Source organism: Canis aureus, chromosome 4 (assembly GCF_053574225.1).
Source record: "Canis aureus isolate CA01 chromosome 4, VMU_Caureus_v.1.0, whole genome shotgun sequence".
In the NCBI taxonomy this organism is placed as follows: domain Eukaryota; kingdom Metazoa; phylum Chordata; class Mammalia; order Carnivora; family Canidae; genus Canis; species Canis aureus.
In genome coordinates this window covers 36,675,586-36,956,075 of record NC_135614.1, presented here as the reverse complement: position 1 = coordinate 36,956,075, position 280,490 = coordinate 36,675,586, and the positions used below count along the sequence as shown (strand labels likewise).

At 55.0% G+C, this 280,490-nt stretch overlaps 7 protein-coding genes and 2 long non-coding RNA genes across 31 annotated transcripts; 7 read left to right on the top strand and 2 right to left on the bottom strand.

Moving 5' to 3' along the window:
* Window positions 1-12,197: 12,197 nt before the first annotated feature.
* LOC144311849 (uncharacterized) lies at window positions 12,198-17,269 on the bottom strand. The gene is made up of 4 exons (XR_013377348.1): window positions 16,237-17,269; window positions 14,577-14,657; window positions 12,897-13,357; window positions 12,198-12,791 (listed from the first exon to the last, which is right to left on the bottom strand). It is a non-coding gene; the product is annotated as an uncharacterized LOC144311849 (long non-coding RNA).
* A 75,538-nt stretch (window positions 17,270-92,807) lies between these two features.
* LOC144312522 (uncharacterized) lies at window positions 92,808-114,629 on the top strand. 2 transcript variants are annotated; one of them, XR_013378019.1, is made up of 3 exons: window positions 92,808-93,659; window positions 112,692-112,845; window positions 113,452-114,629. It is a non-coding gene; the product is annotated as an uncharacterized LOC144312522 (long non-coding RNA). The 2 variants fall into 2 exon arrangements; XR_013378018.1 differs by lacking the exon at window positions 92,808-93,659 and adding an exon at window positions 107,263-107,732.
* Window positions 114,630-124,155: 9,526 nt separating this feature from the next.
* Window positions 124,156-134,073, top strand: GDF10 (growth differentiation factor 10). Its single transcript, XM_077895316.1, has 3 exons — window positions 124,156-125,183; window positions 130,231-131,159; window positions 133,103-134,073. The coding sequence occupies exons 1-3, from the start codon at window positions 124,853-124,855 to the stop codon at window positions 133,292-133,294; spliced, it is 1,452 nt and encodes a 483-aa protein (XP_077751442.1). The 5' UTR covers window positions 124,156-124,852; the 3' UTR covers window positions 133,295-134,073.
* A 7,034-nt stretch (window positions 134,074-141,107) lies between these two features.
* GDF2 (growth differentiation factor 2) lies at window positions 141,108-145,386 on the top strand. Its single transcript, XM_077894284.1, has 2 exons — window positions 141,108-141,426; window positions 143,627-145,386. The coding sequence occupies exons 1-2, from the start codon at window positions 141,108-141,110 to the stop codon at window positions 144,568-144,570; spliced, it is 1,263 nt and encodes a 420-aa protein (XP_077750410.1). The 3' UTR covers window positions 144,571-145,386.
* A 14,173-nt stretch (window positions 145,387-159,559) lies between these two features.
* RBP3 (retinol binding protein 3) lies at window positions 159,560-167,907 on the top strand. The gene is made up of 4 exons (XM_077894283.1): window positions 159,560-162,607; window positions 164,124-164,314; window positions 166,030-166,172; window positions 167,507-167,907. The coding sequence occupies exons 1-4, from the start codon at window positions 159,560-159,562 to the stop codon at window positions 167,905-167,907; spliced, it is 3,783 nt and encodes a 1,260-aa protein (XP_077750409.1).
* A 7,915-nt stretch (window positions 167,908-175,822) lies between these two features.
* ZNF488 (zinc finger protein 488) lies at window positions 175,823-226,757 on the bottom strand. Of its 12 annotated transcripts, none has more exons than XM_077895311.1 (3): window positions 226,202-226,537; window positions 187,462-188,827; window positions 175,823-177,123 (listed from the first exon to the last, which is right to left on the bottom strand). In XM_077895311.1, the coding sequence occupies exon 3, from the start codon at window positions 176,970-176,972 to the stop codon at window positions 176,004-176,006; it is 969 nt and encodes a 322-aa protein (XP_077751437.1). In that variant the 5' UTR covers window positions 176,973-177,123; window positions 187,462-188,827; window positions 226,202-226,537; the 3' UTR covers window positions 175,823-176,003. The 12 variants fall into 12 exon arrangements, 6 of the variants coding, with proteins under 6 accessions (XP_077751437.1, XP_077751435.1, XP_077751438.1 ...); XR_013378017.1 differs by lacking the exons at window positions 175,823-177,123; window positions 187,462-188,827 and adding exons at window positions 214,748-215,242; window positions 223,889-224,296 and having other exon boundaries at window positions 226,274-226,514; XR_013378015.1 differs by lacking the exons at window positions 175,823-177,123; window positions 187,462-188,827 and adding exons at window positions 214,748-215,242; window positions 223,889-224,296 and having other exon boundaries at window positions 226,202-226,507.
* LOC144312518 (anthrax toxin receptor-like) lies at window positions 188,723-224,576 on the top strand. Of its 9 annotated transcripts, XM_077895302.1 has the most exons (19): window positions 188,725-189,734; window positions 195,016-195,087; window positions 196,367-196,438; window positions 198,247-198,328; window positions 198,432-198,465; window positions 199,434-199,513; window positions 199,591-199,659; window positions 199,983-200,060; window positions 200,155-200,215; window positions 204,165-204,380; window positions 205,529-205,598; window positions 206,159-206,246; window positions 207,716-208,099; window positions 209,304-209,342; window positions 210,210-210,293; window positions 211,118-211,195; window positions 212,271-212,334; window positions 213,634-213,744; window positions 214,338-224,576. In XM_077895302.1, the coding sequence occupies exons 1-19, from the start codon at window positions 189,463-189,465 to the stop codon at window positions 214,562-214,564; spliced, it is 2,181 nt and encodes a 726-aa protein (XP_077751428.1). In that variant the 5' UTR covers window positions 188,725-189,462; the 3' UTR covers window positions 214,565-224,576. The 9 variants fall into 9 exon arrangements, 5 of the variants coding, with proteins under 5 accessions (XP_077751426.1, XP_077751427.1, XP_077751428.1 ...); XR_013378008.1 differs by having other exon boundaries at window positions 188,724-189,734; window positions 212,271-213,744; window positions 214,338-214,373; XM_077895303.1 differs by lacking the exon at window positions 212,271-212,334 and having other exon boundaries at window positions 188,727-189,734; window positions 214,338-214,590.
* Window positions 226,244-258,023, top strand: ANTXRL (ANTXR like). 3 transcript variants are annotated; one of them, XM_077895305.1, is made up of 17 exons: window positions 226,252-227,023; window positions 237,737-237,808; window positions 239,115-239,186; window positions 241,196-241,277; window positions 241,380-241,413; window positions 242,382-242,461; window positions 242,533-242,601; window positions 242,725-242,805; window positions 242,893-242,953; window positions 247,845-247,943; window positions 248,911-248,980; window positions 249,503-249,593; window positions 251,061-251,243; window positions 252,484-252,522; window positions 253,530-253,616; window positions 254,341-254,418; window positions 257,144-258,023. In XM_077895305.1, exons 1-17 carry the CDS (start codon window positions 226,449-226,451, stop codon window positions 257,351-257,353), a joined length of 1,983 nt encoding a protein of 660 aa, XP_077751431.1. In that variant the 5' UTR covers window positions 226,252-226,448; the 3' UTR covers window positions 257,354-258,023. The 3 variants fall into 3 exon arrangements, with proteins under 3 accessions (XP_077751432.1, XP_077751434.1, XP_077751431.1); XM_077895306.1 differs by lacking the exon at window positions 252,484-252,522 and having other exon boundaries at window positions 226,244-227,023; XM_077895308.1 differs by lacking the exon at window positions 247,845-247,943 and having other exon boundaries at window positions 226,247-227,023.
* A 6,941-nt stretch (window positions 258,024-264,964) lies between these two features.
* Window positions 264,965-279,863, top strand: LOC144312517 (annexin A8). Its single transcript, XM_077895298.1, has 13 exons — window positions 264,965-264,983; window positions 265,100-265,200; window positions 268,829-268,919; window positions 269,619-269,713; window positions 271,089-271,202; window positions 271,922-272,012; window positions 272,553-272,632; window positions 273,008-273,067; window positions 273,796-273,889; window positions 274,094-274,189; window positions 275,764-275,822; window positions 276,777-276,899; window positions 279,170-279,863. The coding sequence occupies exons 2-13, from the start codon at window positions 265,180-265,182 to the stop codon at window positions 279,227-279,229; spliced, it is 984 nt and encodes a 327-aa protein (XP_077751424.1). The 5' UTR covers window positions 264,965-264,983; window positions 265,100-265,179; the 3' UTR covers window positions 279,230-279,863.
* Window positions 279,864-280,490: the final 627 nt, after the last annotated feature.

The window sequence follows — 280,490 nt, the reverse complement described above, 5'->3', positions numbered from 1 at the left end:
CCATTGCCCCCACCCAGTGCCCACCAGCAACATTTAGTTTCTTTCATAGAGTTCAGAATCTCATATGCTTTTCTATCTTTATTTTATTTTTCCATCCCTCTCCCTATGTTCATGTGTTTTATTTCTTACATTCCATATATGTGTGAAATCATAAAGTATTTGTTTTTCTCTGCTGACTTATTTCACTTAGAACAATAAAATCTAGTTCCAAACATATCATTGAAAATGATAAGATTTCATTCTTTTTGATGGCTAAGTAACATTCCATTATATATATATATATATATATATATATATATATATATATATATATATTTCATAAAATATATCTCCATTCATCTGTTGATGGAAATCTTGGCTCTTTTCATGTTTTGACTATTGTGAACATTGCTGCGATAAATACTGGGGTGCAGATGACCCTTTGAATCACTATATTTCCATCCTCTAAGCTCTTGGGCTCTAACCCTAACCCTAGATTGGGTTCAGACATGACCCAGCCCCAGAGCCTGGCTCCAAATCCTGAGGGACTGATGAAACCTGAGCAACACCAGAAAGCTTGGGACACTGCCCAGGAGGAAAAAGTGCCATTTATATGCAGGGCAGGTAGCAGGAGCTCGAGAAATCAGAAGGGCCTCCTGAGCCCAGTCCGAAGTTCAGCGACCCCTACACACCATCCATGCACCTGAGCCTCATGCTAACCCTAGCCCTCACTTCAGCCCTGTGGGGAGGTCTCCCCCATGATGGCAGATGGGACCCTCCAAAATCCTGGACCCCTAACCTCTAACCCTAACCTTAAACTCATCTCTCCATTGAGGTGTTCTCACTGCTGGCAGATGGGTTCCTCCAAATTCTTGGGCTCTAATCCTAAACCTAGCTTTGCATCCAGATTTTGTACCATGTTATTTTTTTTTCCAATCAACCAGTCTTATTATTTCAAAATTTCCTTCTTTTACCTTCAACAAAAATGCATTTCCACTCCTTATATCTTTGGAACATATCTCCTAGTTTTCTACATGCAATTTTTTCCCCTCATTCCTATCAGTCTATATACATTTAGCAGAATTTTAACTTTTAGCAACCTTAGTCTCCCTTGAAAACAAAGTAGTAAGCAAATGTCAACCCTTTATATGAGAGTTCTTTAGACAAATTTACGAATCAACAAAGCACTAACTGCGTTTACCAACAGACTTAAAAATCCTTAGTTTCTTTGCAATAAGAAACAAAAAAACAAAAATCTATGTTTTGTAAGCAATGCTTTAGTCCTGAACCCGAACTGTAAGCCCAACCCCTAACACTAACCCTAACCCTAATGCTAACCCTGACTGGGCCCTAACCCTAACCCTAATTTGGGTTCTGTCCCAACCATGCTCCAAGGCCTGGCTCTAAACTTCAAAGGATGGGGGGACTAGTGAGCAACATCATAGAGGGCCGCCAACCACCCAGGGACAGAAGTGCCATTTGTATGAGGGGCCGATAGGAGGAGCCCAAGATAGCCTAAGGGCTCCCTGAGCCCAGGCAAATGTTCAGCACTCCCCTGCACATCAGCTCCAAGCCTGAGCCTCACGCTGATCCTTGCCCTCAACTCAGGCCTCCTGGGAGGTCTCCACCATGCAGGCAGATAGGATAGTCTGAGCTCCTGTTCCAAAACCTTAACCTTAATTTGGGTTCTGCCCCAACCGCGCCCCAAGACCAAGCTCTGAGTTTCAAGGATGGAGGACTAGTGAGCAACACCATAAAGGTTGCCAACCCCCCAAGTGGTAGAAGTGCCATTTGTATGAGGGGCAGATAGGAGGAACCTGAGATAGACAAAGGGCTCCCTGAGCCCAGGCAAAGGTTCAGCGTCCCCTGCACATTAGCTGTGAGCCTGAGCCTCACGTTGATCCTAGCACTCAACTCATCCCTCTGGTGAAGTTTCCACCATGGAGGCAGATAGGGCCTTCCAAGCTCCAGGGCCTTAACCCTAACACTAGTTTGGGTTCTGACCTAACCAACCCCAGAGCCTGGTTCTAAATCCCAAGAGATGGAGGACACGTGAGCAACACCAGAAAGCTTGGCCACCCATCCAGATTGATATGGTGCCATTTGGGAAAGTGACACAGAGACAGTGCTCGAACAATCTGAAGGGCCCAATGAGACCAGTCCCAAGTTCAGCGCCAGCCTGTACCCGAGCCATGCACCTGACCCTCACGCTAAGCCATGGCCTCAACTCAGCCCTGCCGGGATGTCTGCCCAATGCCAGCAGATTTGAGCATCTGAGCTCCTGGTCCCTAACCCTAATCCTAGAATGAGTTCTGTCCTGACACAGGCCCCAAGTCTGCCTCCAAATTCCAAGACATTGAGGACACGTGAGTGACACCAGAAAGCTGGCCACCCACCCAGATTGATATGGTGCCATTTAGGAAAGTGACACAGAGTTAGAACCTATCTCAACAGCAAGTGTGGAAGTGGAATGGAAATGCGATACTAACTCTGAGAAAAAAAGCGTTCCTTGACTGCAGCTTTCAACTAGCCTCTAACATAAGGAAGTTAGAACCCATCTCAAGAGGACCTGTGGAGGTGCAATGGAAATGCCGTATCCTTAACTCTGAGAAACCAGTGGTGTTTCAGTGCAGCATTCGTCTAGCCTCCCACTAGAGGGAGTTAGAAGCTAACTCAACAGTAGGTTTGGAGGGGGCCATAAGAATGTCCTGTACATATATATCTCTGAGAAACAAAAGTTCCTTGAATGAAGCTTTCAACTCCCTCAACATAAGGGAGTTAGAACCCATCTCAACAGTAGGTATGGAGGCAGAATGGAAATGCGATAGACTTAACTCAGAAAAAAGCGCTCCTTGAATGCAGCTTTCAAGTAGCCTTTCACATAAGGATGTTAGAGCCTCTCTCAACAGTAGGTGTGGAGGTTTCAAATTCAAATGTGATATACTTCAATTCAAATGTGATATACTTGACTCTGTGAAACAAGGATTCCTTGTTTCAAATGTGATATACTTGACTCTGTGAAACAAGGATTCCTTGAATGAAGCTTCCAACTAGCTCTCTCTTAAGGGAGTCAGAACTTACCTCAACAGTAGGTGTGGAGGCACAATAAAAATGCCCTGTACATGTCTCTGGGAAACAAGCATTCCTTGAATGCAGCTTTATTCTCAGTAGATTTATGTATACTTTCATAAGCTCCTAGGTCGGAAAATTTAAGGGTCATTTTAGCATTCCAAGCCCCTGGGATACTCACATCTGTTAGTTAGCATCATTTCAAATACTATTTAAAAATCTCTGTTCTTCTCTCTCTTCATAGTGATTTCATCAGTAAAAATGCTCTTCCATTCCTATAAATGCTCCCACCCTCATATCACCATGATAACCAGCTCTGCTTTCCTTCTTCCCCTACTGTAACCAGCAGGGTGTTATAAACTTCAGTGTTGAGTCTGGCTTTCCCTTTGTTTCTCTTGGTAAGGGAGGCTACTTCTGGACATGATACCATGTTATTGACTCTCCAAAATCTTCATTTCATGTGCATTCTTTTAGAATAAAGTTCAGCTAAAAATCAATAACAAAAAGAACATTAGATATTCTATCCCAGACAAAATGGCATAGATCTGCCTCTCCTTGCTCTTTCCCCCTAGGGACAAAAATAAATCCTGAAAATAATGAACAAAATGAGAATTTCAACATATGGAAGGGGAAGGCAAACTGTTTAGGAGCCCCACGGTAGGAGGGGCACCCCCCCCCATACAAAAGAAGAAGGAGATCCTGGCTTAGTATCTCTCAGCAGGCAGCGTAGAGCAGAAGGCAACCCAATAGGCTTGTCCCCAAATGAGGATCCCTCCAGGCACTACACAGGCAAGTCCTGCTAACAAGTATTCTTCTTCCCTACTGGCCCCAAGATTCTCCTTCTCCAAGAGCTTCCAGAAAGCCTGGCGGCCATAGCAGAGAGATGCCACAACCACACGCTCCCAACTCTGGAAGCCTCTTCATCCCCTCAGGCACAAGATTCCTCTCTCCCAGTGAGAGACACTGGGGTAGAAGGTGGCAACAACAAGAGGATCCTGTCATAGTAAGCATCGAAATGGGAAGTCCTCTCCATCTACCGTGGGTCAGAGAGATGTCTCCAAAATGCAGTCCAGAGATTTCCTCTACCCATAGAGTGGCACCAGGTTACCAAGTCTGGGTAAATTTCTTCTCCCCCCGCCCCTTCAGGTAGTACCAGCAGAAAACAGTGGGAGCCTCAGAAAAAATTAGATAAACTAAGTAAATCAAAATCCTACCACAAAAACCTTGAAAATTACATCACCATTGGAACCACAAATGACAAAGTAGGCCAGGCCCTTGGGCTAAACATAAACAGGGACCCTGCCTGCTAAAACAAAATATTTAAGTAGAATTTAAGAGTATTAGGGTGGTCAAAACATTCAGGGTATGCTCTAAATCATCTAAGATAGTGAGAGCCTGGAAAATCACAACCTGTATGACAAAGACAAATGACCTTGACATTGAGAAGAATTAATTGTTGGAATTATCTAACAAGTATTTCAAAGAAACCAGCATAAAAATGCTTCCATAATCAATTATGAAATTTCTTGAAATAAGTGGTATAACAGAATATCTCAGCAAACTAACAGGACTTATTTAAAGGAACAAAATAAACATTATGGAATTGAAAAATACAGTCACAGAAATTAAAAAAGTAAAAAATTTTCTAGATGAACTCAGTAGTAGAGTGGTAATGATAGAAGGTAGAATCAATGAACTTGAGGACAGTTTAATAGAATTTACTCAATCTGACAACAGAGATAAAAAAAAAAGAAAGAAAGAAAGAAAGAAAGAAAGAAAGAAAGAAAGAAAGAAAGAAAGAAAGAAGAAAGAAAGAAAGAAAGAAAGAAAGAAAGAAAGGAAGGAAGAAAGAAAAGAAAGAAAGAAAGAAAGAAAGAAAGAAAGAAAGAAAGAAAAAAAAACAGAGTTTCAGAGACCCATTGGACACTAATGAAAGATCCAATATTCTTATTACTAAATTTTCAGAAGAAACAATTGGGCCAAAGGTCTTTGAAGAAATATTGGTTTGAAAGTTTTTCAAAGTTAGCACAGCTTTATAAAAGCTGAGCAAACTCAAAACAAGATGAACCCCAAGAAATCTGTACTGAGGCATATCATAATTGCTTTTGAAAATTAAGTGGAAAATCTTGAATCAGGCAGAAAGAAACAATAAATTCCTATAGACACCACCAATTTGATTTAAATCAGGATTCTCATCTGAAACCCTGGAAGCCAGAAGAAAGCGTCACAGCATTTTTCGGGTGTGGAAACAGAAGAGGTCCACTGTGAATTCCATATCCAGCAAAATTCCTTCAGGAATGAAGGAAAAACAAAGATATTTTCTTTTTTTTTTTTCTTTTAAAGATTTTACTTATTTATTCATAAAAGACACACAGAGAGAGGCAGAGACACAGGCAGAGGAAGAAGTAGGCTCCATGCAGGAAGCCTGATGTGGGACTCGATCGCAGGATCGCGGGATCATGCCCTGAACCAAAGGCAGACACTCAACTGCTGAGCCCCCAGGTGCCCCCAAAACAAAGAGTTTTTCATACAAAGAAAAACATAAATGTGTTTGTCATCAGCAGACTTGACTTAAAAGAAATGCTGAAGGAAATTTTTAACAGAATGTAAATGACAAAGAAAGGAATGTTGTAGCATCAGGAAGATAGAACAACAGAAAAAGTAACATAGGTACATACTATGGACTGTCGTTCTCATGAGTTTTACAAATGATATTTGATTATTGAAATAAAAACTACAACACCAGCTGACACTCAGGACAGTGCAATTTAAGAGAAAGAGCCTGAGCAAGACGGGAGGGGGCCTAAGTGGCTCACCACGGAGCAACGCCTGCGTCTCTGCCCTGAGTCAGTGACCTGGTCAGCAACCCCAGACAGCCCAGGGTGGACCCTCGCTCTCTGCTGCACACATACAGCTGTATACCCAGGACAGAGTGAGGGTAAGAATGAAAAACTAAAATGAGAATAGAAATAAGAAAGCACACATTTAAATCCTCGGATTAGTTTGTTTTGTGGGTTTTTTTTTTTTTTGTAACTGATTCCTTTAATGCAACTGATCAACTTGTAATCTTTATAAGATTTTGTAAGTTTTTTTTAATTTTAAGATTTCTTAAAGAATTTAAGCTTTTCTAAAGAAAATCTGTCACACGAGACTTCCGATTTTTATTGAATTATAAAAAGTGCTTACATTTGCTGTATTTAAATGTTTAGGGCAATTTAATTTGTAAGCCTATACCATACCATATACATGTGGTATGAACTAAATACTTAGAAGGATGTTTATTTAATATTCAAAGCAAACCTAATTGTATGATATAGCCACACGGTAAATAAATAGGAGATTATCAAAGTACAAATTGTAGGAATATTATTTTCCATGCATTCCATGCATAAAGCTTCTCAAATATTTAATGATTTATCAATAAAGAGAAACCAAACCATCATAATTCTCATCACTTTTATTCCCCTAATATGTGTTGAGCACCTCTTTTTGTGCATTTAGGGAGGGACAAGAGCAATAATTCCCTCCTAGGAGAAAGCTGGTCACCATTAATGGCTTTCCAGCAAGGGTTGCTCCAGCACAAAGTCTTTAACTCTGCCACTGGGCTTCTCAGGGTCTTAGTTTTATCATCAGTAAAATGGAAATTAATATGAGATAAAATAATATGATAGGATACATGTGGCTTGGGCAGCCCGGGTGGCTCAGTGGTTTAGCGCCGCCTTCAGCCCAGGGCCTGATCCTGGAGACCCGGGATCGAGTTCCACGTCGGGCTCCCTGCGTGGAGCCTGCTTCTCCCTCTGCCTGTGTCTCTGCCTCTCTCTGTGTCTCTCATGAATATATAAATAAAATCTTAAAAAAATTATAAAAGGATACATGTGGCTCTGGGGTTCCAGGAACGACAAATAGTTAATACCTGTTAAATACTTATACTAGTGACTATCCCATGGTTAGTACTCAAAGTGAGTTAGTTATTAGTATTATTATTATTATTTATGATTATTATTATTAACAACAACCCTTGAAAATCTAGGAAGGCTTCTCAAAAGAGGTGACGTAGAGGTTGGATTGTGGGGGGAATAACGAGGTTTTCAGTGCTATTTAAGATTGGGGAGGGCATTGGGGCAGAAGGAGCAGCCCGGGTGCAGGTCCAGAGACCGAAGACAACCGGGGCCTTCACAGACGGGCGGGGTTCGCATCGTGTGCGTGGACCAGGCACGGAAGACAAAGAGGCCAAGGCTAAACGGAGGCCAGAGCGGAGACCCCATTAGCTTCCCAGATGGCATCTTAGGGGAGCATGGTCCGTAAGTATTTAGTAACTGTGGCTTTGTGTCTCTAACTTCTAAAAGCCTCTTTTATAATGATAGTTTGTATCTGGCAGACATTTTGGCTGATTCAGATTTTCCTTTCCTGAATTGGGGTCCTGACCAGGATGATCTCAACTAAGATGCTCGGTCACCCAGAAACTCTGCATCCAAGTCTTACAGCGACTTTCTTCCCTCCCTCCGCCTCCCTCCTCTCGCTGCGTCAGCCCCACGGCCCGCCCGTGAGCTCGTGCATATAGACAACACGTACATGGTACCTCACATGATACATGTGCTTCTCTTCTTTATTTTCAAGCGGACAGCACACCTACAAGCTTCAGAAGCACCGCGGCGGGCGCTGGATGTGCGCGGGCAGGGCCACTCTGCAGGCGAGGGGCCGTGGAGCCTCTGGACCCTGCACGGAGACGGGCTCGGTGCACACTTTAACGCTCACGTGTCAGTGACCTGTGACTGTCACTGAAGCTCTCCGGGGCTCCATTCTCCATCTGTATGATGGATAAACCGTGGAATAAGGAATTGGTGCCACCCTGGGTCCTTTGGAGAAGACTGTGCAGATTCCTGCTCAAGATTTGGAGAAATCGGGGTCCCAGTGATGCAGAGTCCTGGACAACAGGGCCCCCTGACTCAGGCCATTCTCACCCGCCAGCCTCTGGCTCCGGGGAGGGATAGTGCCCAGGCTGTCTGCAGCAAGGATCACACACACGTACTGTCCCCGAGGACCCCGTCGGGGTGGGCTTCTGCTACCTCCCGAGCAGGCAGCTGGGAAGTGTGAGGGGCCTCTGGGCCCCTGGCTGGATGCCTTGGGCATGTGACCAAGCTTCTCTGGACCTTATTTTCCACACTGGCCTCGCAGGGCTGTCGTGAGGATGAAGTGTGTGCCTGGCACATGGCACAAGCTTGCTAACAGTGGCCCTTTGTGCTCTTCTTTTCTGTGGGAGGCCTTTCCCTACAAGCTCACTGCCCTCTGCAGATCCTGCAAGGTTTCTAGGCTGGCCCCTGCTGGTACTTGGCTCTCGTTGCCAAGAGAGGGCGGCCAGGGGAGGATTGGGTACCCAGGTTCACGAGCGTGGGTGGCAGGGAAAAGACAGCAAGACATGGATGGTGCCTGGCCCCCATCCTCCCCAGAGGGACAGGAGAGAGACCACACATCTGCTGTCAGATTTGGTAAGGACTGTAGATCCCTCTCACAGAGGGGACAACAGAAGGCAGGGCTGTGTGCTCGTTGCAGGGCTCAGCAGGTCCCGGGCCTCATTTCCTAGTGCTGGGCCCTTCCAGCTGTTCCAGAATCCTGTGTTTGCATTCATCCGTGCCGTTTCTTGGTCCTCACTGTACTCTTTTCACTGAAGTCAAGGGTACTGGAAAGTGCTTGGCCAGCCCTGCTGAGGCCCTGCCTTCGGACCACAAACATCACAACCCAGAAATCCTGCTGACCAGAGGAGAAACATGGTCTCAGGCTTTCTTCTGAGCTTGGGTAAAAATTGCATTTGTATTTTCTCTTTCTCTCCTTTCTTTTTTTGGCCAGGAATAAAAGAAGTATGTTAACACAACTTTTTTTTTTTCTTTTTTAAAGAAATCACTGAGTTATTATCCTAAGCTTCAGCAGTGTGGGGGTAGGAAAGGCTGTTGTGTTACTGAAACTTTGATTACAGAGTAAACTTTGCTCTGCAATGTGGTAAGTTGTTTCTGGAACCCTAGCACCTCATGGGAGGATTGCTTTAGGAGTCATGTTCTCTGCTTGGAGATTCTCCTGGGGAGGGAATGTCAGTGGGGCTAGGAGTCCTGGACACACCCAGGAGCCCATAAGCACGCAGCTCCAGGCTACCAGGGGCATCAAGGCACAATTCCTGAGAGACTGTGGTGGAACGAGCAAGACAAGAACAGGAGGGGAGGGATCCTGTATGGACAAGATGCCTACAGGTACCTCCATAAAACACCCTTGCAGATTCCGTCATCCTCAAATCAGCCTCCACGATCTTCTCCATTTACTGGAAGGACAAAGGTGTCATTCACTGGCCACAGACACTGTTAAAAGATGAGCAATGGGGGAGAGCCCCCAGAGCTTGACTTCATGAAGGGAAGCCCACTGGTTGGTGTGGGAGAGAAAAACAAGTTGACAAAATTTGTTTCTTTGCTTTTGTTGTTGTTTTTCAGGACATAGGAGGGGGGCAAAGCAAGTATGGTAAGGGGGTTAGGAGCACTACAGGTGTAGGCCAAGCCTTTCTCAGCCTTGCAGGAGGGCTCAGGTGTGGGAGGTAGGAGAAAAGGACAGGAGAGGTGATGGAGAAGGGAGAGGCATCAGAGCCCCTGTTCTGGCCACCCCAGCCAACCCCCTGGATGGCTCAGCAGGGTCCAGCTGAGATAAGCCATCAGATTCTAGGAAGACCTGGAATGACTGTGGGGGACCATGGCTCGGTGCCCTACCAGACCCTAGGTCCCCAGCTGAAAGGGTAGGAGGAACTGGTTTCTTGGCCTTTTATCACATCCTGAGGACTCTCGAAGCCAATCTGGAACCATGGGGGGTTGGGGCACGGTTCCCACAGGGTCCACAGGAACTTCCAGAAGCTGCCCCAAGTGGCGCTTGCTATGACCCCGTGGACGCCTGGGCTTGCTTCCGGGCTGCCCTAGGGACGTCAGAAAAGGGCTGATTCCATTCTGAGGTCCAGTCTCTCAGACTCATTCAGATCTTAGATGCTGGTTTATAAGCCAATCCTGTAACCGTTCCCACAGAGACTGTCCGGGGACAGCACTGCCAGACTGAGCTGGGGCCCATCGTGAGGCTAAACAGGCACGAGTCAACCTCTCTATGCTCTCCACCATGGCCTACATCTTTCTCTTCTGGGATCCCAAAAATGTCTTTTGAGTTTCTTTGGGATTGGTTTCCGGGAAGAGGTCCTGGTTCCAAGGTTATGAGAGTCATGGAAATCACAGGAGTAAGGGGCCGAGAGCTTAGCAAGTGCAGACAGTGTACGTTGATGGCCAGAAACTAAGGAGTCTAGATGGACCGAGGGTAAGGTCGGCTCCGGCCTCTGCCTAGATTAGGGGGCGTTTGGTTGGCTCTTTTTGGGAATCCAGAGGTCAGGTTGTCAGGCAATTCATCTCACTGCCTCCTGGTTTTCATAAAAATGCATGAACTGAGGGCCAAACCATCTCTCTGGGCAGGTAAGTGAGGCCACAAGACAGAACCCCAGGCCCTGGATGAGAGTAGTGAAGAAACATATCGCACAGACAGGTCCATTTAGGGTCCTTTCTTTACATCTGTCAGAGCCCTGAGCCACGGGGCAAGGTGAGAGGTCTGGAATGTTCAGTGGCTTCAGAAGCCAGTTAACTACAGAGAACCAGGTGCAAAGACTCAGCAGCTGGGGGACTCTGTGATTACCCTGGGAGCGAAGGGAAGGGTGAAGCAGTGTCACTGCCAGGCCCTCCCAGCCCCCTTGCAGCCAAACCCACAGAAGGCGTGGTGTTGAGGCTTGCAGATGACCTGCCAGGCCTGATGCCTGATGAGTGATAACGAGACAGAGGCAGCCCAGCCCGGCCTGGCATTCAGGCTCCAGGCGGAAAACAAAACACAGCCAGAGTGGGTTAGGTTTCTCCCAGGGCCACTCTCTCCTGCAGTCAGGAGAAAGAGCAAGTTCTTGTGAATTCAGGCAGGAGCTGGGGGTCATTGGTACTTGTTTTCTCCGAGTCTGCAATAAGGACTTAAGAAAAAAGGCCTCAGCTGGACAATCAGGCCCAGCTCTGGATATTTCTACAAGGACAACAGGACTGGGCACAAGAGCGCCAGCTCTGAGAGGGCTTGGATGTTCCTCAGCAGGTCATCTGAAGGTGCCCAGGGTCTCTAGGCTGGAGGAGAGCAAATGCAGCGGCAAGTCTGAAGCAGAGGAGAGAACACACTTGCTCCTTCCGACACCTAGAGGTCAGGTTAGGGCCAAGTGCAAGTTCCAGGGAGCCTGAATGCCATGGGATCGAAGTGTGTTATCGGTGTTCACCTAGAGAAACAGAACCAGTAAGAGATACGTGCTTCGTCTGGTACAGGGGACAGGGTCAGGTCCTGACCCTGTGAAGGGAGGTGGTGGTGCTAGGCGGTCTCTGCCAGGCTGCTGTGCCCAAGATGCAGTCCAGGCGGCAGGTGTCAGCAAGGGAAGGACACCACGGAGAGGCACAGCGAGCAGGCCAGAGCCTACTAGTGGGAGCTTGGTCTGAATCTGGGTCTATCGTGTGTGTCCTGGGACCTGGTGACAAGGCTGACCTGGGCCCTCCATTGTGGGGCTGGGCACACACACCTGGCCCAGGAGTCAGGAGCGGCCTGGGCTGTGTCTTCACACCCTCAGGATGAATCTGTCCTCAGCAACAACAGTGGGTCTCTGCACCACTTCCCACCCTCCCACAAATCGTCTCGGGACGCACCCTATCCAGAAACACGGCTGCAAACGAGCTCTGGGAAAGGTGGCTCAGCGCCGCCGAGCTGACACGCTCTGGAACATCGCAGCAAGGAAGACCCATCTTGCGGGTAGAGCTGCCTGTAGAGCGGCCGCTCTGGAGCACCTGCTCGGAACCCACTGCTTCGGATGGGCCCACAGTGACCCGAACCCGCTCTCATAAGCCATCCCTGAAGGGGCCTCTGATGGTAGGAGGGAGCGGGGTCCTCCTGGAGTGAGAGGCAGGCAGAGAGCAGGGCCCCACCAGCCCCTGCCCAGCATCTGGTGGTACGGAGGGCGCAGCCCCATCTCAACCTCGAGTGGGTGTGGCGGCCACTCTGGGCCCCCAGGATGGCAGCCGGGATGGGGACCACCAGCTCTCCTACCTTGAACGCTCCCGGTGGGACACCGATCGGGACCTAGGCCGGCTCTGCCCCGATGCCCACGGTACCGCCTGACCCTGAGCCCGGCAGGCCCAGCCCCGGCCTGTCCCGGAGCCGGAGTCCAGGGTGGGACGTGTGCTGAGGAAACGTTCCCGCTGCGGGCAGGAGCCCCTGGAAGGGGCTCTCCTGGGGAGGCGAACGGTTGTTTATTGATTCAAGGAAAACTGTTGGAACTAATTTCCCCAAACTCAGATACAGCACTTGGCTACCTCCACGCACAATAAAGAGGCGTCAGCCAGGCTGGCCCCATCCATCTTCCTCTTTGCAGTCGGAGCTGATGGGCACCTCCAAACCTCAGGGTCCAGGCCTGCCAACGCGGAGAATGAGCTGATGGTCCATGCCCCGTGCACAGCGCTGGCTGCACAGTCTGTAGGACTCAGTGCAAAATGAAAGTGCAGGACCCCCTTGTACAAAAGTCATGAGGATTGGGACGCCTGGGTGGCTCCTTGGTTGGCGTCTGCCTTCACTCCCGGGATCGAGCCCGCCTCGGGGTCCCCGCGGGGAGCCTGCTTCTCCTCTGCCTGGGTCTCTTTCTGTGTCTCTCATGGATAAAGAAATAAAATCTTAAAAAAACAAAACCAAAAGTGGCACATGCTGTCGCAGCCCTGCGGGGCCAGAGCCGACTCACCCGCCGCGGGGCCACCTCCCTGGCTGTGGGGGGGACTCACCGGGTAGAAGGGACCACAGCTGCCCAGGGCCACCGCCTCGAAAGCGTTGGAGAATCGAGCGACTGCCGCATGCATCCTGCCTGGTGCGCAGGCTCTGCTCCGGGACCCACCCACTTCCTCACCTCTAGGCAGGTGGGACTGGCATCTCAGGGCACAGATGACACCAGGGACATGGCCCTGGGGCCGTGCAAGGCTCCAGGACTGGGACTTGAACACGGGGTTTGCGGTCCCACGGCCGCCTCCTCTCTTGGAGCCTGGGCCCGGCCAGAGGCGGCCCAGCCCAGCAGAGCCGGGGCAGACCCCAAGGGCAGGGGGCCACCAGCGTGGGGGGGCTGGGGGTGAGAGGATGTGGTGCATTTGAAAGCTGACACACTTCATTTGCAGATGCCTCCGCAGATGCTCCAGGTGCAGGAGGTGGCTGCCGCGCCCGTCACTGAGAGCCCCCGGGTGAATGATCGACACTGAAGCAGGAGGAGAAGCAGGTCACGCATGGGGACTCTGCCTGCTGTGCAGGGGCCCTGAGATGCCGGCACCCCCCCCCCCCCTCCACCGAACTGCTCTATACACCTGTCAGACGACTTTTTCCTTGTGCTCCCGAGCCACGAGAGACCGGGCCGGCCATGGAGCAAAGCCCAGCCCGGACGTGGCTGCTGCTGTGGACCCGGCACCTCTGCTTACGCCTCGTGACAGCGTGCGTTTCTAACACAATACCCAACAGACAGTATTCCGTATTTACTTCTCAAGCAGCAAGGGTCCCACACGGGCCTGGTCCTCTGTGCCCAGGACGCCAGCCCTCAGCCCTCCTCCCTGAGGCTGCAGCATGTCAGGACCCAATTCACCACCTCTGTCCCCAAATCGGCAGACTTGGGGGGTCTGTGCTGGGTCTTCAGTGTCCAGAGCAAGAAAACCCTGTCCTCACTGGGGTCGGGCCCCCACCTCAGGGTGGCACATTGTAGGACAGGAAGTCCAGAACTGCTGCTGCTAGGCTGGATGGCCCAGTGGAGGTCAGGCCACAACCTCGCTGACCTCAGTTTCTGCATCTGCCAAGCAGGGACAGCTGCCTCCCTGTGGGATTGCTAAGAGGCTGCTCTGGAGGCAGAAGGGGAAGTGGAAACCTGGGTGGTCAGTGGCCCACAAAGGAAGGAGGCAGAGAACAAGAGGCCAGTTGAGAAATGGGAGAACAAACCGCGGCAGTCAGAGGTAAGGGGTCTTCCCTGTAGGAGGCGGGGGTGGGGGGGCAGGTGGGAGAGGGCCCCTGCTGGAGAAGTGGCTTCCCAAGGTCAGTAGAGGGCACCACCATCCATGAACAGGTATGTCAGAGACCCCCGGACCCTTGGCACCGTGCTCTCCCAAGTCCCATGCCCAACCCATCCCAGGGCCAGTGTGTCACCCACTTCCCTCCGTGGCCGGCTCTCCCTCCTAGCCCCAATCCATCCCCCTGTCCGAGGCCCACAGGCCCTTCCCATGTAGCCACCACACCTCACTCTAAGTGGGCTGCTCCTTTCTCAGCCCCTTCTGGGGTTCTTATTGCTTGTGGGGTGGAGACAAGCCCCTGCCCCTGGCCAGAGTCTATTTGTGGACTGGCCCGGCCTCCTCCCTGGCCTCCTCCCTTACTGTTTCCCTCCCAAGCCTTTTCTCTCTTGAGTCATCATCACACTCCCACCTGCCCCAGGGCCTTACATATGCTGAGTCCTCACTCCATTCTTCTTCCTCCTGCTCTTCACATGGTTTTCTATCTCATTCTTCAGATACTTTGTCTCCCTGATGACGAAGCAGTCCTAAAGTGTGTTAGTGCACATGTACACGACAGGCATGCTCTGTTAGGGCGTTTCCCACAGCTGTACATTTTTTATTTGGGGGGGAGGTCCTCTTTGATTTAATTTAATATCTGCCTCCCTTTCCCACTAGGAGGTGATCTTCATCAGGACAGGAGCCCCTGTACCCCAAGGCCCCATGCCGAACACAGGAGGCCGTGCTGAATGCTGAACGTCGGGCCCATGGGGTCTTGCCTAAGTCCTCAGATTCTATAGCTTTGACCATCTCAGAGGAGTGGCTGACACGTGCTCTGAAATGGCGTGTGCAGGAAGTCAGGCCCCCTCTGCTCCGAATACACCTCTGGGAGTCCAGAGAAGATGTGAGAATTCCTGGTTCGTGTCAGAAACAGAAACAGGAGCAGAGAGCTGCTGTGGGAGGCCTTCCCTGTCGGGGTTCCCGAGGGCACACATTCGGGCTGCGGCTGGGGTCACACACTTACCACAGGAACCTGTGCACACATTTGTGAAGGTGTGAATCACAACCACTGAGTTATGCCTGGTTTCCCCCTGAAGTAGGGTCTGAACTGTAACCTAAAGCTCAGATATCAAACCCATAGTGTGATGGGCCAAGCCTGCCCTCAGGACCTCCGACCCCTTTCAGCCCAGTGAGTAGGGAGGAGGCTCCATCTGGAGAGCAGGGGAACTCAGGCACACGTGGATGATGTTGGAGCTTTGTCTTCAAGCAGGAAAGACAGGCTCTGGGGAGACCCAGGGGAGCATTTGGAAAGGGAGTTCAGGCAAAGGCGTGGAGGCATAGGGGACAGACATGGCATGTTCAGGGCATCTAATCGGTGGCCTGGGAATGAAGTGCTGGGAGAAGGGTCTTAGCCGTGCAGTAGCAGCACAGAATGAGCCACCAAAGGATCTAAAACAAGCCCTGCTCTAGGAACTGTGACTTGGCAGCTGAGGGGAATGCTCCTAGAGGGTACAGGGGTGGCCGTGGCCATGCTCCAGAGGGACAGGGGAAGCCTGGGTGAAGGAGGGCAGCAGGGACAGAAGGGCAGGACAGAGCCCAGCACCCCACTGCCATCGGCTGCAGGGGTGACAGAGACCAGCATCCGTTCAGGACCAAGCTAACCTAATAGCAGAGCCTAAAGTGGTCACAAGCGGCTTCTGGTTTCATGTACTGGCCTCACTCGGTAGGTAGCAGCAGGCGGGTCGGGGTGAGGGGTGACTAATAAACACATACTGATAAATAGACTTACAAGCTGTGATAAGTGTAGGGAAAGAACCGAATATACGGGCCCTTGAGAGGAAGAGATTGGGTAGGGGGAGGATTATGAATCAGAAAAGGGCTCTCTAAGCAGGTGGCTTTTAAGCCAAATCCTGAGAGACAGTAGGAGTTGGTAGGTAGAGTGAGGGAAAGCCTTCCAGCAAGACCCTGAGCAGGTGAACCACATGTGCTTGGAGGGGACACTGAATGGTAGCTGCAGGACAGCGTCTGAGGGGCAGCAAGAGGGAAAGCTGAAGGGGCAGCAAGGCCATAATGGCCTTGAAGAGGCCTGGGGTGGCCTGAGGAGGCCTACTGTGGTCCTGATGAGGTCCTGGTGAGGCCCGGTGTGGCCTAGTGAGGTCCTGGTGAGGTACTGGTGAGGCCTAGTGAGGTTCTGGTGAGATCTGATAAGGTCTTGGTGAGGCCTGGTGAGGTCTTGGTGAGGTCCTGGTGAGGCCTAGTGAGGTCCTGGTGAGGCCTAGTGAGGTCTTGGTGAGGTACTGGTGAGGCCTAGTGAGGTTCTGGTGAGATCTGATAAGGTCTTGGTGAGGCCTGGTGAGGTCTTGGTGAGGTCCTGGTGAGGCCTAGTGAGGTCCTGGTGAGGCCTAGTGAGGTCTTGGTGAGGTCCTGGTGAGATCTGATGAGGTCCTGGTGAAGCCTGGCAAGGTTCTGATGAGGCCTCATGAGGTCCTGGCGAGGCCTGGTGAAGCCTAGTAAGGTCTTGTTGAAGCTTGGTAAAGCCTGATGAGATCCTGTTGAGGCCTGGAAGGCTTGGTTAGGCCTCATGAGGTCCTGGTGGAGTCCTGGGAAGACCTGGTGAGGTCCTGGTGAGGCCTCACTAGGCCCTGATGAGGTCTTTTTGAGGCCTGGTAAAGCCTGGTGAGATCCTGTTGAGGCCTGGTAAGGCCTGCTAAGGCCTAGTGAGGTCCTGGTGAGGTCCCGATGAGGCCTAGTAAAGTCCTGATAGGTCCTGGTAAGGTCCTAGGAGATCCTGGTTAGGTTCTACGGTGAGTCCTGGTGAGGCCTCACTGAGTCGGTCCCTCAGAGTAGGAGGCTAGGTCTGCGGCCTCTGTTGTCCTTGAGTCCTGCCCAGGGCCTGACACAGAGCAGGTGCGCGGTGATAACCATCCACGCATGGGAATAAATGATCTCTTGGCCCCAGCATGGTGGGCCCTGACAACCCCCCTTGAGGGCTGGCATGGTGGACTTTGGGAGGTCTGGGCCCAGCCTAAACTCCTAGGGGCCATGCCCTGCTCAGTCTGGCCCCCCTGAAGGACGAGGACCCCTGGTAGGCAGCACAGGCCCTTTTTCTTTGCTAATTACTACCTGACATTTTAATGTTCATGTTTAATTACACTCTCCACCACTTGGTGCAAAAAAAAATAAAAATACACGAAGCCTTGGAGACCTATAAACCAAATAAGAGAACTTTTGTAAAGCCCTTTGAAGTCCCTACTGGAGCCTGAAACTCTTTGAATGTGCCAATTGTGTGGTGGGGATTTTGAAATGAGGACAGGTTCTGGGATCTGGGGCAGAGTCACACTAAAGCACACACGTAGGCACACACACAGGGGTTGGAGACGCCCATAAACCCACCGCCAACACCCCCTCCCTCGGCCCCCTGAGCTCGGGAGGCGCTGCTTCTTTCCAGAAACAGCACCAGTTATCCAAAAGAGTGTCCCTTAGGAGTTGAGGGGCTCAAGTTCACAGTCGAGGTCTCCCATCCCTCATGTGTGAACCGGGCAAGTGACAAGGTCTCTATTACCTTGTCAAACGGGCAGGGGTGATGTCTGTGAAGGAGGCCTTTCGTCCAGGTGAGTGACACGCTCTCCTCCACCCTGGGTTTGGTAAGGTGACCCGTCAGTGTACAACAAATTTCAAGTTCAGCTGATAACCATCTAATCTTTGAAAAGATTTGCCACCAGAATGAATTCGCCTTTCAGAGCAGGGTCCTCCCTCGGACAAGGTTGTGCCTTGAGCTTCCAGAATATAACCTGGCCAGCCACGAGGTTGCTCCCTAGCATCAAGGGCGGCTTTGGGGCGGTCAGGCCAAGAAGCCTGCTCTGAGCTGCCTTCACACAACTGTTTTTCTGGGTGATGGTTTTGCCGGCAGGATGCTCTGAAACCTCCCAGCAAGGTCCTTTTGAGGTTGGCCCTCTGCTCAGAGGAGCCAGGCTCACTGATGACCACTTCACATTCTCTTCCAGTCACTCTGGCAGCAGGGCAGGGTGAGCCATCGTGGCAGAGTGCAGTTTCCAAGGATCGCACTGGCAGCACCGTTGGGATCTAGTGAAGGCTCAGGCTGACCTCCTGATGAGAGCAGCCCAAGGAGCCTGGGAAAGCCAGCCAAGCATCTGGAAACGACTTTTCCTTCCTGACTGCCCAAAGTAGAGGGGAGCTGAAAACACGCTCGGCCACCCTCTTCCTACGTCCTTCTGGGTACATTGTCTCAGCCACAAGAGCAAGGACACAGAATGATGCTCGTGAACAGCGTGGCCACCCACCATCAAAGCAGTGACTCCAGACTGGGAGGACAGAGGACCCCTTCTACTCCAGATGGCAGACAGACACCCAGGAGGGAGCATCAGCTGGTGTCTCAGCCTCCTCTGCACGACCTCAAGTGGTATAGTTGAGGCAGGCAGATGGACCTAGGGCCAACTCTCTGCCGCACCATTTTTTGTTGGATAATTCTGGTCAAGTGAACTTTGTCAAGTTTTAACTGTAAGGAGGGGGGCAAAGCACCCATTCTGCACAGTTGTTGGGACAGTTAAATGAGATAATGTGTGTTAAGGGCTTGACATGCTGTAGGTGAGAAAGGCATACAGTTACCCTCTTCTTATGCACTTCCTTTGTTATAAACCCAGAGACTCGGATTCCAAAATCTTTATGGTGGATATTTACTCTTTTGATATCATAGCCGTCCTGGAGCTCCCAGAATATACATGAACATTCCTTCCTATCTATGCTATGTATTGGGGAGGCAAAGGTCACATTGTTGCCTGGAAGGAGGCCTGGGCTAAGAAGAGAAATGCACCCAGCCAAGGGGAATGGCACGAGCAGACACTGTGTACAGTTGGAGGTCGGAAGAGTAAATGGATGACAGTGGAGAGGAAGTAGGAGAAGGAGCCAGGGGTGGACCATGGTCAGTGCTCAAGGTCGCCCTAAAGGTATCAGCGCGTGTCTGTAGCTGCCAGAGAGCATGAAGGATGGGACCGTAAGCTGGACAGAGACAATGGGTCCATTTCTTTCTCTCTCAACTTTTTCAGTCTGCTCTTAATTCTTGAAATGTTGGTTGATGAACTAATCAAGATGGACAGTAAAAGACTGTATGCTAGACTTTTCTGTTCCGTTCCTACAGCTCTTTCTGATGAAAAACACTGGGCAACTCACAGTGTCTGGCACATAGGTTGTGTCGATGAGTATCTGTTAAAATGAACAAAATGTACTTTTAATAAGAGTTGAACTCAAGTCAAGCCCTTTGGGACAACTTCGGAACATGAATGAAAATATCATTCTAGATGTTTAATGAAAAATATTTACTCTCAAAGAACCTTAGGTGAGCTGCACATTAGTCACATTTCGTTCAGTAACCGGGGGCTATTTGTCTGGCTCCTGATCACAGGCCAGACCGTGGGGCTAGTCCACGATGACCCTGTAGTGCTTCCCCTCCTCCCCCAGCCTGGACGTCCTCTCCACGAGAGGATACTTTCCTGTTTGTACAGCAGCTGGAAGCTCACACGTGAAACCTTTCTCTGCACTGCAAGCAGCCCAAGCATCTGACTGCCATTCTCCACTCACAGCTGGGAGCGAGTGTGAGCAATCAGCAGAGAGCTGGAGGTTTGCTAACAGGGGGCTATCTCGGCACTCGGTTGCAATTAAATCCAGTGGGTTAAAAGCTTCTGAATGCATTACCCTCTTCAAAACAGGGCACTTTTAAAGAGTGCTTCCACAGTGAACAATATTCATCACCAGTGTTATATATGGCTGCCTTTCACCCTCAAATAATGCTTTCTTTGCTTGGAAGGAAAATCAACTTTCCCATCATCATAATTGAATCCAAACATCTGTCACCCACAAAGGCATGGTTTCAGAGGTCAGCTAATGGATATCTGGCTTACACAGCACCCAGAACCACACTCATTCGCAGCAAATTTACACCCATACCCACGCCCACATGCACACACCCCAAATGCGTCGCTCCAGAAAATACGTTCCGTTGTCATTTCTTTGAATAAAATTAAGACATGAGTGAAGAAAGCTGGAGCTGGAGCAGTGAAAGGAGCAAAGGCTTGGGTCGGGAGACCTTGGTTCTGATCGTGGCCACCCTCACAAGCTGCAAAACCTTTGACAAGCAGCCTAACCTCTCTGGCTCTCCACTTCCACACCCATGAACACTGTGCACAACAAAGCCACCTCCACCACTGAACCCTCATAACCCCACCCACCGCCCGACAGGGCCATGCCTTTGTGCCTTTGCGCCTTTGCGTGAAGGTCCCTCTGCCAGAGCCTGGCCATCCTTCCAGACCCACCATATATGATGCTGCTTCCCCAAGGAAGCCCCCTGCTTCTCCCAGGGAGTTATCAGCTCATTTTCAGTCTTCCCAGAAACCTTGCACTAGTTCCACGATAGCTTTTATTGCTTTATACAGCAATCGCTTAACCTATGTGCCAATCTCCCCACCCAAACTATTAACCCACGGAGAACAGGCCAGGTGTTATTTTTCTCCATTCCCCGAGTGGCAAGCATGGATTAGCACAATGTTGGTGCTAGAAGGTTGAGGGGAACAAAAAACAAGGCAACGCGAACTGCTTGATTGACACGATCCCCTCGTGCAGCAGCCCATAAGGAAGTCTGTCTGCTGGCCCCAATGTCTCTCCCCGCCAAGTGCCGCCAGAGGGGTGGGGAAGCTCCTGGCCATCACCTTCAGGGGACAGTCCAGATGGCTCATCAGGGCAACCCATCTCTTTATGACCAAGTTACCACCTCCATTCACTTCTCTGCTCCCCTCCCCCCCACCTGCTATGTTGCGGGAAACACAGCCAAGTTGCCTGGCACACCATGCTCTCAATCCCTCTGAGTCCATCCCCTGCCCTGTGGCCCCACCTGCCTTCCCCACCTGGCTGATCCCTGCCTGTCTCCATGGCTTAGCTAAGGTGACTCTTGCTCTAGGAATCTTTCCTGTGTCACCTAAGCCCCCTAGGCTCTGACAAGGCCAGAATGCCATCCTCCACCCTAAGAAGTTTGTCTGTTTGAGGTTCTGTGAGCTCCTGGAGGGCAGATGAGGGGCCCTGACCACGCCCGGGCCTCTGGTACCTGCCACAGCACCTGCCACGTATGGGTGGACAGATGAGTAGCCTTAACCCGATCAGTGAAGAGTCAGATTTGGAGGCCAACCCTGAAGCTTTGGAAGTATTGTGATCACAGCCTACCTCCAGGTTGCGGACTTGTCTCCTTGACCTTGGAAGAAGGTCTTTATTTGACCTTGACCGGTTTCCGAGAAAAGTTTCTTAAAATCCCCCACTATAGCCATTAGTTTTTCAGTTACATATTATAATTCATTGTGTGTGTGGGTATATATATCTCACGTATTTCTCTATCATATATATGTATGTATGTACCTAATTGACATATATTGACACGATATTTTAGGTACTTATAAGCTCGTGGTGACCTTAATTCCTTGATGGAGTATTACCCTGGATTCTCTCATTTTACTCTCACTCCCATCCCTCCCCACTCGCACTTTTATCTGCAACCTTTCTGGGTTGTTTAGCTTAAGGCAAATCTTTTGTAAGCAGCTTATGTTGTAATTTGAAAAATCCTATTTAATTTTCTGTATTTTCTAGTGGGAAAGTTTAATTCATTTATATGCATTATTATTCCTATTTTTAAAAATTATTTCTGTCATTTAATGCTGTGTTCCACTTACTATGGGTTTTTTTTTTTTTTTTTGCTACATTTTTTTTCTTTTCCTGCTTAATAATGCTTTCTTACTTGTTCTCACTTAGTTGCTTTGAAAGTTATATGTCCTGTTACCACTGAGGGAGTTTTTACCTTGCAAAATCTCATTTATATTTTTCTAGCAGTGTCTAAAATTATTCAATATCTCTATCTGCATCCCAGACATACTGCTTCCAGTGCCCACAGCACACCTCCACCCCGCATCCTTGTCTTCCGTAAGTTTAGATTCATGTTTTAGATCACGGATCTTTCTATCAAGAGTTAATTCTGGGACACCCGGGTGGCTCAGTGGTTGAGCGTCTGTCTTCGGCTCAGGGCGTGACCCTGGGGTCCCGGGATTGAGTCCCGCGTCGGGCTCCCTGCATGGAGCCTGCTTCTCCCCCTGCCTGTGTCTCTGCCTTTCTATGTGTGTGTCTCTCATTAATAAATAAAATCTGTAAAAAAAAAAAAAAAAAAAGAGTTTATTGTATCTATCAACATAGTTTCCCAACTATCTTGATCACCATTTCTTCCTGTATCCCACTGCTCTTGGGATTTGTTTTCTTTCTTGCTCAAACTCATTATTTAGCAGTTTTTTAGTGAAGGTAAGTAAGTGGTAAACTACCCCTTAGTCTTATATGTCGGAAAATGCCTTTATTTCAAATACTCTGGAATAGGTGTTAACTGGGTGCAGAATTCTAGGCCGACAGCTATTTTAAAGATAATCCTCCGTGTCCTCTTGCTGTGTGGCTGGTCGGAAGGGGCTGATAGGATTCCTTCGTGGACAATCTCTTAGGTAAACTTGAAGATTTCAGCTTTATCTCTCAAGTTTCATTTACTGGTTACAATGTGTATTCAGATGTAGTTTTGTTCTGATCTTAGTATGTGCTTTCAACCTGAACTTCCTGTCCTTTGTTAACCCTTGAAAATTCTCACCTGTTATCACTTCAAACCTTGCCCCACCTCTCTTCCCTCTACCTCTGGAATTTGGATTAGATGAATGTGGATATTCTCAATGCCCCTCCCTGTATCTTGACTTCCCTTCCATGTATCCATGCTCCCTTTCTCCTTTTCTAATTTTTCTCTTTTTATGGAGCTCAGCAGAGGGTCAAGGTAATCACACAACTCACTTCATGCTACTCGGCCCACACAAGGTCCCTCTCTGGTTTTATTCATGCATTTATTCTGTTTCACGTGACCGTGCCCCCCCCCACTCCCACAAGGGAGACCACTCTAGTCTATTTCATCTGTAGCATTTTGTCCACATGTGATATTGAAAACATATATTGTTTTCTGAACACGAATTTTTAATGTGTGGAAAAATATTGTGTTGCTTAGATCATTTTGTTTCTTAGTTTCTTGTCGAGCCCTGTATTTTGTAAGAGCCATCCATGCTGTGTGTTCATTAAGCTCATCACTTCTAATTGCTGCAGAATAATGTTATCCGTGCCTAGACAGTGTGTTACCAATTTGCTTTATCTATGCATCTATATCCTTTACCTTCCTCCAGGAACATGCCTAATTTAATTAGTGCAAGACTGCCTTTTCTAACAGTTCCATACAGCATGTGCTTCCATGAGCTGTGTGTGACACACCTGTATTTCTAATAATCTCTGATGTTCCCTCCCAACATTTGGCGTTAACCAACTACTCAATTTTTATTAGCCGTTTTGACCGCTGTATATTTCTGTGTGGCGTTCTGCATAAATTTTATAGCAGTATCTTCCATTTTATTAAACTTGTGCCATTTAGTTTTTACCCCATCTATTGAGATTTAAGTTTTGTTTTATTTTAAGGATGATGTTTTTCACTTCATGAATGCCTAATTATTTTTCTTGTATACATTTATTTGTTTTTGATTCATAGTCACCTATTTTATTTTATTTTGTAAACACCTGTTGTTTTGATGGACAGACTTCTTTTTTATTAAAAAATATATTTTTTTATTCACGAGAGACGCAGAGAGAGAGAGAGGCAGAGACACAAGCAGAGGGAGAAGCAGGCTCCATGCAGGGAATCTGATGTGGGATTCGATCCCAGGACCCCAGGATCACTCCCTGGGCTGAAGGCAGGTGCTAAACCACTGAGTCACCCAGGGATCCCCGATGGATAGTACTTCTTTCATGAGCTCTTAGAAAATATTAAATATCTTTATTTTCAAGTCAAATTTAAGTTGTAATTTACTGTCCTTCAGCCTCACCTGATCCACTATATTTTGTTCTGCTTTTTTCTTTTTCTTTTTTTTCTGTAACACTCATCAACTAACATACTATATAAATTGCTTTGTCTGTCTTCTCCCTTACAGACAGGTTTTTTTTTTTTTAAGATTTTATTTATTTATTCATGAGAGACAGAGAGAGGCAGAGACACAGGCAGAGGGAGAAGCAGGCTCCATGTAGGGAACCTGATGTGGGACTCGATCCCAGGACCCCGGGGTCACGCCCTGGGCCGAAGGCAGACACTCAACCACTGAGCTCCCCAGCGACCCCCTTTAAAAATATTTATAAAAATACTTTTTATTTATTTATTTATGATAGTCACAGAGAGAGAGAGAGGCAGAGACACAGGCAGAGGGAGAAGCAGGCTCCATGCACCGGGAGCCTGACGTGGGATTCGATCCCGGGTCTCCAGGATCGCACCCTGGGCCAAAGGCAGGCGCCAAACCACTGCGCCACCCAAGGATCCCTAAAAATACTGTTTTATTACCCTATTGTCACTCCCGTGAATTCATGAATCAATTTTGTGATTCAAAAGCCAAGGACTAAAAAAAAAAAAAGCCAAGGACTATTTTCCCTTTTTTTTTTCATGAATTTTAGGTTCATGACCATTCTCTAAGCCCATAAAGACAAACCAAAGGTGAAAGCATCTCTAAGGGTAGCCCTGGTGGCTCAGCAGTTTGGCGCCACCTTCAGCCCAGGGCCTGATCCTGGAGCCCCGGGATCGAGTCCCACGTCGGGCTCCCTGCATGGAGCCTGCTTCTCCCTCTGCCTGGGTCTCCGCCTCTCTCTCTCTCTCTCTCTCTCTCTCTCTCTCTCTGTCTATCATGAATAAATAAATAAAATCTTTAAAAACAAAAAAGAAAAGAAAACATCTCTAAACATCTGGGAATATTATCCCCTACAAATCCCATTACCTGTCATGTCTTTTTCTCCTAGTTTTTCACTGGGCATCTTGGGCATCATCTCCTTCGGACAAGCAGGTCGGATTCTCAGCTTAGCCTGCTGGGTGGCCACAATAGGATGCAACAGACTGGGTGCCTTGAACAAGAGAAAATGTTCTTCTGCACTTCTGGGGGCCAAAAATCCAAGACCAAGGTACGGGCCGGGCTGGTTTCTCCTGGTTTCTCCTGAGGCCTCTCTCCTTGGCTTGCAGAAGGCTATCTTCTGGCTGTGTCCTCAGGGGGTCTTTCCTCAGAGCAGCGCACAGAGAGAGGGAGCGCTCTGGTGTCTCTTCTTGTAAGGACGAGGGTCGAACGGGATTAGGGCCCCACCCTCATGACTTTACTTAACCTTATCCCCTTCTTAAAGGCCCTACGTCCCGGCACAGTTACCTTGGGGATTAGGGCTTCAACATATGACATTGGGTGGGGGAGGGAGACCCAGCTCAGTCCATAGCATTCTGACTAGAACCTGTATGAGAACCAGAGACAGCGTGGTAAGCGGAGACTTGTGCGTTCGGTGCTTCTCTTCTTTGGGTCACTGGTCAACAGCAAGGATAAAGTGACACCTTTTGTGATGCTAAGGTCACACCTAATGTTCCATCAGGGCGTATCTTGTCATCCTCACAGGTCTCCATCACATGTGAGAGTAAACGGAGGGCCCAGTGAGGTGAAGCTATACTAGTGAGACCACTGCAGGTTACGAGCAGAGACATTCCATTACCTTGGAGCATACTGTCTTTATTCTCTTGGTTCTAATGACCTTCGAGACCCTCTTTGGGTAACTGGGGGTAAGCAGGTAAGCGCCTATGCCGCAAATTCACCATTTTGCATTGAGAAGGTTATTCTTCCCAATATTACTCATGGGAAGGCGTCAAGATGCCAAGTCTTTTCTCTTCGAGGCTTGATGTCAGGGAGTGGATTGCAGGGACCCCGGGTCCCTGTTGGGAAATTCGAGCCACTGAGAGGCAGCGTGGAGGGATTGGTTATGTGGGCCCCACACAGGCCACGGGTGGCTTGAAAGGATGTGGCTAAGCCTGGACATCCCTTCTGTCCCGTCTTATTGGGTAGGCCTTGGGAACACGCGTGGTTGTGGGTGTGTCCGTGTGTGCACACTTGTGGGTAAGCGGAAGCAGCTGTCTGCCTGAGGAATTGAACACAGGGAGTCCGGCCCACCAAACCTCTGCTGAGCTTGTAGGAGGGCCTGGGCAGCCATCCCTGGCCTCCTGTCCCCACCTAGCACTGCCATGCACCCAGCCCCGGCACTCTTTAAGGATTGCAGAAATGGGGTGAGGCAGCAAGAACCACACTCAGAGGAGAGCGGCACCGGGGCAGATGGGGGAAGGTAGTCAGCCTGACCTGAGGCTGCACCAGCCTCCGTGGGTCTTTAAGGGCTGACGATCTGGTCTCAGGGGGCAGGATACACCTTAGAAACGGTGAGAGGTGGGTACACACGTGCTATTTTGTAAGGTGAACATTAGAAGCAACAAGACTTCACTTTGTATATCAAGCTCATGAATTGCTCTCTACAATTCTGAAGTTAACAAAACCGAGGCAAAAATATGTATTTTTGGATTGAACACATGCTTATTTATCACCAGTTTATCAGAGAGAACCAGCACACGCCTGCCTGTAAGGAGTGTGCAGTCTGGCAGGGAAGCACCTCCACCACCTGTGCCAATACCACGTGATGCGTGCAGCGCAGTAAAGTCTGGAGAGCCAGGAAGGGGGGCTTCCTGGAGGAGGTGTTCCCTGGGAAGTGCCTTGAGGAGTGAATAAGAGCTTGCCAGAAGACAGTGAGGAGAGGAGCAAAAGGCCCCCTCTGGGAAGGAGGAGCCAGGTGTCTTTATTCCACTTCTTTGGAAGTAAGAGTCCCCCACCCCGTGGGTGGGGCTGATTGGGTCCTGGACTGCAGATGCTCCCAGGGAGGAGCTGGGTGACCCACACTAACCGATGTGCGATCTGCACTCAAGGGTGTTGAGTGTTTGTGCAGCGAGCTCCAGCATCAGAACTCTCCGTCCTGCACTCGACATGCTCCCCCGACGCGGGAACATTTCCCATGAATCTGGCCAAACTGGAGCTGGTGCAGGAGACACAGAGACCTCCCCAGCCTGGCGGCCCCTCTGCCCAGGGTGGGATGCTCTCCAGGAGGAGCCCCATCACCGACTCCTGCCTTCATCTGCTTTTCATCGCCCTTTCTCCCAGGCACATTCCCCGCTTGCTCACAAAGCGTTTTCACAATCGCCCGCTGCTTGCTGCTGGGCCAGGAGGCTCACCATGAAAGAGGCTTGCGGGGGAAAGCTCCTTGAGTGGGCACCCCACGGGCCAGTACTTCTCTGGGTCTGGGGGTGCCATCCTGGTGCTGGGAGCCCTGCACGGAGTTTCGGATTTCCAGAGCAATCTGGTCCGTGTCAGCAGAGCCCTCCCTGGGCCCCAGCTGGCTGCAGGATGCTCTCTGGCAGAAGTCTGGGTTATAATGAGGCTCCGTTTGTCCACAGATCACATTTTGGTACCCACGAGGGAGGCTGCTAACAGCATCAAGGAGCATCCGGGATCCTTCATCCCACAGTTTCTTAAGTTGCTGTCAGAGGACTTTGGCTAAATCTGTTCCTCATCTCTCCAAATAAGTTACAGAAAAAGCAGCTTTCTATGCCATCACACACGTCAGCAATCAAGTGACAGGCCCCGGGGGCTTTCACGCCCCTGGCCGAGGGTGTTGCTGGTGAGTTGATGTTGTTTGAAGCCAGGATCTCAAAAGCATTAGGATGTGTGTGTGGGAGAAGTTGTGACACCATCTCCCTGCTGTAGAGCTAGTACACCCCCGGGGGCTCCCAGGAGGCAGGGGCACTGGTGCAGAAGCGCCCCGGATGGCTGGGCCGTCCCCGCTTGCAGAGGCTCGGGCTCCGGGGGAGCTGGGAGAGGACGACCAGCCATGCCGTTGGTGTGTTGTGGACATTTCTTATGCTGAATCCCAGCCCCCAGGCCCTCACCGCAGAGAGGAGGGGGTTTTCGATGTTTGAACATGCTCCCGGCAGAGAGACAGGCAGACAATGGGCTCAGCAGGATGGGCTGCGGCCTGTGCTCTTTAACAGGGGCTGTGGCCTCCGGAAACACACCGAAGGCGTTTACCACAGGCACAGGTTTACAGGGGCATCACCGAGGGGGGCACCGAGAGGACCTGCAGCTCCATCCAGCAGAGCCCTTCAGGGTTAGAGTCCTAGGAGTACCCAGCGGGGCCGTGAGTGTGCAGGACGGGCTGGGCAGGGCGAGAACAGTGGAACGCTGAGCCTGCGTCACAGACCCCACTAACATCCATCTCTGCAGCCATCAAGAGGCTGGACACGCTTCCTCCATGACCAGAGGGGTAGGAAGGTGGGGAGAGAGTTTTTAAAATGGTACACAATCCTTATAAAGATGACATCAGTTGGTGCCCTCTCAGATCGGGGTCCCTGGCTGTGGGCCTTCTTGGAGCCCCGACACGCAGAGAGGACAGCAGAAGCAGCAGCCGGGAGAGAGCCCTCCGGGGCCCGTGAGGGTCTGCAGCCTGGCCAACACCTCAGCAAGATGGGGACCTTGCAAGAGAAGTCCTCCAGCACATAAAGGAGCATGAAAATCTGAAAGGGAGAGGAGATTTAACTGCATCGAGCTAGAAATGATAAATGCTGAGTGCCGAGAAGAGGTACCAGTGGCAGGTAAGGGGCAGAGGGGTCCAGAGTCCCGGAGCGATGCCAGTGAATGACAGGGTTGTGGCTGTTTTTGTCAAGGTCCCTTCCTGTGCTGGGCTCCAGTGTGGCCACAGAGCTTACACTAACTGCCCTGGAAGCCCCGCTGGCCTTGGGACCTGCTCGGGGCAATGGGAGAGTCACAGATGTGACCTACGCAGAGATTTGCTTGCCCAATAGGGCTTCCCCTCTTGCTGCTCTTGAACCTCTCCTGCCACGTGACTAAGTGTGAGAACCTTCTGGATAATGAGAACCATGGAGCCCACTCCTCTTCCCCTCCCCACTCTTCCTCCACTTCCTCCTTCTTCCTCACCTTTAAAATACACTTTAACATCCCATTCTCCAAAGAACCTTTTCTAACCCACCAGGATGAATTAGGAACCTCCTTTGGGCTTTGGTAGAATAGAAATTACCACCCCATGTAGTAATTTGGGGTTTATCTGGTCCCCCCACTAGAATACATGGAATATGCTCATTTGGCTTTGTAGCTCATGCCTCCAGCATGAAGCGGATACATAGAAAGCCCTGAATACACATTTGCTGAAGGAAGGAAGAGGGTGGGAAGGGAGGGAGGGAGGAAGGAAGGAAGGAAGGAAGGAAGGAGGGTATCACACCCACCCGGCCTGCATGCAGCACCTTCGGTAGTAGCTAAAATAGTGTTGATAGGACCTACCTCTCTAATTTAACACAAATCATAGACTCTCACAATAAGACAGGACTTTGATATTATTAGTGACTGTTTCTCAGTCGAGTCTCACAATACCATGAAGCAGGCATATGAGATGATCTTCATTCCTATGTTAAGATACAGCTTAGTCTGAAATCTATCTTTTTTTAAATTTTTATTTATTTATTTATTTTGGGGGCTTTTTACATGTTTTTTATAAATTTATTTTTTATTGGTATTCAATTTGCCAACATATAGCATAACACCCAGTGCTCATCCTGTCAAGCACCCACCTCAGTGCCCACCACCCAGTCACCCCCACCCCCCCAGCCCTCCTCCCCTTCCACCACCCCTAGATCGTTTCCCAGAGTTAGGAGTCTCTCATGTTCTGTCTCCCTTTCTGATATTTTCCACTCATTTTTTCTCCTTTCCCCTTTATTCCCTTTCACTATTTTTTATATTCCCCAAATATATGAGACCATATAATGTTACGCCGGGACACCTGCACCCCGATGTTTACAGCAGCAATGTCCACAATAGCCAAACTGTGGAAGGAGCCTCGGTGTCCATCGAAAGATGATGGATAAAGAAGCTGTGGTCTATGTATACACACATCCATAGCCAATATCCATAGGAATATTCCTCAGCCATTAGAAATGACAAATACCCACCATTTGCTTCAACGTGGATGGAACTGGAGGGTATTATGCTGAATGAAATAAGTCAATCGGTGAGATCTATCTTAAATCTCACTCCCACCTTAGAGGATTTCGATGGCTTGCCCAGCATTGTGATCTATTCAGTGTTGATGGCAGGACAGAAGCCAGGATTTCTGACTTCGGATGCCCCACATCACCCTCTCGAGGGGTGCTTCTCATGCTCAGTCACACAAGTGATGCCTTAGAAAGTTTTGCTGTATCTATGCACCACTTGTCATCAATATTTCACTTATTTTTTTTAATTGACTCATTTTAACTTTAGTATATTTACTAGTTTTTAATATATATATTTTAATTTGAGATAATTGCAGATCACGTGTGCCTGTGAGTGATCTCTATATCCTTCAGTTTCCCCCAATGGTAACATCTTGAAAAACTGAACAAAATCACAGCAGAATATTGACACTGATGCAGCCAAGACACAGAGTATTTCCGTCACCATGAGGGTCCCTCATGTTGCCTCCTCATCACCATACCTATTCCCTGCCTGCCTCATCCTCACCTTGATCCTTGACCACCGCTAATCTGTAATTCGGTCATAATTTGGAGTGTCACACAAAGAGAATTGTTTGGTATGCCATCTTTTAAAATTGGCTTTCTTGATTCATCATTACTCTCTGGAGATTCATGCAGACTGATACGTGTTATGAGCAAAAGTTAGAGGTATTCCTTGATATTCCATCACCAAACCATCATTGCTAAAGGACAGCTGGATTGTTTCCAGTTTTTACTATTAAGAATAAAGTTGCTGCAGATATCTATGTACAGGTTTTTGTGTAAAGGTAAGTTTTAATTTCCTGCAACAAGTGCCCAGGACAGTAGCGACTGGATCGCGTGGCAGGTACATGTTTAGTTTTGGAAGAAACTGACGCGTACCTCTGCAGAGTGGCCACATTATTCTCTATGCCCATCAGCCAGGTATCAGTGACCCAGTTTCTCCATATGCTTATCAGCTTTTTTTTTTTAAATTTTAGACATTCCGATAGGTATGTAGTGATATAACATCATGATTTTAATGTGTATTTCCTAAAGGCTAATGGTGTAGAACATTTTTTCATGTGCTAGTTTGTATCTGTATATCCTCCTCAGTGAAATGTCTCTTCGTGTCTTTTGTCCATTTACTAATTGGGTTGTTTGATCTTTTATTTCTCAGTTTCGAGAGTTCTTTGTATATTCTAGATACTAGTCCTCTGTTGGATCTGCAGTTGGCAAGTATTTTTTTTCAGCTTATCTTTAAATCCTCTTAACAGGGTCATTTGTGGGACAAATATTTTTATATTTGTGAAATCTAATTTATCAATTTTTAAATTTATGGTTAATGTTTTTTGTGCCAAGTCTAAGAACTCTTTGTCTAGCCCTAGCTCCTGGAGATTTTCTTATGATTTTTTTTTTTAATTTTTATTTATTTATGATAGTCACACACACACAGAGAGAGAGAGAGAGGCAGAGACACAGGCAGAGGGAGAAGCAGGCTCCATGCAGGGAGCCCGACGTGGGATTCGATCCCGGGTCTCCAGGATCGCGCCCTGGGCCAAAGGCAGGCGCTAAACCGCTGCGCCACCCAGGGATCCCTGATTTTTTTTTTTTTTTAAGTTTTGTGGTTTCAATGTTTTACACTTAAGTTTATTATTATTATTATTATTTGCTTATGAGTGTCTAATTTCTCCACCACCATTTGTTTGAAAGGCTATCCTTTGTTGAATAGCTTTGCCCTTTGTCAAAAAATCACACAGGAATGCGCACGGATCTATTTCTTAGTTCTTTATCCCATTCCATTAATCTATGTATGTGTCTGTCTCTCTACTGACACCACACAACCTTGACCACTGTAGGTATGTATTAAGTCTTAAAATTAGATAGACTGATCCTTCCCACTTTATTATTCCTTTTAAAAATTGTTTCAGCTATTCAAGTTCCTTTGTCTTTCTATATACATTCTAGAATAATTTTGCTGTATCTACAAAAAAAAATCTTCCCAAGGATTTGGTAAAATGGCAGTAAACTGTATTTCAACTCGGGGTTAACTGACATAATTACTATGTTGAATCCCTAATCCATGATATGTCTCTCTGTTTAGTTATTCATTTATTTCCTACATCAATGTTTTCTAATTTTCAGGATTCAAGCCCTGTACATATTTTCCTAGATGTGCACCAAAGTATTTCATTTTTTGATTATTCATAAGTGGTACTATATTTAGTATATTTATTGTAAAATGAAACTTTGTTACTCCATAAATGAAAAACAGGTATCCCACTTGCCATATGCAAAGAATAACCACAAAAATATATACAATTTAACTGAAAATACAGAATTTGTTTTAAAACGTTGGTCTGTGTACTTTGTAAAATCAGTTCCAATACCACTGATCATGCGTGCACCACACTTTGGAATGCAATCCAATCTTCAATGACTCATGGCTCACCCAGAAGATATTTCTAAAACATAGCCATCAGGGCTTTCTGTAAAAATGCTCTGGGTTGGGAACCTCACCATCTCCTGAGATAGCTAATTCTAGAGTCAAATAGTTCCAATTGTTGAAAACTCTTTCTTTGGCAAAGCTGAAGTCTATAGTTCTCTCCCACCCCAGTTCCAAGTCCTGGAGCCTCTTCCCAGGGCCAGGGTTTCCATAGTCCCTTTGTCCCATCATTGTCACACAGGTCTGGCATGTCCATCTTGGCAGCCCAGTTACTCTCCTCAGGACAAGACAGGAAATAAAATAATCACGTTTATCCTATTTAAATAAGGATAGTTTCCTATTCATTCCACCCGCCCTTGACTGAACAGGAATTCTTCTAGAGTCTGGGGCAGATGGAGGAATAAAATGTCCTCCGGGGGCTCAGAAACATGCATAGATGACAAATGTGCAAACACGAATCATCGGGGCCATGATGGGCGGCATCTGTGTAGAAAGCTACGTGGATCCAGCAGCCAGGAGGTTTTCCTGGGGAGCAGTGGACATCAGGTGCTGCTTAATCTACATAAGGACCCCCAAAAGGTAGAGATGTTTACCCCCGTTCTACGGTTGAGAGAATTGAGACTTTTACATAGGTTTTCAAAGATTCCAAAGTCAGTAAATGACAGAACTGGTTTGGGCTTTATGCCAAATCCTTAGGTTTTTTTTTTTTTTTTCATTCAGCAAACGGAAGGCTCTCAGCATTTACTGAATGAATGTAGAAAGGTAGAAATAAATTCTATGAGTCTGCCAAGAAGAGAAAGAGCAATCGCTCCCCTGGCCATTCCCAGAAAAGGGAGGCCCGTGCTCCTGCCCGGGGTCTGTGCGGCCCACCCCAGGAGCACCGCACCACTGCTGCCTGCAGCCTAGGGAAGGAGTCCCTGCCTCCCCTCCCCAGGAAGGCCTGCAGGGCTCCTCTCCCATTCCTGGGATGTGTGTTTGCTCAGGTTCATTCATCCAGCAAATGACTTTGACCAAGTAGCCTCATCTGCAGCTGGCTGGAGGGCCAGGACTGGTGGTGAGCACATAAGGATGTGTGGGCAGCAGAGAGCAGCCCCGGAGCTCTTAGTGTGAATCTGTCACCCAAGGAGTGAAGGAATTTGTCCGAGGATCCACGTTCACCAGGTGAGAGCCAGGATCTGGACTCCGAGTTTGCCTGAGCCCTTCCCACGTGGCCCTGGGCCTCTCTGGAAATGCAGAGGAACCGCTGGGGCAGCCACCAAGGCTGAACGGGCAGGTGACCCAGGAGAAAAGGAAGGGGCTGCCTTGGAGCTCCCGGGCCACGGGGAGGCCACGAGTCTCCGCTTGGCCCCCACGGTGCCCTGCCAGGGTCCACTCTGCCTGCACCCTCCACCTCAACTTCCTCCCAGGCGGGGCCCAGCTCGCAGCAACAGCTCCGCACAGCTCCCAGCGAACCCCGAGTGAACTCTTGGGGGCTTTATTTTCATTTCTTCTTGGCAGGACGTAACTTCCTGCTTCTAAGAAAAACATCTTTAAGCGGAGCCATGAACTAGTTCCAGGGTGTTCTGCACATCCCCCAGCTCCAGCAGAACAACGTGATGAGCCTGATTAGAAGCACATGGAGCCTGTTTCCTTTCAAAATCCCCAAGAGTCTCGGGCTTGGAGGAGAGAGGTGTTTGATAAATCATGTTGGAGCTTTTATCAGGTCCAGTGTGAGAGCAAAAGCCAGGAGAGGGAGGAGGAGCCAACACAGCTCCCAAAATCCACACAGGGAAGACTGAGGAGCAAGAGCTGCTTGGGCCAAATCAGGACTGAACAACAGGAAGGAACTGGTGTTCACTGAGCACCTACTACGCTCCAGGCGCTGGGCTAAGAGAGAAGTAAGCAGAGCACCTGTGCTGACTCCTGCTGTAAGGCCTCAGAACTCTAGTTCCAAGGCACAGAGAGGAAAGGCGTGGGGAATACTGACCGTGAGCAAATGTCCATGTGGGCCCGTTTAGCTGAGCGGGTCCTGGTGCTCTGTCCTCATGTCGCCTATGAGGGTCATGGGGAGACGAATTTGTGCAAGGCAAGGTGCAGCGTCCTGAGTCGGCTCCCCTTGCCCCCCATCGGTGTACAGGCGGGCCTGTGCCTGGCCAAGTCACAGGGAGCTCCACGTGAGAACACGGATGCCCAGGGCTGAGCAGAGGAGAGCAGGGAGGGGCTGGAGGAAGGACCTACCGAGAGCCTGAAGGGCCAGCAGGGTCCCGTTGCCTGACGGAAGTCCACGCCCCCGTGCCTAGTGCAGGGTGTGGGGCTCCTCTTCGGGCCTCAGCAGGACGGGCAGCTCTGGGCACACAAGGCCTGGCCCAGGTGACGGCCTCACTAACAAGCATGGCTGGACCTGGGTCACACATAGCACTTACTAGGCTTGTCACTTGGCTTTAGTGTCTCATAAACAAATATCCCCTACAGTGTGTTCACTGTGTTAATAATTTCCTCAAGTCCCTGGGAAATGGCATGTCTGACAGGAAAGGGCATGGAGACCAATGGACTTTAAAATTAGACCTTCTTGGCTGACTCAGTCTCCAGTCATCAGTATTCTTATCTGTGAAATGGGAACATAAGGAATACCTTATGGATTTGGAGTGGGGGTTATTTTAGTTATTCATGTATCCCTTTTGTTGTAAGAAGTGTAGAGTGACTTATAAGGATACAAAAGATAGATTAAAATGGTATAAAAATAAAAGAGGAAAGAGATGCAAAGGAAAGAACCGTGAATCCAGGAATAAGGCTGAAAACCATGTACCATAATGATATTTCACTCAGTAAGGGTGAAGAACAGTTTGATCTCTAAGAATTCTTGCCACCAATATGAGAATGAGACCTGGTGTGTTCCACAGTTCATGGGGATCACTCAGTGGAGCAGAATAAGTCCCACCCGAATCTCAACAGTTCCTGGTACCGAGACAGGATAGGAATTAAGCCTGTTAGTGTTTTTGAAGAGAATGTAGTGTGGAATAATGATTGATGTCCGAAGAAAATTTTATCAGTGCTTACATAGGGCAACTCTCAGGCTGGCTAAGTGGCATCACGTAGCAAAGCAATTCAGTAAAAGTGATTGTGCCCGACTCGTCGCTAAGCCAGTTGATAGAGATGTAGATTTCACAGCACTGGGAGGAATGACCGTTCAAGAAATGATCCCTCTCACATGTCGACAAATTGAAGACTGTCCTCTCCAATAGCTACAGGATGGGCAGCGGCTCTCGGTTGCTGATTAAATGCAGACCCCATAAGTTTTGGCAAGAAGTTGAGTACAGGAAGTGTTGGCCTCCTCCTGGGAAAATGGTGATGCCCAGCAATGAGTCAGGAGTGTGTGTGCATGGGTCTGTGTGTTCCATAATCCTGCGTGGAAAATTATTTTGAATCTACTAGAAAATACAGACTTTAACGAGGGATTGAGGCCCTAACATCACACTTTATCAAATGGTCACAATAGTCTTAGTCTTAAGAATGTTCAGAGCCGGCGAAATCAGTGAGCCACCCCAATCAAATAATCTCCATAAATTCTAGCACTCCAAAATGGGTTCAAACGGTGCTCCATTCCAGGGTAGTAAACAGATCTTTAGGGAAATAAATGATTTATTTAAAGAGATATTTGTTTATAAGCCACCTAGGTAGAGAGGGTTGTCTACAAAAACAATACCTGGAAATTTTGAGCAGTAGGTTCTACTTTCAAGCAACGCATGGCTATAATACCTAGCTGTTTGGACCACGTGAGACACCGCATCTGTCACGTACACGGAGGAGAATGCGTGTGCTTGTATTCCTGGCATTCTCTGTATCGGGCAATTATGTGCCCACCACCCCCGAAGATACTATAAAGTAATTAACAAACAAGTTCGGCTGTTATTTTTCAGTGACAGGATATCTTTTTCTAATGCTTTGAGTTTATACCAGCGAGATACTTAGTGGTAAAAGAGCCAAATGATGCTCCAAGTATAGAATAAATCTTTCCCCACCTTCCCTCCTGATCCTGTTCTCCAAGAGTAATCACTTTTCAAAAATGTCCGATTCTGCTTTTCCTGGTAGTGACCCCCATAGCTCTAAATAATATGTCCAGAGCTCTTCTTGACCTGCCACCTCTCAACAGCACCTCCTCATTAAAAAAAAAAGTAAATCTAAATTACTTACATCACATTTTACTCTACCTACACTTCATCCCTGTATACAAGTAAGTCAGTTCTTCAGTTCTCCAAGCTTATCCTTATGATTTTAGAATACGCTCAAAGCTATTTCTTGATCTCTATTTACAGAACACCTTGCGTGATTCCACCTTGCAAGTAGAAGGATTCAAAACCATTCCTTTCCCTGCGCTTCACCTCCCTTCTCCATCACAGCCACTGCCACTTCTATTCTTCTTTCAAACCTTCTATTTTTCCTTATTTTTCCTCTGTCGATAGATCATGCTTTATCGACTCGAACATGTCATGAATTCTAGGACACACCATTGTTTTATGCTCCAGTAAGTAAAAGTAAATAAATACATAAATGCTGCTAATGATTGCCCATTATAGACATCCCAACTTCAGGGAGGCTAAAATGCAGGAAAAAAATGTGTCTTAGAATCTATGAAAGCTAGTGATTAGTCTCTGGTGCTTTGCCTTCGAGATTAATTCTAAAAATAGAAATAAACCACATTTATATTATTGCTGTGCAACATTCCAGTAGGTGATTAGGACTATAGGGAAGGAATACAAGCTTGTATCACTAAACCAGTGTTTCCCAAATGAAATTTTTCCTTGTCAAAGAGATTCTCTTTTCTTACAGTCTATAATTTGCCCCAAATCATGCAACATTTTGTTGCTCTTCATATGGTTTTCTAATACCTTTCCTGGAGTGTCTATTACATATATTTTTCTTGTTACATGAAAAAAAAATACTTTGCCTTCACTTTAGCACTAAAATGGTCTGGCCCCAAAAGCCTATTCTCTGTTGTGAAATCCACTTTTTTCTTGAAAATATTCTTCTTGGGGCCTTTTGGTTTAAGCAGTTTCTTTCTAGCCCTGCCACATAGCTGCCATCCTTAGATTTCCCAGCACTGAGTACTGATTTATAGCTTCATTTTCCTGAAAGCAATACATGTTCTCGTCTTCATTAGGTCCCTTTTCATTATTCTGTAGCACATCCTCGTGTAATGTTTTTTCATAAGAGGAATAAGAAAATGTGCTTCCAATTATGCATATTCACTTGTGTCTGCTCCCTTACCAAACCCCTCTGAAATGACAATAACGTGATTTCTTAAAGTACACTTTTTAAGAGACGAGAGAACAGTTAATACCAACAAATACTGTAAAAAAAAAAAAAAAAAGTGGAGCATTAAATGCTAAGTGGCTGAGCAGCATCCCAAACCTCCAGTGGTAAAAGACTGAGCATCCCACTCCCTCTGCAGGCTGGGAACAGGTGGCGCCAAATGCCACAGGAAGTGAGGGTAAGGAGAGGCCGGACATAGGAGTTTTGCTGGCAACATACCTACATTTGTTAATGATTTCCCTCAAGAATCAGATGACCTTCAGTTGTTTCTTCTTCTTTGTGATCAAATTAGGATGATGACAGAGCCAGGCACAACCCTTTTTAGTTGTCTGGTATATACTCTTCCTATTCTCACTGTTGTTGTGAACATTTTCCCTCTGTGTTCTTTATCATCTTTTCTTTAGCAATTTGGGGAATATCATAGATAGAAGATGATAGATAGATAGATAGATAGATAGATAGATAGATAGATAGATAGATAATAGATAAATAGTAGAGAGTCAACTATTTTAAACTAGAATAACTGCTGAAAAAATTAAGTTTCTGCCAAGAGATGATTCCTCTTTCATGGTGCAAGTCTTGCAAGCTTGGCCCATGGTTCGAAAGCAAAATTCTTTGTTGACCTTATGTGACTTTGTCCATAACCAAGTTACATCAATAAATTAAAGGTCATTAAAGATCAGTGAAATCCACCAATGAGGCACCATGATTATGCTGTCCCTGAGTGACAAGCAGTTGCACATTAGGCTGTGTGTAAAGTCCCGTGGTTACATCTGGAAAACATTGGCTCGGAAAGCACTGACCTGCAGTGTGTCAACTAAGAAACAGAACAACATTTGGATAAAGTGGCTGTTAATCAAATTTTCAGGGAGTAAAGTCCTTTTAAGGACAGGATTCCCTTTCTCCCACAACACGGGACCATGGCTAGAGCTAACACAGGTGAGTAGGAGTTTCAGGAGCAGAGCCCATCCCGCTATTCTGAAACCTTTTAATGGCCTCAATTTCTAGTCCGCTCCTCAAGCTGAAGGACCAACGTCCAGGTGAACCGCCCCTGTGCCCGTCTGCTCAGGCTACCACAACAAACACCATAGCCTGAGTGCTTTGAGCAATAGAAATGTATTTTCTCACAGTTCGAGAGGTCGGAAAGTCCGGGATGAGTGCGCCGGCATGGTTGGGTTCTGGTGAGGACTCTCCCTGGCTTGCAGATGGCTCTCGTGGTAGAGAATGAGGAAGAGAGGGAGGAGGGAGGGGGAAGGGAGAGAGATCTGCTATTTCTTCCTGTTTTACGCAGACACCAATTCTGATTAGGGTTCCCTCCCTTATGATCTCATGTAACCTCTCTCACCTCCTCAAAGGCCCTATCTCCAAATGCAGTCACATGAAGACTTGGATATTCAACCTAAGAATGAGGGGGACCCAATCTGTCTCTAGCAGCAGTGCCTCAGGAGCCACGTGTACAGGGACCATGGCCATTGTTTGTGGGAAAGAGCAGAAAAATATCCTGCAAGTGTCCACAGTGACCCGGGACTCTCTCACCTCACTGGGCATACAAAGAGCCTGTTTTGGAGCATAACAGCCTGTTCCCAATCCTTTTCCACAAAAAAAGCTATAGGGCACCCAACTTCTGTCCATTTGAAAGAGAACAGTGGCCACCTCTGGTTTCTATTAGTTCCCCATGTTGGACTAGCGTTGTGTGGCCCTAAGGCCATGGCGGTCAGTCCTGAGCCAGGCTCTCCCATTCACTACTGTGTGAGCAGGGCAAGTCATCTAACTTCTCCAAGCCTTCCTTCCCCCATCTGGAACATGGGGAGCACAGCACCAATGTCAAGGCCATGAGGAGGGCTAAGGAGACGATGTGTGTCGGGTGTGCAGTGCTACTCGTGCCAAAGGGGGCAGCCCACAGACAAGTCACTCCTTGCTCCTTCCTTGCCCTTCGCACCAAGGACACTCTGTGGCCCCCTTCTCATCGGAGATCCTGCAAAATACAAACTCCATTCATGGCTGTTCAGCGACCCTTTCCCTGGAAATACTCAGGCACAGCTGGAGGGCTGAAGGCTGCATTTCCCAGGATGGAGGTCACACCTGACCCGGGTGTTCTTGTGCACCGGCAGTCTGTGCATCTTTTTGTTTCCTCTTTCTCCTTCCAAGGCAGCTCTGCCTGGGGCCCCCAGGCCCCTCTGATGCTACTCTCCTGAGAGTGTGCTCTGAAGCAGTACTTCTCCCTGTGTACCCCCAACCAGCATCAACGTCCAGGCAGGGCCCCCGAAATCAGTGTTGTCTCAAGCCCTGCATGAGAATTGCTGTTTCGACCCGTGGTGGGTAGGCAGGTAGGGACCCTCTGCCCCTGGAGAGGACAGGAAGTTCTTGGTACGGCACCTGACAAGTCACACACACAGGGACCAGTTACTGTGGTGTCTTTTCTGTGCTTCCCTTGGAGTTGGCTCTAACCCCAAACCCTTCCCTTGGTTGGTTTAGTTCTATTCACTGCTCCTTCCCTGCTGCTGGGGACGGCAGCTGTCAGAGAGCACGTGCTGAAGGGACAGCAGTGGAGTGAAAGTCACACAAGGTCCTGACACGACTCACCTTCACCGGGGGGCCTGCGAACTGCGGGTGGGACGTGACCTCGTCAGGTGTGCGCTTTGAAAATCAAGCTAGTGGCACCCCTCCACAAGGAAAGCCTCTTGGGAAGCCAGGTGGAACGTGTGAAGGCAGGGCTTCCCCAAGGGTCACACACACCCTCCTCAAGACACACTGCCGGTAGAGCCCTGGGACCTTGGATGGTCCCCTCCCTGTCCCAGGGGTAAGAGCGGCGGGGTTGTGACGCCGCAGCATGGACACACACTGGGCGCTGCCCAGCTGCCCCGGCAGTGGCTGGTGACAACTCGACGAGGCCGGGTGTTCGTGTCCTTCAAGATCTGACCCATCCTAGTGATGGCGCTCGCAAGGGCCCAAGTCCATTGCCTGGATTCAAATCTCTGCTTTAACTGTTTAGTCTTAAGCAGCTGATGTCTCAGTTTCCCTGACTGTGAAGTGTCCCCTGCGTGCTTGCACACACACGCACACACGCACACACCCTGACAGTGACCTTGTGCTACTTGGGATCTGAGTCTTCACCTCTGAATCATTGGTCCCAGCCCAGTGGAAAGTCACTACATGATGTAGGAGAAAGCACCTTGCCAATTTGTTCTTTTTTATAAAGAAAATTATTTTAAAGTGGGGATGGGCATAGGGGAGGAAGGAGCAAAGAGACAAGCAGACTCCGCACTGAGGACGGAGCCCAATGGAGGGCTCCATCCCACCACCGAGATCATGATCTGAGCCGAAATCGAGGGTCAGATGCTCAACTGACTGAGCCCCCCAGGAGCCCTCAGGGCTCAATTTCTATACACATAGGGTGCTGCCAAATACGCAGCTGTGGCCCTGCCTTCGAGCACCTTCTAGCTGTGCAGTTTTTATTCTGATGACAAAATCTCCCGAGTGATGGGACCGAGTGGCCACCTGGGTGGGACCAGCAGGAAGGGGCCTCACGGCCGGGAGAGCCTGTGCCCAGGCCCTCCACGCCTCTCCATCCCTCGTCCCACTGCTCTGCTGCGACAAGGCCCCGGAAGAGGCGACCGTCCGCCCGGTAGCTCCACGGGATGGAGGGGTCACGAGGCCCACGCAGTGTCATTGTCCAGGCCGAGGTGGCGTGTGACGGGCGCAGCCCCAGCACCAGGACGGTATCTGTTTGATTTTCCTACGGTCAATTAGCCTTTATTCCTAGATACCCCGGGGTCACAGCGCCTGGATCAAACAGCCCTCCAAGGCCTGCCGCCCTCTGGAAGACAATGCCCAGTGTGATGAAGATCGATGGCCCGCTGAGGGCCCCCGGGCCGTCCCCGGGGGCGGGGGGGGGCTGTGAGCCGGGGCAGCAGGTACATGGGGCCACCGCGCAGCTGCCCCTCACGCAGACACCGCCCGCGGGCCAGGCGGGCTTCACTGGGGGCCTCGGGCAGCGGGGTAGACATGAACCCCGACGAAGCCATCTCCCGACCCAGCCTGTTTCCACACCCCCTAAAGAGGCTCTGATACGCGAACGCGGCCCCTGGGTCTGGCCCTCGCTGAGATACCTTCTCCGACTCCCCTCCGACCAAAGCGCAGCTGCCCCGGCTTCCTTTCGTCCTCCCGGTTGCTGTCCTCCCCTCCCAGGGCCTCCCCGCAGTCGGGGACCCACGGTCCTGTGTCTGCGGGTGTGCAGGTGGCCTGAGCAGCCCCCCTCACCCTCCTTCCCTAGGCCTCTCCCGACCCCAGCACTTCGGCCCTTCACTCCACTGCCATGCGGTGCATCTGTCCTTCCCATCTGGTCTGGTCTTGTGTCTTCCGTTGTCCCTTTGTTAGACATTTAATCCTAATTACTGAAGGGCTACGTGTTTATTATAAAATAGAAAGGACGGGAACCCACACGTTTAAGAGCGGCCACACCCCGCGGGGAGGCAGAGATGCAAACACGGGTCACTAGGACACACCACACAGCGTGGCCGGGTCACCCCTGTCCTCTGGGGGCCCCGCCTGGCTCCAGTCAATGGTGCAGAGCCAACAGAGAGTGGATGGGATGGCCCACAGCCTTCTGGTCCTCAGTCCCAGACCCGGGGTCCCTATGCTCCCTCCCTACCGTAGGCCCAACAAGGGAGCTCAAGGCAATGTCAGGACAGCGGGCGCAGCCTGCGGGCGGTGAGGGTCCAGCCGGGGGACACAGAGAAAGAGCTCCGATGCTCGACCCACGGGCTCAGGGAGGGGAGTCCCCCAGGCCTCCAACCCAGGATCGAGGGCAGCAGAGCGGAGCCTCTCCTGGGGCGCTGCACCCCGCAGAGAGCAGTGTGGGGTACGGGAGCCACCGGTTCTCCTGACGTTGCAAGACTCGGCCAAGCTCGACTCCCAGGCCAGTCCGGTGCTGCGACCCTGCTCTGCCCGGGCCTGCACGCCACCCCCCGCCGTCCCCAGCACCAGCCCATCCTGAGGGGACCCAGCGCCTGGAGCCGGGCTCTGACGTGTGGACGGACCAGCTCAGGTGACTGTGGCTTGAGCAGGGGCCGTCGGGGCTGCGGTGGGTCGGCGAGGGCCTCAGAGTCAGAGCTCGTCCTCACCGTGCTTTCTACACACTGTGCGATCCCTCTGGCCTGCTCTAGCCCAGATGGCCTCACCTTTGAACTTATGGGATCTGGTCTTGGCTGGATGTCGAAAGCCGACTCGATCTCCAAGTCTCATTTGAGGTCTTCAAAATAGAATTCACTTAGTCAATGGGGCTTTGTTTTAAAAGTAAACAGGTGGAAAGTAACAGATCAGGCTTTCAAACATCAGCCGAGTAATAGCCCCTGACAGCACGACCTGTGTGTTAGGCCGCACGGAAACCGGCCGCATGGTTCCAATCACCCTCCGTGCTCTGGCCACTCCGGGATGTGAATAGTTTCCAAATGATGTGCACACTCATTTGCAAGACCCGCAGCCAGCTTAGAAGGAAAGCTGCCTGGATCACTGAGGAAGAAGACAACAGAACCTGTTTACAGACACGGATTTCGAGAAACCCTGGAGCTTCGTCCCAAACCCCTCGGATCATCCACACGGATTTTTAATCCCCAGGCTCACAGCCCACCTCCCTGAGGACCTTCTCCCTACCTGCTTGTGACTTCTCCCATCCCTCATTTCCTTTCCCCCTTAACAGGTCCCACTGGGGGGAAAATGAGAGCCAGGGGAAGTCGGCCAAAGGATCTCCTGCCTGGGGAGCATTCCCTGATGCTTCAAGTGCTCAGAAATCTGTGACTCCCCAGTGGACCATGCCAAGCTCTTTCCCCTTCGTTCCGGAGGCCCATGGCACACTTTAAAGAAAAGCCACTCCATGTGTTTCTGATCCATCTCCGTGCAGCTTGTCCAAATGCTGGATGTGAAGAGTACGTAGATACGCACGATGCTGTTGGGGTCTGCTTTACAAGCCTTCCACGCTTTCATTTCTGTGGAGAGAGGAAGCCGAGCCTTGCCAAGAGTAAATGAGTTGGCGTCTCAGAAGGTTCACGCTGGGTCTGTAACGCTGAAGCCATAAGGCTGGAGCAGAAGCCCAGCTCAGAGAAAACGCCCTCATCCTACGCAGATGCAGAGCTGTGCTTGGAGGGGCTGAGGCCGGTACACTTTCAGCCTGTGCGCATTTCATGCTCACTCACTGCAGCTCCCCTCGGGCCTTCACCACCTTAAGGCAAAATCTGACACTGCCAAGGGGCTCTCACCCACCGTGGGTGATCTCTGGAGGCCGTGGCAGAGGACTGGCAACCTTGCCTTCTGGTTTCGAGGCGTCAGGAAGAGCGACACAACGGTCTCCAGAGCTGAGAGCCTGGAGCAGTCCCCATACCGTCAACACGTCACGTCCATAGCTGTTTTGGTTCAGTGCAGAGGAACATGACTGGGGCTTGGAATTCTGACTCCCAAATCAGTTAGTGTCAGGAAGAAGAACGGAAGGAAATGCGGTCCTTCTGGAGGGAGAGCCATGAACTGGGGAAGGAAAGGAGGAGGGAGATCAAATGCACATCTTTCCAGCAGAACGTTGCAGGAAGAGCATGGAACGTGCTGCTCCGGCTCTGGCCAGGTCCCCTCCTTGGTGGTGCAGCTGACACCCAGTGTTTACACACAGAAGGCAGCACGTGCATCAGCAAGCCAAATGCACGTGCTGGGAACTGCTGTCGCCTCTGCCCAGGCCGTGGGGCCTGCAGGACAGGGTGCAGTACTCACCTGGGGGTCTTGGAGCCAGACAGATCTGCATGTGCATCCTGCACCTGCCACCTACCAGCCATGCCACCTTGGGCAAACACTTTCACCTCGGCTTCTTCCTCTGTTAAAATGGGTACAGCAACATCAATCTCTTCAGGGTGATTGGGAGAATATATGCCAAGTGCTTAATAAACAATAATACATGGAGATGGCGGTGGGGCTGCCATCGGTGGGCGAGTAGAGCTCTGTGGCCCTGTGAGCTGGCTGGCTGAGGTCTCAAGGGCTCTTCTCTGCCATGTGTTTCAAAGGAGTAAAGGCAGAGGTCTCCCCAGCTCACAGAGCAGGGCCATGCGGAGCCATCTAAGGCCTTGAGGCCTAGGTTTGCGTCTTGTCTCTGCGTCCTGGGACAAGTGACTGAACCTCTCTGGGCCTCTGCTTCTTTATCTAGAGAAAGGGGGCTTATGGTCCTGAAGACCCAGGACTGTCCTAAGCATCTCATGAGAGAAAGGATATGGGATGGGTAGAGCTCTCCAAAGGGCTACAAAGCCAGAGCCCACGGGCCAGGTGGGCTTACAGGTGCAGGAGTGAGGGGCAGCCCGTGGGGGGAAGGCATGGTGGGAAGGGACCTGGGGCCTGCATGCAGACTGAGGGCACTCACCTTCCCTGATGCAAACAGCCCCACTGCTACCAGCAGGAACCGCACCCCCGGTGTGAGCCAGACAGCCAGGGTATGACCTCTGTGCCCACACCTCACATCACTATGCAAAGTCTCCTAGTGAGGTGTGGAAATCTCTGCTGGCTGCCAATAAGTTGGACGGGTAAGAAACCACCAGAAGAAACCATTTATGAGGTGCACCTGGGTGTCTCAGTCAGTTAAGTGTCTTGACCAGGTCAGGTCATGATCCCAGGGTCCTGGGATTGAGCCCCAAGTCGGGCCCCCTGCTCAGCAGGGAGCCCGCTTCTCCTCTTCCTCTGCTTCTGCCCCTGCCCCTGCTCGTGCGCTCTTTCTTGCAAATAAATACTTAAAATATTAGAAAAGAAAAAAGAAACCATTTATGAGAGGGTGCACACTCGTGGTCACACCATTGTCTTTGGTAAGTCGCTTCATTCCTAAGCCCGACTTTCCCGTCCGCGGAACGGGGTGTCAGTGAACACGAAGGAGACACCGCCTGCAGACCCGGCGACCGAGTTCTCAGTAACCGTTTCTGCCTTTTCCTTCCCACGACATCACAATTCGAACTGCCCCGAGGTCTCCGTGCAGGTTAGTGCAGGCTTTCCTAGCACCGTGGCCCAGATCCCAGGGCGCGGGCAGGCCGTGGGAGGAGGCCGGAGAAGACTCCCGTCTGGTCCTGGAGCAGCCCAACTGCTCTATCAAGAAGACAGAGAAGCACAGGAAGGCGAGGGCTTCTCCGTGTCACTGCGGCCCCTGTGGGCCTGGCGCTTGGCCTGGCGGTGCCGCCGGCCGCCGTGACGAGGAGCCCGCACCCGGGCTCGCAGCAACGCGCTTACAAAGACTCATTTTCTTAAGGACAGATTTTTTAAAATCCCGTTTCCTTCCCTGTTGCCCAACCCCACGTCCTTGTGACTGGACCAGAAAGATCTGCGGCCAAGCTTTCCTTGGATGGCGTGAGTCAAGATCAATAAAGGTCTGTGCCCGCAGGAGGGGCCTCGGTGGGGCTCTGGAAGGAGGGGGGGCCCGCAGCCCGGCGCCCGCTCCCCAGGCCCAGCCGACATGGGGGCCCTTTGGGGAAGGGCCGGCCTCCGGGGGCCGCCGTCTCAGGGCTGGAGGAGAGTGGCTCCGTGGGGCTGGAGTTTCCCAGAGCAAGCGTTTAGGCTGTGTTCTCCGCAGCTTGGGCTCAGGTGGTTCATGGGATGTTCCAGATGCAGCTCCATCCATGAGTCCCAGGGCACCAGCACCTTTCCTCGCTCCCCACCCCTGACCTTTGACACGCCGTGGTGGGTGCCCACTAGTGTTGACGCCCACAACGTTGCCTGCGGTCCCGCAGGGCTCCATGGAGCCCAAGGCCGCAGTGGGCCGCCTCCCTCTGTCACCCTGCTGGGCCTCCCCGCTTCCTGACTCCGTAACAGGGAGGCAGCAAGGGCTCTGGCACCTAGTGATGCTCGCCCCCTGGGAAATCCCATTCGGGCCTGTGGCTGCAGACGCCATCGAGGCAGGTAACCTTCCTCCGTGGAGCATTTCCGTCCCAACCTCCTCATGTCAGCATCGTTCAAATCATTGTCTGGGCACCTCTTTGGAAATATGCGTCCAGAACGCGACGTGCCCCGAACAGAACTTTGACCTATGACACCTCCCCTGCCACAAAACACACCCCACCTCAGATTTCCACAACCGCCTCTGTTCTGTTTCTTTGCTTTATTTTCCTCTTACAATGAGATGTTTTTCATCTATTTACTTGTTCCTTGTCTGTCTTCCCTGCTAGGTTATGAGCTCCACGGAGAAAAAAACTTTATCTTATATTTAATGCTATGTCCTTAGTCCCAAGGACCATCCACTCAGGCACCCAATAAATATCTAATAAATGCATGAATAAAGTGACAGTGAATTTTGTAATGTGAATGTTACTCTCTTTCCAGTTCTCTTTGGATCCATAAAAGTCTGTCTGCAACACGGCTCTGACACATACTAATTTCCCTTTGTAATAAAGATAGAACAGTTTCCGTCTGAAAAACTTGGCGATCTAGTATCTTCCCAGAATTTAATAAACTTATTTTATTTTCGTTGTCTTTCTAATACACTTTTCTTCTATTTATGGCAAGTGTCAATATTAATATTTACACTTATGGTATAAAGTTTCTTTCTGAATTTTATTTATTTCGGCAATATACGTGAATCAGTTTAAAGAACGTACTGAGTTAATAATAGAAGATTAGACATTGGTGTTGGCTGTTAAGGCAGAAACTGGTGCCGACGGTCAGAGGCACAGCATCTCTGGGCTCTAGGGCCACAAGGAAAGGCAGCGAGGTGGGTGTTTCCTCACAGGACAAGGCAGAGGCTCCATGGGGGACCAGCCCCCAAGGTCAGGCTTTCCCCCCCGGGAGACTCTGGATAATGGCTGTGTCATTTTAATTGCTGCTGGGGCATCTGGAACCCCATCTTCCTTTCGGGTTATAATGGAGAGGAAGTAGCCAGAGTCAAAAGACCTAAAGAAACTTCCAGGAAGGAAGAAAAGAAGGGGAAGGAGAAAGAAGATGGGAGGTGAGGAAGGAAGTGGGAAACATACTAAGATTTGTTGTTAGTCACACTTTACAAATTATCTCAACTCTAAATGTCGGGCATCGTAGAGACACAAAGGAGCACCCATCTAATGGTTTCACTTTCTGCCTGGGGACCAGAGCGACCTTGGGCGATGAGGCCAGACAGACATTGCCCCTGTCCGTGTGCTCCGTGCAGACTTCCCTCTGAGGCCGGGAGCTACCAGAGGGCAGCCTCGCAGTGGCGGGCCAGGACTTCACGAATACTCAGCTGATCAAAAGTCCTTGCTGAATAAATGCAATAGGACAAAACATGAAGCGGGAGAAAACCCTCCGAAGATACCAAATCCCCACGGATGACCTAAGACAAGATGATACAGGAGCGATTCAATAAATGTGGGGCAAGTGAATGAATGAACTGACCTCAAAGGACATGCCGTGGGGTGGAGGCGAGGCAGGGATGCCCCATAGTGTGGTGTGGGTTTCTTGGTTCTTCCGGGAAGACACTCAGAATAGCCCTTGAGGAGGGTTTCTCACTTCTCCAATGGTTGGAGGAATATGGCACAGAAATTCCACAGCAGAGATGTCCAGAGAGATGCCGAAGGTCCCATGGCCCAGAAGAGCTCTGGCCATCTCCTGAACCCCGGGCGTGTGTGTGTATGTGACTGGGCCAGGGTAGCATCGCCAGGGTGGAGGGCATGGCAAGGTGGCCAGTGCTGGTGCCCTGTGTGGGCAGGACACACCTGGAGGGTGAGGCTGGCAGCCCTCCCACAAGGCTGAAGCCTCCCTGATGCCCATTCACTTCTCGTGAGGGTGTTCTTGATGGCCAGGAATGTTCCTCATCAAAGACAAATTATTCTGATACTTGTTAAATAGGGCAGGAGGACCTCACTCAAGATTACTGCCATAAGGGGCAGACGCGAACTCAACCGCAAAGGCAAACAGGGTATAAGTGGGAGTTTATAGCCATCAGGCAGGGTGAGGGAGAGGATAGAAAACTGCTAAGAAGAACTTGGCTGGACATTGGGGTGGGGGTGGGGGCGCAGGAATTCTTGATAAACTGATTGAGCAAGATTCTTTGCTCTAACTGAGCAGCCTGAGGATGAAACCAAGTCCAGATGGAGGCTCACAGGAACTCAACTACAGCTTGGTTTGGTCAAGGAGGGCGTCTTTTCACCCCTAAGAAGAGAAAGGCTTGCCTGGGGCATGGGTTAGGTTTGGTACCTAACGGGAGAAGCCACCCATACGTCTCTCAGGCCCCCAGGGATATAAGCTAGGTCCATGGGTTACAGAAAGGTGGCAAGAACAAGCTAGACCCCAGGGATCCTGCCATATAGCTCAAGTAAGGTGTTTTGCATGAGTACGGAGAGGATCCCTCCCATACTCCAGCCCATAAGACCCCAGAGAGAGGCAGGCATTACTCTTGGGACAGACAAGCAATGACTGGGACCCATTTCCTGGAGTCTAGAAAGGGGATGTTGGCTCTGGGGATGCAGAGGGCATGGGGTCCATAGGGCGGAAGACGAGGGCTATGGTAGGCCCTAGGGGCTGGCGGATGCAATGGGTGTTTGGAGGGGATGGTGGTGGGACCCTCACAAATGTCACAGCTCAGGCCGCAGCCAGAGCTGAGCTGAAGTTTGGGGCCTCGATCCTTGGTCAGACCCCCCAGGCTGGCTTGGCCTTGTGGGGCTTGGCTCATACCACTGTGGTCCCGGAGAGTTAACCCACAGACAGGGTGATGGCCAAGGCCTGACTCCATTTTCCTCGTTAAGGAAAGAGCGTGCTACTTTCACTGGACTGGCCAGCCTGTGGCATCAGGGTGGATGAATGCTTTACTTTAAAAATGAGTGTTTAAAAAAGGTAAGGTTTCATGACATTTATGCCCAGGTATTTCATTTCTGGGAACTCAGCCAAAGTAAATAATATTAAACAGAAAACAAGCTTTATGCACAAAGATGTTTATTGCAGTGGTACTTACGCTGGTGTAAAACTGCAAACAATCGAAATGTCCCAGCCCAGGGGGTGATGATTAAGTCAGTTCTTTCATCATCCACTGTGAAATATTTATCCGGTCATTAAAAACAATGCTTACAAATCTGTAACAACGGAAAGAAACGTTTAAAATGAGTGAAGAACTGGGAAACAGAATTCTTCCACAATGTTTACATCCGCATGCAAGAAAAAATGAAATCCCTTCAGAATTCTAATACATTTTGATATTCTTCTATTAACCAAAGCATCTAGCTGTCCAGGACGCTCTAACCCCAGGTAACCTCCTCAAGGCGGCACTGCTGCATGGTTCAGGTCATTGTGCCCGGTCATCACGTGGGTGGCAGGGGGGAATGGCTGTGCCACACGGCCCTGACTGGCTCCATCAGTCAGTATGAGGGAAGCCTGCTTCAGTGACAACCAGCCATTGCACCTCATGGCTTTCAACGACACAGCTTGATTCTTCATTCAAGTCACACGTCCGCAGCGAGGTGACAAGGGACTCTGCTCCTCACTGTCCTCGCCTGGAATGCAGGCTGACGGCCTCTACCACCTGGAGGGCCGTGGAGAGGGCTAGGAACTGCCAGCTGCTCTGCACGACTAAATGCTCCATCCTTGAGCCAACACGCAGCTTTTCCACCCACACCGTGGAGCGTAGAACTAGTCAGGTGGCTCTGTCTCCCCCTGGAAGGTCAGCCTCCCCTGTGCTGGCATGGAGAAGAGGGTCTGCTGCCTCTGTGCAGCACCTGGGCCTCCACCAGGGCCTCCTAGGAACCCAAGAGTCACCAGGAAATCTCGGTGCTGATGGTCCAGTGTCACCCTCACTGCTTTGACCATCACCTGAGAAAGGCAACATCAGACACCTGGTTCCAGAAACCATAGGAAATGATTTCCCTCCCCTCTCCTTTTGGTTTTCTTTCTTTTTCTTTTTCTTTTTTTTTTTAAGATTTATTTATTTATGATAGACAGAGAGAGAGAGAGAGAGAGAGAGAGAGACACAGGAAGAGGGAGAAGCAGGCTCCCTGCAGGGAGCCCGATTCAGGACTCAATCCCGGGACCCCAGGGTCACACCCTGGGCCAAAGACAGGCGTCAAACCGCTGAGCCACCCCGGGATCCCCTTCCTTTTGGTTTTCAACTGCAGAATGGAGATATTTACCATCTATAAGACTGTTCATCCCTGGGCAGTTTACAGAGTGTGCAGCCTTTTCTACCTCCACAGCCTGAGCCCGCGACCAGCATGGGGCTGCATAGGGTCCACGGCCACATGGGCTCTCTCTCCAGAATAACCCTGCAGGGAAGCTCCATGTTCCAGACAAAAAGTTCTAATCAGAGGTTGTGAAGATCAATTCGCTGAGTTTTGCTTCATTCTTGGCACTATTAGCAAATAAGGTTTAAAAATAAATGAAATTTTTTCTTTCTTTTTTAATTTAAATCCAATTAATTAACATATATGTATTATTAGTTTCAGGGGTAGATGTCAATGATTCATCAGGTGCATGTAACACCCAGTGCTCATGACATCACGTGCCGCCCTTCAGGCCCATCCCCCAGTGACCCCGTCCCCCCACTCCCCTCCCCTCCAGAGACCCTCAGTTTGCTTCCTAGAGTTGAGTCTCCTACGGTTTGCCTCTCTCTTTGTCTTTATCTTATTTTATTTTTCCTTCCCTTCCTCCACCATGTTCATCTCTTTTGTTCTTAAATTCCACAAATAAGTGAAATTATATGGTGTTTGTCTTTCTCCGACTGCCTTATTTCACTTAGCATCACACCCTCTAGTTCCATCCGCATCGTTGCAAAAATGGCAAAATTTCGTTCTTTTGGATGATTAATATTCCATTGTGTGGATAGACCACATCTTCTTTATCCATTCACCTGTCGACGGACATCTGGGCTCCTTCCATATTTTGGTTACTGAGGACAAAAATAAATGAATAAGTGAAAAAGAAGCAAGATGACGATGCGTGCTGTAGCAAAAGCACAATGCCTGGGAAAGCTGCGGGAGTCTCTCTCTCTCCTCTCTCTCCCCCTCCCGCCTCTCTCATTACTCCCACCTCCATCCCATAACCATAACTGTATGCTGTAGACATAAGGGTGCGTAAGCTGGGGTATACTGAGGCAGCACTGAGGTGCCGGCCTTAGCTCAGCCTTACTTCATAGGCGCGGAGAGATTTCTCGGTAGAAGCCCGTGAGAGGGAACCCCGGGTTTGGACTGCTGCCTACTTACCCCAGCTTAGGGGCTTAAAACAGCACAGATGTCTCCCAGCTTCCTGGGGTCAAGGGTCCGGGCACAGGTTTGTGGGGTTCCTTGGCCCAGGGTCTCACCAGGCTGAAATCGGGGTGTCGGCCATCTGCATCTTGTCTGGGGGCTCAGAGGCCACTCACCGCCCCTAGCGATTGCCTGATCCTCGCCGTCGGCCCCCCACGGTCTTGCGGGCCGGGGAGAGGCCTGCTGCTGCCTGTCTTCCTTCCTAAGGCTCACCTGGTGCGGTCAGGCCCGCCTGGGATGATCTCCGTTCTTATTACATCAAAGGCAGCCTATTAGGGACCTTAATCCTACCTGTACAGTCCGTCCTGCCATATAACGTGACCTACACACTGGAGCCATATGGCATCACGTTCATGGTCCTGCCCATATTCAATGAAATTATAATATGAATTCTAGAAGGCGGGAGGGCAGGGACAGGACCGTGGAGGCCATCCTCACTCCTACAGTGGGGGCTGCCTCAGGGGGTGGGAGGGAGCCACCAGGACAGGAAGAGCCGCATTTGCCAGGAGGGTTCATCACGTGCCAGGCCCACGGTCAGAGGGAAGATGTCCCTGAGCACCCCTTCCTTCTCCGTGCAGTTTCCTGAGGAAGCACAAGGGGACCAGGGCAGCCCTGGGGCAGCAAAGGCCCACAGAGCAGGACCACCCCGCATGGAGGGCCACCCGCCCTCGGACCCCAGCGGCTCCCACACTAAAGTTTTCTTCTCACCGGTCAGGGGGGCCGAGTGGGTGGGGAAGCGACAGCAGACATATGTGGGGCCAGTTGATGACAAGAGGGTGTCAGAGAACTTCCTCCACACCCTGCTCTTTGAAAACAGACTCTCTGATCTCTATCCAGAAGTTTCCATGGGCCGTTGCTCAGGGATGTTGGCTGGCCCTCTTCCCTGGCCTCTGGGAACCCCTGTGGGAACCTGAAAGGTGACTTTGAGTCCCAGGGACTGCGCTGGTTGGAGCTGGGGGTCTTAGGTTCCAGTTCTGACTTCTGGCTAGCTATTGGTCTGGGCAAGTCTGAGGCTCAGTTTCTAGTTTTGTTTTGTTTTGTTTTGTTTTTAGATTTTATTTATTTATTCATGAGAGACATACAGAGAGAGGCAGAGACACAGGGAGAGGGAGAAGCAGGCTCCATGCTGGGGGCCCGATGCAAGACTCGATTCCGGGACCGTCACGGCCTGAGCCAAAAGCAGATGCTGCACCGCTGAGCCACCCAGGTGTCCCGCAGGTTCCAGTTCCACAGAAGGTGGCGGCCGGACGGAGTGAGGTCCCTTCAAGAAGGTAGCTTTCTAGATCTTCACACATTGCCAGGGTGCTCCCCTCACCTTTTGTTCCCAGTCACCCCACTGCAGATCTGTGCCTGTGGTCTGCTTAGCTTTGCTCAGGGAATGGGAAGCAGCGTCCAGGGAGACTTGAGAGGATGCCCCTCCTCTTCCCCTCCTGTCTCACCCACACAGTCACGACAGCCTTTGCCAGATTGCCGAGGCAAAGGTGGCCCCGTGAGCAGCAGGCCACATGGCTGCGCCAAAGACAGAGCCTGAGCCACAGCTGAGGTCCGATGAGTCAGGGCTGTACTTAAAGCCTCAGTTTCCCCATCTCAAATGGAGGAGATTGGACTGGTCCTAAAATAACCACTGTGCTGCTTGAGGTCTAGGGCTGAGCCTCCCTGATTCTGGGGCAGCCTGCTGTGCTTTAGCATCTTTTAAAAACTAAAGGAGCCGGCACCTAGCAGACCCCAGAGGCCTACCTCGTGAAACCAGATGGAGCAGGGGATCTCTGGGGAAGGCCGCCGAGCTGAGAGATCTGTGGCTCCAGCAGGAGTAGACATCACCGTCCCCCTCCAGCGGGGGCCTCAGCCTCCCTGTCCCCAGGGCAAGATGCCCAGAGCCTTCACCTCCCTCGCTGCCGGGGCTCTGCGCTAAGCTGAAGCCAGCCTCCCTGGCATTCTGCGCGGCAGCTTTGTGGGGTCTGCGGAGTCCGCGTGGCTCCTGGCTCATGCCAGCCCGGGGCCGCGGGGTGGACACGGCTGTGCTGTGATGCAAAACCCACGGGTGAAATTCTACCTCCTGGCCCAGCATGTGTCCTGCCGGCTGTGGGAGCTGGGGCCGCTGCCTGCCTTTCCGCATCCTCTGCAAAGCGGAACCACAGCCCCCATCGGTCCTGGGCAGGGTGAAAATGAACCGATCTGGGATGTTACAGGATGTTATGGTCACAAGATGTCAACCCTCCACACCAAATCCCTACGTTGAAGCCCTCACTAACCCTTCCTACCTCAGAATGAGGCTACATTTGGAGATAGGGCCTTTAAAGAGGCGATTACCCTAAAATGAGGTCATTCGGGTGGGGTGGGCCTAATCCAACCTGACTGGTGTCTACGCAAGAAGAGGAGATTAGGACGCAGATGCACACGGAGGAGAGACCAGGCCAAGACACAGGAAGAAGGTGGCCATCTACAAGCCAGGGGGAGACACCTTGGGGGAAACCGCCCTGTCTTGGACTTGAACCTCTAGCTCCAGAACCCTCGGACAGTAAATCCCTACCATGGGAGCCCGCGGTCCACTGCATTTGCTTCTGGCAGCCCCAGGCCACCAGGCGTGGGCAAGCCTTGTTTTGCACGAGGCAGAGGGGGCGGGGGAAGGGGCCGAGCTCCACCCTTGCAGGCCTGAGGGGTCCTGGCGCCGTCCCCCCAGGCCCGCCCTGTAGCCAGGGTGCAGCCCAGGCCTCGGCAGGGTTAGGGACGCCAACAGCTCGCTGCCCCAAGCTTGTTTTGATTGCAGGCGGCTCTGCGGAGAGGCTGCGAACCCCGCCAACTCGTCTAACGTGATTCCGCGAGAAATGTTGACTCTAAATTACAAGGACTTAATTTTTCCAACCACAGCTAGGCAGTAAATGACTCTATGAAATGACAGATGGAAAGTTCAGTTAATATGTTTATCTTCTGGCTCTCAGTGGGCTCGCCTCCCCCAGCGCTGCTCGGCCAGCCAGCGGCCCGGGGAGGGGAGGGTGCTCGCGGGGCCCACCCCTTGTCCCTGCAGCTCCCCAGGCCCACCCAGCCCCCAACCCTGCAGCCCCCCAGGCCCACCCCTGGCCCGTCCTCCATCCTGCAGCCCCCCAGACCTCTCCCCAGGCACCACTCAGCTCTGCAGCCCCCCAGGCCCACCCAGCCCCCAGCCCTGCAGCCGCCCCCCCCACCGCCGTGCCCGGAGCAGGCAGGCTGCCCGCCGGTGCTAGGCGTCAGGCCCTGAGAAGTCAGCTGAGGGACCCCGAGGCAAGGGTGACCTGGCTTGGTCCCAGGCTGGCAGGTCACATGGCTTCTCTGGTCCCTCACCCACAGAGTGGTAATCTGAACCGTCCGGCAGCTGTGCGCTGCGTGCCAGGAGCTCAGCAGTCAGGACACCGGGAGGGGCCACATGCAGGTTCCTGCGGGGTTCCCGGGGCGCAGCTGTGATGACTATTATCTGCACTCTGTGGTTGAGACTGAGGCACAGAGAGGTCAAGCAACTTGCTTGATGGAGCTGGAGCCTGTGTCCCTGCTGTGAGGCCTGGCTCCACCACTCACGCCCTCAGGCCCCGTGCTGTCTCCACGGAGGTTCGCGGAAGGAGGCTGGGTGGGGGCCGGGCGGGCTACCTGGCAAGGCAGTGGGCGCAGCTTCGGCTCTCCGGGCTCCCTGTAGGCGGTGGCTCCGGCTGGGACCGGCCTGGGGAGGGTGCACCTCACCACCCCTTCCATCCCCGTCCCCCCCCAGCCTGGTCCACGCCTGGCTCAGAGCTCTGCCCACGGCCTGTGCGACGTCCTGCCCGAGGGGGCGGCCTCATTGCCAGAGCTGGAAGGGGACCCTCGGAGACCTCTGCTTCCAGGCGACACTCTAGGTCATAGCCCAAGACCCGCCTTGCCCACGGCCCCTCACGAAGCCTCCTGGGTGGCCTGCGGGACGTGGGCTGCACCTGCCACCAGGAGCTGGAGTCACAGGGGGGAAGAGGGATGCTTCCCCCCAGTGGAGAGACAAGACCTGGTCCTCAGCGTTCTCAGCAGGGTGGGCCCAGACGCGTCAGAGTCCAGGGTGGGGAGCACCCCACGGCCGGCTGAGGACAGGGCAAGTCCTCCAGAAGTTAGGAAAGGGGGGCTTCCAGAGAATTCCAGGCAGAGGAACAACCTGAACAATAAAAAGAAGCAGAAGTAGTGTGGGGTGTACGTGTGTGTAAGGAAGCCCGAGGCAATGGAGCTCCTGGTGTAATGGGGTGTGGGTGAGCCCGGCAGGACTGACAGACAGACGGACAGAGGGGCGGGTGACGGCGATGCGGGTCCGGGGGGGCCTGACTGCAAAGGTCGCGAGCACCAGGTGCCGCCGGCGGGGCCTGCTCTCTTAGGGGAGGCGTGCGGGGGAAGGACACGGCAAGCCTTACCATTTTCACCACTTGTAGCTGCCCGGGTCAACGGCAGCCGCGTCCGCTCATCCCCAGATCCCTCCCGGCATCCCAAGCGCAGCTCCACGCCCTTTCAACAACGGCCCCCACACTGGCCTTCCCGCTGGCCCCGGGTGTTAAGGGGCCTCAGTCTCAGCCTGCGAAGTGACGCGTGGCCTGGCAGGTGCTGGAGGGAGAGAGGCCTGGAGGGGGGTCTCCCCAGGGGCTGTCACAGGAGTCCCAGGGAGGGACAAGGCTGCCGGTCCCGAGGCCCCAGGCCGCAGGCAGGTGCCCAGCCCGAGGTGGACGTGGCTTCCAAGTCCGGCGCCCGCCTCCACCTGGCAGGCCCGCTGCAGGGTGCAGGTGACAGGCCTGGGACGAGTCCCCGCGGCCACACGATGGGAGCAGGCCCTGCTCACCGCCCGCACTGCGTCCCCGTCCCCGACCCCGTCTCCTGCCGGCCTCGGCCTCCAGCACGAGCCACTGAGGCAGCGCGGGCCCTGAGGGTCGGGTGGGCCCAGGATCCCCGCCCCCCGCCTGACAGTGCCCAGGGACGTGGGCTTGCTCGCCATCCCTCTGCAAATGGAAACCCACGGCTCGGCTGGGTTTCTCACGCGGACACAGGGGTCAGCCCTTCGCAGGACGAGCGTCAGGCCTGGGCGCCCGGAGGTCGAAGTGGAGGAGCCGAGGCCGCCGTCGGAGAGGCTGCTCCAGGCTCCACTGGGCTGCGGGAGGTGGACCCGTGGGCGCCCAGGGCCAGAGTGTCAGGGAGGCCCCCCCGAGGTCCTCGGGAAGTGACAGCTGAGGACCATGTGGTGCACCCAGGGGCCTGCCCAGGAGTTGCTGGCATGTCACGCTCCCAGCAGATCAGAAAACGGGCTGCAGCGTGGGCTGTGCTCCCCTGGCACAGGCTCCGTGGGGCAGAGCAGGGCACGTCTCTCTGCTCTTGCCCTTCTACACCCCCCCCCGCCCCCGCTGAGCATCACCCCGCCTACTACCCTGCCCCTGGGAGCCCAAGGCCACCACTTGCCTCCCGTGAGCTCCCTGTCCCCGTGTACGCTGGGCGCCAACCGGGGAAAGGCCAGTTCTGGGCCCAGCCCGAGGCTTCCCTGACTCAGGGCCAGTAGCAGCCCGCGCCTCCCCCACCCCCTCCGCGTGCTGCTGCCCACCAAGTCCTGCTCACAAGCAGCGCAACCTCTCGGCCTTCAAGGCCTCCTGGGGTTCCCCGAATCAGGTTGGTGCCGGCTGCTCCCCCAGCGCCCTCACCCCAAGCCCTGAACTCCCCTGGCTTCTGGCGGGTTCCACCTGCAGGGCTGCCCCTCCACACCTGTCCACGTGTCTGCTCCTTATCATGGTCTCCACGGCCACGGTGTCCGTGCCCCTCCACCCCCGGGGACCGGTCCCGGGTGTTCAGGGCTTGCTGCGGGGCCGGATGAAGCAGGCACTCTGGGTGTCTTTGCTGGGTAACAAACTGTCACAGACACGGCAGCCGAGGACAATCACTGGATCACGCCTGTGGATGCTGCGGGTCTGGGAGTCGGTCCCCAGGCAGCACAAAGGCTTTCCACTCCTTGGGGGGTCACCAACCTCTACTGGGAAGCCTCGGCCATGTGGGGGTGACCTGACGGCAGGAGGCAGGAGGCACCGATGGCCCCACTCGGCCCTCAAGCGGCCTCCCCATGAGCCCTGGGCTCCCCGCACAAGGGCAGCTGCAGGCTGGGCGGACTCAGGACACGCGGCTGGGGTCTCCCAGCGCCCGCGTCCCAGTGGAAAGCGAGGACGCTGCACTGCCTTCTGGTTTCCTTTTCTATTTGTTTCAGAAGTCCACCTTACTCCAGAGGAGGGTGACGAAGTCACAGTGCAGAGGCCATTCGGGGCAGCGGAGATCGTCGCACCTGTCTCCAGGAGCCCGATCTGCCACAAAGTGCACAGGAGAGAAATTCAAACGTGTACACTCAACTGAAGGTTTCTTCTCTTTCCCTCTGGAGAACGAACCCCCACCTCCCACCCCCCATCTCCAAAATCAGGTTTTCAGCACAAGAAAGAAGGCAGGCACCAGTCGATTTATGTAGCTGAGCTCATTTATGGCTCCAAAAATATGTTAAAATGAAATTCCCTTGCCAGCACATATCCCTGCACATATTTAAAATATGACATCCCAGACCCTGTGACAAAGAAATTATTTCTTCCATCTTTTCTACGGGGTAGTTTCCAGAATTAGACTGTTTCTTGATCTCAAGTTTGAAAACCGAAAGAAGAACATTAGGTCCTAATCTCCATCAACAAATCCCTTCCAGCCAAGAACTCCCAGGTTCCACTTTGTTCATTTCTGTAGGAATTTGGACAAGCTAAAAGAGACACTGTTTTTCAACTCGGGATCTCCATCCCATCCAGTTGGAATGAATGTCAGATTGGAAAGCTGGTGGCGGGGGCGGGGAGGTGGAGATAATTTCCTTAAAGGCATATAATATGAAGGGAGGAACAGAGAATATCTCAGAATAAACAGAATGCTGCACGTTGACATTTTGCTTGTTTATTGAACACGTTTAAAGAAATTGAAAATGCCACTGGTCCTAACTCTTTAATGAGAGAGGAGGCCACAAGGCTGGGGATGTCGAGGCCAGCTAAAAACAGAGCCACACTGACCCCAGTCTAAACAGAGGGAAAATTAGTGTGAGCACCAAAAAAAGCAGTTGATTATTTTTCTTTAAATGTAAATAATATTTTTGGCCAGTAGAGAGTTGAGGACAAGCTAAAACTGCCTTTGCTGCTTTCAGCAAATAAAACCTTGTTCAAGACACGGTGTAGCTTTGCCGCCAATTTAGACTCTATTCAAAGTCGCACGACTTGCTCGAGCCTCCCATGTCATTTAAACTGGCCTGGGACCTTTGGGTAACATCTGGAAGGAATGTATATCGACAAATGCCAAAAATAACTTTTAAATATCAATCCTCTAGAATAAGCCACGGGGAGGGAGGCATTCTTGAGAAACGATGGAAAGATCAAACTCATTTTATTGGTTTGGAGAGCAGCCTAACCCCTAATGCATCCTGTGCCGCTGATGTAATGTGATCGGGGTACGCGGCTCTCCTTCCCTCCGCGGCTGTCTGCAGATGAGGCTGCGAACACATGAGAGGGTCTCCGGCTTATGGGAGAGCTCGTGTCATTAGGCAGGCCCTTGGCTTTTTTGGGTTTTCTCAAGGGACGGTGCTGCCCTTTAACTTAGCCAGTGGAGTGCAGGAGAGAGTTCAGAGATGGGACTGGTGTGCAGCGTGGGAAGCTGATGGAGCATCCATGGGCCTGCTCTTGGTAGACCTTCCAAATCAATGCTTCAGCTGGGCCTTCAGCCTGTGCTTGGATACTTGCTGAGAGAGGGAATTCACTGTCTCTGAAAATCTATTCCATTAAGACTCTTTGTCGGGCAGCTCTTTCTAATACTGAACTAGAATAACAGCCCCTTCCGGTTAGTTGTGGGACAAAATGAGAGAAAGAACCATCAAGCTGACATCATTCTTACTTGTGCCCACGGGTCATGCTGAGTTCCCTGGACCTCTACAGAAGGAGTCCAAGGCCGGAACACAGAAGGACTAGCACAGCCTGTGGGTCATTCTCCATACTGGTTGTCCTTCTGGGGGGCACCAGAACTCACAAGACCACCATACAGGGGTGGCGTACTCCAAGAGATGCACAAGGCAAGGCACAGGGTGCTGTGAGGAAGGGACGTGAGGCCTGGAGTGGGGCAGGGGGCACCAAGCTTAGTCAATATGGAACAGCTGTGCCTCAGGGGTGTGAATCCCACAGGACTTGGGAAGGTTTTCCCTCTATGATGCTGTTTTGCTGAAGAACAGTGAAGTGGATACTTGGGGGAACTTAGAAGTAGAATTCAATTGCTTTTTATGTTTAAGGGATGCTTTTACTATTCAGATCACTCATGGCTTGGGAGGCCTCTGGATGGATGTCACTCTTACTTAGTAGAAATGGAGGCCATTGCAGAGCCTTGGCAGCACGACGACCTGGATTACAGCGTGAGAGCATTGCTCCGTGTGCTACTTAGTATGCAGTGCATGCCTGAAACACCACTACCCCGAGAGACATATCTTTATTCATCCACTTAATGTATTCATTCACTCCACAAATTTTTATGGAAGACATGCACTGCATTGGGTTATTATTTGTCCTCAGAGTTGGGGATAGGGCAGGGAATGTCCTCATCATCTCGAGGCTTAACATTTACCTTGGGAGAGCAAAAATGAACAATGGTGATATGTTCTATAAAGGAAAACAGAGCAGGCTTAGGCTAAGCAAAGGATGAAGAAGGGAGAGGTCCTTTTTAGAGAGGGTGGGCAGCTACAGAAACAATGAGAGAAGAGCATTTCCCTTCAGAGGGATGGCAAATATGAAATTCCTGTGGCCTGGATGTGCTTAGCTGTCAAAGACCAGCAGTTTAAAAAAAAACAAAAAACAAAAACAAAACAGTTGTTCTGGATACAAGTGAGCAAGAAGGAAAATGATGGGCAAGAAGGTAGGCGAGATGGTGAGAGCCTTTGGAGGCTACTCTATAGGGGTTGCTTTTACTTTGTTGGATGGAGGCCATCGGACAGTCTTGGCAGAAGAGTGATGTGACCCAGATCGCATTGTGAGAGTATTAATCTGTACATAATGAGAAAAATTGAGGTTGGGAGCAAGGATTATGTCTACCATAATCATCCAAGCAGCAGATGACAGTGGCCCAAACCAGGCCAGGCCGGGCCATCCTCAGCTGCAAGCGTCTGTGATGGTCAATATATCTACTGAGCACACTGCCGCCTGGAGGCAACCAGAGTTCTCGTAAGGAGGAAGGCGAGAAGGAATCCAGGAGAGTAGCTGCAGAGCCTGCCATAGCTCCCGTGTGCCCCGGGATTCAGACTTGGGTCTTCAATACTATGTACCACCAAAAGGAGTCAGGACTCTTATTCTCAAATCCAGGAGTAAGAAAAGTATTAATAAGTAGGCAAGATGTTTTTAATGCCAATAAATAAGGTTGCTTTCAAAAAGTGACAGTAAGTTTGCTATAAAATGGACCAAAGAGCAGTTTGAAGAAAGCCCATCAACCAAGCTGATTAAGAAGAAGAAAATAATCATGAAGATTGCCTGAAACTAATTGATTTTGTGGAGGACCATGAAATCATAATAGTATTCAAAAGAAGACAGTTAATATAGTGTGTGCAAAAGAAGAATGCATGTATGAAGATATGTTTAATTGTATTACTTTTAATAAGTAGGAGAGTGTATTGTATTTATTTATTCTATGAGGCATACATCTATTTGCAAAGTAGAGAGTTCTATTTCTCACCATTTCCATTAATAAGAATAAACAGGGAGCTATAAATAAACTGAAATAATCCCTCAACCATGGGTACTGTGTCACTGAATAAGCAGGTGGAAGAAAAATTAAGAAATTGATTGCTTTTGTGGTCTTATGCAGAAATTAATGAAACAGAGAATCCCACAGAGTACGCTTAAATGATTAATTAGCTGAACATTGCACATACTCCATCTCTCAACTCCCAGTACATGGAACCTCAAGATGACCCTACTAATTATAATGCAATATTGATAAGGCATACATAAGTTTCCAGTTAATATTAATAGAGTCGGCCAATTTATCATAATGACAGGACAATAGGTTAGGTTTTGCTAACCATAAGAAACTTTTAGAAATACATCATTTCTGGGAAGGACACCAAGTTTCAAAAAACGAAATCTTTGAATTTAGATTTTGAAAAAACAGTGGCTTTAAAGTCCGGACATAACAAAAAGAACTTCATTATCCAGATGAACTCAGGCAGTAATTTTGTTTGGGTCACTCTGGACTAGACAAACTTGTCCTAGATCAGAATCTGTGACCTCTTCTATTCTGAAATGGTATGTGTGCACTTACTTTGGGGTCTGCTAAACTTACTAGTATCTGATAGAATTACTGAAGTCCCATGTGAGTGTGAAAGATGAAACTTTTGGAATATTACAAGTAAAGATAAACACTATGTCAATGTAGGGAATTCAAAATTGTGCCACCACTTTTACAGATGAATTACTATCTCTTTGTTAACGTTTATGTCTTAAAATGACTACTAGTCGGGATAGCCCAGGTTACGCAAAATAATCTCAAAATCCCAATGATTTACTCTTTCTCATGCTTCATATTAATCTTAGTTCAGCAAAGGGCCCTCTGCTCCACCAAGTCACTCAGGGAGCCAGGCTAAAAGAGAGGCTCCACAGCATGTAGTTACATCATCTGCAACATGCAGCCTCTTCCATCACTGAGTGTGGTGCTTTCAAAATGTGACCACAAATTCTTTTATACTTTCCCTTCAAAAAGTGGACACTAATTTCCCTCTTGTAAGTGTGGAATGCACTGGGTAACTGGCTTTTAATGAATATGATGTTGCAGGGGTAATTACATGCAGTTTCTGAGACTAGATCATAAAAGGCATTGTGACTTCCTCCTTATTCTTTCTTGGATTGCTCATTCTGAAGAAAGCCAGTTACCATGTGGTGAGGACCTTCAAGTGGTCCTATAGAAAGGCCCAAAAGGCTAGAAACTAAGGCCTTCTTCCAACGGTCATCAGGAAATTGAGGTCTCATGCCAACAATCACGTAAGTGAATCACTCTAGGAGCAGATCCTTCAGCCTAGGTCGAACCTTCAGGTGACTGCAGTCCTGTCAGCCACCTTGGCCATCACTTCAGGAGAGGCCCTGAGCCTGAATCATCTGGCTAAGCTATTTCTGAATTCCTGACCCACAGAAACTCCAAGGTAATAAATGTTTGCTGTATTAAGCCACTAAATGTTGGGGGTGATTTGTTATGTTGTAATAGATAACTAATACATTGAGATTGGGCAAACGGATATTGAGGGGTCTTCTTTTGGCAAGTTAGTATTTTTGGCCCAAAAGAGCCACATTTAATTTCTGTTCTCATTTCATTAGCCAGAATCAGCCAAAATTTCATGCCATACTGCAGAGGCCAGGGAATCCTCCCTTGCACGCAGGAAAAGAGAGGACTCAGATATGGGCGACTACTATAAGCCTCTACCACAAAGCATTTAAGACATTGAAGAGAATCTTATATATTGGACCTGTACTTTTAGTTAAATATTTGGAAAGTTGGTTAAATACATGTATACATATTAGGAAATGTTTCATATTTTAATCACTTTTGTAATTATGAAAGATTATTTTAGAAAAGTACAGTTAGAGAAAATGTTGATTGTTAAAATATATAACATATTGTTTGTTACAATAACATATTATTGTTAAAATCCTAAGATTAATAATCTTTTTTATTAAATCTAAGATCTAAAAGTGTAAGTACACTTCTCCTTGCACAAGAACCCCCTTAAAGTTTAAAGTTTATTAAAGCTAAGTGAAGAAGTGGGTGGATAAATGGTGCTCACAATAAAGAAAATAATAGGTTCTGAAAGATAGGACACCACTTCTTAGGAAGTTTCTAAGTGAAGCCATTAAATAAAAGAAAGTGATGCACCTGGGAAAGAAGGTGAGCCAACGTAGCTCACTAAGAACAAATCATGACAAACCAACTTTATTTCCTCTCAGGGTGGACTTTTCTATTGATTAACTTTTATCAGAACATATGCAAAGACTATTTTCCCCCTTGCATTACGTGCCATGGAATCCATGGCTAAAATGACACTCAAGGAGTATTAACCTAGCTAGAAACATTAAGATGTGTGTCTTATTTCTCTATAACTGTCCCTTTCCTGCTAAATAACTTGGATAACACAGAAGCAAATAATGCAAAGTTCAGGGAGGTAGTTACTCTGGTTAATCATCAAATCATGATCCAAAATGATTTTATTAAATAGAGGAATGGTCTGAAGTCAAGATGAAATCAAGTGTATTAACGGAGAGCCTTTATTAGACAAGGTCACTTTTACACATTTTTAAAAATTTATTTATTTATTAGAAACAGAGAGAGAGAGAGAGAGAGAGAGAGAGAGAGGCAGAGACACAGGCAGAGGGAGAAGCAGGCTCCATGTGGGGAGCCTGACGTGGGACTCGATCCGGGTCTCCAGGATCACGCCCTGAGCTGAAGGCGGCACTAAACTGCTAAGCCATCGGGGCCGCCCATCTTTTACCCATTTTTTTTTTTAAAAAAGCCTGCTCCATGGCCAAAAGAAGATCCAAAAATCTCTCTTCTTTCTCACCTCATAGATGGTCAGGGCCCAGGACTTGTTTCCTGTAACCACACTTGGGCATCTTGCTTGTGTGTGTGTGTGTGTGTGTGTGTGTGTGTGTGTATACACCCATGTGAGTTCTAGCTTCTTCACCCTCAAATGAATGAGTTAAGTCAGCCTTACACTATTTCCCAGTTGTCTTCAGTATAGGATTGAGAGGACTGAGGTCACCTTTAGCCTTGGCAAATCAAAATGAATTCTCTATTCCAGTTTCAGTCAAAGACGCCTGCCTTTTGTCAATTTTGGGATGCATGCCCAACCACTAATAAAGATTGTTCACTTTTGTTTTCATCTGTTTTTGTCTATACACCATTACAGAATCCTGGGAAAAGGAGTAAGTCTTAAGCCTTGATTCCAAGTAAGTCCAAATGGAATATAAGCCCAGAGTGTGACATGGCTGTTGAGAAAACTGATGTTATCTTAGGTGATATTTCTAGAATCATGTAGAGACCAGAAAGGAGCAGTAATAACCTTTATTTGGCAGTGGTCAGACTATAGGGAAATGGTGCTTGCTTCTGAGCTTCACATGAAAAGCAGGTGATACACAGAGTGGTGATCAGGACAGTGTAAGATTGGAGGTCATGTAAGGGTGGTTGAGGAAAATGAAACTATGTACCCAGATTGGAGGGAGATATGTTGATGACCTCAGGCATTTGAAGGGTCGTGGGGGGTTTGTAGACAGAACCAGCTCCTTGTAAAGATAGAAAACTAATCCTGGGGATTGGTAGTACCAGAAAAAAAGGCAGAGCAAGGAAGAAACTTCCAATGAGTTGTCTCAGCATATAATTTTCCAGTTCATGAGATGGGGAGAATTCATTTGATGGTCATTAGGATTGATCCCAAGGATCCTGACTTAGGATGAATAGGACTAGCGGCCTTCAAGTTTGTTCCTTGCCAACACTCCATAATCCTGAATCTGGTTAACCCAAAGATAGATAGACGCTTAGCAATTAGCCAGACGAGATCTTTTTTTTTTTCAGATGAGTTCTTAATCTAATGAAGAGAGCTTGATCTATATGGTCAATACAGCTAATGTTCATAAATATTTAGTTCTCCTCTACTTTCACTTTTGCAGAGGAGTATAAGTCCTATTTATTGAAGTGATGATGACCATACCATTAGTTCTTACCAAAGAAATGTGAATTAAAATGATGTGTCACTCTGGCCCAAAGCAATTAACTACAGATGCTTGACCTTCTGACTCTTCCATCATCTGCAACAGATGGGTGTTGAGATAGAGAGGCCGAAAGAAGGAAATCATTTGAATTGCTAAGTGTGGAGAGAGCCCAGAAGAGTCCCCCAGATCTGAAATGAAATTATAGTCTTTTAGAGTTGCCACCTTGGTTCCCGGCAAAGACCAAAGACATCTCCTTTGTGAGAAAAGCCAGCACCATTGTGTCTGCAAACAAAGCAAATCTGATTCTACACAGAATCTGCTGATTTTACAAACTAGATCTTTTCTTTTTTTTTTTTTAAGATTTTATTTTATTCATGAGAGATACAGTGAGAGAGACACAGGCAGATGGAGAAGCAGGCTCCTTGCTGGGAGCCCAATGCAGGACCCGATCCCGGATCCCGGATCCCGGGATCAGACCCCGAACCGAAGTCAGATGCTCAACCACTGAGCCACCTAGGAGTCCCTAAACTAGTTCTTTTCAGAGAATCCAAACTATCCTTATTTTGTAGATGTAGACACCGAGATCTCACAGGTTCCAGTGAGTTTGAAACTGGGTCCTGAGCTTTTTGAGCTTTTGTCTTCTCACCAGGCCATGCTATGGTGATTGCACAATGAACATATCTCTTCAAAGAAGAATCAAACAACACTCCCCAGGCACCATGTCGACAACCCCGGGCTGGTGAGGAAAGACAGCACTCCTCACAGAAGCTCCGTTTACAGGAGGGCTCACACTTTGCCCCAAGACAGCTTTGATCACTGTGAAGTTTCCACAAACACAGAATGAATGAGGAAGAAGATGGTTACATTTTTAACCTCATCTACACTGATGAGAAATGAGGCATTTACAGTCTTCAGCACAAAGATTTCCTTAACTCCCTTGCTTCAAACATCTGTCATCTTTCCTTTTAAAGTGTTAGGCCTCAAATAGTTGCGTGTTTTTTTTTTTTTTCTTATTATCCCTTCTCATCATATAATTAAGATTCGGTGATGAAAGTCACTTGTGGCTTACTGATCCAGTTCAGTAGAGGGCAAGCTCAGATGCAGGCTGCCTGCCTTCAAATCCCAGTTCCCTGCTTCTCTCTCTGGCTGTGTGGCTTTGGGCAAGTTGCTTAACCACCGTACGCTTTAATTTCTTCATCAGTTAAGTGAGTATCATAATAGTATCTATCTCACAAGGCAGTGGTGGGATAAAATGTGTTAATATACGTTAAGCATTTGGGAAAATGCTTGGCATATGGTAAGTATTGAAGAAGTAGTATTTATGTTTTACTAAGTTCTTGACTGGCAGCCAACCAAATTCCAAGAACTGTGAACAGTCTGTGTGCTCAAGTCTAGGGGGGTTTAAAATAAGGTAATTCATGGGCCTCCCCTAAATGCCCCAAAAGTCCACCTGAAAAAAACCCCCACAAAACTAGACTAAGGAACAATCCAAGGATTATTAGTAAGAAAGAAGCTAAGAATGGACAATAGACAAGAAGCTGACAGCATCTGCGATAGTTGTGATGTCACATGATCACCTCTAGCTATTGGGATGCTGGGAAAAGCATGTTTTCAAAGGCCAATGAGATGAAAGCTGATGTCCGCAGGGGCTTTCTGGCAAGTTTTGCTTCTGCTCTGTGCTGCATCTTCTTCCTTGTCTCGTCTTCTTCCTCCCTCTCAGAAAATAACATTGTCTGTTTCCAATTACGAAAGGCCACAAGATTTCAGACACCATGGTCCTGTCAGTCCCAAGCCACTGAATCAGGGTCTGGCACATGAGGGAAAAAACAAAACTGAAATATGCTTATGCTGGTCTTGAGGGGGTTTTGTTATTTGTGGCAAAATGCAGACCCTAACTAATACAGTAATCTTGGCTTCTCTGAAAACAGATGTTACAATAGCAAAAGAAAGTAGAAACGGGATCATGGGAACTATAAAGTGGGCACTGATCCACCAATTTCTCTCTTCCACCATGCTTTCAGAAACTATCTGCCTAGTATGGAACCTGCAGATAGTTCAGGACCCACCAGACATGCAAGACATGGACAAGCTAGCATCAAGTAATAGCATTGCTATATCAACCTGCTTCTTCTGAAATCAAAATAATTTAAAATTTTAAGTACATATAAATAAAGATTAAAATGAAAAAACTTGTTAAGAAGCAACAAAAATTGAAAAAATAACATATACCTAAAGCAAGAAGAGGGTATCATGAAAGGAGAATAATAAACAGTAAAGACTTCTGAGAGATTACAGAAATATTTGTCAACATAACAAGTTCATTAGGCATTCTTGAAAATAAAGGGGGAGAAATCTTTCAGAATATAAAGCAAAAGGAAATATATATATATATATATATTTATACATCCCAAATTGGAAAATTAAAATTTCAAAATGGAAAATGGGTCAATGGAGAACACAAAAATATACATTTACATCCCAAATATATACATATATATACATATATATATATACATCCCAAATTGGAAAATTAAAATTTCAAAATGGAAAATGGGTCAATGGAGAACACAAAAATATACATTTTGTAAGGAAACAAATAAGTCAGAACAGAAATAAACAGTTATCGGATTTTTTTTTTTTGCACCTTCATGTCTAAAATCAAACAGGTGGTGATAAAGCTGATTTAAATAGTCTAAAACAAACTTATTAATTCGTTTGAAAGTCACTTGTCATTAAAAACCACAAGAAAAGTCATTTCCTTTAACCCAGAAATTTCATGTGCAGAACTGTGTCTGAAAGAAATAATGCCCAAACAGGAAAACTTACATACTCAAAGTGCTCTCTCTAATACTACTAATAATAACAGAAAACTAAAAACAACTTCAAGATGTTTAATAATAAATGAATCGGAAAGAAACTCAAGAAAAAAATGCAAGTGATCAACAGACCCTGTTATCAAAAAATTTAAATTATTATAGCAATGAGGTATCAGATCTGTCCATCAAACTGAGAACATTTTATTTATTTATTTTTAAAGATTTTATTTCTTTATTCATGAAAGACACAGAGAGAGAGAGGCAGAAACACAGGCAGAGGAGAAGCAGGCTCCCTGCAGGGAGCCCGATGTGGGACTCGATCCGGGGAATCCGGGATCTCACCCTGGGCTGAAGGCGGTGCTAAACCGCTGAGCCACCCAGGCGTCCCAAACTGAGAACATTTTAAAAGAATAACATGCAATGTGATCTACGATGTGAGTAAACACAATTTTATGCTCTATCAGTGAGAGCAAGGATGGGCCCAGGATTTCCAAAGGATATTTAAAAAAAAAATCTTTAGGATAAAATGCACTCATTTTGACAAGGCAGTTCTACTTCTAGTTGTTTCACATTGAGATACAACCCAGTAGTTATACAAATATGTACATCTGGAATTTTATTAAATGGTATTTATAGTAGCAAAAAACTAGAAATGAGGTATGTCCTTCAGCAAAGAGCTGGAGCACTGGGGCGAGCCACATCCTACAGCGGTATCCTTCAGCTCCAGCATGTTCGGTAGCTCTGGGTGGGATCATGGCCGTGCTTTATTAAATTCAAAATTCAAGTGATAAAACAGTGTGTCTTACCTGATCTCATTTGGGTGAATATAAATATCACATACAAAATATATATATGTATATTGATGGTGTTTGGCATTACATATACCTTAATTGTAATACATTTTTTTCTTTTTAACTTTCAGAATTGTTAGACATCTGCTTCACAATACATTACCATTTTGATCAGAAAAAAAATACCAAAAAACAACCAAAAAAACCCACAACCGTTTTGGGGGACAAGGAAGGAAATGAAGAATGCCTCCCTAGCATCCACCTCCCAGAATTAATGGTCCAACTGAGTCTCTTGGAAGGGGCATGCTCTTTTGGAAGCCAGGAGGTCAGAGAGCTAACCAGACATCTCATTAGTGTCAGATCAAGATCAGCCATTGGAAGCTCAAGTCATCACTTTTGGAAGGTTTCCTCTCACATTTAAGTGTGTTTGGATAATGACCCTGAGTAGGTTCAACTCATTCATTTAGTTAGAGGTACTTTTTATAACTGGTTTATCTTGGAGTGTTCAACAGGAAGTCACATAACTTAAAGTGAGACATCCTTTGCTAAGCTTTACTAAAGCTTTTATGACTAACATGAGCATTAGGTAAGACCTATTTTAGATTTTCCAGCCTAGAATTACTGCTATAACATAAAAGTCTTGGGCCTTGAACACACTCTGTCTATTGATAAGGTCTCAATGTATATCTTCATTCATTAAGTCTCCAAATATTCTTTTAGGTTGCTTTTGTGCCTGCCACTGTTAGGAACTGGAGATACAATGGTGTTATGGGTTGAATTGTGTCCCCCAAAATGTATATGTTGTTGTTATTTATTTATATTATTAAATATATGTTATTTGGGTAGGGACTTTACAGAGGTCATCAAGTTAAGGTAAAGTCAATAGAATGGGCCCTAATCCAATGTGACTGGTGTCCTTAGAAAGAGGGGATATTTAGAGACAGATATGTATATGGGCAAAGAGTCATGTGAACATGAACATGAAGATGGCCGCTTGCAAGCCAAGGAAGGAGACCTGGAAGCAACTTTTCCTGTACAACGATCTTGGACTGTTGGCCTCCAGGACTGCGGAACGATGCATTTCTGTTATTTAAGCCACTCAGTTTGGGTTTACAGCCCAGGACCAGATGAAGCAAACTGAAGACAACCAGGAAAATTCCTATTTGCTGGCCCTGTGAGGACATTGGTAAAGGACCTGTCCCCTGCCCTGAACAGTGAGTGCTCAATGTGAGGCCACAGGGGCAGGAGTCCCAAGTCTTGGCAGCTTAAGCTGAAATACATCTCCTGGGCAGTTGTCATGGATTATACTGAGGATACTGTAAATCATGTTACATGATCATGTTTTCCTCTTCTTATGGGCTGCTTGGAACCTCAAAAACACCTCTGAGCTCCTAAATGTATGGGACCTTGCAATGGACAGTCCATGATTCATCTTATTATTTCAACCCTCCGAACCCACACTGACTTTCATTTTATTTATTATTTTTATTTTTTTAATAATAAATTTATTTCTTATTGGTGTTCAATTTGCCAACATACAGAACAACACCCAGTGCTCATCCCGTCAAGTGCCCCCTTCAGTGCCCGTCACCCATTCACCCCCACCCCCACCCCCACCTGTCCCCCTCCCCTCCCACCACCCCTGGTTTGTTTCCCAGAGTTAGGGGTCTTCATGTTCTGTCCCCTTTTCTGATATTTCCCGCCCATTTCTTCTCCTTTCCCTTCTATTCCCTTTCACTATTATTTATATTCCCCAAATGAATGAGACCATATAATGTTTGTCCTTCTCCGATTGACTTATTTCACTCAGCATAATACCCTCCAGTTCCATCCATGTGACTTTCATTTTAATCCATATTTATGGATTTATGAACACCTTTAATAACTGTTTATGTGCAGATGGGCACAGACATTTATTTATGTGAAGGGGGCATGGATGTTTATGGTCTATATGAAGAGGTACATGGATATTTTAAATTAAATAGACAATCTGACTCTGGTAACCACTCAAAAATATTTTGTTCAGCTATTAAAAATGATATAATACTATGGATATTTATATTTAATTATATTTAACACTTTGTTCATTGTTCATTGTATTTAATGTTAAGAAAAGGAAACCCAGGAAGGACATCTCTTTCCAGCAATCATTGTTCTTTGATGTGAAACAAACTGGGAGCAGCTCCAGGAGCCCCCGAGAACAACCTTCAGCTGTTCCAGGGAATGGAACCAGTCTGCAGTCAGGGACATTCCCAAGCCCAGAGCAGGGGCCTCTGGCAAAATGTCCTCATTCCTACCCCCAAAAGTCTCCTCTCATTACAGAATCAGGCCTTTCAAAAGCCAGGGACTTATTGTCAAATCAAGCCCAGTGACCTGCAAACTAAAAAGACAAGTTGGTTGCTCCCATCCCCACCCCAAGACACAAGGATGAGACAAAGCAGGATAACTTGATAGACCCTTCCACCCAGAAGAGGATGAAGCAGAGGCACGTCACAGAGATGAACATCCAGCTGGGCTCCTGCGGCCTGTCTGGGTTGCAGGATCATTTCCTGATGAAGGACTGGCTCTTTTCCTTGGAAGTGACTTTTAATTCACTGTTCTTCCAAGCTCTGGAACCCACGTTCTGAGGTCCTCCCTTTTCTATAAGAAATGGCTATTTTCGCAGCTGAATAGCTTTCTCAGCCTGATCCCAGCCTGGAGATATTTAGGGACCCAGAAGCCTCTCTGGGGGTTTCACAATCTTAGTCCCTGCTAGAGCAGGGTGTGGCCATTTCGATCCCTTGAATGAATCTCCTCACGGAAACAGATAAAAAATAGGTATAAGAAACATCTTGTCAAATGTAGTGCTGAGCTATCACAGAAGTTAGAATCTACAGAATGATTTAGAAATATCAGAGATCAGGGACTCCTGGGTGGCTCAGTGGTTGAGCGTCTGCCTTTGGTTCAGGTCATGATCCCGGGGCCCCGGCATAGAGTCCCACATCAGGGGGACTAAGGAGCCTGCTTCTCCCTCTGCCTCTGCCTGCTACTCCCCTTGCTTGTACTCTCTCTCTCTCTCTCTCTCTATCAAGCTCTCTCTGTGTCAATAAATAAATAAAATATTTTTAAAAAGATGGGATAAGATAAAACGAATTAGGGAAAGAAGAAACTGAGAGGAAAATTCTAAACTTAAGTACTACTAATAGAAGCTGCAAATATGTATATAAAATAAGAATTGCCAGAACAAGGAAAAACTGATAGACCTATCTTATTAAAGGAATATTTTAATACGGCATCTCCAAGTATTTGAAACAAGGAAGAGCTATCACACCTTACAAATGGAAAATACACACTTTTCTCACATAGGAAACATTTATAAAATCTAACCTCATATGATCATAAAGCTATCCTCAAAAAACTTCTATCATACGGACCGTATGCTCTGACCACAACATAAGTTAGAAATAAGTAGCAATACAGATAAGGTAAAATATTTTTTAAATTATATAAAGACACATTTCTAAATATTCATGGGAAGAAAATAAAAATAAAAGTGAGAAAATATTCATAAATGAATATGATAAAAATATTTACAGCAGAGAAAGCATAAAATTAAGCATCCAAAATATGAAATTAGATACATAACAGCAAAGAATATAGACAGAAGAAAACAAATACAAGGACAGAAATTAATGACATGAAAACAAATATAAAGAGGATAGGCAAAATTTAAATAAATTATTTGAAAATGTCAATGAAGTACTCTGGGCAATATTAATCAAGATAAAGAGGTAAAGTACATTAAAATTGGGATTGGGAAAGAACTAAATATTGCAGAAATTAAATGAAAAGAAATGTTGTAAGTACTTTCATGGCAAAAATGAGGAAATAATATATATCTACAAAAATACAAGTTATTAAAAAATTCTTCAAGGTGAAAATGGGAAACCTTACTAGATACCAGAATTTCTCCACCAAGGAAACAATAGACCCAAACGGCCTTGGGTTGTCTTCTACCGACCATCAAAGATCAGATCATTGTACCTCATTCCAGAGAATTGAAAAGGTGAAAGCACGTACGAGCTTATTTTGTGAGGCCCCCTGATATTTGATACTAAGACTGACAAGAAACGGGAAGAGCATAAAGCTACAGCTCATTTCCTTTATAAATAGAAATGGAAAATTCTAAACAGAATGCTATAGAGAATGTAAAATAGTTTAAAGCAAAATGGGTAAAGAGTTGCACATCACGACCACTTTGAGATGATCCCAGGAATGCAAAATTGGTTCAGTTTTCCAACAGTTAATGTAATTCGCCGTATCAGCAGACAAAAGACTCAAGGTCACACATGAAAAGCCATGAAGAGGAAAAATCAAATACTCATGTTTATAGAAGCAGACATCTCTTTCATACAATTTGACATCCATTCGCGATTTACAAACAAGACAAAACGAAACGAAACTTGTAAGAAACAACGAAGGAGAGGAACAAGAATTCTTGACCTGCTAATGAGCACCTAACAAAACCTACAACAAATTATATATCAAGGTGTTTAAGGCATTCTTTTTAAGGTCAGAAAAAATGACAAGAATGCCTGCTATTCAGTGATCTAGCAAAGGCCTTATCCGCTTCAATAAGAGAAAAAGAAATAAAAGTTGAAGGTACTAGAAAGCAGCTATCACAGCTGTCTTTATTTATAAGATGTCTATTTATAAGACTGTCTATCTGCAAAACTCAAAAATTTTAAATTTAATAATATTAAATTTTAAAAATTTAAAGTTAATAAAAGAAGTTACTGTGCTTGTTGGATTAAATAAATCCATGCACAAGAGTCAGCTGCATGTCTAAACACCAGCAATATGCAATTATAAGATGGAATTTTTATTTTTTTTAAGATGGAATTTTTAAAAAGATGTTATCCTGGAAACTATACAGAAGAGTGAAATATGGTTCAGACAATATTCAGGATGACCATTGCTGGGAGGAAGTAGGTGAAGTGTGTTTGGGGAGGGGCACACGGGGGTTCTAAGGCATCTGTAAGAGTCTGTTTCTGAAGCTGAGGGGTAGATTTTATTTTTCTTGTTTCAACTGCACAGTTATTCTTTTTGCATCTTTTTAAAGGTATGATTTGTTTTTGCAATTATTATTTAAAAAGTAGTTTATACTCTTTTATGTAGGATATTGCTTGCAATCATTTTTTGTTATAAACAACCGCAGAGGACCATCCACCTGGTATTATTACAATCATGTTAGGCACATATGCCTATGCATGTGGTAGTAGTGGTGGGGACTGCAAATGGCAAGTGAGAACGCTGTAAATATTTAAATTGGAGGAAGACATCAAAAGGTCTTGCATCTCAAATGCCATGCTAAAGAATTTTTACCCTGTTCCAAAGGAATAACTGTACATTCTATCAAAAAACAATGTCTATATAAGCAAGTGATTGAATTATCTCTCTGCCTTAGCCAGTCCCCACGATAGGTGAGTTTGACTTTCTTTAGGATGCTCTCGTGCCACGTATCCCCGACTTATCTTTTTATCCCGGCATCTGTCCAGGCTCTGTCCCCTTTGGGCACCAGGTGTGTGTTGGGATTGGGTGGTATCCTCTCTGCCATTCATTCGCTTTTTGAATGAGAGCGGATCTGGTTCATTTTGACCCTTGATTTGGTTTATTTTTTTGACCCTTGTCTCAGACGTATTCTCAATCAATTTCTATCCTGACTTTGCCTTGTCATTCTCCTTTCTGGATGAAGACCAAATCCCTAGGTTCCCAGCCCGGGGCCATAGACATAACCAACATTCCCTGGCCAGGCCTGCTCAAAACCACTCAGGATCTCAGCTCCCTTGTCATTAAGATAAGGGCTTTGGCTCTGATCAGTGTTTGCATATCTCCTTAGATGAGTGTTGAAATAAATCCTTACAGTGTTTGGCCTTGACCAACAAGTGGTCACTTGTTTGTCAAACACTGTGGGTTGCAGCCATTAGTGGGTTGTGGAATCATTTTGGTGGGTCTTAAGTAGCATTTTTGTAATAGAATAAAATCCTATTTTTAAACAGAATAGGATAGCAAATATTAAATTGCTTCACTTACAGTTAGTGTAAGTGTGGTTTCTTATAAAACACATTTCATACAAAACTTATCTTGGTGTACTGAATTTTGACATCGTTATGGACTAAATTGTGTCCTTGCAAAATCCAGATGTTGAAGCCCAACAGCTAGTGCTTCAGAATGCGACTGTACTTTGGAGATAAAAGGGGTGAGTAAGTCAAATGCAGCCATCAGGGTGGGCCTTCACCCAACCTGACTAGTGTCTTTGTAAAAGGAGGAAATTTGGAAGCACAGAAAGGCACCAGGGGCACACAGAGGGAAGACCATGTGAGGACATGGGTGAAGGCAGCCATCTGGAAGCCAAAGAAAGAGGCCTCAGAGAAACCAAACCCGTTGACACTGTGATCTCTTACACTCGCCTCCAGAACTGTAAGACATAAATTTCTGTAGCTAAAGCTCACAGTCTGGTATTTTGTTACAGAAGCCCTAACAAACTTATACAGACAAATAATGTAATTCTCATTGTGGGTTCAGCTGAAAAAGTTAGACGGTCACTGGCTTAGGTTGTCACTAAGGCCCTTCGAATGTTAAAACTCATTGGAGGTCGAAAAGATTAAAGGTCTCCTCTTCAGTTTACAAGGAAGCCTCCCTAGGGGTCTTCAGAAGCCCTCAGCACCTCCCACGAGAGTACCCCAATGCGATGAGAGCAGGGTAGAGACAAGGTGGGCAGTGGCCTCTGAGCAGGTTTGAAGACTACAGCTACGGCCGTGATCAGGAAGATGGAAAAACACAAGGCACGTGGGAACTAGCCAAAGGAGTCCAGGGGCCAGACAGCACTTTGCAGCAAAGGACGGAAAAAGAACTGGACTTCTGAAACATCGGGGTCAGGTGCTCAGTCTCCTGACACTGGGTCCCTTGTGCAATGAGATAACATGAGTGGGGTAGGGAGGTGTTTCTGGATCCTGCCCCATTTCCTTCCATTAGTCCACCCCTGAGCACCACCCCAACGTAAATGAGGGTGCGTCCTGTCCTAACAGAGCAGGCTCCATGCTGGCTGGAGTGACGGCACGCTCGCTGTGGCATGTTCCAAAGGTGAGTCTGTGAACGCGGTCCCCAGGGTGCCATCTGATGACGGCCTCCCCTTGGCAGGTCTGCTTGGACCATCCAAGAGTCTCACTCTCATAGTCACTGTGTGAACCTCCAATGCCTGCTGCTAAAGGGTTTTCTGTCTCCAAAAATAATCCCTAAATGATGGCTAGCATGGCCCCAACATAATTCATCCTCTCCAATAAGTGAAAGGGAGCTAATGCCCAACTCCTGGCACAGCCACAGAGCAGGCCTTGGAAGAGGAGGTGGCCATGACTTCAGTCTTTGGCAGAGGGCTGTGGACGGCCTTGGAGCCCGGCCAGCGCTGGGATGCCTGGCATGGGCACTTCCTTCTGGCTTGGGCTGGAAACAGTTTGAAGCTCCTGTACACTCCTCCCTGGACCCTGGGAGTCTGTCACCTGAGGGTGCCAGGATCTCACTTTCCCAAGAACTTCCCGATAGTTATTTGAGCACCAGGCAGCGGGTGCTTGGTTGTTGGACCTAATCTCTGCTTGTACGAAGGGCACTTCTCCCCTTCCTGACTCTCCGCCGACCCAAGGGAGAGACCAAAGGCCCTTGCACATTGTTCTACCCTAGACACAGTTGCACTCAAGGCTGATTCTCAGGACTAGGCACATTACGTCGTACCCAGAGAGGGATGCTGGGCCAGCTTTCATCCACACACTCTGTCCCCCATGCATGCAGGACGCTGACTGATCTGGAATATTTTAGGGTTGGGAGGAGGTGGGGATAGCAGCTGTAGTGAAACAGGAGGCAGCACTCAGCATCATCAGTGTTTGATTAAACTTTCCAGCAACCCTGGGAGAGACAGGTTAATGTACCCACTTTGCAGATGAGGAGATCAGGTTCTGGAAGTAGAATAAATTGCCCCAAGCCAGTAGCCCGTGAAGAGGATTCAAAGACAGTTTATTTGTTGATTGGGATCCATGATCTTTCCACTGTTCCCTATCCGGAAGCAGAAAAAGAAATTGTAATCTGATGAAATGGAGAGGGGGCCCAAGGAGGACCATGAAATGATGAGAAGTCTTCGGGGGCTCCTGCACAGCGGTGGGGGTAAGCTCAAAGGCAGGCCCTGAAGATGTCCATGGCCAACCACAGCTTCGTGGGGTCAGTTCCAAACTTTGAAGTAACCTTCCTTCTTTAGGTTTGGGAGACACTGGCCTCCACCCCCCACCACAGGAGGCAAATTTATGTAAAGGAAAGGGGGGGTCAGAGTTGGTGGGCAGGTCCCAAAGTCCAAAATCACGGCTACTCGCTGAGTGACTCTGGGCAAGTCGCTGGACCACTTGGTGCCTGTTTCCTTGATCAGAAAGCAAAAATGACCCTCCATCTCTCACCATGCATGAGAGGACTCGGCCCTCACCCCACATGTGTAGACAGCATGTGTTCACGTGGTTCTCACTACTCATGGCATTTGGAGGTGTTGGTCTCAAATGGAAAATGTATGCTTCCTCCACAGAGCTTTCCTTGTTTGAATGAACTGAATCTTTTCTTTTACAAGCAAAGAGGTTTTCATTAATTTGTGCCAGACCATTTAATATATTCTTGGGTTTCTACGGTGCTCTTGTTTCACTTAATTTTCTAGATTTCCCAGAAAGTTTCAGGATTTGGTTTGGTGAATGACCTTGAAGGGGCTAAGAGAAATAAGAAAGATGAGAAGCAATTTGCTTGCAACAAGTCTCAGTCTAAGGATTTCACTGAGAAAGAAGTACCCCTGGATGTATGTAGGGGTTTTCCTTAAAGGTCTTGAGCTTGGCTCCCTTTAGACAAGGGTTACCTTCTTGCCAAGGTAAGATTGGCAAGAAATCAAGCCAGAGATCCAATGACATAATGAACACAGTTGTGTGTGTTTTAATTAGGATCATTCATAAATAATTAAAGCCCTAGATGGGGGGGCAAAGACTCTTTGGAAGAAGCATTCGCTGTAACCCACTGTAACCCATCTGGGAATCCCATGACCCCAGGGGGAAAGATTTTTTCCATTGAGAGCCAAGCTCCTGAGTCTGGATTGTTCTTGCTTTGGAGGTGAGAACTCTAAAGTACAGGGAGTTCTAGTGACTTGCCTGAGGTCCTGGAGCAAGTGAGGGACTCTAACAGAATTAGAAGATTCTAGAAGCCATCTTTGCAGCTTGCAGAGTTGGTGGCGGGGGGGTGGTGGGAGGGGTGAGGGGAGATGGAGGAGAGAGAGGGAAAGTCTAGGAAACAAGGAAAGTTTCGATCACAGGAGTTGGAGGAGTGTGTGGGAGAGAGGGCCACCGTTGTCTGGACAGTTGCCCTCCACCGCCCTGGGCAGAGTGCCCTGGGAGCTCTCAGGGCCCTTGCTGGAAATCCCCCCACTCAGCCTGGGCCTCTCACCTTCTCCTTCAGGTAGTGTTGCCAGATAAATGTAAAGGATGCCTAGTTAAATTTGATTACTGGTAAGTAGTAAATATTTTTTTTTTTTTTTTTTTTAGTATACATGTGGCCCATGCAATATTTGGGATGTACTTGTACTGAGGGTTTGAAGCTTGCCTAAAACCCAAATGTAACCATATACCCTTCTTATTTGTCAAATATAGAAATCTTACCTTCAAGGAGAATCGCTTTTCTGGTATGAAAATAATATGCGCCTGATGTATAATCTAGGAAATACAAAAGCACAGGGAAAAAAAAGTAGGAATTCTTGTGTGACGCTGCGAGCTGATGTTTGAAGGACTTCGATACTGGAAAAGTGTGGCCTGTTCCCTTGCCTGTTACACAGTTGAGATGACACTTTTGCCATTTTCTGTCTGGATCTTCTGCTTCTCTGGCTTGACATTGGGCATAACCTCCCCGTGTCCAAGTTTCTGCTCCACTGTATAACCTCCGCCTTCTTGCTGGAGAAGCCGGTGGTTCCCGATGGGCATGTCTGGGCCTAATACTCTGTCCACACGTCTTCAGATGATCTCTCAAGTGGCCTTTAAAAGTATTCCAAGTTATGTATGTACACAATCATGGCAATTTTAAAGTGATGACATTTAATATCTCACGGCGACTTTTTTCTAAAGCTCTCACGGGTGCCGTCCGAGCCTCCCTCCAAGCCCAGCTGAGTGACCCTGCAGACATCCCGCCTGCTTTCACAGGCCGAGGTTCAAGAGAAGGGAAGCCGGTGCTCAGCCTTTGCTCCTCCCTGAGCTACCAGCACTCACTTCTACAGAAGACCATTGAAAAAAAAAAAAAAGAAAAGAAGACCATTGATTTGAAAAACACAAACATAAGATGAGCGGGATGGTACCTTGCTTTCCAGGTGGAAAGAACAGATCTGGAAGAGCATTTTCACCTAATAGACTGGGACATGCCCAGAGAGAGCTCACTTCTCCCTTTAGACATCCCTTGGACTAGTGGTTCTCAACCCCAGCTACGCACCTAAATCCCCAGATGAGGCTTGAAAACCGGCAAACCCCCCAGTCCCACCCCAGCCTCGGGGGGAGGGGTCCCAGGATTAACATCTTTTCTTAGAGGTCCCTGGGTTACTTCTGTGGGTAGCCAGGGTTGAGGACACCGGGTTAGGAGACTTTGAGGCTATTGTTTGCGAGAGTCAAAGCAGAGGAGGCTGGAGACGACGGAGAATGTCAGGGACCTACGGGAAGCCAGGGCTTCCAGGTCATCGAGTCCAGGTCCCTTCGAGTCCAGTCTGCGGGGAGCCTGTCTGTTGGTCTCGGCAGACACGGCTTCTCCGCAGGGCTTCGGCCAGCATCTTCGCTGAGTCCGGGAAGGGGCCTGGTCCTCCTGGGGTCCAGCTCACGTCCTTGCTTTCCCCTGATTGCCCCTGCCTCACGGTGACACATGGCCCCTGGCTCTCTGCCCAGGGTCGGGGATCAGGTGCGAGCCCCCTGAGGCTACTCCCCTCCCGTCCCTCGCACAGCTCCAGGCTAGCCCACTGAGCTAGAGCCAAGGCTGCTTCTTTTGTATCACTTGGTGGGCCTGTCCCCCCTCCACGGGAAGCAATGGTTTTGAGGGCCTGCAGCTTCCCCCATGGACGGAGGGTCTTTCCCTTGCATTGCAGGCTTCTCACTCCAAGGCGAACATTTGCTAAGCCAGAGCCATTCCTCCGGTCACTCAGTGTCCTTTCCAGGCAGGGACACTGTCACCACCAGGCAGGGACACCAACCCCTCATAGGAAGGTGACCACATGGGGCAGGAAAGAAACTTCCTGAGTAGAGTCAGGCACTAGGCCCAGGGAGGCCAGGGACATAGAGCAGGTGCCAGAGGCTCTTAGCTCAGGCTGCTTTAACAAAATACCACAGGCCGGGTGGCTTAAACAAGAGACATTTATTTCTCACAGTTGTGGAGACTGGGAAGTCTGAAATGAGGGTGCTGGCATGGCCGGGTTCTGGTGAGAGCTCTTGTCCTGGCTCACAAACATCCTCCTTCTTGCAGAGTCCTCAGGTGGTAGAGAGAGACTTGGGGGGAGGGGGACTCTGGTCTCTTTGTCTCCTTATGTCAAAACTACTCCCACGATAGGGACTGTACCCTGGTGACCTCATCGAAACCCAGTCATCTCCTGAAGGCTCTACTCCAAGTAGTATCACAGTGGGGTCAGCACTTCAAAATATAGATTCTGGGGGGACACATTCAGCCCACAGCAGGGGACATAAGAGGAATTAGCAGGGGAAGAACCAAAATATCTCAGGAGAGTGGCCACATGTTTGGGGAAAGCTCAAGACATGTGGATGGCCTATCAGCATGAAGCATCATGGGGGTGAGCACGCTGTGCTGATGGGAGCTGGGCCTGAGGCAGAGCTTGCCCCGGGGCCTTCTCATCTAGGCCCTCCCGAGGTATATGAAGAGATGAGACAGGACTGAGGAAGAAAGGTGCTGCGAAAACCTGCTGGATTCCTTGGGGATGTCTTCCAGGTTGGCCCAACGCTCACCTGTCTGTGCAGCACCGCCGTCAGTCAGCAGATATCTGGTGAGCGGCAGGGACGCTCCAGGGCCCCACAGCAAGCAGGACAAGGGCACAGTCCCTTCCTCAACGAGCTCCCATGCAGCTGAGGTAAGACAGGCAGTCGTCACACAGTCACACAGACACACAAGGCCCACGGGTGAGGTGTGCAGACCTGAGTCCCTGCAGTACCTGTAGCCTATGCTGGGTTCACCCATGGGTGCACCCAGGGAGACCAAAAGGTGGAAGGAGGTGGGAAGGGGGCCTGCTGCAGGCCCAGGCTGGTCATACAGAAGGCTCTTCCTGCAGAGGGCATCTGGGTTCTGAGAACCGCTCCTGCCTTGCTTCTGTGGGTAGAGAGATAGGGATCCCCACCCAGTAATTTAGCCCCATTGCCTCAGGGGACCACCCCACCCCTGGAGGCCTCCCCTAACCCCAGCCTACACCTTGCAGTCAGTCCCTTCATTGAACCCTCATCAAATTACCCCATTTAAATATACCATCTGTTTCCTGCTGGGACCCCAACTGACCCAGTGACCTAGACTGGGAGGTCAAGGAAGCTTTCAGAAAAAAGGATGTTTCAACTGTGCTCTGGAGGATGAAATTCCAATTGTTCTTAACGGGCAGATCCAACATGTGTGTTTGGTCAGAAGGGGAGTCCTGGTGAGGCTGAGGCTATAGTGAAGGGGGTGGAGGGTAGAGGAGGACCCACGAAGCACTCCCTCTTCTAGCCGGACCTGGGCAAGGTGTCACTGGGCCTGAGCTCAGCTAGTAGAAGGAATACGAGGCAACTCCCATTCCCTTCAGCCTGCAGGGGCCACGTGTCTGCGGCGCCCAGGCAGGTAGATTCCCCAAAGGCTGAGGCAAGCAACAAGAGGGCCAGAACTCGACTCTGGAGGGCCCCGTGGAAAGATCTGACCTCCACACATGGACTATGACTTACATGCCTGAGCCGGTACCCCAGGAAAATGTGGGTCAGAATTTGGACTAGTCATCTAGACATAGACTCCAAATTCCACGTCAGAATCCTAAAGTTGCATTTTCTCGGTACATGAGTTCCCCGTGGCTGCTGTAACACTTTCCCAATACCTGGTGGCCTAACACAACAGATATTTATTCTCTCATGGTTCTGGAAGCCAGAAGTCCAAAAGCAAGGTGTCACCAGACCTTCTAGAAGCTCGAGGCGAATATTTGCTGCTGGCACTCCTTGGTTTGTGGCCACACCACTCCAATCTTCAAGGCCAGCATCTCCAGATATCTTTCTGCCCAGCCTTCTTGTCATCTTCTCTCTCTCTGTAAAAACCTCTCCTTGTCTCCCTCTAGCAGACACTTGTGTCTGAATTTAGAGCCCATGGGGATTATCCAGGATCATCTCTTCAACTCAAGATCCTTAACCTGAACACATCCAGAAAGACCTCGTTTTTTGCATATAAATGACCATTCGTAAGTTACAGGAAGTAGGCTGTGGGTACGTTCTGGCGCCCACATCTCAGCCACCATATGAAGCCACGAGACCTCATCTTTCTGAGTAACCAGCATGGAATGACAGCTTGACTCAGGATTCCTGATGTGCTGCTGTCACTGAGTCCTGGTCCTGGGCGAGTCACTGGATCTCTTAGGTATTTGCTTTCTGTTTCTTAAATGAGCTGGTGGAAGTAAATCAGTTTCCATGAACACCTGGAGTCTCTAGATGGACCTCAAGGCATCTGTAAGACCCTTGCAAAGTGGGTCTGGCGCACATGTGGATGTTTCTTAGAGCAGCCTCTGGTTCTCCTGATAGTCTGAGGCCAAAGAAGGCTCATAAAGGACCAACTGGGTGACCCTCAATCCTGGACAGAAAACCCTGGAACTTCTCAAAAAGTAGCCAAGCCTTGGGCCAATTCAGTCACAACCTGTGAGGATGGGCCGGACATTGACAGGTTGCTTCATCCTTCCAGGTAATTCTAATATTGGACGGGGTGGGGATGATGAAGCTTTGAAGTCCTTTCTTTTCCTGGTGTCCTTTCCAGGTAAGGCGTTTGACAAATCAGTAGAGACAGAGCTGTGGTCTCCGCTCTGGCTTCACATCTGGCTCCATCCTGGGTGGATTTAGGTGATCTGGGCAACATGGGCAGGAGGATCTTAAGCTTCCCAGGTGATTTCCGTACCCAACCCGGATCGGGAGCCCTGTGACGGTGTGAAAGGCAGCCTTCCATTGCAGCTGTTCTTCCACAGGGCAGCAGTCAGCCCTCGGGAGGCCCCGACTCGGATGTCTAGACCGTAGAATGGCTCTTTCTACGGGACACAGCAGAAGTCATTTCTCTGGAAATTTTGACCCAATGGTGAAGTTTATAGCCATGAAGATGTAGCCATGGGGATGCCTCCAGGGCTCCATGGTTGATCCTCTGCCTTGGGCTCCGGGCGTGACCCCGGGGCCCTGGGATCGAGTCCTGCATCAGGGAAACTGCTTCTCCCTTGGCCTGGGTCTCTGCCTCTCTCTGTCTTTAGTGAATAAATAAATAAAATCTTAAAAAAAAAAAAAAAGACCTAGCCATGGCTCTGCTGCCAGAGGGTTGAGGTGTGGATTCGGTAACTTTTCAAAATCTCTGACAATTCCTTGAATTTATAGAAACTGCTATCAAGCCTGCCCTTGATAGATCATGCTGCATTTAGAGAAGGAATGTAAAAAGAATAAAAATAACCCAGTGAATTCGGGATGGTGGAAAATGCCATTACTGGTAACGAAAATTACAGGAAGCCTTACTGACTCTTGCTACCTCCCCAAGACTAACATGAGAACATGTTTTTTCTTCTGATGCAATAATTAAGTTTGCCCAAGAAAACGTTTCTCTGTGCGGGCCTCAGGGCAGGGCTCGATGGGGCCTTTAACTGATAATGTGATCACCTTGGCTTCCTGCCTGCTCAGGGCAGACGGGCTTCCTGGGTGGACTGGCGGGACAGGCCTGCAACCGGGGCAGGGTTGGGGGTGCTCCAGAGAAGCCACTGGGGGGCCCTGAAGCCCAGAAAGACCTCCTGCATGAGAAGATGGAAGTGGTCCGGGGGGCCTACCGCCGCTGCCACAGTTCTCCACCCAGAGCCGAGATGCCACTTGAAAAGGGCAGCTCAAAGTCAGCGTCCTAAGATCCCGCAGGGGTGGGGACCCCCCCACCCCAAGACTGGCGAGGGCCCCCGAGGCGCCGCAGAGGTGGGCCGGCTGTGGAGCACCTGCTAAGGCACAAACTGAACCATGTGCTTTTGCAAAACACACAAATGAGCAAGAAGGGAGGGTGCGGCCTCACTAGCTACCAACGAAACAAAAAGCCGGGCCCTCTCCAGGGACGGTCACTCTCCTCTGAGAAATACTCGGAGGGTGAGCAGTGCTGCAGGCCGGAGTGTCCTTGCCCGGGGCATCCTTGCCCGGGGCGGGAGTGTGGCACCCGCGTCAGCTCCATGTGTGCAGCTCCACTCCTTGCTTCCACTGGCGGGAATGTAAGAAACACTTATCCTAACAGAGGCTTCATGCTCCAGGGTCTCTGCGTGGAGGTGTGAGTTATAAGAGCTGTGACCAGAAGCTGAACGCTCCTCCTACAGCCCCGGACACATGCCCTTAAGCCCCCAGATTGGCACACACATCATGGAAGATTATGAGACCATTAAAGTGGAATCTGAGATCAAAGACCCTAAGGATATAAAAGTGAAACACGCAAAATAGAGCCGTTAATCTCAGCAGCAACTACGTAAGAATAAAAGGTTGCATAAAAAAAAAGCGGGGGGGAAAGAAATACTCTTTTAATGTTAGAGTTGTGGTACTAACAAGAACTATTTTTAAATGTCCTGTGTTTTCTAAATTGTCTATAATGAGTATTATTTACAATAAAAAAAATAAAAAGAGGACTCGTTTTGTCTCTTCTAAGAAAAGGGTAATGCCACTTCGGTTGCTAAGTGGAAGGGACGGTTGCTACCTGCGTCCCTGCTGATCCAGCGATGCACCTTCTCTCCTCCAAGAAATCTAACGTGCTTCTCTGTGCCAATGGCTCTCAAACTGTAGTGTGCACTCAGATTGCCAGGAAGACTTATTAGGACACAGAATGCTGAGCCCTCCTCCGAGTATCTGGTCCAGTAGGGTTGGGGTGGGTTGAGAAACTACATTAATAACAAGGTCTCAGGCAGACTGCTGCTGCTGGCGGCTGGGGAATACCCCCATGCAAACCACAGAACCAGGTGCACACCTTTCTACAGGCAGCTCCACATCTCTCCACCTGATGAAAAGCCAGGGTCAGTGCAAGGAAGGACGGCAGGCTTTCTGAAGTTGAGGATAATAAGAGACTATCCAAAGATTGTCCATGTTGCTGAACTTCAGGGAGAGGCCTAACCTAGGGCCAGGTGTAAGACAGCGGCCAAGTCTATGGCTTTTGCCATTAGGGCTTTGAGAAAGGCACCACCATGGTGGGAGTCTGAAGGAACCCAACTAGGGAATTATGATGAGGGTGGGAGGAATAGGGGGGAAAAAGCATTTGTGATGGACCCAAAGCAGCATAAAAAGTATGGTAAGAAAAACTGGGCCATGGGCAGTACTGTGGATTGAACTGTGTCCTCTAAAAAGATATGTTGAAGTCCCAACTCTTAGACTCTGTGAATGTGAGCTTTATTGGAGTTTGTTGAGTCTTAGCAAATGTAATTAAAATAGGAGTTAAGACGAAGCTATACTGGAGGAAGGTGGGCCCTGAATCCCACACGACCGGTGTCCCTCTAAGAGGAGAAGCACACAGAGACAGACACACGGAGCGAAGGGCAGACACAGAAAGACGAAAACCATACCTTGTGACAACGGAGGCAGAGATAGGAGTTACACAGGCCGTTGCAAGCTGGGCAACACCAAGGACTGCTGGGACCCACCAGAAGCACAGCCGTGCTTCGAGAGAGCACAGCCGTGCGGGAGCTTTGGTTTTGGACTGCTGGTCTCCAGAACCGTGAAAGGACAAATTTCCGTTGTTTTAACTATCACCACCACCAGTTTGTGGAACTTTGTTATGTCCGTCCTAGAAAACCAACATAGGCAAGGAATATTGGTTTCCTTCTTTCAGACGCTGGGAGGGAGCTTAAAGGTCAACAGCCCCACGTGCTTACCTTTGCGATGGGCCGGCAGAGCCCAAGTGGAGCCCAGGTGAACCCAGGATGCTTGCCTCAAGGGCAGTGCACTGACTTGGCTGGTCCTACCACGTCGGCCAGTTCACATAGCATCTTGCCTTGGTTTTTAGTTTTTGGCTCCAATGCATAGGTGAGGCCCCTGCCTCTACAAAATGTCAAGCTCTGAGTGGGCTAGGTGCTCGCCACAGCAATGAGAATGGTGGTCAGTTGGTTCTATGAAAAGGGATTGGGACTCTGGCTTTCTCGAAGGGAGTCCATGCTGTAAGGATGGGAAGGACCTGATTCTGAGCCCTCACGCTCAGCCCTGAGCCATCAAAGACCCTTTGGACCCGATGATGCCTACAGGCCAGTTTGCTCCCCGTCGAGCATTTAGACGGCAACTCTGCCCTCATAATCCCAAAGCTGTTCATATTTGGACCGATTGTACTTATATCTTTTTGTTTCCCTTTCTTAAATGCAATAAATCCCACTGTATGACAGTGCTTCACACCCTCTGAGATGTCTAGAATCAAAAAGACAAAAGAGAACGAGTGTTAGTCCGTAGAGAAGTTGGACTCCTACTTTGCTGGCGGGAATGTACAAAGGTGCAGCCATCTTGGAAAACAGACTTGCAGTAAACTCAAAAAGTTAAACATAGAATCACCACCTGAGCCAGCAAATTCTACTTCTATGTATATACTCAATGAAATGAAAACATATGTCGACCCAAATACTCGCATATGAATGATCACAACAGTATTATTCATAACAGCTAGAAAGTGGAAGCAACCCAAGTATGTGTTAATGACTGGATGGATAAACAACATGTGGTCTGTCAATACGACGGAATATGATTCAACCATAAAAGAGAATGATGTAGTGATACATGTTACAACATGGGTGAACCCTGGAAACATGCAAAGTGAAAGAAGCCGGTCACAGAAAGCCATGTGTTGATTCCACTTCTAGGAAATTTACAGAATAGGCAAGTCCACAGAGACAGAAAGTACATTAGTGATTGGCCTTGGCTAGGGGGATGGGAGAATGGAAAGTAACTACCAATGGATATGGGATTTGGGGGGAGGTGTGATGAAAATATTCTGGAATTAGGTAGGAGTAATGGTTACACAACTTTGTGAATATACTAAGAACCTCCAAATTGTAAGCTTTAAAATGAGTGAGTTTTGTGGTTATATGAATTGTATTCCATATATGGATGAGAACGTGAAGCTAAAAGCAGCATCTGATGACAAATATCCTGGCAACCACATGTTCCATGGATTGAGAAGGCAGATGAGAGGCAAGGGACAAGGAAAGCAATTGAAGAGAAAATGCCACAAAAGATGAAGAGCCAAGGATCAATACGAAGTTTTATGGAAACGAGTAGCAGGACACATGGAAACAGGAACAGAGTTATCTGAGGAGCATTTCAGGATATAGAGAGAAGGGGTTGACCCAGGGACCAAGGAGTCTGCTGAGACAATGGTTCCAGAACCTTCAGGATTCCAGAAGTCCCACCTGTCAGTCAGAGGTAGTAAATCAGGTGACACCCTCATTGGCCGTAAGAAGGAATAAAAATTTCCCAATATTCCATATCCTACTCCCTCTCTTTCTACCCGTGACAGCTGGTCTCCAGAGACACCCCAGTAAATCAGGCCTCTCAATACAGCATCATCGGTTCCACTCCCTCGTGGAATCTGGGCTAGCCCAATGTAAGCAGTGAAATACAATAGAGGGGACAGTGTGAGTCCCCACCCTCGGTGATGAGCGGCCTCCAGGCTCTGGCCCTGGTCTCTTGGAGTGCATGCTGTGGGGAGGAACCTGGCACATGGAAGAAGCCCAACTATGAAGCCACCGTGACATGAGGACACCGTGCCAGCCCCACGAAGGGGCCATGTACAGGGAAAGATCCCAGCTGACTCCAAGGGGTCCCAGCCATCCCAGCCCGGCACCAGGCCCAAGGGTGGAAGCGCCATCGTGGACATCCAGCTCAGGATAGTCTTCATTTGACTCCAGCCCCAGTGACATCCGTGAATAAAAGAGACACCCATCCAGCTGAGCCTAGTCAACTCACAGAATCATGAGAGAGCTGACAAAATGGTTTTTTTCTAAGTTTTGGAGTGGTTTATTATACGGAAATAGTTGACTGGAGCATCAGCCTAAGGAGCCACGGGAGGACCCTCTTTCTGCAGACACTCGGACCACTGCCACGGATCAGGGTAAGGGGAGCTGTCACCCCTGCCCCCCAGTAGCTTTAAAAGCTTCCCCAGATGTGGAGCACCACAGATACCGGCACTTCCCACATTTACCTCTTGACCTGAGAGAGCCTACGAGCTCACAGACCCTCTGGGCTTGCAGCTTCCGGCTGCAGCTTCCCTGGCCGCACACCACGACGTGAGCAACAGCTGGGACCCTGCCATCTGCCACCTGGCTGAGTCTCTAATTCCTCACTCCGGAGCTGGGACGTGCCCTGCTGCTGCCCGTCCCAGGCACAGGGAGACGTCACTGAGGAAATCTGGTCATCAGCGGGCAAGGAAGGAGGCTATAGGGATTGGTGCCCGACAGAATCCTCCAGGCCAGTCTGGAACACACCGCAGCCCTGGCTCTCCCCGTCTGTCGATCTGGTCTTTGTATAATTTTATATTTTATTGCTGCCGGCACTGGGCCAAGGCTGCACCTCGGCGTTGATGCTGGCAACTGGGGGGTAGCATTTCCTGGGCTGTGTCTTTGGGGAGGAAAGTCATATTTCAGAGATTCATTCTCTGTATGCGGTCCATTTTCTCCTCCTCATCCCGTGGCAGGTAAAAATGTCTACCCCATGCCTGGCCCTCTTGGAAGACACACTAATGTATTCCACAGATGAAGCACCTCCTGCCCCCCAGCCCATCATGGGTATGGGCACGGGTGTGGTCCCTCATGGGTGGGAGCATCACGTTCTCTGGAGTTTCAAGGCCAGAGTCCCAGAAAGTACTAGTAGTGTGTGACATTGAGGAGTCAGCCATCAATACTGCGGGCATTTGGGCTCATGATTTCCGGACTGGCTGTCACATTCAGTGACCGCCAGCCAGTGTCACTGATGGCCCTCACCTGTGTTTACTGCACAATTAGCCAAGGCCAACCCCAGATGGTTAAGACCTGGAGGGAACAGGGTGGGGGCATGAGCAGGAATGATGAATACAAACAGTCTATCAGTCTGTTTTAAAATATCAACCAACTCATTAAACACGCACATGCACACATACACACACACATGCCTGAATGATTTAAGTGCATCTTGGCACTATTATTTTTCACACGTCAACTGTCTAAAGACTGGTGCAGTTTGTAGGCTCCACATGCAACAGAACATTCAGAGCTTGCCCTGGGCTGGCATCTGACCGGCAGCTAGCCCTTGATCTGGGCTCCCTTTGGGCCAGCAGCATAGAAAGGAGCAACTCAGCGATGGCCAGGAAGGGGCCAGTGGGGCCAGCTGGAAAGGGCGGCCTCGTCTGTCCCTTGGCAATTCCCAGAGCCCACTGTGCACCACCCGGGGAGGCTTTGCTCTCTCTGACTCCTTCCCTTGCTTTCCAGTCCTAACTCCAGTTTCTCACTAAGGATGGAAAAGCTGAGCTGTAGGGAAGTAAAGCCAGCTCGCCGGGCGTTCAGTCAGAAGCCAGCGAGCCAGGTCAGAACGGAGGAGTGGCCCTGCTGCTCAGGAGGCACGGAAAGAAGCCACCGGGCTTGACAGCACTGGAAAGGCTGGGGCAAGAGGACCCTTAACCCAGTGAAGGCATCTCCTGCCAGGATGAGTAGGCTTTGAGCTTCTTCAACGTGGGTAGATCCAAGACTTCCTTACTAACCTCTTGCCTACTCTTTGGCAAACCACACTGATGCGAGAAATGCTTTGTACAGTGCACACGTGAAGTATCGTCACCATTATCTCTGTGGCCAACAGCAACACTAGACAGGACCTGGAGAAACCCCTCATACCCACCTTCCATGTCCTACCTGGAGGTCCAGGAGCCGATGGATTCCAGCTGTTGCCATCTTGCCCTTACCTCCCTGTGGGCACATGCTACTCCCCACGTCTACAGCTGGCCTCAGACTCACCTGAGCAGAGGTAATACTCAAGGGCTTCAGAAGCTATGCCTTGTAGCTCCCAGCTGGGCCACTGGGAACACTTGCTTTGGGGATGCCCTCTTAGCTACTCACTTTGATGCCACATGGAGAGGCTACGTGTAGGTGTGACAATCCCAGCTGAGCTCCCAGCCCATGACAACAGCTGGCCAAGTCAGCGAGTCGTCCTGGATGTCCAGCCTAGCTGAGCCCTCAGACACTCCTGCACAGCCACCCTCTGACTGCAAGGCATGAGACACCCCAAAGAAGAACCACCCAGCTGAGCCCAGCCAACCCGGAGCAGAACTCGAAGAGATAGTAAATTGTTGTGGAAGCCACCAAGCTTTATGTGGAATATCTCATCGAAACAGCTCTTTGTAGACCTGTAGGCATCTGAGCTCCCTGGTTCCTCCCCCCGAGCCCTAGAGTCTGAACTGCTTTATCATTTTCCTATTGTGGTTTGTCCTCGCTGTTCCTTGCCATCACTCCCCACTTTTCTGAAAGCCCCCCGGGGTCTCTCTCAGTTTAAGTGTCTTTCTACAGTTTAAGTATCTTTCTACAGTACATGCCACCCCTAGCCTGAGGTGGTGACTTCTTCTTTAGATGATAATCAAGAGAAGCTCCTGAAGACTTGTAAGCAAACTCTGGGCTCCTGCTGACGTTCACCCCCAAGCCCCTGCCCCAGGAGCATCTTGGAGCAGAGAAGAATGAGGATGCCCGTGTGTGGCTCCGTGGTCTGGTTCTGCACATCATCCTCCAACCAGGAGTCAGTGGTACTATCACCTCCTCGTGCCTCCTCAGCTTTGACCTTCACTCTCCAGGAGCCAGGAGTGTGGCCAAGGCAATGGCTTTCAGAAGAAGTGACTCCACCGACCCAGCTTTTTGGCTCTGATGTCTGCCCTAAGGACTAATTACCCACCAGGCCTATCAAACACCCCAGGCAGCGAGCTTGGCTCTGGGCTGAAAGGTGAGCTGTTTGTTTAAGGGAGGTGGGTGGTCTCTAGCAGGACTTTTAGATTAACCTAAGCCCTCTGAAAATAGAAAATGTAAAGCTGGGCAGCCTGGGGTGCCAGTCAGGATCAGTGCAAGCCGGTGGGAGGTCCTCTTTGATTTCAGGATCCTCCAGGAGGAAGGAGGAGGAGGAAAGGCCACAACGCAGAGTTCTTTCTGGACGCAGAGTTCTTTCTGGCTGCAACCAGGGACGGCTGTCTGGGAGCGGGGAAGATAGAGAGCCCTCCTGCACCGCGCGTGGCATTTCTCCGGAGGAAGTTGCTAAAGTCCTTGCATTCTGGAGTGACCCTGTAGGCCCTCAATACCTTCCTATTTCTGGGACCAGCAGGACTATTTGGCCCCAATGCCCTGGCTCAAAGTCATCTTCCTGGGCTTCTCACAGGATCTGCACCAGCTCCTGCACTGGGCTCCCGTCTTCTGAGGAAGGAGGTTGTGGTCTCCATGGGACCCCTGGGACACACTGCAAAGGTTTGTACACACGAATCTTCCCAGAGGTCTCAGGACAGATGAAAAACAACACAACCCTAAGTGTTGGGGTCCTTCTCTTACACATCCATTGGGAAATAAGCATGTGAGTCACACCAAAGTTTGCCCAAACATCACCTCTGTTCCTGGAGATTGAAGACAATGACCTTAGTTGTGTAGTAAAATGGACCTGCCCCTAGACGCTTCTCCCGCAATCTGTGGCACAGAACATGGAGTCTGAGGAGAGTCTGAGCCCCGGGAGAAGGGTGGGCCCAGGGTGTCATTGGGGGGATTTCCTCTCCACAGAAACAGGGAGTCAAGGAAGAGAAAATCCTCCCCACCAGCAAACAAAACAGCCCAGGAAAGCTGGGAGTTCCCAGGGAACGTAGCTCCATCTTCTTAGTAGGATTTGAATGTCTCCCCATCCCCCTAGAATGACAACATGCATTAGTGAAAAGAACATGACCTTGGGGACTACAGGTGGCTCAGTTGGCCTCTTTGAGCCCTGCTTTCTTCTCAGCAATGTGAAGTGACAGGTTTGGGCCAGGCAGGGTTGCTGGGGGAGTGATGGCTCCTGGGTGGTCCCAGCTTCAGAGTCCCAGGACACCGGTCCATCCCCGGCAAACTGGGATGGCTGGTCACCTCTCCAAAACACAGCGGGTGCTCAGGAATTATTTCCTGCCCTCCCTGCTCACACTTGTAATTTGAGAGTGAAAGTTGGAGAAATTCCTCAAGCAAAGAGCCCAGGCAGCCCCTCACTCTCTCAGGATCCTGGAGGCCCCCCTGGGGCAGGGCAGGACAGGGGACAGGAGCCGGGCAGGCATTAAACTTGGAACACTCTCTGGAGGCTCGAATAAACAGACTTGCATTTCAGAGGGATATTTTTTTGGCATCACCCCGAGAAAGGTTAAGTGGACCCACCCTCTGGCACACAGCTAAGTACAAGTTGTTGAGAAAATGTTTGCAGCAAGGGGACATATGATCTGGTTCTTCAGCAGCATCACCGTCCCAACCATTGGCCCCTCGTGCCCCAGAGCCCACCTCCCAGCCCTTCGCAGCCAAGTTCAGCGTCAGGATCCCCTGCCTGCTTCTGTGTGGGTGTCCACGGAGCTGTAATGTCTCTGGAAAATGGGATCCATACGCAGACATTGCCTGGAAGCCAAACAGCCTTCCTGATGGGTATTCCCCACGGGATAACGTCCCCAATCCAGTGACAAAGTTTCAACAGAACTGAGCGGCCGTCTGGGTGTGTTTCAGGGATGGGCCTGTCCCTCTGCAGCAGTTGGAGGCCTCGGCGTCCATGGAGGCAATGTCTCTGGGGGTGCCAACGAGGCCTATCGCTGTGTTTGAGGTTGGAAAGTTCTAGAAGCCCTATGTAAGCAGCATACAAGAAGAGCATCGCCAAGCTCTACTGTGGAAACCTCGGGTTTCTGGAGCAACTGGTGGGCTCTGTGTGACCCTGAGGATTACGTAACCAAGAAAGTTCTCGTCTGCGCCGGAGCTCAGAGTGAAACCCGAGGCCCAGTTAGAGCTCCTGAGTCAGTCCTCCCAGGTAGGTTGATAAATGCGTGTGATTAGCGAGTCTTGCTTCTCTGCCCCTACTTCCATTTCCCTAGGCCTGCCTTGTTAATTCTGTGGTACGTTATTGTACGTACCTTGGTTAGAAGTTACCTGGCGTTGCGGGACAGGGTGCAGCTGGCACGGGGGAGGGACTGAGGCTGCACCTCCTCATTCCTCCCGAACGCTCCATGGTGGCGTCCCATGTCCACGGGAAACAAGCTCGCCCTCGAAGCCTCACCCTCTAGAGACTTGGTCCTACAAGCCTCCCGGGTACGAATCCATAGATCCACAACCTCTTGAGGTCACGTAAAGGCAGCAAATAGCAGCCCAGACTCTGGGTTAAATAATCAGAGCTCCAAAGCTGGCCCTGCCTCTTGCTAACTGTGGGATTCGGGGCAAATGATACCTACAGTCGCCTCTTCCTTGCCTTGCCCCACCTGTCAAATGGGTATCGTGATACCTCGGGCTTCGTCATAGGGTCCGAGGTGAGTCTGCCGCCCACTGGGAATAATCCACGGCTTCCTCGTGACTTTACACACGAGGCTCAGATATTTTAGTGAAGGGTCATCTGTTGTGTGGCACAGGATACTCTACGTGGCCCTGGGAGACAAATGCCCCCCTCCAGCTGGACCCTGGGGGCCGGGGCTCGGAGGTCCAGCTATGCGGCTGGAGTGTGAATCCAGGTCCTGACTCCTCCAAGCCCACATTCTGGATTGCTGGGCCCTAATTCCTCCCCTTGCACCTGGAGGACAGTGAGTGCTCCTGTCACCACCCACAGGGGCCTGTAGCCCTCCGTGAGGTTCTGCGGCCCTCGCTGCCTCTCCCGCTTGAGGCCAGCCCAGCCGCCCGACCCTGCAACAAGCCAGTGGAGCTGCTGCCGCTGCCTCCGCAGCCTGGGTGGCCCGGCACGTCCACCTCCCTGGAAGGCAGGCCCCTGCCGCCTTGGGCTGGGCCAGGATGTGGGGGCACCGGGGGCGCAAGCAGCAGACGACCCACGTCCTCCCTGTGACCCGCGCCCGAGGCTGCAAGGAGCAGGTACAGGGAGGGGGCCAGAACCAGGGGAGCCACTGGGGACGCGAGGAAGTGTTGCCAGGAGCAGGCGACGCTCAGATGTCTGCGTCCTTGCCGTCCTTGCCAGCCTCGGGGACTGGGCAGGGTGGCCGTGTCCTCCGGGGTCTGTCGCCTCCCGCTCCTGCCCGGAGTGCCCTGCCCAGGCCCCCCGTCGCGGACACGCCAAGGCCAGGCCGGGGTCCCACAGCCTGGCTGCGGCTGCTGAGTGGCCCCTCAGAGGCCCAGGCACCCCACCGGGGTTGTGGGGCCATGCCATGCCTCTCAGGACCGTCGTGGATCCTCCTGGCACTGCAGCGGTGGGGGGGGGGGGTGGGACTGATGAGGCCCCAGCTGAGAGGCTTGGAAATCGTGGCTCTACAGACCAACAGTGACTCTGCAGACCGGAGCGCCGCCCTCCTGCTCTTCCCAGCGTCTCAGCATCATAATAGTTGGTAGGACTGCGGCTCCAGGGGGAGCCGGTGTCCCCAGCCTCCTTAGGGAGGGGGGAGCACTCCCCATTTTCAGAGGAGGAGTCTGAGGGAGGCTCCAGGCTGCAGGACCTTGCACACGTGCATGAGGGCGTCTGTGCGAGGACCCGGTGCCCCACGCAGATTCAGCCTCTCTGCCGGCGATGCCCCCGCCGCGTGCTGTGGGTCGGCTTTCCACGCCGAGTGGCGGTGCTCCCTCTACCCCCCGTTTCCATGTGTAAGGCTGTGGTCCTGGGAACTGCCCAGGACAAATGAAACAGGCCGGACGGGGAGCTGGGCATGGCTTCCTGCACGCGGGGCCCGCGGCCCTGCGGATGCCCCTCCACATGCTGTGGACATGTCTTATCTAGGGGGGCACTGCTTGGATTGACTTTTGGCCCGAGTGACTCACCACGGAGACTTAGACACACGGTATAGATGTGTCTGTGTGTGTGCTGGGTCCAAATCCTGGCCGCTGTCCTCGGCCCCGGGGGGGCCTTTGGAGAACCACCTCGTCTCGTGGCCTGTGGTGTCACCTATAAAAGGGGATCCCAGAGGTGCTGTGGGACTCCACAGGCTGCGAGGGGTGACTGCACCTCACCTGTGCAAGGCACCAGCTCAGGCAGACGTGGGGGTCTGTGTCCTCCGGGAAGGGGCCTTAGCTCCTGCCACACAGGGAGGGGCCGACGGCTAGACCATCACACGCCATGTCGCCATGTCCCCAGCCTCCTCTGGACCCAGGACGGCACTTCAGTGCACAGCACGTTGAAGCGAGCGCTCGGTCCGGAGAGGTCTGGCTGCAGCCGGTACGCGGAATGGCGCGGGGAGCAGCCAGGAGGGGATGCCAATGTGGCCCAGTGTCCGCCGGGCCCAGGAGCTGGAGCAGAGCCTCTGAGCGGGCCCTGTGGGCACCGCCTGGCCCAGCAGAGCAGCGAGGCGAGAAAGCAGCCCGGCCACCCGCCAATGGCAGTGGGCAGGAGCGAGGCCTCCCTGAAGCGGGCCTGGCAGTAGGCCTCAGAGCCCCCGCGGCGGCCCCGTAACTGCAGGCAGGACGCAGCACGCGGAGCCCATCCCGGAGCCCGGGGCCCAGGTGCTGGGCGCACAGGGGGGCTGAGGGGCAGCTGGGATCTGGACTCAAGGCGAGTGACAGGCGTCCAGCGGGAAGGTGGAAAGGCCACCTGCCAGGGACCGGTGTGCACAGGGCCAAGAGGCCTTGGGGCTGCGCTGGGGGGCTCTTCCAGCGCCCAGAGCCCGCCTTCCATGGCGCTGGCAGGAGCCTCATCCTTCAGGCTGCTCAAGTCGCCGTGGGCTGTCGCAAGCTCACTTCTCCATCGCCGTCATCCCTGCTCGGAGCATGGGCTCAGAGCGCGCTGGCCCCACAGCGAGGCTCTGGTTTCCTGCGAACAGCCTGGGCCTTGTGTGCAGGGCCCAGGGGTGCTGGTGACAGAGGCAGGGCTGGCGATGGGGCCAGGTGCCAACCAAGCCCCAACCACCCTGTTAATGTGCAGCAGGAGGGACCATTGTTTTTGGCCCCGGGAGGCGGCTCAGGAGCCAGAGTGGACTCTGGTCGTGCGGAGCCATGTGCTGAGCTCTGCGGCCCCGCTGGGGTGGCTGCCGGCCCTGAGGCCAGAGCGAGGAGGGCCGGGGAGGAGGCTGCACGGGGGGCTCCGTCCTTCCCTGGAGATTAGGGGTGCCTCCGAGCCTTGGGGGAGATCCCTCCTCATCTGCCCCCCAGGTCGCTAGCAGGCCCAGGCGGGGCCCCAAACCAAGGATGGGAACCTTCAAGCCTGTGACCCGCTGCCTCCAGCGCCGCCAGGCATCTGTGCTGCTACTGTTTTCCCCTTTAATTTGATTCCCCTTGGTAGCCCGCAAAGCTGGGCTAGATTTATGTTCAAACAAGAATCTCTTCTGTTTTCAGAGCACAAGCTTCCACCCCGTCAGAAAAACATACAGGGCTCCTTCCGTCAAACTCCTCTTGGAAACCAGGCCTCGACTGGGAGGCCGGCCCAGCACCTGAAGAAACCGAGTTCTGGAAGTCCCCTCGGCTTTGCCCTCGGCCGCCCCGCAGCCCCTCGCGCTCCGCTGTGCGAGGGGACCTGCCAGGCCCCGTCAAGGCCCGCGTGTGGGTTCGGGCCCCGGCCAGGCTGGGACCCTGGCACCGGGCAGGCTGCCCGGCGGCGCCCATGCTGCTGCCGCACTGGCCTCACGGTGCCAAGGTCTCACCAGAATTCTGCTCTCCAGAGGGTCCCCCCTCTCCGGACCCAGAGGCCAAGTGTTCAGGGTGCTCCCGGCAGAGGCAGCAGCCCCCCGCCTGGCCTGGGGGGGGACACCCAGCGTGCTGGGGGACGTGGACCTGCACCCACAGCCACCCAGGCCTGAGAGTGCAGGAGGGAGGGGACCCCAAGGGCAGGTGCCAGGGAAATGGGGAAGCAGCCGACCAGGAGTGCAGAGAGACCCGGCAGGAGCAGAGCATCCGGTGAAAATGGCAGAAAAGGCAGCGGATGGAGGGTCCTCTGGGGTGCACTCAGCAGGGTGCTCGCTCCCCTCGCAGGGCTGCGGCCGGCACCCCAGCAGGGGTGGAAGCCGCGAGCAGAGGAGGCGTGTGAGTGCAAGGCTGGGAAACAAGGAATTTGGTCAGAAAAGGGAGAAAGAGTGGACACAGCAATGGGAGATGGGTGGATGGGGTGGGGGGAGGAACTGGGTGTAAGGAGGTAGGGTGGAGCAGAAACCAGAAAGGAAGGATCAATAGAGTGAATGGCAAGAGCAGGACGGCCGCCGAGAGGGAAGCCCCAGAAGGCGTGGGCACCGGGGGTGCACGGGAGGGGCCGGTGGGGCCAGGCCAGAGCAGTGGTTGGCCCTGAGGGCCGCGAGTGCAGCCTGAGCAGCAGAGAAGCTTCCCTGAGGGGAAGGAAGGACGCTATGGGGAGAGCAGAGCCTCTGGTTCTGGGTGATAAGCCAAGGGCAAGCGCAGGGGCAGTCATACCGCTGCCCAGTGAGGAGCTGGAGTCCGGCGGGGGGACCATCACCCCAACGGTGCTCCCTCGGTAGTGACTCAGGAACCCCTCAGCTCAGTGCGGACCCCCCAGCGTCCTGCCCCTGGGACGTGGACCCCTGAGGACTCGCTCCCAGGACGGCTCTGCAGCTGCCGCCCAGCCGCGTGGGTGTGGGGAGATTCGAGAACCAGCCGCCGTCAATGGGAGACACCCCGCAGTTGGACGCAAGGCACTGCGGTCTCTGGGGGATGCTGCGGGGTCCCTGCCTTCCCAGGGCAAGGGCCATCTCGGGGCGGCCCCGGTCACCCCACTAGCCCAGCAATAAGGAAGATGCCACCAGCGCCCCCGCGGTGAATGTGAGACGAGATACGATGCAGCTTTGGAGAAACAGCACAGGCAGGTGAAGCTCCCCTGAAAGGATCGATTCTCATCATTCTTTTCCTGCTTAAAAGGCTGATAATTTCTGTCCCCTAAACTAGAACTGCCCCCATCAGATCCCACTGACTGTGCTGCAGGGGTGTTACGTACCTTGTCTAGTCTAATTTGCATGACAGCTTGGACTTGAAAAAAATGTGAAGTGTCAGGGCGCGTGGAGGCCCCGTGGGTTTAAGCATCTGACCCTTGGTGTCGGCTGAGGTCATGATCCCGGGGTCTTGGGATTGAGCCCTGAGTGGCGCTCTGTGCTGAGTGTGCAGCCTGCTTGGGGTTCTCTCCCTCCCCCTCCCCTGCCCTACCCCCCGAAGTCTGTGTGCACGCACACACTCTCAAAAACAAGTACAAAACTGTGAGGTGGCTTACATGTACTTTTATTTGGACATTTATGTTTACCCAAATACAAAAATACATAAGAACTCTGGTAGAGAAATTAGTTTGCAAGCTCTCTTTCTTTTTTCTTTTTTTTAAAGATGTTATTTATTTATTCATGAGAGACACAGAGAGAGAGGCAGAGACACAGGCAGAGGGAGAAGCAGGCTCCATGCAGGCAGCCCGACACAGAACTCGAACTCGGGACCCCAGGATCATTCCCTGGGCCACAGGCAGCGCTAAACCGCTGAGCCACTGGGGCTGCCCCAAACTCTCTTTCTCATTCAAACACCCACTTGAGTGGAACATCCTGATAACCACATGCAAAAGGATGAATTTGGACCCAGACTTAAACCATGCACAAAAACTAATTCAAAATCAATGAATGGGCTGACTCTAAGAACTAAAGCTTATTTACATTCTTAGAAAATAACATAGGGAAAAATCACCAAACTCTTAGATTTGGCAAAGGATTCTTTGAAATGGCATCAAAAGCATAAGCCAAGGGCAGCCCTGGTGGCTCAGCGGTTTAGCGCCGCCTGCAGCCCAGAGCATGATCCTGGAGACCCGGGATCGAGTCCCACGTTGGGCTCCCTGCATGGAGCCTGCTTCTCCCTCCACCTGTGTCTCGGCCTCTCTCTCTCTCTCTGTATCTCTCATTAATAAATAAATAAAAATCTTAAAAAAAAAAGCATAAGCCAAAAAATTGGGTTAATTGGACTTCATTAAAACTTTAAAACTTTTCTGTATCAAGGGACATAAATCAAGAATGTGAAAGGACAACCTATGAAAGAAAATATTCACAAAGTATTTATCTGAAAAAGGTCTAGTATGGAAATATACGAAGAACTCGTACAATGAAATAATTTTAAAAATGACAAATACCCACCATTTGCTTCGACGTGGATGGAACTGGAGGGTATTATGCTGAGTGAAGTAAGTCAATCAGAGAAGGACAAACATTATATGGTCTCATTCATTTGGGGAATATAAATAATAGTGAAAGGGAATATAAGGGAAGGGAGAAGAAGTGTGTGGGAAATATCAGAAAGGGAGACAGAACATGAAGACTCCTAACTCTGGGAAACGAACTAGGGGTGGTGGAAGGGGAGGAGGGAGTGGGGTGGGGGTGACTGGGTGACGGGCACTGAGGGGGGCACTTGAAGGGATGACCACTGGGTGTTATTCTGTAAGTTGGCAAATTGAACACCAATAAAAAATAAATGTATTAAAAATAAATAAATAAATAAATAAATAAATAAATAAATAAATAAATAAATAAATAATAACAATTTAAAAACCGACAAAGGAGCTGAGTAGACATTCTTCCGAGGTGGATATGCGAGCGGCCAATAATACATGGAAGGTATTTGACTTCTCTAGTCATTAGGGAAATGCAAATCAGAGCCACAATGAGACCCCACTTCACACCCACTGGGTTGACTATAATCAAAAAGTCAGATGATCACAAGCGTTGGCAAGGATGTGGCGAGCTGGAACACCCATCGCGGCCGAGGGGGTGTTACATGGTGCAGCTGCTTCGGGGAACTCTCTGGCAGTGCCTCAAGGAGCAGAATGAGGGAATTACCATACGGCCCAGCAGTTCCACTCTCAGGCTCATCCTCAAGACAAAAGGGAACATGTGTCCACACAGAACCTTGCACATGAAGGTTTGAAGCACCGTCATTCACAACAGCCGGACGGTGGAAACCACCTACGCGCTATAAATGGATAAAATGAACAAATTATGGTTTATGCAGACCCTAGAATAGTACTCAGCCATAAAAAAGAAACGAAGCACTGATCCGCGGTACAACGGGGGTAAACCCCGTAGACAACTTGCCGAGTGAAGGAAACCAGATACGGAAGGTCACATGTCGTGCATTTCCGTTGTTATGATCCATCCAGAGCAGGGGATCCGCAGGGACGGAGAACGGATCAGACGTTGCCAGGGGCCAGGAGGAGGGCACGAGGAGAGCCATTACCAGCGAATATGGGGTGTTTTATGGGGTAATGAAAGACCTTCGAAGCTAGAGCAAGCAGATGGTCGCAGAGCATCGGAGCCACACAGAGCACTGCTGAACCGTATACCTTGTTCATCATGCGACACGATGTGTCACCTGTCAGCTGTGTGGACAGGAGCTACGTGGATGCGGAGAGGGCCAGGTGTGAACGGGGCCTTGTGATGCACATCCCCACCTGCTCGCTGCTTCCAGGGCCGGAGACAGGTGGCATCCATCTGCGGGGGAAGGTCAAGGCAGGTCCTGGCCCCTGTGTCCGGGCCCCCTGCCCCGCGTCGAGGAGGGCGTTCTTACCCTCCCTTACATTAACCTTTGTTGCCTCCTTCCCAAGATTAAACATGTTCTCCTAATGAACGTCCAGTTCCCTAGTGGCCATCCTCTGGCCCCCCTGAAATTTTAGATCAGAACGTGGCTCTGATATCACCTCATCATCCCAGCAGTGAGGAAATGAGGCCTAGAAGGAGAAAGGAGTCAGTAACCAAAACACGATTAGAACCATGTGTTTTGCCATCCGTGTCATTTCATATTCATGGACACACAAGCCGTGGCTTCGAAGTAAAAAGTAAAAGGAAGTAAAAGTGCTGGAAGGAAGGAACGAGATTTCAGGACGATGTGGTGATAGGGAAGAGCGATGTCGGGGAAATATTTAAATCAGGAGGAGGGGGGATGATGGCGCACACAGGCACGCCCCATGTACCCCATCCCTGCTCATCAGGCTTAAGGGGAGGGAGGAAGGGGGCGCAGTGAGGGACCCGGAACCCCTGAGTGCGAGCCCTAGGTGTGCAAGCTGGCACAGGCCTCGTAGCGGACAAGCTGCTCACACATTCCAGCGCGTCGACTCCCCTGGATGCCCAGGAAGGGGTGAGCCCGCGGCCAGGGCCACGGCCTCTTGGACGGCGACCTCGAGCGCTGAGCCGGCCTCACCTGCTTGGTCCTGGGGCCAGGAGCCACACCGTGTCCTCAGGGAGAGGCAGACTAGCCTCGCTGTGGTCATTTCCTGCCCCCAGTCCCCCCTGGCACCCCCGAGGGCATGAAGCGTGAAGCCACCCCACAGAGCCCGTACCTCCCTGTCCGGCCCAGAGCAGCCAGCTGGCCACCAAGGTGTCCCCCCCAATGCAGCCGGGGCCGGCGTTATTTGGAGATCCGGCTCCATGAGGGGCTGCTGTGACAGCTTTGTCCTCTCAGACCCCTTTGATTTGTGACTCTCCCTTTGTGGCTCGTGGGGGACACTCCGGCCCTGCTGTTTCTGGGCTCCGGCATCCCCCGGGCCGGCCAGGCCGGGCCAGCCACGGAGCAGGAGGCCGGCGGAGGCGGGAGCAGCCCCGTGAGCGGAGGGGCCGGGGGCCTGGGCGGGCGGGCTCCGCTTCCAGGCAGCGGGGCCGACTGGGTGGTCGGGGAAGGATGCCCGGGGCCCGCTCACGGCGGCTGTGAATGGGCAGATCGCAAACGGCGGGCAGGACAAGGGCTACCCTGCTGGGCCTGGGCCCCGGCCCAGAGCTCCAGTGTCTGCAGGGGCGGGGGCGGGGGGGTCCAGGCTGCCCGGGACTCGCGGGGCCGCCAGCCCCTGGGAAAGAGGCTGGCCTGGGGGCCCTGCCAGCCAGAGAGACTCCAGGCCAGTTGAATGAGGGCTGTGGGCCGCTCGCGGCGCTTTGCTTCGGGCCGGCAGTGTTACTAGGCAGGAAGAGCGTCAGGGCCAAGGACGCCTGGGTTCAAATCCCAGCTCCACTCCCAGCCGGGCTCTTCACCCCCACTCTCCCTGTGCGAGGGGCTGGGAGACCTACCTGGACGTGCTCAGCATTGTGTGCTTCGCCAGTGTGTGCACACATGCCTGCACACGCACATGCATGCATGCACACACATGCACACATGGGCATGCATGCCCCAGCTGCCTGCTTCCTCCCACCTGTAGGGTAGGGATGGCTGGTTCTCAGGTGCTCCCCGGCCAGGTGAGCACCACCCTCTCGGTTCCATGAATCCTTCCTGACATTGATGTGTTCCCAGGTCAACGAGGGCGGGTTTCCAGCCCCCGATGCAGTGCACGCCTCACCCCCTCCGCTCACTGCTGACTCAGCTCCAGCTCAGCAGACACTTGAGTCAACGGGGCCTTGCTTGGCTGCTGAAAACACGTGGTTACAGGTGTTCCTTGTCGCTAGACCCCCAAAGCCGCCTGCAGAAGAGGGGAGAGCAGGCCCGGACGAAGGCTTGCCCAAAGGAAGACGGCCGGGTGCTGAGCAGCTCGCAGACCCCGCTGGACGCGGCACGCCCCGGGGGGCAGGGCTTGGCCCCCGCGCTTGTACCTGGGGAGGGACAGCACGAGCGCCAGCTCTCCCAACGCAGATGTCTGGGGGGCGGGGGGTGGCTGCACGTCCGCTGCGAGGCCGTGTGCTGACACGTGCACGCGGCGAGCTGAGGATAGGCCCCCAACCCGCTCCGGGCAGTTCGGGGTGTCTCCAAGGCCTCGCCCCACAGAGTCTCCGCATCTGGGCCACACGGCAGCACGACACACGCCGACACCCCGCGGCTTCCATGAGTCTTGTCATCCCCAGAAACCCCCACAAAGCAGCGGCCCACCTTTCCTCCTAGCGAATGGCTTCCAAATCCCCGTTCCCTTCTGCTATCACTTGCAAAGGACAAATGCACCAGCTTCGAGCTGGAGGAGGAGGGAGCTGCTGCTGCAAGCCTTGCCCTGGGCCACCGCTCCGAGGACCCCCTTAAAGGCTCAGGCCCCCTTCCCCCAGGGCCGGGGTGCTCTCTCTGGGAGCCCTTACGCCCCACCCCCCACCCCGCTCTGGCAGCTTTGATCTTGTGACTCTCAGCTTTTCCATCGAAATTCAGAGGGCAATAATAGTAAGCGTGTGCTTGTAAAGCGCTGGGAGCTCAGAGGAGAAAAGGTGTCAGACGAGTGTGAAATGTTATTATTGGCTCAGGCTGGAGACAGGAATGGAAAATCACCAGCAGATAGTGGGAACTCAGAGGAAGCCATTTGTCAGCTCCCCCCCGCCCCCCACCAGAGAAATGGGGCCTCCCCTCCGCAGCCAGGCTCTCCCCGGTCAGCCGGTCAGCCGGAGCGGACGGAGGGCGGGTAGGTGAGCCCAGGGGCCACTCGCCGCTTCCTGACCTCAACGCGACTGAACTCACGTGGCAGCCACGGCTTAGCCTGAACACCTACTCTACCGCTCGTGGGCCGGGGGGGAGACCGCCACCGGTCCCAGGCCCCGGAGCAGCCGCTTCAATCAGAGAAGAAGCCTCCCGGACGAAGGGCCACTCACCTACGTCAGATGAACCATCCAGTCTTTAAACAGGCAGACGACACAAGTCAGCAACACGAGGGCCATAAGGGCAGACAGGCAGATGGTACAATAGGCTCGGTGGCCATGCAGATACTTCGGTGAACAAAACAAACTTTTAAAAATCCTCATTAGCACCCTCACAAATTCAGGAAGACGGTACAGCCATAACGTGGTCTGGAAACAAGACATCTTCTTGGGCGCTTTAAATGTGTGCCAGCGTGCCCCATCCCGTCATCAGCAGATGAACCCAAGGATAAACTCAAGGAAAACTGGAAGAACAGACGAGCAGGACAAGGAACCCCATATTAGAATGGCCATATATTCTATTAGGGTGAATGGAAAAAGGGGCGCCCGGTGGCTCAGTGGTTGAGCGTCTGCCTTGGGCTCAGGTCATGACCCCGGGTCCTGGGGTGGAGCCCCCGCCAGGCTCCCTGCTCAGAGGAGAGCCTGCTTCTCCCTCCGCCTCTCTCTCTGCTCTTGCTCGTGTGCTCTCTCTCTTGCTCACTCTCTCAGATAGATAAAAATTTTTTTAAAAAAGATGAATAAAAAAACGCCATACAACATTTTAAAAACATGAAGGATAAAGAGAAAATCACGAGCACGGAGAGAGAAAACAGAAACACCTGTAAATGACCAAAAATCCGGGCAGCCCGGGTGGCTCAGCGGTTTAGCGCCGCCTTCAGCCCGGGATGTGATCCTGGAGACCCGGGATCGAGTCCCACGTCAGGCTCCCTGCATGGAGCCTGTTTCTTCCTCTGCCTGGGTCTCTGCCTCTCTCTCTGTGTCTCTATAAATAAATAAAATATTTTTTAAAAAATGACTAAAAATCCAACTGGTGTCTCATTAGCAGAGATTGTTGGAAACACGACAGATTTTCACACACACCATGTTCCTGGGTGGGAAGACGTAATAAGGTACCGATCCTCCCCCAGTCAACCCAAATGTTGGACTGTTGTCCCTGACTCCTGGCGGCTGACGCATGTGAATGGACAACTGAGGACTCCTGCCGCCAACGCCGAATCGGACACCAGCGCGGCCCAGAATCCGGGGCAGTTGGGAGCTCCTTGCAGCGGCGGAGGCGGTGGTGACAGGTGCTGGGAGTAGTGGGCGCGACGGCGCAGGAGCGGCGGAGAGCGAGGTGGTGGAAAGTGGTAACGGGGGCTGGCAGCACCGAGGCCCTGGGCCAAGTGCAGGCGATGGGAGCAGAACCAAGGAACAGCCCGTTGGCGGCCGGCCTCCTGGAGCAAGGGCACGAGGGCCCCAGACAGTCCCCACAGTACCCCATTGCCCCCCCAGTCCCATTTTGCCATGTTCTTGGTTCCCTGGCCTCCCTCTAATCTGACTTCTTTTTCCCAACACTTGTTTTCAAACCCCCCATCCTTTCACTAAGATGCCTGATATCCTTCTAGTGAATGTCTTTGCTGCTTAAGTTAGAGAAAGTTGGTTTCTCTTGGTCGCAACCAAGAACATGGGCTGGCACCAAATGTTTTCTAATCTTGAGTCAAAGACAGGCTTGTGTAAGCAAGATATGAAAACAGAAATATTATTTTGAAAATAAAGGACTGACTAAAAAGTGCACAAAAATCTAAAACAATCTAATAGACAAAGGAAGGGACACGTTGTTAAGTGCACATCATAGAGGAGGGAAGGCTGATAAACATGTAAGAGGCTCAATTTCCTTAATAACCAAATAACTGCAGATTAAAACAACAAAATATGGTTTTTGCCCTTCAGGTTAGCAAAGAATATAAATGGCACATAATATTGAAGGTGTAACAGGTGGGAAGTCGGGCTCCCTTGCAGGGCATTGGGGAAAACCAAGTATGGCTTTGATTGGAAAGTGAGTGGCATCTCTCAGGACTTGAAGTGGGAATTTCCTCTACTCAAAAATGTTAATTCTAAGTATTTATCCTATAGAAATGCTTGAACAAAACACAGAGATGTTAATAGCTGGATTATGGACAAGAGTCAAAAACTGTAGACAACCTAAATATCCCCAAGAGGGGCATGGTTAGACAAAATATGGAAAACACAGAAGGAATTCAAATGCGTTAATAATATATACTGATCTAGAACTTTCCTTGGTTTATTCAGTGAAAAAAAAAAAGAAAAAGCAATTGCAAAACATTCCATACAGTATGTATATACTCTACACAATAAGACTCAATTTCTTGTCGAAACAATAATCATATTTTACTCCTACGCCTTCGTAACAAGTAATATTATAAGATGAGCATGTTTTACTTTTTGCAGAGATTTCCAACAATCTCTGTTAATGAAACGCCAGTTGGATTTTTAGTCATTTATAGGTGTTTCTGTTTTCTCTCTCCGTGCTCGTGATTTTCTTTATCCTTCATGTTTTAAAATATTATACAGTGTTTTTTTATTCATCTTTAAAAAAAAAAAGATTTTATCTACCTGAGAGAGAGAGTGAGCAGAAAGGAACGGAAGTCGTCAGGAATATCCTCTTAGGGATGAATCACCAGGAGTGTGTCAACATTGTCGTGCGTCAAGGGGAACCTGCCGGCTGCTAGGCGGGCACGGGTCAGACCTTCCGCTGTGTCCCAGGCCTTCATGCCGGGGAAGGTGGAAGCCGCTGATGGGGTGCCTGGTTTTATCCTATGGCCTCAGAAAAATTGCTTTTTTTTGAAAAATTGCTTTTGAGTCTAGGTCAAGCTAATGGGGAAAACCCTGAAAAGAGTAATGGTTACCTCGTTAAGAACCGCCCCAGCCCCGAATGTGCGTCGGAGGAGTGAAACTAACTGGAAAGAGGGCCCCCGTGTAGTGGACGGAAGCACGGACAGCTGAGATGTGTGCTTGACCCCGTAGCACAATATGCGGCGCCCGCAGCACATCCTGATGGAACGTCACTGGGGGGCTGCCTTTATTTTGCAACCTGACGTCTCCTTGATTTACGAAGCCAAAGTAAATGACAGGCGGGGCCAATAAAAATTCTTCAGAGCTTTAGCCTCGCTTCCCATTCCATTTTGCAGAGATGAAAAGACGTGCACGCCCGTAACAGGACTGAGTGGATGAAGCTCATGAACCACGCACGATTGGGGCATCCGTGCACCCGTGTCGCGGCACTTCTGCCGTCGGAAGGGGACGTCCACCCCAGGCACGTCCTGAGGCAGGAGCACAGCTCCATCTGGGGGAGGCCCGAACGGGATGAACATTTTGTCCGGGCAGCCGGAGGAGCTGGCTTGTGCAGGGGCTGGCTTCCTGAAAGGGGGCCGACAGCTCCTGTTCCCAGTGGGTAGCTTTGCCTCTCAGAAGAATCTGGAGAAGGCAGTGTTATGAGGCAATGGTCTAGCTCTTCCCTGATTTCCCCGGGGACGCCCACACAAAGCCGGAGAGGAAATAACCCTCGAGTCATAGGATGCAGTGGGTTTGGGTGTGACACTGGTGTGGGTTCAAATCCCACCTCTGAGGATCTTCAGGTAAGTCACTTCTCTGAGCCTTGTTTTCCTCTTCTACCAAGTGGGTGCGTTACCATCTTTTCCACGGGACTGGGGTGCCCCCTAAATGGCACAGGTATTCAGCTTGCGGGGCCACAAACTGGGGTCTCAACAAACAGAAACTCATTGCTTTGGCTTCCCCAGAGGAGGCCTGAGACAGACAGAGGCCCTTGGCTTGACCTCAGGAGACTAGAACGTCAAGATCAAGGAGGCAGCAGGTTGGGCTCCTTCGGAAGGAATGACGTGTGACGTACCTATCCTGTGGCTTTTGGTGCGTTTGTTCTCCGTCTTTGACAGTGTCGGCTTGCAGACAACCCCACTCCTCGGTTTCATTTTCCTTTAGGGTTCTCTCTCTCTGTGTGTATCTGTCTCCAGACTTCCTCTCTTATGAGAACAGCATATCGGATTAGTGGCCCAAAGCTTCCTCTGAACTAATTACATCTGATATTTCCAGATGGATGAGGTCACATTCTTTGCTCCTAAGGGTTAGGACGTCAATATATGAATTTTTGAGGGACACAATTCAACTCATAACGAGGGATAGATGCAAAATGACCAGCCTATCGTATTTCCTCTTGCTCCCATCTGCGAGTAAAGGGGAGATAAACTCAGGAAAGAGGCCGTCGTGTGAGGTGGCGTCTCCAGCTGGGGTGATACCCACTCCACTCTGCTCCTGTCCTGCGTGTGTTCCCCTCAGTGAAGCTGTCCTGGTGGCTCCTTGGCGGGCAGTGCCTCCAACCCCAGCCCTAGGGGCTCCTGTCCGCTGTCATCTGCTGGTAGACCAAGGCCTTGCTGACACGGCCTGTTTAGGAATATGTGTCCCTGGCCTCATCATGTCCCCATCCTGCGGTGCCGAAAGCCAAGACCTGCCACAGCAGCCAGGGTCTGGCAGGTTTGAGTGAGGGTTTGAAGGATACGCGAATGGTCCAGCAGTTTCCATAACCAGTGAAAGCTGTTCAAATATCTGCTCCCTTGGCGTCCCTCCCCAGAAGCTCCCCCTGTCACAGGCAAAGAGAGCCTGTCCTTCTGGACACCGGCTCAGGAGCCCACTGGCCAAGCCACCAAGCACACGGCACAGATGATGATCCAAAGTTAAAGCTCTCCGCTGCTCACAAAGGACATAAAGACAAGACTGCACAGAATGGGGTCCGCAGGTAACCCCGGTTTCCCTGGGCAATAGCAATGGGCCATCAGCAGCCTTCACAGGCAGTCGTGGGAGAGAACCCCCCGACTACACTCAAAGGCCAGCGGTTAAGCCTGGGCTCCCGTCCACTGCCGGTGCGTCTCCAAACCGGAGGGCCTCCGGGTCCGAGCTGTACCCGTTGGGTTGGGGAGACACCCTTTGCCATAAGGACGGAGCAGGAAAAAGGCAAAGGGCAACGAAGAGTGGGGCTTGAGGCAAGTCTTCACTTTGCAGGGGCATTTCTGCATCAGGCAGGCCTCACGGCTCACGCTCGGCCTTTGCCTGCCAGGACTGGGAGGAACGTGCGTGAGGCTGCCCGCTGCGTGGCCTGTGGCTCGGTGTCTACCTCCACCGGGTGGCCTGGGCTGCAGATGAAGCCACGGCCTCGAGCAACAGAGGGGGCTCCCGCGCAAACCCGGTCTACGGCTTTGTCCATGGGCCGAGGACACCATCCGCGACAGCGCTTTCCCGTGTGTGGGATGGAGGCAAGGATGCCACGCTACAGGGGCTCGGGGAGGCGGCACGCAGGACCCCCGGGAGAAAGCCCATTAGTGGGATGGAAAAGCGGGCTGTCGGGCCGCAGGGCTGCAGGGGGCGGAGGGGGGGCTCCGAGCAACGCGCGAGCCCCGGGCAACCCCAGAGAAAGCCCTTGGCAGGGTTCTCTGTGAAGGCTTGGAGTTTTGAGGGGAAGTTTTGGTTTGACTTAATCTGCTTGTATTTCTTTAAAACTTGGAATTTGTCCCCGATAAGTAGAGGATGGTGCCCCTGGGCACCGCTGCTGTGAGCTATCACGGAGTCAGGGCTGTGGGACACTGTCCTCCCCCCGTGAGGGCCCTCGCCCCCTGGTCACGGGGCCCACGCAGCTCTGGGAGCTCCACGCCGAGGCCCGGGCCCAGAGCCAGTCTGCAAAACACAACCGAGATGAAATGAGCTGAGATACGTCGAGGAGCTTGTCGTGTTTTCTCTGGGCTGTGCTGCCAGGCCGCACACAGCAAGGGCTGGAAGTGTGAGCTGGGTCTAAGAGTGGGCTGGGCTGCGGCCCCATGACTCCCCACGGCCCTATGGCCCCTGACAGCCCCACAAGTCCCCCATGGCCCCCCCATGTGGCCCCCCATGGCTCCATGGCCCCCGACAGCCCCACAAGCCCCCCATGGCCCCCCACGTGGCCCCCCACGGCCCCATGGCCCCTGACGGCCCTACAGGCCTCCCTATGGCCCCCCACGCGGTCCCCCACAGCCCCACACGGCCCCAGAGGCCCCCCCACGGCCTCACTCAGCCCCACCGCCCCATGCAGCCCCACAGCCCCACATGGCCCCATGCAGCCTCATGCGGCCTCACGCGGCCCCCCGACAGCCCCATGCAGCCCCACACGGCCCCCACGGCCCCACGTGGCCCCCTACAGGCCCACGCGGCCCCACAGGCCCCCCATGGCCCCATGCGGCCTTGCGCTGCCCCCCACAGCCCCATGCAGCCCCCCATGGTCCCCCACGGCCCCCCATGGCCACACAGCCCCCCCACGGCCCCACACAGCAATGGTGTCTGCAGGCCTGCGTGCCCAGAGCGGGGGTGCCAGCAGCTCCTGAAAGGGCCGGCTCATCTGAGAGCTCCTCAGCTGTCCACACCACACTCTCAGAGGGAATTGCCACGCGGAGCTTGTCCCCAGGAGGGTAGACAGGTAGGAACCAAGCCTCGTGGAAACAGGAAGGAATGCAGGTCCATTGAAAAGAGCCGATGAGTGATGGAGTCACAGCAGTGAAGAAAGTTCTAGCCTCACTCTGCTGGTTCTTCTGGCTGGGCCGGTGGCCAGCAGGTGACCCTGGGACGCATGTGATGCCCCTCCATGAGGGAGGACGTGTTGGTCCGTTATGCCTTCCCTTACTCCTAGGTACATGAAAGGGGCAGACCAGCGCCCGGTGCAGCAAGCGGCTCAGCGAAGCCACAGGCTCTGTCCCTGGAGACACCGGAGTGGCTGCCGTGAGCCCAGAACGCTCTGCGCTGTTCCGTGAGGGCCCCCAACGCCCGGCTCAGAAGCGCACACACTCCTGAAGGGAGCCGGGCTGTCCCCGTGGTGCCCAGAGGGCCCAGCCACCACCTGCTTCTGGGATCCTAAGGGCTGGGCCCAGCGCCACCTCCCCGTGTGCATTTGCGGAGTTAGGAAGTTGCTTTGGAAACTTCCTCTCTCCTGAAAAATGCATCTTCCTTTGTAAAATTCGCTCTACGCATCCCTTCCCAGGCCCCGGTGACCTCGGGGTCCTGACCGTGCCCCTCAGGCCGCTGGAAGCTCCCAGACCAGACTCCCCTCCTTCCTGAGCCCAAACACAAAGGAAAATGAAAGCCAAGAGTGGAAAACGCAGGGCCTGGTGTGGATGGGGAGGCTGAGGCCATCGGAAGGGGACTGTCCAGGCGGGGCCAGCCACTGCGCCGGCCTGGGTGTGGCCGTGGCTGGCCCTGCCTGGACCTGGGCCAGGCCAGCCCGAGGGACAGGCTTCTGTTGGGGGGGGGGGCACGTGTGTTCCGTGTTTGCAAATTGCACTTGCCTTCAGGGAATGGGAAAGATGAGTCAGACATAAGCCTTTGAACCTGGGACCCCTGGCTTGAACGTTGAAGAGACAGGAAGGCACCCGGGTTAGTCGCTCGGTTACTGTGGGGCCACACGGGGAGGCAGTGCCCGTCATGTGTGTCGGCACTCCAGGCCTTTCCACAGCACGTCCGGACGGCAGGAGCAGTCGTCCAACACTCCCCAAGCACAGCCCAGGCCCTTCGAGGCTTCTGAAGACCACGGCTTCCCAGGGGTGTGGACAACGGGGGAGAACGGAGGGAATGGGGAAAGGCAGAGGGGCGGAGGGGCTTGGGGAGCACTTCCCGGTCAGACTCGGGCTGCTTGGGCAGCCCGGGACAGAGGGACAAGAGTTTAAGGAACAGAGGTCCTCATCCCACCTGTCCACACAGGTGGGATCCTAAGGTTGACCTTTCCCACGGGTGACGAAGAACCCAGAGGTGTTCATGCTGTGACGTCACAGCCCACCCTGGGAGCCGACTCTAGAGAATGGATCCCGGGTTTAAAAATTAAAATACCCAGGCCCCACCCCCGCCTCGGCGGGCCCGGCCGGGGGAGGGGTAGCAAAAAAAAAATAAAAAATTAAAAAATTAAAAAATTAAAATTAAAATACCCAAAGATGGTCACCTCACTATTATTTATAACAGCCAAAGCTGGAAATGGGTTAGTTAACCAACATGTCCTCAGCCACTAGTTAAAATATTTAGGGAGGGCAGCCCCGGTGGCTCAGCGGTTTAGTGCCGCCTTCAGCCCAGGGTGTGATCCTGGAGACCCGGGATCGAGTCCCACATCAGGCTCCCTGCATGGAGCCTGCTTCTCCTTCTCCCTGTGTCTCTGCTTCTCTCTCTCCTCTCTGTGTATTCTCATGAATAAATAAATAAAATCTTAAAAAAATATATATTTAGGGAACATTTGAGAAAGAAAGAAAGAGAAAGAAAGAAAGAAAGAAAGAAAGAAAGAAAGAAAGAAAGAAAGAAAGAAAGAAAGAAAGAAGAAAGAAAGAAAGGCCATAATGGTATGAACGTGTACAATTGCATAATCGTAGCCGTATAAAAGGACAAAAACACAAACAGGAAAAGTCGAGGGTGGAATGCTATCGAACTCTGTAATAGGAAAGATAATTATTATTTTTTCTTTCTGGTATTTTCCAAAGTGCCTCCAACGGGTGGATGTGTCTGATAGTTATGTTGATGTTTTGCAGAGAAAGTCCAGGCTTACAGCAAATGAGCCGCCCTGCCAGGCCTCTGCCCAATGAGCCGTAACAGAGAAGCTTCTCGATCCAGAAGCTTCCACTCTGATGGGGTTTGATGGAACCTGAAGACTCGTAAACCACAGGAAGTCTCCCGAGGACAAAGGTACTAGTCCCGCAGTGTGGCCGTTGGCCAGAGCCCCCACAGCCCCCCAGTCAGGAGTCTCCACAAGGCCCCAGAGGAGCCCGACCATCCTTGGGGGGAGGCTCAGCCCCCATGTGGCTGCAGGTGGGGGGCCGGCTACCAACCCGGGGGACCCTGGACACAGCCCCTGTTGGACGGACCCAGGTGGTGGGCTGAGGGGTGCGCTCACCCCCAACCCCACGTCCGTCCCCTCGTGCTGGTGGTCACGGAGGGAACCATCTCCTCTCTCTTCCCGCGGGTGTGGCCCAGGCCAGAGAGACCCGCTGCCAGGTACGTCCCAGAGCCCCCAAGCGCTGTGTTGGGGCAGTGACACCGTGACTGGTGCACGGCAGGACTTGGCTCGCTCCTTTGGTTCCTTCACCACCGCTGTTATCTCCCTGTTGTCCCCACTAAAGGAGGATGTTTTTGTCCTTCCCTTGGGTATGTTTCCGGACCCGCAGGCTTGTGCAAGAATAATATCGCTGTCCCCAAAGAGCGTCCGTCTGTCTCTTAAGGGATTGGGAGCCATCAGCACAGTGATTAGCTATAAAACCCTGTGCTGACTCCCCCCTCTCCCCGCCCCCCAAGGCCTCATTTCCAATGAGGACAGCTGGAGATTTGGCAGAGGGACGCACCCCGCAGGCCACAGATCGCTGGAGCCACAGTCTGGAGGCAGCTTCATGCTGCACCCTGGCTTCCCTCACGGGGGGACGCTGGAGCTTGGGGCAAGGCGGGTCCAAGATGCACCTTCCCGTCGGCACCCTGGGAGCCAAGGGCCACCGTCCCCGTGAATGGGATCAAGCAGGAAGACGACCCAGGGAGCAGCCGTGGAGCTCCTATGTCACCTGTGGATGGTGAAGTCCTTCTAGAACCACTGGGCTCTGCGGAGCTCAGAGAGCCCCACTCCCACCCTGTAAGCTCCGTCATGGGCTGCCAGCCGGGGGACCACCTATTCCTTCCTTCCTTCCAAGTAAAGGGGGCGCCTGGGGGGGCTCAGCTGTTGAGAACCTGCCTTGGGCCCAGGGCGTGACCCTGAGGTCCCGGGATCGAGTTCCGCATCAGGCTCCCTGCGTGGAGCTTGCTGCTCCATCTGCCTGTGTCTCTGCCTCTCTCTCTGGGTCTCTCATGAATAAATAAATACAATCTTAAAAAAAAAAAAAAAGACACATAAAGGAAGGACACCCATTCCTCCCTCCTGCTCCGCAATCTCAGACCCATGGGTCCCGCGTAGAAACAAGCCCACCTGCTGCCTGAAACCTCCCGAGGGCCCCAGAGTTCAGATGGTGGGTCTGGGACCCGCCTCTGCCCCGAGTAAGGGGGTAGATGACTGGGAGGGACACCGCAAGTGCAGCCGCTCGGGGGTGGGGCACGGATCACGGTGCCGGGACAGCTGTCCCTGGTGGTGCTGAGAGTCTGGGGTGAGAGTCCCCTCTGCTAGGGAAGGAGCCTCGAGGGAGCGCCAGCCATCCTGCTGCTGGGGGAAGGGGCAGCGTTACCATCGCCTTCTCACCACTGGGAGCTTAGGCTCTGAAAGGGAGGGACCTGGTCAGGCGACGCAGGCAGTGTGTGGTAGGGCCAGACCCAAACCTAGACCCCAACCCAGACCCCAACCCAGACCCGAACTGGGAGGCCTGGCCTTCAGTCCCATCCTGCCTCCCTGCCTCTGCCTCCAGAGCTGACCTGGCTGCCGTGCCATCGCCCCCACGTTGGGGAGAAAACCGCGAGCTGCCGGCATCAGTCGTAGGGTGAGGCCAAGGCCACCAGAATTCCAGTCACTCCCCACTGACTCAGGGGCAGGACCCCTGCTTGTCCTGAGGCTCCGGGGGACGGACCCCTGCTTGTCCTGAGACCCCAGGGGTGGGACCCCTGCTTGTCCTGAGGCCCTGGGGCCCTGGGGGGCTGGAGCAACCTGGCTGGATGGCTTGTGGCCCCGCAGCCCCCCAGCCCCAGGCTCCCAGGACCCTGCCCTCTGCCTGCCGGAGGGATGCGGCAAATGAATTCCTGCAAGCTACCTCCAAGACTAAGGCTGCTCTGCAGCACAGGCCTGACTGACTTTAAATAAAAAGAAAAACAGAAGACCCCCCACCCCCACCCCTGTACCTTCCCCACCTCCACCTGGCTCAGTGCAGGCCTTTCAGGAGCAAATGGAAGCCAGTGCCTCGGCAGGGCCAGTACCCCCGTTCCCTGTTCCCCAGCTCGAGATGGGGGGGTGCTTCTGGGGCCAGGAGGTAAGCCATGCACAGGAGGTCGATGCTGAGGCCGGGGGTGAGTGAGGCCGGGGGTGAGTGGAGCCGAGAAGGGAGAGCGGTCAGCCGGACCGGGCAGGCCGGAGCGGGGGCCGCACTCAGGTGGGCTGGCCCCAGAAGTGAGCTGCGTGCGGGGACCCCAGGCAGCCAGGGGGCCAACGGGGCGCAGGTGTCCCCGGGACTCTAACGTGCGAGGGGTTCCAGCACAGGCCTCCACCCACAGCACCGCCTGCCTGGGCCAGGACAGACGCCCTCACCGTAGGGGCTGTGCTGGCTCCACAGGCAGGCTTGGAGGTTGGGGGCTCGCCATACGGGTCAGGAATAGGAGGGTCACAGAGCTCATCTCTGGCCATTGCGGGGTCTGGCGGGGCAGGAGCTTGCTCACACCCTGGAACCTGACCAATCAAAGGCGGGAAGCGGGACTAGAAGAAGGGCCACAGGGCAAGGAGGAAACGTCGAGAAGAAATCAGGGAGGTCTCAGGAGACCGATGTTCTGAGTCCATCTGGACGAGAGAGCACAGACTGGGAGAAACATCCTCCAGCCCAACATGCACTTGCAAAGGTGCGAGCAGCCAGGGAGCCGACGAACCCCTACGTAGGCAAACACAGCTAATGGGACTCGGCCAGTAAAACACATCTGGATTCTTTAAGTCATGCCATAGCCACAACCAAGCCTGGTCCCCCACGGGCTGACCGGTGTCCGGGACGCAGGAGGTACGGGTCGGCCATGACCTTCCGCGTCTCCGGTGCATTTTCCATACTTTCATGCAAGACGTGGCTCCACCACCCGGTCGCGGCAGGTAACTCCGCCTGCAGGTCTCTCAAGATTGCTCCCAGGTTGGCCACGAGCCCCGTCCAAGTCCTCTACCACCATTCTCCAGTGGGGCTGCTCCGGAGCCATGGCTTTCCTCACCGGCCACAAGCTGCGGAGGAGACCGCGGCCCTCCCACCCACCCCCACTATTCCGAAGGGACAGAATGAGCGGCTATGTGAAAACGTCCGTGCCAGGCACTGGCAAACTACAGCCCACGGGCCAGATCCGGCCCATCATTTATTTATACAAATAAAGTTTTATTGGCACATGGCCCTGCTCATTCATTTATATATTGTCCGTGACGCTCTCGCGGGCAGCACATCACGTGGCCCACAAAGCCTAAAATGTTTACCACCTGGAGCCTTACGGAGAGAACAATGTGCCTACCTGTGTGCAGGTGGTAACCAGAATGTTAGCAGGGTCACCTTACACGGCATTCTCGTCTTTTTTTTGTTTTGTTTTGTTTTACAATAGCCAAATAGTAATTGTATAACCAGTTAACATTAAGGCTGTTTTTATTTTAGATCGGATTGGAATGAAGAATGGGAGGATGGGAGGATGGGAGGGAGGGAGGGAGGGGGGTGCTAGCAACGTGGGCGTCTGGGGCTTTTTCCCAAAGCCTGGCCGCACTGTTCTGCGCTGTCTGGTTATCTGAGCCATCAACCCCTCCTTCCCAGCTGTGCTAGCTTGACTCTGGTTCCCGTGAGTCCCCAGGAAGCAGGACGAGCAACCGTTCTAGAACCAGAGGAAACCACCCACATGCGCGGAGCTGATAAACTCACTCCCTTACTCTTCCTCCTTCCTGCCTACCACTCAGGGGCCCAGAGGAGAGGCAAGGAGCTGTGAATGACTGTGGAAATCACCCCAGGCCTCTGGGCCCCCCTCCCCTCCTGCAGCCCCTCAGCAAACCCGTCTTTGCCCCCCGAGCACCTCCATAGGACAGGCTCTCAGCACCGCTGTCTCCCCAGGAGCCCCAAGGGTACGCAGTCAGGCCAGGTGCAGGAGGCTCATGGGGCGAGCCCCATTCTGAAGGTCAAGAAGGGGCCTGAGAGGCTCGGGTGGACCCAGGAGGGCTTCGGGGGCGACGTGGAACTTGACCCTGGACGTCGAAGGTGGGAGAGGATTGCACAGGCAGGTCTGGAATACGGGGACGTGTTAGGCCAAGGGAAGTCTTGCTCGGGAGAGTGGAGGGCATAGGACGAGTGAGAAGAAAACCAGGGGGCCTAGAGGGCGTGGAGGAGAGTTGGGGGGACTAGCCTGACAGGGCCTCTTACGCCAGGGGCGAGGGGAGCAAGTAAGGCTTCATAAACAGGAGAGTCACGGGGTCAACTCTGACACGAGGAGGAGGGGAGTGGGAAGGGTAAGGCCGGAGGGGACCCTGAGATCATGCCCGGAGCCAAAGATCAAGAGTCAGAGGCTCAAGGAGCCCCAGGCGCCCCAGGCCCTCGCCTTCTTGGAAAGTGCTTTCGCCTGATTAAGGCAGCCCCACTCGGGGTGATCTCCTCCGCTCAGTGATCTCAGTGTCAAGTGATTTAGGGCCCTGGCTCCCTACAGAAATCCCTTTAGCTGTGCCATATAGGGAAGCCAACCACAGGAATTGCGTGCACCACCCCGAGAGCCTAGGGCGCCTCAAAGGGTGAGGTCATGAAGGGCAAGCCCACATGTGGTGCCATCGGGGCCCCCTGGTGACCTGCCCTGGGCTGCAGTCCCCGCCGGGTGCTGGCTTTTGTCAGGGGTAGGACAGGGCGTGGGGCCCGAGCCGGCCAGCCGCGGAGCCACACAGGCGGCAGGTCGCTCCACCCGGCGAGACGCGTTTCACGGGCAGAAGGGGCGTCTCTTCCTGCAGAGTCGAGGCCAGGTGTCCCCGTTAGTCGACTTCGCGAGTGTGACCCGAGGTGGCAGCGTTCTGTGAAGCTACCCAGGGCCCAGGACGAGCTGGCCTCCAGGGCAGCAGGCTCGTGGGGTGCCGGGGGCCCTGGGGAACGGGGCGTGAAGTGGGCAGTGGGTCCCCGGGGGTGGGGGCCATAGCACTCGGGGTCCTGGGGGCCCTGAAGCTGCCCCAGCAGCTCCTGTGCCCTGCTCCCTGCCAGGCCCCCTCCCTGGGAACCGCTCCCAGGATCTTGCTTGGTCTCGGGTCCCGGGAGACCTCAAAAGAGGGAGGTCCAAAGGGTATGAAGGTGAGCGGGGCTCAGGACCCCTGGTGCTCCTCCTCCTCCTCCCCTGTTACACATTCTAGATCCTTCTCTGCTCAGCTGGCACCTCTGCTGGGCTCCCCCGTGGAGACCACCGTGCCCATGTCACGCTGTGAGCCCTGCCTGCTGTCAGAGCTGGGCGGGGAGCCCCGGGAGCTGGGCGCCCAGCACAGCCTCTGTGCCCTGAGACAGCACAGGACCGTCTGTGAAGGGTGGTGCCTCCCGTCCGTCCCCACGGGCCCCGAAGCACGGAAGCCAGGAGGGACTGGGAAGGGAAGGGAAGCCTGTGATGCGGCCCCGTGGAGGAGCTCCCCCCGCCCCGGGAAGGGGTTTGTGTCCTTGTCCGCCTCTGTGCGGTCCTGTGGGGACCGGTCTGGGGAAGCATCGTCCTTCATGTTCACCCGGCTGATACTGACCTTTGCCCTTCCTTTTGGGGCACGATACTGATTTTGATTTTTTTAATCTGGCCAGAGCAGGAGTGAGGGCATGAGCTCAAGCCTCCACCTGCCGTCCCCACCACCGGGTCCTTTGCCCACAGACTAAGAAACCAGCGTGGAGATTGTGGCAGTCCCCAGGGATGCTCAGCGCAACCGTGGCTGGAGGTTTGGGTGGGCGGCTGCTGCACGCGACTGTGGGCCCAGTGAGCTGGGCTGGGCCAGGCCCTGTCAGACTCATCGTTCACCGTGGCGATTCGTCACTGGTACGTCATTGAGCGCACGGCCTTCACATCCAAGAGCCAACCGGCGAGCATGTGAGCCCACCTATCGGGGCCCTTGCCGGGTGTAAGTCCTGCAGCACGGGACAGTGCTTCTGTACTGAGAGGCACTCCCCTATCCAACCCTACATCCCCCTTCTTGGTGCAGCGCCCTCCAGGACCCGGTCCCAAGCATGTTCTTCTGCTGCATGGTGACCCTGTCCTAAAACACTGCAGTCTACAGTACCTTTACCTATTGGTGGTCACAGCCCTCCACTGGCTGAGCTTCGTGGTGACTTGACCCCAGTATTCACCCAGCAGCCAACGTATGGGGAGGTTGCAAAAGGGGCGCCTGTTATATCTGCATCTTCCTCAAGCAAGTGTGGGCCCAGAGCATGCAAGCAGGTGTAGAGTTTTAAGGGTTTCCAGTGCATCGACCAAGACGCCCCAGTCCCAGTCTCAGGGTCCCACTTCTTCCCAACCAGGACCCTGACTTTGGCATGACAGACTTGCTGGGATTGAAAATCCAACCATCACTTGAGTCTGCTACCTTCATGTTTAAGTCTTGAGCCAGATCCTCAACGGCACCAGCTGCAAGGGGTTCTTTACGTGCTGCCGGGAAGGCTCTCTGATTTGCACACTTTGGCTTAAATGAGCGATTGATCGCCCTGGACAGTCCGTGATCTATCTCCCCTGAATCCACCTCACGCAGCAGGAGCCAACCATTTCCATTGTCTTTACGATGATAACTTTCCCTGAACCCTCAATATCTGAGCTATTGACCCTCAAGGGTTCAGCGCTCCGCACGCCAAGGGCCATCTGGACTCTAGCTACCCCCGTCGGGGGGGTGGTCCTCAGGCCACGGGGCGGTGGACGACTCAGCCCCGGAGGCCACTTTCGAGCCCGTGGTTTCACATCTCTCCTGCACGAGCCATCACAGGCCCCGGGTCTCAGGAAGCAGACCCCACGACGGCAACGTGTATGCAGACGTTTACGGGAACGTACTCGTGGAAACCGGGATTCATCGGACGGGGAAGATGAACGTGGTGCAGCCGTGATGGGGCCCCCGGAAGAGCCCACGGCAAGTCCTGGAGCCAAGGAGCCTTCAGAGCTGTCCTGCTCTGGGGCTAGCTCAGGCCTTCAGTCCTCCAGGGCCCAGTGGCCACATGGGGACCGTCCCGAGGGGGGACAGCGTGGGTGAGGCGGCTCCTGGGGGCGTTCTCAGCCACGAGCCTGCAGCAGGCCGCCACCCTGGCAGCTGGGGAATGAGCGCTTGGTCGCGCGGGGGTGCTGGGTGCTGGGTGCTGGGGCACCACGTGACTGCAGGGAAGCGCTGCCAGAGGAGGCTGGCAGTTGTATTGGGAGAATGCGGGTCCTTCTGAATCTGGAGCACAAGAGAACCGGTGGGGACAGAGATTGGAGAGGTCCAGGGGGACAGAGCAGGGGCAGTCGGGCCGGGCCATAGGCTTGGATGCCAGGACAGGATGGAAGGCTCTGTCCCTCCTGCACAGGCTCTAAGAAGGCCAGTTTGGGGTTGTAAGCAACAGGCAGCCCTGAAAGGCTCCTAAGGCACGAGTGTCTCCGGCTGGTGCCCTGCGGAGTCTCCTAACAGCCTAGCTCTGGCCAAGGCACCACGGCCCCCTCCCCCGGGCGCCCCGCAGGCCAGCACTCCCCACAGGGCCGCATTCATGCATCAGTTCTAAATAGTCCCACTGTTCAGCCCTGACGAGAAGGAGCACCAATTCCCATGTTTGCTCAGAGAGCACCATATTTCATCAGACCAGAGCCCAGGCCGGCTCAGATTACTGACCGAGACAATGTTCTGTAATCCTGGTTTATTCACATGTCACGGGTATTTTAGCAAAACAGAAATGAATGGCCCGAGCCACCCTAGGAAGTCACGGGAGGGTTGGGTTCCCGCCCAGGGAAGCCGAGCTTTCTCCTGCCACAGCTTTCGGAGGGGCTGACTTTGATGCTCGGAGCTTTCCCCGACTTTGAGAAAGAGAATATGGGCCGAGGAGGAGTCGCAAAGTGGGTAGTTATTTCCCTATAAAAGGTTAGCTCCGCGGATGGATTTTGCCAGAGCAAAAATAAAATCTGTCATTGATTATAAAGTCCTTTGTGCTTGTTATTTCGCAGATTTATTACGCTCGGGCCCGGCAGCCTGGGGAGGCCCCGGGGATTCTTGTCTTGAGTGCCCCTGCAAACCCTTCAGCTGCTTTTTCACAGCTCATACCCCAAATGGGAACGGGGACCCGCTCGCAGCTCTTTTGTCCTTGAGGGCCAGGAGTTTTGGAAGTCTGGGTGAAGGGCTGCCCGTCATCCCCCCGGTCTGTGGACAGGGATCCAGAGACGCCACCGGTAGAGGTCTAGGACTTCTCAACTGTGGAAATATTCTCTATTCTCCTTCCTTTCCTTTTCTCCTTAGCTCTTGGCTCTGTGCACCGAGAAATGCATTTCCTCTGCAGAGCAAGGTGGGCCGGAACCTCCCACCCAAATCTCCCCGAGTCTGGGTCCACTTTATATAGGCTGCGATCTCTTGGGAACACACAGGAAGCCAAAAGAGTAGTAACGAGGATCAGGGCGACTTACTACCACCTCACGCTAAACCCATACTAATGCCCTTTGGAGCATCGTTCTCCTGTCCCCATTTTAGAGTCGAAGAAACTGAGGCCCAGGGAGCTCAAGCAGCTCGACGAGGGCCGCACAGCTACGTAGTGGTGAAAACGTGCACACAGACCCAGTCCCAGGGGACTGCAAAGGGTCCCACCGACTCTCTCACTTCCCAGCACTGGACTGGAAGCAGGGCTTAGGGGTCAGCTTCTCGTGCAAACGCAGGGGCTGCTAGGGCTCCGAAGAGGCGACGGGGTGGGCGGCAGACCTAGTGCGTGCAAAAGCGGACTCTCGCCCCAGCTCACTGGACGATACCGTGGAACAGTGGCTCGGAGCATTTTCACGGGGTGTTTATTTGAGGGGGAGGTTCGGAGAATACCCAACGAGCTTGCTTCCTGGCACCGTCCGAGTGTGGGGCTTCCTGCCTCCTGAGCTTCTGCACTTCTTCCTCGGGGTTTTCCGAGCATGAGGATACCAGAGGGCACGGCAGGGAGACCCAGAGGACAAAGGGCCCCCAAACAACCTCTCACCTCCATGGAGGGGGCTGTCTCATCCCAGCTGGCAAGCCCAAGACCCCAGTGCTCCTGATAAGAATAGTGTATGCGACTCCCAGGGCCCCGATCCTTCTAGGAGGAAATGGTCGGAAATCCTAGCTCTTGGGACTTGAATCCACAGTCCGCCATCCCAACTCTTACTCTGAGCTGCAGCCTGAGCTATTAAAAACAAAACATTCTCATTGGCAAGCTCCACAATTAGCCTCGTTTCCACGCTAGAAACACTGTTCTGCATGAGCTGAATTGCACAGCGATTGTTTCTTGTCTCGGCGATGCCGTTTGCAGGCCGTGCTGGGAGCCAGCGAGGATGTGACCCGGTGGTAATCTGAATTGCTTCACCAAACACATTTTTATCCCATCATCTCGGCTACATGAAAGGGGGCCATAGTGCTCCAGTGTTCAAGACTTTACAGTCCCGCTGTTCAGCAATAAAATGAGGCAAGAAATATTAGCCGTCCCTGGCTGATGCCTTAATTCTTTCCCAACAATTCAGGGAATCTGTACCCTACAGGTTTTAGGGCTGGCTAAAGCCTGACCCTAAGGCTGGCTTGAATGGAGGGGGAATGAGTTAAGGAGAGCAAGAAGGCTTTAATGGACACAGATCCCGAATAGCCCAGCTTGTCCCGGCCTCCTGCAGACTAACCCTCCTTTTCACAGGCCTCGATTGTGTATGGCCCCAGCAGAGACAAAACTACCCATGAGCAGAGGTTACCCCCAGCCGGTACAGGTCAGACGCATTCTGGGGGAGAAGGGGAGAGGAGGGAAGAGGGGAAGTGAGGGGCACATGGAGCAGGAGGGGCGGCGGGGGTGGGGGAGGCAGCCGTAAAAGTCGGTGTGGATCATTTCTAAGGACAGATCCACTGAGTCTAAGACTGTGACGTGATCATCTCACCTCCAGGCAAGCAGTTTAGGAAGTTCTTCTGCAGAACAAACGGGAGCTAGTTGGATGCCACGTGAGACAATTATCAAAGTAAATAAAACGCTTCTCTGTAGTTCTCCAAAAGCTACAGGCCTGAGGTTCAGGGGCTTTCCATAGGAGAGCCTCTAGTACCATAGTCGCTGTGAGGTTTAAGAAGAATTACAAATAGGCCTCGTTTGACAACACCGACGGAAGCTTTTTCCAGCAATTTTTCAATTATGTCATTGTGAGCCCTCCAAGAAAAGTAACTATTCTGGCTCACGGGGCCCAACGTTCCCAAGTAGAGGGAACAGGGTGTTCACAAGTTTGCAAACAGTCCTTTGAAATACACCCTAGGCAGCATCCTAGATAGTTCTGGGAAAACATGGGCTTGAAGAGGTCCTCTCCTTCCCTCACAAGGATTTGTAAATATTTGGTGTGGGCCTTGGACCCCTTCCTCAGGCTGATGAAGCCCGGGGACCCCTTTTCAAAGGTTTTTTTTTTTTTAAATACACAATGGTACCAAGAAAGGCAGTTACATTAAAGCACAGCTCTCTGCATAAGGTGAGAAGTGACCTGGCGGCATAGCCGTGGACCTGCCTTTTGATTAATTCGCGGTGCAGATACCACCTTGGTTGGTCGCCTGCACTGCTCATGCTGGGAAATGCTAAGTGTGGCTCACAGGTTGTTGAGAATGAAATTGTAAGTCTGCCCCATGCATGCTGGGCGACCCCCCCCCCCCACTGCGGACAGGACAGTGCCCTAGAGGCAAGCCCTGGGCCCTTATGCCCCAGGCCACTGGGGGGGCGGCCGGGGCCCCCACCCTCGTCTTGCTCCTCTATCCTGATGCCATGGAAACCCTCTGCAAAGTCGCTGAGGCCGCAGTTCTCCAGGGCGAGCGGCTGCAGGTCCCAGGGCCCCCCGAGCGCGTCCTGCACCACTGGAGGCGTCGTGGCCAAGTGCGCTAATTCCGAGTCTTAATGCTGGTCCTGCTCAGCGGCCAGGGGTGGCGGGGCTCGGGGTTGGCGGTTCCCCTTGCAGGGGCCTGGGCGCATCCCCTTCGGGTCCTCACGGGGAGCGGGCACCCTGCGGCTCCGAGGGCCCCCAGCCCCCCACCCCCACCCCCCGGGTCACCCGCCCCGCGCTCCGGGGGCACAGCGGGGCCCAGGCCGCCGCCGCCCGCCCCGCCCCCGCCCCGCCGCCCCCGCCGCCCCCGCCCCGCCCCCGAACCACCGAGCCCGCCGCGGACGCCAACTTTGGCTGCGGAGTCCGCTGGGGCGTCGGCGCGGGCTCGGCTCGGCTCCGCGGGGCTCGGAGGCGCGCGCCCTGGGCTCCCTGCACCCGCTCCAGGCCCTGGGCTCCCCGCTCCGCGCCCTGGGCTCCCTGCACCCGCTCCGCGCACCGGGCTCCCGGCTCCGCGCACCCACCCCCCGGGCTCCCTGCTCTGCGCCCTGAGCTCCCCACTCCGCGCCCCGGGCTCCCCGCTCCAGGCCCTGGGCTCCCCGCTCCGCGCCCTGAGCTCCCGGCTCCACGCCCCGGGCTCCCAGCACCCGCTCCAGGCCCTGGGCTCCCCGCTCCGCGCCCTGGGCTCCCTGCACCCGCTCCGCGCACCGGGCTCCCTGCACCCGCTCCAGGCCCTGAGCTCCCGGCTCCGCGCACCCGCCCCCCGGGCTCCCCGCTCCGCGCCCTGCGCTCCCTGCACCCGCGCTCCGCTCCCCGTACCCGCTCCAGGCCCTGGGCTCCTCGCTCTGCGCCCTGAACTCCCCGCACCCGCCCCCCGGGCTCCCCGCCCCGCTCCCCGCACCACCCCCCTTGCACCCGCGCCCTGCACCCGCGCTCTGCTCCCGGCTCCCTGCACCCGCGCCCGCCCCCTGAGCTCCCTGCACCGGCTCCCCGCTCCCTGCACCCGCGCCCGCCCCCTGAGCTCCCCGCACCCGCTCCCCGCGCTCCGCTCCCCGCGCCCCTCCCCTCGCCGACCATGGGCCGCTGCCCCGCGCGGACGAGCCAGACCCCGGGGCGCACACGGCCGCCCCCGCCCCCGCGGCCGCTGCTCCTGCTGCTCCCGCTGCTGCTGCTGCTGCTCCGGGGCGCGGGCGGGGACCCCCCGGAGCCCGCGCCGCCCGCTCCCGCCGCCCGCCCTGCGGCCGCCAGGACCCCCCGGGGCGCCCTCGGGGACGCGGCCTCGGCTCTGGGCCTGGGCGCCCGGGACGCCGCGGCCGCGCACATGCTCCGGCTCTACGACAAGTACGGCCGCAGGGGCGCGAGGCCCGGAGGGGGCAACACGGTCCGCAGCTTCAGGGCCCGGCTGGGTGAGTACACGCCCCGCAACCCCCCCCCCCCACGCCCGGCCCACTCACTCCTTCACTCATTCATTCGTTCCTCCACCGTGCTGAGCCCCCAGCGCGCCTGAGGGCTGAGGAGCTCCTGCCCCCGGGCGGCCAAGGTTGAGGCGGGAGGCTGCTGCACACAGACCTAGGGAGAGGCCCCTGTCCGGAGGAGCTCAGGACCCTAACCACCGGTCCTTAGGCTGTTAGGCCGGAGCGGGAGCTCCGGTGGGCGCCCTCAGGTGGGCCTGTCAGGGGCCGCGACCTCTGGCCGGGCCCCCAGTGGGCTCCCAGGCTGGACAGTGAACCCAAGAGGGCCTGGGGTGCCTGGTCTTGGGCACAGGCAGCTGAGGCTGGAAAGACACTAACATGAAACGTTCAGTCCGCGGGGGTTTGGGGAAGGGTCCAGAAGCTTGGGCGGGGGAGAGACAGGCATCCTACTTCCCTACCACCCTCGCCCCACCCGGACAGACCCTTCCCCCTGTCGTCACATCTTGGATGATGCTGGACAGAGGTCAGGGACAGAGCACCCGGCTGTAGCCTCAGCTGTCTGCCAGCTCAGGCCCTGGGCAAGCAGCGAGGACGGGCGGCCTGGTGGTAAGGGTGGCAGGAAAACCCTGTTGCCATGGAGACCGCTCATGTCACAGGACGCCATCCCAGAAAGTGTGGGGAGGGGTCCACAGCAGCACTTGTGGGGGAGAAGGCCGTCCAGCGGGAGAAACGCTGTCGGTCTCCAGGGACGGACCCTCTGCAGTGGAGAGGAGCAGGCCCGACAGACAGGCTGGGTCAGGTCGGCCGCCCGCGGATGGCCGGTGAGCCAGGTTATACCTGCAGCCTCAAAGCCAGACCCGGAAGCTGGCCTGTGTGACTGTCCTGGGAACACCTGCCCCAGGGGGCCTGTCCCTCCTCCACCAAGCAGACCACTCGGTACCGTTCCCGGGCTCCACGCCAACTGGACCTAAGTCCATCCTCCCTGGTGCTTTTTATTTATCACACGGGGTCCGCTTCTGGAGCAGCATTATTAAATTAAGCCACTCAGGAATCATCCGGCATGATCAGGACCTTGGGCAAGTCACTAAAGCCCCGTGGACTTGACTGCACTCATCGACAGGTGGGCAGGTGTGCGGCACCTTTCCCGCAGGGTTGCCCAGAGCCCAGCACTAACCAGATGAGGTGTTGGTGCGGGTTATTCCCATGGAAATGCAAGGCATTTAAGGCCATATAGGTGTGCCCTGGACCTTGCCATTAACCCGGTCCCCAGAGCCTTGTCGCTGAGGAGAGCAGGGCCGGCAGGGTCAGTGCTGCTGCGCACCCACTGCCTGCAGCCCCGGCATGGACGCGCTCAGTCCTATCTTCCCGTCTGCGCAGAGCAGGGCAATGCAAGTACCAGTGACTTGTAGGATGTTACCCTGGAAAGGACGGAGGACGGCACCTCCCATCCAGCCCTCCCACTTGACAGAGATGAAAACGAAGGCTGGGGAGGGGGAGGCTTTCACTGGCACCCCGCATCTGCCCAGCCAGCGCCGCTCCCCTGCCAGCATCCTCTCCCCACCTCCCTCAGAGCTAAGCCCAGGACTTAGGACACAGACGGTAGAGCAGAAGATTCTCTGCGAGATCCGGATGATCCGGGGAGTCTGGACTGTCGGACGATCCAGCACATTCTTTGGAACCACTTGACCAGGCGTGGGTCCAGGCTCCGGGTCCCTGGACAGGAGCTTCTGAGCACAAGGCGGACAGGTGAACGCTCCGTGGGAGGACGTGGCTTCTCACCTGGCTTGGCGTAGGCCGGGCCGTCTGGTTTCCCACCCCTCACCTGTGGACGAGGCTCTGATGTGGGGGCCTTTGCTCCGGGCCGGGGGCCCCAGGCCATCCCCTGGCACAACAGTGGTCTCTGCAGCCTCAGTGGCTGGGCCCTGGGGCCATTGGAGCTGCGTTCCTTGCTGCCACCAGGCAGCCTAGCTCAGATGCGAGCGCAGGGCCGGGCTGCTGAGGTCCCAGTGCTGAGTGTGACCAGGGGCTAAACCTGTTCGTGACTCACCTGCCGTTGCTTGTTTGTTTTCACGTCTGGAAGGCAGCTAGTAACACTCCCTTCCTTGTGGGGCTTTGGGATGAACTGAGACATGCCGGGTGCTTAGGACAGTGCCTGGCCCAGGTGTCGGTGATTTATTAGATGCTGTTGCTCTTGCTTTAGCCACCCTGCCCCCGCCCCCTCGAGGTGTCACGTTCCCTATTACGCCTAGACAGAGCGAGCTTCTGAGCCTGACCCTGGGGCTTAAGGTGAGACCTGCTCCGCCTCCCAAACAACCTGTGTTTAAATCTAAGCTCCCCCATCGACCTGGGTGAAGTCGGGCAAGCGGCTGAATGTTTCCGAGCTTCTGTCTTCAGGTCTCCATGACCACGACAGTACGCACCTGTCTGCCAGCAATGCCAGAGGTCACGGGCATTTGGTTCCCCGAGGATTTCCTGAGCCCCTCATTAGGTGGCAGGTGCCGTGAGCCCAGAGGACACAAAGACGCGTGGACTCTTGGCGCTGCCCAGAAAAGTGCACGAGCTGGGGGAGAAGAAAGCGAAAGCGCGTGGGTGGAGGCTGGTGACACCACACGGCTGCTATGTTCTGAGCGAGTGTTGGGTGCCAGGCACCATGCGAGCCCGGCAGAGATGATCACACAACTGTAGGAGGTGCCTACAAACACCCTGCCCCACTAACAGATGTGGAAACTGAGGCACAGAGAGGCTCCCATCTGCCTCTGGCTCCACGGCTGGCAAGTGATGCAGGCCGGGTCTCCCCCGGGGCCCGCGATGAGCACCTCATACCCATGCCCTCAGCTCCTTTCCTGCAGCACCCCCGGGGCCCACGGCTCCCTTCCTCCAGCCTACCTTGGTGCCGGAATCTTCTGCCCCACGTTCTCACTTTGGCCATCCTGATGGCTGATTCTAGGGCCGTGGTGAAGGGACAAGTCTCCCTTTGGCTTGAGTCCTGTTCCCCCAGGCCAGCAGGGTGCCCAGGGGACCTCTCCCTGCCCCCCTGCAGCCCCCTACCACTTTCGGGAAGGAGGCTGAGTGCCCACAAAGTGGACCCAGTTCGGATTCTCAGATTTCTAGAACTCCCAGGAGAGAAGAGCTCATCTAGGTAAAGTTAGTCTCTTCTTCCTCGGAGTTAGAACCCCAAAACGCCCAAATGATTACTTCACAGCGCGTGGCCTCTGTTACGTCTGCTATCCCGTAGGAGGCAGGGGCCTTCCAGCAGGGCACACGGGGGCACGGCCGTGGGGTCAGACGGGTGCACGCCCAGGCCCTGCCCCGGGCCAGCTGGTGGCTTGAGGCAAGTCCGAACCCCCTTGTGAAGTTCCATCTCGCTCCAGAGACGAATGGCCTCTGCGCTCCTCTCTGTGGAATCGGGCATGCGTGTAGCTTGAGTGGGGGGAGGGGCTCCTCCTCCATGCCTGGCATGCTGCGTGTCCTGTACCGAGTCCTGTAGTCGGTGACACAAGACCCCACTGTGCACCCGAGGCCGCTGAGCGTGGTCGGGCTGCAGCCTGGGGTCTGGCTCCCCAGGGCCTGAGCAGCCTGGAGGACGGGGGGCTGCGCTGTTGGCGGGCTTGCGCCCCAGACCTATACCAACGTGCCTGATGGGCAGAACTGTCTGCGACGCTGCTTAAAAACCAAATCCCTCGGCCTCCCTGTGCCAGACCCTCAAGTGAGCATCTCCGGGGGAGGGCGGCAGAGGTACAGAATCTGAGCCCCAGGCACCAAGGCCCGCAGTCTGTGGAGCCACGTGCACATGTCCCTCCGGCCCGCGCTGCCCCACGGGTGGAGCGTGTAGCACGTACGCGCGTTACGCCTTCCTCCCAAGGGAAGGAAATGACCCTAAATTGAGTATTTTGGTTGAAAAACAACAACAACAAAAGACAACCAAGTCTCAGCCGGTTCCGTGGGTGCAGGTGTCAGGGAGTCTGAGACCCCGTGAGCCCAGGGTCCTGCCTATGCACGGTGCCGCGCCTCGGGCTCCATCCCCCCGCAGCTTGGGCAGCCCGCGCCCATCCTCCCCGGGCTCCTGGAAGCCTGTGCCACCCCGCGGACACCTCCTCCAGTGCGAGCCCCCGAGGACTCGGCTGCCTGGCTCGGGCTGCCTCCCAGGCCACGGATGAGGGATGAGGATGTCTGCCCGGTGGCCCCGGGGAGCACCTGGCAGAGGCCGGCAGGAGGACGGCCCGGGGGGGAGGCCCGAGCGCTTCTGAGCCAGGCACCAGGTGTTAGACAGTTCCCAGCCTCACCCCCGATCCCGGCTCACCCCTGATCCCAGGCTCACCCCTGATCCCGGCCTCACCCCTGATCCCGGCCTTACTCTGATCCTGGGCTTTACCCTGATCCCACCTTACCCCGATCCTGGCCTTACCCTGATCCTGGCCTCTGGAGAGCCAGCGGGTCCTTGCAGACCTGTCGAGTGGCCCCATGGAACCCGGATGGCGCTCTCTCTTTGTGAAATGAGCTTTCCCAGCCCTTGGGCAAAACCAGAAGCAGATGCCCAGACAGTTGTGCCCTCCGGTCCGGGTGCCCCCCGGAAGGACTCGGAGCGCAGGGAGCCAGGGGTGCCCCACGCCGTTCACCACATTTGGAAGAATGAGCCTGTTTGACGTGGGTGGGAGGGAGGGCTGGGCACAAGCAGGAGGCCCGCCCAGGGCTTGCCCCGAATCCGAGCATTCCAAATCCCGAAACCTGATTCCACCTCCTCTCCTGAGTGGAGGTGTCCTGAGGCTGGCGCCTGTCCCTGAGCTGCAGGGAGGGAGGGCCTGGGCCATGGCTCCTACCCCTTCCTTCCTGCAATGGGATGCAGGATCCCCACCTCCCTGGCCTCCCGACCCACCTCAGTTCCTCACCTGCTCCTTGGGGATAAGTCAGGGCGCCCCCTCGGCCTCCAGGGAGGATCACAGGAGGAGAGGCGAGCCTGGCGGGCCTCCTGGAGGCCTCCCACTGGGCACCCCCTCCGTCTGACCCAGGGCCCTAACCCACTGTGTCCCTCCCGCCCTCACAGACACGGTGGACCAGAGGCAGGCGTACGTCTTCAACCTGACTTCCCTGCAAGACTCGGAGGTGATCCTCTCGGCCACCTTCCACTTGTACATGGAGCCCCGCTGGCCCCGGGCGCGCGAGGAGCCCTGCAGGCAGCGGGCGAGGAGCGCGTCCTGCCGCCTCCCACCCCCCGGGCCGCCCACCCGACGCCACCTGCTCTTCCGCAGCGTCGCGCAGAACACGGCCGCGCAGGGGCTGCTCCGCGGGGCCCTGGCCCTGGCGCCCCCGCCGCGCAGCCTGTGGCAGGCCCGGGACATCTCGCCCATCGTGCGGGCCGCGCGGCAGGCCGGCGAGCTGCTCCTGTGGGCACAGCTGGACCCCGCGGGGGGCGCCCCGGGCGCGGCGGGGCCGAGCGCACCCTTGCCCTACCTGCTGGTCTACGCCGACGACCTGGCCATCGCGGAGCCCAACAGCGTGGCGGGGACGCTGCAGAGGTACGACCCCCTCCCGGCGGCCGACCCGGAGCCCCGCGCCGCCGACAACGGCTCGGCCGACCCACGCGTGCGCCGGGCCTCGCAGGCTCCTGGGCCGCTGCAGGACAACGAGCTGCCGGGGCTGCACGAGAGGCCAGGGCGCGTGCCCCCCGCGCGGCAGCCCCCGCGGCCCCGGCACGAGCTGTGGCGCGGCCCCCTCGGGGCACTCAAGCCCCGGCCAGGGCGCCGGGAGCGCAGGAGGAAGGGCCCCGACGCGCCGGCTGCCTCGCGGGTGCTGGACTTCGACGAGCAGACCATGCGGAAAGCCCGGCGGAGGCAGTGGGCCGAGCCCAGGGTCTGCTCCCGCAGGTACCTCAGGGTGGACTTCGCTGACATCGGCTGGAACGAATGGATTGTCTTGCCCAAGTCCTTCGATGCCTACTACTGCGCGGGGGAGTGCGAGTTCCCCATGCCCAAGGTAGGTGCCTCCCGAGGGCCCTGCTCTGTGACCTCCTGCCCGCTGGGCCCTGGGGCTGAGGACGCCTGCCGTCCTCCAGGTGGGAGGGCAGGTGCACGTACGTGGGGCAGCCCCTGCCGTCACCTCCAGGTGGGGGGCAGGTGCACGTGTGGGGGGCAGCCCCTGCCATCACCTCCAGGTGGGGGACAGGTGCATGTGCGTGGGGCAGCCCCTGCCATTGCCTCCAGGTGGGGGGCAGTTGCACATGCGGGTGGCAGCTGTTACAGGTACAACCCACAGGCAGACGTGGCTTCACTGTGCTTCTGAAGGGCCGACCTAGTTGAGTTTTCAGTTTTATTTACTTTTTTAAGATTTTATTTATTTATTCATGAGAGACACAGAGAGAGAGGGAGAGACACAGGCAGAGGGAGGAGAAGCAGGCTCCCTGTGAGGAGCCCGATGTGGGACTCAATCCTGGGACCCCGGGATCATGGTCTGAGCTGAAGGCAGATGCTCCACCGCTGGCCCCACAGGCGCCCTGAGTTCGAACTTTAAATCAGAACGTGTCTTCTCAGGGAGGGTCCACCCTTGGGTGTGTGCTGCATACACGCCGCCCCGTCCCCTGAGGCAGCACAGGCCTCTGAAGCCCCTTCCTCACCAAGGTCTCCTTCCCTTCCTGGCCTGGCCCTCAGGGCGCTGGGGGCCGTGAGCAGCACAGACCTGACTTCGGGGGCTTCCTGTGGGCCCCTTGCCCCCCACCACCCCCTGCTTGGCACACAGGGCAGGGCTCCTCAGGGCCTCCAGCGCTCACGGAGCCTGAGTGTGCACGGTCCCCGCGGGTGGCAGTGTTGTCCCCTCGTGGCCCTGGGTTGGCAGGTTCCCCCCCCCAGGCTGGGTCAAGGCTCCATCCACACCTCTCTGGGCTGCGGGGCAGGTGGGCTGGCTGCCAGCTGGGGTTGGCCCTCCCCACAGAGCACTCACTTTGGGGGGGGGGGGCTTAGCTCCTCTGTCAGTTCCAGGTCATTCCTTCCCCTTTGAGAAAGGAAATCTGTGCATAAATCCAATTTGAATGTAAATAAATCAGTCGTCTGGGATTTCCCAGCGGGGCAGGAAGCTGTTTGGGAATTAAAGGGCTCTTCCTGCACATGCAGAGAGGGAGTGGGCCTCTTCAGGCAGCCGGGGTGAGCCAGCACCCACCTTACCTTCCGCTGAGCTCCATGCCTTCCCCGAGGCCTGCACCACGAACCAGCCCCTGCCCCGGGCCCCTGCCGTGCCCCTACCCGCCCCATGGGGGCCTCCAGCACACCGTGTGGAAGTGGGCGCCCCCGGGCCCTGTCCCGCTCCCTGTGCCAGAGAAGAGCCTTCTCCATGCTTGAGGCTGGACCCAGCTCCCGGGTGCGCACGGTGCCTGGGGAGGCAAGGAAGGCTGCACGGCCTGTGACTTTGGCTGCTCCCTAACTCGGGGTCTTGGTCCAGCTCCTCAGACATTTGAAGCTTCTGCTTCTTCACCCGTACAATTAAGGTAATCCCACCCCCACGCCTGGTAGATGGGGTGGGGAGGCGAGGCAGGCCCTCGGGAACGTCCATTCGGCCCCCACTGTGTGGGGCCCACACCTTTGGGCCTTACCCAGGGCTGAGGACACACTCACGCAGGAGGCGCAGGAGGCGGCTGTGAAAATTGGGCAGCCGTGGCCCCAGCAGAGCCGCCAACCCGCCTCACCCTCTGGGGATGAGCGAGGCGCAGGTGCCCCCAAGTGGCCAGTGCCATGTAGGGCCGCAACTTCCCTCCCGAGGCCCAGGGGCAGGACGGCTGGCGTGCAACCCGCGCTCAGAGGCCCTGGTGCCCGCCCTGGTCTCTCACCTTCCGGGTCAGCACCTGTCCTGAGGCCCCGTCGAGCCCACGCAGGTGGCCCATGGCTGGGTGAGGGCAGAGCGCCGGGTAACTGTGCTCCTCCCGCCTGCAGGTCGTCCGCCCGTCCAACCACGCCACCATCCAGAGCATCGTCAGGGCCGTGGGCATCGTCCCCGGCATCCCGGAGCCGTGCTGCGTCCCTGACAAGATGAACTCTCTCGGGGTCCTCTTCCTGGATGAGAACCGCGACGTGGTTCTGAAGGTGTACCCCAACATGTCCGTGGAGACCTGCGCCTGCCGGTAGGACCAGCCGCTCCGGGGGTGGAAGGAAACCTCTGCATCCGGCAGGCAGCGCCCAGGCCTCCAGGGTGAGGGCCTCAGGAGGGGGCGGCTGCATATGCAGGGCGCAGCTCGCCGGCACCCCTGCCGGTCCCACAAGGTCTGTCCCCCATGGCGCATTCTGGGGGGACAGTTGCTGATGACTCAGCCCCTGCTTGCCACTCGGAATCCCTCGAAGGAACCCAGGGGTCAGCCCCACCTGGGGGCCACCCGCCGTCCACGCCTCCGCTCGCAGGACCCCAGAGCCCAACGTGGCCACTGTGTTGGCTTCCATGAGCATCGTCTCATGACTGGGGAGGAAGGTTCCAGACCTGCAGGCTCCTGCTCTCTCCGCAGGAAAGAACCCCCATGTAAAGCATCAGTGGAGAACACCCGGGGCCACACGAGGGATGGGGGACCCTGGCGCCCAAGCGCGGCGCGAACTTCCAAACTGCGGCAAGAGCTTTCATACTCACGGTGCACGTGTGACCGGTTCTGGTTGCTTTCTCTTAATATATATTTTATTTCAAAGCAAAGGGGAGGGCGTGGACACCATTCCACACAGAGGTCATCAGGCTGGTTAGGGGTGCGTTGTTCAAACATGTTTATTGAAATAACACAGGCAGTGATACGTTGGAATACTAAAAAGTAACCGAGATTTTTATATTTTTGTAAATTATACTTTCCATACTGTAGATTGTGTACGTTGTGTGTTTTTATAGAAAGCTAATAAATTAAAGGTACAGCGGTACCTGAGAAACTGAATGTCAGCCATCCCCAAATATGCACAGATCCCGACAAACATGACCTGGTAGTCGGGAGGACACCGCAGGCTTGGGGAGCGGAGCCCCCTGGCCTGTCCGTCCTCGGTTCCGGAAACCAGCTACTCCTAAGGCTTCCCGCTTCCTGCACGCCCGCTCCACCCCACGGCTGCTGCTGCACAGGCGCACAGGTGCCACCCCACAGGTGCCGCCCATGGGTGCCGCCGGGGCTCCTCGGGCAGGACAGGCCCCCGGGCAGGCTCAGTTGTCCCACGGAGCTTCCTCACACCCTCAGCTTTGCGGGGGCTGTGAGCTACTGCAGTGCCGGACACGTGGGGGATCGGCCGCGGCGCCCGGAGACAGGCCTCTTCCTGTCCTGCTTGGAGCGAGGGCCTGAGTGAGACGCAGACGGGGTGTCCCCTGAGGCGCGGTTCCTGCTCCCCACCGGCCGCCCCTCCCCGGAGGAGCCTCCCGGACACGGGTCCCTTGCCCCGAGCTGACGGTCCTGGACGGGAGACGCCGGGCCGCTCGGGCAGGCATCGAGTCCTCGGCTGGGCCCCGAGAGCTGCGGTCGCCGGCCTCCCCTGGAGGAGGCCGAGGAGCCAGAGCCACCTCCGAGGGGTCAGGAGGAGCAGAGCCGCCCCGCGGCCATGCTCAGTCGGCTCCTGAGATGGCAAGCAGGGCCGGGGCACGGCAGGTGCTCCCAGCAGACACGGGAAGGCTGGCGGCAGCGGTGGGGGCCACGACGCCAGCGCCCCAGACCCCAGCTCTGGGGGGGCCCGGAGTCTAGTGAGGCCTCAGGGTCAGCCCAGCCCAGCGGCTCCTCGCCAGGCTGCTCCAGGTGGGCAGACAGAGGGGCCCGGTCTCCCGTAGGCTGCCTGCTTGCTGCAGGGGGGCGGTCTGCGTCTCCCCCCACGCTCCGCGGGCCTGGGCGCATGGGCGGGTGGCGAGCGGGTGGCAAGGCTGGGCCCAGGCACTGGGTGTCCGCCTGCAGGGCCTGCAGCCTCCGCCACTGCATGAAGCTGGCCTCCCCCCGCCTGCGCCGGAGCCCGCCAGCCGCGTCATGCCCTCCATGCGCCGGGACGCGACACGAGTTAACAGCAAAATGAGCAAAACCAGGGCGACTCGATAAGGCTCCCAGTTCCCTTCCTCTCAGTGCACATTCTTCCTTTAACCTTGTTCCCCTCGTTTTTTTCTCATCCACGGCTCCCTTTCCATTTCTTGATGAAATCAGTTGTCCTGTGCGGGTTCTATCTCGTTCCTTCCCCAGTGTGCGATTTCTGGAAGATCGGGGTCATCACACAAGCCTGTGTCTTCGGAGGGGCTTCACTGCTGGTTGACACGGACGGGGGCAGCCTGGGAGCCCACCCGCGTCCAGCCGTGCGGGGTCCACGCCCGTGCTGGTGATGACCATGGAGTGTGCACCAAGAGCTGGTGTCAGTGATGCTCACTTTTATGAAATGTCATGCAGTTTAGACACAGCATCTTTTTTTTTAATTATTTCATTTATTTATTCATGAGAGACAGAGAGAGAGAGACAGAGACACAGGCAGAGGGAGAAGCAGGCTCCATGCAGGGAGCCCCACGCGGGACTTGATCCCGGGACCCCGGGGTCACGCCCTGGGCCGAAGGCAGACGCTCAACTACTGAGCCCCCCCGGGCGTCCCACCAAGTGACCATTTCAAGATGCAGTAAAAGCATTGATAAAACACAACATCCAGTCATGGTGAAAACCCTCAACAGGTTAAGTTTAGAGGGAATGTACCTCACATTAAAAACCTTAGATGAGAAACCCAGAATATCATCCTCAACCCAAAAATCTCCATCAAAAACTGATAAATTCAGTAAAGGATACAAAGTGAAAACTTGCAGAAATCTCTTGCATTTCTATGCACCAGTAACGAGGCAGCAGGAAGAGAAACTGAGGACTCAGTCCCACCCCATGTGTATTAGCACCAAGAACACTAAGATACATAGGATTAAGCCCAACCAAAGACCCCGGGGGCGAAGGCAGACTCTCCATCGCGGAGCCCCGGACGCCCCTAGATATGGCGTCTTTATTAGCCTCACAGCCACCTTGCAACTTAGCTGTGCAATTGCTGCTACAGAAGAGCAGGCTCGGGATGGGCAGCACGGCCACGGCGCCTCACCAGGGCCACGGGCAACGTCAGCTTTGACGCCTGCGGCCGCCTGACTCCAGGGCCGTGCAGCTGGTGCTGCCCCCAGCCTCCTGCTCAGCGACCCCCACCACCAGCCTATTAGGATTTTCCCAGTGGCACTGGATGGCCTGGGAGTGAAGCAAGGTTTGGAAAGAAACGTTTGTATGAAACAATTTTTGTTTCATCTTAAAAGCCAAACACCAGCGTCACATCAGCCCAGACACAAAAGGCTCGATCGAGCATGCAGCCTAGATGCGCGCGGGTCCCTGCGGTCACCAGGCTTCATCTGTGTCAGAGGGAGCAGGGTGGCAGCCTGCCTCTGAGCCCTATTCCTGGACATTTATATCCTCTGAAAGGGCAGGGCCTCAAAGATAACTCGTGACAAATATGGACAGTTCCAGAGAGCTAGAAACTTGGGGAAACTTCTGAAATGGCCTTTATCCTACAAGTGGGGAGACGGACTCCAGGTGCCCCCAAGGGTCCGGCCTGAGGCACTGCAACAGGTGCCTTGTAGGTCTAAGTTGCTCATAAAATGCCACGCGAGCTGTAGCCTGTACCCAACGCCTCTTCGGTGGCCAGGTGGATGCAGGGCCGGGCTGCACGAGCCGGCAGAAGCCTGGAGTGGGAGTGGGAGTGGGAGAGCGTGAGGAGGGGCTCCGGGGGAGAGGGACGGAGCCAACGCCCCCAGGGTGGGAGAGTGGGCTCGGCTGGCTGTGTGAAGGTGGTGCAGGTTCTCGCCCATGCAAAGTGCACGAGGGGCTGCACTCTGGTGGGAAGGGCAGCAGGGCAGGGCCGGCCCTTCAAGGAGGTTTCCTTTAGCAAAAGCCAGAAACCTGAAATGATTTTCAGGTTTCAGGTCGACTGATGCCCCTGAGACTTGCTTTATTCCTTTGCTCTCTTCTACTCCTAGAGAGAATGCTGCTCCCCGCAGCTTTGCAGCTCTTCTCCTTCCCTCTCAGGGCTGACCCTGCTCTAAATGCCGCCGTGTGCGCCTGTCCACCCAGTCACGTGGCAGCTACCGCGTGCCCAGTAGCGCAGTGGGCAGCACACACGTACTCACCTCCTGGAAGCCTCCTACGGATTTCCTTTTTTATCGAGTCCAACGTGCAGACCGGGGTGTGTGCCAGGAGCTGATATGGGGCTGGTGCAGGCTGCTGGGTCTCGCCTCTAGAGCCGCCGACCCAGACCAAGACTCTGCCTCCATAACCAGCTTTTGGGAGCTTTGCGGCAGGGCCAGGAGCCACACTCGAAGAACCACTGCTCCAACGAACGTGCTGCCGGCTGGGCACACCCCGGGCCGGCTGCTGCTGCTGGCTGAGCACTCGGCGGGTGCCCTTCGCTCCGAGGCCCGCTCCTGCGCATCCCACTGCGTCCCCGTGGCGCGTGCTCGCAATGATGGTGTCTGCAGCGCGGCAGTGCCAGCTGGGGCCTCGAGCCAGACGGGGGCTGCGCTGGGTCCGCAGCCCCTGGGCAGGGCCACCTGGTCTCACATACCAGGCCACTGAGGAGCTGGGGGACATGCACAGAGATGAGCGAGGAGGCCTGCCCAGGGAAGCCGGGCCTCAGATCCACTGTGAACACAGGGCCCACTCTCCAGGCTTGTCCAACGGCAGCAGGGCGTGCCGCCCGAGCCAACGGCCCACGCGGCCCTAGGGCCCGCATCCTGGGTGGCAGGAGACCCAGGCATCCGAGAACCCAGAGGCGCCAGAGGGGAGTCTATGCAGACACTGAGGCGGGAGGGCCTGGCCAACGAGAGGCTGGCAGGGAGGAGCGCAAGGCATGGCAAGGGGAAGCCGGGGAGGCCGAGCTCCGCGGCGGGAGGGCAGCGCTGCTCCGGTTACAGAAGCAGAGAGCAGAGCGCGGGCGCCACATGGACACGGGCAGCACAGGCACCCGCTCAGCGCCTCCGCACCAGGCTCAGGCCAGCGCCTAGCGATCGTGCTGCAGCCCGGCGTCTGCGGGCCCCCATCCCACCCTGGGCACCCCGCGGGGCCCCAGGTGTGTGTCCCGAGCACAGCCCGGACCACGAGGGGGTTGGAGGCGGCTGCACCTTCCAGAGCGCAGAGGCCCCGATCCTGGGCGGTGGCTCCTTGGAACACGAGCAGCTGCAGTCCCCTCAGCAGGCAAAGCAAATTGACATGTTTGTTCATCGAATTCCTAGACTAGAGAGCACCGCCGCTCGGACTGGTGCTTGGGCCCTGCTTGTGGGAGGGGATGTTAAAAGAGCATTTCTGGAAAGCAACTTGCCGTGCGTACCAAGAGCTTTGAGGATGCTTGCATACGCTGACCTAGACATTCCTCTTCTGACGAACCGTCTTAGGAAAATAAGTAAAATAGAGCCCATATGCATGAGCCTTGCTACGTTACCTTGGTACATAGCCCACTGCCTTTCAGAATATGGACCATGGGCCTCACTGGGCCCTGAGACCAGAGGCTATTTTTACTTCCTTCTTCAACATGTTTTGCATTTCCCGAGTTACCCTCACCGTACTCTACTGTTGTAATTAGAAAAGAGACCTACGGGGCTCTTAAGAACACATCAGGAGGCAGCCCCTCCACCCCGACCACATTCAGGCCACCCTCGCGAGGCCCTCGGCCTGTTTCCGCCTGCAGCTCTCCTGCCCCCCCCAGGCCCTCCCTGTGCGCAGCAGCGGCAGCGGCATCTCCGGCCTTGCACCCTTCTCCTTCCCTGCCCCGAGCTCTCACACTAAGCTGGCTCAACGCCCAGCATGCTTCCGCCCCCTCTGCGAGCGGCACTTCCGAAGCTGCCCCCTTTCCCGTCCAGCCTCCCTTAACAGTGTCCCCACGGGATGGGGACATCAAGTTCCGTCCAGGCCGGCAGCTCTGGAGCTTGGGTTTCACCCTGCCCCTGCGGAGGGTGGGGGATGCTGGGCACACCCTGGGACCCCGCTGCCACCTGCTGGCCTGCCTGCCCCTCCTACAGCTTCCCGAAGCTGCTTGACTTGGGGCTACCCCTCCTGAGAGCCTCCAAGAGATTTGTGACCATCCCCAGTTTTTTAACCTCAAACCCACACATAATGGGAATGGACAGAGACCAGTGTGGGCATGATGCCCTCACAATAACTCAGACCCTGGGGGCCCACAGAGCCCTCCTGGTTGCAGCTGGTCCACCTCCCGGGGCGGGGGGACAGCACCCGGGCACGTGCGCTCTCAGGGCTGCCCTGTTCCCCTTCTTCTCCCCGGATTGTACACTTCCTCGGGGTGTGGAGTGTGGCCCCAGCAGCCTCCCAGTGACACAAGCAGGGACACCCAGCCCCAGCCCAGGGCCAGAGCTCTCCTGGGGCCTGGGCAGCAGGTGTCAGGGAGGGTACGGTGTCCCTAAAGAGCAGACGGGGAGCGTACAACCACCAGCTGGGCCCAGCTGGCAGTGACTGCCATGATGTTCAGCACATGGTTGTCCTAGATTTTCCACACGTCTCTCGTAAACTCGAGGCTCAAAAAGGTGAGGTGACACTTGTGGGCTGCAGACGAGGGAGCCGGGTGTGAACCCTCTTCTCAGCGACTCCAAAGCCTCCATTACCTCACTAGATGTTGCCTTGCTCCGGGGTCTCGAGTTCAGGGCTCACCTGGCTGAGGGGCAGCACGGGTAGCTCTGCAGCCACACACCCAGCCCACGTGTGCTCCCCAGGGCCAGGGCCTCCTACTGACCCTGGGGGACCCCACCCCCCAGGCCCGGGGCCTTCTGAAAGATTTGCGTGGTTTCTGTACTTGGAGGACTTCTTGGTCTTGTCCGTTTCCTGGATTCCTCATTTGCGCAGCCACAAGGAGCATGTGCACCCGCCTCGAGTGTTCTGGGCTGAGCTGGCAAGGAAAGGACAGAGGATCCTAATTAGGGGGCGATAACCCCACCGGGAAGTTCAGATTCTCCGCGGCCGCGCCCTTCCTACAGGCCCTGTGGGCTTCTCAGATGTTTACAGAGCCTTCATTAGCGGGGCGGCCTCAGATAAGGGCGGGAGGTCGAGGCTGGTAGGAGCGAGGGGAGGCCGCGGGGACGGGGAGCCGCGGGGAGGGGGTCGGTGGCCACGGGGAGGAGGTGGAGGCCGTGGGGGGGCCACAGGGAGGGGGGCGCAGCGGGAGGAGGCCGCGGGGAGGGGGAGGAGGCTGCGGGAAGGGGGGCGCAGGAGGCAGAGGCTGCGGGGAGGGAGGCGGAGGCCATGGGGGACCACTGGGTGGGGAACGCAGGGGGGAGGAGGCCGCGGGAAGGGGGGCGGAGGCCGTGTGGGGCGCGGAGGCCACGGAGAGGCGGTTGGTGGCCGTGGGAAGGGGGCCGCAGGGGAAGGAGGCCCTGGGGAGGGGCTGGTGGCCGTGGGAAGGGGGACGGAGGCCGCGGCGAGGGCGATGGAGGCTGCATGGGGTCACGGGAAGGAGGGCACAGGGGGTGGAGGCCGTGGGGGGCGGAGGCCGCAGGAAGGGGGGTGGAGGCCTCGGGGAGGGGGGCGCAGGGGGCGGAGGCCACGGGCCGGGGCGGTGCACCCCGGGGTACCCGAGCAGTCGCAGGGGGCGGGAGGAGGCCGCGGGGGGGGGGGGCGGAGGCCGCGGGGGGCGGGAGGAGGCCGCGGGGGGCGGAGGACTGGGGGGAGGAGGCCCCGGGCTGGGGCGGTGCACCCCCGGGCTCCTGGAGCAGCCGCAGGGGGCGGGAGGAGGCCTGGGGGGAGGAGGCCTGGCGGGGGCAGAGGCCGCGGGGAGGAGGAGGCCGCGGGGAGGAGGAGGCCACGGGCCAGGGCGGTGAACCCGGGCTCAGGCTGGGGAGCCCCCCCCCGCCCCCCGCAGGCCCGGCGGCCCCGCCCCCGCCCCCCGCGCCCTGCCCGCCGCCCGGCCGCGGCCCGCAGTGTCCTGTGCAGGGCGAGCACGTCCCAGGATGTGCGGCGGGGCGGTCGGCGGGGCCCTGCGCGCCCTGTGCGCCCTGTGGCTGCTGGGCTGTGGGGCGCGGGGGCGGCCGCTCGAGGGGCGCCGGCGGCCGGGCTCGCAGGGGGCGCCCGGGGGGCCGCGGGACCTCAGGGCGCTGCCGCAGGCGGTGCAGCGGGACCTCCTGCGTGGCCTCAACCTGAGCGGCGTCCCGGCCCAGCCCCGGGCCCGCGCGGAGCCGCCGCAGTACATGCTCGACCTGTACCACCGCTACGCCAGCGACAAGGCGGCCGCGCCCGCCTCCAACGTGGTGCGCAGCTTCAGCGTGGAAGGTACCGGGGCTCTGGGGGCAGGAGGGCCCACGGGGGGCTCGCAAGGGGCCTTTGAAGGAGCTCAGTGAGATGCAATGCATGGGTGAGCTTGGCGCTGCGGGCCGGGCTTTGTCCCCGGGCGGCTCCGGGGAGGAGGTTGGGGCGGTCGCCTCCCCACTTGAACACAGACAGCTTACCCAGCTTTCAACCAATTGGTGTGTTTTTGGACCTTGGAAGAAGGTCTGTTTCTCTCCCATCACAAAGCGTCTACACGTCTGAGCATTTTTTCCGAGACAGAGATTTTAGAGGACAAGCCCGTCATCTTCTACACATAAAATGATGGCCGGGAGGTAGCAAACACGGACTCAGTTCACAGGACGCGGCCAAGGCGGCAGATACAGGGGGAGCTTGCCCAGGTCAGAAGGCGGTTCGGCAGCTGCCTTGTGATGCAGGCCCTGCGGGCCCAGAAAGCTCAGCCCCAGCCGCCACTGCCTCTCTGAGTGCCTGGGCACAGGGGCCTCCCTCCCACAGGCTTGACACCTACAAACCCCTAATAGGTCTGGCCGAGCACCACAGCTCCCCGACTTGCCGTGCCTGCGGAGCACATGCCCCGTCATGGTCGTGGTGCAAGCCCGGCAGTCCTGAGTTTTCTGATTCCCCAAAAGAAGGAGAAAACTCTAGATTGGATGTGAACTTGCTGATTTTTAAAATATTAGCTTGATTTCAAAAAATATGGTCTACGGATCACCCAGATGCTGCCAGCAAGTCTCCAGCTCTGTAGCCTGTTCTTCGGGAGAAGGCGCACCTCCCCGGCTGGACCGCATCACCATCCCATGGTCCAGGGGTCCAGCATTTGGAGCCACGTCCATGAACATCCCCTCCCCTGCCCAGCACTGACCGTGTCCCCAGCACAGGCTTCCTGGCTCAACCCAGCTCAGCCCGTGGCCCACGCCGCTGTGGAGGCCAATTACGCTTTCCTCGCAGACGGTCTAAACGCGGGTCAGGCAGGGAGGGTGATGTTTTGTGTGTGTCATGGCCCTGCAGCAATTTTCCAAGCATGGCACAGGAGACCACTCCTGCTTATGGGCCCCGTTCGCTGTTCCCATGCATTCTGCAGGAGCTAGAACGGCACACGCACACTGGGTGCGGGGCCATGCGCTCTCAGGGGCGTGCAGGTTGGGAAGGAGGGTCTGAGGAGGATGCAGAAGCACTGGCCGAGCGTCAGCTGTGAGCCAGGGGCAGTGTCAGTAAGTTCCATGTGCCGCCTTGGGGGAGCCTCCCACCAACCCTGGAAGGCGGAGAGGATGAGCCCCATTCCACAGATGAGGCAACTGAGGCTCAGAGCCACTCAGCACTTCTCCGAGGTCACGAGCCTGGGAAGGGACAGAGTCCAGACTGGCACCTTGGTCTGCCAGACGCTGCCGGATCTCACAGCAGCACGCAGGCTCCCCTCACGCTGTGACCGAGCCGTGGCATCACAGAGATGTGCTGGTGGCTGCGTGCCAGCTAGGAGAAGTTGGAAACTGAGACACTTGGGTAGCTACAGGGTACGCCCCATTGATGACTAACGTGACAAAGCAGGTGAGGCGAATCTCTTTCATTTTTTTCCCCCAATTAAAAAAAAAATTCAGTTTCACTTTGCTTGGAAATTAGAGTTCTGAATAATTTCTTTGCTGTTTAAATTGCTGAGATTTTTAACATTGTGTTAATGCTGGAAATTTGCCATCCCCGCCCAGGGCGGCTCCTCCCACGTCACACGCTTGCGATTCCCACTCTGAGGCTGACGGTATGCTTTGCTGCGCTGCTTATTTGGTACTTTCTTTTAATGTGAGGAGCTTAACAGGATGTGCGCGCTTGGCAGTTAAACAGCCCAAATGCCAGTCTCCACATCTGTAAAAATGGGAAATAATTAGACCGTCCCAGGGCCCGTGCGGAGAGCAAAGTGACACAGAGAATGCAGAGCTCCTAGTGCGATGCTGGGCACCTAGTAGGTGCTCCCTGAAGGGTGGACCTGTCAACTCCAATGCAAGGCACCTCCTGCCTCTGGTTTTCTGGAAGATCCTAAATGTCTTTTAAATCCTTCTACACGAAGGGCCTAAGTGAAACCAAATAAAGATTTGATAGAGTTGGTCAGTGGCATCCTGGATGCCCTTTGACCCAAGTCACAAGTCTCAGCTTTGGTGTCATGAAAGGTGACCTTGACTGTGCCCTTGCATTTCAGATGCTGTCTCCATCATGGCCACAGAGGACTTCCCCTTCCAGAAGCACATCTTGCTCTTCAACGTCTCCATTCCTAGGCATGAGCAGATCACCAGGGCCGAGCTCCGACTCTACGTCTCCTGCCAAGGTCACGGAGCCGCTTCTCGTGAACTGAGAGGCAACATGGCTATTTATGACGTTCTGGATGGAGCAGATGCCTGGGATGCTTCCGCAGGCACCAAGACGTTCCTCGTGTCCCAGGACATCTCGGATGAGGGCTGGGAGACCTTCGAGGTGTCCAGCGCTGTGAAGCGGTGGGTCAGAGCAGACTCCACCAAGAGCAAAAACAAACTGGAAGTGACTGTGGAGAGTCACAGGAAGGGCTGCGACAAGCTGGATATCAGTGTCCCCCCGGGCTCCAAAAACCTGCCCTTCTTTGTCGTCTTCTCCAACGACCGCAGCAATGGGACCAAGGAGACCAGGCTGGAGCTCAGGGAGATGATCAGCCACGAACAGGACAGCGTGCTCACGAAGTGGTCCAAGAACAGTCCAGCAGGGGCGGGTGACCGCAAGGCCGAGGGGGGCGGGGAAGGTCACATGGCCACAGGGTCCTCGTTAGCCAGACGGAAGAGGAGTGCCGGAGCCAACAACCACTGTCAGAAGACCTCCCTGCGGGTGAACTTCGAGGACATCGGCTGGGACAGCTGGATCATTGCACCCAAGGAGTACGACGCTTACGAATGTAAAGGCGGCTGCTTCTTCCCCTTGGCTGACGACATGACCCCAACAAAACACGCCATCGTGCAGACTCTGGTGCATCTCAAATTCCCCATGAAGGTGGGCAAGGCGTGCTGCGTGCCCACCAAACTGAGCCCCATCTCCATCCTCTACAAAGATGACATGGGGGTCCCCACTCTCAAGTACCACTATGAAGGGATGAGTGTGGCAGAGTGTGGGTGCAGGTAGTGCCGGCCTCGGGCGGGGGGGACAGGGTGGACGGGCCCCGTTTCCCTCTGGGCATGCCAGCCTGAAGGAGGGAAGGGGGCGGCCACGTCCGGGAGGTGAGGGCCTACCCACCCCAGGCGTCCACCACTGGGTCCATTCGCAGGGGACAGCAGTGGCCGGGGCCAGGGCAGCGGCAGGGGAGAGGAGAAGAGCCCGGAAGGATCATTGGGGTGCAAGGGGGGAGAAGAGAAAAGAGGCCGAGAGGAAAGCAATCCAGGGTTAGCAGAAAATAGAAACGAGGCAGGGGGCTGGACAGATGAGGTGCAGAGATTGGTGGGGCTTAAAGGAGGCGGGAAGGACGGGGCACATTCCCACAACTCAGGGGGTGCGGGCCCGGAGAGCCACGTGCTCTACACCCCTCGTTTCGAGCCTCCCTGCAACCCGGCGAGGTGGGGCTCACGAGCAACCAAAACACAGGCATTTCAAGCCACACCGGCCACGGAGATGGGGTCCAACCCTCGGTCTGCACAGATCCGTCATTCCCCGGGGCCCAGGACCCTCTCAGGTACCCCATCAAAGGGTATCAGGTCACCTCGCAGCTAAAGAAAATTAGACGCTGGAGGCGGGCAGCGGGGCCGAGCTGCACTGAGCCCCAGCCAGTGCCCACCAGGCTGGCCGGGCCGCTGGAGCGTCCAGCACGTTCTGACGGGCGCCGGGCTGCACCGGGGGCCCGGGGCTTTCTCAGATGCGCCTCGAGTCCCTGGGCAACCATCCCCCAGGGCAGCTGCAGGAGGGATGGAGTGCACGACAGGCGCCCGAGGCTGCGCACACACGGCGGCCGGGGGGATGGGGGCGGGGAGGGGGGACGGGGGACGGGGCGGGACCGGGGCCGTGGGACAGCGCATTCAGCTGGCAGTGCGGGCCACTGCCCAGCACGGGGTCCCCGGGTGTGCGCGGCCCAAGCAGCTCACCAGCACGACGCCCCGGGGCCTGGATTGGAGTTGGTCGGAATAAATGTGCTCTTGCCTTGGTGGCTGCGATGTCCCTTTTAGTCCTCTCGCCCAGCCTGGCCTTCCCGGCCCCCGCCGCCCCCGCCGGCTTCCCTGAGCTGCACGGCCCCGGCCCCGGCCCCGGCCCCAGGACCCGACTCGGCCCGCTGACCTCGGGGAGGACGGGGTTTCCTGGGAGCCCTGAGGGCCGCGGCCGGAGCAGAGCCCGTCGCAGGCCCCGCCACCTGGCCTTCCCCGCGGGTGGAAGCTCCTAGCATATTAAAAAAAAAAACAAAAAAACAGATTTATGTTAGTTTACATGGAACCAACGGAGAGCTTTAACAGAATTCAAATTCATTAATTTAAATACAATTAACTACCGAATTGTAGAAAATACTAACTCCTGGTGAGACCGGATGAGGAATTAGTCCCGGCGGCACAATCCTGCGACTGCATCAAAGCTTCACTGGGAAATAAAGTCGAGTGTGTCCGCGGTGGACTCCCCTGATCAGAGGCCTCATGGCCCCCGGACACCGCGCCCAGGCCACCCCTGCCCCTGGGCCCTCCCCTCCCTGGGGACAGAGCCTCAGGGATGCAGAGGGCAGCGTCTCCGTTGCGGGGGGCCCGGGAGATGTCCATGGAAGGGCCTGCGTGGTGCCCGCGGGCCCAGAGGTTGGAGCCAGAGCCGCCCCCGCTCCAGCCCCAGCTCGGCTCCCTCGGTCCTCGGCCTGCCCTCAGGCCCCGCTCCACCGCAGCCCAGTCACCTTCCCTGAAGGCCCGGCTCCGGTGGCACCCCTCAGCCTCCCCCCCCCTCCCCCCCGCCGCAGCCTGGCCCCGACCTCCCCACCCTGAGGAGCACGACCGTGCTTCTGTCCTGTGGCTGTTGTGGGCTTGGCGTGGGGACCTGCCAGCCTCTGCTCGTGAGCCGCCCACGCCACCAGGTCCTCCGGGGACGAGGCCTGCGAGCCTGCAGCCTGGTCACACTCGGGGCCCAGGTTCAGGGCAACGGGGCCCGGACCACGTGCTGGGAAAAGAATCTGCGGGAGTGCCCCCAGGTGCTGCTTGGCATCCATGTCCCCGCGGATGTTTCTGGGGGATCACCCCAGCAGAGCTCATCCCCCGATGCGGTACTGAGCCCTCCGCTTCTACTACCGCACTTGCGGCGGGGGGGGTGGGGGGGGTTGTCAGCATCACACGTAGGGAGGCACTGTCCCCTGCTCCTCATGTCACCCACCCCCGGGCGCAGAGCGGGAGGACAGAGGGGCTCAGAGATGCCGGGCAGGAAGCCCCCAGCAGGAAGCGACAGCAAGGGGGTGGAGTGGGGAGACCGTAGGGCCAGCCCCGGGGAGAGGCGGGGGTCCCCAGGGACGTGCACTCCGGAGCTCACACGACAGCCACAGAATAAAAGACATTTCTATCCTGACTTTTGCAAATGAAGAGGAGGTGGAGGCTTCTGGAGGCTTCGGCCTTGGCTCAGAGCTCAGACAGGAGGGCTGGGGTTTGACCCCGGCCACGGGGGTCAAACCCCACACTCTCCGTCCGGACAACCTCCCTCACGAAGAGTCAGGGTCGCGGCAGGGACACAGGCCCTCACAGGGTCAGGGCTCTCGGGTGGTGCCCCCCACCGGCCCTGCTCTGTGGGATCCTTGCCCGCCGGGTGCTCGGGGCAGCGGCAGGAGGCCCCCTTGTCGGTCTGCGTCAGTGCTGGGCCGTGGTCACCAAGACCCGGAGCGGAGGGCAGTTAGAGCCGAGCGGGCGATGGGAGCGACAGGTGGTTCACGTCCTAGAAGCCCGGGGGCAACCCCCTGGCCCCCGGGACCCCATGGACAGACCACGGGCCACAGCTGTGGCACAAGCACCTCCTCTTCCTCCCCTGCCCCAGGCAACCCCCAAGTCCCAATGGTCATCGCCATTTTAGCGACCCCCTCCTCCCCCCGGACGGCTGCCAGGATTCCTCCCGCACAAACCCCCAACCTGCAGACGGTGGGGAGCAGCCTCCATCAGCGGCCAGCCCGTCAGTGACCCCAGAGCCCACTCACATGAAAAGGACAGAGCCCCGTAGCCTCAGGGCAGTGGCCACCCCGGGCCACCCCGCCCTGACCATGTGCCGTCCCCCATGAAGGGCTGGCACCACCCCGGCCTCGGGGGCCCACGCGGATCCCACGCGAACCTGCTGCGGGGTACCCAAGCACGAGACCCCCCTGCACACAGCTGGCCCTGGAGAGAGAAGCTGCAGGGACGCAGCGACCCGGGGATGCCTCTTTCCCCGTTTTGATAGAATCCTAGAAGCTGGACAAGCCACGGGGATCCTGCTGCCAAGGAAGGGCCGGCGCTGGGTGCTGTGTGGGGTGGCACGCGGTCTCCTGGGGCACGCGGAGGAATACGGGGTGCAGGCCCTGTGCCGTAGCCGGTGTGGACAGCACGGCCGGAGGGCCAGGGGCTCAAGGGCAGGTAGGTCTGCAGTAGCCAGATGCGCCGCTGCCGCCTTTTTAAACGAAATCCCGGAGATCAGAGGCACCAGGTTCTCCTCCTTGACAACGTCTGTGCTGACGACTCCGCACCAGTCAAACTGATCTTAAACCACCTCCCTAGGTTCGGTCCTCACCCACTGGCCTGGGGCCTCGACCAGAGCCCCTCCACCTGGTGAGCCTGCTGACGCTCTGACGCCCCCGAAGGGAGCCAGGACTGCCTCGCCCCCCGGACCTGCTGACCCTGAGCCGGCCGGGGTCCCGGCCTCGGGATCTGCCCACCCATCGTGCCTCTCCCAGCCCCGCTTTTGGCTGTTTTGCAAACTCCAGGCTTTGTACACCAGCTCCCCGCACATGGGCATCGCAGACGCACGTGTGATGCTTGGTCCTCTCAGGTTTTGACATCGGTCCTCGGTGTCACGCATGAGTTGGAACACGCTCTATGTCTCCTCACGGGGCTGGAGATGCCTCCTCTCTGGGGCCCGTCCCGGTGGCCACCTGACTCGCGGCCAGGAAAGCACCTCCCATAACGAGACTAGAAGCCAGGGCCGGCCTAGCAAGTACCAGGCCTACATGTACCCGCCTGAGAAGAAGCCCTGAAAGTCACCTCCAGGAGGAACCCAAGAGGCGGCTGTGCTCCCGAGTGCCCCCCACCCCCCGCCAGGCCTGTGCTGACCAACTGTGCTGCCACCCGGACCCCACAGCATGCGAGCACTCACTGCCCTTCTCCGTTCCCCACTTCGGAGGCAGGAAGAGCCCTCGAGGCCAGTGTGGGCCTGCGCTGCCGCACAGGATTGGGCAGAGCTAAAAACACAGGAGGGGCTGGGAAGCCTGTCGGTTTCCCCTGGCAAAGGCACTAGGTTCCACCGTGAGGACAAAGGGAACCAAGAGAGGGCAGGATTGGGAAAGCAGGGGCGCAGAGGGCGGGAAAGGGAGCAGGAGCCGGGAGGGGGTGGAAGCGCGTCCAGCCCCGCGCCTGGCACTCTGGGGCTCCGGGGAAGGGCGGCTGCTGCTGTCCATCGAAGGAGTTCGGATCGAACGAGAAAGTTCTGCCACAGATGCTCCTACTGCTGACGTAGCAGTACTGGCTCTGAGTCTCCGCCGGAAGAAATATATTAAATACGGAGAAATCTTGACGTTTGCTGAACGTTGCTTTTCTTTTCTTTTCTTTTCTTTTTTTTTTTTTTGAAGATTTTATTTATTCATGAGAGATACACACAGAGAGAGGCAGAGTCCCAGGCAGAGGGAGAAGCAGGCTCCATGCAGGGAGCCCGATGTGGGGACTCAATCCCGGGTCTCCAGGATCACGCCCTGGGCCAAAGGCGGCGCTAAACCGCTGAGCCACCCAGGCTGCCCATGAACATTGCTTTTCATAGTGAAAAACAAGAAACTCTCTAAAATGAACAATGGGACAATAATGGAATGAGCTGTGGTCAGCCCCCTTCCTCTTCCTTCCTGGGCCTGGTTCACGGTGCGAAGAAGACAAGCCCTTTCTCCAGAAGTCAGGGGAGCAGCAGCAGACAGCTGGCGGGAGGACTGTTTGGAGGGTGGAGGGGAAGCCTCTAAGGACTGCATCGTCTCAGGTCAGCCCGAGGGCTAGCCCCTGGTTGTGCTCTAAACCACTCAGATTTTTTTTTTTTTTTTTTTTAGAGATTTAATGTATTTATTTGAGAGACAGAGAGCGCCAGCAGGGGGAGGGATGGAGGGAGAGGGACGAGCAGACTCCCTGACGTGGGGCTCCATGCAGGACCCCGCGGGGGAGCCCAGCGTAGGTAAGGCTTGACCCAGGACCCCGGGATCATGACCTGAGCCACAGTCAGGTGCTTAACCACCCAGGCGCACAGTCAGATTTGAATTTAAGAAGGGCCCGACCAGGAGTGACAGCGCCAGGCTCACACCTGCCCTATGGCCCCCAAGGCTGCCCAATATACACGCACACGTACACACACAGCACACATAACACACCACACACGTGTACACATCACAGAGTCGTGCACGAACACACACGCCTACACGCCTTTGACCCAAAGATCAGCAAAATTGGGCAGCCCGGGTGGCTCAGCGTTTAGCGCCTGCCTTCGGCCAAAGATCAGCAAAATTGCCGGGACTTTCCGATACATTGGCAACTTGTGAAACTGCAATAAATCTCGGAGGAGGGGCCCGTCTTCCGGGCAAACAGAAAAAAAGGCAGGAGGAGAGGAAAAGAAGCGCTAGGACAGTATAGTCCGGCTTCTCCTCGGGGACAAAGTAGGGGGTCAAAGAGAGGATCAACCACCTGCAGGTGTTTGCGCTTGGCCTCATTTGTAATCACAGAAAAGCAAATGGAAACGACCATGAGGTTCCATCCTATACTCGTTAGATTTGCAGACATGAAGCCATGTAGCTCTAGATAGAGCCCACGGGCATGGTGGGGGGTAAGGGGGGGCTGCCCGTGGTATCGGTCACCCTGGAGGACAGTTCAGCTGCATCCAAGAGACTGGAGAGCTCTGGACACTCCTCTCCTTCATACCCATTCTACAGACAGCTACACGTAAGGGCTCAGAGCAAGTGCTGCACAAGGCAACCATGAGACACCCTGGTGAGACCTGGGCTGGGTGTCGGGTGCCACCTGGAGCCCCCTTCAGGATCGTCCCAGGAGTGGAAAGAAGTGCCTGCAAGGAATGACTCATCCAGGTATATTCCCTCCTCAGGGGCATCCTCCATCCAGTGACTGTGCACGGTATGAAGGCCTGGTGCCGCGCTTCAATTTGGGGTAACTCTTTTTTTTAAAGTAGGCTCCATGCTGCACATGTGCAGCTCAAGCTCATGATCATACGATCAAGACCTGCGCCTGAGATCAAGGGTTGAACACTCAACCACTCAACCGACGGAGCCATCCAGGCACCCCCAATTTGGGGTGACTCTTCAAAGGCTGTCGCCTCTGCAGAGCCTGCCTTGAGGTTGGCTGAGGTCCTGGTGACAGCTGTACCACATTGGACTTCTCTTTCTGTCCAACATCCTCGCCTCCCTGACGGGTGCAGCCCCCGGGTGCCTCCCTCAGCCATTCTGGCTCATTCTGGTTCTCCAGGAACCTGACCTGCGACAGACCGAATATCCATCGGTGGAGAATAGTTAACAAAAAGAGGGCCCGTGCGTATGGTGAAGCGATGAGAGCAATCAAAAGGCCAACTAGTTGATGACCAGTATGGTTAGAAATCAAAAATACAAGGCTGAGCGAAGAAAGCAAGTGGCAGAGTCAGATATGCAGCATAGTGATGCGAGTCACTCCAATAAAAACCCATCGAGGGTCACGCTGACACACTAGTTTATAAAAGGACTAGGATACACAGCAAATAGCAGAAAGGTGAGGAATATAAAAAAAAAAAAAAAACCTTGCTTTATCTGTAAAGGTCTTTTTTTTCTTCTGTGATTAAAAAAAAAAAAACGAGAACAATGAAGAAAGGACGCATACACAGTGAATAAACTGAGGTTGAGCGTGTTGGTTTGGGGGGGTTAAGATAGGACATGGAGGTGCAGCGTCCCCTGGAGCTCAGAGCTGGGCGGCGAGTTCGTGAGCTCCGTGGCTGTCCCAGGGCCCCAGGGCCGTGCCCACGTCCGGAGGCCACCCGGGCGCCTCCTGGAGCCCTCAGGCCCCTCCGCGTGGGTGCCGGGCTCTGCTCCGCAGCTGGACAAGGCTCCGGCCAGGCAGCCGCCCAGGGCCAGGCACGCGGAACAGGAGGCCTGGAAGGACCCCACGGCCGAGCAGTGCCACGTCTCAGGGCCACCAGGGGAAACTGTCACGCACCGACGGGCTGGCAGGGTCGCCTCAGGCCGCAGCTCGCTCCCGTCATGAGGTACTGAAAGGACACGGCAAGGCCCTATATTCGACCGAGACTTCCACTCCTGGAAACGGAAGCAGTGTCAGCAGGAAGAGCGTCACCTGGAAGCTCCTGGCAGATCCGTGCCCACGACAGCGGGCAGCAGGACGGCTGCGATGAGCGGCAGCAAGTGCGGGTCCCAGCCGACCAGCCAAAGCCCAGACCCGTCCAGCGGCCCTGAGGGTGGGGCTCTGGGGCCGCCCGCCCTCCCGAAGCCCAGGGAGTGGCACCGGCCGATGCCATCTGTCCGGGGCATTCCCGGGCCTCCGCGGACGTGGATGAGTGTGCACGGCGTGGTGGCTGCACGGGTCTGATAATGCAGACACAGCAGAGGAGCCAGCTCCCAGGCCCCCATGGCGGTTCCCACATTAAAAGCTCCCTGCCCGCCAGAGCACCCAGGGGTACGCGTCCCTAACACTGATAGTTTCATGAAGCCCCATCGAGCACCCCATCTTCAGATGATGAATGTGCTCATCGGACCTGCAGAAATACCTTCCAGTGGCGGGCATCCACGAGCTCGTCCTTAAGAAACCGCGCTGCCATTAAGGCCGAATGTGAGCTGCTTTACATTCACTTCCCGTGTTCTGCCTCTGATTGTTTTTGTCTTTCCCTCTCTCTTTGTTTACAGTAAGTATCATTTGTTGGGAGAGATTTAAATAAAACGGAGAAAGAGAAAGATGTGGGATTTAGAGGAGGCAGGGGGTATCGCCAAGGAGACAGCAGCAGCCGGGCCGATGGAGGATAGAAGGCAGAGGGTCCTTTAGAGAGACAGACCCGGGACTTCAGTGAGATGCCTTGACACAGAGCGTAAGGGCTGTTGGCCTTATCTAATAGGATCTCAAGCCTGGCTCAGCCCTGTGGTGGGTGCAGACCCCAAAACATGGCCATGACCTAATCCCTAGACTCTGAGTGTGGCCCTAGGGGACACAGAGGGGCACTATCACCTTAGTGGCTAAAGATGTGATGAAGGATTTGGAGGGGTGGACCATACTCTGGATTATCCAGGCGCAAATGTGAGCACACAGATGTACACACATATCCGTGTGTACCCACAGGCACAGTCATGTACACACACACACACAAAGGCCAGCACAGACCATCCTCACGAGTTAGCCTCGCCCATGTTCTGGGCCAAACGCCGAATTGCCGCGTCTGGGGGAAAGCTGAGGATAGAAGGTGATGGAGCAAACTCTCACAGGAACCCCAAAGAGAGAAGGCCCTTCTAACCCAAGCGCGGTCCTCGGAGGCCTCGGCAGGGCACAGAGACGAGCGAGCCCAAGCCCTTCGGGACATCTGGGGAAAGTGGGCCGAGAAAGTCTGCGTCTAACTTCACGTCTAGTGAGATAAAAATGCAGGGGCAATAGGATGCGGAATTTGTATTTTAGAGAAATTCAAGTCATTTGCAGCATATATTTGTGGTCAATGAAACTATTTTTTCTGGAACCTGCTTGTAGAATACTCAAGTGTCCTCTGAGCCTTGGGTGTTCTCAGAACAAAAGGAAAGGCCTCGTGTAGATGTGGGGACTGAACACCTTTTTGGAGCTAGTTTTCAGTACAGTTTTCACTTGGCTACTTACTGTGCCCTTGGAGAAGAACTCTGACCTCTCCAGGACCCAATTTCTTCACCTATAAGATAGGAATAATATCACCTGTGGTGGTTAATTTTTATGTCAAGAAAGCTTGGGGCCAAGCTGTTTGCTCAAACACTAGTCTAGATGTTGCTGTGAAGATATCTATGGATGTGATTAATATCTATTGTCAGTTGACTTTAGGTAAAACAGATTATCCTCTATAATGTGGGTAGGCCTCATGCAATGAGTTGAAGGCCTGACGAGGAAAGACTGAGGTTTCCCAAAGAAGAAGAAATTCTGCCTCAAGACAGCAACGTAGAAACGCTGCCTCAGTTTCTAGCCTGCTGGGGCTGGTACTACAAATTCCAGACTTGTGATCCCATACAATTGTGCAAGCCAGCCAATTTCTTAAAAATAAATCATCTTTGGGGATCCCTGGGTGGCTCAGTGGTTTGGCGCCTGCCTTCGGCCCAGGCCGTGACCCCGGGGTCCTGAGATCAAGTCCCACGTCGGGCTCCCTGCACGGGGCCTGCTTCTCCCTCTGCCTATGTCTCTGCCTCAATCTCTCTCTTTGTGTCTCTCATGAATTAATAATAAAAAGAAATTATAAAAAAATAATCTTTATTACCTATCTAACTCTATATTTTGTTCCTTGGGTCCACTTCTGAAGATCAAAGGAGAAAGTACTGGGACAACCAGATTTCTACAAGCCACGTCGGGCTCCCTGCATGGGGCCTGCTTCTCCCTCTGCCTATGTCTCTGCCTCAATCTCTCTCTTTGTGTCTCTCATGAATTAATAATAAAAAGAAATTATAAAAAAAATCATCTTTATTACTTATCTAACTCTATTTTGTTCCTTGGGTCCACTTCTGAAGATCAAAGGAGAAAGTACTAGGACTACCGGATTTCTACAAGCAAAAGAATGACGTTGTACCCCTACCTCACATCATACATAAAGATTAACTCAGAATGGATCAAAGACCTAAATATAGGAGGTAAAACTATAAACCTCTTAAAGAAAAAATAAAGAGATAAGTTTTCATGACTTGGGTTTGGCAAAGGATTTTAGGTATGACACCAAAAGCAAGAACAACAAAAGAAAAACTAGGTAAACTGGGCATCATCAAAATTAAAAAAAAAAAAAAATTAAGAGGGAGAGAGCTCATTTGAGCAGGGAGGCAGGAAGAGGCAGAGGGAGAAGGAGACAGAACATCTTAAGTAGGTTCCATGCCCAGTGCAGAGCCCGACCTGGGACTCAACCTCAAGATTCTGAGATCATGACCTGAGCTGAAACCAAGAGTTGGACGCTTAAAAAATAGAGCCACCAAGGTGCCCCAAAATTTTTAAAAAATTTACAATTCAAAGGATGCCATCAAGAAAGTGAAAAGATAACCCACAGAATAGGAGGGAGTATTTGTAAATCATGTATTTGATAAGGGACTTGTACCTAGAACATACAGAGAACCCTTATAACTTAATAATTAAGGACAAATGATCTAATTTTTTTGACAAATTACCAAATTAAAAAATGGGGCAAATAAATAAATAAATAAACAAATAAATAAAAATAAAAGTCTGACCCTACATACCAATCGTTGCCATTGATGTAGAGGAATTGGAAATCTCACACGCTGCTGATATATGTTTAGGTTTCAGAAAACTGGCTATTTGTTAAAATGCTAAACATGCATTTCTGTCCTACTGAAAATAAAACCATGTATCCAGGCAGAGACTTATACTTAAAACTTAGAACACTGACTGCAGCTGCATTTGTAACAGTTCTATACGGAAGCAAGCTGCAGGTCCATCAATCCATGAGTGGATAACAGATTGTGGTATATCTATATCATGGAATACTACTCAGCAATGAAATAAATAAAATAATGGTGCCCTCAACAACATAGATGAGTTTCAAAGTCACTATGCTGAGTAAGGGAAGATAAGGAGAAAAAAAAACACATGTAATTCCTTTTAAAATTCTGAAAAATGAGTAGTAATCCGCTGGTGACAGAAGGCAAATCAGTGTTTGCTGGGAGATGAAGATACAAAGGGGACTGGGTAACAAAGAAGCACGAGAAAATGTTGAGGGTGAGGGTAATATACATTATCTTGATCTAGATGGTAGTTCCATAGGTGAATACACATGTCAAAACTCACCATATTGTACACTTCAAATATGAGCAGTTCAGTGTATGTCAGTTATATATCAATTAAGTTGTTTAAAAGAAAACAGAAAAAATACACATTTGTTGGATAATTTAAAAGTTACTGAAAATATGATGAAGAAAAGAAGTGAGTAAGTGCACATACTCTTTGATTCAGTGAGCCCAGTTTTGGGAATTGACAGAAACAAGAAGCACTAGTCCTTAAGAACCCATGTTTGAGAACATTTATAACAATATTGTGTATAGAGGCAAAAACAGAAACAATTTAAAATATTTCTCACTAGGAGAACAGATCAGTAAATTATCAAGGACTACAACGCAGCCATTAAAAGGATGAACTTCATGTGCTGCAACACTGAGGGTGTTTCTGCTGTATGTTTAAGTAAGTCAAACAAAAGACAAATTACCATGTATACACAGTATGGTCACTATGTGTATATAGATGACACTGGATGGATGGACAGATGGATGGATGGATGGATGAATGGATGGGTGGATGGATGGATGGATAGATGATGGATGGATGGATGGATGGATGGATGGCGGATGGGTATAGACAACGCACCTCCTACATATGTGCTTTCATGTAAGAACACAGAGAGAGGTGAGGACAGCTATACATTAAACATTATGTATGTACAGTGCACATTATTGGCTGGTTGGAATGGCTTTGGAAAAAGATATAAAAATGAGTATGTTTTAGTCTTATTATTAAGAAAAAGGATTAAAATCAAATGAAGACAGGATTCTGCTTGTTTTGAAATGCATCCAAAAAATATATTGGTTTGAGGTTTAGAGCAAGAGTAGGAGAGAGAGAGGTGAGATAAGGAAAGGTAATGAATGCCAATGTTAGAATCTAAGGATGTGGATATTTGCTGTACTGCTTGAAAATGTCCATAAAGAACATTGAGGGAGAGGCAGACGTTAAACAATGGACGGATGGACGGATGGATGGTGGATGGATGGATGGATAGATGGTGGATGGATGGATGGATGGATGGTGGATGGATGGATGGACGGATGGATGATGGAAGGATGGATGGATGGTGGATGGATGGATATAGATGGTGGATGGATGGATGGATGGATGGATGGATGGTGGATGGATGGTGGATGGATGGATGGATGGTGGATGGATGGATATAGATGGTGGATGGATGGATGGATGGATGGATGGATGGATGGATAGATGGATGGATGGTGGATGGATGGATGGATGGATGGTGAATGGATGGATGGATGGATGGATGGAGAGATGGATGGATGGATGGATGGATGGTGGATGGATGGAGGATGGATGGATGGATGGAGAGATGGATGGATGGTGGATGGATGGATGGATGGATGGATGATGGATGGATGGATGGCTAGAGAGACAAGGTCTCTGCCCACAGCAAAAAAGTGAGTCTGTATTGCAGCAGGCGACTGGCTCCTTCCTGGGTTGCCCGGGCCCCAGGCATGTTCCGCAGATCGTTCCAGTAGCACACCTTCCATGCTTGGTCCCCCTTTTAATCTGATGCTTGGTTCTCTGCAGGTTGTGCTCTGGAGTGAACACCAGGCCGGGGCTTCCCTCGGGTATACAAACTCTCCAGACACAGAGAAGCCCATGGAAGGTTTGGGGCCTCAGCAGCGCTCCCTATACCAGGGCCTCGAGGGCAACCCTGCCTGCCGGGGGATCTCTCCCCACCCCCACAGGGGAGTTCTGATCACAGGCTGCCTTTCACCAACTCCTGCTCCGTCGTCAGCTTCTTCGTTACACCTGCCAACACTGTTGCAACAACACTGTGACGCTTTCCCTTTTCCCATTTCCCTTCTGAGGAAGCCAAGGCACAGAGCAGTCATGTTACTTCATCCGGGTCTCTACCCAGGAAGCAGCAGGATACCAGGGAGGTGGGAGGCTCCCAAGCCTGCACTCTTGACATCTGCTCACGTAGCTGTTTGTGCCAATGGTGGGAACACAGGGCCTCTGACTTCATCCCAACTCCAAAATCCACCTGGAGATCACAGGGAGTGCTCTGTGACCCCCTCGGCCCCCAGCTAGCAGGGGCTGGATGGGAAGGGGTAGAGCTCCTCCCCTCCCGGCTTGCACTGTGGACCTACCTGGGGCATGCTCTCCTTAGCCACTGCCCAGTGCTTACACTCCCCCTCACGTGGGGACCAAAATATCCCTGGCTCCTGGACAGTTTGGAGAACTCTGGGACAGAATTTTCTCCCACAGGCCTCTGGCCACACCCACAGGAGGACACATCACGTCTCCTTGCAGGCACGGAGTCTGCCCCCCCGGGTGACTTACGACAGACCCCATTCTGTCTTCCACGTCCTCCTCGGGGCTCTGGGCCTACCAACCCCACAAATCGGGGCCCAGCAATGGCTCCAGGCAGCCCATCCTGACACCACATTTTAAGACAAGTCCAGGAGAAGCGCTTTCCCCAAAGAAGGACTTTTTCCTGGTCATCTTTATCCTCTGGCCTTCCTGGTCGGGAGGCTTTGCCTGAGCCCAGGCCATGACAGAGAAGGCCCAGGGCGGCAAATCCGACGTTTGACTCCCCAGGAAAGGCAGGGCAGAGGCCTGGTCTTCCCAGTGAGGACTAAGGAGGCCTTCTTGCTGTGATAAATCAGGCTCACCTCATTGGCTGCAAACAGTGGAGTGATGGGACCATATGTCACTTGGGCATTAAACAAATCCTAATGAGCTAAAAATATGTTTGTTTTAGCTAATTGACCTCTTTGGCCTTCATAAACCACTTGGTAAACATCCCCAGATAATGATTCCCAGAGAGCGGATTGTAGTTCTCCCGGCTGCCCAGACGGCCCCCGACCCCGGGAACACCTCTCGCCCCCGCAGGGGTCCTGGACCCTGGGCTCCGCGGCAGGTTTTCTGGGGCTCTGCGCAAGTCCACGGCAAGCAGAACCCACCGCACTTCCACGCGAGGGAGCAGGAGCTGGAGGGAGCCTGAGAGTCCAGCCGTTCACCTGTGCCGGCCTGGGTGCCGGGCCCGCAGCCCCTCCCCTGTAAGCCATGGGCCACGGGCCTCCTCCGTAGCCAGGAGCAGGGACCCTGGTTAGGTGGCAGGGACAACCTCAGGGGACCCGGAAACCCTGACCCCGTGGTGTCTGGAAGGCGGGCATCCCTCCCACTCACCGTATATGGCCCCGAGGTCCAGACATTGTATTCCTGCTGTTTGAAAGCTGGGGGCGGGGGGCGGGGAGAGGGTGCACAACAGTTCCCCGGATTCAGCAACACCCAGAAAGCAATCTCAAGCCCTGAAGTGGGTGGCCCCGCACCCTCAGCCTCGGCACTGCCTGAGCGGACTGCAGCCTGCCACCCCCCAGCTGCTCCTCCGTCCCCTGTCCCCCGCCCCCACCTGCTAGCTCCTGAGCTCTCCTCCCCCAGCTACTCGGCAGAGATCATCCACCACGGAGAACTTCCCAGCAATCCACACGATAGTGGGACACGTCCCTAAGGCCCCGGAGCCGAGGGTCACAGAGCCGGGCCCCCAGCGAGTTCTAGCTCCTTCCAGGGATGTGGCTCACCCCGCACGGTGGGGAAAACGCTATTTGCGGCAGGTCAGCAGCTCTATCTGCAAGGCTCTGGTGTACACTGTCACCCTGTGAAGCGCGGAGCCCAGTGCCTGGCATGGGGCGGAAACTCCGAGTCCACAGCAGTTTTCCAGGTGGCCGCGCACCGAGGTGGCACAGCTCGGTGAGATCCACGCGCCTTCTGGGTCAAACCGCCGCGGCCCCTGCTCCCCGGTCCCCGGGGCTGACGCGCTTGAATTAGACGGGATTAAAGGCTTACTGGAGCTGCAAGCCGCACCCCAACTCCCGAGTTTAGCCCCAGACCTTCTGTCCACCCGCTGAGAAGGACGAGGGAGGAAGGCGGCCACACGGGCAGCGCCGTGGCCTTGCGCACAGTCAAGGGAGCACCCGTGCAGGAGCCAGCTCTCCTTGTGGGTCCCCATGACGAGGGAATGGGCCCTGATCTTGTGCACGCTGCTCTGCAGCCTGGCTGGCCCCACGCACTTGTTCCAGCCCAGCCTGGTGCTGGACATGGCCAAGGTCCTCCTGGACAACTACTGCTTCCCAGAGAACCTGATGGGGATGCAGGATGCCATCGAGCAGGCCATCAAGAGCCGTGAGATCCTAGCCGTCTCGGACCCCCAGACTCTGGCCCACGTGCTGACCACTGGGGTGCAGAACTCCTTGAACGACCCTCGCCTGGTCATCTCGTACGAGCCCAGCACCCTCGAGGCTCCCCGGCAAGTCCCGGCCCTCACCAACCTCACCCGGGAGGAACTGCTTGCCCGCCTGCAGAAGGGCATCCGCCACGAGGTGCTGGAGGGCAACGTGGGCTACCTGCGCGTGGACGACATCCCCGGCCAGGAGGTGGTGGACAAGCTGGGCAGCTTCCTGGTGGCCAGCGTCTGGAGGAAGCTCATGGGCACCTCTGCCCTGGTGCTGGACCTCCGGCACTGCACGGGCGGCCACATTTCTGGCATCCCCTACGTCGTCTCCTACCTGCACCCAGGGAACACGGTTCTGCATGTGGATACCATCTACGACCGCCCCTCCAACACCACCACTGAGATCTGGACCCTGCCCCAGGTCCTGGGGGAAAGGTACAGCGCTGACAAGGACGTGGTGGTCCTCACCAGCGGCCACACGGGCGGCGTGGCGGAGGACGTCACTTACATCCTCAAGCAGATGCGCCGGGCCATCGTGGTGGGCGAGCGGACTGTCGGGGGGGCCCTGGACCTCCAGAAGCTGAGGATAGGCCAGTCCGACTTCTTCCTCACCGTGCCCGTGTCCAGGTCCCTGGGGCCCCTGGGAGGGGGCAGCGAGACGTGGGAGGGCAGCGGGGTACTGCCCTGTGTGGGGACCCCAGCCGAGCAGGCCCTGGAGAAAGCCCTGGCCATCCTGACCCTGCGCCGCGCCCTGCCCAGCATAGTGCAGCGCCTGCAGGAGGCCCTGCAGGCTTACTACACGCTGGTGGACCGCGTGCCCGCCCTGCTGCACCACCTGGCCAGTATGGACTTCTCCGCCGTGGTCTCCAGGGAGGACCTGGTCACCAAGCTCAATGCTGGTCTGCAGACCGTGTCTGAGGACCCCAGGCTCCTGGTGCGGGCCGTGAGGCCCAGGGAGGGCCCTTTGGGGCCCGAGGCGGGGGACGACGACCCGCCGGAGGCGGTGCCCACGGTGCCGGACGACGAGGCTGGCCGCCGGGCCCTGGTGGACTCCATGTTCCAAACGTCCGTGCTGCCGGGCAATGTGGGCTACCTCCGCTTCGACAGCTTCGCGGCCGCCCCAGTGCTGGAGGTGCTGAGCCCGTATGTGGCGCGCCAGGTGTGGGAGCCGCTGCAGGACACAGAGCACCTCATCGTGGACCTGCGCCAGAACCCCGGGGGGCCGTCCTCGGCCGTGCCCCTGCTCCTCTCCTACTTCCAGGGCCCCGACAGCGGCGCCGTGCGCCTCTTCACCACCTACGACCGGCGCACCAACGTCACGCAGGAGCACTTCAGCCGCGTGGAGCTGCCGGGCCGGCGCTACCCCACCCAGCGCGGGGTGTATCTGCTCACCAGCCACCGCACGGCCACGGCCGCCGAGGAGCTGGCCTTCCTCCTGCAGTCACTGGGCTGGGCCACGCTAGTGGGCGAGATCACGGCGGGCAGCCTGCTACACACGCGCACGGTGCCGCTGCTGGAGACGCCAGAGGGCGACCTGGTGCTCACCGTGCCCGTGCTCACCTTCATCGACAACCACGGCGAGTGCTGGCTGGGGGGCGGTGTGGTGCCTGACGCCATCGTGCTGGCGGAGGAGGCCCTGGACAGGGCCCAGGAGGTGCTGGAGTTCCACCGCAGCCTGGAGGCCTTGGTGGAGGGCACAGGGCACCTGGTGGAGGCTCACTACGCGCGGCCCGAGGTGGTTGGACAGACCAGCGCCCTGCTGCGGGCCAAGCTGGCGCGGGGGGCCTACCGCACGGCGGTGGACCTGGAGTCCCTGGCCTCGCAGCTCACGGCCGACCTGCAGGAGATGTCGGGGGACCACCGCCTGCTCGTGTTCCACAGCCCCGGGGAGATGGTGGCCGAGGAGGCGCCCCCTCCGCCCCCCGTCGTGCCATCCCCGGAGGAGGTGTCCTACCTCATCGAAGCCCTGTTCAAAACCGAGGTGCTGCCCGGCCGGCTGGGCTACCTGCGCTTCGACGCCATGGCGGAGCTGGAGACGGTCAAGGCCATCGGGCCGCAGCTGGTGCAGCTGGTGTGGCAGGGGCTAGTGGACACGGCCGCACTGGTCGTCGACCTGCGCTTCAACCCCGGGAGCTACTCCACGGCGGTGCCGCTGCTCTGCTCCTACTTCTTCGAGGCGGAGCCCCGCCAGCACCTCTACTCCGTCTTCGACCGGGCCACCTCGAGGGTCACGGAAGTGTGGACCCTGCCGCAGGTGGCGGGTCGACGCTATGGCCCCCACAAGGACGTCTACATCCTCATGAGCCACATCAGCGGGTCGGCGGCCGAGGCTTTTGCCCACACCATGCAGGACCTGCAGCGGGCCACAGTCATCGGGGAGCCCACGGCCGGGGGCGCGCTCTCGGTGGGCATCTACCAGGTGGGCAGCAGCCCCCTGTACGCCTCCATGCCCACGCAGATGGCCCTGAGCGCCAGCACGGGCGAGGCCTGGGACCTGGCCGGGGTGGAGCCCGACATCGCCGTGCCCATGAGTGAGGCCCTGTCCACTGCCCGGGACATAGTGGCCCTGCGAGCCAAGGTGCCCACCGTGCTACAGACCACGGGCAAGCTGGTGGCCGACAACTACGCCTCCCCGGAGCTGGGGGCCAAGGTGGCGGCTAAGCTGAGCCGCCTGCAGAGCCGCTACTCCCGGGTGACCTCCGAGGGCGCGCTGGCGGAGATGCTGGCGGCCGACCTGCAGATGCTGTCCGGAGACCCGCACCTGAAGACGGCCCACATCCCCGAGGATGCCAAGGACCGCATCCCCGGGATCGTGCCCATGCAGGTGAGACACGCGGTCCCGGGGTGGCTGGTCCCGTCCGCGCGGGCAGGGCCCTGAGCACGGTGCCGGACCTGTGCAGGGTCCCAGTTCTCCCTGATGCATCTTTCCCTGCTGTCATCCTGTCACCCCGGCCTTGCATTCCCACCCCAGCTAGCGTTCCCACCAGCCCCCGCCTGCCCCAGGGGTGGCCTCGCGGGCGTGGAGCCCGACTCGGACATGCCCAGGGGCATGAGGGCGCAGTCCCCAGAACCCCGCAGCGCAGGTAGTTCCAGGCCCTCCGCGTCTGGGGCCCCGTGGGCACCGTCTGAGCGAGGCCCAGCTGGGCGGGAAGCTGAGTGATGTGCTGAGGGCCACGCGTTTGAAGCAGCAGAGCCCTCGGGGGGCATTGAGAGGGTAAACCGAGGTTGAGGGGTTTGTGGCTGGGAGGTTGACCACCCAGAGCACCCAGACCAGTGGCCAGACAAGCTGAGGGTGCCCTGAGCACCCCACCAGCTACAAGCCCCAAGCTTCATCGAAAAGCAGCATCCAGGGCATCTTGGCGCGCAGTCTGCCGTCTAGCAGGTCACTGCCCGGTCAGGAGCAGGAGTGGCAGGGCGGGTCTGGGTGCAGGCATCTCATGCTGGGGGGCTGGGGGAGCTGTGGCCTCCCCAGTAGGGGAGAGAGGGAGCAGGGAGAGGGTTAGGGCAGGAGGGGAGCGGGCAGGCAGCTGCATTACGGAGGCCGCTGCCCCCACGGAGCCCGTGGGGCCCTAATGCGTGGGGAAGGACCCAGAGCCGCCACCCGCAGATGGGACTGAGCAGCTGCTGGCCTCATGGGGACGTGGACCCTGACACAGAGAGACTCGGGGTGTGGGTGGCAGGCCCTGGAGGCCGGGCTCCCCGCACACCGCCTGCAGAGCCTGGGTCCGCCCGCGTCCCCCCGTGTCTGGCGCAGCCAGGAGGAGGCCCCGGGGACACGGAGCCCTGTTCGTGCCAGCACCGTGCCAAGCTCACAGGGCCCGGCTTCCGAGCCAGGCCTCGTCCCCTCCCCGTGTGGTCAGGCCCACGCCCCGGAGTCACCTGCGGATTTGGCTTCTGGCGCCGCCACTTCCCGGCTGTGCGACTCTGGGAAGGGACCCGGTCTCTCTGGTCTCCTCACTGAGGGGATGCCCTGCGGAGATGCTTGGGGCTGCAGGTGCGCAGCTCACGGCCGAAGCCCTGTGGAAGACCCTGGGGCCCCGCTGCCCCGGGAGGAGAGGAGGACGAACACAGAGACACCAGGAAGCACCTGCTGGGGGCGGGGGTGGGGTGGGGGTCAGAGTGGAGGCCGCACCTGGGCCTCGCGGGTGGGCACCCTCTGCGGGGGCCAGCCAGCCGAAGCCTACCAACCTCGAGCCACATCCCAGGTGACCTCCCAGAAGCCGCCCGCCCACCCGGGCCCCTGCCGGGCCTCACTCCCCAGCGTCTCTCAGGTAGAGGACGCGGGGTGAACCTGTCCCCGGGCTGAGTGGAGCCCCGCAGCCCCTGCCCTGCTCTTGCAGATTCCCTCCCCTGAAGTCTTCGAGGACCTCATCAAGTTCTCCTTTCACACTAACGTGTTTGAGGACAACGTCGGCTACCTGAGGTTCGACATGTTTGGGGACTGCGAGCTGCTCACCCAGGTGTCAGAGCTGCTGGTGGAGCACGTTTGGAAGAAGATCGTGCACACAGATGCCATGATTATCGACATGAGGTCAGAGTCAGGGGGACGGAGGTGTCTGGGCCTGGGGTCTGGCTTCGCCGGAGGAGGGAGTCCCTGCAGGGGGGCTTCCCAAGCTCTTCTGATGATCGCAGGGTTACCTCCATCACTGGGCTACTTATTGACTCCCAGACTTGCCTAGACAGAGGACCCAGGAGAGCGATGGGGAAGGGGAGACCTCGAGAGCAGAGCCTGGGCCCCCACACCATCCACTGAACCCAGAGCCGGGGGAGGAGGGACACCTAGTCACCTGTGCCCTTGAGGCCTCATCCGGGTGATTCCGATGACCCACCGTGGCTGGGACAGCCAGGCCACCACATCCAGTTGTGCCCCTCACGTCACACAAAATCAGCCCGGGACCGCCTGGGTCAGGAGAAGCACAAAGCCCAAGTCCCAGGCACAATCTCCAAATCAGCCACAATTGTTGCAAAGAGAATTCTTTGCATCACAAAATGACTGTTGGAGGGATGCTTCCTCCTAGAGGGAGTGGAAGCAGGTTCCCCACCACGTCTGCCTCACGGGGACCAGGCCCAGGCCTCCGTGATGTTCCCGGGGCATGCGCCAGGGCACGGGGTGGAACCCCAAGGCAGCTGTAGGAGCGAGGCTGCTCAGCCACGGTTCTTGTCGGGACCAGGGGCCCCAGATCTCAGAGGCTTGTTCTCCCTGAAGAGGGACCTTGGGGTGCTCTGCGTGTGCGTGTGCGCGCGTGTGCACGTGGCCATGTGCGTGTCCAGGGCCCGTGTTTGTGGGCTCCTGCAGGAACCCCTGAAGGCTTTATCCTTCAAACACTTTTACTGGACGTGCCGACGATGCTCATGCTCAGTGCCCTTCTGTTGACTGTGTGGCCGTCCTGGTAAAAGAGGAAGTGGCCCAGCCTTCAGGTGGGCTTTGCTTAAAAAACCCTTCCAACCTGAGGTTTGAGGGTTCAGAGGCTGAGGCCGCAGGCTTTACACCCTGCGGGGCCACCCTGGGCCACCAACCAGAAGACACTCCTAACATATCACCAGCCCGCTTCTTGTTCTCAGATGAGACAGGCACGGCGTCCCCCGAGCGGGGCTGTCCCCTGCCCTCTGCTCCTGCCCAACGTGGTTCCCCAGGCCTGAGGCTCTGGGTTGCCCTGGGGAACACGCCCAGTGGTTTGTGGGATCATGGAGAATGCAGCTGGGGAAGGCGACAGGGGGCAGGACAGCAGCCACGGTTGTAGGCGAGGGAAATCCATCGCCAGTGTCGGGACCGCAGGGCCGGTCAGAGCCCCCAGTGTAATGCATAACAGTGGGCATCGCATAATGTATTAACCGCGATCAGAAGGGGCAGGTATTGGGGATGCCCGGGTGGCTCAGCGGTTAGTGCTGCCTTCGGCCCAGGGCGTGACCCCGGGGTCACGGGATCGAGTCCCGCATTGCTCCTGTATGGAGCCTGCTGCTCCCTCTGCCTGTGTCTCTGCCTCTCTCTCTCTCCCTCTCTCTGTCTCTCATGAATAAATAAATAAAAATCTTAAAAAAAGGGGGGGCATGTATGACCCTCGACATTTTCTACACAAACATGACCGCAAGGAGACTTGAACTCTGGGAAATGCCAACAAGGGAACCTGCGGGAGGGCAACGGGGCATTAGGACGGGGCACTGCGGGCAAAGCTCCAGGCTCCCGGGGGGAACGTGGGGCCGCCCCATCAGCCCCTGCCCCCAGCGGTCCCACTTCTCTCCCCGCAGGTTCAACATCGGCGGCCCCACCTCCTCCATCTCTGCCCTATGCTCCTACTTCTTCGATGAAGGGCCCCCAGTTCTGCTGGACAAGATCTACAGCCGGCCCAATGACTCTGTCAGTGAGCTCTGGACCCACTCCCGGCTTGCAGGTATGTGCAGAAGCCTTCCCCTTTCCTGTTCTTATTCTAGAAGCTTCTGGAATATCGGGGAGAGGAACGAATGATAGCTTGGGTGCAGGGAAAAATCTGGTAAGTGGAACATCAAGCGCCCGTCCGACGCTGTGCACTTTGCATACGATCCCAAATCCCTGCAAAGTGCTACCGTTACGCTTACTTTCTAGAGAAAAGGGAGTCTTAATTAGGTTGAGGATCTTAGCTAACATCGCCCGACGGATACGTGAAGGAGCCGGAATTTGAACACTGGTTTGTCTAAAACCAAAGTGCCCTCCATTCTCGCCCTGCAACCCTCAGCCTAGGGGACAAATTCGGAACCAGAAGGACCCCCGCCCATCGCACACCCCACAGGGCTTCTAACACGCATCCTGCCTGAGGTCCCCGCAGCAAGGAAGTTTGGGCGCTGACGGCGTGTGCCGTGGGCCAGGGCAGCGGCCAGAGGGGCAGGTGCAACCCCGCACTCTCACGGCCCGATGTGGGCGACGGGCTCTCTCCGACGCCCTTGCCCTGCCTGATGAGCCAAGGAACCCACACTTGCATGAGACTAGGGCCAGGGGACCAACAGCGGGGGGTGCATGTGACCAGAAAATCACTTGTGCGCGTCCCTCCTGCGCGAGGATCGGAGGGGAGCTTCCAAGACATTCGTTCAGAACTATCGCAAAATGCAAATAAAAATCAGGACCAGGTGAATTGTAAATTCAAACACACACTCAAAACGCAGAGTTACAAACAGACCCAAGCCTGTGGACCACGGGGCCCTAGGACGGCGAGGTCTACCTTGCGAGCCACGCGTGGCCACTGAGCGCTGAGACGCGGCTCCTGCAAACGGAGATGTGACACGTGGAACGTGCACACCAGACTTTGAAGACTTTTCCACGGAAAAGTAAAGATATAAAATATCTCAAAGATTTTATTGATTATATTTTTCAGATAGACGTTTTTTTGGATATATTGAGTTACGTAGAACTTTATTAGGGTTCATCTCCTGTTTCTTTTCACTTGTTTGACACGACGGCGAGAACACCTCTGGTGACCTCTGTGGCCCCGGCTCCAGCTAGTGCCGCATTTGTGCAATGTGCACGGCCAGGGCAGGCACTCTCATTCCCCGTGGAGGAGGCACGTCCCCTCCCTGGGCTCGCATCCATGTCCTCGCTTCACGGCCGTGGGCCAGGGGCTTGGAGGGGCAGCTGCCTGCGGACGCGGGGCCACAGGACGGAGTCGCAGGCCCTCCTCTGCGCGGGTCCGGGCAGCACGGGGACGCAGGGGCCCCGGGGACTGCCAGCCGGCTTGAAGGGCCCTGTGTCTTGCAGGTGAGCGCTATGGCTCCAAGAAGAGCATGGCCATTCTGACGAGTGCGCTGACGGCTGGTGCCGCCGAGGAGTTCACCTACATCATGAAGAGACTGGGCCGGGCGCTGGTCGTCGGGGAGGTGACCAGCGGGGGCTGCCAGCCACCGCAGACCTACCACGTGGACGACACCCACCTGTACATCACCATCCCCACGGCCCGCTCGGTGGGGGCTGCGGACGGCGGCTCCTGGGAGGGGGTGGGTGTCGTGCCCGACGTGGCCGTGTCTGCTGACGCAGCGCTCGCCAGGGCCAAGGAGGCGCTGCAGCACCCCGCACGCAGAGCCCGGCGGAGCCCCAGGGCACCTGGGACCTCCCGGCGACACACCAGGAGGGTGGCGGCCCTGGCCCGGGCTCCCGCCTGAGGCCAGGGGCAGCTCAGGGGCCTGCTGGGCTCCACCAGGCGGGGGGGCGGGAGGCACGCCTGGGTCCACCCGAGGTCCCTCAGCCACCGCCAATGTCCCTGAGCGCCGGGGATGGGGAGCACACCCTGCGGAGGCACCCCCTCCACGGGAGCTCTCGGGGCGGCGAAGTCGAGCCCCCACCCCCGCTTCTTAGCTGCCAAGCCCAGGCCCCCGGCAGCTCCAGCCACTGCATTGCACCGTGAGCTGCACACCCTGGCACACGCGCCACACTTCACATCTCCTGGTAGTAAAAAGAAACGGGCGAAATTTATTGCGATCGTGTGATTCCTTTCAGCTCCTCTCTGCGTAGTAGCGTCACTGCAGCCGCATTAAAGTCACCAGGAATGAGACGCTTTTGCAGGAGCTTTGAGGCGTGCCGTGTGCACGTGCCACGCGCCCCCCTCGCCCGCACACGCCCGCTCACAGTCACCTGCAGCTGCTGGGTCCGCGTGGACCGCACGGCCCAGAGGCCAGGGAGCCCCCCCAGCCGCCGCGCCTCCTCTGCTTCCTGCCCTGGAAGCCTTTCTGGCCCCATCATGCTTCCCAGGGGCGGTGGCCACCCGGCTCCCCACTCGCCCTCATCCCGGGTGCCAGCCTCTTAGCACAGCACCTCCAGGCGGCAGCCGTTAGACACCCGAAGACAGGCCTCGTCTCACCCAGAACCCTCCCGGTCCAGCTCTGTACAGCAAGTCTGTCTTCCCTTCGCGGGTTCCTCCGTGGCCTTGTTCTCACCCAAAAACAAGCTCTGGCACCACACGGCCCTGGGACCCAGCGCAGCAGGCTAGGGGGAGCGCGGACCTGGGCGCCTGCCCTTCCTGACCAGTGCGCCCGTGGCTGCCCTGGCCACCAGATGCTCCCAGCCGACTGAGAAGCCAGCAGAGCCCAAGACCTCCTCCTCCGGAACCAAGCAGGCCCCAAGAGGAGATGAGGGCTCGAGGGCCACCTGGAGGAATGAGGCCCCAGCTGGCCCTGGGCACCCAGCCACCTTCCTCTGCTGGAAATCAGCAGCGACCCAGAAGTGAGAGATACCCGGGACCCCCAAGGTCACGGGGGGATGCGCAGTGGGGACACCCCCGGCCCCCTTCAGGGCTCTGAGAGCCGAGCTCCAGGATGTCTCGGTGAGGACACCAGGCCACGCCGCCCGAGTCCAGCCTGTAGCTGCCACCTCCCACTTCCCCCCGGAACCCCAAGCTAACCTCACCACCAACCCTCTAGTCACCAGCCACCTCCCCGGGTCCCACAAAGTTGTGGGTCCGAGCAGACCCTGGGTCGCCACGGATAGCGAGGGATTCACCACCTGGAAAGCCTTTTACCAGTCCCGTCTCAACGGGACAATGGCTGGCACCCCGGCCCCTTCCCTTCTGCTGCGTTTGAGACTGAGTGCACGAGAGGACTTGAGCGGCAGGCTGCATACCCGGGATGCTGGGATCCCACCTTTTCCGACTGGACCTAACATCCAGACAGAGGTGGGGCGCCATGCGGGCACACAGTCTAGGGGTTCTCTGTGCTCCCTCCTCCTCCCCGCCCCTCCCCACACTCAGTTACCTGAGCGTCTAAATCAAACAATGGTTCCTCTTGGTGGTACAATCAGGGCTGATATTTTATTTATTTTTTATTTTTTTTAGGGCTGATATTTCAATTTTCTTTATACCTTTCTCTTTTTCTTAAGTCCTTATAATAAGCTTGTATCATAATTTTCAAATGCAGCTGTCATTATTCCAAAAATGGAGGAAATCAGATCAAGTTCTGAGTCCCTAACCGTACCTCCGTGACCACTAGTGATTGCTTGCTTTCCCCGTGGGTTCTCCTTCAATAGCATCCGGGTTCCCTTGATTTGCACGACTGACATTTGACTGTATTTTGTTGAAGGTGTCAGGCCAGGGACTGTGGGGTCTGCAGATGGCACAGCCTTCAGTGCGTCTTGCCATCTCCATGGGAGGCAGCTGACAGTTAAGCTCAGTAATTCACAGGAGGTCCCAGAGTTAGCACAGTGGACACTTGTCCTCCTCCAGGTCACCCAACACGTGTTTCCCCCTGTGAATGTTCAGGGAGTCACTGCCCACATGAACCCGTGGGAAACAGACTCACCAAGAGCAGGGAGGTGTCTGGAAGCCCAGGCTCGGACTTGAACCTGCCCCGGGGGGAAGGCCAGGCCATTTACTCCTTAGACTAGACGAGCTAATCCAGCGCCCGGCCCACGTCATCTGACTCCATTTGTCCACCATCTGGCTGGACGCCCGGAAGGTCGTTCCCAGCTCCACAGCAGCAGGGCACGGGCACGAGGTCCTCCCGGGCCAATGTGCAAAACATTTCACATGTTTAAGCAAGTGAGAGCTGGGCAGCAGGAAGGGCCGGATGCCCAGCGTGAGGGCAGCTTAGCCGCCCCATTCAGCAGCAGCTGCAGCACCCTCCAGAGGCTTTGCCACCATGGCTGAGGTCCCGCCGCGGCTCCCCTTCCCCGCCCACGGTCCAGCCTGAGCCCCCAGCCTGCCGACCCAATGCTGTGCACGCCGGGCTCCTCTCAAGACGTCCTTTCCTGCTTCCCTCAACCACATACTACATTTTTTCACAACAAACTTTTTTTTTTTTTTAACATCACTGCCTAGTACAGCTGGGTTAGGGCACGGGTGAACTTTGAACCCACATCTACCTGCCTCCAAAGACCCTGCTGTTTGTACCGTATCATGAAGAGGCCCTGGGCCTGGTCTGGGAAGAGGGCTGAAGTGGGAGAAGTAGACCAAAAAGAAAGGGTCAGTGCTCCTGAGCCAGTTTTCTTGCACTGTTACCTGCTTGGAGACAGAAGACTGGGGTGGGAGGGGGCGGGGGGGGGAAGGAAGACAAGATCCCAGCGGGCTTCCCTTCGGGGGCAGAGCCGGGTGCCCCACAGCCACCCAGCAGCCTCTGTTCCAAAAGCATAGGGCCCTTGAGCCATGATGTTCCAGGAGGGGCTCATCACCTCCACCTCTCCCACCGGGCCCGGCCAGGCCTGCTCCTATCCCGAGAGCCCATCTTGTACGCAGCCATACCTCCCTCTGAGATCAGAGCAGACATCTGAGAGCTAGCCCAGGCTCCCGCTGTCCATCCCCACCCCGCGTCCAAGAGGACTTGTCTGCGCTAACAGCACTCCGTTCTGGGCCCACCGGGCACTCCCCTCCCTTCTTCTGGGGGCCTGGCTTGGTTCCTTAATCCCCACCACAGCCTCCCACCCTGCTTTTGGGGCCCACCCTGTAGTCAGGGCCACTTGTCTGCCATGCAACCTTCTCAGGTCTCCCCCTGCTTGAGAACCAGCCCCCACAGGGCACCCACCATCCTCCCCATATCCCAAGGTAACCCCAGCCCTCAGACAGGCCGACCCTCCACCATCAGGCTGCGTGCTGGACAGGTGGCCGAAGCAGTCCAGCAGGGGCCAGGGACCACACTGGGCATCAGAGGGGAGGACCCAGCCCTTCTCCCATCTTCCCCTCCTGCTTGCTGCATCTCTGCGTCCATCTGCAGCCAACACACAGCCGAGGGTGGGGCCGCATGTCCTCAGGCCCTGGATTATCCACACAGCTTGAAGGCAATGAGAGGATGGGCTCAGAAAAAAAAGGATGCAACCCAAATCACACTTGTGGGCCAAGAAGCCTGCCTCGGAGATCCCCACTGGAGGGCGCCCGCCTCTTTCCTCCTGGGTCCTGTAGGATTAGCGGCCACCTGGCCTGAGGCCCTCCTTCCCTCCTGCGGCTGGCAGTGAAAATAGCTCGCTAATCCAAGCAGCTTAGAATAGCGCGGGTGCGGGTCCGGGTGCGGATCCGGGAGGCCACTGGCTTCCTGTCTCCTGCCCCAGGAAAACACTAGCCGGCTGGGGAAGAAGATGTTAGGGTTAAGGAACCCCAACCCTCCTCCCAGAATGCACTGCCTCCCCAACCCTGGCGCAAAACTGGTTCTTAAAAAAAAAAAAAAAAAAAAAAAAAAAAAAAACAAAAACAAAAACAAAAAAAAAACTGGTTCCTGAAAATTCTCTCCTAGGACGTGACACAAATAAAACACATTGGAGGATAATTTATTTAAAAAAAATAAAATAAAACAGGGCAGCCCACCCTGGTGGCTCAGCAGTTTAGCACCGCCTTCAGCCCAGGGCGTGACCCCGGGGTCCCGGAATCGAGTCCCACGTCGGGCTCCCTGCATGGAGCCTGCTTCTCCCTCTGCCTGTGTCTCTGCCTCTCTCTCTCTCTGGGTCTCTCATGAATAAATAAATATTTAAAAAATAAAATAAATAAAACCTTTTTCCTATGGGATTCACCTCTTACTATATGGGTTTTAGTCCTCTCTCATGACTTCCACTGCAAACACAAGACAAAAACTAAGTTATGCAGTTCACGGGGGAATGCAAACCCGGGTTGGAGAGATGTGGCCTGCAGGGGAGGCCTGCTGCCCGCAAGGGGCACCAGCACCTCCCAGGAAAGGGATGACCCAGCAAGGTGCTCCTCCAAGGAGCGGGACCCACCCTCCCGCGGGGGGGTTCTCCTGCTGTGCCCAGGACAGGGCGGCTTGTGGGAGGCCAGCGCCCAGGCCCAGCACCCAGCCTCTCCAAGTCTGGATGCACGACAGGGCCGGGGCTCTCGGGCGCTCACTCCGCTGTCCCCAGCCCCGTCACCGCCCGTGTGTTCCCTGAAGTCCCTGCTGTTCTGGCCAAGAGCTTTCAAAGACCAAGGGAATCACGAATTTCGCACAGGGCCCTGGTTTCTAGCTCCTCTGGGGCCCTGCGCTCAGCCTGGCACTGACGGGCCTGCCTTCACCCAGGACGCAGGAGCTCCGGGTGCCAGGCCCACCCTCTGTCCTCTGTCCTCCCCTCCCTGAAGCCCAGTGGACTCCACTGGGGTTCACTAATCTAACTATAGGGTCACTTGAGTAGGATACCCGGTCTTGAAGGTCTAAGATTCAAGAACTGGCCGGAAGTTGGAATCTAGGATCCCAGACTCCAGATGAAAGCAGCCTTTGGTTAAAATTGAGAACCAAAATGGACCTGAATCCGGGACATCTTATTTTAGCCTCATTTGCACATTTTTGGGGACTCATAAAACTTGACTGAAGGGCTGCTGCTTGGGAGATTAAGATACACATTGCTTTTCCTAGCCCCTAGGGGTTATTTTCCCTCGCCTACTGCAAGAAATTAGCCAAGCGTTTCTGTTCACTGACTCAGTGGTTTCTGTGGGACGTGTGTAATGACGACGAGGCCAGAAAAGCGCCGAGGCCCGAGATCCTGGAAGAGGCAGAGGAGACTGAAGCCAACAGTTCAGCATGGGGGCTGCGGGATGCTCAGGGAGTCTCCGTTCTCGGGGGGCGGGGGCAGATTGGGGAACTTTCTGTGAGCTTCCAAGACAGGGGCTATTTGAAAATGACAGACTGTATCTCACTAGAAACAGGATCGAGGTGCAGAGCAGATTCAATTAGATATAAAGAGTTTAAGGAACGTGCTCATTCTCACCCCAGAATCAAAGAGGAAAACCCTCACCTGCTGATGTGATGCTTTGTGGCAACATCACCAGCCAACTCCTAACCGGTCTGGAAGGTGGCAGGGGGAGCCTGGGCAAAGCCATGATTAACAGTGACGACTCGGGAAGGGATGAGACAGGGTTTGACTGCCAAGGGGACTTTGGGAAGCTGGGCTGCTGACAAGCAGGAGCCGCCACGTTCATGTCATCACTCCGCTAGTCATCTTGGAGTTTGTCGATTTAAATGGCTGCAAAGCAACGGGCACGTCCATCCGTTTTCATCAAAACGAGCTCCGTCTTCTAAAGTTGAATTCGGGGAAGCCGTTCCGTTACACTTCTTCATAACTTTTATTCGGCTAACTTTAATGTTTTTCAAAACATCTCCCTTGCTTGAAGACGCCGGTGTTGCCGCTAGAAGTGATTCTGCACGTGGCCACGGCCAGTGCTCGCGGACGCCACGGGCGGGGGCAGGGAGGGTGCTCAGGCTGATGCGTCGGGGGGGGGGGCTGGCCTCGACCTCACCGCCAACTGCCCTGCACGATTCCGCAGCTCAGCTCGTCAGCGGACCCCGCTGCTCGCCACTGTAAAGTGAGAGGACATGCGAGAACCCTAGAGCCCCTTCTATTTGGAATTTAATTCTGAGCATCGTGCACGTGTGCCTTTCGAGGCGGCCTCAGAAATACGGGCCAATCCGATGAGCCCGAGGAGGCCGATGCTGCCCAGCTGACGGGTGAGACTGCGATGCGTGCGCCGAACACCTCCTATGTTCCTACGTTGTTCTTCCTGCTGGGACCCAGCAGTGAACCAAACGGCCCAGGGCTCTCCTGGAGCTGACTCCCCAGCAATGGGAGAGACGCAGTAAGGGAGACGAGTCAGTAACTCGCGTAGCTGAGCCAGCTGGTGGCAAAGTGTTCCAGGAAAAGGTGGTGGGAAATGTGGGGGCGTATGCAGGGCGCCAGGTGAAATTTTAGAAGAGGTCGATGCCCGGACCTAAAGTCCCACCTTTTAAACCACCCAGGGTGCCACGCGAGAACGTCTGAGCAGATGCACGGCAGGCCGGGAAGAGGGGAGCTCAGAGTCGGGGGGTCCTGGGACTGATCCGTGCACTGCTTCTCCTGAACCTGTGATCTTGACACTTAACCTCGCGGAGCGTAGCTTCTGCTGCAGAAACATGGGGCGGGAGGGGAAGGAGGCCCGCGCAGCTTCCGGCCTTCTGTGGGGACAGGGGCCATCCTACAGAGCGTTCCTGTCTCCTTCGGGGGGTGGGGGGGTGGGGGTGGGGGCTGCAAACCTCCCTGCGAGAGCGGAGGTGTGGGTGCCTGCAGGGAACACGTTGCCTCCTTCCAGATGCAAAGGCTCCTCCAGCGTCCTCTCCTCTCCTGCAGCTTCCCACCCCCCACGCCCGCCGCTGCCACCCTGCAGCACAGTATTCCTCAAGTGCCTCTGGGAACCAGCCTTCCAGAGCCTTCCAGCGCTCTGGGCCAAACAGCTGTCCTTGGAGGCCTTCCTCCGACTCCACCTCAAAGGGCCTGTTTCACTCCTTTCTCACACGGCCTTGCAGCATCAGCAGCTCTGTCCCCTCCCGGGGCACCTGCAGCTCTGTCCCTCCCGGGGTGTCTGCAGCTCTGTCCCTCCCGGGGCATCTGCAGCTCTGTCCCCTCCTCCCAGCACCGCCTGGACTCTGATGATCCGCCCCTGCCCCTACTCCTGGAGGCCTGAGGGAGCACCCCCCTCCCCCAGGTGGATGTGAGCCTGCTCCCCTGAGCCTAGCACCCCTACAGGTCTGAACAGGACCATGGGCCTCCCCCAGGGCCTGGCCCTGAGCCTGCCACAGCAGGGATGTCCAGTGAGGTCAATAATTGAGTGAATAAATGGCTGGCTCTGGGTGGAGGCGGATGAGGGGTGCGGGAGTCAGCGGGGTGGGCATAGGGTGGGCTGGCTGGGACCCGCTGCCACCTGGACCAGGTGATGCAGGAGGTGGAGAGCAAAGGTGGGGGTGGGGGCTCTGAGATGCCCCCTCCAGCTCCTTCCCAGCCACAGCCTGGGCTCTGTGCCCGAGGCCCCGCACTGACTAATCGGGACAGTAATAAACACCTGTGACTCGGTGATCACACCGCACCGGGTGCCATGCTATTTTCCACTCACCTGCCCACACGACCCTGATGACATCCCTAAGACACAGGTGTCACCGTCTCCATTTACACATAAAAAGTCAGGGCTCAAAGGGTCAAAGCAACGTGTGCAAGGGAGGGCTAACGTGAAATATCTGAATCCAGGTTTGCCTGCCTGCAAAGCCCACGCTGTGCCCAACCCGGCCCCACACAGAGCACGCAGGACGGTGACAGGAGCAGGCCCTCCACCCTGTGCCTCGCAGGCCCGGTGCCCCGGCTTAGCAAACCGTGTCACTTTATTTCATGACTTTATTCCCGTCTAAACACACACTCGCCAAGGGCTTCCTCAAACGATGGCCAAGGTGCCCATCCTCGACCCCCAGGGGTGATCACTCTGGCCACCCCCTCAGAGGCAGCACCGGCGAGCCAGCTCTGCGTCACTGCGCCCGTGGCTTTGCTCCTCGGCCAACGGCTAACTGTGAGAGGTCATGTGCCGAGAGAGATGGTGGCGCTCCTGGAAGTATTCATGGCAAATGGGACACATGAAGGCCTCTTCTCTCAACTTCTTAGAACTGGGGTCGGGGCTTGCACGCTCCTTTTTGTGGTGGGACCGCATGTGGAAGACCAGGTCGGAGGTCAGACGAAAGGACAGGTTGCACTTTGCACACCAGTTCTGGGTGGACAGGCCCAGGGAGGCGAACGTGGGCGGCAGCAGGGCCCGGGAGGCCGCAGAAGAGGACGAGGAGGCCGCGGGCGTCCGGGCCGGGGCTCGCTTCAGCCACAGCGTGGGGGCGCCCAGGAAAGCACTGCACACCGGAGCATTCTGTGGCAACGTTTGCAGGCCCCAGAAATCACCCACCAGAAGCTTAGGATTTGAAAGTTGACCCCAACCGGGGACGTCCACCGTGTTGATGAGTCCCAGCAGCTCTCCGAGGGCACCCGTGGGCCCGCCTGCCTGGAAGACAGAGGCTGGCGAAGGGCCCCCTGCCGGACACCTGGCTGGGGTGCGGAAGGCGCTCCTCTGCTCCCCTGGGGCTCCGCGAGGCCACACGGAGCCCTTGCTGCCAGCTGGACTCCTGGGGAGGTCCCGGGGCAGCTGCCGGGGGCCAGGATGGCCTTTGGGGTTCGCATGCCCCCTTTCCTGGGCCTGCACACCCTCCGGCCTCTTCTTGAGCCGAGGCACCTCCGTGAAGGCGCTCGGCCCCTGTTCGCAGCATGCCCGGGCCATGGGACCCCCCAGTCCGAGTTTGCCCGGGGTTGCTGGCAGCAGCAGGTCAGCATGGGCCTCGTCCTGCCCCCCATTGCCCGCGGCGGCCTCAGGGTGCAGGTGGTTGGTTTTCTCCAGCAACACTGGCTTGCCGCCCCTGCCCGGCTCAGCTTCACTCAGCTGCCACCTGTCGTCAGCCGAAGCGCTCCGTGGGGTGCCCTTCCCAGCAGCCATGCCGACCGGCAGGGTGGGCGCCAGCTGACGAGGAGGGTGCTCCGACGACCGTCGGGCTTCAGGGCTCGGGGTTGTGGGGCGCCCGCCCCAGGCAGGAGCCGGAGGTTGGGTCCCCTGTAGGCTGGGCCAGCCCCACCTGGGCCGCAGGACTCTACACAGAGAGGAAGCAACAGCAGTGAGACGCGCTCCTCATCTCTGCAGGGTGCAGCCAAGGGGCCTGCAGCCCCCCCACCCCAGCCTCAGAGCGCGGCCCCCCCTTCACCTCCTGTGCCCTGTCAGGGCGGGCCCCGACCACGTCACGCTGCCACCAGGGCCGTGGCCCGGCAGCCCCTGCCCCACCAGCATGCAGGCAGCAGCCGCTGTGTCTGCGGGCGGCCGAGGTGCCCACCCAGTGGCTCCCACCAGGAGGCATCTCTAATGTGTGTGGCCCGCGTTTACGAAAGCTTTCGTCTCTGCTCAGAGCGGTGTCGCGGCTCGGCCGCCCCTGTTCCTTCCACAGCATCAGACGTGCTGGGAGCTGCCCACCTGGCCCTGGAGCTCCCGGGCACAGGTGGCCAGCGCGTGAAGGCTGCACAACACACGCTCGGGCCTGCCAGGTGGGTCTGGGCCGTGTGTGGCCCCCTGCCGCTCCCGGGGGCAGCCCCTCCCGCCCACTGGGCCCTGCCCTGGGCCGAAGCCGGCCCCGTGTGCACTCGCCAGAGCCGTCCCCTGGGTCCTCTGGACACGAACGCGCTCCCTGCTCTGCGCACCTGTCAGCGTGCCTGGGTCCACCTGCTGGGCCTGCTCGGGGACACCAGCCTGCACTTGGCCCGGAGGCACCCGAGGCTCGTGGCCTTTGTGAGGGGCACTGTGGGGGGGCCGGGGGCGCCGCCGGGGGGGCTTTCCTCTGCCCTCTTCCAGCTGGTGCTTGAGACCAGGACACCGGCTCCAAGTCCCCCCCTCCCCGGCGGGCAAGCAGCTGTGGCTGCACCGGCCTCCACCGAGTGTCACGGTGGCACCCTCGGGCCACGAGGGCCTGACCACGGGAGGCCAACTCCCCCGCGTGAGGACGACCAGGCTTGTGGCGCGGGAGCATCGGGGGCCCAAGGCGCCGCAGGGGCCTGCCCTCAGCCAGGCGCCCACGCGGGGCCTCCATCCACCTTCACCGCTGGGAGCACAGGGTTACCACCGTCTCACAGGGGACAACGCGGGTTCTGGAAGCTAACCACCCTGCCCGACGGCCTCCGCGGCTCGGGGCGCAGCTGGCATGTGCCTCAACAGGGTGCCCCAAAGCGCGCCCACGTGGACCACCCGGGGCCCTCCCGGATTCCCGCGGTGAGCTCGGGTCCCAGCGGCCCCTCCAGGGGCGCAGCCTCTCCAAGCGGCCTGGCCCAGCTCATGGGCAGAGGGCGGCCTGGGCAGCAGAGCTTAGGAACCCAGCCCTGCCCGTGCCCCTGCCCCTGCGGTGACCCGGCCCCGCCCCAGCCCGCGCCGCCCTCCCCTCCCCCTATGCGCCAGGCCGGGCCCGGTCACCTCCCAGGGCGGCCCAGGGCACAGGTGCCTCTGCTGCCCTTCCCGCCCTCACTGCACGCTCACACTCACTCACACACCCAGGGACGCTCCCACCCTCACGTGCACACTGGTATCTTCACACACATACACTCCTGCCCTCACATGCACGCTCACACACACACTCAGGTATGTCCCTACCTTCACGCACACACTCACACACACATTCAAGTACACTCCTGCCCTCGTACACACTCACACCTTTACACACACACAGGTACGTTCCTGCCCTCACATGCACACACCTTCACACACTCAGATACACTCACACCCTCACATGCACACTCACATTCACACACACTCAACGACGCTCCCACCTTCACGTGTGCACACACACACTCACACACACTCAGGTACACTCCTGCCCTCAAGTACACACACACACACACACCTTCACACACGTTCAGATATACTCACACCCTCATGTGCACACAGAAACCATACACACACTCAGATACACTCCCGCCCTCACGTGCACACTCACACACACTCAAATACACATACACCAACACACACACATACCCTCAAATACTTATACACACACCTTCCACCCCAATCCATCTCTTTCTCCCCAGCTGTGCCTCAGACTCCAGATGACATTTTAGAACCACACAATGTCCTTCCCAAGCCTGGGGGGCGTCCATGCTGCTGTCCTTGGGCCTGCTGTGCATGGCACCCCTCCACAGACAGGCCCACTGGGGGCCTTCACAGTCAGGCACCTCTGCCAACTGCGGCCACGTACACCCAGTCATCAGCAACGTCTGGAGCGCCCCGAGCCACCCACAGATGAACACTCTGCTTTCAGCATTCAAGTTTGGAACATAGCACCTTACTGCAGGATAACGTATTTACTACCATCATATAAGAGCGGAAGGGACCGCTTCCTGACTCTGCCAGCGCACCCAGGCCCGCGAGGCCAGAGGCTTCATGCACCTTATTGCATGGAATTTTCACAGAAACCACACAAAGGAAGCCGCACGATCCAACCCAAGGGCATTCATCACCAACCTGCCAAATGCCACGTTGCTAAGTGCAACGCTGCCTTCCAGCCTCATGTACCACTGTGGGTCTGGATCCTGCCAACTATTATATTACATATCCACCCAAATTCATGCGCCATCAATTGTATTATTCAAATCTTAATAATAACAATGGGACCAACAGGAAGGGAAAAAAAAAGGAAATATAATAATAATAATGAGGAGGATTAGGAAGAGAAGGAGAAGAAAAGGAGGAGACAAGGGTCCTACATTGGCTGAGGACCATGGGCATGACCAAGCTCCCTGAAGGTCACCTGTCTCTCACATGTCAGCACAGCTGGCCTAAGGTCACTCAGGCAAATGCACACAATGTCCTATAACAAACACCCTGTCTGAGGCTCCAGCTAACTGGTCCACTCTATGACACTGCCAGATGGAAGCCTCTCAAAGCGGAAAATGACGGGCCTGATGTGGCCTGTCCCCGGGGAGCCCGTGCCAGCCCCAGATGCCCATCCCTTCCTGTCGAAAGACTCACGGGCCTTTCCCAGGGTCAATGTCAGACTCTAGGTCTCATCCAGCTCCAGGCTTCATGCACCTCTCCTGTGATCCACCTCTCAGATGGCCTGTGCGGGTACGTGATGGCATCTCCGGGGTCAGGTCATGCCCTGGCCAGTGCGTTCTAGGTCAAGAACACAGCTGCTCGGTGCTGCCCCTCTCCTTCCTCCTATGTGGACCTACCACTGCCTTTGCACCTGGAGGATACACTCAGGACGTTCCATGGATCTATGCAGCCCTTGTTCTCCTTGCTCCCGTGCCTGTTTAAGGGACCCTTTGCTGTCCCTCCGCGCTCCTCAATAGCCTCAGTTCATTCTGGGCTCTCACCCCCTGACACCATCTGCTCGTCCTCGTCACTCTGCTGTGTGTGCCCTGAGAAGGGTTCTCTTGTCCTCCGTGGATCTTTTCAGTGTGAGCCCAGCAAGACAGCCCTCGGAGTCACACAGACATCTCTCAGTACCACCTCGTGGTCTTCCTATTGAAAGGACCTGATTTCAATACCAGACTCTCCAACATTTCTGAGTCCTTAGATCATGGGAGTAGAAGTGGCGATCTCTGAAACCTGAATCTGAGCTCCCCAAGGCACCATGGTGTCTCACCACATCCAGCCTTTCCTACCATGGGGGGATACTTCTTTCTCAGGCTGTCAACTTCCTGGGCCACCAGTGAGGATGCCGCTGACTGACACAGGAAGGGCTACATTATTGGAGATGAAGCCTCACCCACCTCACAATGTTGCAAACACATGTCTTTATTACCCATTTCCAAGGCACTGAGTACAGGCCCCGATCATCCCTTTGCCGGGGAGAACGGGCCACACTCTTCCATGGCACTTTCCTGTTGATGCTACACCCAGGCCGTGCCTTGGAATCATCAGGCCTTATATCACCTAGAGGCTCTCACGTCAGATGCCTTGATCAAACCCAACTCTGCTCTTACCAATCCTGTGACCGTGGGCAAGGTGCTGGTCCTCTCTGCCTATCTTCTCATCTTAAAAATGACCCTTTCTAAAAAAGGATCACCTTGGGGCCTACTACATTGGTGGTTGGTAAAGATTAGATGAATTAATGTATCTAAAGTATGAAAGAGCCTGGCTCAATAAATGTTAGGTAGCATTAATTGATTATTATCATACTAGTGCAAAGAGTGAGAGTCAACCTTCTGGCTGCCTTTCCCCTACTCATGTGTTCCCAGAAACCTGTGCATAGTAGTGTTTAATGAGTGACCAAATGGCCTGCACATTTTCCTTCTTCCCCCTTCAGTCACACAAGACAGAGCTTTCAGCAAACAACTGGGCGACCTTCTTTTCCTAGGGTATGTGAAGGTAGTCTCCAATCTGTCAGCTGCCAGCCTCCAGCCTTTCAAAGCTGCACCTCATCCAGGAACTGGATCTTATTCCGGGGTACCATTTACACTACCAGCTAGTGCCTTTCTGAGTCTGCCTTCCTATTTAGGTAAAACAAACAAGAGCAGATAATACCTCCTGTGCGCCAATCCTTTGGTCTCCCTAGACCTCGGAGTCACTTCTCAGACCATTCTGGAAGGTTCCAGAGGATAATTATCCATCCACCCCTTCTACATATGGATCATGAGGTCTTAGGCTTTCCTGAGAAGGGAAATACGCATGCATCCTCCTAGCTCTGGAACCCTGAGAAAAGTGAAAACCAGAGAGCTATCCAGGCTTTCCTGGAGGGTGGCTGGTGATGCCACACAGCTGGGAGAGAGGAGAGCTTCCTAGCCAATCCCTACAGGCTCTATGTCCAGCTCTGCCTACACCCCATTAGCAGTGATGCCTGCTGTGTTCAAGCAAAACCACATGCAGGATTCCCAGGATGCAGCCAGACAGCAGGCCCATAATGAGGTCAGCTGGAGCCCTAACACATCTTGGCCTTGTAGACCAATCCTAGTGGCATCCTTCGGGGGATAGTCTGCGACTTGTATATAAAACTGTTCAGCCAGACTCTACCTGATGCCAATAATAGCATCATCTACTAAAAAGGAGAGATACAGCCTACCAAAAGAAAGAGAAGAAATTTAAAAGCATTACAGCTCAACACAAAAGCTTGAAAAAAATCTTTTTATTGTCATTTTGTTTTTTTTAAAAAAGTCATTTCCTGGATTTCTCAAAAAGAATCTGCTAAACAAAGCAGACATGATGGTCTCAAATCATTTGCATCCCTTTCATCCCACCTCTCCAGAATTCTGGTACACTGGAAGGGAGTGGTACAATGACTGAAGTCAATTTGACTCTTCAAGGCAGAAAACAGTTTCCCAAATCAAAGTTCCGTGCATATACTTAAGAATTTGCCCAACGTTCTTGATTTAAAACGAAAAAAATTCTTTCAGTAAACAGACTGCAATCCTCTTCCATCATATTTCATTTTTGTTTTCCTCTTGTGTGATTTATGTAATGTCACGTTTCCTTTTCCATAACAACTGAGAAGTCAAATGAACTGAAATATCATTAAAAATCATAGTAAACTAAAAGGCTAAATTACTCATTTAAAAAGCTTCTGGGGCAGCCCTGGTGGTGCAGCGATTTAGCGCGGCCTGCAGCCCAGGGCGTGATCCTGGAGACCCGGGACTGAGTCCCACATTGGGCTCCCTGCATGGAGCCTGCTTCTCCCTCTGCCTGTGTCTCTGCCTCTCTCTCTCTCTCTGTGTTTCTCATGAATAAATAAATAAATAAATAAATAAATAAATAAATAAATCTAAAAAAAAAGCTTCTGTTAGGTGGTAATTAATACCTTTAAAAATAAAAAGTTTTTTTTCATATTTTTGTGGTGTGTGTGCATGTGTGTTTGAGCATAGAGCTACATGTCATAAAACATCATAAAACAATGAAGTCATGTCTCTGACAAAATTACATTTTAAACGAGAAGCACAACGCTGCTTCCCTATACAATACTTCTGCTTTATTTCCCCAGATGAGTCAGATTCGTTTTTCCTAGATTTCATTACTTAGTATGTCTCTAAGAGGATCTTTGATACTAAGATGCACATTTTCAACTGCGGTCCTATCTAGTGGATACAAAAACATGAATTTTAAATGCCACAGTAATTGCTATAAAGACGCCTGTGTGATTCAGCAGGATTATGTAACTTAATTTCTGCTCATCAGTGGCATTGACAAGTACATATTTTGGAAATATACAGTGAATTTCACCTTTGAACTCTCACTTAACGGCCTGCCATGCAAAGCCCTGACGTCCCCGTTGTGTTCCCACCCCCACCCCCGCCCGCACCCCCACTCCCACCCCCACCCGCACGGCCCGACACGACTTCCGCAGAGACCGGTGCGCCCCGCGCCCCCAGCGTTTCCGCATGACTTAGCGTCCCGGCCGCTGTCTGTACCTATTACCGCAGGCAAACGTCAGGGAAACGGTTCTTGCCTCTCTAACCGCGCGTCCTCCGCCAGCTCGCCCCAGGTCTCCGCCATGCACAAGCAGAGCGCCCCTGTGTTTCCCCCAGACCCGGCTGCGGCCGCCCACGCGGTGCACGCGACCCGCCGGGCGAGGACGCGGCCCCACTGCCCCGCGGGGGACGGAGGGCGGGCGAGGGCGGCGCGCACCCTGGGGCCCAGCCGCAGGTCACCCCCGGGGAGACACAGCAAGGTAATAAAGGAATTCCTGGGGCGGGGAGCGCGGGTCGGGGTGAAGGGGGGGCGAGCCACGCACAGGCAGAGCCGGGAAAGTGAGCCCGACGGCGGAGGGACACAGGCGGGCAGAGGGGACAAAGGGCGGAGGCAGAAGGCAGGGCTCGGGGCACCGGCGCAGCGGGGCGACGGCGGGCGGGAGGGCGGGCGGGCGGCACCGCGCACCCACCGGGAGGGTCCGCGCCCTCGCGCCCCTCGCGCCCCTCGCCCGGCCCGGGAGGACCGCCTCACCTGCGCTCTCCCGCGGCGACGGCTGCTGCTCACGCGCGGGCCGCCCCACCGCTCCGGCCGCGCAGCGCCACACGCGTGTCGGGACCCGGAGCTCGAACCCCGGGGCCGCCCCCGCCCCGCCCCCGGACGGCTCAGCACCGCCCCCGCCCCGCCCCCGGACGGCTCGGCCCCGCCCCCGGACGGCTCGGCCCCGCCCCCGCCCCGCCCCCGGACGGCTCAGCACCGCCCCCGCCCCGCCCCCGGACGGCTCGGCACCGCCCCCGCCCCGCCCCCGGACGGCTCGGCACCGCCCCCGCCCCGCCCCCGGACGGCTCGGCACCGCCCCCGCCCCGCCCCCGGACGGCTCAGCACCGCCTCCGTGGCGGGGCCCTGGGCAGCCGCCTCCACCACCCCTGGGTGCGGGGCCCGCGGGCCGCGGCGGCCGTGAGGGCTCGGGTGGGCGCCCCGCGCTCGGCTCCGCACCCCGCCCGCCGCGCCCTGGCGCCGAGCCTCGCCCAGCCGGGCTGACGGGAGCGTCCCGGGGCGGCCGCCCGGCTCAGAGAAGAGCCCCGACCGAGGGCTGCGCCGGGGCCTCGGAGCCGCTTCCCCCTCACCGCCCCCGGGACGCCGCGACCGGCCGTCGGGGCGCCGCCCGCCGAACTCCGCCCCTGACGCCGGCGCGGCGAGGGCCGTCACCTCCACGTCCCGGGGCTCCGCGCCAGCGCTCCGCGCCGCCCAGCGGACGGTGGGACGGGCCGGGCCGGAGGGCGGGGCGGGGGCTTCTGGGGCGCTCGCCTGAGGCGGCCTGACGGGTCACGTCGGGTCACGTCGGGGAGCGCCCTGAGAGGGCGGGGCGCGGTCCCGGGCGCGGGGCAGCCCTGCTTCTCCTCAGGCCTGCGAGAGTCTAGTAAGTGTTGGGGGGCGGGGGGGCCGACGCAGGACGGACGTTGGAACTTCGAACCTGGGGAGGGTCGGTCCGCAGACAAGCCCTCTGGTGCCCGTGACGTGAGACCCCAGATCCCCGCGAGCGTGTGTGGAGCCCCAGGGCCAGAGGCGGAGACGAGAATCTGGGGCCTGAGGTGGGTACTTCCGGGGGGAACACGGCGAAGATACACGAGTTCACGGCTGACCTAGGAGTATTTGAAAAAGAGTAGAATTAAACCCAAAGAGAATGAAAGGGAGGGTATTTTAGAGAAAGAAATACAAAAAAATAGTGAAATAAAGCCAAAGTCATTTGAAGAGACGGTTAACATAGATAATATCCTAATGAATTTGATTGTGAAACAAGACTGTGCTTCCCAATTTTTTTATTATTATAACTGCCCCCCCCAGAACCTTTAAAAAAAAAAAAAAAAGCTTTTATGTATTTATTCATGAGACCCAGAGAGAGAAGCAGAAGGAGAAGCAGGATCCCTGCAGGGAGCCCGACGCGGGACTCGATCCCGGGACACCCGGGGTCACGCCCTGTGCCGAAGGCAGACGCTCAACCACTGAGCCACTGAGGTAGGTGCCTCTTCCCCAAGAGGTCTTAAAAAATTTTTGTCCGTATAGACTCTCCCCCTCCATGAAATTTTAGTACCAAGAATTTATATATGTTTTAGAATTATAAACTGAAAGACTAAATTTCACCGCCCTTGGGGCAATATGCTCCCTGTTATGAATTCATAGAATAAGAAAAGACACGAGTAATATTAGTAATTTAAAAGATATGACTGGGGGCAGCCCGGGTGGCTCAGCGGTTTAGCACCTGCCTTCAGCCCAGGGTGTGATCCTGGAAACCTGGGATCAAGTCCCACGTCAGGCTCCCTGCATAAAGCCTGCTTCTCTCTCTGCCTGGATCTCTGCCTCTCTCTCTCATGAATGAATAGATAAAATATTTTTAAAAAGATAAAAAATAAAAAGGTACAACTACAGAGAGAACAGAAACACAAAATTCAGACATAGTCTGAACACCCTTATACCAACACATGGAAACAAATGTCCCAACTTCCTAGGAAAATATGGTCCCTAAATCTGATAAGAGAAATACAAGCATAATATAATCCAGTGTGTTTGTCTGCTCAGACTGCCATAACAAAGTACCACAGAAAAGTTCTTCCTCTTATGACACAAGACCTGGAGGACGAGGGCCACATTCTTAGGACCTCCTTTAACCTGAATCACCTCCTTCCTTATAGGGCCTATTCCAAAGACAGTCACATGAAATGTTAGAGCTTCATGATATGAATTGAGGTCTGTGGACACAATTCAGTCCATAATGTTCAGGAAACATTAAATAAATGATATTGGTAGCTTAAAAAATTCTGACGCAGAAAATACCAGGCACAGATGATATCATACCAAATATACACAGAGCAGATTATTGGGATCATGTTGAAAGTATTTCCAAGAGGAAAGAAAGTAACAACCTGCCAAGCATGTATTCTGAGGTTATTATTACCTGATATAATACCAGTTAAAGATACCACAGAAATAGGAAATTACAGCTCAGCCTCACTCATGTTCATAGATAAAAACAAATTCTAAACTGATAGTAAAGTCAATCCAGCAGTGTTTACAAAAATTATCATGGCCAAGTTGGGTTTATTTATGAAATATTAAAATTGCTTTTACTCACATTAATGTAAGTAATCATATTAATAAATTACTGGGGAAAATTATATTCACAAAATATGAGAAAAAGAATTTAGATAAAACTCAACACTCAGTCATAATTTGTAGCAAAGAAGAATAGTGAAACTGCCTAATTTGTTAGAAGATGTCCACAAAAAGCCTTCAATAAATATCATTCTTAATGGTGGTGTTTTAGAAGTATTCTTTCTAAAATTAAGAATGCCTCCAATCAAAGTTTCCAGTCATGTCATTGGAGAACTAGTCAGCCCAATGCTTTTTGGGTTTTGGTTTTTATAGAAACCAAAACAGCTCTACAGATATATTTTAAAGTAAGGGAGCTTAGCAAGTTAGGTGAATAATCAATAAATTAATAAATGTGTCCACAATACCAATTAACAGTTTAAGGACTTTATTTTTTTAAATGCCATTTATAATAGCAGCTATATGTATGCATGTAAATATATGTGTATATATGTATACATGTGTTAAATACATGTATGTATGTATATATACCGTATAGGAAAAGCACTTGGCAAAACAGCTTAAGATCTTCATAGGGAAATTTATATGAAAGGCATTTTTAAAAAAACAAATAAATGGAGACATTGGCATGTTCACCAATAGGGGAGGCCAGATGGCAGTTTCAAATCCTTTCAAATGTATCTGTATATCTGATTTATGCTGCCCCTCTAGGGCCTGCTGCAGAACTCTATATGTTAGATTAAGTAACCGATGCCATGTGTATCAAATTTGGCTAAGTTATCTTCTGGTAACAACCTTCCCCCATCTGACCAGCTTAAAAGCACAAACTTTATTTTCCATCCATATTTCTCACTTTCCCACATATACACATCCCCCCCAGGTTCCCAAGAGGGCACTTGACAACACAGTTGCTCAGGCACCAGGCTGTTGGGTCCATCTGAAATACCTGGATTCTTAAAGTTTCCATCCAGAGGTAGCACATGTAGTTAGCATCCGATGAACGCAAGTCCAAGCCCTCCGTGAATGTGACAGGGAAGCAGTCCTTCCCTACGAGAGGAAAGGACAGCAAGGAAAAATAATAGTCATCCATACTATAAGAAATAAGTGTGGTGTTGACACTCGATATAAACCAATAGATGGATAAATGGAATGGATGAGAGAGCACAGAACCACATCCACACCTACATGGGACTTGCAACACATGAGAGGTGACTTGCAAATCATTCAGAAGAAGATAGAGTAGTCAGCAGATCGAAAAGGATGGTGTAGGGGCACCTGGGTGGCTCAGTGGTTGAGCATCTGCCTTAGGCTCAGGGCATGACCCCGAGGTCCTGGGATTGAGTCTCACACAGGGAGCTTGCTTCTCCCTCTGCCTGTGTTTCTGCCTCTCTCTAGGTCTCTCATGAATAAATACATAAAATCTTAAAAAGAAAAGAAAAGGATGGTGGTAAAACATATATGTGGGAAAACATGAAGTAAAATCCCTGGTACAAATCATACTTACTAATTAATTACAATTAAATCAAAGACTTCATTGTGACATAAAATCTTTAAAACTCTTAAGATAAAATGTGTCTCACCTTAACAGAGAAGAATTACTTAAATGAAATACAAAATCCTACCAATCTTAAAAGTGAAAAACAAACCATAGGCCAAAAGAAAATACTTGCAACAATTGATAAAGTATTAGTACCCCAAACGTATAAGCAATGCTAAAGAATCGATATAAGAAGCACGAACACCTGAATTAGAAAACGGATACAGGTAAGAACAAATACTTCACAAACAAAAGTGAGTGACCAAAAATCTCCTGAACAGAAAACCAATTCCACCAGAAATTATGGAAATGTGAATAAGACCGATGAGATGTCTACTGAATAGATAAGTATGCAAAATGTGACAATACCAAGTGTCCTGAAGGATGTGAAAAGGAGAAGCTACTATGCTACTGACAGCTGCATACCAATCTTATCAACTCCAAATATTGTTTAAGATATTCCATGTCCTTTTAAATACCACTCCAACAAAGAAAACAAAACCTCCAACCCAGCTTTTTATCACTTGTAATTTTTATGTAATAAGTATTGAAAGATTTGTTTTAAGCATAGGATTTTTAGTGTATATCACTCTCGTGCATACAAAAAGTGAAGAAAATAAAACAAATCACTTAATGGATTTCTAAATGCTTTTTACTTCACATACTGACTTTTTGCAATCACTTTTGACTCAGAATTGTCTATGCCTGTGTTTTTCCGCGAAGCAGGGACAAGCCCTCCCCACTCGGCTCTCTCCGCGAGTCTGATCCACAGAACCTGCGCACAGAGGAAACGATTCTCTTGTATGTCACCTGTCCGGGTGGCTTGTTACACAGCAGGAGGTAACCGGAATGTCCCCCATTCACAAAGGACTTTGGAATGCTTACATGAACCTTCTAGACCTTCTAGATCCTTCCATGCCCATGAATGACTTCAGTGTTCCCACAGATGACCATTACCATTCTGGAGCTACATAGTTCTTGACCTCCTCATCCACAGAGACGTCCTCATCTAAGCCACCTCAGCGGCCTGCTTCGAGTTATAAACAGGAGGGGTCTCGAGGATTAATGGCCACCTGGGGGGTTGGGATGAGGGACAAAAGGCGGCCTCGTCTTGCCGCCTGTCCAGAGATGCCAGGACTCCCGCCTGAGGCTGTTGGCAGGCAGGACACTGAGCAGAGCTGCAGGTCACAAAGTCACCATGCCAACCCTCCTGCTCATCACACAAGGCCGCCTGCCCCGGGGCGCGGGGAGAGGGCCGCGCAGGTAGTGGGGCCATCGCTCCAGAGCCAGCCGCTTGCCTCTCGCCCCAAGGGCAGGTAGCAGGTGGAGGAAGGGCTGGAAGGGACAAGGCCCCAGGGCACAGGGGTTGGGGGAGACAGTGGAAGAGACAGAGGCCTGTGGTGGCCAAGCATGGCCAGCACTAATCCCATCCCTTCACCAGGAGAGAGTAGGGCCTCAGGGGTAGCTGAGAAAGTGGGAAGCAGCAGTCTCTGGGTACCAGCCCCTGCACTCCCTCTGCTGCTGCTCCTGCTGCTGCCACCTCCACTGCTGAGCCCAGGGAGCTTCCTACACCGCCTCCCAGCCTGGAGAAACTTCCACCAGGGCACCAGGCACTATAGGAGCAAGACAGAGAAGCTGAAAACCTGCGAGGGTGCCTTTGATCTCTACTTCATCCTGGACACGTGAGCAGCCCTCCCACCCTGACTCTGGGGTGCCCCTCAGGGCACTTCTGACCCCAGGGTCACTGCTTACATGAAGGGACTCAAGGAGACCCCAGCCTCTGGAAAAGGGGAGGTGGGGACAGTCTTGATCAAACCCAAGATAAGACCCTCTGCACACCCCTTAAGCAGGGAGAGGGGCAGGTGATGGCCAGGAGCTCCTTCTGGGCGGTTATTAGAAACCTGCTGCTGGGTTTGTGTCTGTGTAGTCCTCTGCTGTGGTGCTTTTCCCTGGAGCGGACTCTCTTTGTGCTGGGTGCCAGGGAGATGCCCTGTCGCCTCGGGGGGCTCAGAGCGTCACTGCTTAGAAAGTCCTTGGCTTTCCCTCCAAGGCTTTTGCTTCTTTCCTCAACCACCTGGACACTGCGTCTCAGCTTGTATGTGCTTTGGGACAGCTGGGTCTGACGGGTGTCATCCTGGGGAGCCGGGCTGTGCGCTAGGCACCTTGTGCCCCTCAAAGAAGGGAGGGGGTGGACTTGCCATGCTTGGAAAGATCGGGGATGTGTCCTGGTGCCATTTCCCACTTGTCTGTTGGGTTGGGAATGAACTTTACGGGGTCAGTACTATCCGTGGTGTGACTGTGGGTGTGACTGAAGTGTATTTGGCTTCCAGAGCCCTTCCACTACACTTCCCTCATCCTCAAAACCGCCCCAGAATGTAGAGTAGGGAAGACCTTTGTATTTGCAGTCTCCTGGGAAGGGGATGGGGTGTGGAGGTAGGTTGGAGTAGCCCCAGGGGGATGGGGGTGACAGGACTCAGGCTTCCCGGGTGCCCCGCTTGTAGCCCCCCAGTCTATAATGCCTCGGATTTCTCTTATGCTCCATGGAGGCTGATGACTAGGGAGATGCGTGCGCAGCCACCAGCTTCCAGCAGTAGCCGACAGAGCTGGGAGCCCCCCTGCCACTGGAATAAGTCCTTCTTCACTGTCCTGTGGAGGGACATCGGAGTTGTTCCAGGCAGGTCTTGCCTCATCGATGTAGAGGAGACGTTGATTTCTTTCTTAGGCTTTAGGGTTGGGGGTAAAAGACAATATGGGAAGCTGACAGACTCTGAGTCTTTGCAGAGAATGGCAGTGAATCCAAGGCTCCCTCTGCCTCCATCCTGCTATAATGCCCCGGCCACACACATTGTATCTGCTGTTAGGCCCAGTGTGGGCACAACCCAGCTGGAAAGGGCTCTGGGCACAGGTTGGGCACATGAAATAATATTGAGCACTTTCTACATAACAGCAATGTATTGAATACTTAAGCCTCTCAAAGCTTGGGAAAGTAGAATTTATTTCCCTATTATAGGGTAATGAAACTGAGGCTAGTGATTTGCTCAATATCAATCAAGCTAGTTTTCTGCAAAACATTAGACAATGGGAGATTACTCTCTCCTCTCTCCTAAGGAGAGTATGAAGTGGCAGGGACAAGAAGGGTTCCATTTTAAGAGGTGTTCAGAGAAGGCTGGGCTGATAGGCTGACGGTGAGATTGTACAGTGGGTGTTACTGAGCAGGGGTGGCTAAGTAGTTGGATCTTATTTTACAAGAATTACAGTTGAAGGGCCCAAGGGCAGACCCTTCAGGGAGAGCAGAGCTGGGGCTGGTGCAGCGATCCAGGGAGATGATGGTGTTGTGGACCAGTGGGGTAAGGGTGGAGGTGCTGAGTGGCCAGCTCTAGATCTATCTTGAAGAATCCAGACAAATTGGATGGGGGAGCTCAAGTGTGGTTCTAAACTGGGGACAAAGGTAAGAGGGGAAAGCAGCTTCATCACGGAGTCTTCCTCTCCACTGTAGGTAAATGTTATGACTTCTATCACAGATGAGGGAGGGAGGCCACTCAGGGCCAGGAATGACCCCTAAAGCCATCAGACGGGAAGACATGGAGCAGGAATTGAAACCCTGGAATGTCTTCCTCCAAAGCCCATTCCAAAGACTCCTAAGGCTGGGTGGGTCCCTGAGAATCCCTGTGGTGGTCTTGGAGGCAGAGAGACCCCAAGGCAGCTCCCACATGTGTGGTATGGATGTGGAAAGAGGGCCTGAGGAGGAGAGAAGCAGAGCTTCAAGATTCATTCATTCTAAGGACATTGGAACTCTGGACATTGTCACTGTGGGCGCATTGGGGATGGGAGAGGAGCTCACAGCTGCTTTCCCTGGTGTTAAAAAATAAACTGAAGCACTTTATAATTTTTAAGAATTTGAGCACACATGAATTTGAATTAGGAAACACAGAAACCTCAGTTGTTAGGAATACTCCACTGACAGGATCCAGTGTCAAGGTGTATATAGAGAAGACGTGGAAACAAATCAAAGAACTTATTTGAATGATTATAGTTTAAGCAGTTATCTTAATTGGGAAAGCTTAATTGGCTATTTGTAATTGGTGCATATGCAGGCTTTCAAAGCATTAGAGCCTCCTCAGTCCAATGGCTCTTTGTGTAAATATTTAATAATTCCCCCTTCTTGGTCATCCTCTCACACAAGACAGACTAACCTAAAATTGGGTATTAGTGCTGCTCTTGGTTACCATTAGGGTTAAGCTGTTCGTCTCTTGTTGTGAAACTCATAGGTAATGAAGTCAGACACATTAAAAGAATCATTTTTGCTGTTCATCTATTCATCTTTTTTCCTGTTTCTCTAAGTGCAGTGAGACCATCTGATATACTGATAATGTTTGTGGACATATATTTAAGACCCTTGAGAGAATACAGCACACCAGGGAGACTACCATGCTATCAGGAGGATAATAGCAAGAGACTGAAGTATGTTCTTCATCATTTTTGAAATTTCTCCAAAAGAGTCAGTCTAGAAGTTGAGTTGGTAGTTCGTTACAATTCATTCAACTGATCTCTTAGTAATGAGAATAGGTCAGTTCTGTTAAACAATGATGTCTCATTCTCAGTGATAGTTTTGCAGATGGACACTCAAAGTTAGACTTACACTGTGCGAGTAGTCGGGTATTTAAGAAGAGGCATTTCTATGGAAACAAAAGAAAATGGCTTATGGTTGGAGCCATGGTTCTGGCTTATGGTTCTGGGTCCAGAGAGCAGCCAGTTGAGAAGATTTCCAGACATTAGGCTTCTAGATGTGGGCTCAAAGCATCTTGTATAATTTGAATGTCTCTGGTGATGTCATGGGGCGTTTAAGTGATTATTCTGAGTGACTTATTTGTGTTTGAGCCATTGTGTTGATTTCTGTGAGGTTTATATCAAGTTATTCAGCTCAGTTTACGGGGCTTTAGAAAAGGACAGTTTTTGATCTTTGTAATTTCAAAACAAAAGGGTGAAAGAAAATAAAAAACATTAGTTTGGAAAGTTGTAGACAGATATTGGAGGAAAATGGAAGAAATTAGGATCCATTTTACAAGTAAGTAGATAACACCACCTCAAAAACAATAAAAAGGTCTAGATTCTGATATCCATGAGAATGTGTTATTATTCTCTACTGAGTTTGAATTTTTCTTTCTACAATTGCCCCAATTTCTAGCAAAAATAATCACAGTAAGACTAAGTTGTTTGCAAAATCACTCTAGTCTCATTAAACTGGTTTGATTATTTGCATAAGTGAAGCAAGAATAGTGATTTTATGTGTAATCTCAAATATGGTATTCCAATGAAAACTTTGATGATACTTAAGGGCATATCCATGCAGTACTGAGTGTGGTATATTCTGTAACTCTAATGTCAAGACACAGTGATAACAAGTGTTCGAGCTCTGCCCTGGAATCAATAGTGCTCAGTTCTCTACTCTCTTGAGATTGTTTGGGGGAAAAAAGATAAGTGGGCTTTGAATCACTTGTAGAGCAGATTTCTGTTCTCATAAAGACTCAATTTATAACATAACAGCTTTTTTAATTGTACAAAGAATTGGATTGCTGTCTGAATGATACCAGAGGGTTAACTCATCCTGATTACATTATCCCAATTTGCTTCTCTTTATCAGGGAGATTTTCTCAACATCATCACCAGTGCTTGTTATCTCTGGTCTTTCTAATGATAGCTATTTTAATAGATTTAAGGTGATATCACACTGTGATTTTGTTTTAAACTTCCCTGATTAGTGATGTTGATTGAGCACCTTGTCACGTTACTCTTGACCATTTGAATATCTTTTTCAGAAAAATGTCTCTTCAGGCTTTTTACCTACTTTATTGGATTTTTGCCCCTGCACATATTTAAAATAATTGTTTTGTCTTTTTCTAATAAGTGTGTTGCCTGGGTTCTTCAGGGATGGTTTCTGTAAATTTATATAGTTCCTTTAAATGAGCAGTGTTTTCCTATTTCTTTGTATGTTTTGTGATTTTGTTGTTGTTGTCGTAGATAATTGGGTTGTGAATTATTATGTAACTCTATAAATCAGAAGTCCACATTTGTTTGAAGGCATTTTTGGTTTTGTTTGTTACTATATAAGTGTATAGCAATCCATTTGTTTTGAGACTTTTCCAAACTACTTTTATAAAAAATATTCCTTGTTGGGTGTGATCACTGGATTGTCTTCCATTCTGCTTAACTTCTGCTAATATTTAGACAGAGATTTCCTTGAATACCAGGAGATGAAACAAACATAAATCCACCACAAAATTTTTTTCAAAAAGAAAGAAAAAACACAGAGATTGACCACCTCACCCAAGTTTTGAAGAATGATTCTGTGCATAAAGGAACTAAAGTGGAAGCCAATAGGAATGAGAAGCTGAAAGTAGGGACAGAAGGGAGCTGTGACTTTCCTTGCTGGTTGAAGCACGATGACACCAGAACAGGACTATCCTGGGCCTGTTCCAGCCCCTCCCGTGGTAGTGGGGCTCGAAAAGGTTTTCTGTATCCAGAGTGGCTCAGCTTTGCAGGCTGATGGGAAAGAAGAAAATAAAATAGTCTGAGTAACACATCTCTGTGGCTGAGGACAGGGTTCCCACTAATGTGTTGGTAAGTGAGGGGCCAAGAGAATAATGTATCAGAATCACTGGGGACTTTTCCATCCTCCTTCCTTCCCTGCCTAGAAGCCCCAGCTAACATGACCAACCATCCGAGTCTCACCAGAAGTCCCTCATCCTCAAGCATGGTCTGTGTGGTCATCCTCCCCACTGCTTACACTGATGATAGTCACTGCCAAGGTGACCCAGCAAGGTTGCTGAGAGTGTGTGGCAGACATCAGCTATGTGGGCTGGGGATGAGCTTGCTAAAGGGACTGTGGGAGGTAGGGAGGCAGAAATACTGCCCCCCTGATGGAGCCACATAATCCTTCTGATCAATGGTCATTTTGGTTTTCAGGTCAGAAACTGCAAAAGACTCCTGGAAGGACATTTACACCTTTGTGGAGAAAATGGTGAAGAAGTACCCAAAGTAGGCTTGTGTTTCCCTCTGCCAGGCAGAGTACACAGCTCTTTGGCTCGGTGGGCATGGGCATCCCTCGGGTCAGGAGCACAGATCCCAGGGCAGTGTCTTGAAGCAGGAAAGAAGATCAGATCACAGTCTTCCATTGGGTCATGGCAACTTTGGCTCCTGCCTGAGAGTCAGGCCATAATGCTGGGGATATGGTCTGCCCTTGAGGACTTCACGGATTAGGAAACAGGAAAACCAGTAAGAAAAGCAAAGGATTTGTATGACAAGCTTAAAAAAAGAAAAAAAAAGGAAGAATTTTAATTCAAGGCTGCCAGGAAGATGTGGCAAATTAACTAAGCTTTGACAGATGGAAAGGCAGGGTAATAGGAACCATCAGGGAGACTTCTTATGGAGCAAGTGGTCTGTTTGGCTGAAGAGTAGGATTAACCCAGGGAATTGCTGGGAGATGAGACTGGACAGTTCAGCTTGGGGCAAAGGCCATGTTGGCCCATAGTACCTGGCCACAAGGCTCAGATTTCCTGCTGTGAGCAAAAAGGAGCTACAGATGATCTTGAGCAGGGAACAGACTTGATCAAGATGGTGCTCCAAGGAAAAATATCTGATAATAGTAGTAAAATGTCTTGGAACAAAAGGCTAGAGCAGTAGGGAGCTGAGCTAGAGGCCTACAGTAGTATTTTATCTAAGAGGTAATGAGACCAAAAGACAGGGGCCAAGAGCAAGAAAGGGAGGGATGTACATGAATGGCTGTCAAACAAGAATAATCTCTTGGAGTTGAGAGAAAGGTAAGAAAGGTACAGAGCAGGGAAAAGGATGAAAGTCCAAAGAATTTTACAGTACAAAAGAGGCCACTTGTAAGACCCTCATGCAGGAGTGTAGTACTAAACAAGTAGCACTAAACAGTAAATCAGAGGATGAAGTACTAAACGAGTCTACCTCCTTGTGCATGTAGCACGCATGAGCCTTATCTGTATGCCTATGTATGTTTTTGTGTCTGTTGTGTGACTTTTGGGTGTTGTGAGTATAAAGATGGAACAGGATGCTATTCTGGTGCTCTGCCTTGAAGGCCGCACAACTAACAGGCATCTGAATCTTGCACCAAATTTATGAGAACTTCTAGGATTTGGAGAATGGGCCACAGAGGAGAAGAACTGTGGAGGGATGCATGGAAATGGGCATAGATGCCCTGCCTGGTTGCATTGAACCCGTTTTTATTGAACTTCTTTGGTTTCATTTGGAGCCTGTTTCAATGGCTTCTCACAAGCAAATGCTTCCTCCCCAGCCCAAAACTGAGGGTGTCCTTCATCACCTACTCCACAGAGGGCCACACGCTCATGAAACTCACCTCAGACAAGTAAGTTCTTATTTGATCCTGGAGGGCCAGGCCTTGGGGAAAGCCAGGAAACTAAGAGGTTCCCTGGGAAGCCCACTGGAGTGCAGGCTAGGCAGGTCTGGACTCTCCTCATTGTGCACCCTGACCCCCAGCTCCAGTTCACCAGACCTCTCTGCCCCGTGGCTGCACTAACAAGGCCAACCCTGCACAGCCAGACAATCTCCACTCCTGTAAGGCTTCTCCTGCATCTATCCCGAGTCCCTTCTATCTGCACACTTCCTTGTTCATAGAACAGACTGGCTGTGAGGACTCCCTGGAAAGTGTAGGGCACACATGATTCCTTATGAACACCAATCCATGTTGGGCACCTGCTCTCCTGATTTATTTTCTGCCCTGGGACAGTGGGGGATAACAGGGACATAGAATCATAACCAAGGAGGAAGGGATGAATAGCTTTGAAGTGTTAATGGTCTAGGTGAAAGGGATCTTGCTTCCTTCCTTGGTGGGTCTGAGACAGGGGAGCCCATGACTGGGTCCTGAACACCAAGGTGGGATAGGGTGCTGGAGAAAGGCATGATATACCCACATCCACAGGGTCCATGGTGGACACAACAGTTTGCCCAAAAGCCTGCAGGTGAGAAGGTATGGAGTCTCTGAGTACCAAAGAGGTTAGATTTTCAAGAGCACACATTACTAGACCCCAAATCAGAGGGTGAAGTCCTAAATGAGGTTGAGCACCCTTAGGGCTGGATGTGGCCATCCTTGCGGTGCAGCACCCCTTTCAGCACCATGGAGAGAAGCCAGGAGCAACAGCAGTAGCGATGTCAGTGCATGGAGACAGCACACAGTCGGACTCCAGGACACACGGGGTAGGGGCTGGGTGCCAGGCTCTAGTGGAGGTGTGCATCTGTGCCTGAGTGTGATTTGTGTCCAGGCCAGAGAGACCTGAGTGAGTCTGCAGTGGCAGGAAACAAGTCCGCTGGGAGGGAGGCTGGCAGGTGGCAGAGAGCTGCAAGGCTGCCGGGCAGGGGGCTCTGGGGGAGGAACTGCTTCTTGGGGAGGGGGAGACCTCTGCCTTCTCCAAGGAGGGGGGCTCGGGGCCCAGATGTGAGAAGCTGTGGGGGGGGGCTCAGGAAGGGCCTCCCAGTCCTCTCTGGAGAGTGAACATAATGACCTCCTCCACAAGTGAGGACTCAGGAGTGGCAGTGGTGCCCAGGAGAGTGGAAAGCATGTGAAATTGGGGATGGGGCAAGATGTACAGCTGGGAAGACAGCTCATGGTCAGATCAGAGCCCTGAAAGCTGCCAGCTCCTGAGAAACCCACAGGATCTTGACTCGAGTGAGGCTCAGCCTGGGATTGGGCCTTCCCAGATGTGCCCCACTGCCTAGTTGTTCAGGAGGCCTGTGGCAGACATCCCAGATGGGCCCTGGCATGCGGAGAGCATCCGGGGCAGGGACAGTGTTACCTGATACAAGTGTGACTCGGGAGGGTCTGCAGAACGTGGGACCAGAGCTGGGTCTTTGCTTGGTGCTGTCTCAGCCCTTTCTGCTGAGAGAGAGAGTAGGCTGGGAAGAGGGCTTGGTTCTGGATGCCAGAGAAGCCAGACAGCACAGGGGCTAGGAAGCCCCCAGGGCTGCTGACAGGAGGGTGACAACAGGGCAGAGATGGAGTGGCCCCAGGGATGAGATGGGTATTAAAGAGGAAGAGGGATCACTGGGGACAAGGAGTCTGGAGCCCCTTCCATGGGGCCCCAGTGGCTCCAGGACAGCTTGGGGCTGCTTTTAATATCACCCAAAATTGTACTTCAAGCCCTTTTCTGGTCTTTTCAGAAATAAAATCCGCGATGGTCTTGCTGAGCTCCAGAACGTAGTGCCTACGGGAGCCACACACAAGCAGGAAGGATTCATAAAGGTACCAGGTCCCGGGGTCTGAGGGCCTGTGCTTCGTGGCATCCTTACAGCATTCCTGGGTCCTCTCACTGGCCTCCCCCCAACGCCGCTTTGTTTCCTTGCAGGTAAACGAGCAGATCAAAGAGGCAAACTCTGGAGGTGAGCTGCCCGGTGACTTCACTGTGGGCAGGTGTGGGGACAGAGCCAGGCCCGGGCCAGCGAGGTCTGAGGCGGCCCTCATGGGCCCCTTCCCAGCACTGAGCCACGGAGCAGGGTGCTGTCCTCTCTGGGCGCCGGCTTTCTCCTCTGTGCAGCAAGGATGGAAACCCCCCCCCCCCCAGAACGCCCTGGGACCGGGCACATACCTCCTCAGTTCTTGGTAACCGTGAGGTGCGTGACCTACCCTTGGCTTCCTCGCCAAGAAAGGAGGAACCGGGGGACCTGGAGCAGACAAAATTCCAGTTTTTGAAAAAAAGTGCTGGGTTTCCCTCTTGCTGCCCACACTATGTGATCACATCTCTGGCCCTGGTCCCTTTTCCCTTCAGTCCCTTCCCCTTGGCATTCGTTGTCCCATGACTGTGTCTCCAACACTGGACGAGGCCGCGCTCCGCCCAGAACTGTGTTCATCTGGACTGTGGGGTGGCAGCCCTTGCCAGGAAAGGAGGGCCTGGTGGGGAAAGGCGCTGAGCTGGCGGGGACCCCGCAACCCAGGAGTGGACCCCTGGGCCTGCAGACCCGGCAGGACTTCCCTCAGGTGCTGCCCCAAGCTGGAGCCGGAGCCAGGGCCAGGCTTCCCACTGCGCTGCGGGCATCTGGTACAGTCGAGTCTGGTTGTCCGTCCCTTTGCTCACCTGAGAGGCTGACGCCTGTCCAGGGACGTGGCTGGGGTCACCGTGCGGGCCACGGTTGCACGTCTGGTCACGGCGCCGGTTCAGGAGGCAGGGCCAGGGAAGGGCTGAGTGTTGCCCCGGGTCACACAGGTCCTGGCTGCAGCCTCCTGTCCCTCCGGGCGTCCTGCTGGCGGGCCCCTGGGGCGGCCTCTGGGCTGCAGGACTGGGGGGGCGGGGCAGCCTGTGGGGTCGCCCCGGGGGCCTCGCTGACCAGGATGCCCCCTGCTGCCTCTGCAGGCCCAAGTACTTCCAACCTGATTATTACTGTGACCACGGCTCCGATACCATCCACGTCACTACCAATGATTAATTTTGAAGTGAGTCCAGCCCATAATTACTAGCATTTCACTGCATGTACTCGGATATTTAATACTGAAAGCCTTATTTCTCTCAGGTCAACAAGGCTGTGAGGATGAAGAGCACAGTGTATTTTGTGGCTTACAAGGACTATAAGAAAGAGGAGGTAATTTGGAGCAGGTAACCAGGTGCCCCCTGTGAGCCTAGATGAGAAAAGCTCTCAACGGCATTATTCCCAGGGTTGCCCAATAATGCTAACCCGCCCCTATTGGCTACAGATAGCCACTCCGGAAATGAATAACACGCTTGTAAGGCCTACACAGCAGAGGTGCAGGTGGAAGGGATTTCCAACTTCCCTAAGGGTGGGTGCTGGCTGATGGCGGGTGCTGGCCCTCGGAATCTAACACCGCATGAGACGAGAAACTGTTGGGATGTGGATTTCTTACTTACCCTCTGGCTGTGGCCCACCTCACCTCATCTCCTTTGTAGCTGAGGAATATTGTTCAGACGCCATCTCAAGTGTACAAGGCAGAGCGGTTCCAGTCTCTGAACCGCATGCTTAACTCGGTGAGCGCAGGCTCAGTATGAGAAGTGGGGGAGGGCGGCTCCTTTCACTCCACCCCCTTCCCTGTCTCTGACCTGCCACCCTTCTCTTCTCCAGCTCGTGGGAAATTCCTGTACAAAAGTTACAAGTGAGATGACTTACTTCGTGTGTTTAAAAGGTAAGAGTTAGAGTCAGTGTCAGAGACAGAATGATGTGGTGCGTGTGCATGTGCTTGTGTGCCCACCTGGGGACTCGCCATGTATTTTTATTCTTCAGTTCTTGATATTTTTTCCAAGCCTTTTGTGAAGGAAATTTCCAAACCTACAGCAAAGGAGAAGCAAGTATACAGCGGACACCCCTGACCCACTACCTGGATTGTGCAGCTAATATTTACTATCTGACCAGGTTTTTTGTCATTGATGTGTCCAGGGCACTAGCTCTCTCTCTCATTCCACCTCTATCCATCAGTCCATCCTTAATTTTGTTTCGTTTCAAAGTAGATTACAGATATCAGTGCACTTCACCACACCCTTCATCCGTGTATTTGAACTAGGGACCAATGTATATTAAGAGTTACTTTTCCAAAATATGACAAAAGTAAGTGTATCATTTCATGAGTTCTGTCAAAGTAGAGCCCACGTGTGTGACTCCAACCCCCATGAAAACACAGACTGTTACAGTGGCTTCCAAAAAATCGACACTAAAGCATCATTCAACATGTTTTCCTCCTGCCACCTGAAGGCAGAAGTCCCGATTGTCCCTCCATAGGCTAGTTCACTGTGTAAAACCATGTCCTTAACGGGCTCCTGTGGGATGAGCACTGTGTTTGGTTGATGCATTGGATTCAGTGGCTGGGAGAGTCCTCCCCCTGGGTGTGTGCGGGGTGCGCTTGGGCTTTCTCCCTCCCTGAGGCCGAAGTCGCTGGCACCCAGTCCCTCCTTGTCCTGCAGGGGACTGGCCCCGAGCGAGGGTGTCAAGCAGCCCAGCAGCAGGGCCCATCCAGGGCAGCACCTAGGAGGACACGGGGCAGAGGAGGCTCTCCTCTGAGATCCAGTGGGCAGGTCCCAAGGGCAGCGGGGGACCCTCGGGGTGGAGCGGGTGCAGGCTGTGAGGGCAGGAGGAACCTGGAGGGGGGACGCAGGCCCCGCTGTGGGGTCGGGGACAGTGTGCTCAGCTGCTGTCCCCCCACTGCCCCATGAGGAGGCTCCCCAAGGCGCAGCCCTGCTGCGGCCCAGAGATCCTCCCAGAGGCAGTGATGACAGACGTGCACGCAGCTGTCCCAGCCTGCATCTCAGGGCTGTCCGTCCATGAATGGGATCGTGCGGGACGCACCCTCCTGTGGCTGTCGCACACATTCTGTCATGCAGATGGAGCTCACGTCCTTCATCCGCGTCCCTGCTCGGTGTCCCGACTGTCTCCCACCTGTGGCTACGGCAGGCGGCGAACACCCTGCGGCTCAGGCTCTGAGGACAGGGCCGAGCAGCCCCCAGGTCCACCCAGGGCAGTCACTCCCCTCGGGGCCCTCGTCGGGGGCCTGGTGGGCGGGTTGCTGTCCCAACTGCTCGGCTGCCTGCGGCCTCCTCGGGGAGCTGCACGCCTCTGCAGCTCCTCTCCCCGGGTGCCTCCTGCCCCAAGAGAAAACTCTCATCCTGGGGGGTCAGCCTCCCTGCCAGGGCCACGGGCCCTCGAGCCACCGAGCAGTGCAGCAGCCCCAGGGAGATCCGGCTCCCACAGGCCGCGAGGGTCTGTCCTGGGCTTCGCTGTCTTCCTGGGCCCATTCCTGGTGGAGGACTGGGGAGGCTGCGGGGGCAGGAGCAACCCCCACGCAGAGGGAATCCCTTGACCGCCGCGTCCCTTCTGCTCAAAATCTGGAACCTCACCCTGCCTTCCTTCCATGCACCGAGTCTTCCCAGAGTAACAGGACCCCATGAGAGTGGCAGTTCCCGGGCACAGATGGCGCGGCTGCAGAGCTGGGGTGACAACTGTGCAGGGCCCCCAGGGCTGCAGGGCACACACCGTAGGAAGGGGGCACCCGGGCAGACGGGCAGGGTGCAAGCTCTCCGAGGGGCGCAGGCCCTGGGGGTCCCGGGCCGTCGGCAGCCCTGCCCTCAGCGGCCACCCCCCACCTCCCCCGTCACATGCTGCCACAAGCTGCCACAAGCACACTGGCCCACCTTCCCCAGGAGGCTGCCAGTAGCCAGGTTCCCTCAGGGTACTGTGGCTCAGGACTCCCCGGCTATGGAGCTGAGGACCCTGTCGGGGATCAGAGGGGGCTCCTCCCTGCAGAGGCTGCAGGGGAGCAGCTCAGACCTGGAACAGGGGCACGGGAGGCGCAGGTGGGAGCTGCACTGGGCCCCCGAGATCCTGCCCAGAGCGTGGGGGAAGCCACCTGCCCTCTCTTGGCCTCGGCTACGTCCCCGTAACTGGGCGAGTGATGCCGAGCTCGTGGGACCTGGAAGATGAAGGGAAGTGGACGTGGGCCCACGGGAGATGCTCAGCTAGTGGGTGGTGCGGTTTGGGCTGCACGCCGTGGTCCACGCCTCAGGCTGGCACGGAGCTGCCCATGTCTGCTCCCTCGTGCCCGCTTGCTGGGCAGGAAGCCTCTGCCCTGTTTCCTGCCTGGAGCCCGGCGTCCCCGCACGCTACCGCCCAATTTCCCCTCTGCCCATGTCTAAGCACATGGGGGTGTGAGTGTGCCTGTTGGCCTTGCAGGGAGAGAACGTGCCGGAATGCAGCTTGTAAATGAGGCTTCCGTGGGCTGAGGGCGGCAGCCGTGCCCAGGTGGCCTAGCTGGGTGGGCCAGAGGGTTCACAGGGGACAAGCCCAAGTGCTCCGTGGCCCGACAGGGCCTGTGTCGCGGGGCAGGGGCCTGATGGGTGAGCAGTGAGCACACAGCCTGGCATCGTCGGGCTCAGAGCAGCGGCGTGGTGTGGGCTCTGTGTGGGGGACAGGACGTGTCCCTGAGGGACATCCAGCCCGGCCCGCACGGCCGGTTCCTTCAGCGGCCGTCGGGGGCCAGCTGGCACCATGAGCAGGACGCAGGATGGCTGTGTCACAGCAGACCCTGCGTGATGGGCTGCGGGGAGGGGGCTGCCTACGGGGGGGGGGGCGCTGGCCTCCAGGGAGCCCCCAGGCTGAAGCCAAGCAACACAGACCCTGGGATGGCAGGTGTTCCCGTGGTCCCAGAAGCCGCTACTCTGGGTCCTTAGGACACATACACAGACTGCAACGTTCACCCCTGAGCTTGGAATGGTGGAGAAGGCCTGAAGTCCGGGCAGCAGGCAGACAACTCGGAACCCCGCCCTGGTCCTCGGGCGGCACAAAGCCCGGAGGCGGGCAGCCCTGCAAGGCCTTGCTGCTGTGCGGCCTTGGGAGTCACTGAGTGAGGGCAGAGTGAACCACGGGGACGTACTGGGCCGGCTGGGAGCCGCGGCTGAGGTGGGGGCTGACTGCCCGGGGCTCCCTGGAAACCCCTCTGTCACCTGCTGGCTCCGGGCCAGGCCCTAAGCGGCCCTCTCTGGCCTCCCTGCTGTTGGCTTCAGCCCCGGGGGCTGCTGGTGACCCCAGTATGTTGTGTGTCCACGTGGAGGGGAAGCACTTTCCTAACCCTGGGTATGGGGGTGAGGGTCCTTGCGGCCTGGGGGGCGAGGGGCAGGGGAAGCGTAATCCTCGGCAGACTTCCAGAACTGCGGCCGAGACAGGACTTCTCTGTCCCCAGGGGATTCCTCTGCGGGGTCCTGGGCTTCTTGCCTCCCTGCCCTGGGGTCTCCAGCCTGCCAGGCAGAGAGGGAGACAGGAAAAGGAGGAAACCCTAAGCATCAGAAAGCCATCTAGGCACCAGGTCCGGACAGCTGCTCAGGCCTGGGACAGGGCTGTCTGCAGCCCCGAGGTCCTGGTTCTTCTCTCATTCCTGTGGGAGACCCCACGGAGCACCCTGCCCGCACCCCTCAGGAAGTCCGTGGGCACTGGGCAGAGAAGCGCAGGGCTGGCATGCCCCCAGGTAGGAGATAAAGCGGAGATGGAGACGCGGAGCCTCCTGAGAGCGCAGGGCCCTGAGCACTCAGTGGACCCTCAGGGACAGCAGGAGAGGATCGGGACCCGCAGCGTCACTCATGTTGGTTTGACAGGGTTGCTTCTTCATTTGAAGTCCCTGGGGATGGGGCTTGGCATGACCTGCTATTCCTGCAGACCGAGGGAAGGCAGCCTCAGCCCTGCATCACACGTACCCTTGAATGTTGCCTTTTCAGAAGACTACAGTGTACGGTACAGAATACCCAGTTCCTATCAAAGCAGGAAGGATGAAATTCTTTGCAGATATAAGTTGAAAGACAACAGTGTCTATGGTAAGCAGTCCCCTTGGTGTCTCCATGTGACACATGCCCCCTCCCCCAGGGCTGCCTCCCCCCGGGCTGCCCTCCCCCAGCCGCCAGGCCTCCGGAGCCCTGCTGTCCCCTCACTGTGGACATGGTGAGCATAGGGCCGTGTGCACAGTACCAGGGCCCCCTGCTGGGAACCTGGCCACCTGGACCCGAAGCTGGGCGGTCATCAGCCCCCAGCAGCACCACAGCCTCCTGGAGCAGGGCTTCACCCCTGCCAGGGGGCTCTGGCTGCCACCCGTGCCCCAGAGCTGCGCGCCCCTCCTGCCCTGAGCAGCAAGGACCCCAGGCCCAGGGCTCCCTCGGGGCCAGGTACACGGGGCTTCCCAGGAGGGTCTGCACGGTCCCAGGGTTGAGAGAGGGCGCCAGCTGCCAGGCCCGGGCCCCGGGATCCTGGCGCAGGCACACGTCCCGGGGTGACTTCCACCACATGGGGATCCTGCTCTCAGCCCGTCTTTTCTCTCCTGTGACACGGGGCCCAGGTGGCATTGAGCGACCTGAGCCACGTGGCCTATGTGAGCAGGCGACTGGGAGCCGCTCCCCACGGGCACCCCACGTGCTGGCCGGGTGGCCTGAGGAAGCCACGAGTGGCAGGCAGATGTGCCCTCAGCGCACAGGGCGTGTGGCCTCCCCAGAGGCAGGGCTGGGGCCCCTGTGTGTGCTGCCCAGCTCCCCCAGTTAGCCCCCCCTGCGGCCGTTGGACCCCAGTACATGGTGTTCAGGGCCCTCTGGTCAAGGCAGAGCTGCCTGCGGCCAGCACGTCATTGCAGGTCAGCGTCTTCGTGGGGTCGGCCTCCCCTTCCCCTCTCGGGGCCTCCCGGGGCTTCTTGCTGTGGCAGCACTTGTCACTCTGTGATTCTTTTGTTCTTGCTTATGTCACGGTCCCTCTCCCTCCAGGCCTTTCCAGGCGAGGTCCTTGGGAGCGGCCCTCGGCCGGCCGTCCTTTCCCTTCCAACCAGAGCACTTCCCCGGGCCTGGTGTGCAGGGGGGCGGGGAAGGCAGGAAGAGAGCGGGTGTGTGCGCCAGAGAGTGAGCTCTGCTCTCAGGAGCTGGCAGGAGGGGAGGAGGGGGACGGCTTCACCCCCTGACAGTGTTCCCTCCTAATTCTCTTTTAGAAAAAAAACCCTACCGTATAAGTCAAAACAATATATTTTGCCCAAGACACGAATTTCAGAAGGATGGAGAGTAAGTGCCCAAGGTTGCAAAGAGATGAGCAATTTTTTATTTTCTTTTTACCATCCTGAGATGTACAGAACGTGGGTGCTGAGGTCAGCATGTGTCTATTTGTGGGAGGGCCCTGGCAGGCACAGCTTCTGCCCAAGGTGTTTCCCCAGAGGTGATCAGAGATTCCCTATGACCCAGATGTTCCTAAGGAGGATAGAATTTGGGAGAAGGTGCCCCAGGGCTGTACCTTTGCTCCAGGCAGCCTTTCAAAGATAAACAGCATACTCTATAAATAGAGAAGAGGCAGGATGGGGACACCAAGCCGCCCTTCCTGGGCACTTGGCCCATGACAGTGAAGACCTCTGACCCCATCAGCGCTCCTCATGCCTGCTCAGCCTTCACCTAGAGGTTGACCTTGCAATGCATAGGTTCAGCCCCCCGAACCAGGCCGTGTGCTCCCTGGTGGCCCCAATACCTGTGGATCAAACTCATTATACTGAGAACTGTGGCTCTAGTTTTAGCCACGTACAAGGGTAATGCCTATCCAGGTGAGTTCACCACCTGACCTTTCTATATCTTAGGGTGCTCCAGAGTGATTACAGCCTGGACAATGGCAAGACCTATGAAGGCAACCTCAAGATCACTGCGATTTTCTGTGTGAGTGCCCAGGTGGGGCTCAGCCTCCCTCCTGGGCTGTTCAGAGGGCCGCGCTGCAGGAGCACACACCCGGGGAGTCAGCAGGGCTCACGACCGAGGACCTGGGGGAGTGGCTGGTGCAGGCCCCCCGGGGCCCTCAGCGCTTCGTCAGCAAGCTGTCCCCACACTCAGGCTGGAGCTGCCCTGGAGCACCCCACAAGAGCTCCCCACGCACACCCCCTATGCAGGCCCTGCAGACTCTGTGAGCCAAGGGTCCTGGGGGCACAGGAAGGGGACGGTCAGAGCTCCGAGCAGACTCTAGAGGTGGTGCTGAGGCTGAGACACATGCTTGACCCCCCGGCCACCTGCCCCGGCCCAGGCTAATGCCGGGGAGCTCGGGGCCCCACCCTGCATCCTGGCTGGGCGCTGTGTGTGAGGGGCCGAGTCCAGGACCTGGGGGACACTGGGGCACTGCAGGCCCAGGCCCCAGGCAGAGGTCTGCAGGGGGGCCAGCCGCGGGCCTGTGCAGCCCGGATGTGTTTCCAGAGCGTGTGGGCATCTGCTGACGGCCCCGAGCCCAGGCCCGCGTGGGGCACCCCCGGTTGTTTGGCAGAGGGCCTCAGCCTCCCCCACCTCTGCGGCTTTCTCATGCTCTTCGGCTGTCCCTCTGCACCACCTGTCCTGACCTCTGAAGGCTCCTGCTGTCCTGCCGCGGGGTGCAGCCCCAGGACTGCGTGGAGGGCCGGGGATTCTGCTCGGGGACAGGCCCATGGAAAGGAAGGTGCCACTCCCAGGTGCCCGCTCCTCGGAGCGGCAGGTCATGTGGGCACAGGGGCAGGGCAGCGGGATGTGGGCGACAGCGTCACTGGGGAAGACCATGCCTGGGAGGAGGGGCAGCCGTGCCCTATTGCCGCCACCAAGCGTCCAGTGCCAGCCCGGGAGGGTCCCGGCAGCGCCAACAGGCCCCTGACGAGTCTGCATGGTGCCCGCACCTGCCCCTCAGAGACCCCCCCCCCCCACCCCGGAGTCCGCCCTCGGCAGGCACATGCCCCGGGGACTCAGGAGGAGCCACAGCCTCCCATAGCCCCACGGCCCGACCATGCCTCCCCTCAGCCGCCTCATCCCCGGGGCTCAGATGCGCTCCCCACTCGCTCCCTGGCCCTGGGAAAGCAGACCACTTGGCTCCGGGCAGGGCCACGCTGCCGTCAGCTGAGGCACACGGGGAGGACTGGCCTTGTCACAGCACAGAGGCCCTGATCCCTTGTCGGGCTGCGGGGCCCAGTCTCTGAGCAGGGCCAGCGGGGCCATCTGTGGCTCAGGGCTGCCAGGGTGCCTCAGGGTCCAGCCCAGCCTCCTGGTGCTCTGTGCTCTCTGCAGGTGGGGAAACCTGAGGCCACTGGGGCAGGCAGGCGGGGAGGCCTGGCGTGGAGTCCCTGGGGACACACTCGGGAGGAGGCCACTCCTGCCCACCCTCGTCTCTGACATGTGAGCTTTTGTTACAGGATGATCCGTTACAAAATGTAGACAACCAGCCAGAGACCACGGTGCTCACAGTCGTCACAGCAGAGATCACAGTAACCACCGCAGAGACCCCGCCGACGACCATGGACCCCCTGACCACCACACAGTCCACCACGGAGCCCGTGACCACCATGCGGACCACCTCAGTTGTCAAACAGGAGAGCACGGCGAACACAGACATCCTTCCACATCACTTGGGGCCCACAGGCATCAGACCAAAAACCACACCGAAGGCCATTGTAACCACAGTGCCCATGGTTGTCACAGAGGAACGTACCCTTGACAATTCTGTCGTATATGCACTGGTGATCCTAACCTTGGGTGTGATCGTTCTGGTACTCTGCTGCTTCTACTGCTGCCTGAGGGTGAGTGGGCCCTGCCTGCACAGCCTGTGACAAAGGCCCTCCCCAGACCACAGGGACCCGGGCCCCCCACCCTGAGATCCGCCCGTGAGCAGGTTCCCATCAGCTCCCAGGTCATCACATGAGCATACGGAGGCACAGACTCGCTTCTATTCCAAAGCAGAGACTCCACTCCCATCTAAGGCTTGACCTGCCTCCTGCGTGTCTCTGCAAGTGCCTGTGAGCTGCCCTGGCTGCTGGCCACTGCAGGGCCCGGGCCCCAGGGAGGCCTCCCAGCAGCCCGGCTTCGGGAGGACTCGGGCCCCAAGCTCCAGAGGAGGCCTCTGGTGCTGAGGGAAGGGGCCGGGTCCTACGGGAGGCACTGAGGGCCCCGAAGGGGGTCCTGCTGGCCAAGAGGATCCCTGGCCTCTGAGGCACTGAGCCCCGGACACCCACGGCGTCTCTGCCTGCGTCCCCCGGGTCCGGCCCGTCTTCCTCAGCCATCACTAAGGGCCAGGGTGCGGGCCCCGTGCTGGGCACCCGAGACAGGACTGCGGCTGCCCCCGGCCGGGCCCCCAGGAGCTCACCGCCTGGTGTCTGCCCTGCTATTGGTACCTGGGGCTGGAGGGCAAAAAGGTCACCTGCAGGGGCGTGGCAAGCAGAGCCCCAGCAGAGGACAGGCAGTGGCCCCAGGGGGGAGCGGGGCAGACACCTGGCTGCTGGGTTTGTCAGGCCCGGGGCCTGAGCAGGTGCAAGGGGAGAAGCGGCAGAGGGAGGCGAGGACAGAGCACAGCAGCAGGACAAGGCGTCCGTCCCACTGCTGCGAGGGGTGTGCGGGCACGGAGAGGGCGTGGGCGCTGCCATCCCACAGGGGAGGCCGGGGAGGAGGAGGGCTGCGGGTGGGAGGAGGGGGAGCAGGCGAGAGCTCCCATCTCCCGTTATGGACAAGCTGCTGACCTTACCACTGGCTGGGGTGCCTCTGCCGGGAAGGACCAGGCGCCCAAGGGCGTGTCTCCCAGCCCAACCTCCAGCAGGTCCCGCCCCCTGATGCCCCGGGAGCCTGAGGCTCAGGGCAGTGCAGCGGCTGGGCTGAGACCTGCAGGCACGGGGTGGCAGAGGGCTCCCCGGAGCCCCCACTGTGCACCCCGCTGCTGAGCAGGGCTCCTGTGTGACGTGGAGCCGGCCCTGCATGCCCCCAGCCCGTGCTCCTGTCTCTTTGACATTCCAGCCTCGCAAGGAGCTACCAGCAGTGCAGATAATACAAAGGGTAAGTCTGCCGTTGGGCCTGATGGTCAGCGTGCCCAGCACCCACGCCGACCTCTGCCCAGGGGCTCCTGCTGCCTGTGGGACCCTGCGCCCCGGCCCTGCCACCTCCCAGCTACCTGCAGAGAGGGCAGCAGAGGGGGCCTGGGGAGGACTCGAGGACCCTAGCCCTTCCCCAGTCAGCGGCGTGGCTGCTCCGGGGCCTGCGCCCCTGAACCCACACTGGAGGTAGTCTGCGGCAGCAGTCACAGTGACCCAAAGAAACGGGGCTTTGTCACTTCCCCAAGGACATTGTGGGGCGCTGCTGCCCCAGGTCTCATGTGAGTTTTTGGGAAAAGAGCCTCTGGCCTCAGGACCAGATCCCCACTTCGGCTCTGGTATATGTCTGGCTGCATTTCTTTGATCTCCATCCCTGTCCCCTGGCAGGAGAGGGGCTTGGCTGGGGTTGGACGTCAGGGACCGCAGGTGGGAGGTTGGAGGGTGTGTTACCTGGCATCCAGCTGTGAGGCAGGCCCCGCCCAGGTGAGCACAGAGCAGGGGCAGGGGAACAGGTGGCGGATCCCCAGGCAGGGGCCCAGGCCAGCCCCAGGAGAAGTAGTTGGGTGGGGACACCGCGTCCTGAGCAGGGCACCTGAGCCTCAGAGCTGGTAGGACACAGTCCTCCCTGCCTGGGGCGGTTCAAGGACAGGGTGCAGTGTCACCTGCTGAGAATGGAGCTGCCTGGGTCAGGTGGGTGCAGCCCGGTGCCCTGCACGTGCCCCCAACAGCCCTCCGCGTTTGCTGAGTGGGCACTGACAGGAGCTAACAAAAGGTGTCGGGTGTCCATACCCTGGAGCTCCCTAACAAAGCAAAGTGTGCTTTCTCTTTCTAGGACTCCAACATGTGTACACACACATGTACCAGGCTGACCCTCCCCTCTTGTAGGTTCCAGGAGAACAACATGAGACGGATAGAGGTGAGAGGGGCCCTGGGGAGGGTGCTGTGACCCCCAGGCTAGGCTGAGGGATGGGGTACAGCCAGGTCATGCATCCCATGAACCGTGGTTTTGGGGGAGACGACCTTTCTGGGCACTGACCTTGATCCCTTGCACCAGAGGGCAAAGGGCGTCAGAATCCTGGGGCCCAGGGTCCCCCTTTGGGCAGCCCCGGGTTTGCAGATGTGGGCGGCTGGCTGCAGCCCACCAGTCCTGGGCTCTCAGGGGCGTCAGCAGCTCCCACAGTGGCCGCTGTTTCAGTGGCCAGCAGGGGGATGAGCAAACACAAGCCCGGTCATAAACAGGCTCCCACGGGTCAGAGACAGTTTTATAGGAAAATCCTGAGCAAGGTCGTTCCCCTATTAAAAGTACCCAGAAATGCCAGCGGCACCTGTGAGTGGGAGTCTGCTGTGCAGGGTGAGGACGGAGCTGACGACGTTGTCCTCGGGGCCCAGTGAGGTGGGGGGACCAGGGCCTCCAGGAGGTCGGGGCCTGAAGGAGAGGTCCTTACGCCAGGACCTGTCAGGGCCCCGTCCTTGAGGGGGCTCCCAACCCTGCAGGGGGCCCTGAGCACAGGGCTGGGGAGGCCCGGGTGCCCAGGATGAGGGGCACGTGCTCCAGGTCCCAGGGTCATCTGTGACGGGCAGCGACGCCGGCCCCAGGCCCTGCCCCCCATGGGGGCTGCGGGGCGACCTCAGCGTGTGCCCGCGGCCAGGGCGCTCTGGGGCGTCACGCCAGGGAGGCTCCACGCCTCTGCAGGGCACCCCGTGCCTTGGAGCTCCCTCACGGCCACGTCTGCTTTTCAGGGCAAACTGGACACCTTGTGTGACTTTGTTCAGTGCTATAATCAGATGCCGTTGCTGTGGTATCAGCCCAGGAGCAAGGTGAGAGGGCCCAGGGGTGCTCCCACGGGCAGGGGCATATTTGCTGTTTGCCCGTGACAGCGGCACGATGGGTCTGTGGCTCGGAGCCTGTGTCTGGGCATCTGCCGACACAGGAGAGGTGGTGCCCGTGAGCCGTCCAGGCCAGTCCTGGGCTCTGTATCTGCATTTTCCTGCTGGTCATCCCCATGGCAACAGGCGCTTTCTTAGGGGTGGTGAGGCCCAGAGCCTCCCATTTACGTCAGAGAAGCCCAAGAGGGCATCTGGCCAGTGAGCTCTCCTGGCCCCCATTGGCGTCCCTCTGGTGAGCGCCCCCTGCCCGGGATCTGCTGGCTGCTCCCACCCGAGACCCCCTGGGCGGCTCACCCCACCGGGCCTCCTGCAGGACACGCGGCCCCCACATGCTGCTACCAGGTAGTCGTGTCCCTGCCGTGTCGCAGCCGGGGACGGTGGGGAGAGCCAGCTTGTCACAGGTGCCCCTGGAATGGGGGGCAGTGATGGCTACTTGGTCTGGGTCCTCCTGCGCCCAGCCGCCACTCGAGGGTTTCCCACACTTTCCCTATGTAGTCCTGCTGACGACTCCACGTGCAGGTCCTCCCAATATGCCCGTTTAGCCGAGGGGGTAGCCAGGCCCAGAGAGGCCTAGTGACCTGCCCCGGGGGACAGAGCCTGGGACTGGCACAGCAGGCCTTGCACCCTGGGGTCTGGCTCCTCCCTTCTCACCACCCTGCCCCCCATCAGGTCGGCACTCACGACCTCATGACAGTTACCCCAAAACCACCACAGGCTCAGGCCTAGGCCCGTGAAGCGCCTGCTCCTGGCCCGCCTGGCTTCCTTGTGCTCAGACCCTTGGCTCAGACCGGGCCAGCTGCCTAAGGTCGTGGGGGTTCCCAGGGTCTCCCGTGAGGCTGCATTTAGGGGTCCCAGGCAGGCCTGGGGGGCTCGAGGCACCGCTGAGGAGACACAGCACAGGCATGCGGCCCCCAGCAGGGCCGTGGTCTGGTGTCAGGTGTGCCAGGGCTCCCGTGGGGATGGGGCTCTGGCTCTGGGTCTCAGCAGGGTTCTCGGTCCTGGCCAGGTCTGCACAGAAGCCTGTTCCCATGGTTCTACAGGAGCCTCTTCCCGGGACTGCAGCCCCAGTGGTCAGTTGAGCACCACACCTGCCCTGTGCCCCAAACCCCACCAGCAACGCCCATGCGGGGCAGAGGACAGACAAGAGGTAGAGGGAGGCCTTAGGCACTGGAGGACGAGAGAGGGTCACCCAGCCAGTGAGGGCAGGGCGCTGAGCCACCTTCCCAAGGTCACTGTCCCAAGACCCCCATTGGAGGGGGGCAGCACTCCAGGTCCTGCCTGGGGGGCCCTCACAGCCTCCAGAACGCCGTCAGGGCCCTGCCGTCCAGCCCCGGAGTCGGCCCAGGGCTCCCTGGGGCAGGGACAGGGACGTTTGTTTGCTAAGGCAGAACATAGTCTGAGCGGTCATGACAGAGGCGGAGGCGACAGGAGAGCAGCTGCGGCCCCCAGGGCTGCCTGATGTCCCTCCGCTCATCCTGAGCAGAGCAAGAGCCCCTGACGGGGCCTGGGGGCCTGGGCGCCCTCCTTACCCTCTGTGCCCCCCACTTGACCCTGAGGGGCACAGCCTGCGCAGGGCGCCTCAGGCAGGAGGTGGCTGTGCTGGGACAGGCACTGCCTCCCCGGCCTCCTGAGCCTGCCCACCTCCTCCCTTGCGGAGACCGTCCTCACGGCCTGAGCCATTCAGGGAACACACACGACAGCACCGGGGCTGGCAAGGGAATGGCGTGCGTGGTGCTGAACACTCGGCAGGAACCCAGAGCCTGAACACGCTTGTGCTCTCGCCAGGTCTGCTCTTCCTCCAGGGTTTGAATGGCTCCGTGTTTACTGTCCGTCGGTGTTGGGCCCGTCCTTCCCCGTGGCTGCTCTAACGTGTCACAGACAGCAGGTTTCAGTCCTGGAGTCCTCCCAGTTCTGGAGGCTGGAAGCTGGAAGTCCTCCTGAGCAGACATCCAGTTCCCAGTTCCCACCAGGACCGTGCTTCTTCTGGAGGGTCCAGCTGGGACAGTCCCTCTCCTGTCATTTCCACATCTGGACGTGCACGTTCCCAGTGCTCCCTGCTCCTGGCCCCTGCATCCATCGATGTGCAAGCCCAGCACCCCTGCTCTGCTGCACCCTTCCCATCACATAATGAACAGAAGCTCATGGGGTCCTGGAGCTGCAGGTGGACATGGTGTGTGGGGTGTGCAAGGACCACACCAAGGAAGGGCCAGCCCAGGGGCTTTACCCCCTCAGTGTCCCTAAAGGTGTGGCCGCCTTGCTGTGCCAGTAAGTTCGTTTGAATTAGAGGCAGACCCTGTGGTCCTACAAGAACCGTTCCCTGGAAGGGAGTGGGGGTCTGGGAGAGGCCGACACAGTGTCCCTCCTCTCAGGTGTGCTGCCTGGGGAAGATGCAGGCCCTTCCTTACCACTATGTGCATTTCCGGGAGCTAGAGGGGCCAGACATGCTGTCGGATGGCCGGTGTGCCCAGGCCGGCTCCAATGTGAGTCCTCAGCTGTTCCGGGCCTGGGGCGGGAAGGGGTGGTTTTACTGTGCCCCAGGGCCAGACGTTCCTGTCCCGAAGCATCTGGATTGTTCTCTTCGCAAACCAAGGGGTTCACGTTTGCTGCTGTGCGCACAGCCCATCGCCCATCCGAGGTGCCTCCAGCTGCCCCTGTCCTGGGGGCCCAGAGCCTGGCCTCAGGGTTGTGGTTGGGACTCGATCCTTCAGCACGCAGTTGCCAAAAGGCTCTGGGCAAGGCTCGTGTGCTGTGGCTGTCAGGCTTCGCTCTGGCTTCTGAGGCTCCCAGGCCAGGGGGGAGCAGACAAGTTCAAAACCAGAACAGAGAGAGCCCAGCGTCAGAGCCCTGGGGCTGCCTGGGGGAGGCAGGGCATGCTCCAGCACCTGAACTGGGTCTTGAAGCGGCAGCCGCGCCTGGAGGCCAGCACCCGGGGAGAGGGAGGGTATCAACAAGTCCTACCATGTCAGTCCTGAAGGGTCGTGAGGCTGAACCCTCTTGGCCGAGGGCACCAATGCTTTCGGCTTCCATCTCCGAAGCCTTTTCAGTGACCTTCTGTCTCTCCTCTTCCCGACAGTGTCCGTGCTTCAACTTCATCCTAGTGAACCCCCACTGCAGGCCATGACTCTATATATGAGATATATCCATATTGCTCCCGCCAGGATAACGCACCTGGTGTCCTCTGGATGCAGACATGGATGCCTCCCACTCCCCACAGCTTGCTCTTCATCGGTCGTGAAGGGCTTGGGTGTGTGGGCTTTGGGCCAAATTTTGCTCTTTGGAAAAAGCCCAAAACATCTTTGAAATATGAATACAACCTCTTTCCCCACTCCCTGGCTGTTACTTAATCTCTTGGGCAAGTTATTTAACCTCCCAATGCTTGTTTCCTCATCGAAAAGATGGGAATAATGATGTTTCCTCTACCAGATGGCCCTGAAGGGGGACAGAAGTCCCCATTTATTGACTGTGTAAATGGCTACATGCCAGAGGCTTAACACTTTATTGCACACAATTTTTACAGTAACTGCAGGAGGGAAGTTACATGTGCATTCACCCTCAAACTTCCAAATGCCAAACACAGCACTGCCTTCCAGATTCTTGAGACTGCTGTGGGTCTGGATTCTTCCAATTGCAGTTTTAGATATCCATCCAACGTCTAGCTCTACCCGTGGTATTATCTAAGTCTTAATAATGGAAACAAAAGGAGGAAGAAATCTGATGATGAATATTTAATAGTTATAATGAGAAGGAGGAGAAGAAAATGATGTGGCCAGACGTGGCCTGTCCCCAAGGAGCCCATGCCAGCCCCAGATGCTCATCTCTTGTCAAAGGACTCACGGGCCTTCCCCAGGGTCAACGTCAGACTGTGAGTCTCATCCAGCTCCAGGCTTCATGCACCTCTCCTGTGATCCACCTCTCAGATGGCCTGGGCGGGTACGTGATGTCATCTCCGGGGTCGGGTCATGCCCTGGCCAGTGCGTTCTAGGTCAAGAACACAGCTGCTTGGTGCTGCCCCTCTCCTTCCTCCTATGTGGACCTACTACTGCCTTTGCACCTGGAGGATACACTCAGGACGTTCCATGGATCTATGCAGCCCTTGTTCTCCTTGCTCCCGTGCCTGTTTAAGGGACCCTTTGCTGTCCCTCCGCGCTCCTCAATAGCCTCAGTTCATTCTGGGCGCTCACCCCCTGACACCATCTGCTCGTCCTCGTCACTCTGCTGTGTGTGCCCTGAGAAGGGTTCTCTTGTCCTCCGTGGATCTTTTCAGTGTGAGCCCAGCAAGACAGCCCTCAGAGTCACACAGACATCTCTCCGTACCACTTCGTGGTCTTCCTATTGAAAGGACCTGATTTCAATCCCAGACTCTCCAACCTTTCATGAGCCCTAGGTCACAGGATCATGAAATGATGATTTTTGAAACTCTAAAACTGAGCTCCCCAAGTTGACGGGGTATCTGACCATTCTGGTCTTCCCTATCATAGGGGTACTTCTCCCTTATGTAGCCCAACCCTCCTGGGCTACAAAGCAGGGTTCTAGCGACCACCCTAGGAAGTGCTGCATTGTGAGGAATGAACCATCATGGACCCCATTTCATTATTACCTATTCCAAGGCTCTGGAGCTGTCCTGCCTCCTTGCCCTCCCCAAGCCATTTCACTCAGATATGAAATGGCAGGTCTGTGACCTCACAATTCATAGGTATCAGGGAGCTTAACTACCCTTGGAGGGTTGGACTGCAGAAGGTAGAAATGCTGGAAATTAAATGGAATGGTTTCTGATTAGGCTAAGTTTGTACCAAGGCTTGAAAAATCTTTTCCCCTTTAGTGAAGGAAGATAAATAGGGAAGTAAAGTCTCACATAACTGAAATTGTTGGTGCAACTGCAGTCAGGTATGTGGGTTGGTGCTTGCACTGAGCCAGGGATGCAGAGCAAATAAGATTAAGGACAAGAAAATCCTGGAGGAACTGAAAGGAAAACCAGCCCTGAGTCAATCATTCAATAAATGACTTCAGTCATTCAGTAGATGTTTTGTGTGGCCTGAGAGCCTGGTCTGCTCCCACCCAGGCATGGGAGCTGAGTGCAGCTCCAGAAACCCTATCTAGAACACTTGGAAGCTGCACAGCCAACAACACTTGAGCAGAGAGTACAGCAAACAGACCTGATCATCTGCAGAGAACAGCCAGAGGCACCATTTGGTCAGCAAACTTTGGGGAGCAAGTTGACGCTTGATTTAAGACCACAAAGAGTTCTGGCCTGGGAGCCTAGTTCTCATGCTCTGCTTAGTCAGGGAACTAATTCATAGTCCCCAACCCCACCCAACACACTCTGCTGAGTGAGGCTCCAGGCCCCTCCTGACCAGAAAGCCTGACCACGAATATCTGCAGGACTGCTTGGAGCTGCCTCTCCTAGTCTGCCCAGCCAGTTCATTCACTCATTCATAGCCCCACCCACTGCTAAGCCCCAGCCCACCCATAGCTCCTTGCCCACTTAACCAGAAAGCCTAGCTGAATCCTCAGGAAACTGCACAGACCAGCAACACTTGAACAGATGCTCTGGTGTGCACAGCTGGTCATCTGCAAAGGAAAGCTAGTGACACCTTTTGCCCAAGGAACTTCTGGTGTGGGTTGAATTGAGCCAAGAGCACAAATAAAGCCTTATGGTCTTGTAGCTGGTTCTGTGGCTCTGCCCAGGCAAGAAAATTCATCCACAGCCCCACCTGTTCATATAGCGTTCAGCCTCCCCTTCCATGGAACCTAACTGGGGCACACAGGAGACCACAGAAGCCCCCCAGCAGCCATGGCGACGGTGACACTTCAGCAGAGAACACAGCCCATGGTTCTCCCCATCTACAGAGCAAGACCCCAGTGACCCTGTCTGGCCATGGAATTCAGTGCATAGTCTTTCCTGCTTCATATCCCCAAACAATGAGCTGTGCTGACCCTAGACCTATTCTACTGCCACATCAGGGCAGGGAAACTGATTCACAGCCCCACCTACTACAGCATATAGTGTCAGTCCCAATCCTCCAGTGAGCCGGACTAGAGAACCCAGGCAACTGCAGCCCTGTTCCACAGTTTCATGTGGGGAGATAACTAAGCCCATGGTTCTCAGCCACTAGCAACAAACGCCCGACCTCAGAGCGCAGTCAGCGGCCCTGCCCTAAAATAGACTCTGATAACAAGCCTCACCTGTCTAAGGACATGACAGCAGACACATTCAGAAACCTGAACTGCACTGTCTGTTGAAGAACTATCTGTGCTGAAGTGAACCAGTAAAGTCTGGAAAAGGAGATCATTTACTCCAACATGCAGATATCAACATAAAAAATGAAGAATCACAAAAAAAAAAAAAATCAGGTAAACATGACATCACCAAAGGAAACAAATATATATATAACTCTAATAACCTATCCTAAAGAAATGGAGAATTATAAGTGTCAGATGAATTCAGGATAATCTTGTTAAAGAAGTAAACTGCAAGAACACACAGAGAGATGACTAAATAAACTTAAGACAACAATGTATGAACAAAATGATAAATTCAACAAAGAAATAGAAAACATCAAAAGAAATCCAACAAAAACCCTTGCATTGAAAACTACAATGAAAAAAAAAAAACTACAATGACTGAAATGAAAAATTCAATAGGGAGCTTCAAAAGAAGACTCATTCAATGGTCTAGAAGCCAGGACATTTGAAATTATCCAGTCAGTGGAGCAAAAGTCAAAAAGAACGGAAAAGAGAAAGGAAATCCCGTATCTGCACTATGGTAATTCCAGCATGAAAAGAGAATGAGAAGGGGACAGAAAGTATATTTAAAGCAATAATGGCCACAAGATTCTCAAATCTGGGAAGAGTAGTGTACATCCAGATCCACGAAATACAAAGGACCCTAAACAGGTTAAATCTGAGTAGGGATACACTGAGACACATTATAATTAAATTGTAGAAATCAAAGACAAAGAATTTTGAAAGCAGCTAGAGAAAAGAAGTTACATAGGAGAAAACCTCGTTAAGACTGTTGGCAGATTGGGCACCTGTGGCTCAGTGGTTGAGCATCTGCTTTCAACTCGGCATGATCCCAGGATCCTGGGATTGAGTCCTGCATCGGGCTCTCTGCGTGGAGCCTACTTCTCCCTCTGCCTACGTCTCTGCCTCTCTCACTGTGTCTCTCATGAATAAATAAAATCTTTTTTTTAAACAACAATAACAACAACAGAGGTAGCTATACTTAAATGAGACAAAATAGACTTTAAACCAAAAACGGTAAAAAAGAAACAGAGGTCATTATATAACGATTAAGGGATCAGTCCATCAAGAAAATATAACAATTGTAAATATTTAGGCACCCAACTTCGGATCACCTAAGTGTATAAAGCAAAAATTAACAGAACTAAAATGAAAAGTGAACATCGATACAAAAATACTTTGGGGAATTTAATACCCCGCTCCCAATAGTGGATAAATCAAGACAGAATCAATATGGAAACAGTGGATTTGAACACTATAGACCAGACCTAACGGATATATATACAACATTCTATCTGAAAAGAGCAGAATTCAATTCTTCTCAAGAGCCCATGAAACTTTTTCTAGAATAGACCATGCTTTAGGCCACAAAGCAAATTTTAGCAAATGCAAGAAGACTATAATCATACCAAGTATCTTCTCTCACCACGATGGCAAGAAACTAAAAAATCAATAAAAGGAGGAAAACCAGAAAACTCACAAATACATAGAAATTAAACAATGTCCTGAATAATTTAATAGATCAAAGAAGACCTTAAAAGAAGAATTTAAAATTATGTTGAGATAAGTGAAAATGGAAACACAACAAGCCAAAACTTTTGGGATGCAGCAAAAACAATTCTAGGAAGTTCACAGCAATAAATGCCTACTTTACAAAACAAGAAAGATCTCAAATACATGACCTAACTCTGCACTTTAAGGAACTAAAAAGAGAGGAACAAACTGAGCCCAAAGTTAGCAGCAGAAAAAAAATAATAATAAAGATTGGAACAGAAATAAATGAAATAGAAAACAGGAAAACAATAGAAAAATTACCATAACTAGGAGTTGGTTCTTTGAAAAGATAAACTGAAAAACCTATAGCTAGACTAACCAAGGAAAAAAAAGAGGACCAAATAAAAAAAATCATATATGAAAAAGGAAACATTGTAACTGATACCACAGAAGTACAAAGGACCATAAGAGTCCACTATGAATAAATACGTACCAACAAACTGTACAACCTAGAAGATATGGAAAAATTCTTAGAAACATATAACCTACCAAGATTAAATCAGAACAAAAATAGAAAAGCTGAACAGACCAATTACTAATAAGCAGACTGAATCAGTAATCAAAAATTTCCCAATGAAGAAAAGCCCAGAACCAGATGGCTTCACTGGTGAATTTTACTAAATTTTTAAAAAGAATTTAATGCCAAATCTTTCTCCAAATCTCCCCCCCCCCCCCAAAAAAAAAATCAAAGAGGAGAAAATACTCAGAGACTCATTTTATGAGGCCAGCATTACCCTCATACCAAAGCCAGAAAGGATACTACCAAGAAGGAAAACTGCAAATCAATATCCTTGATGCAAATATAGATTCAAAATTCTCTTGTTAAAAAAATGTTTATTTATTTATTCATGAGAGACACAGACTGAGAGAGAGAGGCAGAGACATAGGCAAAGGGAGAAGCAGGCTCCTTGCAGGGAGCACAATAAGGGACCCGATCCCAGATCCCGGGATCACAACCAGAGCCAACGGCAGGTGCCCAACTACTGGGCCACCCAGGCATCCCTGATGCAAAATTCTCAATAAAATACTAGCAAATCAGGGATCCCTGGGTGGCGCAGCGGTTTGGCGCCTGCCTTTGGCCCAGGGTGCGATCCTGGAGACCCGGGATCGAATCCCACATCAGGCTCCCGGTGCATGGAGCCTGCTTCTCCCTCTGCCTGTGTCTCTGCCTCTCTCTCTCTCTCTGTGACTATCATAAATAAATAAAAATTAAAAAATATATATATATAAAAAAAATACTAGCAAATCAAATTCAGCAGCACATTAAAAGGATCATTAATCATGATCAAGTGTCATTTATCCACAACATGCAAGAATGGGTTCACCACCCACAAATAAATAAATGTGATGTATCACATTAATAGAATGAAAAAATCATATGACCATCTCAACAGATGAAGAGAAAGCACTTGACAAAATTCAAACTTACTCATTATAAAAATTCTTAACAAATTAGGTAGAGAAGGAACATACTTCAGCGTTATAAAGGCCACATAGGACAAACCCATAGCTATCATACTCACTAGGAAAGGTTGAAATATTTTCCTTTAAGATCAGAAAAGAGAAGAATATCCACTCCCACCACTCCAACTCAACACAGCACTAGAAGTCCTAGCCAGACAGAGCAGTAAGGTAAGGAGGAAAAATGCATCAGAATTGGAAGAGAAGGGATCCCTGGGTGGCGCAGCGGTTTGCTGCCTGCCTTTGGCCCAGGGCGTGATCCTGGAGACCGGGGATCGAATCCCACGTCGGGCTCCTGGTGCATGGAGCCTGCTTCTCCCTCTGCCTGTGTCTCTGCCTCTCTCTCTCTCTCTCTGTGACTATCATAAATAAATTAAAAAAAAAAAAAGAATTGGAAGAGAAGAAGTAAAATTGACTCCATTTGCAGATGAGATGAATTTATATATAGGAAATCCTAATGACTCCACTTAAAACTATTATATCTAATTTTGAATACAGTAAAGTTGCAGAGTACAAAATTAACATATACAAAATAGTAGCATTTCTATATGAATGCAAGTATTTAACAACAAATTACCCAAAAATAAATAAAGAAAGCAATCCCCTTACAATAGCATCAAAACAATGAAATACTTAGGAAAATTTAACCAAGGAAATAAAAGATCTCTACATTGAAAACTTAAAGACATTAATGAAAGAAATTGAAGACAAATAAATGGAAAGGAACTATGATCATGGGTTGGAAGAATTAATACTATTGACATATCCATACTACCGAAAGCCATCTATAAATTCAATGCAATCCCTATTAATATTACAATGGCATTTTTACAAGAATATAAAACAATCTTAAAACTTATACAGAACTACAAAAGACTCCAAGTAACCAAAACAATCCTGAGAAAGAAGAGCAAAGAGAGAAGCATCACACTTCCTGATTTCAAGGTGTATTATAAAAGCTATAGCGATCAAAACAGTACGGTACCACTATAAAAACAGACACACAGACCAGTGGAACAGAATCAAAAGCCTAGAAATAAACCCATGAATATTCAGGCAGCTAATATTTGACAAGGGAGCTCAGCATACTCAATGGGAAAATGATGATCTCTTCAATAAAAGGTGCTGGGAAAATAGGATTCACATGTAAAAGGATGAAAGTACACCCCTATCTTATCTATCTTATAACCCTCACAAGAATGAACTCAAAATGGATTACAAATTTAAATATAAGACTTTAAATCATAAAGTTCCTAGAAAAAAACGTAGGAAAAGTCTTCTTGACATTAGCCTTGCTGATGATTTTTTGGATATGACATCTAAAGCACAAGCAACAAAAGCAAAAATAAATAAGTTGGAGTATATCAGGCTCAAAGGCTTCCAAAGAGCAAAAGAAACAATCAACAAAATGAAAAAAACTTACAGAATGGGAAAAAATTTTGCAAATGTCCATATGTCTGATAAGAAGCATTTAACCACACATTATCCAAAAAGAAGTAAAGTAATCCCATTTGCAGTAATATCAAAACAAGATACCTCGGAATAAATTTAATAAACGGGCAAAAGATCTCTATACTGAAAATTTAAAGATATTAATGAAAGAAATTTAAGAAGACACAAATAAATGGAAATGTATCCCAAGTTCATAGATTGGAAGAATTAATATTGTTAAAATGCCCCCAAGTATATAAAGAACACATAACTCAATAGCAAAGAAACAAATACTCTAATTCAAAAAATAAACAAAGGATCTAAACATTTTTCCATATAAAATATATAAATTGCCAACAGGTACATAATAGGTGATGAACATCACTAATCAAAAGGGAAATTCAATCACAATCACAATAATGTTTCACTCATGCCTGTTAGAATAGTTATCATCAAAAAAATAAGAGGTAACAAGTGCTGGTAAAGATGTGGAAAAAGGTGAACACTTATGCACTATTGGTGGGATTGTAAATTTGTAGAGCCAATATAAGTTTCCCCCCAAATTTTAAAATAGAACTACTATATGATCCAGCAATCCCAGTTCTGGGAATATATATGTGGAAGAGATATCTGCACCCCCATGTGTATTACTCCATTATTTACAGTAACCACGACATGCAAGCAACCTAGTGGCCACCAAGTGCTGAATGAACGAACTAGTTGTGGCATATGTATAAAATGGAATATTATTCATCCAGAAAAAGGAAATCCTGCCATTTGCAACAACATGAACGAAAACTGAGAACATTACGGTAAGTGAAATAAATCAGAGAAATACAAATACTGTATGGTCTCACTTATATGTGAAATCTAAAATAAAAAAAATTAAAAACATAGAAGAAGAGATCATGTTTGTGGTTACCAGAGGCAGGAATAGGAGGAGGCACTTGTTTATAAAATAAACAAGTAATAGAAGTGTAAGCACGACACTGCTTTACTGTATATTTGAAAGTGTTTAGGACAGTAGATTCTAAGAACTCTCACCACAGGAAAAACTTTGTTTCTTTTTCTTTTTTGTATCTACATTAGATGATGAATGTCAACTACATTTATTGTGGTAACCATTTCAACACTGTATCAAATTATTATGCTGTAGGCATTAAACTTATACAATGTTGTATGTCGATTACATCTAAATAAAACTGGGAAAAAGAATCTTGGTTAATAAATGCAGAAGAAAAAATAAAATTTGAAATAACTATTTTGCAACTCTTATTGAAATTATAGATTCAGATATCTATAGTAGTTTTAACCATCAGATAAAATGTCAGAGGATTTAATCATGAGTTGAAATGCTAGAGGATTTAACAGTGTAACAGACTCACAAACCTGATCCCATTGACCAATGGGATCTTAGCATCAGTAAGAGTGCAACTATCAACATGTGTCTCCACACGTAATGCAGGAAGAATAACATCAACAATACCAAAATGAACCAAAAATTCACCAAGCTTCTAGCTTCTAACTACAGGCTTACGGGAAACTTGATGATAGTATAAAAGGTAATGAGATGATTAGGAAACAATTGACCAAATCGGAAATGTGGGAAATTCTACAAAATGCCTGTTTTTTTTTTTTAACATAAATTGGATTAAATAAAAGGTGAAATAATAGTAACAACAACAATGATAATGGAGATATATTCTATATCTCTGTGTTGTGCTTCATACTTTTAAAAAGTTAAGACTAATTTTCACCCTCAGGAGGGTGAAAATCATCCCTGTTGTGAATGCATACAGTAAGAAAAGACTAAGTTACAGTAGAAATTATAAAGATTAGTACAGAGCAGAAATATAAAAATCAAGTATATTCTGAACAACTTTATACCACTATACATGACACCTAAAATGATTTATGAAAGAAATAGAGGGGTACCTGGGTGGCTCAGTGGTGAAGCATCTGCTTTTGGCTCCAGTCATGATCCTGGTCATGATCCCTGCAGGGAGCCTGCTTCTCCCTCTGCCTGTGTCTCTGCCTCTCTCTCTGTGTCTCTCATGAATGAATAAATAAAATCTTTTAAAAATAAATGAATAATAATAAAGAAATAGAAACACTAAAATAGCACAGTATGCTGGTCTGCTTTGGTCGCTGTAACTAAGTACCACAGGCTGAGTGGCTTTAACAACAGAAATTTATTTTCTCAGTCTACAGGCTGGAAGACTAAGATCAAAGTGCAATCAGGGCTGGCTTCTGATGTGGATTCTCTTCCAGGATTATAGGTGGCCACTTTCTTGGTATGTCCTCACATGGTCCCCTTCTCTGTGTGTCTGTGAAAAAAGAGCTCTAAGATTTCTTATGAGGACACCTGTTCTATGGGATTAGAGTCCGCATGTAGTAATATCAGTTAATCTCAGTCACCTTCTTAAAGACCATATCTCCAATTACAGTCACATTAGCATTAGGACTTCAAAATATAAATGAGGGCAAGGGGCAGAATTCGGTCCACAACATTCAGTATATATTAAATAAATTATATCAGTAGTTTATAAACATCACAAAAAAACAAGAATAGATGATACCACACCAAATATTCAAGGGGTAGATTATTGTGATCATATTCAAAGTCTTTCCAAGAGAAAATAAAGTAAAAACACTCCCAAGTGCATTTTATAAAGCTAGTATTACATAATATCAAAATCAGATCAGAACAGGACAAAAATAGGAAATTATAAGCCAATTTTTCATGGTTGTAGGTAAAAAAAAAATTAAACTAATAGTAAACTCAATCCAGCAGTACTTTTAAAAATTACCAAGGCCAGGATAGGTTTTGTCTGTTAAATGTTAAAATTAGTTTCCCATGCACTAATGCAATACATCATACTAATAGATTACTGGTGAAAAATATATATTCATCACAATATGCAAAAAATATATAAAAAATTCATCACTTATTCAAAATTTGTAGCCAACCTAGGAAATACTCTAATCTGATACAGAATTTCTACCAAAAGCCTTCCATCAATATTATTCTTAATAGTGATACATTAGAAGTATTCTTTTTAAAGTCAAGAATGCCTCCATCACAGGTTCCAGTCAACATGTCATTGGAGAACTAGTCAGAGCAATGTTTTTGGTTTCTGGTTTTGGTTTCTATAAAAACCAAAAGATATATATTTCAGAATGAGGGAGCTTAGCAAGTTGTATGAATAATCAAATTAATATAACTGTCCACAGCACCAATAAAGTTTGAAAGCATTAATTTTTAAATGCCATTTTCAATAACAGAAGAAACAGAAGATATTTAGGGAAGGCACTTGACAAAAAAGTTAAGGTCTTCATAGGGAAATTCATATGGAAGGCACTGGAAAAGGTGTAAATAGAGACATTGCCAGGTTTGTTGATTTTGGTAGTCCAGATGGCAGATTCAAATCCAACCAAGGGTATCTATATATTTATTGTTACTGTGATCATATAGTTTGAGAGACTTTTCATAAAATCAGACAACTAAAACAAATGACAAATGCCAATATGAATTCAAAATTGGACAAATGAGGAACAATGGACATGTTGAAAGTATAGCCCATAGCAATCTCAGCTCTTACTGTTATCAAGGGCTGAGGGTGTGATCACTATAATCAATTTAGGAAAATCATAAGCCTATGATCTACATAAAACGTAAGAGGTCATCAAGAAGAAGAAGGTGGAGGGGGAGTTGAGGGAAAGAAGAAGAAAAGGAGATGAAGAAGAAGAAGGAGGAGGAGGGGGAGGAGGAGATGGTGGAGAAGGAGGAGGAGGAGTTGGAGGAGTTGGAGAAGAAGATAAAAAGAAGAGAAGGGTGGAGAAGGAGGGGAGAAGAAGAAGGAGGAGGAAGAGGAGAAGGAGGAGTAGGAGGAGAAGGAGAAGGAGAATAAGGAGGAAGAGGAGGAAAAGGAGGAGGAGGAGGAGGATAAGAAGAAGCAGTAGGAGGAGGAGGGGGAGGGGAAGGAGAAGAGAGGAAGTAGTAGTCCTTTGGGGGAAGCGAAGAGGATGTGCTACTTCCAAAATTTATATGAAAGAGCAAGTGGGTTTTCTGTGTTTTCCGCGAAGCAGGGACAAGCCCTCCCCACTCGGCTCTCTCTGCGAGTCTGATCCACAGAACCTGCGCACAGAGGAAACGATTCTCTTGTATGTCACCTGTCCGGGTGGCTTGTTACACAGCAGGAGGTAACCGGAATGTCCCCCATTCACAAAGGACTTTGGAATGCTTACATGAACCTTCTAGACCTTCTAGATCCTTCCATGCCCATGAATGACTTCAGTGTTCCCACGGATGACCATTACCATTCTGGAGCTACATAGTTCTTGACCTTCTCATCCACAGGGACGTCCTCATCTAAACCACCTCAGCGGCCTGCTTGGAGTTATAAACAGGCGGGGTCTCGAGCATTAATGGCCACCTGGGGGGTTGGGATGAGGGACAAAAGGCAGCCTCGTCTTGCCGCTCGCTCATCCAGAGATGCCAGGACTCCCGCCTGGGGCTGTTGGCAGGCAGGACACTGAGCAGAGCTGCAGGTCACAAAGTCACCATGCCAACCCTCCTGCTCATCACACAAGGCCGCCTGCCCCGGGGCGCGGGGAGAGGGGCGAGCAGGTAGTGGGGCCATCGCCCCAGAGCCAGCCGCTTGCCTCTTGCGACCTGAGGGCAGGTAGCAGGTGGAGTCGAAGGGCGCCTGGGAAGGTCTGGAGGGGCGGAGGCCCCGCGGGAGGGCTGCGCGGAGGCGGCCGCTGCGCGCCTGGGATGCGGAGCTGCGGCCTGGGGGTGCCGGGCCCCGCGCTCCTGCTGCTGCTCGTGCTGCCGCCCCCGCCGCTCAGAGCCAGGAGCCTGCACCCCACAGTCCGGGGCGGCTCGGGCGACCTGCACGGCCCGGCGCAGAGGGACAAGGGCCACCGCCACCACCTGCACACGCACGAGAAGGCGCCGCACCACCGGAGGGGCCCGAGCCACTCGAGCCACTCGGCTCCCGAGGGCCGCAGCGAGGAGCAGGGGAAGCCCTGCCACAGCGAGTACGACCTGTACTTCATCCTGGACAAGTGAGTGCCCGCCCGTACCCGGGGGGGGGGGGGGGGGGGGGGGGGGGAGGGGGGAAGCGGGGAGTGGAGGGCGCGGCCTCGGCACCCCCAAGGAACCTCTGCAGCCCCCTGTTCCCGGGGCGGGAGAGCCCCGCAAACTGGTTCTCAGGCATTTTCCTTTTGGAAAAGAAAAAAGGCGCCATGGGTTCGTGGGTGGCTCTCAGTGCGTCCTGTGACAAGGCCTGGCCCTGTGCCCCGCTGGCGCCTCGAGGAGATGGAGGCGCTGCGGGGGGGGGTGGTGGGGGGGGGGGTGGAGAGCTGCCCTGGGCGGTTCCACGAGCTGCCTGGATCTCAGCTCCTGCTGTGTGGTCCTCTGCTGTCATGTTACTGCTTACATGAAGGGGTTCAAGGAGACCCCAGCCTCTGGAAAAGGGGAGGTGGGGACAGTCTTGATCAAACCCAAGATAAGACCCTCTGCATGCCCCTTAAGCAGGGAGAGGCGCAGGTGATGGCCAGGAGCTCCTTCTGGGCGGTTATTAGAAACCAGCTGGGTTTGTGTCTGTGTGGTCCTCTGCTGTGGTGCTTTTCCCTGGAGCAGACTCTCTTTGTGCTGGGTGCCAGGGAGATGCCCTGTCGCCTCGGGGGGCTCAGAGCGTCACTGCTTAGAAAGTCCTTGGCTTTCCCTCCAAGGCTTTTGCTTCTTTCCTCAACCACCTGGACACTGCGTCTCAGCTTGTGTGTGCTTTGGGACAGCTGGGTCTGACGGGTGTCATCCTGGGGAGCCGGGCTGTGCGCTAGGCACCTTGTGCCCCTCAAAGAAGGGAGGGGGTGGACTTGCCATGCTTGGAAAGATCGGGGATGTGTCCTGGTGCCATTTCCCACTTGTCTGTTGGGTTGGGAATGAACTTTACGGGGTCAGTACTATCCGTGGTGTGACTGTGGGTGTGACTGAAGCGTATTTGGCTTCCAGAGCCCTTCCATTGCACTTCCCTCATCCTCAAAACCGCCCCAGAATGTAGAGTAGGGAAGACCTTTGCATTTGCAATCTCCTGGGAAGGGGATGGGGTCTGGAGGTCGGTTGGAGTAGCCCCAGGGGGGTGGGGGTGACAGGACTCAGGCTTCCCGGGTGCCCCGCTTGTAGCCCCCCAGTCTATAATGCCTCGGATTTCTCTTATGCTCCATGGAGGCTGATGACTAGGGAGATGCGTGCGCAGCCACCAGCTTCCAGCAGAGCCGACAGAGCTGGGAGCCCCCCTGCCACTGGAGTAAGTCCCTCCTCACTGTCCTGTGGAGGAACTTCGGAGTTGTTCCGGGCAGGTCTTCCTCAATGATATTTGGCACAGTCCAAGGGGATGTGACTTCTTCTTAGGCATTAGGGTTGGGGGTAAAAAGAGATTTTTGATGACTGATTCAATATTCTTGCTGGTTATGGGTCTGTTCAGGTTTTCTCTTTTTCTTCCTGTTTCAGTTTGGGTAGTTTACGTGTTTCTAGCAATGCATCCATTTCTCCCACACTGCCAGTTTGTTGGCATATGATTGTTCATAATATTCTCTTATAATCGTATTTCTTCAATGTTGGTAGTGATCTCTTTGCTTTCATTCATGATTTTTATTTATTTGGGTTCTTTCTCTTTTCTTTTTGAGAAGTTTGACTAAGAGTTTATCTATCTTGTTAATTCTTTCAAAGAAACAGCTCCTGGTTTGGTTGATGTGTTTTTTTTTTTCTATATCATTGATTTCTGCCCTAATCTTTTTAAAATATATTTTTTATTGGAGTTCCATTTGTGAACATACAGTATAACACCCAGTGCTCATCCCCTCAAGTGCCCCCCTCAGTGCCCGTCACCCCATCCCCCCGCCCACCTCCCCTTCCACTATCCCTTGTTCGTTTCCCAGAGTTAGGAGTCTCTCATGGTTTGTCACTCTCTCTGATATTATTTATCTTCTCCTGCTGGGTTCAGGCTTTATTTGCTATTCTTTTCTCAGCTTCTACGTGTAAGGTTAGGTCGTGTATTTGAGACTTTTTTGTTTTCTTGAGGAAGGCCTGTATTGCTGTATACTTCCCTTATAGGACCACATTTGCTGCATCCCAAAGGTTTTGAACTCTCGTGTTTTCATTTTTATTTGCCCCATGTATTTTTTCAATTCTCCTTTAATCTTCTGGTTGACTCGTTCGTTCTCCAGTACAATGTTCTTTAACCTGCATGTATTTGTGGTCCTTCCAATTTTTGTCTTGTGGTTGAATTCAAGTCCAATGGCATTGTGCTCTGAAAATATTCAGGAAATAATTCCAAACTTGGTACCAGTTGAGACCTGATTTGTGACCCAGTATGTGATCTCTCCTGGAGAATGTTCCATGTGCACCTGAGAAGAATGTATTCTGTTGCTTTAGGAGAGAATGCTGTCAACATCTCTGTGAAGTCCATCTGGTCCAGTGTGTCATTCAAAGCCCTTGTTTACTTGTTGATCTGCTCAATCTGTCCATTTCTGTGAGTGGGGTGTTGTAGTCCTCTACTATTATTGTACTATTACCAATGAGTTTCTTTAATTTTGTTGTTAATTGGTTTATATATTTGGCTGCTCCCAAGTTAGGAGCATAAATATTTACAATTTCTAGATCTTCTTCTTGGATAGACCCCTTTACTATGGTATAGCGTCCTTCTTCATCCCTTATTACAATCTTTGGTTTAAAATCTAGTTTGTGTGACATGAGGATTGCTACCCCGTCTTTCTTCTGATGTCCATGAGCATGATAATAAATGGTTCTCCACCCCCTCACTTTCAATCTGGAGGTGTCTTGGGTCTAAAATAAGTCACTTGGGGCACCTGGGTGGCTCAGTGGTTGAGTGTCTGCCTTCTGCTCAGGGCATGACCCTGGGGTCCTGGGATCGAGACCTGCATGGGCTCCCCACAGGGAGCCTGCTTCTCCCTCTGCCTGGGTCTCTGCCTCTCTCTCTGTGTCTCTCATGAATAAATAAAATATTTTTTAAAAAATGAGTCTCTTGTAAGCATATTGATGAGTCTTAATTTTTTAATCCATTCTGGTATTGTCTCTTGGAGTATTTAGTCCATTTACCTTCAGATTAATTAGTGAAAGATATTAATTTATTTGATTACCTGTAAGTCGCTGTTCCTGTAGACTGTCTCTGTTCCTTACTGGTCTTTGTTATTTTGGGGCTCTCTCCACCCAAGGGATCCCCTTTAATATTCCTTAACAGGGCTAGTTTAGTGTCTACAGATTCCTTTAGTTTTTGTATGTCCTAGAAACTCTTTACCTCTTCTTCTATTCTGAATGACAGCTTTCCTGAATACAGTATTCTTGGCTGCATGTTTTTCTCATTTAGCACCTTGAATATATCACGCTGGTCCTTTCTGCCTGCCAGGGGTCTGTGGACAGGTCCACCGCCAGCATTATGTGTCTGCCCTTGTAGGTTAAGGACCTCTTGTCCCCAGCTGCTTCAGGATTTTCTCTTTATCTTTGAATTTGCAAACTGCACTATTATATGTCAGGGTGTTGACATATTTCTGTTGATTTTGAGGGAAGTTCTCTGTGCCTCCTGGACTTGATTGCCTGTTTCCTCCCCCGGATTATGGAAGTTCTCAGCTATAATTTGTTCAAATAAACCTTCTGCCCCTCTCTCCTCTCCTCATCTTCTGGGATTCCTATTATGCAGATATTAATTTGCCTTCTGGAATTTCCCTTCGTGGGAAGTTTCCCTTCGTGATCTAACAGTATGTTTCTTCTCTCTTCTTTTTAGCTTCCTTACTTTCCATAATTTTACATTCTGTATTACTGATTCTTCCTTCTGCTTCATTCATTCTCATTTTATAGCCTCCCCTTGGGACTGTATCTTGGTAATAGCATGTTTAATTTTGGCCTGACTAGATTTTAGTTCTTTTATTTCTACAGCAAGGGATTCCATAGTGTCTTCTATGCTTTTTCAAGCCCAGCTCATATCTTTAGAATCATTGTATTAAATTCTAGTTCAGACATCTTACTTATGTCTTGATTAAATCCCCAGTAGTGAGTCCTACCTCCTGTTCTTTCGGGTTTTGTTGTTGTTGTTGTTGTTGTTGTTTTAAAGATTGTATTTATTTATTCATAGAGATAGATAGATAGATAGATAGATAGATAGAGAGAGAGGCAGAGACACAGAGGGAGAAGCAGGCATCATACAGAGAGCCTGACATGAGACTCGATCCAGGATCTCCAGGATCATGCCCTGGGCTGCAGGGGGTGCTAAACCGCTGCGCCACTGGGGCTGCCCCTGTTCTTTCTTTCTTTCGGGGTGAATTTCTCCACTTCATTTGTCCAGAAAAGAAGAAAGAAGAAATAAAACAATAACAACAGAAAAAAAAGAAAAAGACAAAACAAACAAAATGAGATCCTCGGTGTGTCTTTGTCTGCTTGTTAAAAGAAACTAGATCCCGAAATAAGAAAGAAATAACATATATAAATATTATATATATATGTTTATATATATAAAGTAAAATACAGTGGAAAGATACAAAGATACAAAGAAATTTCAAAATTTCTTTTAAAATTACATAAATAGGGATCCCTGGGTGGCGCAGCGGTTTGGCGCCTGCCTTTGGCCCAGGGCGCGATCCTGGAGACCCGGGATCGAATCCCACATCGGGCTCCTGGTGCATGGAGCCTGCTTCTTCCTCTGCCTGTGTCTCTGCCTCTCTCTCTCTCTCTCTCTCTGTGACTATCATAAATAAATAAAAATTTAAAAAAAAATAAAAAAAAATAAAATTACATAAATAATTTTATAATTATATAAATAATTTTATTTATTATATAAATAATTTTAAAAGAATTTTTTAATTGAAAAAATAAGAAAGTAACCAGAAAAAAATAATACTGAACGACTAAAGAATAAAAATGCCAAGAATGGGACATCTGGGTGGCTCCATGGTTAAGTGTCTGCCTTCGGCTCAGGGTGTGATCCTGGGGTCCTGGGATCGAGTCCCACATCAGGTTCCCCATAGGGAGCCTGCTTCTCCCTCTGCCTATGTCTCTGCCTCTCTCTCTTTCTGTGTCTCCCTTGAATAAATAAAATCTTTTAAAAATATATCAAGAATGCTGTACATTTTTTTTAAATTTTTTATTTATTTATGATAGTCACAGAGAGAGAGAGAGAGGCAGAGACACAGGCAGAGGGAGAAGCAGGCTCCATGCACCGGGAGCCCGACGTGGGATTCGATCCCGGGTCTCCAGGATCGTGCCCTGGGCCAAAGGCAGGCGCCAAACCGCTGCGCCACCCAGGGATCCCCAGTGTTTTCCTCCAGAGCTGAAGCTTTGCAGGACTCTGTGATCCATAAACTTGGTGCAAGCCAGTTGTTTGTGCAGGTCTTCGGGGGAGGGGCCTGCTGCACTGAGTCTCAAGTGCTCTTGCCTTGGTGAAGATGCACGTCCAGTGCGTGGGTGCTGGGGCTCTGGGTAAGCAGCATTGGACTCCACTGTGACATTGCTTTGCTCCATGAAGGCTTTCAGCACTGACAGGCCCTGCTCTCTACCCCAGAAGCTGAAAGTCCACTCCTCCCAGTCTTCAGTGAGAAGCAATCACTCTTGTCCCCCTGGTTTCTGTCACAACTCTGTATTCACCTGGCCTATGACTGAGCATTTTTATCTCAGGCATGGGACTGAGTTCAAAACTCCAAAGTTTTTAGACTCCCGCAGCTCAGACTTACATCGTTCCTCCCTGGGGGAAGGGGGAGGGTATTGCCTCACTTCTGCCTTTTGCAGGACCCTTCCCGGGAGAGTGGACACACAACCATGCAGTGGTTTGCAGGCTAAGGACCACAGAGCAGGAAGCCGGCCCTGAGACTCACTGTCCCTTGCCGGCTTCCCCACGTGGACGCCGGGGACGGTGCTGCACTCAGCCAGCCTGTTCTTCTTGTAACCTCAGGGATCCTGAGACCGCACTGTCACACCTAGGATTCTGCCCCAAGTCACAACCTGAGCACCCGAGCCCTCTAAGCCAGGGTGCTTAAGCCTACTCCCCACTGCAGCCGACTTCTCAAGGTTGCGATTTTGCACTCCGCTGCTTGGAGTGCTTGGCGGTAGCTTGCCCCGCTCGCGGTCTTCAGCTGTATTTCCCCGGATTCAGGCCCTTGCACCTCCTACCTTCCAAGAGGTGGTCACTTTGCTACTTATAGACTCACAGCATTTCTTTTCTCAGATCTCTGATTGATTGATTTATTGGGTTTTCAGAATGGTCAGATAACTATCTGGGTGTATTTGAGGGACCAGACAAACTAGCACCCACTATCCCTCCACTATCTTTTATTTGTGTATTTTCTTTGGAGAAATGCCCTGTTGAAGTCCTTTGCCCGTTTTTGAATTGAGTTGTTTGATTTTTATGTTGAGTTGTGGAGTTCCTAGTATGCTCTAGATTTCAATCCCTTTTCAGATATATGACTTGCCAATGTTCCCTCTCATTCTGTGGGTTTTCTTTTCATTTTTTGGATAGTATCTTTTGCACAAAAGTCTTTAATTTCAACGTCTGGATTAGCTATTTTTTTCTTTTATTGCCTATTTTTCGGTGTGATATCCAAAATACCATTACCAAATCTAACATCATGAAGCATTTCCTCTGTATTTTCTTCTAAACGTTTAATATTTTTAGCTCTTACATTTAGGTTTTTTATTCATTTGGGTTAATTTTTGTATAGGCGTAAGGCAAGAGCCCAACTACATTATTTCGCGTGTGGACATCCAGTTTTCCTAGCACCATTTGTTGAAAATAGCGTCCTTTCCCACATTGAATAATCTTAGCATCCTTGTCAAAAATCAATTGAACATATATATGAGGGTTTATTTGTTCTCTTTATTCTATTTCATTAATCTATGTGTCTGTCCTTGTGCCAGCACTACACTATTTTGATTATTATAGCTTTGTAATAAATCTTTGAAACCAGGAAATATGAGTCCACAAACTTTGTTTTTATCCAAGATTTTTAAAAAAGATTTTTCCTTATTTAGAAATATCCCAGTTGAGGGCAGAGCCTGCAGGGCTCCATCCCAGGACTCTGAGGTCATGACCAAGCCAAACCAAGAGCTGGGCACTTAACCCACCGAGCCACCCAGTAGCCCCAAGACTTTTTTTTTTTTTAACTATTTGATGTCTCTTAAGATTCCATATGAATATGTGATGTCCTTCCAATGATTTGTGTCTTTTTAAATTGCTCCCAGCATGGATTACGGTTTTCAGTATACTAGTCTTCTGCCTCTTTGGTTAAATTTATTCATAAGTATTTTGTTCTGTTTGATAATTTGTAAATGGATTTGTTTTCATAATTTCCTTTTTGGAATGTTCGTGGTTAGTGTATATCAAAATGTAACTGGTTATCATATGTTAATTTTGCCTCCTGCAACCTTGCTGAATGAATCCTTTTCTTAGCCAAAGAGTTTTTTTGTATGTGGAATCTATGGTGTTTTTTACATGTAAGATCACATCACCCAAAAACAGAAACCATTTTACATTTTCCTTTTCAATTTGGATAGCTTTATTTCTTTTCCTTATCTAATTGATCTGGCTAGAACTTCCAATATTCCATCGAGTTGAAATGATGAAACTTGGCATTTTGGTATTACTTTTGATCTTAGGGAAAACTTTTAGTCTTTCACCACTGAGATGTTAGCTGTGAGTTTTTCATATATGGCCCCTATTATGTGTATCATAGGCTTTTTTCCTATTCCTAAAAAGAGTGTTTTTATGAAGGAATTATGTTGGATTTTATCAAATGCTTTTTCTATGTCAATTGGAATGATAGTGTAGTTTATTTTTTGATCTATTAATTCTATTCTGTTAATTACATTGTTTGATTTTCTTTTTTGCATTGAACAACCAGGTCTCCCTTGTGGAAATAAACCCTAAATCCTACTTGGTCATGGAATATAAGTCTTTTAACATGCTGCTAAATTTAGTTTGCTAGATTTTTTGTTGAGGACTTTTGCATCCATGCTCATATGGGATATTGATCTGTACTTGTAGTAGTAGTCTGGCTTTGATATTAGAGTAAATGCAGGCATCATAGAATGAGACTGGAGGAGTTTGGGAGGGATTGGTGTTAACTCTTCATTAAATATTTGGTCACATTAACTTATGAAAAACCAGCTAGTCCTAGGCTTTTCTCTTTTGGGAGATTTGTGATTACTGATTCAATCTCTTTACTGAGTCTATTCAGGTCGATAGGTCTATTCAGATTTTATGCTTCTTCATGTTTCTGTTTGGGCAGGTTGTGTGTTTCTAGGAATTCATCCATTTGCTCTAGGTTATCTAATATGTTGATATATAATTATTAAGAGTAGTTTATGACTTTATTTCTGGGGTAGCAGTTGCAAGTCTCCTCTTTTCATCCTAATTTAATTTACTTCAGCACCTTATTATTTTGTTTCTTCTGCTAACTTTGGGCTTCATCTGTTCTTTTTATCCCCAGTTCCTTGACAGGTAAAGTAAAATATTTTGATATTTTGCTAATTCCTTAATATTTGCATTTCTCATTGTACATTTTCCTCTCAGAACTGCTTCTGCAGCATTCTATAGGTTTCGCTGTTTGTTTCCATTTCCATTAGCTTTAAGGGTTCACTTTTCCCCATTTGGTGTTTTTTCACATTCTTATCTTCCTTGACCCATTGGCCATGCAAAAGTATGTTTAATTTCCACATATATGTAGATTTTCCAAGTTTCCTCTTGTTTTTTATTTCATGTCATTGGAAAAGATAGCTGCTATGATTTAAATCTTCTTTAAGTTTGCTAGGACTTGTTTTGTGTCCTATCATAGGATCTATCCTGGAGAATAATCTGTGTGGACTTGCAAAGGATGTGCATTCTGCAACAGTTGAATAAAATGTTCTAATATGTCTTTTAAAGCCATTTGGCCATAGTGTGGTTCAATTCCAAAGTTTCTTTGTGGATTTTTTGTCTAGATGATCTATCCATTGCTAGAACTGAGGTATTAAAGTTGCCTGCTATCATTGTAGTGTTCTCTTTTCCCCCTTCAGATCTGTTAGTATTACTTAACATATTTAGCTGCTCATATGTTGGGTACATATATACTTATGATTTTTATACACTTTTTACATATTGACCCTTTTATCATTATATAACTTTCTTTGACTCTGTTACCATTTTTGGCTTAAAGTCTATTTTGTCTGATATAACTATACAGTTTGTTTGGTTTCCACTTGCATAGAGTATCTTCAATCCCTTTACATTGAGCATAAATGTGTCTTTAAAGCTGAATGAGTGCCTGGTAGGCAGCAATTAGCTGGGCCTTGTTTTTTTATCTGAAATTCTAGATTTTTCTTCTGGGATTAAGACCCTGCTTCTAATACCATGCTAGTACTGATGCTGTTTTTTGCTGTTTGAGGTTTACTCATTCTCTATTAAGTTCTTTCAAGAGAATTTAGCTTTCTTAAAGCTGAGCTCCCTTGTGTAATTATTCCTGATGCTTTCCATTCTCCCAGTAATTTATATCACTAGGGTGTTTTGTCCTCAAGCTTCAAAGACAGAGATTCGTCAAATGTCTGCTGATCTTCTGCATCTCATTTAAGAGTGAGACAGGAGAACATGATTGGAGTTCTGTGTGCTGGAAGCCCACACAATTGCTGTTCCATACTGCCTCCTTCCTAGGGAACTGTGGGTCTCTGTAGAATTTTCCAGTGCCCAGGAGCACTCATGTTGAGCTATATTCTAGAGTCTAAGCCTTTCTTCAAAATCATCACAAATTGGAAACTTCTCTGGAGTGAGTTGAAGACCTTTGTTTCCTATCAATCTTCTTTGGAAAATCCTCTTCACTCAGGGGGAAAACAGGAGAGAAAAGTAATGAGGAGAGTAGACAGGGTTGCCATTAATTAAGGAAATTGCCTTTCACTTTAGCATGAAAGCTTCTGAAAGAAAGTCTGCATTGTGTGTTGTCAGAGCCTAGTACTTTCCTACGCGGCAGTTGTCCACCTCAACCAGCGTCATCCTGACCTGCCTAGTGCAATGAGTAGAGCATGGGTTTTGAAGCTAGATATGGGTTGATGGATCTGAACTATTGAAATCATGGCAAATGCCATGACCTGTGAGTCTCACCTGGAAAGTGGGAATACTGCCAGTATCATAGAGTTGTTCTGGAATTGGAAACCATGGATGTAAAGGGCCTGGTATATACATGCTCCATGAATGACAATCCTGACATAATTAGAAACATCTATCTTTAGTTTCCTTACCATCTACTGACAGTTTTAGATGTAGCCTAGAGGAAGCAGGAGGAATGACAGAAAGGAAAAGCCAGGAGCATTTTGTGGAGATGTGGTGCCAAAGGCCTCTGCTTCCCACCCAATCACACACACCTTCAAGGGGTAGGAGAAGGGCAGACACCTGGGAGACAATGAACAACCAAGAGAGCCAGTCAATCAAAATTGGCTTTGACAACCAATGCACCCTCCTTCATTTGTCCAACAGCCCCCGCTGAGCATGACCAAACATCCTGGTTTGCCACCAGAAGTCCCTCATCCTTGGAAGTCCCTCAGTCCCCAGTACACAGGTGTCACTAGACAACCTTCCCAGGACTCACACTGATGAAAGTCACCCCTGAGGTCACTGAGGGTGTGTGGCAGGCATCAACCACGTCGGTGAGGAGCTTGCTAAAGGGCCTGCCCGAAGCCAGAGAAGGCAGAAACTATTCCTACATGACAGATAGAACTCCTCTCTCTGACTCATGTTTCTTCATTTTCAGGTCAGGCAGTGTGGACAACAACTGGATGGACATTTACAACCTTGTGGAAGATTTGGTCAATAAGTTTCAAAAGTATGGCTTCTCTGTGTTAATAGGGTGTTCTCTTCTGCCAGACCCAGTACGGAGCCTGTTTAGACTCGGTGGGCATGGGAGTCCCTCCAGCTGGGAACACAGAGCCCAAAGTGAAGTTCTGAAGCAGGAAAGGCCACATCACAGTGATTCCAAGGGTCTCAGCAGCTTTATGTGGCTTCTGCCTGAGAGTCAGGCCATCTTATAGGGACACAGTAATATGCCCTGAGGACCAAACGGATTAGGAAACAGGCAAACAAGTAGCATGGTAATTAAACAGCTGGTGTCAGGGACAAAAAAAAAAAAAAGGCAAAGACTGTATATGATGAGCTTAAGGGAAAAGGAAAAATTTTAATTCAGGATGGCTTCCCAGAAGATGTGGCAATGTTAAGTAGGTTTCCATGGGTGGGAAAGACAGAGGGACAGGAACCATCAAGGAGACTTCTTAGGGAGCGAAGGGTCTGTTTGGCTGCAGAGTAGGGTTACCTCAAGGGAGGGCTAGGAGATGAGGCTGGGCATGTCAGCTTGGAGCTACGGCCATTACAGCTCATAATGCCAGGCCATGGGGCCTAGATTTCCTGCTATGAGCACTAAGGAGCTACAGATGATTCTTGTTTAAGGGTCTGACATGATCAAGTTGTGCAAGAAGAAAAATCCAACAAAAGTGGGTAAAATGAGTGGGAACAAGAGCCAGAGCAGTAGGGAGCTCAGCTAGGGACCTATGGTACCAATTTAGCCCAGGATAATGAGGGTCAGCAGACCAGAAGACAATAGTCAGGAGCAGGAAAGGAAGGGAATATAGATGAATGGCTGCCAAGAGGGAAAATCATTTCTTTGAAAGAAGAGTTGGGGTGAGGAAGGCAGGCAAGGAAGGAAGGACAGTGAAGTTCCAAAGAATGTTACAGAAAAAAGGCCAGGTGGGAGCTCCTCCTGTGGGCGTGTGTAGATGTTGGTCTGTCTCCTTGTGCATGCAGCTATCTGTGTGAGCACCCACGTGGGCATGTGTGTGCACACACATGCACACAGAGAGACAGGCAGACAGACAGACAGTCATTACTGGGGTGTTGCGAGTGTAAGGGTGGATCCAGATGCTCCTCCGGTACACTCTTCCAGAAAAGCTAGATGTCTTACAGGCCTCTGAATTCCTCACTAAAGTTATAGGAAGGTCTGGTGTTTGGGAAATCGGCTCCAAAGGAGTAGAGTTAGGGTGGGGACAGGGGAACTGTCATGTGCCCCCTCCCTGATTACTCACTGACATCATGCTGAGCTTGTTACTACGACTTCTCAAAAGCACGTGCTTTCTCCCCAGCCCAAATGTGCGGATTTCCTTCGTCACTTACTCCACAGATGGCCACACGCTCATGAAACTTACGTCAGATAAGTAAGTGATACTCTGACCCCCAAGGCAGGCCAGTGGGCGAGACTACAAGAAAACGCCAGGGAACTAGTGGGATCCCTGAAACCGCAGTGGGGAGCCCACTGGAGTGCAGGCTGGGCTGGCCTGGGCTCCCCTAACTGTGCACCCCGACCCCCAGCTCTGGCTCGCCAGCCCTCTCTGACCCCTGGCTGTTCTCACATTGGCCAACCTGGGCCACTAGGTCATTTCTACTCCCTAAGCTCTGCCTTTCACCTGTCCTGAGTCCTTCTCTCTGCATTCTTACCTGTTCTCGGAACAGGCTAGCTGTGAGGACTCCCCAAAATGTATAGAGCAGGTGTGGGGTTCCTTCACTAACAGTCACCTGCATTTAGCACCTGCTATTACGTGTCACTCTCTGCCCTGAGCCAGTGGGGTCACCAGTGAGACGAAGTCATAACCAGGGAGGAAAAAATGAGCAGCATCAAGGTACTGATGGTCTCAGTGAAGGGGATCTTGGTTCCTCAGTGGGTCTGAGACAAGGAAGCCCATGAGTGGGTCCTGAACACCAGGCCTGAGGAAGGCATGACCTGCCCACATCCTAGATGGGCCACGATGGGCCCAGCAGTTTGCCCAAAAGCCTGAAAGTGGGAAAGATATAAAGCTTTTGAGTAGCTGGTGAAGGGAGCGGAAATTCTCGAGGCACACAAATTACTAGAACCCAATTCAGAGGCTGAAGTACTATACAAGGTTTAGTAAACAAGCACCCTTAGGGCTGGATGTGGCGGTCCTGGGGGCCCAGCAGCCCTGTCAGCACCATGGAGAAAAGCCAAACAGCAAAGGGGCTAGGAAGCCTCAGGGTTGCTGGCAGGAGGGTGACCACAGGGCAGAGATGGAGTGGCCCCAGGGCTGAGATGGGTATTAAAGAGGAAGAGGGACCACCAAGGACACAGAACCTGGGGCCCCTTCCATGCGCAGTGCTGGGAGCAGGGCTGGAGAGACAGTGCTCCCTGGAGGGAGCCTATTGGGCAAGAACAACACCTGGCCTGGGGCTCATGGGCCAGACACTGGGAAGAGCGGAGAGTTCCCCGTCCTTGGGGGCATAACCTTCGAGCACGGGGTGAGCAAGGAGTGGGGAGAGGGCTCTGCTGGGCAGCCAGCACCTGAATCGGCCCCCACTGGCCATGGCTCCCAGGCCTCACAACCCGGGCGGGGCTGGGGCTCTCAGCACATCTCCAGTCCCCACAGTGAGAAGCCTTCTTGGGGCGCACACAGTCCTCGCCTTACTGGGCCAGCTCAGCTGGTCACCGGGGATTGGCTGGAACCTAAGCCTCCAGCCCATCCTGTGCCCAGTCCCACCTCTGAAACCTGCCTTAGCAGCAGCTGCCTGACCAGAGGCCAGCCACAGCCTGGAGTCACTGCTCTTCCACCTGCAGGGACAGCCCTCAGGGCCACTTCCCCAGCACTAGGCCTTTTCTTCAAAAGCACATGAACTCAGGAGCCCTAGTGCTCTCACTAAGCAGCTTGCAATCCAGAAAGGGAAGGGACCGAGTCCACGTCACGGGTCCGTGGCAGGGGAAGACAGGGCAGGGCACGAGTAACAGTCAGCAGGATGACTGTCCCCAAACTCAGCCTCACCTGTTAGAGGATAGTGTGCCTTCTCGGGCACCTGGTGGGTTCTAGCAGCCCAGCCAGTCATCCCGTGAGTGCAGATTCCCAGTGGCAGGCCTGTGAGTGTGCCCCACATTCACCACGGGCAGGCAGGGCCGGGCCAGGGGGTGCCTGAGAGAGTAAGGAGTGCAGGGAAAGCCAGATCATGGCCATGAACCAGCAGAGTAGCATCCCTCCAGCTGTTCACCAGATGGAGAAGAGAAGAGGCCTGAGCAGGGCCTGTCAGTGTCAAGAGCAGAAGATCATGACCAGGCTACTAGGCCTGTGTCCTTTTTCAGCCAGACAGGTCTACACAGGGCCCAACGGCTCTGGGATGGCTTGAGGCCACCTGAAATCATACCTCAAGCCCTTTTCTGATCTTTCAGAAATAAAATCCGCGACGGTCTTGCTGAGCTCCAGAACGTAGTGCCTACGGGAGCCACACACATGCAGGAAGGATTCATAAAGGTACCAGATCCTGGGGTCTGAGGGCCTGTGCTTCGTGGCATCCTTACAGCATTCCTGGATCCTCTCACTGGCCTCCCCCAACGCCGCTTTGTTTCCTTGCAGGTAAACGAGCAGATCGAAGAGGCAAACTCTGGAGGTGAGCTGCCCGGTGACTTCACTGTGGGCAGGTGTGGGGACAGAGCCAGGCCCGGGCCAGCGAGGTCTGAGGCGGCCCTCATGGGCCCCTTCCCAGCACTGAGCCACGGAGCAGGGTGCTGTCCTCTCTGGGCCCCGGCTTTCTCCTCTGTGCAGCAAGGATGGAACCCCCCCCCCCCCCGGAACACCCTGGGACCGGGCACATACCTCCTCAGTTCTTGGTAACCGTGAGGTGCGTGACCTACCCTTGGCTTCCTCGCCAAGAAAGGAGGAACCGGGGGACCTGGAGCAGACAAAATTCCAGTTTTTGAAAAAAAGTGCTGGGTTTCCCTCTTGCTGCCCACACTATGTGATCACATCTCTGGCCCTGGTCCCTTTTCCCTTCAGTCCCTTCCCCTTGGCACTCGTTGTCCCGTGACTGTGTCTCCAACACTGGACAAGGCCGCGCTCCGCCCAGAACTGTGTTCATCTGGACTGTGGGGTGGCAGCCCTTGCCAGGAAAGGAGGGCCTGGTGGGGAAAGGCGCTGAGCTGGCGGGGATCCCACAACCCAGGAGTGGACCCCTGGGCCTGCAGACCCGGCAGGACTTCCCTCAGGTGCTGCCCCAAGCTGGAGCCGGAGCCAGGGCCAGGCTTCCCACTGCGCTGCGGGCATCTGGTATAGTCGAGTCTGGCTGTCCGTCCCTTTGCTCACCTGAGAGGCTGACGCCTGTCCAGGGACGTGGCTGGGGTCACCGTGCGGGCCACGGTTGCACGTCTGGTCACGGCGCCGGTTCAGGAGGCAGGGCCAGGGAAGGGCTGAGTGTTGCCCCGGGTCACGCAGGTCCTAGCTGCAGCCTCCTGTCCCTCCGGGCGTCCTGCTGGCGGGCCCCTGGGGCGGCCTCTGGGCTGCAGGACTGGGGGGGCGGGGCAGCCTGTGGGGTCGCCCCGGGGGCCTCGCTGACCAGGATGCCCCCTGCCGCCTCCGCAGGCAAGAAGTTTCCGAGCATGATCATCGCCCTGACGGACGGGACCCTGATGCCGGAGCCCTACGAGGAGACCAAGATAGAGGTGAGCCCGCCCGGCCCGCCCCGCTCGCGCCCCCCCCCCCAGACCTGTGCTCAGCGCTTCCTTCCCATCAGGCCGAGAATTCCCGGCAACTGGGGGCAACGATTTACTCCATCGGTGTAATGGACTATCGCAGGGACCAGGTAACCGCGCGGGGCCGCGGCGCCCGTGACCGGGCAGGGCGGATGGGGGGCAGAGGCCGGCGTGGGGGGGCGCCCCCGGGGCGGGGACCCCTGCGCCCTGCAGCCCCGGCCGCTGTGTCGCAGCTGCTGAGCATCGCGGACAGCCCGGATCACGTGTTCGGGGTGGACAACGGCTTCAAGGGGCTACAAGACATCGTGGAGCCCGTGAGTGCGGGACGAGCGAGGGGAGGGGAGGGGGGCCCGGGGCGCGGCCCGCGGCCCCTCACCAGCCGCCCCCTCTCTCTCTTGCAGCTCACAGCTAAGTCTTGTATTGAAATCACAAATTTGGAGCCTTCCACTTTCTGTGCCGGACGTAAGAGCTGCAGCCACAAGCCCGGGGGGGTGCGGTGCACGCGGGGCGTGCGAGGCGTGTAGGACGTGTGCGTGCGGAGCGTGCAAGGCATGCTGTGCTTGCAAGGCGTGCTGTGCGTGGGGACGTGCTGTGCGTGGCGGCGTGCTGTGCGTGCTGTGCGCGTAGGACGTGTGCGTGCGGTGCGTGCTGTGCGTGTAGGACGTGTGCGTGCGGGGCGTGCCGTGCGTGCAGGGCGTGTGGTGTGCGCAGGCTGTGTGGCGCGTGCTGCACATGTGGAGGGTGATGTGCGTGCTGCGCGTGTGGGGCGTGCTGCGTGTGCAGGGCGTGCAGGGTGTGCGGTGCGTGCGGGGCGTGCTGCGCGTGCGGGGCGTGCGTGGTGTGCGGGGCGTGCAGGGTGTGCGGGGCGTGCGGGGCGTGCTGCGCGTGCGGGGCGCGCGGGGCGTGCAGGGTGTGCTGTGCGTGCGGGGCGTGCTGTCCGTCGTGTGCGTGCAGGGCGCGCGGGACGGTGGCTGAGCGCCGGGCGTGAGGAGGCGTGTCCGCGCGGCGTGCGCACCGAGGACTGTCACGCAGGTACGTGTTCAAGTGTGTGTTTGGTGTGTGACGCGATGCGCGCGCGGCCGCGTGAGCTTAGGCCCTGCGGGGCCCCCACGCGCGTCCTGACGCGGCCGCCTCGGGGAGTTGCCCTGGCGAGGCGCTGAGATCTCGGGCGAGCGGCGGGGAGGGAGCAGGCGCGGAAGAGTCGCGCGCACGACGGCCCGCGGGTGGGGCCCGGGCACCTGCGACCCCGCACCCGCACCCTCCGAGCGCCGCTGAGGGGCCGCGTGCCCGCGCCCGCGCTCCCGCCTCGGCCCCGCCCCCGCCCGGGCTTCGCGGCGCTCCGGGCGGACCTCTGGCGGGCTGTGGGGACTGAGGCGCCGGCTCCGCCCCTCCCCCCGCGGCGCCCGCGCTCGGGCCCCGTGCGTCACCCCGGGTCGGCCGCGGGCGCATCGGGCCCCCTGGCGGGCCGCCCCGAGGGAGGAGGGGGGCCGAGCAGCCCCGGTGCCAGCCTTGTGGTGACGGCCGCGCGGCGAGCGGAGCGACCAGAGCGACCCGAGCGCTGACGGGGCCCGACGGCGCCCCCCCCCCACCCCCGCTCCTGCGCGCCGCGCCGGCCTCCGGGCGATCCTGAGGGGGGGCGTCCTGCCGCCGGCGACAGCACGCGGCCGTCCCAGCGCCTCACTGCCCGGCGGCCGCTCCCGGACGCCCCGCCCCCACCTGGGCCGCCCCGTCAGTCGTCGCGTCCCCGCCGCGTCCCCGCGCCCTCACAGCGCAGCTCCGCGTTTCCCGCTCCGACCTCGAGGCTGTGGCCGCCCTGAGGCCGCTGCCGCCCGGCCTGACCCCGGACCCCGACCCACGGAAGGACGCCCTCCGACCCGCAGCCTCGGAGTCCGTCAGCGCGCCACGGAGCCCGGGCCCGGCCGTCGTAGCCCCGCGGGAGCCCGGGCGGGCGCCGAGGCCTCCAGGCGGGATCCAGCCCGCCGTCCGCACCGCCCCGCCCGCGAGTCTGCGGCCCCGACCCCGCAGGGCCCGCGCGGTGGCACCAGGCCGCCCTCCGGAGCGCAGCCCCCGCCTCCGAGGCCTCGGAGCGCCCCTCAGACCCCTTGCGGGGCAGCCCTGGCTCCCGCACGGAGTGGTCCCGTGGATGCCTGTGGTGCCAACACGGTGTTGGGACGTCCTGTTGGCTTTGGGATCCTCGGCACAGTGGCTGGGAGAGTCCTCCCCCTGGGCGTGTGCCGGGTGCGCTTGGGCTTCCTCCCTCCCTGAGGCCGAAGTCGCTGGCACCCAGTCCCTCCTTGTCCTGCAGGGGACTGGCCCCGAGCGAGGGTGTCAAGCAGCCCAGCAGCAGGGCCCATCCAGGGCAGCACCTAGGAGGACACGGGGCAGAGGAGGCTCTCCTCTGAGATCCAGTGGGCAGGTCCCGAGGGCAGCGGGGGACCCTCGGGGTGGAGCGGGTGCAGGCTGTGAGGGCAGGAGGAACCTGCAGGGGGGACGCAGGCCCCGCTGTGGGGTCAGGGACACCCCTGCAGCCAGTGTGCTCAGCTGCTGTCCCCCCACTGCCCTGTGAGGAGGCTCCACAAGGCGCAGCCCTGCTGCGGCCCACAGATCCTCCCAGAGGCAGTGATGACGGACGTGCACGCAGCTGTCCCAGCCTGCTTCTCAGGGCTGTCAGTCCATGAACGGGATCCTGCGGGACGCAACCTCCTGTAGCTGTCGCACACATTCCGTCATGCAGATGGAGCTCACGTCATTCATCCGCGTCCCTGCTCGGTGTCCCGACTGTCTCCCACCTGTGGTTACGGCAGGCGGCGAACACCTTGCGGCCCAAGCTCTGAGGACAGGGCCGAGCAGCCCCCAGGTCCACCCAAGGTGGTCACTCCCCTTAGGGCTCTCGTCAGGGCCTGGTGGGCGGGTTGCTGTCCCAACTGCTCGGCTGCCTGCGGCCTCCTCGGGGAGCTGCGCGTCTCTGCAGCTCCTCTCCTCGGGAGCCTCTTGCCCCAAGAGAAAGCTCTCACTCTGGGGGGTCAGCCTCCCTGCCAGGGCCACGGGCCCTCGAGCTACGGAGCAGTGCAGCAGCCCCAGGGGGATCCGGCTCCCACAGGCCGCGAGGGTCCCAACTGGGCTTCTCTGTCTTCGCGGTCCCGTTCCTGGTGGAGGACTGGGGAGGCTGCGGGGGCAGGAGCAGCCCCCACACAGAGGGAATCCCTTGACTGTCGCGTCCTTTCTGCTCAAAATCTGGAACCTCACTCTCCCTCCATTCCATGCACCGAGTCTTCCTAGAGTGACAGGACCCCGTGAGAGCGCCACCGCCTGGGCATAGGTGGCGCGGCTGCAGAGCTGGGGTGACGACTGTGCAGGGCTCCCAGGGCTGCAGGGCACACACCGTAGGAAGGGGGCACCCGGGCAGACGGTGGGCAGCGTGCAAGCTCCCCGAGGGGCGCAGGCCCTGGGGGTCCCGGGCCGTCGGCAGCCCTACCCTCAGCAGCCACCCCCACCTCCTCCATCACATGGTGCCACAAGCACACTGGCCCACCTTCCCCAGGAGGCTGCCAGTAGCCAGGTCCCCTCAGGGCCCTGAGGCTCAGGACTCCCAGCTGTGGAGCTGAGGACCCTGTCGGGGATCAGAGGGAGCTCCTCCCTGCAGAGGCTGCGGGGGAGCAGCTCAGACCTGGAACAGGGGCACAGGGGGCGCAGGTGGGAGCTGCACTGGGCCCCCGAGATCCTCCCCGGAGCGCAGGGGAAGCCACCTGCCCTTTGTTGGCCTCGGCTCGTCCCCGTAACTTGGCGAGTGACGCCGAGCTCGTGGGACCTGGAAGATGAAGGGAAGTGGATGTGGGCCCACAGGAGATGCTCAGCTAGTGTGTGGTGCGATTTGGGCTGCACGCCGTGGTCCACGCCTCAGGCTGGCACGGAGCTGCCCACGTCTGCTTCCTTGTGCTCGCTCACTGGGCAGGAAACCTCTGCCCTCTGTTTCTTCCTCTGGAGCCCAGCGTCCCCACACGCTGCCGCCCGATTTCCCCTCTCTGCCCACGTCTAAGCACATGGGGGTGTGAGCGTGCCTGTTGGCCTTGCAGGGAGAGAACGTGCCGGAATGCAGCTTGTAAATGAGGCTTCCGTGGGCCGAGGGCGGCAGCCGTGCCCAGGTGGCCTAGCTGGGCGGGCCAGAGGGTTCACAGGGGACAAGCCCAAGCGCTTCCGTGGCCCCACAGGGCCTGTGTCGCGAGGAAGGGGCCTGACAGGTGAACAGTGAGCACACAGCCTGGCGCCGTCGGGCTCAGCAGCGGCGCAGTGTGGGCTCCGCGTGGACAGGACGTATCCCTGAGGGACATCCAGCCCGGCCCGCACGGCCGGTTCCCTCAGCGGTCCTTGGGGGCCAGCTGGCGCCATGAGCAGACCGCAGGACGGCTGTGTCACAGTAAACCCCACGTGATGGGCCGCGGGCAGGGTTCTGCCTAAGGGGGGCACTGGCCCCCGGGGAGCCCCCAGGCTGAAGCGGAGCAAGGCAGACCCTGGGATGGCAAGTGTTCCCGTGGTCCCAGAAGCAGCTCCTCTGGGACGTTCACCCCTGAACTTGGAAGCAGGGCGGGGAGGTGGGGGGAGGCCTGAAGTCCGGGCAGCAGGCAGACGACTCGGAACCCCGCCCTGGTCCTCGGGCGGCACAAAGCCCAGAGGCCAGCGGCCCTGCAAGGCCCTGCTGGTGTGCAGCCTGGGGAGTCACCGAGCGAGGGCAGAGTGAATCGCGGGGACGTACTGGGCCTGCTGGGAGCTGTGGCCAAGGTGGGGGCTGACCGCCCGGGGCTCCCCAGAAACCCCTCCGTCACCTGCTGGTTCCGGACCAGGCCCCAAGCGGCCCTTTCTGGCCTCCCTGCTGTTGGCTTCAGCCCCGGGGGCTGCTGGCGACCCCAGTATGTCGTGCGTCCACATGGAGGGGAAGCACTTCCCTAACCCCAGATGGGGGGGTGAGGGTCCTTGTGGCCTGGGGGGCGGGGGCGCAGGGGAAGTGTAATCCTCAACAGACTTCCAGAACTGCGGCTGAGACAGGACTTCTCTGTCCCCAGTGGATTCCTCTGTGGGGTCCCAGATGATAGCATAAGCAGAGGAGGCTGGGAGCCTTTAATGGGCTCCAAGGGTCAAGGGTGAGTGTGAGTCCCCCAGGAACCTGGGGCTCCCTCGGTGCTCAGAGTGGACCTTGGTGGCACCAGGTGAGAATCCGGCCCCGGGTAGAAAACACATCTTGTTTGGGCTTCTGTGCTTATTCACAGACACCCCTCAGTTCCACCTGGGGGTCGTGTGTTATGTGAGCCGAGGACCTTCAGTCCCACCTCGCCCAGAGGTTTGATCGTTGACTTTACAGAAAACTATGAACTGATGGTTTCTGGAAGAGGCTTTAATAATGCAAGGAACCCGGAGGAAGTTATTTGTAGATTCATTTTCACGGATAAGAAATTCTATGGTAAGCAGCCCCCTTGGTGCCTGCACGTGACACATGCCCACCCCCCCCCGGGGGCTGCCTGCCCCCGGGCTGCCCTCCCCCAGCCGCCAGGCCTCCGGAGCCCTACTGCCCTCTCACTGTGGACATGGTGAGCATAGGGCTGTGTGTGTAGTGCCAGGGTCCCCTGCTGGGAACCTGGCCACCTGGACCCGAAGCTGGGCGGTCAGCCCCCAGCAGCACCACAGCCTCCTGGAGCAGGGCTTCACCCCTGCCAGGGGGCTCTGGCTGCCACCCATGCCCAGAGCTGCGCGCCCCTCCTGCCCGGAGCGGCAAGGACCCCAGGCCCAGGGCTCCCTCGGGGCCAGGTGCACGGGGCTTCCCAGGAGGGTCTGCGGGGTCCCGGGGTTGAGAGAGGGCGCCAGCTGCCAGGCCCTGGCCCCGGGATCCTGGTGCTGGCTGGGTGGCCTGAGGAAGCCACGAGCGGTAGGCAGATGTGCCCTCAGCGTGGAGGGCGTGTGGCCCTCCCCAGAGGTGGGGCTGGGGCCCCCGTGTGTGCTGCCCAGCTCCCCCAGTTAGCCCCCCCCCCCGTGGCCATTGGACCCCAGTACATGGTATTCAGGGCCCTCTAGTCAAGCCAGAGCTGCCTCTGGCTGGCACGTCATTGCAGGTCGGCGTCTCCATGGGGTCAGCCTCCCCTTCCCCTCTTGGGGCCTCCCAGGGCTTCTTGCTGTGGCAGAACTTGTCATTCTGCACTTGTCACTCTTTTGTTCTTGCTTATCTCACAGTCCCTCTCTCTCCAGGCCCTCCCAGGCGAGGTCCTTGGGAGCGAGCCCTTTCCCTTCCAACCGGAGCACTGCCTGGGGCCTGGTGCACCAGGGGGAGGGGGGGGAAAGGGCAGGAAGAGAGCCGGTGTGTGCGCCAGAGAGTGAGCTCTGGGAGGAGGGGGACAGCCGCAACCACTGATTGTTCCTTCCTGATTCTCTCGTAGATAAAAAAGCGACCACTATGGATGACACCACCGTGATGTGCCCAGGAGTAACAATAGACAATCCAGATGAGTAAGTACTCAAGTGGGCCTCACCATCGTTGCCCTGAAGTAGGTGGAGGGTGGAGGCCCCTCTGGAGGCAGCACGTGTCCCTGTCCTGAGGCTCAGGGCCTCCCCCACACTGTCTTGTTGGTCACATGACCTGCTCAGGGATCTGCTGTGCCCCGGCCTCCCCTGAGGAGCGCAGATACAAGATTGATGCGCCCAGGGACCATACCCCTGCTCCACACAGCTGTTTGCAGCTAAGCCAACAATTCTGTAAACGGAGAGGAATCAGGTGACACCAGGCCACTACCTCTGGAGACTTAGTGCATGGCCTCGAGGGCATCAGACCCCACACAGGGCTCCTCATGCCTGGTCAGGGTTCACTGTATGCGTTGACCCCCACTTCCCCTGCCAGGTGCTCCCTGGGGACCCCAATGCCTAACGACCAAAGTCACTACACTGAGAGGAGCTGTGGGCCGTGGTTTGGGCCCAAGTGCAAGAACTGTCTCTCTGGGTTGCTCGTCACTTTCCGAAATTTCTGTTCTTTAGGGTGGTCTTCGTTGAAGTTAGCCTGAATAACGGCATCAACTTCATCAAGAGCAATGCTAACATCACCAGCAAGAACTGTGTGACTGCCAGGGTAAGTAAGGCTGCAGCCTCTCTCCTGGGCTGTTCAGAGGGCCGCGCTGCAGGAGCACACACCCGGGGAGTCAGCAGGGCTCACGACCGAGGACCTGGGGGAGTGGCTGGTGCAGGCCCCCCGGGGCCCCCAGCGCTTCGTCAGCAAGCTGTCTCCACACTCAGGCTGGAGCTGCCCTAGAGCGCCCCACGAGAGCTCCCCACGCGCACCCCCTCTGCAGGCCCTGCAGACATTCTGTGAGCCAAGGGTCCTGGGGGCACAGGAAGGGGACGGTCAGAGCTCCGAGCAGACTCTAGAGGTGGTGCTGAGGCTGTGACACATGCTTGCCGCGCCCCCCCCCCCCCCCCCCGGCCACCTGCCCCGGCCCAGGCTAGTGCCAGGGAGCTCGGGGCCCCACCCTGCATCCTGGCTGGGCGCTGTGTGTGAGGGGCCGAGTCCAGGACCTGGGGGACACTGGGGCACTGCAGGCCCAGGCCCCAGGCAGAGGTCTGCGGGGGGGCCAGCCGCGGGCCTGTGCAGCCCGGGTGTGTTTCCAGGGCGTGTGGGCAGCTGCTGACAGCCCCAAGCCCAGGCCCGCGTGGGGCACCCTGGTCGTTTGGCAGAGGGCCTCAGCGTCCCCCGCCTCTGCGGCTTTCTCATGTTCCTCTGCGCCACCTGTCCTGACCTCTGAAGACCCCTGCTGTCCTGCCACGGGGGGAAGCCCCAGGGCTGCGTGGAGGGCCGGGGGCTCTGCTCAGGGACAGGCCCATGGAAAGGAAGGTGCCGCTCCAGGTGCCCACTCCTCGGAGCGGCAGGTCATGTGGGCATGGGGGCAGGGCAGTGGGACGTGGTCGACAGTGTGAGTGGGGAAGACCGTCCCTGGGAGGAGGGCGGCCGTGCCCTATTGCCACCACAAAGCATCCAGTGCTGGTCCGGGAGGGTCCCGGCAGTGCCAACAGGCCCCTGACTGAGTCTGCACAGTGCCCGCACCTGCCCCTCAGAGCAACCCGCCCCCAGAGCCCGCCCTCGGCAGGCACATGCCCCGGGAACTCAGGAGGAGCCACAGTTCCCCGCAGCCCCACAGGCCCGACCCTGCCTCCCCTCAGCTGCCCCATCCCTGGGGCTCAGACGCACTCCCCACTCACTCCCTGGCCCTGGGAAAGCAGACCACTTGGCTCCGGGCAGGGCCACGCCGCCGTCAGCCGAGGCACGCGGGGAGTACTGTCCTTGTCACAGCACAGAGGCCCTGGATCCCCTGTCAGGCTGCGGGGCCCAGCCTCTGAGTGGGGCCAGCGGGGCCATCTGTGGCTCAGGGCTGCCAGGGTGCCTCAGGGTCCAGCCCAGCCTCCTTGTGCTCTGTGCTCTCTGCAGGTGGGGAAACTTGAGGCCAGTGGGGCAGGCAGGCGGGAGGTGACTGCAGGGTACAGGGCTTGCGCCCCCAAGCCAATCACACCCACCTCGGGCCTCTGACACCTGTGCTGTCTGTAGGATGTGCCGGTGGAAGTGCCAACTGGTATTCCTCCAATACCAACTCCGCACATCGATCTTCCCACTACGCCTGCCACCTCAAATATGCCAAATGTCAATCCTCTGTGCCTGGCTCTGCTCCTGCTGGCCCTGCTTTTACTGCCATTCCTTATCTGGTGCTGCTGGCGACATTGCTGCAAAAAGGTGAGTGTCATCTGGGACACAAGGCCATCTCCTGGGACAATGCCAACAGCTCGAGGACTCAGCCCGTCACCCCTACCCCCACCCCGAGATCCGCCCATGGGCAGGTTCCCATCAGCTCCCAGGTCATCACATGAGCATACGGAGGCACAGACTCGCTTCTATTCCAAAGCAGAGACTCCGCCCCCATCTAAGGCTCCACCTGCCTCCTGCGTGTCTCTGCAAGTGCCTGTGAGCTGCCCTGGCTGCTGGCCACTGCAGGGCCCGGGCCCCAGGGAGGCCTCCCAGCAGCCCGGCTTCGGGAGGACTCGGGCCCCAAGCTCCAGAGGAGGCCTCTGGTGCTGAGGGAAAGGGCCGGGTCCTACGGGAGGCACTGAGGGCCCCGAGGGGGGTCTTGCTGGCATAGAGGATCCCTGGCCTCTGAGGCACTGAGCCCCGGACACCCACGGCGTCTCTGCCTGCGTCCCCCGGGTCCGGCCTGTCTTCTTCAGCCATCACTAAGGGCCAGGGTGCGGGCCCCGTGCTGGGCACCCGAGACAGGACTGCGGCTGCCCCCGGCCGGGCCCCCAGGAGCTCACCGCCTGGTGTCTGCCCTGCTATTGGTACCTGGGGCTGGAGGGCAAAAAGGTCACCTGCAGGGGTGTGGCAAGCAGAGCCCCAGCAGAGGACAGGCAGTGGCCCCAGGGGGGAGCGGGGCAGACACCTGGCTGCTGGGTTTGCTTGCCAGGCCCGGGGCCTGAGCAGGTGCAAGGGGAGAAGCGGCAGAGGGAGGCGAGGACAGAGCACAGCAGCAGGACAAGGCGTCCGTTCCCCTGCTGCGAGGGGTGTGCGGGCACGGAGAGGGCGTGGGCGCTGCCATCCCACAGGGGAGGCCGGAGAGGAGGAGGGCTGCGGGTGGGAGGAGGGGGAGCAGGTGAGAGCTCCCATCTCCCGTTATGGACAAGCTGCTGACCTAACCACTGGCTGGTTCCCTCTGCGGGGAAGGACCAGGCGCCCAAGGGCGTGTCTCCCAGCCCAACCTCCAGCAGGTCCCGCCCCCTGATGCCCCGGGAGCCTGAGGCTCAGGGCGGTGCAGCGGCTGGGCCGAGACCCGCAGGCACGGGGTGGCAGAGGGCTTCCCGGAGCCCCCTGCTGTGGCCCCCCCCTCCCACCCCCCCCCCCCGATGCTGAGCAGGGCTCCTGTGTGACATGGAGCCGGCCCCGCACGCCCCCAGCCCGCGCTCCTGTCTCTTTGACATTCCAGCCTTGCAAGGAGCTACCAGCAGTGCAGATAATACAAAGGGTAAGTCTGCCGTTGGGCCTGATGGTCAGCGTGCCCGGCACCCACGCCGACCTCTGCCCAGGGGCTCCTGCTGCCTGTGGGACCCTGCGCCCCGGCCCCACCACCTCCCAGCTACCTGCAGAGAGGGCAGCAGAGGGGGCCTGGGGAGGACTCGAGGACCCTAGCCCTTCCCCAGTCAGCGGCGTGGCTGCTCCAGGGCCTGCGCCCCGAACCCACACTGGAGGTAGTCTGCAGCAGCAGTCACAGTGACCCAAAGAAACGGGGCTTTGTCACTTCCCCACAGACAACGTGGGGCACTGCTGCCCCAGGTCTCATGTGAGTTTTTGGGAAAAGAGCCTCTGGCCTCAGGACCAGATCCCCACTTCGGCTCTGGTATATGTCTGGCTGCATTTCTTTGATCTCCATCCCTGTCCCCTGGCAGGAGAGGGGCTTGGCTGGGGTTGGACGTCAGGGACCGCAGGTGGGAGGTTGGAGGGTGTGTTACCTGGCATCCAGCTGTGAGGCAGGCCCCGCCCAGGTGAGCACAGAGCAGGGGCAGGGGAACAGGTGGCGGATCCCCAGGCAGGGGCCCAGGCCAGCCCCAGGAGAAGTAGTTGGGTGGGGACACCGCGTCCTGAGCAGGGCACCTGAGCCTCTGAGCTGGTAGGACACAGGCCTCCCTGCCCGGGGTGGTTCAAGGACAGGGTGGTGTCACCTGCTGAGAATGGAGCTGCCTGGGTCAGGTGGGTGCAGCCCGGTGCCCTGCACGTGCCCCCAACAGCCCTCCGCGCCCACAGGCCCGAGTAGGCTTCACCAAGGGCAGCAGAAGCCGTGTCTGCAAACCAAAGCAGTTTGCTTGTTGCCCCGTTGAGAACACTGTCATCTGCAGGCTGCTGCTCGTTGGTCCTTGCAGGCTCCCTCACCCCGTTTTGAGTGACGAGTGTTTGACAGGTGCTGGGGCAACAGATGCCCTGTGTCTGCACCAGAAAGCTGCTGACCAAGGGGTAAAATGTGCGTTCTTCTCCTAGGAGCCCATGGGCAGATGTGTACAACCACCTTGCCCCACATTTATTGTCCCTTGTGCTTGCCAAGGAGGTGGGATGAGACGGATAGAGGTAAGAGGGGCTCTGGGGAGGGTGCTGTGACCCCCAGGCTACGCTGAGGGATGGGGCACAGCCAGGTCATGTATCCCATGAACCGTGGTTTTGGGGGAGACGCACTTTGTCACTTTCTGGGCACTGACCTGATCCTTTGCACCAGAAAGGGCACTTTCTGGGCACTGACCTGATCCCTTGCACCAGAGGGCAAAGGGCGTCGCGATCCTGGGGCCCAGGGTCCCCCTTTGGGCAGCCCTGGGTTTGCAGATGCGGATGGCTGGCTGCAGCCCACCCCTATTAAAAGTACCCAGAAATGCCAGCGGCACCTGTGAGTGGGAGTCTGCTGCGCAGGGTGAGGACAGAGCTGACGACATTGTCCTCGGGGCTCAGTGATGTGGGGGGACCAGGGCCTCCAGGAGGTCGGGGCCTGAAGGAGAGGTCCTTACGCCGGGACCTGCCAGGGCCCCCCATCCTTGAGGGGCTCCCGGCCCTGCAGGGGGCCCTGAGCACAGGGCTGGGGAGGCCCGGGCGCGCAGGATGAGGGGCACGTGCTCCAGGTCCCAGGGTCGTCTGTGACAGGCAGCGACACGGGCCCCAGGCCCTGCCCCCCATGGGGGCTGCGAGGCGACCTCAGCATGTGCCCATGGCCAGGGCGCTCCAGGGTGTCACGCCAGGGAGGCTCCACGCCTCTGCAGGGCACCCCATGCCTTGGAGCTCCCTCACGGCCACGTCTGCTTTTCAGGGCAAACTGGACACCTTGTGTGACTTTGTTCAGTGCTGCAATCAGATGCCGTTGCTGTGGTGTCAGCCCAGGAGCAAGGTGAGCGGGCCCAGGGGTGCTCCCACAGGCAGGGGCGTGTTTGCTCTTTGCCCATGACAGCGGCACGCTGGGTCTGTGGCTTGGGGCCCGTGTCTGGGCATCTGCCGACACAGGAGAGGTGGTGCCCTTGAGCCGTCCAGGCCAGTGCCGGGCTCCGCACTGGGAGCTTCTGACTTTGAGTGAGGGACTCGGTGTGTTGGGCTGTGGAGGGGGAGGCAGGGCCCTGAATGACCTGGGTGCTCACAGCAGTCGGTGCTCCTACTCCTGTTACAACATCCAGACAATAGAGAAGCTCGGGGAGCGTATGTGTGTCCACTGTGCAGTGTGTTAGATGTGCGAACAGTTCTCCGCATCAGTATCTTACTCTCAGAATAAGCTGATCACAGACCTCAGGATGAAACAGGGCTGGACACAGAGGGGCCTTATGATGCATCCACAGGGAGGAGCCTCCTGCCACTGTGCCTTGGGGGCTCCCCAGGGAGGGGCGTGTGAGGACACTGGGCAGGGCTCTACCCCTGCAGGCAGGCTGACCTTGACCCCTGTGCAGCCAGGGGCTGTGCGAGGGTCTCCAGCGATCACTGGGATGGTGATGCCAGTGGCTCCCCCGACCACATCCACAGCTCACAAGGTCGCACGCACACAGGCCGGAGCCTGTGCGGGGAGAGATGTGCATTCCTCGTGCAGCAGCAGCAAGCGCAGTGTGGAGCCGGTGCTCCAGAGCACCAGCCGTGGGGACTAGCAAGAGTGGCCTTTTGGGGGTCCCAGCGAGTCCCATGGCACTGAGCTAATGTAGGAAGTAGCTGGTCATTGCCGAGAGCAGCAAGTGGTCGGGAGGCAGAGAGGAAAGAGACCCCCCCTCACTGAGCCCCAGGCCACCTGCACCACCAATGCGAGGTCCCTGTGCCCTTCCGGGAGCCCCAGACCCCCGGGCCCCTCCTCCCAGCCACCCAGGGATGGGCTTGGCGTAGGGGAGAGGATGGCCCTCGGCACAGGGTCCCCAGTCCTCTGATGAAGTCAGGTCCCACAGCAGTTCCTAGGTCTAAAATAATCTGTTCATGTTCTGGAGTAAATGAGCAGAAATAGAGGAGCTAGAAACACAAAAGATATCAATCTGTCCTCACAGCAGTGTACGAGGCACACATGTGACACAAGTGTCCTGACCTGTGATGAAAGCACAAGCTTTTATCACTGCTGGAGGAGGAGGTCTGAGAACTTGGCAGCCTAGACTCCATTGTAGCTCCACCCAGAGGACCTCACAGGCTTAGTTGTGCTTTAGTGGAATTGTGATGAGCGTGCTCAGGGAATTTGCTCAAACTGAGTTTAAGTTCACGTTAAAAAAAAAAAAAAAAGTTTCTTTTTAAGATTTTTAAAAATTTATTCATGAGAGAGGCAGAGACACATGCAGAGGGAGAAGCAGGCCCCCTGCTCTATATCAGGACCCCGGGGTCACACCCTGGGTCGAAGGCAGATGCTCAACCACTGAGCCCCCAGGTGCCCCAGTTTAGGAATTTCCTTTTTTTTTTTTTTTTTTTTTTTTTTAGTTTAGGAATTTTTGATGTGACCCTGGGGCGGGGTGATGAGCGTCCCACCAGATGACTGAGGCCCTGCCCATGGGCCTGAGACAGACTGACCACAGCGTCACAAAGGGATGCAGCCGCAGTGCTCAGGGGCCATGGACCTGAGTGTCCCCCGTTTGGTTCCGGAATGTGGTGTATAACAGGCGCCATTTGGGAATGGGTGGGCGTGGGCGTGTGAGACGGAGAAGCAGGGACAGCGGCCCCGGTGTCCGCAGCTCAGGGCTGCTTGGGTGCAAGCTGGGAGCCTGGGGCTGGGAGCACAGCTTGAGGTGGGAGCTGGGGCCCCCGCCAGGGCCGTGATTGTGTGTGGACGGGCCTAGGGGCATGCAGAGCCTGTGGGTACTCAGGGAGGGGAGCGTGGACAGGCCACTGGGACACAGGTGGCCCAGGAGGAGGGGTGGGGGCAGGGCAAGGCCCTGAAGCTGAGGAGCCCTGGGGGGGAGGAGGCGGGGCAGCCCGGATGGCCGGTGGCGGAGTAGAGGTGAAGTTGTGGATAAACAATCCAGCGACTTGCTGGATGCAGACAGTGGGGACTCCCCAGGGTGCTCACCGTGCTGCGGGCCATGTGGCCCGGGCGCTCTACGATGGGCAAGGAAAAGCAGGAACACTTGCTTAGAAAAGACCAAGTGTGTGTCCTTGAGGCTCTGTAGAGGCTGCCCAGGGAGTGACAGGCGGCCAAGCCCTCGGCCTCGCTGTCCTGCCGGGGGCGTCCCCGCGAGGGGTCCTGACCCCTCTGGGCCTGTCGTTGGCTCCACATCCTAGGGGGTGCACCGCTGGGCTGGAGGCGCCCCAGGTTCCTTACGACCTGAGCCCCAGGGCTTTGAGGTACGATGCTCTGGTTGTGTTGCTCCCTGGGAGGGAAAGCCTGGCTGTTCTGAAGGGCTTGTCGGGGTTCTTCCAAGCATCAGTTGGGGTCACAGCAGCCTGTGCCCTTCGTGACTCACCCGGCCCCCAGCCGACACTCCGGGTGAGCGAGCACAGGACAGATTTACAGATGCACCTGGTGCACCCACCCCATGCGGGGACTGAGGGGACCAGCAGGCCCGCCCACACCCGTCCAGGCTATGGTATCAGGAGCATCGTGGCCCGGCCTGCAGGCAAGTGCGTTGACAGTGGCTGCTCAGTGACAGTGTCTCCTCTTCCTGCAGCGCCGGTGCTTCAACTTCAGCCTCCAGCCCTGCAGGCGCCTGCCCTGTGGCCCCAGGATCTGCCTCCCGGCCCCCCAGGAGTGCTTCCCCCTCAGCAGCTGCTGCTCTCGGTACCAGCCCACCCCCCGCATCTGCTCCCGGCTGCCCTCCAGGATGCTGCCCCCGCCCCGCGCCCTCTGCGGAACCGCTCTGTCACTCCCGCCCCCATAGCCCAGCCTCCGACACACCAAACCCCCAAGATTATTAAGAGCCCTTTGTGCACTAAATTAGACACCTGTATTGAGTCTTGGTTTACAGTCAGCGGAGCTGGAATTAGTTGCTGCTCCGCACAAGCCTGTTGCCTGCAGAGCATCGCTCCGCTGTCTGTAGTGCTGCTGCGGGGACACGGCTCCCCCCGCCCCACGGCCTGTGACGCCGGGGGTGGGGGCCAGATCCTGCACTACGAAAAAAAAAAAGCCCCCAACGTCTCTGAAATATGAATATGATGCTGTCTCCTTCTCTAACGTTATGCAGAGTTTGACTAGTCTCACCTCCTTCACGGCACATTCCCAGGTAGCCGGGGTGGGTGTCCCATGCCCTGAATGTGCCCTAGACGGAGACCAGCACGGAAAGCTCTGCGGCTGCCAGGCGGCAACTCCTTGCAGACACCCTGAGGTGTCGCTGAGCCTGTAGAGCTGCCCCTGCCGTCCCACCAGTCCTCCTACCCCCTGTTGACAGGAGATGAAAGTCCCTCCGCCTTCACCCTCCCATCCTGGCTGGTCGTAGTTACGGTTCCGGGTGGAATTCCTGGAGATGAGTGTAGGTCACTATGTCAGGCTGGGGTTTGTAGTCTGTATGGGGTTGACGGTCATTCTTTAAGAAATAAAAGGTTTTCTGGTAAGGCTGGTGTGTGCGTGGGGGGTGGCCGTCAGGGCGGCCCTGCGGAGCCCGAGACCCTGCAGCCGCGGCGGTACCCCCCCACCATGGTCCCCGCCCCGCCTGGTGTGTGTCCGCTGCCCGGCAGGACAGAACGGAGCCGAGCAGCTCTCGCCACTTGGCTCTGGCAGCGCGTCCGTTCCACGCAGGCTGCTGTTGGGCTGCCCTGGGTACTGACGCCGGGCTCCGGGGGCTCCCGCACCTCGAGATGCAGGATGTGGACGCGGAGGCTTCAGCCCGCGGGGGGTGGGGGGGACCCCGAGGGGGGGAACCCCTGGGAGCGGGCTGCCCTCCTGGGGCGAGGACCCCTGGGGGCGGGGTGGGGCCGCCCAGGGATGGGGGCACCCAGGGGTGGGGATATCCTAGGGGCGGGGCGGGGACCCGGGGCGGGGTGGGAAGGGGGGCGAGGTCTGCAGGCCACGCGCCCCTGAGCCCACAGTCGCTGCGTCCACGGCGGCCTGACTGCGGGGCCTCGGAGGCCCGGGGGGACGCCGGCCGCAGCCGCGGTGCGGGACACGCGGGGGGCGCTGCGTGTGCGGACGGAGAGGGAATTAGAGCCACGGCGGGCCCGGGCCGAGGGCGGCCGCTCGGTTCTGCTGCCGGTGGGCAGCTGCGGCCGCGCGGACCGGGACCGGGATCAGGACCTCACGGAAGCCAGGCGCGCGTTCACGGTGGAGGACGCCAGCCTCGGCCTCGCGGCCGCGGGAACAAAGCCCATCGGTGCCCGCTCGTCCCTGAGCGGACGGGGCCGCCCGGCCCGCGCCCTGAGCCCTGACCCCCGGGCCCTGAGCCCCGCCCCCTGCGCCCTGAGCCCCGCCCAGAGGGTCTCAACCCACCCCCCAACGGTGTGAGGCCCGCCTAGGGCGGCACCTGCCATGGCTCCCGGGGCTCCGCCCGCAGAAGCAAGGGTGACATTCTTCTTGTCTCCGAGCGAAGGATGCAAAGCTCAGACGTTCCCTGGATGACACTTGGGGTCACGGATGCAGACCCCGTTGGCGCAGAGTGGACGTGCCTGCCTGGGCCCACGGAGGTGCCTCTGCAGCCAGGGGTCCCCGCGGCGCGGGCCTGTGGGAACGTGCCCCAGCCAGCTCCGCCCTCTGGCACTTGAGGCCGGGGCAGCCCGCCCGACGGCCTGGCATTGTGCGGGCTCCATCCCCGCGACCCCCGCCGGCGCGGCGCGGCGCGGGAGTGAGCGGAGCTGAGCCGGGCCGGCCGCCGCCTGCAGCTGTGCCTGGGCGACCGGTACCCTCCGCTCCTACCGCTGCTCCCACCGTCCTCGGCTCCCTGATGCCCCAAGAAGGGGCCCGACCCTCAGGGCCGCACCTGCCACCGCCTCCACCCAGGCCACCTCGTCTAACGCAACCACGGGTCTCCCGCCTGCGTGTCGTGAGTCCCGTTTCGGTGGGAGGACGCCAGTCATGTTGGGACCCCCCAGGTTGCTCACCTAACTATGTGATCCCCTTAGAGCCACGTGCTGAGGCGGGTGCCTGATGGGGGTACAGCCCAGACCGCAAGGGCCATTACCAGCTGACGCTCCCGGGTGTCCCTTTCCAAAGGCTGGCTTCTGGAGGACACGGCCCCGTGAAGACACCACGGCAGGGACAAGCCCGGTGACTGCAGGCAGGTCACTCTCACCTCTGCAGAGACAAGGCTGTGTGGAGGCTGCACGTGGTGACGTGTGTAGTGACCCGCGCACACGATGCACACCCGTGCACACGCACAGGCACACGCATGCCGAGGGCTCCCAAGGGGCAGCTGGGCATGACAGCTTTCTAGGAATTTGAGGCAGGGCCGGGTGCGGACCAGACTGCTCAGGTCCGATGGCCAGATCAGGAAGGGACCTCAGGGACTCCTCCTTCCCTTTGACAAATGAGCTGAAGACCATGGGGGCCTCAGCTCCTGTGGGAATCTGGGGGCTCCCATGACAGACACAGTGCCCGGTATCGCGCGCAGCCCGTGAGCCCCAAGGTGACCTGGATTCTCTGTGCAAACACGCAGTTCCTTGGAACTGGAAATCGGAACCTTCACCCTTCCTTCCCACGGCCACAGGTGCTGGGTGGGCATCCCCGGGACGCGATCTGGCCCCCGAGCAGAGGCTGCGGCTGTGAGGGGCGGAGGTACAGGGCAGGCCCATTGTCCCAGGGGCCGGGCGGGCGCCCACTCCGGGCGGGCAGGGGCTCAGTGTGCAAGGCCCCTGGGCACCCAGGGCACAGCAGGCACCGGCGGGGGATGGGCAGTCCTTGCAGGCTTCCTGCCGCCTGGTAGCCTGGGCCTCAGGTGCCCGGTGCCGACTGACAAGGTGGGGACAGGTCAGCGGCCGGGGTGGCAGGAGGCTGTTCCAGGAGATGGCGCTCACAGCTCACAGTCGGCCACCAGGCCCATTTAAGAACCCGGTTTAAAACCTCAGTCTCAGTAGAGCCACAGAGAGCTCAGGGTCACCACGCAGTTGACTGCATGCCCATCGTGTGTCACTGTCACCCGGCAACGGTGACGCGACTTCGCCCTTTTCTGCAGATATGTCTTGGGAACGTGGAGAAAGAGCAGAGTACTTGGAGGGGAGGGGCCTGCAGTGCCCTGACCCCTCGGCGCACCTCCAAGCCCCAGGCCTCGCGCAGACACGCGTGACCCCCACAAGGCTCCCGTTAGAGGAGTGGACCAGGCTGGGGCCCGCGAGTGCCAGGCCCGCCCATGTCGGGAGCCGCTGCCGCCCCAGCCCAGCCCCCGCCCCAGCACCCGTCTGCCCTGTGCCCCCCAGGACCTCGCGCCACGGACTGCTGCTGCCCCTGCGCACCCCGGCCCCAGGCTCGGCCCGCCCAGCACTGTGGCCTTCCTGCCCAGGCCAGCTGCCTCCCCGGCCCCAGGCTGTCACCTCCCTCTCGCCAGCACCCAGCTTACTGACTTATTACTCCCGCCTCTTGGTTTTAATCCCGTGGGGGCCTCTCACCCACAGTCATTCCTTCCAGCCCAGGCCCAGGGCCCAGCACCCATGTCATCTCACTCCTATAGGCTGCACTTCTCTGGCCCTGTTTCTACATCACACGCTTGAGGGAACCTTCTGACCCCAATGGATGGAGCCAGATGTTTGCCTCTCCTGTGCCTGTCCTGGCCTTCTGGAGGCTCCCGGGGTGGGGGTGGGGTGGGGGACACGCATGCCCTGCAGGCTGGCGCCCACACAAGTTCACACCCACCCGCCTCCGCTGAAGCCTCGGTGCCAAGCATGACTTTTAACACAAATTCCAGACAAAACAATAAGAAAAGGCGTTTCCTAATTGCCCCAGATGTAAGAAGAGGAGGAGGAGAAAGAAGAGGAAACTTGACGTTAGGTCAACTCACCGCAGCGAGCGGCTTGAACGCCGAGCGCGAGATTTATGAGTCAAGAGTCAGGGCCCGACGAGCTGAAGGCCTCTGTGTGCAGGTGCGCAGAGGACGGGCTCTACTCCCTTCTGTGTCACCGCGGCAGGCGCCATGCTCCCCATCTTCATCCCTGGCCCGAGCGGGACACGGAGAGAGGCCATGTGGCCCAGGCTCCAGTGGGAAGTTAGGGTCCCGGGTCAGCAGTGTGGTGGGCATGGCGGGGAAAATCTGACCTGAGACGCTGCTATTAAAGTCCATCTGGTTCTAACAAACAGAATCCACCAGGTTCCAGCAAAACCAACATAATCCTGTCCCCCTGGGGACACCTCCCCCCTACCCCCCGCCCAGGGTCCTGGGGGCCTCGTGGAAAACATTTCCTGCGAAGATGAGCTCAAAGGGGAAAAAAAATCCTAGGTTTCTACCCAAAGAGAGCCCACAGATGAGAGAAACAGAGACTCAGAGCCCAGAAAGTAGAGATAATAAAGCAACCTAAAAAGGAAATTAAAATCAGAGTGTGTGAAATGTTCAAGCAAAATTTAAAAAGAAACAAAAACTACAAGGACAAGAACAACTAATTATGAAAATGGCAGAGTTTAAAGATCAAAGTTTTAAAGCAGCATTAAATTAGAAATGTAATGTGACTTGACATAATTGAAGCGGAAAAAAAATGGAGTAATTGGAGAGACGGATCTGCAGATGCTGGTCCTGCCGACCGAGATGGAAACCAGAAGCGGGAAATTAATAAACAAGGAAAGAATGAGAAGCTGCAGCCACCGCAGCTCGTTCCTTCATCCCCAGTGGTCAAAGGCTGCAGCGAAGGCCCTGAACGCCAACCCACAGGGGAACAAAGCCGCGTCTGCTGACCCACCAGGCCTGGGGGCGGGCGGAGCAGGCACCTGGAGGGAAACCCACCCAGTGGTCTGCTAAGAGCGAGAGTCAGCAGACTCTCCAGAAGGTTCTGGAAGGACGGAGGGGGCTGATCAAGGACGGAGAACCAGCCTTCTGGATGGGACAGGCCGAGTCCCTGGGTCTGTGCTCAGCTGGCCAGAGCAGCCCGGTGCCTGCCCCGAGGCCTGGCTGGGGGAGCGTGGCTGCGACGCTGCTGGCAGCCCCCGCGACCTCCCCTGACCTCGCTCCTGGGGCGCACTGCCCTCCTGCTGACAGGCCAGCAACCCCTCCACCTGCTGTCCTCTACCCTTGCAGTAACCATCACAGCCCTGTGGGCGGGGTGTGGGTTCCCCCCAGCTAACGTTGGCCCCACGCATGTGCCCTAGCTCCCGCTCCCCACCCGCTTTCCCAGAAGCTGGCCTCCCCTCCCTTCTCCCCTGCCTCTTCTCTCCTCCTCCTCCTCCTCCTCCTCCTCTTCCTACTCCCCAGAGCACTCAGCTCGCTCAGCTCAGCACCCCTGCCCTAGAATTGCCCTCCTTGGCCCACCCCACCTTCCAGATGAGGCCCCCTCTGCTCCGGTTGCCCTCACACCCGCGCCCTGGCCCCTGGGCGCCCCCCGCTACCTGGCTCCCTCCCACGCCCTCCCATACCCCCCTCAGCTGAGTGTTGGCACAGAAGCTCCCGTCACCCTCTGCCAGGAGCGCACTCTGCGGCTGGCCCCTGGCGCCCCACAGGAAGATCGTAGCCCCCGAGAAATCCAGCTCAGCTGGGCTGGACGCGGGCACCCCCAGAACCGGGCCCGCCTCTGGCAGCCTTGTGGCTGGTGGGGATGGGACACTATCAGCCTGAGTGCAGGGGGTCGGGCGGCCGGTGCAGCAGAGCAGTCACCACCACCACCACTCCCCACCCCCCGTGCGGCCCTGACCCTCCTGTCGCGCCCAGGCCGGGGCTCACTCCGCTGGGCTCAGGGTGGCTCCAGGCAGCCTCTTCCCGCCTCGCCTGCTGACACCAGGGCCATGGCTAGCCGAGTGACCCAGGGTAGGGGGCGCTCGGACGGGGTGGGGCACATGTCCCCAGGGCTGAGGAAAGGCCCTCAGGAAGGGGAAGTAGTCACAGGGGCACAGCGGGCACAAGTGGGCACAAGCAGGCAGGTGACAGGCTCCAGAGTGGACCTGGGGATGACACAGGATGTCAGATCCCCGGGTACGTGGGACCCAATGGATGACCCAGGGACCCTGCAGGAGCAGGTGGGGGCCCCAGGGTGTCCTCTCTGGGATGGGAGGTGCCCAAGTGACTCCCGAGGGCAGCCATGGTTCAGGGCCCCTGATGAGGAGTGAGGGGCACAGAGAGCCCAAGAAGGAGTCCTGGGGGCCACTTGGGGGCACTAACGAGACTCGAAGGGATGGCAAGGGTGCTGGGGGTCCCAGAAAGGCAGCCAGAGGTGGGCTTGGGACAGAAGGTGAGGTCCTGGCTGCGGGAGCTCAGGATGGCCGGGAAGACAGTGCAAGCGCTGTTGGGGCCTGGTCCTGTCGGGGGCCCCCTGGGTCACTGTGCACGGAGCACCCCTCCCTCAGTCGCCCTCGGAGGGCCAGGTGGGTCTGCACCGATCCCTATGGCCAGTCCTGGTCCCCGCGTCCGGCCTGGCTCTCCGGGCTCCTCTCCGGGCCGAGCATGCTGGTCCTCCCCTGGGGTGCCTGCTCCTCCCAGGACCTGCTCCTCCTGGGACCTGCTTCTCCCTGGGGACCTGCTTCTCCCCGGGGCCTGCTCCTCCCCAGGACCTGCTCCCTACACACACACGCTCACCGCAGCGCAGGCACGTGCACCCGGGCTGGACAGCTGAAGCCCTGACCAGCCCCACCTGCGGGGACACCTCATCCTACCCGCGGACGATGGGGATTCTGGGCCCCCAGAGCCGGGGGCAGCCCCCTCCCCAGGCTCGACCGTCCCTGCCGGTGGCATCGTGCAGTGCTGTGCATAGCCACCCTCTGGGTGCCCCCGACCCCCCAGCGTGTGCACCCCCACCCGCACATCAGAGGAGCAGCCTGGAGACGGATCGGAGAGCCGGGTGGAGACTGAGGGTCGGTAGGCCAGGGGCTTGTGCCTCAAGGGACGCAAGTTGCTCTGAAAGGTTCCCTGGCCCTTCCCTCAGGGCAGCAGGGCTCCCAGAGGCCCCGGGGGAGGCTCCGCAGGGCGGGGGCCCAGGGCAGTCCGGCTGAGAGCAGGTAGAGAGAGCGGCCATGGAACATTCTGGTCAGGGGACCCAGGGAGGGCCAGCTCCAGACAGGGAACAATCATCCCCTTCCCTGGGAGCTGGGCCTCCCCTGGGCGGCAGGGTCCCCCCCCCCACCCCGGGCCACGGGGTTGCAGGAACTGGGGTCAGGAATTGGGGCACGGAGCGTGTGTCCCCCCCGCAGCACAGGGACTGCACCTGACCCCGGGGTTTGAGGCCGACAAGGACGGTGGTGGGGGGCTCGGGCAGCCGGGCCTGGCGGGAGCTCCCCTGCTGCTGGCGGGCCTGCTGTCCTCCTTCCCTAGGGAGGCCCCGGTGGAGACGGACACGCGGCCAGCGAGCTCTGTGGGCCCCGTGGGTCCCAAGGCTGGGACTGGGTTTTCCTGTCCACAGAACAGCCCAGCCCACGCCCTGGCAGAGGCGGCACATTCCAGGCCCGGGAGGTGCTCGGAGGTGCTGGGAGGTGCCGGGGATGGGTGGGGGGGAGTGGGGTGGGAGGGCAGGGCGGGGCTGGGTGGGGCCGCAGCTGCTCGCCTGCCACCCCCCCCACAAAGTGTTGCCTGGGCCAGTCCTGCGGACTCTGGAGAGAGGGAAAGCCACCCCCAGCTCCGCATCCCTGGGGACACGCGATCCATCGGGAGGCAGCAGGATGGCCTGGTGGAAAGCCTGGGTGAGTGGGGAGCAAGCGGCCGAGGGTGGGGCTCCTGGGGGGGCTGGGGAGGGGTGCGCTCAGTCACCATCGCCCAGCACGGGACACCACACCAGAAAGAGGAGACAGAGGGGCGGGCGGATGAAGGGAGTGGGGAGCCTGGGGGCTGGGGGCTGGGGGCAGGCTGAAGGGGGGGTGAGGGGCACGGGGATGGGGAGGCTAGGGGGGCCTAGAGAGGGGCTGGGGGGGAGATGGGGAGGCTGGGGGGGCTGGGGGGGGCCTGGAGGGGGGCTGGGGGGTCCGGGGGCTGAGGGGGGAGGCTGGGGGGCCTGGAGGGGGGCTGGGGGTAGGGGGGGAGGCTGGAGGGGCCTGGAAGGGAGCTGGGGGGTGGGGGGAGATGGGGAGGCTGCAGGGGGCTGGGGGAGCCTGGTGGGGAGCTGGGGGGGCCAGGGGTTGGGGGGAGGCTGGGGGGGTCGGGAGGGGGGCTGGGAGCCAAGGGCTGGGCCCAGAGGCAGAGCCAGGCAGGCAGGGGTTGTGTTTGAGGCACTCATGCATGTGGGGGGTCTGTGTGCACACCCGTGTGTCAGAGGAGACCCAGGCAGACGGTTCCCCCTCCCCCCCTCCCCCCCCCCCGCAGAGGGAACAGTAGTGGAGGTGCAGGGGGGGGAGGGGGAGCCCGAGAGAGGCCCCGAGGAGCAGGCAAGCCAGCCCGTCCTAAAGCCTGAGGGGCTTGGGCTTTCCCCTCAGAGCAGCGGGGCCACTGGAGGTCCTTGAGCTGGTGCCAGGACGGAGAGCCCCACCCTGGGGCTTGGGGGCAGCCCACGGCTCCACGGGGAAGGGGACGAGGGCCTGGGGACGAGGGCCTGGGCGCGAGGGGTCGGCTGGGCCCGTCTGTGCCTCCTTTACAGAGACTGAGTCTGCTCCAGTCCCCGGGAGGCCTCATGTCGGGAAAAGGCCAAGGTGTGGCCGCTCCCCGGCAGTCACAGGCAGAGCTGAGTCACCTTTCCAGGGAAACGCTCCTGTCTGGACAGGCCCGCGCCGGCCCAGGGCCCAGGCCGACCCCCCACTGCGGGTGCTTGGGGCGCCTGGGACCCACAGCCCGCCCCAGACGCTGGGGCTCTGCTTCCGGAGTTGTACCTCTTGTCCCCCAAAGCTCCGGGCTGGGGAGAGGCTGAGGCTTCTCGGGGCAGCGGGTCACAAGGCTCCCCCGGCGCAGCGCCAGCTTCGGGTGAGACAAAGGCCCCACAGTGGTGTCGGTGCCGAGGCGAGGCCCGAGGCCCACGTCGGGGAGGGCGGCGGGAGGAGGCAGCTGGTGAGTCAGGCCGTGAGCAGGAGCCAGCAGCGCCTCTCAGCAGCCGCCCCCCCCCCCAGCGCCCCGCGCCCAGCTCCCGGGCGGTCACGATCACCAACTCCGCTGCCCACCGACTCGGCCGCTGTCAGGGCGTGAGCACGGCGCCCCTGGCGCCTGGAACCGCTGAGCCAGGGCCTGGCACGAAGGAGCGACTCAGGCGGTGGTCGCAGCAGCTCAGGCCACACAAGCAAGGGGACAGTGCGGGGTGCACACAACCGGCAGCCGGGAGACCTCATGGGCTCTTCTGGCTGGAATGCGCACGGGGACCCCTTTCCAACGCTGGCTGAGACATGGGCGCTAAGAATCTAGATGGGAAATTTGTTACCAGACCTTGGAGACTCAAAGGAAGAGTTACAGAGTTTCTCCTCTGTTAGTCAAAAGGAATATCCCTATAGACCCCCCGCCCCCTCGATGGGGCGTGCTTTCAGGATCTCATCAGGGCTTGAAGGATGCATGGATGGTGGGTGGGTGGGTGGGGGTGGATGGATGGGTGGTGGGTGGGTGATGGATGGATAGAAGGATGGACATGGTGATTAAATGAATGAATAAACGGATGGGTGGGTGTGGCCATTGAGTGGGTGCAGAATGGATGACTGGGTGAACGGATGAGTGGACCGGGGGGTGGGTAGCTGGAAAGTGGGTGAGTGGGTGGGGGGCAAATGGAGCAATGAATAGGGGAGAGGGAGTAGGGAAACAAGCCGGGACTGAGCTCCTTCCCACGGGGTATCTCTGAGGCTCCTTTGACGCCCGTCTCCGTCTCCGCACTCCTCTACCATCCCTCTCTCCATGACACTCACTCGAGGAGGATCCCTTACTTTCACCTTCGAGGTTCTAGGGGCCTGGGGCTAAAGCGCCCTGCGGCCGGCCCGGGTTAGGGGTCCGGATCCGGGCAGGGCCCAGGTGCTTCGGTTAGTTTGTTTCCCAGCTTCCAGGGCGTCCTCCAGTTCCTTCTAATCCTGACGCTCTGTCCCCCATGAGCCTGCGGACTTGCACTGGCCCCAGGACGCCCAGCCGGGGCGCTGGCTCCCTGCTTCTTGTGAGCACCCGCTTCCCGGGAGGAGGCAGCCTCACCTCCTACTTGCCCCTCTTCCCGGCCTGTCTGCTCTCTCTCGAAGCAGCTTGCTCAGCTCCAGAAGCCTGTCCTGACGCGCCCCATGCGCTGTGGTCTGGGGGGGCCGTCCTTCCCCAGAGGAGCCTGGGGGTGGGGGTGGGCAGCGCTTGCCCCCACATGGCACCAACTGGGAGAGGCCGCCGATCCGGAGCCCACACCCCAGGGTGGGGGCAGTGGCAGGGGCAGGGGCACGGGGTTGTGGTTCCGGCCGGTGCCAGCCTAGTGACAGAGGAGCCCCCCGCAGAGGGGACACAGCAGCCCCCGGAGCCCAGAGGGGAGCAGCACCCTGCAGCAGGCCAGGCAGGCTATGGGGTCTCAGGGGACCCTCACTTGGAGGGGCTCCCCTACCAGGCCTGAGTCACCCCAAGAGTGTGTATGGCCTGCCTAACCCCGCAGAAGTCGCCTCCCTGGATGTTCACCATCTGTGCTCCTTGGTACCCCTGCACCCCCCCAGGGCCCCGCCCTTCTCCTCCCGAGCTCCCACTAACACCCCCCCCCCCCCGTGAACCTCCCCCAGCCGCAGGGATCCTAGCTCGACAGATCCAGGAACAGTTCTGGCAAGAGGCTTGATGCAGAAAGCTGTAGGGCCCCCCTGAGGACAGCTAGGTGGCCGGGAGCGCAGTGGTGCTGATTGCTGGGCCTGTCACCCCAATAAACCACTATGGCCCTTCCTCGGGCCCCCCCAGGGCCTCCCCCTGGCTCTTCCCTCCTCCTGACACCAAAGGCCTCAGGAGAGAAGTGGGGGCAGCGCCGCAGGGGCCACAGTGCCAGCCGCCTTGAAGCGTCAGCACACCCCGACCCCCCAGGGCTGGCACGGGGTGAGGGGCTGACAGCTGAGATTCCATCCGTTAGGATGGCCGTGGGCGCGGAGCAGCTCGGCTCTGCCTCACCTTCCTCACGACGCCTGCAGCCACCCTGACGGGACAGGCCTGCCTTGGGCGAGGCAGCTGATGGACACACGGGGCCCCCACCCCAAGCCCCGGCTTCTGCAGCCCTGAAGGAGCCGGAGCACAAGCGGGTGCCGAGGGGACCTTCGTCTGGGGTGCAGAGTCTGGGAGGGCCGCCAGGCAGGGAAGGGGGAGGGCCTCGTGCCCCCCAGCAGGTTCAGGGCAGGTGCAGGGTGGGCTGGTGGTCTGCTCTGCCCGCCGCGTGCCCCACTCTCCCAACGAGCCCGGGTTCTTTTGCAGATGGAACAGGAGGGTGTTACAGTGAAGGGCAGCCCCCACTTCAACCCGGAGCCTGACGCGGAGGCCCTGTACACAGCCATGAAGGGCATCGGTGGGTGGTGTCCTCACAGGCCCTCTGGGGGGTCGAGGAGGGGCCGCCCCGGAAGCCTGCAGGCACCCCCAGCCTGCTCCGCGCTGGAGCCAAGGGAGGGAGGCTGGGCCTGCCCAGTCGGGGGAAGGGACACTGGCTGTCTGTGGGCGCATGCGTCCTGCAAGGGCCTGAGCCTACTGGCCCCCAGACTGGCCTCACAGCTTCCATGCCCCGTGGGCTGGGGGGGGTGGGCAGTTCTGCGGGGTGAACTGGGCCCCGGGGCCTCCTTCGAGGCCAGCAGGCTCGTGCCTGCAGAGGCCAGGGCTGCGTCTTTCCTAGAGGAACCCTCGTGGCCTCCACTTCTGGGAGGGCTCAGCTCTCACCTCCACTTTGGGAGAAAGCAGGTGCTCCGGAACGGGCAGCTTGAACCTGCTGCTGGGCCCTGGGTCCCACTTGCTCCCGAAGCAGAGGAGTGTGCAGGGAGGGGGTCTTGCCCCGGGGGTGTCCCGGGCAGCCCGGAAGGATGGCCGCAGGGTCCTTGATTCCACCCCTGCCTCCCCAGCCCCCAACATGCGGCCAGGAGGGGAGGGGAAGGGAGGGGAGGGGAGGGTGGAGGAGCCTGTGCCTGTGTGTCTTCACCCCACGAGAGCCGTCAGGTTCTGGAGCTGGGAGTGTGTGGGGCTGCCCTCCCCTGCGCAGCTCATGCCCGGCGCCCCGCAGGGACCAACGAGCAGGCCATCATTGATGTGCTCACCAGGAGGAGCAACGCGCAGAGGCAGCAAATCGCCAGGTCCTTCAAGGCCCAGTTTGGCAAGGTAGGGGAGGAGGGATGGGGGGGGTGCGGAGGCGCGGCTGCAGCGAGGAGCCTCGCCTAGAGCACGGCCTCTGGGGGGCTGGGGGGCACCCAGCGCTATACACACTAGTTGTTTATCTGAGGTCGGAAATTCACCAGCCGCCTGTGCTCTATCTGCTTAAGGTACTTGTGGGTCCCCCACCCTCTCCCCGCTCCCCCAGCTCCCTCCTCCCTGCTCTGCCCCTGCTCCCCTCTCGGCCCCCCTCCCCCCTCCTCCAGCTCCTGCCCCCCCCTTTGCCCCCTCCCCCCTCCCCCTTCCCCCCCCTTCCATCCTGGCTGCCCTAGCTCCCCGCACCCAAGGCTCCCCACACCCGGGGCTCCCTGCTCCCTGCCCCCTCTTCCGCTCCACCCCCACCCCATCTCTCACCAGCCTCCATAGCCCCATCCTTGAGCTACGTTGCCCCCTCTCTGTGCTTTGCTCACTCTGCTCCCAGAGCCTGAAAGGCCTTCTCGTTCCCATGGTTCCCTGTTCCCGGGGCAGAGGTGCGGCCAGGCTCCCCTCTGTCCTGCGGCTGGACCCCCTCTGCACCCCCTCTGTGTCTGCTCGCTGGTCCTCGAGGCAGCTCCAGAGGCAGGGAGCACAGCCACTGGATCCCTTTTCTCTCTCCCCTCCCTCCACCCCCAGGATAGAGCCAGGCATCGAGGGTCCTACCTAAGCACAGGTGCAGGGGCACCCAGAGGTCCTTGGTTTGGGGATTTAATGCCGGAAGGTGACCAACAAAGCCCAATCTTTCCAGGAGGCACCACACGCACTATTGTTTTTTAGTAATTTCTTTCTCTTAACCTTCCCAACTGTGCATTATTCTCTTTATTTGGCGTTAGGGAAAACCGATGTTCTAAGGTAAGTGCCACAATCCCAGACCTGTGAGCAGCAAGGTGGGGATTTAAATCCAAATCTGACGAGGCCCTTGGTCCCCGGCTCCACTGTGCAGATCAGCAGGGCATGGCCTTGGGCTTCTTGGTGAGACGCTGCCCCTGGAAGGAGGCCCAGGTGACACAGGCCCGCCTTCGTTCCTGCACATGCTGGGTGCCTGTGGCCACCTTGGGACTTGACGGCGAGCAACCATAAAGGTGCACGTGGGGCTATAATGTGCCCAGCGCTGCCCCGAGAGCTCAGGGGGCCCGTGTCTCCTCCAGCCCCCTGAGCAGTGTATAGGGCAGGAGTGGCACCGTCCCTGCATGGCAGGTGAGGGTCCTGGTGCTCAGAGAGCCTGAGTTCCTGGCCTGAGAAATGACAGCCGCGGCCCGCGGGGGAGCCCACAGAGTCCACCAGAGCCCCCGGGACCTGCCACCACTCGGGTGCACCTGCACCTTACCTTTCCTTCTTCCTGCGTTAGGACCTCACCGAGACCTTGCAGTCGGAGCTGAGCGGCAAGTTCGAGAGGCTCATGGTGGCGCTCATGTACCCGCCCTACAGATACGAGGCCAAGGAGCTGCATGAGGCCATGAAGGTAACTAAGGGGGGAGGGGGCGCAGAAGCCCTGTGGCCCTGTGGAGTCGCTGCTGGGGATGCCTTCCCTACGGGGGCCTGGCCCTGGGACCCCCGAGCCCCCTTGAGCTACCTTTTGGGATGGCCAAGCCCCGTGAGCCTGCAGCCTGCTGCCCAGACTGCCACTGGACCCAGACTGGTGGGCGTCTGCCATCCCGTGGCCACCATGGAGTCAGGTCAGCACTTCTCAGAACAGCGCCAGAGCAGGGGTGCGGGACGTGGGACGTGGGACGTCTGTGTGTGTGTGGGGGTCCTCGGATCGCCCACAACCCCCACCGCTCCTTTAGCACCCGCAGATAAAGAGGGAGGCAGGGCCGGGGCCCCGTCATCGTCTCCACTGAGAGGACACTTGCTGGGTGCACTGGGCACGTCACACCTGTTACCTCCCATCGTCCTGTGGGGGGGCTGGCTCTTCATCCCAGGATGATGAGGATGCTTGGGCTCAGCAGGGGAGCGTGACCCGGTGACCCGCGGGAGACCACCAGCACAGGGCAGGGCCGAGACACAGCTCCCGTCACCCGCCCTCAGGATCTGCCCCTGGAGATAGGCGTGTGGCTTCCGCAGAGGCCCCACGGGAGGGCCAGGGGCGCAGCGCCCACCGACCCTCCTCCCGAGGCCCTTCCTTGGACGCAGCGGGCGAGCGCAGGCGGAGCTCTCCCGCACACCCGGGTTTATCCACAGGGCTTGGGCACCAAAGAGGGGGTCATAATTGAAATCCTGGCTTCTCGGACCAAGAATCACCTGCGGGAGATAATGAAGGCGTATGAGGCAGGTACGGGAGGGCTGGGCCTCGGCTGGGAGCGGCCCGGTAGGCGGCGAGGGGCGAGCCGTGCGCTGGGCCTCCCCGGGAAGGCTCTTCTGCACATGGGCGCTGCGTACCTGCCGGGTGTCCTGTCCTGTGACGGATGCTCTCGTAGCTCCTTAGGCCCACAGGCGCGGCTGGCCCCGGGAACCGAACAGGGAGGCCCTGCTGCAAGGGGCAAAGGGGGCCCACAGGCCTGCAATCGTGGCGCCCCCGGGAGGCGAGGCAGGCAGAGGCCAGCCTGTCCCCCCCAAGTGGAGCAGAGCCCGTAGGCAGCCCCCAAGGAGGTGCCCGGGCAGACCTATCCCTGTGCTCCGAGCTCGGCCACGTGTGGTGCAACGTCCTCGTTCTGAGTGACCACCAGGTGCTGGAGCCGCCGCTTCAGGCTCGGCGCAGGGTGTCCTTGCCCCGGGACTCGTCCTTACCAGGAGGCCTCCGTGGAGAGAAGCGCGGGAGACGGGGCCGGGGGAGGACCGAGCGTCTGTGCCTCAGGCTCCCATCTCCCCTCAGACTACGGGTCCAGCCTGGAAGAAGACATCCAGGCCGACACCAGCGGCTACCTGGAGAGGATCCTGGTGTGCCTGCTGCAGGTAGCACTGCTCGGCCTCCTGGGAGCCCCCGCCTGGCCCACCCCAGCAGCTGGGCTTGGGAGGGGGGAGTCAGGGCCTGGCTTCTCGGACACCTTAGTGTGGCTGGGGCCTCACACCCCTGCCCGGCACGGCCTCGCGGGATGGCCCAGGACGGGGAGGAGGCACTGGGGGCAGCAGGCCCCTACTGCCTGCCCCAGGCGGCGCATGCGGTTACCCGCACTCCTGCGTCCCCAGCTCCCGGAGGCTCACTAGTGTCACCTCTGGGTGAGGAATCCGGCCTGGAAAAGGGTACCCGGCCTGCGAAGTCCCCACGGCCCAAGGGCGCTGCAGCCCCGCTACCCTCCTGCCCGTCGCAGTCACCGCTTCTGTTTCTAGGGCAGCAGGGATGATGTGAGTGGTTTCGTGGACCCGGGACAGGCCGTCCAAGATGCACAGGTGAGGCCAGTCACCGCGCCCGCAGCTTCCGCCCTGTGGGCCGCCTGCCCCACCCCTGCATCCTGCCCCCAGGGGCTGATGCTCGAGGCTTCCATGCGACACTAGGCCAGGCTGGGACCCGCTCAGCTCTCTGGACACCTGTGCCCGCGGCGTTCCAGAAGGAAGGGGCGGCTGTTGGGCAGACCTAGAAATGGGGAGGAGGGCAACTGGGGGAGGGTCCACCGAAGCTCAGGAACAGCCATGGACGGGGATGTGGGGCCTCTGAGGACCAGAGGGGAGCGTTCTGGTCGGTGCCTAGAGATGCTCAGGGGCAGGGCGGGTCCGGAGCGGCGGGGCGGGGCCTCGGGAGGCGGGGCCTCAGCAGAGGCGGGGCCTCGGGCGGGGCGGGGCCCCAGGCAAGGAGGGGCCTCAGCAGAGGCGGGGCGGGGTCTCAGGGGGTGGGGCAGCACCCTAGGGGCGGGGCCTCAGGGGAGGTGGGGGCGGTACCCAGGGGCGGGGGCTCGGGTGGGCGGGGCCTCGGGAGGCGGGCCCAGGGAGGCCGGGCCCCAGGCAGGGCAGGACCCCAAGGGAGGGGGCCCAGCAGCTTCTGGGCAGACTTCCAGAAGGGATTCTAACTTCTCAGGGACAGCAAGCCAGGAGGGCAAGCCAGGAGGGCCGGGTGGGTGGATGGGCGCTGACCCCAGCCCCGTGCCCTCTGTCGTGGCCCCTTGCGGTGGCCGCAATGCCAGGATCTGTACGCAGCGGGCGAGAAGATTCACGGCACGGACGAGATGAAATTCATCACCATCCTGTGCACGCGCAGCGCCACCCACCTGCTGAGAGGTACTGGGGCGGGGGGAGGCCCGTCAGGCTCCAGCAGGGTCGGCGGCAGGGGCCGGGAAGCGGGGGACACCGCCAGGGAGCCTGGACCCTGTCCCTGAGAACCGGGCGGAGGTCGCGGGTGGCACGGGGATGTGCAGTCTCCGTCTGCGGTGCTGGGTGGCACGGAGATCTGAAGGTCGCCTAAGAGGAGGCGTCTCCCCACAGTGTTTGAGGAATACGAGCGCATCGCCGGCAAGAGCATTGAGGACAGCATCAAGAGTGAGACCCATGGCTCCCTGGAGGAGGCCATGCTCACAGTGGGTAAGAGACGGCTGGGTGCTCAGACACCTGGTGTCCACAGCCACGGGGCTCCACTCTGGCCCAGGGCACAGTAGCAAGGGGGTCCCCATGTCCACCTTCAAGGGGCGCCGTGCCTCCAGGCCACACGCATGTGCCCCTGGGCCCAGGACATGGGAACTGCTCCACCCTGCTGTCTCCAGGGTGCCATGTCCTGCCCCCATAACCCCTGTGCGGTGTGTGTGCCAGCGTGAGTGTGAGCGTGATCCAAGTGAGCATTGGTGTGTATGTGAGGGCATGTGCACACTGGCAGGATCGTGCCTGGCCCCCGGCCTGCACACACCCTCAGCAACCACACAGGGAACGTCTTGGTTGTGATGTTAAGCCCTAAACAAAGTCACTCATCCAGACCTTAGCAGGGGCCCTAGTCACTGCCTTGGTTGCCCTTTGAAGGGATGATGATGTCTAGTTGCAGTCCAGACTCCACGCCTGATGATCTGACGCTGGGGTCGCTGGGCACCTTCCCTCAAGCCTGACGTCAAGTGTACTTAGACCAGGGTGCAGAGCTGAGGTCACAGGGAGAGGTGTCCATGCACAGCCGAGGCCCAGGGGCAGAGGGGCTTTTCCTCTGCTCCCTCCCATCATGGAGCCACGGCTAGGGCACCAGGACGAGGGCACGCACCCCCACGCCAGGCTGGCCCCACTCAGGGTCGGTCAGGGGAGCTCCACACATGTGTGGGTGCACTGCGACCTCAACAGTTCCCGGCGGCTTTGCTGCGATGAAAACTAGTCCGGGCTGGGGCGTCTCAGCGTGGACCCTGCCCCAGCGCGAGTCAGCCCCTGCGTGGGGTCTGGACGACCTCCTGGATAAACCTTCAGGCAGGGAAGAGCAAAGGGGCGTGGTGGCCCCACACGAGGCGCTTGCTCCTCAGTTGTCCTTGAGGACGCCCACCGCTCAGTCCCGGGCCAGGGCGGAGCAAGGCAGGCAGGTCAGGGAGTGGGTCACAGCCTTCAGCGGAGAGCTGAACAAGGGCAAGGCCCACGCCCTCTCCGCTGCCCTGAGTAAAGCGCCAAGCTCCCAGACCCAGGTGCCGAGTCTGAAGCAGCACCCACGAAAGCAAACACGGGCCGGCTCCCTGGGCCAGACGTGCCGGTGCCCTGGTGCTCCAGGGCTGGGCTCTGCCGCCACGTGGAAATTCAGACGGAGGAGCCTTACTGACACGTGACATGCAGAGGGCACCTGAGGCCTGTGGGCACCAGTCCCGGCTCCTCTGTGGAGCTGAGGGCCAGATTCTGGGCAGAGCTGGCTCTGCAGCGTCGGGGCCCAGGGGCTGCCCTGGACAGAGCCGGGCCAGGTGGGCCAGCCCCGTAGACCCCGTGCGTTCTTGGCTCACCCTCGGCCTGCGCCCAGGGCCCCTGGCTTCCTGGCCTGCCCTCCCTAAGTGGGGCAGAGCCTCTCGAAGCCAGGCAGCACATACGCTACTAGGCCAGGAACCGCATGATGCTCCCCCCCAAGATCCGAGGCAAGGCGTAAATCAGTAAACACGTACACATGCCACCGCAACCCATAGCACTGACAGAGCTTTCCTGTTTGCCAGTGAAGTGCACACGGAACCTCCACAGCTACTTCGCCGAGCGGCTCTACTATGCCCTGAAGGTAATGGTTCTGTCCTTTGTGCCCCCCGTTCTCCTCCCCTCTCGGTTCTGATGTCAAAGCTGGGGCAGTCAGAGCCACCACTGTGACTTGCGTGTCTCCTCTCACTCCAGCCCCTTGCTGGGCCGAACGCTCTATCCGCAGAGGGTAAACTGAGTCCAGGGAAGGGAAGCCACGGGTGAATTTGAGCAGGTGTTTTCACAGGTGTGCAGTGCACTGACCTCTCCTAACAACCCTGTGAAGCCTGTGTCATGACCGCCATCCCACGGATGGCGGAGCTAAGGCTTGTGATCCAGGTCACGCAGCTGGCACCTGGTGGAGCCTCGGTTTGAACCCAGGCCAGTCCTGCTTCTTTTTCATGCCACCATGTGACACCCTTAGGTGAGCCCAGGTCGACACGGCCAGGACATCAGGGCACCCTTTGCACGGGTGTGCAGAGGGAGGCTGCCACACGCGGCCCTCCTCCTCCGTGCACGCCGGGAGCGCCGGCCCGGGCTTGCCTGTGGCCCAAGAGGCAGCGCTGGGCATCCCAGCCCGTCGGGCCCGCGGCTTGGCCATGGAAGCAGATGATGATGAAGGCGGGAAGGTGTTGCTGGGGAATTGGCCACTTAAGCTGAATTTCACGATGTTGCTGCTCTAGGGAGAAGTCTTCCTCCTGGAGCAGGGAGCATCCTGCGTCTCGAATCCCATGTGCAAGCACCACACACACACACACACACACACTGCTCTTGGGGCCTTTGGCTCCCAGTACGGGCAGACATGTGGGCTGGAGGGAGAAGAAATGAAGGGAATCCCCGAGTCACGGAAGCAGCCTTCTCAGTGCTTCCCCCGAAGTAGAGGCCCGTTCCCGTATCCCCGGCCCCAAGGAAGGGCCTGCCCCAGAGCACAGAACTGTGTGTCGGCAGGGACTGGACCGGAGAGGCCAGCAGTGACTGTTAACTGTTGCCTCTTATCCAGGGAGCAGGGACGCGCGATGGGACCCTGATAAGAAACATCGTTTCGAGGAGTGAGATTGACTTAAATCTCATCAAGTGTCAGTTCACGAAGATGTACGGCAAGACCCTCGGCAGCATGATTGAGGTGAGCCGCGAGGTCCCGATTCTACCTCCGGGGTGACCCGGGGGCTGGGCCACAGCCCACATCACCTGTGTCCATCCCTTCCCAGTAGGGGTCTCATTCTGCATTCGTTGTCATGCAGTGTGTGGGGACAGGCAAGGGGGTCGGTACGGTGGGGGGGGGGGGCGAGGGGCCAGGGCAGGCACAAGGCCAGACCACAGAGGCCTGGGCGCTTCACGCCTACGGTTGGCTTTGCCCTGGACTCCCGGGCGCCCCTTTGAAAAGAACACGCCGAGCCCTAGCAAAGGAAACCACATCTGGACTCCAGCAACAGGGAGTCGTTTGGGAGGAATCAGGCAGGCACCCTCGCATCCAGGCTTCGGTAGTCGGAGCAGCACAATTTTAAGGAGATGAGTCAGATGAAATAGTTTTTCTAGTCATTAATGCAAATGCATTAATTAATTGACTATTTCATTAAGGGAAGTCACACCTGGAGGTATGTCCCAAGTCTTCCCTGGCTGCTAAGTCAGATCCCTAAGCTATTCTAGAAATGTCTGTTGTCAACCGTATTTCCAAGAAACACGCAGCTCACACTATGTTTAAAGAAAAAAAGGCATTTCTACTTTTTTTTTTTTTTAAGCATTTCTACTTTAATATGGTTCAGAATGGAGCCGCGGTAGGTGGGGGTAAAGGCTGATGGAATTATTCTTTGTTTCGTTTTTGGCTTCCCAGCCAGTCTTGCCAAAAGACAGGAGGGCTCCCCGCAAACCAGCCCGGGCTACTGATGGCTCCCCAACACCCAGGCCCACCGAGGGTTAGGAATCTTTTTCAACCATACACGGCTTCTGGGGCCTCGGGGAGCTTCCTCTACCTTCTCAGCATCAGTTAGAAGGAGTCGCAGTCAGACATCAGAGGAACAGCCACACTGAGCAAAAATGGTGACTTTGACCCATCCAGGGTGTAGACTTCATGACAGGGAGAGACTTAGGAGGCTAATTGGCGCATGAGCAATAATCAATCACAGAATCCCCTGTCTACACATACAAGAAGCCCACCTCCTTCAGGCCTTGCCTGCATTTAGTTGGAATTGTGGCAAAGGTGGCCAAGTGCTTTCTTTGCGTACAGACCACTCTCTGTAGATGTCATCAGAGAAAAAAAAAAATGATTTCCAACAGCGATACCTGCATTAAAAACTGCATAGAAATTAATAGGAAAATTGATTAAAAACCTCACTTATAACGTTATAGGCATGCATTTTAAAAGATAGACAAACTGGTTTTCAAAAAAATACAAAAACAAAACTAATGTATTACAGAAATTGTTCTGTCAATAGAAAAAAAAAAAAGGGAAGGAAAGGAAGGAAGGAAAGAATTTGAAATGTGGTTAAAAATCTACCAGGAAACTTCAGGCCCAAAGGATTGTACCAGCAAATTTGAGTGAAAGTTAAGGATCCATTGATTCCCATGAGTGGGAAGTGCCCTGGCACGTAGGACGTAGGACGTGGACCCGGCCCAGGCCCTGCTGACCGAGCGCCCCGGCGGCCGCGGTGCCCCCCGCTGCCCTCCTCCTCGCACACAGGGAGCTCCCCCACCCCGTGCTGCGCAGACCCCGGCCCCGCACTCTCAGGGCCTGCCTCGCAGCTCGGGCGCCGGGTGGCCTGGAGACGTGGGGTCCTGCCGTGGGCCGTGCCGGGTCAGGTGCACCCGGACACGGGTGCCGTGTGGCCTCCATGTGAGCCGCGCAGGCGAGCCCGTGCCTCCCTGCCTGCACCTCAGCACGTCTCAGGAGGCTCCCAGCCGCAGCAGCACCGGCATTTGATAGATGAGGCGGAGTCTGGGGTGGTGACAGGAGACTTGTCGCAGCTGCAGGGGCAGTGAGCGACAGCTGCGGTCTGGGTGTGCGTGCACCCGGACCCAGGCCCCGCACTGGGCGCCTTGCCTCCTGCCTCGGTTCCCTGATCTGTGACGGTCACTGTTGAGTAAAGGGGCGGCCGGGCAGGCGCGGGGCCTGAACGGACCCTGGGGAGGCCCGCGCAGCCGGTGGAACCAGGGGCCACCAAGATGCCTTCCCGGCCCCAGAGCAGGACGGTGTCTGTGAGTCATTTCCTACGTTGAGCTCCCCTGTCGTTAGGAGGAGAGTCAGAGACACAGGCGAATGTCCTGCAGTGACACAGGGTGGGCCTGCGTCCCGGGAAGCAGGGGGTGCTCGGCCTCACTCTCCAGGGAGCACGAACGAGTCCTAGCAAGAACCTCAGCTGACAAATACCCCCGTGACCCTCTTGTCCCCGTCCCCAGGGAGACACCAGCGGTGACTACAGGAACGCCCTGCTGAACCTGGTGGGCAGCAGCGCCTGAGGGCTCAGTGTGGAGCCCGGGGCCCTTCAGCCCACCCTTGGCCCCGGGGGCAGGGGCTTGGGGCGCCCAGCTAGCCTTTCACTCCTCTATCTCCCCGCTTCTGAGGCGGCTCCAGGTGTGAGCACGGTGCTGGCCTCCCCCCCACACCCCCCAGCTTGGCTGCTGCAGGGCCACTGGGCCCGGGTTTCGCAGCTGCGCAGCCCCACCCCATCGACTAAATCAGGATCTGCAGAGAAAAGCCCGGAGAATGAGGCATCTCCACGCGCACCTTCGCTGAGAAGCGTCCCGGAAAGGCCGGCCAGAGGCTGCGAGAGCCGCGGCCTTCAGAGCACACACGTGCGCACACGTGCGCAGCCGACGCACGGGCCCTCGGGCCACTGGGAGGCCACCAACATTCGTGCGCCAAAACCTGAGGCTGGAGGCAGGATGTACATTCTCCCCGTGTCTCACCTGCAGAGGAAAGCTGCGAACCCGTGTCCCGCCGAGGGCACGTCCCCCACCCAGGCTGCGCTGGCCCTGCAGGTGCCCTGCCCCTCCCTCCCCTTCACCAGCCTGCAGCTTCTCTTATTCCGACCCAATGCCTGACACACAGATGCCTATGTGGTGCTTTCCAGAATAAAGGTTGTGTATTCGACTCTAAGTGCCTCAGGGATTTTAGCAGTGACCAGGGAAGGACCAAATTGATCAATGTTCATAAAAGAAATCAATGATAAGATTTTGGGGGATGAATCAACCTCGAGTGCATGGGTGGGCATTTCCCAACAAGGACACACTGAGCTCAGAGCCTGCGGTCGCCCTAGGGATGACTCAAGTAAGGATACTTCCTGCCGCTAAATTAGGATCTCTCAGAGGCAGGGATCTTGGGCTCCTCTTCCAGCCTGTGGCTCACCTAGCTCTCAAGGGGAGCAGCTTGGGGGAGCCGGCTGCCCTCAGCTGGTCCAGATGTGGGGTCTCCCGGCCCTAAACTAACCCTAACCCTAACCCCAAACCTAACCCCAAACCTAACCCGAACCCTAAAGCTACCACAAACCTTAACCACTAACCCCTAACCCCTAACCTTAACCCTAAACCTACCCCTAACCTAACCCTAACCCTAACCCTGAACCTAATCCTAACCCCTAAATCCTATCCCTAACCTTAACTCTAAACCTAGCCCTAACCCTTACCCTAATACCAACCCCAACCCTAACCCAAACCCTAACCCCTAACTCTAACCTCAAAATTAACCCTAAAACGAATCCCTAACCCTAACCCTAACCCA

Bases quoted from the DNA above. Each gene is read 5' to 3' on its own strand.
- GDF10 (XM_077895316.1), top strand. From the start codon at position 124,853: ATGGGCCGCTGCCCCGCGCGGACGAGCCAGACCCCGGGGCGCACACGG. The intron at 125,184-130,230 runs GTGAGTACACGC...CCGCCCTCACAG, and splicing joins CAGCTTCAGGGCCCGGCTGG to ACACGGTGGACCAGAGGCAG. The intron at 131,160-133,102 runs GTAGGTGCCTCC...TCCCGCCTGCAG, and splicing joins GCGAGTTCCCCATGCCCAAG to GTCGTCCGCCCGTCCAACCA.
- GDF2 (XM_077894284.1), top strand. From the start codon at position 141,108: ATGTGCGGCGGGGCGGTCGGCGGGGCCCTGCGCGCCCTGTGCGCCCTG. The intron at 141,427-143,626 runs GTACCGGGGCTC...CTTGCATTTCAG, and splicing joins GCGCAGCTTCAGCGTGGAAG to ATGCTGTCTCCATCATGGCC.
- RBP3 (XM_077894283.1), top strand. From the start codon at position 159,560: ATGACGAGGGAATGGGCCCTGATCTTGTGCACGCTGCTCTGCAGCCTG. The intron at 162,608-164,123 runs GTGAGACACGCG...CTGCTCTTGCAG, and splicing joins CCGGGATCGTGCCCATGCAG to ATTCCCTCCCCTGAAGTCTT. The intron at 166,173-167,506 runs GTATGTGCAGAA...TGTGTCTTGCAG, and splicing joins GACCCACTCCCGGCTTGCAG to GTGAGCGCTATGGCTCCAAG.
- ZNF488 (XM_077895309.1), bottom strand. From the start codon at position 188,975: ATGGGCATGGAAGGATCTAGAAGGTCTAGAAGGTTCAT. The intron at 177,124-188,937 runs GTAAGCATTCCA...CTCTCTGTGTAG, and splicing joins AGAAGGTCTAGAAGGTTCAT to AGTCCTGCGGCCCAGGTGGG.
- LOC144312518 (XM_077895300.1), top strand. From the start codon at position 189,463: ATGGCCAGCACTAATCCCATCCCTTCACCAGGAGAGAGTAGGGCCTCA. The intron at 200,216-204,164 runs GTAAGAGTTAGA...TTGGTTTGACAG, and splicing joins TTACTTCGTGTGTTTAAAAG to GGTTGCTTCTTCATTTGAAG. The intron at 210,294-211,117 runs GTGAGAGGGGCC...TCTGCTTTTCAG, and splicing joins ACAACATGAGACGGATAGAG to GGCAAACTGGACACCTTGTG.
- ANTXRL (XM_077895305.1), top strand. From the start codon at position 226,449: ATGCCAGGACTCCCGCCTGGGGCTGTTGGCAGGCAGGACACTGAGCAG. The intron at 252,523-253,529 runs GTAAGTCTGCCG...TTCTTCTCCTAG, and splicing joins CAGTGCAGATAATACAAAGG to GAGCCCATGGGCAGATGTGT. The intron at 254,419-257,143 runs GTGAGCGGGCCC...CTCTTCCTGCAG, and splicing joins GGTGTCAGCCCAGGAGCAAG to CGCCGGTGCTTCAACTTCAG.
- LOC144312517 (XM_077895298.1), top strand. From the start codon at position 265,180: ATGGCCTGGTGGAAAGCCTGG. The intron at 271,203-271,921 runs GTAACTAAGGGG...GTTTATCCACAG, and splicing joins AGCTGCATGAGGCCATGAAG to GGCTTGGGCACCAAAGAGGG. The intron at 273,890-274,093 runs GTACTGGGGCGG...GTCTCCCCACAG, and splicing joins CGCCACCCACCTGCTGAGAG to TGTTTGAGGAATACGAGCGC.